Source organism: Plutella xylostella, chromosome 17 (genome assembly GCF_932276165.1).
Source record: "Plutella xylostella chromosome 17, ilPluXylo3.1, whole genome shotgun sequence".
In the NCBI taxonomy this organism is placed as follows: Eukaryota; Metazoa; Arthropoda; class Insecta; order Lepidoptera; family Plutellidae; genus Plutella; species Plutella xylostella.
This window is the reverse complement of record NC_063997.1, coordinates 10595819-10853741: the sequence shown is the minus strand read 5'-3', so window position 1 is coordinate 10853741 and position 257923 is coordinate 10595819. Positions and strand designations below refer to the sequence as shown.

General features: G+C 38.3%; 16 protein-coding genes and 3 long non-coding RNA genes across 28 annotated transcripts; 8 read left to right on the top strand and 11 right to left on the bottom strand.

The window, feature by feature from the left end:
* Nucleotides 1-9095: 9095 nt before the first annotated feature.
* LOC105388534 (trehalase) lies at nucleotides 9096-22053 on the bottom strand. 3 transcript variants are annotated; one of them, XM_048626670.1, is made up of 3 exons: nucleotides 15798-15846; nucleotides 12383-12387; nucleotides 9096-11798 (listed from the first exon to the last, which is right to left on the bottom strand). In XM_048626670.1, exon 3 carries the CDS (start codon nucleotides 11794-11796, stop codon nucleotides 10060-10062), a length of 1737 nt encoding a protein of 578 aa, XP_048482627.1. In that variant the 5' UTR covers nucleotides 11797-11798; nucleotides 12383-12387; nucleotides 15798-15846; the 3' UTR covers nucleotides 9096-10059. The 3 variants fall into 3 exon arrangements, with proteins under 3 accessions (XP_048482627.1, XP_037965121.2, XP_048482626.1); XM_038109193.2 differs by lacking the exons at nucleotides 12383-12387; nucleotides 15798-15846 and adding an exon at nucleotides 21819-22053 and having other exon boundaries at nucleotides 9096-11796; XM_048626669.1 differs by lacking the exons at nucleotides 12383-12387; nucleotides 15798-15846 and adding an exon at nucleotides 12792-12884 and having other exon boundaries at nucleotides 9096-11796.
* Nucleotides 22054-35282: 13229 nt separating this feature from the next.
* On the bottom strand, nucleotides 35283-47709 carry LOC105388527 (glutaminyl-peptide cyclotransferase). The gene is made up of 6 exons (XM_011559455.3): nucleotides 47461-47709; nucleotides 46604-46934; nucleotides 46122-46354; nucleotides 43002-43071; nucleotides 42445-42600; nucleotides 35283-35703 (listed from the first exon to the last, which is right to left on the bottom strand). Exons 1-6 carry the CDS (start codon nucleotides 47563-47565, stop codon nucleotides 35552-35554), a joined length of 1047 nt encoding a protein of 348 aa, XP_011557757.3. The 5' UTR covers nucleotides 47566-47709; the 3' UTR covers nucleotides 35283-35551.
* A 1404-nt stretch (nucleotides 47710-49113) lies between these two features.
* Nucleotides 49114-55552, bottom strand: LOC105388536 (sorting nexin-8). 2 transcript variants are annotated; one of them, XM_038109244.2, is made up of 7 exons: nucleotides 55241-55552; nucleotides 54689-54954; nucleotides 52481-52706; nucleotides 51575-51680; nucleotides 50934-51105; nucleotides 50219-50384; nucleotides 49114-49652 (listed from the first exon to the last, which is right to left on the bottom strand). In XM_038109244.2, exons 2-7 carry the CDS (start codon nucleotides 54892-54894, stop codon nucleotides 49506-49508), a joined length of 1023 nt encoding a protein of 340 aa, XP_037965172.2. In that variant the 5' UTR covers nucleotides 54895-54954; nucleotides 55241-55552; the 3' UTR covers nucleotides 49114-49505. The 2 variants fall into 2 exon arrangements, with proteins under 2 accessions (XP_037965172.2, XP_037965171.2); XM_038109243.2 differs by having other exon boundaries at nucleotides 55251-55551.
* On the bottom strand, nucleotides 55251-57840 carry LOC125488535 (N-acylneuraminate cytidylyltransferase). The gene is made up of 5 exons (XM_048626672.1): nucleotides 57440-57840; nucleotides 56764-56966; nucleotides 56380-56590; nucleotides 55968-56135; nucleotides 55251-55362 (listed from the first exon to the last, which is right to left on the bottom strand). Exons 1-5 carry the CDS (start codon nucleotides 57469-57471, stop codon nucleotides 55263-55265), a joined length of 714 nt encoding a protein of 237 aa, XP_048482629.1. The 5' UTR covers nucleotides 57472-57840; the 3' UTR covers nucleotides 55251-55262.
* On the top strand, nucleotides 55950-56680 carry LOC125489750. Its single transcript, XR_007267212.1, has 2 exons — nucleotides 55950-56073; nucleotides 56373-56680. It is a non-coding gene; the product is annotated as an uncharacterized LOC125489750 (long non-coding RNA).
* A 994-nt stretch (nucleotides 57841-58834) lies between the features above and the next one.
* LOC105388529 lies at nucleotides 58835-59730 on the top strand. Its single transcript, XM_011559457.3, has 2 exons — nucleotides 58835-58993; nucleotides 59275-59730. The coding sequence occupies exons 1-2, from the start codon at nucleotides 58962-58964 to the stop codon at nucleotides 59663-59665; spliced, it is 423 nt and encodes a 140-aa protein (XP_011557759.3). The 5' UTR covers nucleotides 58835-58961; the 3' UTR covers nucleotides 59666-59730.
* A 620-nt stretch (nucleotides 59731-60350) lies between these two features.
* Nucleotides 60351-61851, bottom strand: LOC105388530 (histone H3.3A). The gene is made up of 3 exons (XM_011559458.3): nucleotides 61693-61851; nucleotides 61249-61536; nucleotides 60351-61117 (listed from the first exon to the last, which is right to left on the bottom strand). The coding sequence occupies exons 2-3, from the start codon at nucleotides 61528-61530 to the stop codon at nucleotides 60989-60991; spliced, it is 411 nt and encodes a 136-aa protein (XP_011557760.1). The 5' UTR covers nucleotides 61531-61536; nucleotides 61693-61851; the 3' UTR covers nucleotides 60351-60988.
* A 586-nt stretch (nucleotides 61852-62437) lies between these two features.
* Nucleotides 62438-69804, top strand: LOC105388537 (RING finger protein unkempt). Its single transcript, XM_038108698.2, has 6 exons — nucleotides 62438-62741; nucleotides 62845-63054; nucleotides 63543-63823; nucleotides 64046-64146; nucleotides 64435-64672; nucleotides 64845-69804. Exons 1-6 carry the CDS (start codon nucleotides 62683-62685, stop codon nucleotides 65861-65863), a joined length of 1908 nt encoding a protein of 635 aa, XP_037964626.2. The 5' UTR covers nucleotides 62438-62682; the 3' UTR covers nucleotides 65864-69804.
* Nucleotides 69805-71525: 1721 nt separating this feature from the next.
* Nucleotides 71526-119637, bottom strand: LOC105396133. The gene is made up of 24 exons (XM_048626668.1): nucleotides 119090-119637; nucleotides 118327-118480; nucleotides 115901-116119; nucleotides 115486-115591; nucleotides 115086-115229; nucleotides 114490-114648; nucleotides 113915-114054; nucleotides 113079-113236; nucleotides 99421-99530; nucleotides 85045-85189; nucleotides 84693-84801; nucleotides 84325-84448; nucleotides 83714-83834; nucleotides 82605-82845; nucleotides 82171-82292; nucleotides 81679-81817; nucleotides 81005-81161; nucleotides 80356-80502; nucleotides 79336-79419; nucleotides 78866-79013; nucleotides 76514-76652; nucleotides 76052-76143; nucleotides 75402-75483; nucleotides 71526-74893 (listed from the first exon to the last, which is right to left on the bottom strand). The coding sequence occupies exons 1-24, from the start codon at nucleotides 119298-119300 to the stop codon at nucleotides 74758-74760; spliced, it is 3387 nt and encodes a 1128-aa protein (XP_048482625.1). The 5' UTR covers nucleotides 119301-119637; the 3' UTR covers nucleotides 71526-74757.
* Nucleotides 106654-112007, top strand: LOC105380630. Of its 2 annotated transcripts, none has more exons than XM_048626667.1 (2): nucleotides 106654-107800; nucleotides 111359-112007. In XM_048626667.1, exons 1-2 carry the CDS (start codon nucleotides 106751-106753, stop codon nucleotides 111641-111643), a joined length of 1335 nt encoding a protein of 444 aa, XP_048482624.1. In that variant the 5' UTR covers nucleotides 106654-106750; the 3' UTR covers nucleotides 111644-112007. The 2 variants fall into 2 exon arrangements, with proteins under 2 accessions (XP_048482624.1, XP_011548524.3); XM_011550222.3 differs by lacking the exon at nucleotides 106654-107800 and adding an exon at nucleotides 108694-110939.
* A 102-nt stretch (nucleotides 119638-119739) lies between the features above and the next one.
* Nucleotides 119740-125121, top strand: LOC105393525 (diphthine methyltransferase). The gene is made up of 7 exons (XM_048626928.1): nucleotides 119740-120000; nucleotides 120185-120528; nucleotides 121199-121224; nucleotides 123083-123229; nucleotides 123475-123930; nucleotides 124202-124331; nucleotides 124786-125121. Exons 2-7 carry the CDS (start codon nucleotides 120191-120193, stop codon nucleotides 125099-125101), a joined length of 1413 nt encoding a protein of 470 aa, XP_048482885.1. The 5' UTR covers nucleotides 119740-120000; nucleotides 120185-120190; the 3' UTR covers nucleotides 125102-125121.
* On the bottom strand, nucleotides 125116-134321 carry LOC119691527 (nascent polypeptide-associated complex subunit alpha, muscle-specific form). 3 transcript variants are annotated; one of them, XR_007267224.1, is made up of 7 exons: nucleotides 133767-134321; nucleotides 132635-132766; nucleotides 131484-131590; nucleotides 131077-131159; nucleotides 129762-130963; nucleotides 127355-129129; nucleotides 125116-125567 (listed from the first exon to the last, which is right to left on the bottom strand). XR_007267224.1 is itself a non-coding variant. In XM_048626723.1 (6 exons), the coding sequence occupies exons 1-6, from the start codon at nucleotides 133836-133838 to the stop codon at nucleotides 128569-128571; spliced, it is 2157 nt and encodes a 718-aa protein (XP_048482680.1). In that variant the 5' UTR covers nucleotides 133839-134321; the 3' UTR covers nucleotides 126903-128568. The 3 variants fall into 3 exon arrangements, 2 of the variants coding, with proteins under 2 accessions (XP_048482680.1, XP_048482681.1); XM_048626723.1 differs by lacking the exon at nucleotides 125116-125567 and having other exon boundaries at nucleotides 126903-129129; XM_048626724.1 differs by lacking the exon at nucleotides 125116-125567 and having other exon boundaries at nucleotides 126903-129129; nucleotides 133770-134321.
* LOC125489801 (diphthine methyltransferase-like) lies at nucleotides 125210-126908 on the top strand. Its single transcript, XM_048626927.1, has 5 exons — nucleotides 125210-125213; nucleotides 125438-125493; nucleotides 125552-125717; nucleotides 125989-126118; nucleotides 126573-126908. The coding sequence occupies exons 1-5, from the start codon at nucleotides 125210-125212 to the stop codon at nucleotides 126886-126888; spliced, it is 672 nt and encodes a 223-aa protein (XP_048482884.1). The 3' UTR covers nucleotides 126889-126908.
* Nucleotides 134322-134826: 505 nt separating the features above from the next.
* Nucleotides 134827-136331, top strand: LOC105393520 (B9 domain-containing protein 1). Its single transcript, XM_011565295.3, has 3 exons — nucleotides 134827-135173; nucleotides 135290-135517; nucleotides 135980-136331. Exons 1-3 carry the CDS (start codon nucleotides 134924-134926, stop codon nucleotides 136090-136092), a joined length of 591 nt encoding a protein of 196 aa, XP_011563597.3. The 5' UTR covers nucleotides 134827-134923; the 3' UTR covers nucleotides 136093-136331.
* A 63-nt stretch (nucleotides 136332-136394) lies between these two features.
* On the bottom strand, nucleotides 136395-137323 carry LOC119691550. The gene is made up of 2 exons (XR_005253950.2): nucleotides 136791-137323; nucleotides 136395-136578 (listed from the first exon to the last, which is right to left on the bottom strand). It is a non-coding gene; the product is annotated as an uncharacterized LOC119691550 (long non-coding RNA).
* Nucleotides 137324-138983: 1660 nt separating this feature from the next.
* LOC105393519 (probable enoyl-CoA hydratase, mitochondrial) lies at nucleotides 138984-146143 on the bottom strand. The gene is made up of 6 exons (XM_011565294.3): nucleotides 145933-146143; nucleotides 144323-144499; nucleotides 143712-143860; nucleotides 143074-143278; nucleotides 142068-142255; nucleotides 138984-139236 (listed from the first exon to the last, which is right to left on the bottom strand). The coding sequence occupies exons 1-6, from the start codon at nucleotides 146033-146035 to the stop codon at nucleotides 139171-139173; spliced, it is 888 nt and encodes a 295-aa protein (XP_011563596.3). The 5' UTR covers nucleotides 146036-146143; the 3' UTR covers nucleotides 138984-139170.
* Nucleotides 146144-151364: 5221 nt separating this feature from the next.
* On the bottom strand, nucleotides 151365-152757 carry LOC105393523 (lipase 1). The gene has a single exon (XM_038108697.2). It carries the CDS (start codon nucleotides 152630-152632, stop codon nucleotides 151370-151372), a length of 1263 nt encoding a protein of 420 aa, XP_037964625.2. The 5' UTR covers nucleotides 152633-152757; the 3' UTR covers nucleotides 151365-151369.
* A 2529-nt stretch (nucleotides 152758-155286) lies between these two features.
* LOC105393518 lies at nucleotides 155287-251324 on the bottom strand. 4 transcript variants are annotated; one of them, XM_038108858.2, is made up of 13 exons: nucleotides 250972-251324; nucleotides 235136-235370; nucleotides 233824-233967; nucleotides 175904-175967; nucleotides 164141-164289; nucleotides 163509-163613; nucleotides 161103-161252; nucleotides 160558-160690; nucleotides 158764-158864; nucleotides 158073-158238; nucleotides 157519-157683; nucleotides 157243-157408; nucleotides 155287-157148 (listed from the first exon to the last, which is right to left on the bottom strand). In XM_038108858.2, exons 2-13 carry the CDS (start codon nucleotides 235303-235305, stop codon nucleotides 155626-155628), a joined length of 3036 nt encoding a protein of 1011 aa, XP_037964786.2. In that variant the 5' UTR covers nucleotides 235306-235370; nucleotides 250972-251324; the 3' UTR covers nucleotides 155287-155625. The 4 variants fall into 4 exon arrangements, with proteins under 4 accessions (XP_037964786.2, XP_037964788.2, XP_037964787.2 ...); XM_038108860.2 differs by having other exon boundaries at nucleotides 250840-250980; XM_038108859.2 differs by lacking the exon at nucleotides 250972-251324 and adding an exon at nucleotides 250832-250961.
* Nucleotides 182412-184175, top strand: LOC125489757. Its single transcript, XR_007267220.1, has 2 exons — nucleotides 182412-182842; nucleotides 182899-184175. It is a non-coding gene; the product is annotated as an uncharacterized LOC125489757 (long non-coding RNA).
* Nucleotides 251325-257923: the final 6599 nt, after the last annotated feature.

Below are 257923 nucleotides of genomic sequence, written 5' to 3'. Positions count from 1 at the left end.
GCCTGATAATAATTTTTGTAAGGAATTTTCCCACTGGTGTTCTTATATTGGTACGGAGGCTGCTTGGCCGGTGCAGATGATGTTGATGATGTGTTCTCCCGTTCCTTCCTCTGAACAGGTTCTAAAGCTGTGAATTTGCACTCCAGAAACGTCATAAATTCACCTAGACTTGGTAGTTCCCTCGGCGACTTGCGGGATTCCTTGTAGTCAGTGTAGGTCTGCACGTCCAACTTCTTAGATATTAAATGAACGAGAAGTGGGTCCCATGTGCTGGTATCAACTCCAAGGTTATGTATCGCATGGATGCATTCCATCGATGTATCATGAAGCCGCTTCAACTCGAATGATGTTTGCTTATGTACATTTGGTTGGTTTAGAAATACCTCGATTTGATTGGTGAATAATATTTGATGGTTGCTGAATCGGTGAAGCAAAATTTCCCATGCTGTATCATAGTTTTCTGCTGCTATATGGAGGTGTTGGATAAGGCGCTCAGCTTCTCCCTTGAGCTTACCTTTCAAATGCTGCATTTTTTGCGCCTTCGAGAGAGTGCTATTATTATGGATAGCTTCCGTGAATAAGTCATGAAAGGTTGGCCACTGTGTATAATTACCCGTGAAGACTGGTATCTCCAATTTAGGTGTCGACTGATGCTGGTGAACCTTAGCAATTAGTTTTTGGTTCAGTGTCCTTTTCATGTCCTTATATAAGGTCTCGTGTTGACTAAATTCTCCCTCATACTGTTCATCCTCTCCACAAAGAATATTATCTATCTTAAAATGCAATTCGTCAATAATTTGCCAACGCGACTTGATAGTTCTTAACTCATCCTCTAATTCCCAATTTTCCGTAATGTACTCTACCTTAATGCTCTTTAAAAGTCTCGTAAATGCTCTAAAGTTCGTCCTCTGCCTAGCTATCAATTCGTCGACCTCTCCACACGGCTCCGTGGCTTGATCTACCTGCTTGCTGCTGCTGGATGGTAGCACCGAAGAAAATGTTGTTCGGACTTCCTCGCAAAGGTTTAAAGTTGCCTCGTAAACATTTTCAATGAAGTACTTGAAGGGATTGTCCTTGTACGGTAAAAGTAACTCGTGATTAGATTCGAACTCGCCCCAAAGGTTATCGAGTGCTTCCTGCCTAGTTTTTAAATAAGCTGGCGTTTTCCGCTTAAGCGGATCCTTTTTGAAATTGATTTTAATGCGGTTGATGAGTTCCGCGATCTCATCCTGCCGTTTAAGAAGAGCCTCCATAATAAAAAGGAAAGATCTTACTTGATATTGGCTGCTATCTGCTTAGCGTCTTACGCTGCTGGTAGTGAGTTGTTGGTGATAAGCTGCTGATCGAGCCTGGCGACTCGACTCGGCGACCAAAATCCTCACTGCAATCCTTTGATAGACAAGGATCAAGTCCTTGATACACTACACTGTATGTGCACTGTGTCCGTGAAACGCGAATGTCCCGCAGTTGACCACGCGTTGGTTCAAAGGCTCGAAGGACCAAAAAAATTGTAGGGGTGAGTAATTGATATATGGGGGGTGATAGACTCTAAGGAGTGATAAAGAAAACCGCCCGGATTGAATGCTGTAAAATTACTGAATTTATTAATAACTAAAATGTTGCGCGTGTAAGTAAATGATGACGGTGCGACCTACTTGAGAAATGTACGTTGCTCGTACAATTGTTATATGCGAGGTAATAAAGAATTATATAATAATTTGTTTTTTATTTATTGTTGCATGTAGGTAGGTACATAAATAGATTGAACTTAAATTTAGCTGATAAATGTAATAACTGTTGTGTGGTGCAACTACGTTAACGCAAATATGTCTTATATCTTTATAGATTGAAGTTAATAGCCGGATCCCCACCAGACGATCCAACGCGATCCGATCGCGCGATCCAAGGAATCTTACATACTAAACTTCTTGGATCGGGCGATCGGATCGCATTGGATCGTTTGGTGGAGATCCGGCTATTAACTTGATCACAATATCTACATATACAGGGTGTCCCAACAGGGCACCCTGTATGTATGTACAATGAGGTTGAGCAATATAAAGAGATGGCGTTGTAGGCTCAGTATGACGTATAGAGTATGACAAAAAACTCCTCGAGATGCCACTCTTTTCACAATTGTTTATTTTTTCTCTATGCAGCTACTGCAGGGGGGGGACAGTGCCTTAATGGCTGAACTTTTAGTACAAGGTAGCGCCATCTCTTTATATTACTCTTATTACCAAAAAAGATGTAAGATGGCGTTATGAACAAGACCATAGAACAATAACAAGACACATAGATAAGTAGTATTTGAATGTCAACATTGTCATGATCTATGGCTATTATGAAGAAATTGCGTGTCAGTGTCAGTACTGTCAGTTCAGTTGTCTTACAATGTCTCGCAAATAACATGTTTAATTTTTGTAAATAAAAGCCTATATTCTCGGTATATCGTTATTTATAAATTTTATATACAAATAAAAATGATGTGTCAAGAAAAAGCATCTTTATCCGCTAAAAGTGTTTTTATGAAATTCTTGCGACCTAACAGATTCCATATGGATCCAGGTTCCACGTGGTTCCACGGGAACCAAGCTGAAATGGCGGCACTGGCAAAGAGCGTTCGACATCTTCATATCCGCTGAAGATTAAAATACTATGTGTACCAAACTGATAAATGTCGTCAAAGATTTGCCTCGCGAGGATAAATGATGCACTATTATCTTGGACGAAATGACTTTATCACCACAAGTGCATTATGATGCCGCTAGGGGTCAATTGAAAGGATTTGCTTCTCTTGGGAAACATTAAACTAGCAAAACATGAATTGGTTTTCATGGTGAAAGGAATAAAAAAGGAATACACACACCCACTCGCATATTATTTTACAAGTGACATGAACAAAACTGAACTGAAACATTGTTATATGCGAGGTAATAAATAATTATATAATAATTTGTTTTTTATTTATTGTTGCATGTAGGTAGGTACATAAATATGTAGATTGAACTTACATTTAGCTAATAAATGTAATAACTGTTGTGTGGTGTAACTACGTTAAGGCAAATATGTCTTACTAGCTGTTCCCGCGCGCTTCGCTTCGCCTTAAAAAGTTTTCCCGTGGGAATTCCGGGATAAAAAGTAGCCTATGTTTTTTCCCAGGGTCTAGACCGTATGTATACCAAATTTCATTTAAATCCGTTCAGTAGTTTTGGCGTGAAAGAGTAACAGACAGACAGACACAGTTACTTTCGCAATTATGATATTAGTTAGGATAGTTAGGATTAGGATATCATTACATTATAGATTGAAGTTAATAACTTGTGATAACAATCCTTACTCCTTACTATAATATTATAAATGCGAAACCGTGTCTGTCTGTCTGTTACTCTTTCACGCCAAAACTACTGAACGGATTTGAATGAAATTTGGTATACATACGGTCTAGACCCTGGGAAAAAACATAGGCTACTTTTTATCCCGGAATTCCCACGGGAAAACTATTTAGGGCGAAGCGAAGCGCGCGGGAACAGCTATATCTATATATACAGGGTGTCCCAAGGGCACCCTGTATGTATGTACAATGAGGCTGAGAAATAAAAAGAGATGCCGCTGTTCAGTATGACGTATAGAGTATGACAAAAAACTCCTCGAAATGCCACTCTTTTCACAATTATTTATTTTTTCTCTATGAGCTACTGTCACTGTCAAATGTCAGATGCGGTAGCACACAGCACACGCAACTTTAGGTAGGTATTAACTTGTCCACAGCGAAAATCGGAGTATGTACTAGATTTATGGGATCGTACTTTCTACTATGTATATGGTATAAGTATACGTACTATACGAGTGTACAAATTGTTTACCTACACCATACACGTATAGGTATAGGTACTAATGTGCGTCATCAAAATGATATCAAGGTACCAACATATACTTACCTAACTACTTATACCCAGAATTAAATATGGATGGAGTTTCCGTAGAAGATAAGAGAATGACATACTGACCTGATAATGCCGCTTTGCTTTGTCTGTATGTTTGTGTCAGTACCTACTTAAATAATAAGTAGCAGCGCCATCTAGGAAACTACTAAATACCTAACTGTCTGACTGTGAAACTAAATTAAGGAAATAAATTGAGACAGCTGAAGTGTGATCGGATAGGTAACGATTCAGATAATTTATCACTGATGGCGTTAGCAGACAAGAAATCCAAAAAGAAGACGATTGCCGGATTATTAGCGGTATCGAATGTATCGCAATTCGCAACCTACATCGGTATCGTATGTATCGCACCAAACGGTTTGTCATAAATGTATGGATGGAGAAACGGGCGGCGTCGGCAATGCCAATGAAGTGGTCTGGAATATCTACCTACTGAAAAGTGAACGCTTAACTTTGGCAACTAGTTACAGCTTTAAGAAGATTCATGTTGCGGTGCATATCCATATCAAGGAATGGTACCTACCTACGTTCAATCCGTTGTTAAGTTGTAAGTACTTATGATTGACAAACATAAAATAACCTCAAACGGATATAGAACTTATTACTCTAGCTACCAACACACACATATTAATTCAAATTAAGCCTGCATTACTAATAGCTAAAAGGCAAAGTTTACAACTTAAATCATTAATTAATTAAGAGTTATCTTAATTGGATTCTATGTCAGTCATCTAGGTCCTGGTGGAGCCGGGCGGCGCCGGCGGCGGGGTCCGAGACTTAAGTTCGACAGTCACTTGCTCGACACACGATTTTTCGAAAAATTTATTTGTCGATCATTTTTGTTTCGAATGAACGATTTTTCGAAAAACTATTATACGAGGGGTCGCAAGTTCGATACAACTGTATTAATAATTATACGGTTTTCCGATAAATTAAATGGAGATGGAATTCAATTAATGCAATTGTCACAAAAAATATCAAGAGGTTTAGAATTTCAAATAATAAATAATGCATAATATAACACAAATTAAGTTTAATTAAAGTTACAATTTAAACAAACTGCGTCTCCGCATAGAGTAAAAACTGCATAAACAAAAATAACCACTTCAATATTAAAAAAAAAAAACAAAATATAAACGTATTATAAACATAACAAAACTTGTACTTCTTAAATAGCAATAAAAGCTATTTAATTAGTATAAATGATTTACCTACTTAATAACTTTAAGTAGTTATTAATTTAGTACTTAATTAAGTAAGTACTTATTAATTTTTTAAGGGTACAATTTAAATCATCACCAAAAAAAATTTTTGTCCGCTAACACCTAGCACCAAAAAAAATAATTAGGTCCAAATTAATTAAACCAACCCCAAAATCAAAATCCCAAATAAAAACGTTTACGTTCCAAAATAAATAAACACGCCTCCAAATAATTGCAAGTTTACAATAGATATTCTTTTTAGTCACCAAAACGGATAAATCATCACCAAATCGTGTTTCCTATAATATTGTAGAAATGTTGGCACTATTTACATCCCATAAAAAATATATGAACATCATTAAAATTTATTTCAAACTAAATAAGGTATATTGCCGTCCCCGTCCCCCTGCCGTCCCCAAGGTCCCCAAGGTCTCCGAGGTCCCCAAGGTCTCCTAGGTCCCCTAGGTCCCCAAGGTCTCCTAGGTCCCCAAGGTCGCCGAGGTCCCCAAGATGCTTAAAGTCCCCCAGGTCACCAAGGTTCCCAAGGTCCTTAAGGTCCCCAAGGTGCCTAAAGACCCCAAGGTCGCCAAGGTACCCAAGGTGCCTAAGGTCGCCAAGGTCCCCGTCCCCGTCCCCGTACATATTCCCACTTATTATACAAATTATTAATTAATTATTAATTACCCATTATATAAATTATTTTAACATGTGACTTTGGTTTAGGGTACCATTATTTTTTTTGGCTTAGCAGGGTTACTAAAATGGTACTCATAAAATAAAATATTGGTTACATCTACTTAGCGGCAATATAGTTTATCTGGTTACAAATAAATTTAAATGGTGTTGATATAGTTTTATGGTATACAGTAAAAAAATAATTGGTTCATTTCTGCAATATTATAGGACACATGATTTGGTGACGATTTATCCGTTTTGGCGGCGATTTCGAATTCATTGGAGGCAGAATTGAATATTTTTTGGTGGAGGTTTAAATACAAGCCATTTTTTAATTTGATTATATTAACAAAATAAACCAATTCAATATACACAAAATACAAAGAAAAAACACAAAACATATAAAATTAGAATTTTTTGAAATGGCAAATATAAGCTAAATAAATAAGCGAAATGGCAAATATAAACCATTCAATAACTCAATCATATACCAAAAGTGTATTTTTGTGCCAAAATAGTTTTTACTTTTTCTTCCTTATTGGACTGTTTGGCTTTTTTGGAGGAGACTGTCATCACTGTCATCGTGTGCTCGAATCTTGCCATTTCAAAAAAAATATTTTTTTTATGTTTTGTGATATTTTTTTGTATTTTGTGTATATTGAATTGGTTTATTTTGTAAATATAATAAAATAAAATAAGTACTTAAAGTTATTAAGTAGGTAAATCATTTATAATTATTTAAATAGCTTTTATTGCTATTTAAGAATTACAAGTTTTGTTATGTTTATAATTCGTTTATATTTTGATTATTTTTTTTGGAAAATATTGAAGTGGTTATTTTTGTTTATGCAGTTTTTAGTCTATGCGGAAACGCAGTTTGTTTAAATTGTAACTTTAATTAAACTTTAAATTTTGTTATATTATGCATTAGGTATTTTTTATTCTTTGAAATTCTAAACATCTAGATATTTTTTGTGACAATTGCATTAATTGAATTCCATCTCCATTTAATTTATCGGAGAACCGTATTTAGTAATAAAGTTGTATCGAACTTGCGACCCCTCGTATAATAGTTTTTCGAAAAATCGTTCATTCGAAACAAAAATGATCGACAAATAAATTTTTCGAAAAATCGTGTGTCGAGCAAGTGACTGTCGAACTTAAGTCTCGGACCCCCGGCGGCGAGCCTCCGACTTACCTCACGAATATTGCAATAGATCCTAAAAATACCGGGGGTCACTCTCACCACGAACGAACGAACAAGAATCGCTGCAGATTTTTGTTTTTTTTACTTTTGCCTTTTGCTAAGTTTCGGATCTCTGCGCTAAATTGTACAGTAAAACTATTTAAAGTCCTGAAGTCCTAACTATTAATTGTTACAGACCGTATTTAATCGATGTAAGTACCTACTTATTATATTTATTAAAGGACAATTCCGTTAAACATCCATAACCAATCCGGATTTTAATTTAAAATGTACTTATGTAAATGTAAGTAAATTACTGATTATGATAAAAAGTCTTTGCAAAATTGCACTCCTTTATGTCAGGACTTTATAGTTGGACTGTATCTCGTTGTATCACAAGCGTGCCGATGCCGATTACGTTACGAATGTTACGATTCTCGTTCGTTCGTTCGTTCTTAGATTTAGAGAGTGACCCCCCCTGTTCTTGATGCCTTTTCGGTAACTAAGCAGGTTGCTTGAGGCTATAAATAAGCTGTTTGCGGCCGGACTGGTCGGTCTGGTGGCTGGCGACCTCCGCTCCTGGGATGCTATAAAACCTGACCGGATTAGGACGGGACGGGCTATAAATTTATTAATTATTCATGTTGATGATGAGTTATCGCCAAATTGGGATAATATTAAAATATCTTATCGTTACTACCTAGGTATTTATAATACAGGGTGTTGCAAAAAGGGTATACTAAGCCGAAAGGGGGAGACTCAGGGGGTCATTCTGAACAACATTTGGTTCTACGAGCAATGAAAAAGTTCCAGTGCTAAAAGCACCAAATCACTCCGGAAAAGACTAGCCCTGCAACATTTAACACCGCGTCAGAACTCAGAATATTACAAACTAAAAACGTAAATATATTGTAGGTAGGTATTTAAATTTAAATACATATTTTTAAAAAGTGGGATCATTAGTTTAGTTTCGGCATTAGTTTCAACTTTTTCAATGCTGGCGTTGGAGGATTTTTCAGTTCAGTGTGTAATGAAATGAAAATGAATGATATCAGTCATGTGAATTTAACATGTAGGTCTGACTTTTTACAATAAAATGACAAGTATTAAAACCACGTCTGAATGTAAACTTTGACAAGGTACAAAAGCGTTGACTGTAGGAGTAGGAACCTCTGTTTGAATTTAGACATATATACCATTTTCCAGAACCAATGATATGGGTGACACTTTAAAATTTTCCATTTAACGCATGAATACTATTGCAAAATCTGTCATTTTATTGACAACGACCACAGATAATATATATTTCTTGACTACACGCTTTGGTAAAATGGAACGTACTAGAGACGGGACACATCAAAGTCGACGTTCTGAAATCGATAAAATATTATAATTTTTTACATTGTATTATAGTAAGTAGGTATATAGGTATAAGTAGGTATTTCTTACTTACTTTCTCATCAACAGCTTTAAAACAAACTATGATGTTTTTAATCAGAGTGCATATCTCTCTCATGCTGCCTCTCAGAATAATAACAATTTTAATATATTTTATTAATAATCTACCTTCATGTAGTTCATCGATATCCTTCGTATAATTTGAGTATAGTTTAATTTATGGTTTTATTTCCTATTGTTGTTGGAAAATTTCGGTCTGTTTTTTGTCATTTTATTTGTTATTTTTGTCAAAATGCCGAGAAAGGCTGTTTTAAACTCGGAATGTCGTGAGTTTGTAATTAATTTGAGTTTGGTTGATAGAACGAAAAGGATTATATTACAGGACTGTGACTATTTGGCTCGGATAGATTGTTTGCAAGATGAACTGATCATCAATGTCGGTGTTTAATCTGACACATACAAATTGACCAGTACAAATATCGATAGGTACAAGTCGATAGAATTTTACTCTCGGACATCTCTAAAACTGCCAAACTCAAAACGTCATGAAAACGTCCCCCATATCATTGGTTCTGGAAAATGGTATAGGTACTTACTTATCTTTGATATTCAACTATCTGAGTACCTATACATATACATATACTTACTTACTTATCCGAACATTTTTAATGAAATAAAACAAAGAAATCAAAGACACAGCCTTTTAATATATTAGTAAGATAGTCACCCGAAGTGATAATGATAAGAATAATATTATTGTAATGTATTGTACCTACTTAAAACGATTGTAACAAAAGGTTTTTATTGATTAGGAATAACAAACAGTACTTTCTAAAGGTACAATAACGATTGTAACAATAAATAAGTACTTTAAGTATTTTAACGGTAACATCAAAGTAGAAAGGTAATGTAAGTTAAAATCTTACTTAATTAGCGCTGTACTTTCAAAATGCATTTGATTTCATAAAATAAATATTACTAAGGTACTTATACTTAACTAGAAATAAGTATACCACTTAAGTACATAAATTCAGAAGATACTGAACTACGTAAGTTAAGTAAATAATTGCTTATGCTTATGTTTGTACTGGGTATCAATTTATTTATTCCTGAAACTAACAAACAATACTATTAAATCAGGAACATGCTTAAAGCATTTAAATATTACTTAATGAAATAATTAATTTATAATTAAGTTACTTAATAAATATCTAAGTATATGGCCAAGACAGATTTAATGTCTTTGTAAATTAACAACAATTTATCACATTTCATTGTTTTTAGGATAATGATTAGGATAATAGCGTTTACTGTACTTATCTACTCCCTAGTCTCATTTATAACATGTTAACTGTTTATCTCTCGTTGCACTGGTAACTATATAGGTGTTGGTAACAACTCAACACAATACATATTATGCATCTCTTATAGTAGGTTTGGTAAATCTCAATATACATAATATTGAATAGATAATATATCTATGTAAATAATGATTCTACTCGTTTTCGATAATTTTAACCTATCACAACACGGCTATGCAACCTTTCGTTTCGTTCGTTGTATACTTAGGAAATCTGGCTTGATAAACTAGCAGTCATCTTGTTAAGCTATGTCTATGTCAGTTAAGTAGATGCTTTGGTCTGGTGGTTTACTATGCCGCTGCCACGGCGGGGGTGGCGGGGACAGCTGGAGCGACGGCGGGGGCGACGGCGGCGGGGTCGGATGCCGTGAGCCTCTGCCCGTACTTGTTGAGGAACTCGAGCACGACTCCGTTGGACCAGCCGAAGCCGGTCTGCACGGTGTACTCGCCGCCGCCGCCCACGCGGCCCGGCTGCTCCGCGTCGTACTTCTCGAACATCTGGCGGCTGGCGCTGAAGCCGGCGTGGCACGCGCGCACCCACGTCTGCGCCACGGCCAGCGCCTCGCGCCGCGCCGCCGCCGAGCCCAGCGCCTCCAGCGCGTTCACCATGATGCTCACCAGCGGCGGCCACGCGTTGGGGAAGTCCCACTGCTCGCCGCTGTTGATCAGCGAGGTGGGCACGCCGCCCGGGTAGTCCAGCCCCTTGGAGTCCGTCAGGTACGCGAGGATCTTGCCCGCGCGCTTGCGGATCTTCCTGCGGTCCACGACGCCCATCCACAGCGGCGCCACGTTGCTCGGGTAGAAGTAGCGGCGGTGCTGCTGCAGCTCGTGGTTGTAGTCGTACCAGATGCCGTCCTGCTCGTGCCACAGCACCTGGTCCATGGCGTCGCGCCACTGCTTGGCCTGGAAGGCGAACTGCGCCGCCTTGCGCGGAGACATCAGCACGGCGTGGAACATCGCCAGGTTCTGTAGCGCGTTCGCGAAGATGGCGTTCTGGTCGACGGGGATGATCTCGGAGGTGTGCACGGTGGTGAGGTTGCCGGCGTTGCCGCCCGCGGGGCCCACGAACCAGCGCGAGGAGAAGTCCCAGCCGCTCTCGGCCGCGCTCTTGATGTCGAGGTAGAACTGCGCGCGCCGCTCCTCCGAGTCGAAGCTCTGCGCGTTCTCGTAGTCCTCGGAGTAGGACTCGGGGCGCGGGCCCTCGCTCGGCGCGTAGTAGCGCAGCAGCGAGTACTTCTTCCCATCCTTCTCGAAGGTTACGGCCTGCGTGTCCAGCCAGTACTTGATCTCGGTCTCGAGCGCGTCAATGTTCTGCTTTAGGAACTTGACGTCCCTCGTCTCCCGGAAGTAGAGTGCGACCATGGCGGACAGCAGCGGCGGCTGGCTGCGCTGCTCGTAGTAGCAGCGGCCGCCGTTGGGCACGTGGCCCACGGCGCGGAGCAGCTCCACCAGGTTCTCGATCATGCCGCGCGCCGTGTCCCGCATGCCGCTGATGAGCAGCCCCTCGATGATCCAGTACGTGTCCCAGTAGTAGATCTCCTTGAAGCGGCCGCCGGGCACGATGAAGGGGTGCGTGACGGGGATGAGGCTGTAGCGGTCAGGATGGGCGAGCACCTCGGGGCGGATGCGGCGGCCGAGCGTGGGCCAGATGGCGTGGATGTCGGCGGCAAACTGGCGCAGCGCGGGGTCGCGCACGCCGGCGAGGAAGGCGGGGTCGGCGGCGTGGTCCGGCGGGCTCCACGCCTCCAGCTCCGATCCGTTGTGGAAGTTGCTCTGCACGAAGGCCTGCAGCTGCTCGCGGGTCGGCTGGCGCGCGGTCTCGTTCATGAGCGAGTCGAACTTGTCGAGGATGGTCTGCTCGTCGTCGTTGAGCGCGAGGTCCACGAAGGTCTTGGAGTCCTGGAAGATGTTAGCGAGCTGCACGGTGTGCAGCAGGTCGGAGCCGCAGTACAGCGGGCGGCTGCACGAGGGCGGCAGCGCGGCGCCGGCGCCCAGCGCCAGCCCCAGAACCAGCCCCGCCACCAGCATCTGAAACGCAACAAACAGGACGTCAGTTACAAATGTTCGCAGACGTTTATGATCTGCCGACTCCAACATGAAAACTGTAGGTAAGTTATACAGGTGGAATATCATCACATGTGTAATGTTTCCATTGACAAAGGCACCAATCTAACGAATTATGAACTTACTTTACAGAACACTAACATTACCTTACTACCTACATAAGTAAGGGTTTGCGAAATAACATATTAGCAATTAAATACTAAACATAAAATATGTTATGTAGGTATGATATTTTTGGGTACCATCCTTGGCCTTTTATGTTTGCAAAAACGTTTCTGCCGGTCTAGACTTTTTTTGCCAACACCTATTCATTGGCCAAAACGAGTTTGAGTTTTTTTAGACAATATAATCGTCAGTTATTTAATTAAATACGCTATTTATAAATTCTGCTAACCTAAGATAGGAACAGACCAAAATTAAACATCCATATTTAATTCCTATAGGCATCACACAGAGTTATGAATATGAAACATTGAAACAGTGTCTGAAAAAGAGTGTGTAATATCTAGAATCTAGACCTAGGTAGCAAAATGCCAAAAGTCAAGGGATGCTGCAAAATATTTCGCACTAAAATCAATATTATTACAATTTATTTCGCAAACGTGTCTCAGGGTCAACTTTTATTGATGAAACTAGGTAAACGAAACCACACGAATACTAAGATAATGAAATCATGTAAGTAAAAATGTACTATGTACTTGAGTAGAAAGTTCTTATAGAACTTGTAGAAACTTTAATTACGAATATAAAATAAGAACAACATTATGTTAACCACACTAAAATAAATAGTCAGCAAAATAAATACCTAAGTGTTGGGTGGGGTGCAATCATAATATAATAACGAGTACACTTGTCATTCTATGGGTGCAATGCAATAGGTAAGTACTTAATTATCTCTTCTGCTGTCTATATACTAAACAATATCTGGAGGACAAACAAAAATTCAAAGCAACACTTACCACTATACAAAGAAGGAATATAATTAAACAAAATATTAACTTTAATTTGCTGCATTTCCAATCTATGCATAGGTACATAGAGATAGAGACTCAATGGTATCTAGAAATATATATATTTAAATCACGACGTTGTAATAACACTGAGTTTTAGATATGAACTAAATGAGAATCAAGTAATTTCTAGGTTTCCTTTATCTAAAGAGACAGCTGAGGTTTTACGGATTAAATTTGAATCTAAAAGTAAACAAACAACTAAGGTAAAATTTAAGATAACGAGGTAGGTGGTTTTGTAGTATGTGCCGGTGAAACATTAATAATAAACATAATTAAGTTTTTATACCTACATAATTCATAGGTACTATCTATCATCAAGCGTCCGTAGTCGAGCGGGCCTCAGTAATCGTAACTGATCGCTGAGGTTAAGCAACAACTGACACGGTCAGCCATTGGATGGGTGACCAATTTCAAGTGGTGCTTTTCTGGACGCTTCCGTGCTTCGGACGGCATGTTAAGCCGTGGGTCCCGGTTGCTGCTTCGGCAGCAGTCGTTAAGCTTAGTCAGAGGCCTTCGGGCGGCTTGAAAACATCTGACAGTCGGGTTGCCCACTTACCCGACAACTCTCTCAGCACAAGCTTGCTTGTGTTGGGGTCCACCAACCCGCACTTGGCCAGCGTGGTGGACTAGGCCTAAACCCTTCCTTCATTGGAAGGAGACCCGTGCCCCAGCAGTGGGGACGTAATGGGTCGTGATGATGATCTATCATCATCATAATCATCGAAGGTCACAACCCATCACGTCCTCACTAAGGGGGCAGTTCTCCTTACAATTATGGAAGCGGGCCTATTGCGGGTTGGTGGACCTCATTTATACACACACGTTGTTCAGTTTTTAATGTGGTTGTAGGTAAGTATGTAACCTAGGTACATGATCAGGGATATGGTAAAAGATCCTAGGTATAAGTCTCCTACTGTCTCGGTAGGGTATATACTTAAATGTACATAGGTACAGAAAGGAACCTAAGTATTTATTTATTTTTTTAATTTATAAACACAGATAAATTGTAAATGTTGATTTATTTTATTCACACAACATTTCAGGGAAGGATTTGAAAGTCGGTGACTTTTGAATATCTAATTTTATTCATTGGATTTCAAGTTTACATATAGTTACCTACTATTTAGATATTATTGGAAATTTCCGAAAAAAAACATGTTTCATTTGCTACTCTTACTACTTTCTTTTCTAGTGTCTTTCTTTTCTATACCTAGGAGAGTAGATATGCTAGTTTTAGACTGTAATAGGTGTCGCGAGGTAGGTAGTTCTACTACCTCGCTACACCGTCGTTTTTAGGGTTCCGTAGCCAAAATGGCAAAAACGGAACCCTTATAGTTTCGTCATGTCCGTCTGTCCGTCTGTCCGTCTGTCCGTCTGTCACAGCCGATTTACTCGGAAACTATAAGTACTACAGTGATGAAATTTGATGGGAATATGTGTTGTATGAACCGCTACAAAAATATGACACTAAATAGTAAAAAAAAGAATTGGGGGTGGGGCCCCCCATACATGTAACTGAGGGATGAAATTTTTTTTTTCGATGTACATACCCGTGTGGGGTATCAATGGAAAGGTCTTTTAAAATGATATAAAGTTTTCTTAAAAACATTTTTCTTAAAGTGAACGGTTTTTGAGATATCAGCTCTCAAAGTCGTAAAAAGTATGTCCCCCCCCCTCTATTTTTATAACTACGGGGTATAAAATTCTAAAAAAAATAGAGGTGATGCATGCTAATTAACTCTTTCAACGATTTTTGGTTTGATCAAAGTATCTCTTATAGTTTTTGAGATAGGTTGATTTAACTGTAATTTTGCTGCTACGGAACCCTTTGTGCGCGAGCCCGACTCGCACTTGGCCGGTTTTTTTTTTTACTAACTTAAATATTTTTTAGAGTATGGCAGTGCAGGTACAGTCGCGGGCAAAGGAACCTGACCCCTTTCAGGTAGCATTCTCTCTCTAAGAGACATCAGGAAGGTACATACGAGAGAATCTCTCTAGTCATCATTTAAAGCCCCATCCACACGCTTGGCAAACAATGGCAAGCAACCAACAGCAAACAGCAAACACGGACGTGTCGATGGGTGTTTGTCGTTGTTTGCCTGTTTGTGTTTGTGTTGGTCAGTGTTTAGCATCGGTGTCGGTTTTTCTTGCCAGATCAAAGGATGTTTGGCAAACAGTTCGCCACGTATCCACACGTTTGGCAGCGATCAGAATGCGTGCGAGCTTGCGGGAGGCGGACGTATTTACTTGCTATATTTTATTAATATTTATTATGTTACTTGTATTTATTATGGCAAATTAAAGCCCAAATAATAGGTATAAAGTAGTACCTCATACGATTTCTATGTATATGAATCATCCACCATCGTCTTTGCTTTAATTTTAATAAAAATATGTCAAACCGAAAGTAATAGCTGCTGCCATAAGCTCGTCGTCCGCCATGTTTGCCGATTCGGAATGTTATGAACGTTCGCCGAGCATGTGGATGGCTGTTTGTGTTGGGTGATTGTGGTTGGTGTTTGGGACTTCGTTTGCTGTTTGCGGTGTTTGTGACAAACAGCAAGCGTGTGGATGGGGCTTAACTGTACAATAAATCCATGCTGTGGTTGATGTGACATATTGGCTGTGATGAGCGAAGATTACCGATTTGTCAACCTCTAATCACCCATTGTTACACTCTGTTGACGTCTGCACGTTAGCGACCACAAGCAACGGGGACTAAGTACGTACGGGAAAAAATAATTTTCTACTATTTTATTTCGTTGCATTAAACGCATGTTAAGTAGCTCGGATTTCATAAAGCTAGAGCACCTATGTATTATAATATCATAGTATGCGGTACCACAGGCATTCAATTTCAATATTTTCAACTGCTGTAAAGTGTTATCATTTTGAGATTTTTCAGTTTGTAAGATCGGACCGAAAAGAGCTGTGTGGGTAATAATGTACCTTTGTGTGGATCGGAGAAAGGATGGACTGAGGAATGAAATAGAGTACTCCAACGTTATAGGTAACTTTTAATATGATAGGTTGTTTCTATGTAATGCCTGTCTTTTTATCAGTAGATTATAGGTACCTAGGTAAATACCCGATTGGTATAACACACCTATATAGGTAATTTATGTTTTATGAGTAATTCTTAAAGAAAAATACAGTTATTTTAATGCCTATTGGCATCAATAAAATACAATGTGTTAGTTAAATGTTTGTACAATAGTATACATGCTTAACCTGATACGTTGTATCCCATTATGATCTGAGTTATATCCTGAGTACCTATTCCTGAGCCGAGTCACGTAGGTACACCTGAAACACCTATTAGGAAATCTTAGAGCTTAACTTCTTTGTTTATCATCATCGTCTCTATCATCACCCACCTATATCATCACCACATATTTCAAGATTACTGATTCCAGACACAATTTAGCAATCAATTTAGCCTTTTAAACAGTCATACACTTTTATGACACAGATAACTTTTAAACAGGCATTGTGAAACTGGCTAAACTATTACATCGACATTACATTAGATTGCTTTCGCAACAGTGGTCGATCTTAGTATTATCTGACTTTAAAGGATTTCCAGTATCAATATGGTTGTGAAAATACTGATCCATTTGTTATCAACAAGGATTAAGCTGCCCCATTTTATTTGAAGTTTCATCATAAATGTATGTATGTACTTAGAGCTAGGCACTCTAGAATTGTAAATGATACAGTAAGTGTAGGTATATCTTGAGAGGTTAGCCAATCAATTTAAATCCGTGTAAAACCTTAGCGTAGAGAATGAAATCAATTAAAGTCGTATCTAAAAAAGTATTCAAATCGATCAATCTATACATTTCGGAGCTAGACCGTCGTACAACCCGTAATCATGCAACGGCAGTTCTCTGCTTCCCTTATCCTGCCACTAATGCCACTATCCTTTATTGGCTACCTTGTCTAATATCCAGGGGGCCGGAGGGCGTCCCGCGCTACGTACCTCGAACTTGTAAAACAACTTGTTCACTTAATGGGCGTGTAAAAGCCTTATTTTGATTTGAATTCATAGGAAATCGTAATAATTATTCTATGAGATAATCGAGAGCATCAGAAAACGATATCATGAAGCCCTTGATCCAATTTCTACTGCTATCATCAGATCAGCATCAGCTAGCGAAAGAAATGTATTGCAAAATAGACCTAATGACAACGAGATAAGTGTTCGCCGGCACCGTGAATTCTCTTTTTGCGTGACTTTGAACCGTCTCATTGTCAAGGCGAGTCTTCAAAGGTCTAGTCTTTTTGTGTGTTTTTCCTGTCAGCATTTAAATTTGCCCTTTTTTGCTGCGAGTAAAACGATTTTCAATAAAATGTTTAATTTTATTTATTTGAATAAAAATGATAGAAAATATTTAACTATAAGTAAGAAAGAAAGAAAAAGTTTATTTGGCTTAGACAGCAATATTAATTAACATATGCAAAGAAATATAAATATACGTAATTAATCTAATCAATCTAAATACTTGTTACTTACATAGGTACCTACTTGTACTTAGGTACCAATACCGACTGACTATAGTACTTATGTAAGTATTTCAAGTGTTTATTTGATTGAATAACAATGAATCATTTTTGGAATTTAATCAACAATCCTAGCCCTAGTTCACCGCCGGTTACGTCATAACTTGCATGAATTTTAACCGCACTCTATTTTCCTGAAGTGGATTACTTACATAGTTAGGTACATACACATGGTTACGACTGTAAAGTGTAAACCCTGAAGAGGTAGATATAGTCATAGGGTGACTCGCAACTCGCAAGCGAGCCACCGGCTTTTCACTGAAGTGGCTTAACTTAGGTAGGTACTTACTAAGTTTAATATTTACATAATAACGATCCTAAAATAAGCAATCCCTAAACTATCATTAGTTTTCTCATTACGAGTTCTTATAGAATAGTGCCTACGTGTGACCTTATACAGCCTAAATGTGGGCACACAAATACTGAGGAAAACGTTTAGGGTTCCAGGAAGTGGTGGAGAGGTGTGGAGGCGACCTCCAGGCGGCGCCATTGTGTGGAGATGTTGTTACGTGATCTCTGTACAGGGGCCGGAGGACTACTCTTGTACCTCCGGAGCGTTGAGCGTTGTGCTGCTGAGCTAACCAACTTAACGTCTCTATTTCAATTGTATGACATATTGTTTTGTTTAATTTTGAGGTGTATTGTATTTAATATGGATCTACTGGATCTGGACTGACGACCTTAGAGGGGTAGCCGGTAGTGGTTGGATAAGAAAGGCCGAGGACCGAGTGTCGTGGCGCTCCTTGGGAGAGGCCTATGTCCAGCAGTGGATGATGATGTAAAATATAATATGGATAAAGTTCTATCTATCTAATGAATTGCATGATAGATCTTTGACATTTTGAAATTCGGCTATAGAGTATGCCTTCGAGTGTCAGAGCTCTCGTTCGGTGGTTTCTTATACAGCTGGAGTAACCCCCCAAAGATTAGAGAGTGACAAACTGACAACCCAACAATCATGTTTGTGATACAGTTATATTGTTTTATCGCGCGAATAATCATTTATCGTCTCGTGTGTTTTTATTTTTGTTGTTTTAGCATTGTACTCGAAGGTACACGATCACTTGATTAGATAAGATATGCAGAAATCATATAATGGACTGAACCTAGTGTTTAATCCAGATGTAGGTACTACTATACTAAATTGAAAGGGTGTGCTAAAAATATAAGCACAACCGTAGTTAACACATTGAATACCGAATACGCAATATTACGTACCAGTGATACGAGGTACTATTGACATTCAAAGGGTTAAAGATATGAATGGACCAAGTATTCAAGTTTTTCTTCATTATCAATGATCAGGGAGGACTTCAGTTACTTTATTCACCCCAGTTATTCTTGCTCTACGGACAGTATCGATGACGAACCTAAGTACGGCTAACTGCATAAGTCGTTATTATACACTTCTGTACCTTGTCAAAGTGACGAACTGTCAATATTTCAATGAATAGAGAGGCGGTTTCAGATTGACAAGGTACAAAAGTGTATAGCTACTTATGCAGCTGACTGTAACTTCAAAGCACTTATCCGTCATCATTGATCATCAGATGATGCGTCGGTGAGCTATCTGCATGACAAGCGCCTCATTAGAGCTCGGAAAACGGATAAATACGATTTATTTATTTACACCTAGTCAAGTATAGCGGAAGTAAGGAAGCTGCTGCTAGTACCTACCTAGCTACCTACCTAGTGTACCTAGTAATACTAATCTTGGCGGTCTACGCATAATGCAGTATGTGCTTGTCTGTATCCCTAATTTGGACACTTTTTATGGGTTATTTTCGCTCTCTCGCGTGGTCTTGTCCACCTCAGCTAAGGCTATTGAAAAAATGAAATGGATAGACTTAAGTAAAATTGTAATAGATATAATTTAAGTAAGTAGTAACTACGTTTTATTTCTGTGCATTGCAACGTACGGGAGAGAAGTCTAAGCTTTCCATGGTATATTTAGTAAATACATACACTCACGGGCAATGAAAAGGCTCCATCAAGAAAAACACCAATGTACTCCTAAACGAAAACGGCTAGCTTAATGAAGCCGTCTGCAACATTGAAGTACATTTAACAGAGCATCAGGATATTACACTAAAAACGGTTAATTTTGTTTAAATTTTAAATTCAATGTTTGAAAAAATTGGGGTCGTTTGGTGTTTTGTGGTGGCTGTTTGTGATTGGAACTGTTTCTTTGCATGGGAGTGTATTATGTAAACTTTGTAAACAACGTGTGAAACTGACAGTAAAAATATTATGAACATTTTGGCTCCGATAAATTGCTCAACATTTTATGCAGCAGATCAGCCGGTTATTGTGCAAAATATGAGCCTAACTTTAGTACAATCTCTTGTCGTCGGGTTTCGCAAATGTACGCTTTTTCTAGTCTTACCTACTGCGAAACTGGTTCCCAAAATAGCCTCCGTTTATTTATTAATCTTTAAAGAACGGCGTATACTTAATATAATGTATTAGCTTAAAACATTAAAGCATTGACTAATTAAACTACAGTCAGTAAATACTTAACTAAAACTGATGATTTTCCAGCTAATTAAGAACCTACCTAGGCCTTAGTCCTCAAAAAAACAAAAATACACATCCACTCTGACTCAAAATACAAATTAATATAAATGTATTCCTCTTAGTACCTGTTTTAAATCTTTCCGAATATTAATAACCATAAAAACATTGTTACCTACCAACTAATATCTTTGGCTGACAAAGATCAACGAACTCAGTTTATTTCGAGGTCTTCGTCATTGAATAAGACTAAATGTAACTAAATGTAAAACCGCAGCAAAAACGAAGTTAAGGTTTGGAAGTAAGTACCAGTATATACTAGTAACAAACTAAATGTTTTTAATTTCAGTTTAATTCCAATAAGACTTTAAAAAATATAAGTACGCTCAAAATATAACTCTAAGGCCCTGTTTCACAATGTCTGGTTAGTGGCTACATGTAAGATAAAATACATGCGGTCACTCTCTGTTATTATTTTATCTCACAAGTAGCCAGTAATCAGACATTGTGAAACATGGACTAAGTATTTTTATAAATTTAGTACTTTTATAAGACCTATAGTTATAAGTACTTACCTACATGTTTTTTGGGAAATGTAATATTGTTTGAAACTAAAATTACGTTCGTTCGGCGTCATTTAGTTCTCGGTTTCTTAAAATAACTTGAGAACACTAGCTTTTATTAAATAATTTGTAAATTATGATATTTGAAGGTGTAAAGTTCGAACTTCAAATCCTGGAAACACGCTACGCCGTTTTCGTAGCACTTGTTGTTGCTACGAAAACGGCGTAGCATAATGTTCCGGTAAAGTAAAATTATGGGAAAATTAGCTCTCTATTGCTTCTTACGTTTTTGTTTGAATTTTATAATTTTATAGTGAATTGAAACCCGATAACCTTCTGGATTTATGGAAATTTAAGTATAAATATACTGTAACCTACGGACAATTTGTTGGTAGCCTGTCACCAAAACTAAAGTTTCACTTGAGTTCATGTGAAGCACGATCCACTCAACATGTGTGCAGATGTGCAGTGCTAATCAAGCTCCATTCAGCTCCGGGTGGACAAACAGTCTACCTGAGCTTTGATTGAGGGTCGCCACCGTATGGACACAAAGTTTTCATTAGATTTCAGGACTGTTCAGTGTACGGTCAGGTGCAAAGAAACCTGACCCCCCTCTCATACTAACAATGCTTCTGAGGGGGGTCAGGTCTATGTGCCCCTTACTGTTCACCTACACATCAGTAACCTGACGTCCTCTCAATAGCAACGACCCTCCAAGAGTATTTATACAGTTATGTTTATGCAGCTGATTGTACATTATATCATATTTATGTTAGAAGAATTAAAACTTTATAAAATATTACCATGTAAGTTGTACCTATGTTGTTTTTTTAATATAAACATACAAATATACCACTCAAGTACAAAACCTTTGACGCTAAATATCGATGCTTTTACATTAGGTAAAAGTTAATTTTAGCCGACTCAGGAAGACTAAATTAAACATACATCTCACCTACGCTTCCCCATCTAAGTAATTTTCCACCCTGTATACAAGAGTGACCCATGCAATGTTGATGTGGTATATTGATAAAGCCATAATGAGTCAGTTTAGATATATATCAGTTGGAGTTCTAAACCTATATACTTTATTTAATACACAACTTTTAGGCAATCAATTTACCTAAGTTTACTTTTAAGTTAAGTATATTTAATATGCTTATTTTAAATATTTAAGTAAGTACTTAGTTAAAAAAAATATTAAGTTATTTTATGTACCTTTTACAGTTTCATAAAATAGTTTCCTTAAATATTTTCTGATAAAAAAAATCTTGCCCTTCATTGATACTCTATTGATAATACCTTTTTTAACTAAGTCACAACACAAACTCACCTTCAACATCATTGCAAATTCGCCACGAAAAACTTCTTTCAGCCAACACCCACTTTCGATCCAAAAAAAACTAAAATTCAAAACACTTCGCGAGGATCGATTTATTATTATCGAATTTATCGCGAGCGCATATTCCGAGGATCTGTGGCGATGCGCGGGCGCGCGCGGACTGTGCGACCGACTCTGTGACACTGCTGTCACTCGCTCGAAGAATCGAGGAAGACCAGACATGCTGCGGGGCTCCGCTTGTCGTTTTTATACCACCTGATAAGGACACTGTCATGGCGGCCGCTGAAGCACCATGAAATTCAGTGGCCATTGTTTTTAATTGAAGTCGTTTGGAGTGGGGCTTTTGTTTCAGGCAATTGACGTGTGATGTACCTGTATGTACTTACGAGTCGTGGTGGTGACGTGGTTGAAGACTTGGCGAGAGGAAAGGATTCTTCTCTGAGCATTGCTTACCGGTTAGTGGTACCCTAACCGTATAATATTAGCATTTATATGTATAAAATACTACTTACTTTAAAAAAAACTGAAAAGCTAGACTGTACTCTTTTCAACTTTGTTTGGGTGTTCACCATTAAATTAGCATTAAAAAGCTTATCCTTTACCCATGCAAAATACTATCAATTAGCGAATCATGTAATTATACCAACAATCACTCATGTAGCATAATTACGATTGTTAAATAAATAATTAACGCTACGGTGAAAAACCTTAGGTAACGTTTAATTTATTCAATCGATTTGATATCGTCTCGGTGCTTAAATTATAAAGAACGTTTGAACAAAAACTGCATAGGTAAATTGTACATAATAGGTACACCTCACGTATTTGCCTCAGGTTCAGGTACCATTTAAAGCTAATTCTTTTTTTGTTTTTGCAATGCTTTCAGTTTTCATCATTATCAGGTCCACGGATCCCTGATCAATCAGGGACAGAGGGCTCGAAGTGTAGATTTCCACTCTGACCGGTCCTGTGCCAGCTTTGGTTTTTCACCCACTTTCTGTTTTAATTCAAGTTATTATTTACCGCTACACTCAGCTATGAGATCAGCAAAAACCTAGGTACAACATCGCAACAATGCAGCGGCAGCGGTTCTAAAACAGTATAACGTACTGAAACTTTAAAACTTGAGGCTTTATTTTCTTTTATTTTAGGTAGGTGCTTCATGAGCCACCCTGTATAAGGCAAGGATAAGATGGGAATGGTGATCATAGAATAACAAGTACAGTATGGTGATTAACCTGAGTTGAGGCCTACAGTGACTATTTTTGGAAGACACTCACTTTAAGAATAATATTGATGGTGATAGTAAAATACAGAAATCCTTGTATATACTTAGGTAAGCATGAAAGTATTTATAGTTTCTGTAACGCTGTTAATTTTCTTAAAATAAATAAATGAATACTTTGTTAGATATTTTTTACAGCAGACAATCATAATCTTGATCACAAATGCTACTGAATGTCACCTGTGAATGTTTGTGTGGTTGCATAAGTCGGTTTGGGGGAAAGTGTCTGTCTGTTAGTGGGGCAGGTCCGTCTCGGGGCATCCTTGGCGCCAGCGGCGGCGCCCCGGCCGCGCCGCCGCCATGTTACACGATGCATTCTATTCTGCATCTTGAAACGATGTCACTATGAGTCTCTTCATAATCATTGTCATCAGCTTATACTTAGCAGTCTACAGCTTAACGTGGGCCTCTCCCAAAGCACGCCAATGGATGTGATCTTCAACAACCCTTCGCAGGTTGTCACCCCATTACGTTGGTCTGATCATAGTCTCCATCTGAGTGATTAGTCTCAAATACCTACCAAAAATATGAAGTAAGTACTTATGTATACCACTTATGGAACTTGTTGTTGTATACTACTAATGGAAAAATTGTCTATAGATTTACAAGCAATAGATAGCTGACTTCTAGCAGGTACCCACACCTCAGTTGGTTACTCCACAAAAAAACGAACGAGCTTCCATGCAAGGAGTTACTAAAAACACGCACTCACGCCTTGTACTAATGTACTCCCTTGCGGGGTAGGCAGAGGTGCATTGCTGCAACCACTTTTCGCAAGAGTGTTATGTTAGTCCCAATGTAATAGGGGGCGGGCCTATTGCCATTTTACGGGCACATCCAAGACCCGAGAACAAATATCTGTATTTAATCAAATATCTGCCCCAGCCGGGAATCGAACCCGGGACCATCGGCTCAGTAGTCAGGGTCACTAACCACTACGCCATTCGGTCGGCTTCGAGTTACTACGACTTCGTTTTACATTAAGATAGATGGATAGAATATTCTTTATTTGCACACACACGTGAAATAAACTTACATAACTTAAATATATAAACATATGTACAAAAATGGCGGCATTATCGCTCAAAGCGATTTTTTCAAGACAACCTTAGGGTGGAAGGATATTTATGATCAAAGAGGAAAGTTCATTACCTCTCCACTTCGGAGTCAGAACCGTTTCGTTTTCTAGAATACGCACGCTCATGATGTTACGAGTGCGATCTCCTATAGCAGTGTTTTTCAACCTTTTTCATGACGCGACCCCCCTGGTGTAAAAAAAATATTTCGCGACCCCCTTGACCCTTTCGGTTTGTATCATCTATGTATGTGTATGTTACAGTATTCCCATATTCATTCCATACCACGTATTTATGGTCTCCATGATTAGGATTCGAAGTAGTACATACACATCGGATTTAAAAACACACATCTGAGCACACATCGGATACGTGTGTGGCCATGTACATAGGAATAATGCCATTCCGACCCGGAATTTCTTTTTTAAATTAGCTTTTTCTTTCTGACTTTTTTGAGCATTTACTTAAATATCTTGAATAAATGTTTTCAAGGGTGAATTGAAAATAAAAAGACAAAATACCTGGCTTTACAAAAAAAAAAATACTTGTGGTCGTCGTCTTTGAACCAGGCAGGAAGGCTACGTTTGCCTATTCGTGGTCTATACTCGAGAACTCGTTTACCCCAATGGTTATCGGTTCTTCAGCAGATATGACCAGCATACTACCACTTCAGCTTCCATATTTTGACAGCTATGCCAGTAATGTTAATCCTCTGACTGACGGAAAACCTCATTTCTGATACGATTTATCAGAGAAACCCCAAGCAGAGCTCTCTCCATAGCACGCTGAGCGACTTTAAATCGGTGGACTAGTCCTACCGTCAGTGCCCACGTCTCTGCACCTTGGATGCGCCTTGCAGCCTCCTTGTCGAAGTTGCTTCTGCCTAGCCGAATAGTCTGTCCGAGGTAGACATATTCTTGCACAACTTCGATTGTTGCCTCACCAACGATCACCGGCTCCGGTTCGATGTGAGCATTGTACATGACTTTCGTCTTGTCCAAATTTATACCCCGAAGCCTATACGTTGGGAAGCAGCATTTAGGCCACTTAGCATCAAGCTGAGTTTCTGCAGAGATTCTGCCACAATAACGCTGTCGTCCGCGAAGCAGAAAGGTGTGACATGTACTCACCATTTATACATATGCCATGTTCATTGTCCAGCGGCATTGTACAGACTCCTCAACTCCTCGATATAGCGCCAGTCGATTTGAAATCTCTGGAACGCTTCCAAAATTGCCCATGTCTCGATGGAGTTGAAGGAGTTTTCATAGTCCACAAAGGCTAGATACAGAGGCTGATTATACTCTTCAGTCTTCTGTGTAATCTGCCTTACTTTGTGGATGTGGTCTATACTGTACTAAAACAGTTCAACGATAAGATAATTTAATTAATAAAAAACAAGCTCAGCATTCGCATTTAAGAAAATTTTAAGTAAAAGTATTTTTAAAGTAAGAGTCTTTCTTAATAAATTAATACTAATTATCTTTATTGTTTTTTTCTAAAGTTCCCAGTTTTTTCGCCCTTTGGCGACCCCCCTACAGAAGCTTCGCGACCCCCCAGGGGGTCGCGACCCACAGGTTGAAAAACACTGTCCTATAGGATCCAATTAAGCTCAGAATTAAACGCGGATTCATTCAACAATCTGCAGTAAAAGTAAAACTTGCAATTAAATTAAAATTTTAATACTATACGAAACGAATTCTTGCCATTTCACCTAGTTCCCTCTTAAGGTTAGCAGTTATCACTAACTCCAATATTGCAGAACCCTTGGGTAAGACCTACGACTAGAAATTGTGTTTTTCCATTATTATAAATTTCCATTAAAAGCAGTAGGTACTCAAGTACTTTTGGAGAGCATTTCCCTACTCAAACTAATTGTTATCAGTACAAAACAATACCCTTGAGGATGCATCACGTAACTAACCTTCCATCGCGAAAGTCGACCTTATCTCAAACACCCATGGAAGTATAAGTACTAACAAACACCACAGTTTGAAGAGGAAATACAATTACTTAAACTCAAAGATAACAAATAACAAATAAAGATCCCATAGTCAACAACCATCACATTGCATAGGTTAGTGAGTATAGAGTTTATCAACATACATTCATTATAATAATTTAGGAGTTGCTTCAGTATAGTAGTTAGGTAGTTGCATACAAAATCGCTTTTAGCCAAAAGGTATCGCGCATCGTTCTCAGCTAAACATCACTTTGAATGCAGCTTTAACTAACTTGACTTTCCACCCTGTAAATTATTATGGAAAACGTAGCATCTTGTAAATAATCTAATAGGCAGGCAAATATAATCTAAAAGCCTCAATACATAGGTACAACGGCCGGGTACGAACTTATTTAACCTACCTAATATACACACGGATAATATTAGAACATAATACTTACGAACGTAAGTACTTACCTACTTGGTGGACGTGACTTCGCTTTAATTACTAAAATTATTTTCTTTACAGGTAAAGTACCTATACCTACTTAGGTACTTATGTATGAAAACTATGAAAATTTAATGGTGCTATGCTACAATGTCCGTAACGTTAATGGGTTTTACCATTGTGCATTCCCATCTAATGTTGGCAAAATCTTCTTTTCTTCTTCTTCAGCCTATAGGCAGTCCACTGCTATATTTTACGTTAACGTATTTAGTTGGTAATATTGTTGATGCGCTGTTAAATTACTTCAATATTGCAGAAGGCGTCATTAACCTAGCCTTTGCCGTTTAGGAGTAATTTGGTGCTATTGTCACTGAAACTTTTTAATTGCCCGCGGTGTTTAATACTACTTATTCGATTTTTTGCGGTATGTTAGAACCTGCACCTAGCTCTATCGAATGGAACCTTTGTGCATATCCCAGGGATATGTCATGTCTAAGAGGATATGCCTTGGACCATTTCTCACCACGCTCTGGTCTACTGCGGGATGGTGAGTTCACACATCTATAGACATGATAATAATACCTAAATTTCTACAACTTGCTACTTATTATGTAATATTAATGAAAATATGACTATTGATATCAATCAAACACAGACCTACATTGTGGCTCACTTCATACGGGTGTGACCTTAAACATTGGCACATATTTAGCGCACAAGACACAAACAATTAATATTATCCTTAATGAAACCTGCCCCCATTTTAATGAAGGTGAAAAATAGCTGCGTTGAATCGTTATTTTTAAAATATTTATCAAACCTTCCGCCATACCCGCCCACATAGGTAGGTACCTACTAGGTCAAGTTCAGCCTTAAAAACCATATAAGCAGGTACTGCAAAGCAACAACTATGGTATATCTTGTTGTTCATATTTATATTATTCGAAAAAGTAAGTATTACTGTTGTCTGAGACATGCATAAAAATTAGGCACATGCCTATACCTACTTAAGTAATAAAATGAAAATATTCTTATGGTAAAGATTTTGCACGAATATGACTTACAAAAACTCACGGTACAAAAGGTGGACTTATTGCTAAAAAAACATTTTCTACCAGCCAACCTACAGGATTCATGTATGAAACTATAACTAAGTACATTGTTGAGAAAACCCATCAGTTTATATTAATTTAATTATGATAGGATAGGATTACCGAATGGCGTAGTGGTTAGTGACCCTGACTACTGAGCCGATGGTCCCGGGTTCGATTCCCGGCTGGGGCAAATATTTGTTTAAACACAGATATTTGTTCTCGGGTCTTGGATGTGCCCGTAAAATGGCAATAGGCCCGCCCCCTATTACATTGGGACTAACATAACACTCTGGCGAAAAGTGGGTGCAGTGCACCTCTGCCTACCCCGCAAGGGAGTACATTAGTACAAGGCGTGAGTGCGTGTTTTTTTTTTAGGATAGTATTTTTTAACTCCAAGAAAGTGGCTAATCTAGGGTTCTTGGGATACGAACTTTTAGGTTCCGTAGTTCAGCATATAACTGTACCTAACTGATACATAATATAAAAGAATATTTAACAACAAAACTTAAAGTAAATGACTTATTTAAATAATAAAATGGACGATAGGTAATAGTTATTCTAGCTATCTATGATGTAGGAATCCGTGCGCCCTTGCATTTGTTTTAATTTCCGTATTGCCACGAAGTACCTGCCTACTACCTGTCACTTGGTACATTAGGTACTTACATATAAGTCTTCCTCATGATGTGTGCCAAGTATTTACAAGCGATTTTTCTAAAAGAGCAAGGTATGTCCTGAAATTCATTCGTCGTGTCTTCAGTTATTACGTGTTTTTGGCAGGTACTTACCTGTGTCTATTACACAGTAGCCAGATCTAGGATCTAGGGGATTCCGAAGATAATCTTCAGAGTCGAGGTTTCTTGAACTCTTAGGTATACATGTGCGGGTAATAATAAGTACCTTACTCAAAGTAATGTATTCGAATGTCGGCAATAAAAGATAATCACTCACTTTACCAAAAATATCGTCACTAATTAGCTCCCTAATACCTACTATAAACACCTACCTACTAAGTAAATTGTAACTTAGGTATAATGTGTGTAGATAAGTGCCAATAGTTAGTAATAACGAGCTTACTCACTGCCATTTCCATACACAATACACCTAAACATCACACCATAACTTTAATAAACTTGCGATTAGTTAGATAGTTCCTAATCCGTTATCTTCAAAACTGGTCATAGAAACCGCCATAAGTATTCCAGATTCGTCATTATAAATATGTAATCATAAACATAGTCCAAATTCGGCACAACAATAATTATGTAATTATGACAAGCGCTCCCTGGACGCCCTGTCCTAACGTGGAGCCGCAGCGTTGGAAGCGAGCTGCGAGCCGCTGGACTTACAGTGCAACTGTAAAGTCCTGAAAACGGAAGTTGATTCTAACTAATTGTTTTTACCGTATTAAATTGATCGACCGGTATTTAAATTTTTAAATGTATGTAGGTAAATAACTGAAACTGATAAAAAGAATTTGATAAATCGCACTCTTTATTGTAAGGACTTTTTAGTTGCACTGTAGCTGGAGCGAGGCCAGACGTACAGCAGAAGATAAGTGGAAGTGGCAGACGTTAGTGGAGACCCTCTACACCTCTGGGGTGCCATAGGGCATGAACACCAACATACGCCATAATATTGGTTCTATTTTAGTACCTACTTATCGAAAATGGCGACACATTTTCACAATAGCAGATTTTTAAAATTGTTCATGTTACGTGGATGGTATAGTATATATTTACAGGAATTCTAAATTCTAACCATATGAAATTATATGGCTTTACTTTTAATCAAGAATCAGGATGCCATGTTACTTCGATGAAAATTATTACCTACCAAATTAAAATATCATTTTAAGTAAAAGTTTTAGATACACGCCATATATTCACAATTTAACTTCCCCTTTTTGTAGGAGCGTTGTGGGACAATGTATAGTAAGAATACTCCAATTATTAAGTACTTCAGTAATTTTTATTTCGTCAAACATTCACATCAAGCTCTTTTAGCAAAAACGTTGATTAATTTTATTACAGGAATGATATTTTTGAATATTTAGGTAGCTCACATGATAACAAATCTTTGAATATTTTACAAGTTTAGAAATTCATTGTTTTATCATAAATGTATTTATAAACATATATATTAGAGTATATTTACACATATCTAAAAATATTTATATAAATAACAACAACTTATTCATAGTCATAACGTTGATTTAAATTATTACAATTCATTACACACAACACACGTCACCTCAATTCCAACAATCAATAAATATTAATCCATTAATAAAATATATTTATTTTCTTCCAATAAGTAGGCATACCGGCTCGGGACAGTATATTATGTTATTGAATCATAACACTATGATAAATTAAAGTAAGTAAAATTTATATGTATGAGTTTTTAAAATAAAAATGTTTCAATGAAACACCAATACAAAAAATAAATAAAAAAATAAGAAGAAATAAGTATAAAAATATAGTTTTCAAAAATAGTAGATACTCGTATCACTGAGTTAACCTCGATGACTTGTATTCGTATTATACCTAAAATAAATAAAAAAATACATACATACAGACGAATTGAGAACCTGCTCCTTTTTTCAAAGTCGGTTAATTATAATTAAAATTTATTGCTATATATTATATTCATTTGGAAGACTCGTGTAGAGAATTTTTGATTCTAACTGTAATTTGTGTTGGAATGTGCGAGTGTAAGCTAGGAACTAATTTATAAAACAACCTTAGTTTTTCATACGTTAAAGGTTAGCGTGCACCTTTCGGCATCGTGAGCAACGGACGCATCGCATACAGTATTCTTGGTATTGAAATTCACACAAGTGCGTACACTTCATCGCAGTTTCTCCATACATTTATGAAAATCTGTTTGGTCCGATAGGGTACTTACACAGAGAATCGGGTTCCATGTACCGACCTTTACCGGTAATCTGATTATGCGAAAGCGCTCATGACATTTAAAAATCCGGGAAATGCTCCGTGAGTGAGCGCTTTCGCATAATCAGGTTACCGATACAGGTAGATACAGGGAACCCGATTCTCTATGTAAGCACCCATATGTACGACACCGATAGGTGAAAGCTTACCTTAACCAGCCTAAAATCAAAGCCATCATTGATTGACATATTAAATTGAAATTTTGCTGATTGATAGTAAATAGCTTGCTATACATAACAGGATACCACATACCAGTTATTTAAAAGCATAGTCCAGACTCCAGGCCAACCTATAATAAAATTATTTTATGCTATAATTTTTTTCTTCTTTTTAGTCTGTACTTATAATAAAAAATATCCTTTATGTTTATGTCGGACGGATTTCATAAAATTATTTATTATTCATTTAACAATAACTATTAAAAACAAAAAAATGCTAACAATAATGTAGTTCAAAATGACGGATATATTGGCTCTTCCCTTCTCGAGTTTCTTGAGACGTCTTTTTTTACTTTAACTAAACGAATCTCCTGCTTAAATCAATTTTGTAATATAATTTTTAAATAAACACATACATTATGCTCATCATACACGACTATAATCCCCGGAGGGGTAGTCAGAGGTGACTCGCAAGTGCGTCACTCGCTTTTCGCTGCAAATTTACACTAACTTGTTAGGTCGCCTAATCGCCGTTTTTAAATATATGTAAGTACCTATCAGATATAACTGAATTGGGTGGGTAATTAGTTGACTGTAAAAGTCTAATAATTAGGTTGATTAGGTATTTTTGACTTATTAAACATTATTTTAAGTAGATCTGTAGTGTTAAGTATATAACTGCAATATTTATAGGTTTTATAACTATAGTACCATAATATAATAAATCGAACACAGCAATTAAAAATCACCTTATCAACTATGCGCCCTATTAGAAATTTAGCTAGAGAGCGGTGAAAACAAAACTATATTTTTTTGTACAGGTAAACAGCCATCTTATTTTTTCCAGCCAGTAGCAAGAAGTTTGCTTCCTATGGTTTAATACTTCGTTTCTGACCAGTAGCATAGAGCAGTGTTTTTCAACGTTTTTCATGATGCGACCCCCCCGGTATAAAAAAAATATTTCGCGACCCCCTTGACCCTTCGATTTGTTTTTATCAGGTATGATGTTAAGGTGTTACCAATATTCATTACCAATATTCATTCCGTACGACGAGAAGAGACATATGATCAACTACCGAGTTTTGATGCAAAACTATTGATTGGAGATTTTAACGCACAAGTGGGAAGAGAAGCAGCTTTCATGCCTACTATTGGAAAACACAGCAAGCATGCCACAACAAACGACAATGGTCTGAGACTGATATCATTTGCAACAGCAAGGGCGCTAGTAATCAAGAGCACAATGTTCCCTCATAAAGATATCCACAAAGGTACCTGGAAGTCACCTGATGGAAAAACAGTGAACCAGATCGATCATGCCGTGATAGATGACAGACACAAAAGCACCATACAGGACGTGCGTTCGTACAGAGGGCCTGACTGTGACAGCGATCACTATCTGCTTGGTATCCAACTCAGGGCAAGGATCACGGTAAAAAGAAGGAATAACACCAGAAAAGAGGAGCCGATTAACTTAGACAACCTAAGAGACCCAGATATAAGAGAAAAGTTTCGATTAGAGTTGAATAACAGGTTTAACCAGCTCACGGTTGACGCGGATATTGACAATCACTGGGATAGTGTGAAACACACAGTAAAAACAACAGCTGTTAAAGTACTGGGAAGAAAAAGAAACACCAAAAGAAGAAAGTGGTGGAATCAGGACTGCGAAGAGATTGTCAAGGAAAGGCGGAAATGTAAAATCCAGGCTGAGAATAATGAGGAATGGGTTGCCAAATATAAGAAGGTCCAAACGGAAGCTAGAACGATCATTAAGAGAGCCAAAAGACAGCATCTGGACAACATCGTAAGAGGGATGGAGACACTCCTCAGAGCTAACGAGTCACGGAAATTCTATAAGGAAGTAAGCTCCTGCAAGAAAGGCTACCAACCCACGGCTCAGTTCCTTGAAGACGATGATGGAAACCTGATATCGGACAGAGATACTATCATGACCTGCTGGCGCGACTATTTCCAGCAACTGCTCAACTGCCAACCACTCGAGGAACAAGTACCCCGCTCTATGGAACACAATAGCGAAATCGTGGAACCCCCGACCTTTGAAGAAGTCCGTGAAGCCATAATGAGACTCAAAAACCACAAAGCACCGGGCATTGACGATTTACCCTCCGAATTGTGGAAATACGGCGGGGGTCGAGTACAGTCGGAACTATTCCAGTTACTGTGCAAGATCTGGGAAGAGGAAAAGCAGCCAAAGGAATGGAACCTAGGAGTGATCTGCCCCGTACACAAAAAAGGGTCCAAAAAGAAGTGTACCAACTATCGTGGCATTGCGTTGCTCCCGACAGCGTATAAGGTCCTGTCCTACGTGTTGCTCAAGCGATTGGAGCCATACACGGAAAAAATCCTTGGTGATTATCAGTGTGGCTTTAGACGCAACCGTAGTACAGTCGATCAGATCTTCCTCCTGAAGCAGCTTATGGAGAAGAAATGGGAATACGCGCAGAGCATCCATTCACTTTTCGTGGACTTTACTAAGGCGTACGACAGCATTGATCGAGAAGCGCTGTTCACTATCCTACGCAACTTTAAAATACCGGCAAAAATAGTGAGCATGGTTGAGGTTGCCACAAAGGAGAGTAGGATGAAGGTTCGTGTTGGAGGAGAACTGACGGATGAGTTCGCGGTGGTCACCGGTCTAAAGCAGGGGGATGCCCTATCGCCTATGCTTTTCAACCTAGCCCTGGAGCATGTTCTCAGAGGAGTTTTAGAACTTGACTTCGGGCTACAACTCAATGGAAAGCACAAGGTGGTTGGCTATGCCGATGACCTAGCGGTGCTGGGCAAAACAGCTGAAGAGGTTCGGAAAGCTGCGAAACTCCTTGATACAGAAGCCGGAAAAATTGGTTTAAGAATAAACTGCGGAAAATCCGAATATCTCCACATGAAGCGCTACAAGGACAAGTCCGTTCGCAGACAAGACCTGCATGTTGGAGATGTGACGTACAAAGGGGTCTCCCGGTTTAAATACCTAGGTTGCACTGTCACGGATACGAACACTCGCGACGAGGAAATCGATACCCGCATCCAAAGCTTCCTGCGCTGCAGTGCCGCTTTGCATAAAGTGTTGACGTCTAGGCTTCTGAGCAGAAACACCAAACTCAGAATTTACAAAACGGTAATAAGACCGATACTGATGTACGGGTGTGAGGCCTGGACGTTAACGCAGAAAGAAGAGAGCAAACTGCTGGTGGCGGAACGGAAGGTCCTAAGGAAGATCTTTGGCCTAAGACAGAGACCCGATGGAAGCTGGAGAGTCCTGAAAAACGCCGAACTGGAAGATCTGATGGCGGGGGCTAACATAGTGGGAGAAACAAAAGCCCACAGACTTCGCTGGCTAGGCCATCTCCAGAGAATGGGAGAAGATCGTAGCGCAAAAAGAGCCTACATGGGCCGTCCGACGGGGTGCCGACCGGTGGGCCGGCCCAGGTACCGCTGGAGTGACGCGGTGGAGGCGGACCTGCGCGAGCTACAAGTCGTTGACTGGCGGGAGACTGCACTGGACCGTCAGAAGTGGCGATCTCTTGTATCGGAGGCCAAGACTCACTTTGGGTCGCTGAGCCAGCGGAGTAAGTATTCCGTACGACGTATTTATGGTATCCATGATTAGGATTCGGACATAAGTACATAATTATCGATATAAAAACAATTATTTTACAATTAAGTCTTCAAGGGCAAAATGAAAATGTCATCACTACAAAAGACCGAATACAAAAAAATTACTTGTGCTCGTCGTATTTTATCCAAAATAATTTTGATGCTTTTTCGTCGTCATAATCTTTTACTGAAGAAGTCGGTTGTGAGACTTATGAGATGAACATCAAGGCATATACATGGTGTCCCAAAAGTCAACGTCATGCCTTGAGGGGCTGCTAGGCCAGCTCAGGAGTGGCCAGAATATGATCAGTAAAAAAATCCATAATTTTCGATACTCTATAAATTTGCTGAAAATCGACACCTCGGTTAATTTTTTTCGTGCCGCCGGTACAAAATTCCATACTGAGTTTTTTTTATGTTGCTGTATAGTCCTACTATTGATCACAGTCCAACAAAATAACGAGTAATGCTGTATGTTTAAAAAAACACGGTTTCGGAAGTCATAAAAGGTAAATATCATATTTTTATAAGCAACATTGACTCTACATAGGTACCTACGTACTGTAAAAAAAATATACCACGCATAACTTGCACCTTATTTGAAAAATGCACATTTATTTAATGCAGTTTTTAAAATATATCTACCTAATGTATGTGTTATAAGTATTTATAAACCGTTTCTATGTTTTATTTGAGAAAAAAATTATTAAAATTTTAGTAAGTAACTACAAAAAAAGCTCAATGTAAAATTATTTGAAGAAAAATATATTTAATTATATTTTTTACGCTATAACAGCTAAGAGCTGGTGACCCCTCTACAGAGGCTTCGCGACCCCCCGGGGGGCCCCACCACAGGTTGAAAAACACTGGCATAGAGTTTTCCCTCTACGGTTGTATACTAGGCCAGTAACAAAGAGTCCTACGTCCTACCGTTAAGGTTGCATACTTTTGTCTATTAACTTGGAGTATCATCGCTAAAGTTGTTTTTGTATCTAACTAGTAACAATAACCTACCCTACCGCTAAGGTTGCATTCGTTTCTTTGCAAGGAGTCTCATCGCTAAGGTTGCATACTTCTATCTAACACCAAGGAGTGTAACCTCTTTGGTCTCAACCTCCTGGCCAGTAGCGCTAGCAAGGAGGTCCGCTAGGGCTGCACATGCAGGTACTCAGCTACAAACACGCGCAGGATCTTGTTGAGGTTGTCGATGGTGTTGAAGTCGAGCGCGGCCAGGTCGTCGTCGGCGCGGTGCCACACCGCGGGGAATGGAGATGGGATTATGTGCAGGATGTTCACGTCTGGAAGTAAACAGGAATGACATGTTATTTATTTATTTTAGAAAATTAACAGTCGATCAGATTTAGTTAGTTATATTTTTAATGGTAAGGCAAACCATGTGAAATACCTGTTAAAGGTTTGATAAGGAAAGATGATGTTGATTGGAGAGGCTTATGTCCAGCAGAGGGCGATTACTGGATGTTGATGAATATAATGAAAGTTTATGTAGATTCGTAATACTCGTAGTTCGTTCTCCTCTCGTCCCACTGAACTCCAAGTAAAAGTTCAAAAGATAAATAAATCACAGTATGATGATATAAATATTTTTGCTAAGCCGATAATGAAATACAAACACAAATACATATTGTAAGAAAGAAAGTAGCACACATTACTTTAGTATACCAAACTAAGATACGACGAACTCGAAGTAACAGTTTTATAGTACATCGATCATGCACATTTAGGGTGGCTAGCTACAAAAAGATATTCAAAATGAATTCAATGATCTCCTGCCCTAACATTATACTGTCAGCTGGTGCAAGTCACCCTTAGTATGTACTACTACATACCATGTAGCATTGTCTACACAAAAACATTTTTTTACTACCTATTGCCCCTGTGTCTTCGCTTGAAATTATGCCTATGATATGATGTCAGTCTCCAAGTAGGTACTAAGTTCTATGACAACATAAATTTTATTTGTCAAATAAATGCACTTTGTGAAAGAATGGATATAATAGGTATAACATAATACAGAAGACGAAGCGAGGGTACAGAAGACGTACAAGGCTAAGTGCCAAGACCAAGGAAAATATCATATTTCCTTTGTTGTTCCCGTCGCGAAAATAGAATCATATCTGGAGAAAGGCACTCCGTATGTTTTTGATGTACCTAATAAAGTCTTTGTCAGTTGTCTACTCTTGGTACAAAGTGGTACAAAGAGATTGGTCCGGAAATAGAACCTTGAGTCGTTGCAACAAGATAATTATATTATAAACGTGATTAAATGCTCTCCTTCGAACCCGTCTGTGTGAACGGGCCCTAGGCAAATCATTCGCGAATAAATCAGTGTTACACGTGTTACACAATGTAGTTACTATCATACCATAGTAAAATAAAGGTAAATTGAAATAAAACATAGTTATTTATTTAGCTTGTGTACACTTAAATCATCTCCTCATCTATTCAACTGTTTTACTTATACACTTATTAATTATTGAAAGAGCATGAAACTACGCAAAATATAGGTACTCAAAAGGTTTTGACATGCCGAAAACAAGAAAATATGGAAATTTAAGACATTGTAAAGTTTGCACTTAAGGGTCTGCAATAGGGAATCGAGGGTTGGCATTGTCATAGAATTATGTAGTAAATGATGCTCTACAGCCTTGAAAAAAATCACACAGGTAGTTAAAGAGTCTAGCTAGGTGCTGAATCATTCGAATTTAAGTAAATGATTATGGATAACTGTAAATTAATTTCAGAATATCAAGAAAAACCAGTCAATCACACTCCCGTATTGTAACAACTGTGTCGTAATTATTAAGAATTTTCATATGATTTTTATCATATTATAAAGTTAAAAGCTTGGACTAGGCGCTAAATACCTTGTTTTTTAATAAACACACACTTATTTTGTGTAAATTAATCCCAAACTTGAGCAATTTTTTTCCCTCAAATCTTCATACAAATATCTATGGCGGCTGTCTGTGTTATAAAATCATAAACACAAGTGACGTTTGACTCAGTTGGCCGCTGGCCTCCAAAGAAGGGTCACGTCGGTTTAGGCAGCACTGACAGCTCGCGATCTTATCGTGTACAGATACAAAATCACTGCACATTGGTTGTCATTGCACTTTTTCAACTTTTATGACACCAACATAATTTGATTTGAAATTGAGGAAGCATAATTCTTCCAGTATATTCAATACATTAAATTAAATTAGATAGTGTGCAATATTCTCGTGATATTACAGTCTCGTAAAGGTCTGATGAGGAGCAGGAATATAGCGAATGGATCTAAGTGATGACAATACGCACGAACATTAGGTTAGGGATCAAAAATACAGTCTCTTGGTGCTGGTTTAGGTATGGTCTCGTGAGGATCTGATGAGGGCAGTAACACGGTGGTGGCTCAATTTTATTTCAAAGATGTTAATAGCTAAAAGCATCGAGTTTGGGCTATTAAGTATGTTTTTCAGAGAGAGAGAAAGAGATTTTGTTTTTCCTCTGGATGTGTTAGGTTTACTGGGTTTACTAAGTTCATTCTGTTAATGGCATCAAGTTGTTATGTGTTCATAAGTAATAATTATTTATTAACAAAATGCTGTTGATTCTCCACGAAAATGTAAAAATAAAAATAAAATAAATAAAAATAAATTCGTAACGTAAAATTGTCAATGACGGAATTTCTTCTATAGACAGTAGCCACAAAAAAAAACAAACGATAGATGGCGTGATTTGAAGATAAAGATACATTTTTTCGACACATAGACAGCAACAACAAAAAAATACAGATTTAAAGAAAAGAAACACATACTTATACAAAACAACAAAGAAAAAAAAGGATACACATCAAAATAACTGGAAAAAATATAAGCCCCAATTTACTTGTGTGGGACAGGGAGTACCATAATATTTTTTTTGGGGTACTCCCCATCTATGCGAAATATAAGCTTGATATCTTTACCCGTTTCTGAGAAAAAGGGCGGTGACAGACAGTCAGTCAGACAGACGGACAACAAAGAGATCCTATAACGGTTGCTTTTTTTCTTTTGACGTTCAAAACCCTAAAATTAAGTAAAAATATTATGCTGCCAAAAAATGTACTTACAGGTATTGAAAAAGCGGTATATAAACAAATTATACCAGCAGAGGGTTCACCATTTAGCTGAATGTTACTTAGAAAACGGCCTTGAGTGGCGGTCAAGTTGGTCCCCGCCTGCGATACTTTCCATTAACATTGGGACTCGTTTTCATGTTTTTAGCGTACAGTCAGGTTTTTAGTTTTTTATAATTGTATTTTTTTATTTGTAACTTTTTAGTTGTTTTTATTTTATGAAATTTTACGTCGGTAGGTAGTTCATGATCATTTTTTATTTCAATAATTTTGGTGTTGTTATTTAAATACCTTCAATATGCATATTTTTGTAATGTGAAAATCAAGTCCTTTAATTTGATACCTTACACGGCAAAGTTGAATTATTATTTTTTCGATCATCACGTTATGTCCTCAAGAGGGCGCTATGTACATTTTAATGGAACGTCACATAGCCTATAGCCATCGCGCCATCAATACGCTTCTAACAATACCTCATACATCAAAATCTATCAAGCCGTTTAGGCTACAGGAGGGAACAAAGAAACAGACAAACATACATATATACATACATACAATCAAAAAACATTACCCTCCTCCTTAGGCAGTCGGGTAAAAAGGAGTAAGGCAGGGGGTCATTCTGAACTTTTGCTCTACGAGTTTTGGAAATTAACAAAAAAAACCTTTTTCATAGAAACTTTGTTGGACATGTGACTTTTTACCATGGAAAACGAATATTTTTTTTCGCGTATTTGCAAATCTCGTAGAACAAAAGTTGTTCAGAATGACCCCTTGAGTCATCCCCTTTTGGCTTACTATAGCCCTTTTGCGACACTATGTATTTACTTTGCTTTGTCGTCGGGGTTCAGTTGGCTGGAGGATGCCCGAAACTTATTATCTACACTTTAATACTTTTAGTTACCTTTCTACAAGTAAATACCACATTTGTTTGAGAAAGCTAATCGGGTTCCGAGTATAGAGTAAAGTGGCACCCCTATTAATTTCTACTCTTTCCTGGTGCCTACCAGTGTAAGTAAGAATTATACTTACTTACCCTAAAATCACCCAAAATGTACTTGAACATAATTGTCAATAAAGTTGGCGAGTAAAAGTTTATCGACCCACTGTGCAAACTTACATGTGTGCGTGTCACTGCGTGTGCTGTGTGAAGAGCATTGAAAACCCAAAATTGGCGCGGCACGTCACCCTGTACGGGCCCTTAAAAGTAAGCCCCATTAGTAGCTAGCTATTCACCGTTGTATCTTGTCAATCTTACAAACTGCCGATTTATCCATTCTATAATTCACATTTCGGTGAGTTTGACAAGGTACAAAAGCTACTAATGAAGCTGCAAACAAAAAAACACAGGCAAAGGAAAGAAAGGAAAGAGTCAAATCACGGGAGGGTTACTCTATCTATACTAACGAAAAATGAACGAACGGGAGCTGTCGTGCAATCGCCACGTAGATAAAAAGTAACAAGATAGACTCGTGGCTCGCGCAGCAGCTCCCGAAACTTAGTTTTTCGTCATATAGAGTGACCCCACAGAACACGAAACACTGAACTCACTGCGTCGTAAGAACGGAATATGGTCGTCCTGTACCGAGGACTTCTTGCGACAGCTCGTAAACCACGGCTCTGGAAACGGTTTGCCAATGTTTCTTACCGTGCAAACAATAATATATATCTCTCTCAGCCTTCTATAGTCCACTGTTGGACATAGGCCTCTCCTAACGATCGCCACCCCAAACGGTCACCCGCCATCTGCATCCAGCGGCTTCCGAAGATTATCAGTCCAACGGGTTGGGGGCGACCGACACGCCGTTTGCCGACACGGGGTCTCCACTCCAGAACCTTCCTACTCCAGCGGTCGTCGGCTCTGCGGGCTACGTGGCCAGCACATTGCCACTTCAGCATGCTAATCCTTTTGGCTACGAGTATGTCGGTAACTTTAGTTCTCCAATAATATATATCATTCATTATTTCATCATTAGGTAAACACGATCGTTGCTGGATTTAAAGTCTCCCCCAAGGAAAGTTCACTCTAGCCTTGTTTTGAAGCTCTTCCAAGACTCTCAACTATAATTAAGATTGCATAACGGATGATTTATGTAGTTAAAGCTAAGGTACCTAACTTCTGTTTATTTATTAGGCAGCCGCTTGATGCGTTTGCCTGTTCGTGAACGTCACAAATTCAAATATAATTAACAAAATATGGGCTTTGATGCTACAGCAGTGAACTTCGTGCGGGTTAATTTTACTGAATCCATCTAAAACGATTAAATTCCTTGAGTCTTTATTTTATAATGTTCAAGCCAGCTTAGCTCTTTAACGAGAAATACCATTGAAAGTAATAAAGAGGCTTCTTATTGATAAAGTTTCAAACTTGTTGGTCAACGGATAATGAGAAAGACCGCATGATATAAACGGGTTTAAATACTTATAACAAATTAACTGTGGTAAATTTACCGAAAAACTAGACAGCATACGAGTATAAGCACGTAACAAATGACGTCTCTTCCTTTTAATAATAAAAACTAAAGAAATCTTTCCTTGTTTTTACTACAGAGCACGTTCTTTTCATAATATCTTTCCCCGACACTGGTAAGAGAAGAGTAATCAAATAACGCCCACTCTTGTCTCGGCACTAAACAATCCGCCCACTGAATGAATGAATGCCCTTTACACAAACGTGGGCTTCCCTGCATACTGATGGAATTGTTTCACACAGGGATCACCTAAAAATAGACCTCGACACCCACGCATTTAGGTTTAGAGCGAAAGCAAAAATGTGGTGAGAATACGCCTGAATGTTTGATTAAGTTTAATATATAATATTTTCACAAGAAGGTCTTTAAGTATTGTTCTATTTTCTTAGAAGATCGGGTATTATAAGCAATATATATTTTATGAGTGTCGCTGGTAACTCGTCTAGCGATAGATATGGTTTTCCTATTAGAAGTGCTTCAATCAACGTAATTAAAGGCAATTAAGTAAATGGCGTCGATCCAATACTTCGGTTATGGAACCGTACTGTAACATTGGCGAGTAAAGTAGTAATAACAAGGCCTATTTATAATAACATGGTAGTGAAAAGCGTGCTTAATTGACTTCACAAGACTCAACAAACTACAAATTAGAAATAATAAAATTAGCCGTCTGATATTCCCTATCGACTTTGACAAGGACTTCAGGCTCATCACATTTTAAAGATTTCATATTTACATCAAATAAGATTGAATTTCATAGCTTATTTACCCACCCACACATACCTACCTATAGTTTATCAATTATACTTTCTATCAAACCATGAAATGAAACAAAAGATTAGATAGGTAAATATTTGCCGAAATTTCATGAATAAAACGGAAAAAAAAATCTACAAACCTCGCCAACACGATCTCTTGCGAACGGAGCTCATTTTACCACATAAGGGCGAGGCCCCATTGTTATTTTTTATCCTTTGGGTCGACACAACACAATGCAGCAATCGAGCTTCATCCTAAACTCTGTCTTTTAATCTCAGCAGAGACTAAATTGACAGACGTATTGTTCTATTTGAAGGACAATCGACTGTGGATAAACCGTTCAGAATCTTTCAATTTAGTATCTGTGATTAAAAAACAGCCTTTGATCAAAATCATACACAACCCACAGTAACAAAACAAACCACTCCACTCACTAGTAAAACAAAAGGCAACTCACTTCTCCTCAAGAACGGTATGTGGTCGTCTTCAATGAAGAATCAGAATCATATGCAACCATCAAAACAAAACACTTCACCAGTAAAACAAAATCCAACTCACTTCTCCTCAAGAACGGTATGTGGTCGTCCTCTATGAAGGAGCCGGAGCTCCGCAGTCGGTAGTATGTCTGTTCGTCCTTAACACGACCCACAAAAAAAAAACACTCCACTCCACCAGTAAAACAAAAGGCAACTCACTTCTCCTCAGGAACGGTATGTGGTCGTCCTCTATGAAGGACCCGGAACTGCGCAGCCGGTAGTAGGTCTGTTCGTCCTTCCCGCGCGAGTAGCCGCCGAGCAGCCCCAGCCGCGCCAGCGTTTGTTCAGCTGTGGCCAGGCGGAGGTACCACTTCTCTGTGGAGTTAGGTGGAATACAGAGTGGGGGAAAGTGGTAAAGGAAGCCGAAAGAGGGTAACTTAGGTCGTATTCTAAATACGCGAGCTTCGCTTCGCCTAAAAAGTTTTTATGGGAATTTCGGGATAAAATGTAGCCGTTAATCCGGGGTTTCAGCTTATCCTGCATACGATATTATATGAAAATTCGTTCAGTAGTTTTAGCGTGAAATAGTAAAAAAAAAACTACTGTCCATTCGGAAAGGAGCTTTAAGTATATTCTACGGGGGCGAGAAACTCCAGAACCATAATTTATTTTCAATAGACCTTATTGACCTTATGCAAAGTCTACAAAGAAACCTCACCCTTCCCAAGTAGCATTGTAACTCGGTACAATAGTGTCTATCTACAGGCTGGACGTACCTGTGGCCTGGAAGTAGCTGTAGAACACGGGGTCGGGCGTGCCCAGCAGGTCTAACAGCACCAGCACGTCCTGCAAGAGAAGTGGAGTTTAGTTGCGCGGTTAAAGGAGGATGGGTGTGAAATGTGCGATTGTAGTTCTTGAGTAGGGGTTACGAGTTTTGTCTCGTAAACCCTGTACGAAAATTAGGAGTGATACAAGTTTATGTTATCCTAGGAGGGATCGGACATACTAAAGTACTTCTCATTTACAATTTGGAGAATGTTTTTTTCAGAATTAAAATATGTAAGTACTTATTTTTATGAGTCATTTTTATCGCTATCGCTGTACCTACCTATATCGAATTATGCGTAATGGAAGATCTTCAATGAAGCATAAAATGATTAGCATGTAATCGATTTTGAGGCATTTTTGTGTAGGTAATCAAAGACATTTCTAGAAATATCCACCATAGTGATACGTAATAATAAATTAACAAATAAGTAGTTATACCTAATTAACTAACTTATTTTCCGGGCAACAGAGTTGGATATGCATTCGTCTGACTAACAGGATAAACACAATATTATTATGACATACGATCCGTGCTTTCCACAAGTCTTCCCTGTTTTGCGCCGTCCGTCCGACTTATCTCAAATCTGATATGACTCAGATGCATAAGCATAATGTTTTGATTCAAATTCTACGAGACATTTATTATCAGAGATGGGGGGAAACCCGAGTTACTTTCTTCATTAATGGTATTTACATGTAAAGCGGTATTCACGCGCAGGATTACTTACCTTCAGAGTTATCCTATAGGGAGGTAGGTCTTTCTTTCTGATCGGAAAAAGATTTATCCTATCGGGAAGTAGGTACTTTCTGATCGGAAAAAGGCAATTTATTAATCAAATCTGGCAAAGACGATCGACTCCATACATATTGATTATTTAACGAGTTTGTATGTAGCTAGGAGGGTAGGTAGGTATAATACTATGTGTTTTGTGAGTCTCTGGTAATGTTGTAGGAAACAAAAGTGATGAACAGATTCAAATATATTTTTTTTGTTTAGTGATGAATTGATGAAGATGATTGATGTTCTTAAGCATTCTGCATCAAAATCAGTATCACGTTTCAAAAAATTGACTTCCTTTACTTTAGGTAGTTTTCAACTTCAGTTAGGTACATAGGTATATGGCAGTATTGTGTCATTTATACCTTAGATTAGAACTTAGAACAGTTCTAAGTATTCTGGTACAGATATTTACAAAACTATTTCATGGTGAAAGGCAATACCTACTCGATCTAGTACTTCGGTATGGCCCGCTGTCCTATTAGGTAATATTAACTACCTAAATGAACATGCTTAGCAACGTTACTTATGTTGAGTAATTGAATCTCGTCTTGTTATGACACCATGTTACCACATGATAGTATAATATTCGTTTCGGCACCGGAAAACAACATTCAGATCATTTTTTATTTATTTTTATTACTTTTTAACGGGTACAATTTAAATCATCACCAAAAAAAATTTTTGTCCGCTAACGCCTAGCACCAAAAAAAATAATTATGTCCAAATTAATTAAACCAACCACAAAATCAAAATCCCAAATAAAAACGTTTACGTTCCAAAATAAATAAACACGCCTCCAAATAATTGCAAGTTTACAATAGATATTCTTTTTAGTCACCAAAACGGATAAATCATCACCAAATCGTGTTTCCTATAATATTGTAGAAATGTTGGCACTATTTACATACCATAAAAAATATATAAACATCATTAAATTTTATTTCAAACCAAATAAGGTATATTGCGGTCCCCGTCCCCGTCTTGTCCCCAAGGTGCCCAAGGTCGCCAAGGTCCCCAAGATGCCCAAAGTCCCCCACGTCGCCAAGGTCCCCAAGATGCTTAAAGTCCCCAAGGACCCCAAGGTCCCCAAGGGCCCAAGGTCCCCAAGGTTCCCAAGGTCCTTAAGGTCCCCAAGGTGCCTAAGGACCCCAAGGTCGCCAAGGTACCCAAAATCCCCAAGGCCACCAAGGTCCCCAAGATGCTTAAAGTCCCCCAGGTCCCCAAGGTCCGCAAGGTCCCCAAGGGCCCCAAGGTCCCCAAGGTTCCCAAGGTCCTTAAGGTCCCCAAGGTGCCTAAGGACCCCAAGGTCGCCAAGGTACCCAAGGTGCCTAAGGTCCCCAAGGTCACCAAGGTACCCAAAATCCCCAAGGCCACCAAGGTCCCCAAGATGCTTAAAGTCCCCCAGGTCCCCAAGGTCCGCAAGGTCCCCAAGGGCCCCAAGGTCCCCAAGGTTCCCAAGGTCCTTAAGGTCCCCAAGGTGCCTGAGGACCCCAAGGTCGCCAAGGTACCCAAGGTGCCTAAGGTCCCCAAGGTAGCCATGGTCGCCAAGGTCGCCAAGGTCGCCAAGGTACCCAAAACCCCCAAGGCCACCTAGGTCGCCAAGGTCGCCACGGTCCCCGTCCCCGTCCCCGTACATATTCCCATCCTTATCTGAATTCGCATCCCTATCCCCACCCTCGTTTGAAGATATAAAGATATATTATAGTAGTTACCTACTAATTATTTAATTCTAAAAGTATTTTAACAAGTGACTTTGGTTTAGGGCACAATTATATTTATATTCAGTATCTATCTATCTATGTATTTGTGTAGATATATCAGCTGTCCGACACCCATAACACAGGTTCTGCCTAGCTTGGGGTCGGATGGCCGTGTGTGAGATGTCCCCACATATTTATTTATTATTTATTATTATTTAATTATTTTTTTTGGCTTAGCAATGTTACTAAAATTGTACTCATAAAATAATATATTGGTTACATCTACTTAGCGACAATATAGTTTATCTGGTTTCAAATAAGTTTAAATGGTGTTGATATAGTTTTATGGTATACAGTAAAAAAATAATTGGTTCATTTTTGCAATATTATAGGACACATGATTTGGTGACGATTTATCCGTTTTGGCGGCGATTTCGAATTTATTGGAGTCAGAATTGAATATTTTTTGGTGAAGGTTTAAATACAAGCCCTTTTTAACTTTTGTTGTAAACTTATGTGTTGTTTCTGTGTGTGTTTTTTTATGATTTTTTTTTCTTTCTTTCTTACAAAATATGTATTCTACTCACAATCCTATGCAGCTGCGTAGTGCCGTCCCTGTAGGGCGTATTCTGCCACTTCTTGGCGAGATGTCTAGCCCCGTATATGGAGTCGGTGGGCCCCCACTGCCGGAACGCCTCCTCCCCGTCGAAGAATATGAACATGAGGCTGAGCGACGCGCGCTTGAGTGGCTCCAGCTGACGGGACATCACCTGGGCCAGGTTCATCATCATCGCGCACGGGACCGCTGAGTCCGTCGCGCCTAGAGGGTGAGATTGGTTAATGTTGTGTTGTAGGTACATTAGCTATTATAAGGTAAGTACCTACCAGCATTTAGACCAATTTCAATGTACTTATTCATAATTATTTAAACCAGTTTTATAGCGTTTTAGAATGAAGAACACAGAAGATAGCTAGATAGTTGTACCACTTTTAAAAGAAAAATTATGGAAAATTTAATATAGCACAACTTACAAATATATAATTTGCTAAAATAAATTTACAAACTTACCAACAAACACATGCTCCCTTGTATATTTACTATCATAGTGGCAGGCTAGTGTCAAATATCTATCCGCATTTGGGTTCAATGTTGCAATAATGTTCCTAAAGGTAAGTTTTCCAAACACAGGGGTATTATCAACGAAAGTATCTTCTTTGACGTCCCAGCCGAGGCCTCGCATCTGTCCTACTATGTAGTTCCCAACCTTCTCATGGTTGGGGGTCCCGACCACCCTCGGGATGAGTATTTCATCCAGCACGGATCTGAAGTGAGTCTGGTCGGAGAGTGCGGCCAGCGCCCGCACGTCTTGTTCCGAGAACTGTTTGTGTTCATGATGGTGCTGCAATAATACATCATTATTGTACTTATACTTTATTATTTAACTACAGAACATGCTCCAGAATAAAACGAAAGCTATTGGTCCAAATTATAAAATTGAATTCCCTCTTGAAATTGACCAATGGAAAAGCATATAAAAACACACAACTGTGTCAATATTATTTTAGTACATAGTTGTAATGTTCTTTATACTATACTTAGGTGATTCTGAATAACATAACAAATTAAGATATTCATAGTAAGCACTCTCTGCTCTTCTATTGCTAAGATAAACTGTGGCTGTATTTGACAACAATAAAACTAGACGGCTGTCTATCTAGGTTACCTAAACTCTAAGGTCAAGCAACTTAAGTACTTAGCTCTATGTAAATTAATTAGATAAGACACTCCTTAAGCTACTTTATTATTCTGAAACTAAATCCTTCCAAGACCTAGGTACTTGAACAAGTTATTTCATCGATAATCATGCAATTTCAAGTTACTTAATATTTAGTAAGCGTAAATAAGCAACAAGTACAAAACTTTACCTTTTGTTCGTAGAACTTTACACTATCACTGTTCACATAGGAGAGACATAACGTGGCAACGGTAAAATACGAAAATGTCCGTGTCATTTTCACTGCGCGGAGCATTTGCTCGAGAACACGTCTGAGCAGACGAGTGACTTCTATTCAACTTAATATTTGAAACCACATAAATAAATACGTGTGTGGAGAGTGGACCTGTGGGAAATCACGTCCTCGCCTCGGAAAACTGACGTCTGACAAACATCAAAGCTGCTAAAGTAAACAATCGTCAAATTTGGTACAATTCGACTCCGAATATTGTAATCCGGATATGGCGCTAGTTTCGCGTAAACTGATTACAGATAGTTCATGGGTAGCGTATTACCTGCAACAACTTGCACCAATCGGTGATTTCGGAATAAACTATACCAAAATAATAGTTCAAATAAATAATTTAGGGATGGACAGTAAGTCAGTACGCAAGTAAGCAAATTGGTAGTACGCAGTTACAAAATAGTTACGTTTTTACTCGCATGGCTTAATGTTGGGATTACTATTGCAACGTTTCATTCCCCACAAACACTATTTAAGCTAGTAAGATACATCTGAAACACTGAACTGATTTTCATAATATAAGCCGAAAGGAGATAAGGAGAGTCACCTGCGGGCGGGGGCGGGGGTCTTTCTGAACAACCTCTTTCGGCTTAGGGCGCATTCACACGGGATACGTCTTTGACGATTCGGTATAAATTCTAATGACCGTAGTGACCGACGTATCCGTCTACGTCTTTTTTCACGATTCGTGAAGCGTGTGAACATGGGTATATAAAAAGCATTGCTCCCGTCAAAAAAAATAACGAATCGTGAAAAAACACGATTCGTGAAAAATCACGATTCGTCTTCGTGTGAATGAGCTCTTACTCTACCAGTTTTGTAAAACACTTAGGTGGAATTTCACCAAACGCTAAACGTATTTAGTAGCCTGTCAAACGTCTGTCAGTTAGTACAAAATGTATTTAAAATTTGATTTAAATACAATTTTAAATACGTTTAGCGTTTGGTAAAAGTGACCCTTAGTCATGCTTTTTAATATTGAGCTGTGGATTACTGTAAATAAATAAAATTAAAAAATGCTCTTCCCTTTTATTGTATAGGAGAAGCCATTTTACTTGTTAATTTTCTCGGGAAAAAATTAACAAGTACTTACCTATTAACATTTTCAATTTTGTCAAACGATTCTGAACGTCGTTTCTGTTAACTCCACCCTCCACAGTGTCAGTAACTAGCACTAGTAACTAGGTACCTAGGTGGGTAGTAGAGTACGTGGTAATGGTAAGTACGAGTTAATAATAATAACACTTTAGTCACTGTATAATAAATATATTTTTAATTAAATAGGTATGTCATAATGCCAATATACAAAATATTTATCTCTTAATACATAACAAGAAATATATTTTAAAAATAGTTTTTTTTATATCACAGAAGTAATGGAGCTCCAATTGTCTGTTTCCTTAAATATAGTAAATACTTACCTACCGTATGGTCATTCAGTGAAACATAATTAATTACATTATATTAAATCTACTTATGTAAAAAATATATCATGATATTATGCTAAAATTTCATAGAGTTATTGTGATGATAATAATATGTACTATTAGAGATGATTGGGTTAACAATAAAGTTTATTCGAGCCAAATTCATACAATGGTCTTATTAGCAGATGTGAAGTATTATAATTAAGAAGTTTAACTTCAAAATCTTACTATGACGTTCACATAAATATAAGCTAAGGCTGCGTTAGCTAGTGAAACATAATATCATAATAATATGACGTTGTATGGGAGCCCACGCACTAGGCAGCTACGAATTCCATATTTTACTGGCTGCCGCAACCTGGCTGCCACAACCTGGCTGCGCAGCCTGGCTGCCTATGCCTAGTGCGCGGGAGATCTGAGTTCTGTTGTACTTGCACTAGTCTAGGGCGGCATGTGAACTACTATCTACTGTAACTTGCATCGAGAGTCGCGTTAGTACTGCTTGCATTGAGAGCCGTGTGTATATTATTGTCTACTGTGGCTTGGGTCAAGAGTCGCGTGTATATCGGCCCACAGGCGCGCGGCCTCAGCGTGTCGTTCGGCGCGTGCGCAGAACAGCTCGGGCAGCGCCTGGATCGCCGCCAGCCCGTACGCCAGGGCTACTTGCGCCTCCTGGGGACAGTTGTAATGGTGTTGGTTAAGGGGTCATAAGCAGATTAAACTTGCCCTCAATTTTCAGAAATATAGTCTGTAGTTATCTAATTTATTTTGCAGATACAATTTATCATGTAACCGGCTGATGAAGCTTACCGAAGTGTTCACTATATCACACACGCTCAGACTCCAGTTCGTACGAGATAAGATTTTAAAATCGGACCAGCATGGATTTTCCTGATGGCATTGATCTGCCTTTTGAAAATACATTTTTTCTCAGCAAAACTACAATCTAGGTTTTTATTTATAGTAAATATGTGGGGACATCTCACACACGGCCATCCGACCCCAAGCTAGGCAGAACCTGTGTTATGGGTGTCGGACAGCTGATATATCTACACAAATGCATAAATAGAAACATACTAAATATAAATATCAACACCCAAGACCCGAGTACAAATATCTGTTTTTAAACAAATATCTGCCCCAGCCGGGAATCGAACCCGGGACCTTCAGCATAGCAGTCAGGGTCACTTACCACTACACCATTCAGCAGTCAAAATTTAATGTCAGTATGTGCTCACCTGCAGTTGACACTTCAGCGCATACCGCTGCCGCGACGGCGGCTGCGGGCGTGCAAGCCGGGCGGCCAGCGCGCGCGCCGCCGCCACCGCGTCCACACTCAGCAGGAACGTGGAGATGGCGCCCGAGTCGTCCTGCTCCGGCATGTCCGGGATCTCTGATGCCACTCTGGAAGGTGGGAAGGGAGGGGTAAATTGTTGAGTAGACAGAGTAGACATGTGACTCAAAGTATGGAAACTTAATGTTAGAGTAGACAAATGGGAAATTGATTTGTAAAAAGCTACAGACATGTACATGGTACATGCCTGCATAACTAATATTTTTTTTACCTGTATGTAATTTGAAATGTGGGTTACATAGAACAACGCGGACTTGGGTGAGAATAGAATAGAATAGAATAGAATATTGCTTTATTGAACACCAAATAAATCAGACATACAAAAAAAACATACTTATAGACTAGAACTAATGTACAATAGGCGGCCTTATCGCTGAGAGCGATCTCTTACAGGCAACCTTATATGTTGCGGGAACAAAGTGACAAATTAGAGGGTGGTGTACCAATAATAACAAAATAATAATAATACAACCAACTATACACCCACCCATGACAGCATAACAGGTGAGATAGTGTTAAATCTAAGCTATTCTAACAGTGTTCAAGGCATACTGGTCAGACTACTCTACGTATATTTGAAACATTGTGTAGGTACCAACCGGGCAGCTTCCTTCAAGCGGGGCTGCGACGGCACGCTCACTGGCGCGGTGCTCGCGGGGGGGAGGGGAGAGGGGGGGAGGGGCGAGGGGGGGAGGCTGGCGGTGGAGAGCGCGGTCAGTCCAGCGCCTAGGGCACGCACGTCGCTGCGGTCCGCTTCTAGACGAGATTCCACTGGGAAATGAATAAACATAATTTGAGTTAAAATAAAATATTAAAGCTCATCAAATTTGGTATGTTAAAATTAATTGTAGAGACTCAATTTCCCGGCTCGTATTATATTCTCGGTTCCCGTATTCAGGACAGTCAACGACCGAGTCTGATCTAACTGCCTCATCGAGTCCGCGTTGTTCTATGTACTGCTGGCTAATAATTTTAACATAGTGAAAAACGCTATCGCTGGTGTCGACCACATGCTGTAGTGGTTAGTGAGCATGACTGCTATGTCGCAGGTCCCGGGATCAATTTCCGGCCGAGGTAGATATTTTTTTAAAGACAGATCTATATTTTAATATTTCAGCTGTCCAATACAGATATCACAGACTTTGTCTCGTTTAGATTCGGATGGTCGTGTCGTGTTTGATATCATTATTATTAGTCTAGCTCCAGTATCTGTTGCTGACTCACTAAGTAAAAGCATTACCTTTATCGAATATCTGCAGCAGTCGCTCGAGGCCGAGCTGCAGCAGGCGCAGGCGGTCCTGCTCCGCCGCCGCCGCCGCCGCCAGCTGCTCCGTCAGCATGTCCACCTGCCGGGGGACGGGGGGTGTAGAGTCATGTGTCTACTGCACAGTGAACACATATGTTAAAGGAGTCATGTGTCTACTGACCAGTGAAAACAATAAATAAATAAATGTTTTATTGGCACTAAAAGGTTTATATTTTTGTATCTTAATCTATTTCATAACTGAGTTAATAAAGGTACAATGACTTAATTATAAAACTCAGTAGTTTTACATTTAAAGAAATTATAATATCACTAGAATATTCTATAGGTACACGATTACACAGTAAGATACTAAATACTACTAGCACCTAAACTAGGCAGAGCCTGTGTCTTAGGCACTAGTTCCTTCCATTGACTTAAATAAATTTGCAAAGTTGATAACATCAATTTAATTAAATAATAACGTTTATAATGAGGGTAGCTTGCGAGTTTAATCAGTTACTTACTAAAGTGGTGTGTGGTTAGACCACGTAAACTGTAAAAGGAACTCTTAGGTAAAAAGAGTCACATGTCTACTGACACAGAAGTTTTGATTAGGTGCTTAAAGTTTAATGATATTTTAATTAGCACACCGAAACAAGGTGCATGTTAATATACGAGAAACATTATCAAATTAAAAACAACTAACTACCTATATAATCAGGAAAGTTAAACTTACTTACACTGGTCCAGATTGTTTGTGTGCATGGGATAACAAATAAGTATATTGTTACGGAATCGCTAAAATTTCAACATGAACCTTATATCATTGGTTGAGGTAGGCCATAGAGCTACTTATATTAAGAAATCTACAGCTCACACAACAGAAAACCAAAAACTTACGGGCGTAGGATCCTGACAGCCCGCCAGCATGAACTCATCGTGCTTGGGCCTCTCGAGCCGCGGGTTGGGCTCGCACAGGAAGGCCCTGAGGTCGGCGTCGTGGGCCAGCACGGGGTGCCGCGCCACCAGCGTCAGCCAGCGCTGCAGGGCCGCGCGCCGCCGCTGCAGGAAGCGCGGGCTGCCGCCGTTCACGTTCACTCTTTTTGGGGGTAGACTGCATATTGCTCTGGGGAAAGGAGGAAGTTTTTTTTTAAACTAAGGTTTTGGAAGATATCATACATACATACATCCATCCTGACGTCCCTCAGCAGGGACAAAGGGCTTTGAGAAGATTTCTCCATCTGACTCGATCTTGGGCAGCGGCTGCGAGATCCTCCCACTCCATCCTCATAACCTTTGCCACACTCTCCACAGAACGTCGCCAGGTTGTTTTTGGGCGGCCTCTTTTACGGCTTCCAGGTGGCTGCCAGGTGAGTATGCGCTTCGAAGGAGTTTCTCCAGGTCTTCTAAGGGTATGCCCCAGCCACCTCCATTTTCTAATGAGGATTTCTTGGTCGATAGGTTTCTGCTTGGTCAGTCTCCACAGTTCCGCGTTCGAAATGGTTCGTGGCCAGTAAATCCGCAGGATTCGCCTTAAGCATTTGTTGACAAATACTTGTAGCTTGCTGGATAGGTCTTTCCGAACGAACCATGTCTCGCAACCGTATAACAGGACTGACTTCACGTTAGACTCGAAAATCCTCACTTTTGTTCGCCGGGTGATGACGCTGGAGCTCCACACTGGTTTCAACTGGGCAAACGCGCCTCTTGCCTTGTTCAGACAACTCTCTATGTCCAAGTCTGTCCCACCTGTTGGATCTACTACTCCCCCCAGGTAAGTAAATTTGCTAACCCTTTCAACGTCGACGCCATTGATTTGGAGCGGCTGGTCATCAAGGGACCGAAGGCGCATCTCCTTGGTTTTCCCAATATTGATGCGAAGACCTTCTTTCGCCGCTTCCGTGGCAAGGTCGTTTGTTTTGGACTGGAGGTCAGAACGACTTGTAGAGAACAAGCACAGGTCGTCCGCAAAATCTATGTCTTCCAGGTGCTTATTCTCAGACCAGGGTAAGCCCCTTTGGCATTTGCAAGTCACTCTACACATCACGTCGTCTAGAACAATAAGGAACAGGAGCGGAGACAGCAGACACCCTTGCTTAACACCTGAAGTCACTGGGATGGGATCAGTGAGACGGCCTTTATGCATCACTCTACAGGAGGACCCTTCATACAGACACTTGATGAGTCCGATGATCTTCTCCGGTATTCCTCTCTTTTTGAGTATGCGCCATATACTGGACCACTTCACTCGGTCAAATGCCTTCTCAAAGTCGACGAACAATGTGAAGATCTCACATTGCATTTCGTTGCATTGCTCGAGAATCATTCTGACAACGTTTAGTTGGTCTGTGCATGATCTGCCTGGTCTGAAACCACCCTGCTCTTCTCTCAAGTGTGTGTCCACTGCACCCGCCATCCGACTCAGCAGTATTTTGCACAGGATCTTCGAACACACATGGAAGATATCATTAGAAGTAATATTATTGTTGACAGACAGAGGTTGAAGGAGGTATTTTATTGATATTTCTTGAAAGTACTTTGGTGCATTGACACTATCAGCTGTAAGTTATGGATGTCTGAGAGAGATCTACAACATAAAGTATACCTAGATTTTTGTTATCTTATCACCTTATCAGTCATCAGTAGATCAGTACCTAGACATCCGAAAAGATGTTTCATTGTGAACATGTTCATCTAATATAACTATAGGTATTCAATTATTATTACATTCTTGTAATATTTTAAACAAATATTTTTATACCTAAAATAGGATGTCTGGTTCAGTATTACTAGATTACAGTGTTATCTGTTAGTTAATGAAGGTCAAAGCTTTGTTGGTTTTGCTGGATAATGTGTTCAGCTTTGCTTTGCCTAAACTTTCTAATTTAACTGTGAATAAACACAGTTATTAGTTGTTCAATGACTGTGACCCAACCCAGAAGCTATTAAGTAGGCACTTTTTCAAAAACTAGGTCCATATAAAACAGATGTTTAGCTCATTTGTGAAACACCTTAATTCACCTTATGCATTTGTGAATTAAAATTTCAAACTCCTCTTTAACATAGACTACTTTAGACTAATTTGTGGTAATGCACAAAATCTCTTACCTATATGGATACTTATTGAGCAGTACATCATAGAGCTGTGAGAACTCATTGTATCTGCGGGTGACGGTGGTGCCGTGGCGGCGCGAGCTCACATAGTACTCGCAGTGCTTCAGGATGAGCCCCTTCCGCTCCGGCACCAGCTCCACACTGATCACGTCCGTGTTCTCCAGCTCCTCGTACGTCACTGGCTCCGTACTACTTGACATTGTTGCTTGTGTTATGGAATGAATGCTAGTTTTGGTTTGGTGAATAGGTTGAAGGTTTATCTGTAATGAGATAGATGATAAATATTAAGTGTTTTTGGATTAGTTACACTTGGTTAAGAAACAATACATAGTAATTGTGATTTCACATGTAAGTACTTCAGTGCATTTATTGTTAATTACTTATATGATGTAGTTGCATTCTATAGCATACATAATTGATATGGACTTAATAAAAGAAAACAAGTCAATATTATTCTAATTAGATTCAGACTAGAAGTTGTTTGATCTTCCAGTCTGAATCAGAATATATTAGCTAGTTTCAAAGCAAGGAGATATCCTTACTTACCGGTACTTACCTACTTTACTTTTTAAACCAAGTTGGAGTTGCACAAAACATTGGCAAGTTTCAGATCCCAATACGAGTCGATCTCCAAACTTTCCAAACGGGACATTTCAACAACAGTACAACTGAAATACAGTCAATTGTCACTATGTATATTTAAATAGCAGTTTCTCGAAATTAAACTTAAAATCGTTGTTAAAAGTTTATTAAAATACGACACGTAAACTTTTACAAAGTTAAAAATAAAAATAAGTTCGCGAAACGGAGGAAAGGGAGGGGAGGCAGGACACGATTGCACCTTTTCTGTCACTGTCAAAATCAAAACAAAAAAGTTGGGAAAGCAGATGTGGGCTGCCATACGTAAATTAAAATAATTGATAATAAGGAAAATAGCGTTATGTTATGTTACTTACCTCCCTGAGTGCCTGACGCAGTCTGCCTATTTCTGTTAGTGCCTAAATCTAATGAGAGTTACGCATTAAACTGAAATGATAAAATCCACCCTGTGTAAATTATGGATTCGATCACCATCAACAAAAAAACGGAAACTGCTAAAAATTATAAAAGTCATGCCCACTCAGCGTAGTATGAAAATCGCGTCACCACGGTCTACAACATTACCAAATAGTACCTAATGTCTGTTTTCTCAGAAAACTACATTATTTATTTTCTCTAAGGCAACTATGGAAATATGGAAATTGTATCTTCAGAATGGCTACCATGATCTTACTTATGATTTTGAAAATATCCAGCTTCAAGAAGGGAACGTCTTGCAACATAAAATGCTCCAGTTTCAACTAGTTCTCCTCTCCAACTTTGCCTTCTCGGCCGAAATTGTAAGTCAAAGTTTATAGGACTTACAAACTTTTTATTCTCTTTCCAGCGAAGATGAAATGTCCTGAAATAATAAATGTTAATTACCTATTTAAAGAATGAGAACAATGAAACTTACAAACAATTTTACAATAAGCCACTCATCATTATCATCATCATCATCAGCCATCTATGGCCCAATATAATATGTACCTATAAGCCTCTTTGTGTACCTACGCCAAGTTTTTTGGTTCTGTGCTTGTCATTATTTCAATAAATAAAGCACTAACGTTCGCCACCATTAATTTAATTTTAATTTCAGCTCTTACCTTGTTACAGAGAAGACACAATCAAATCTGTTAGTTTTTATCGCATCTACAGCAAGACGTATTTGTGAAGCTCTAGTGAATGGTGATGTGGCCTGAAGCAGAATTAAGGTTCGAACTCCTGGGTTCTTGTCCAAGAATTCTAAGGAACCCCAAATGGAAGGAGCCACGTTTGACGATGTTACTCTACTGCGGTGAAATATATGGGCTCCACCTATAATGAAAAGTTTAATTAGTTATAATTTATTATACAGTTATAACTAATTAAGGCTTATGTGATCATCAATATGTTCCTATAAAGATTCATTTTTTTTAGACTGCTTTGGATTTTGCTTTTTTTATAAGTAGGTAAGGTACTCCGATGATAAGTAAAATATCCCTACTTACATTTTAGTGCTTCAAGTGCAATGAGCGGATGATCAGTGGAAACTGTAACATCGACTAATCCAGCAGCTCTGGCAGTGTGCACTGTCCGCGCTAACAATGAAACACCACCGACTGTTTGCAGGTTCTTCAAATACACTCCTTTGGATCCACCACGAGCCAATATGAGCGCAGCAATTTCATCAGTTTTGGACACAGTAGGGTATCTAATTGTATAAATCATATTCTTTGTTAGTTTTAATAATCTCAAACTACTTATAAATATTGCCACTGAGAAGTAATATTTCCGTAAACACTCATTATAGTTAGTCAAATTTTAAACAAACAATTTAAGGTGTAAACATCACTAAAATTAGAATTTGTACCTTCAGAATCAACATCATTTAGATATTGAAAGTAGGTACCTAAAGACTCTTTAAGCACTTGCGTCCCGGTGATCCATTGGTACACCAGCCACAATAGATTTTTAATTGTTTCTCCCTGAATTAAGGTTCCTCGTATCTATTCGTATATTATATGTTGTGTTCCTACTGCATATAGATACCTACCTAATAAATTGACTTTGCAAAAGTACCTACCTATAAATAGAAGACATGAATTACTGTACATTTGTAGTTTCGTAATAAACTGTAAGAAAGATCCATAAAACAATTTCAGATAATATAGGTAAAATACATACATAATGATCACAAACACCAGCACAATAAACATGTTTACGAGACCGTTCACTTTAAACTAAGAGGATGTCTCTAGTACTAGCTATCTTTATTACTTCTTCCTGTCTCGAGATACGATAAATTGGTCGAGATAATATTATTATTTATATTGGCTTATTCAACTCTCAAACACATAGAGTATCTACCTACTTTGTCAAAATATTGATGTTACTTACTTATTCAAAAAATATAGTACCTACCTAACTACCTACGATGAATAAAAACTCTTCAGTTAGTTAAGTATTGACTGATAATTTATGTAGGTTTTATTTTATTTTTAGACTTAGCACCTATGGTAACGCTCTTTACTTGCTGTTATCATCATGCAAGACTTGATTTATACATATATCTATAATGGCGAGCAGATTTTCCGCATTTAGCCTCTTAAGTGGACCATTATGCGTGAAATACCCATGGGATGACTAGCTATTATGTCACCTAAGCTCACGCCAGAAAGCCAGTAGATGACCTAGGTTGCTTATGACTTCCCGGAGGGACCCCGGAGATCTAAGGGTTTTCGAACGTAGTTTCTCCACGCCTTTGAAATGTAGTTAACAAGACAATATTATTATGGGAAGTTCTCATCTTCCTTCATGCAAATTCAAAGAGGAGTGGTGGAGATTTTCATGCGATAAAGATGTTTATTTAACAGGCATCGGCAGTGGCCTGTTATGGTACTTGACTTGTCACGACGCGTAAGTTTGCTCTGTCCAAACATAATAATTTGCATGATGAAACGTTCAGAACCTATCAATTTAGTGTCTGAGATTAAAAAACAGACTGTACTTTGTTCAACATGACGAGCTGAGTCACCCCTATTCTATTCTATTCTCTGTGGTGGTGTAAGTACCTGCACCTGGCTCTCTCGAGTGAAACCTTTGTGCATGTCCCCAAGGTCTAAACTGCCTTCCTAAGCTTGGACCATTTCACACCACGCTGGTCCACTGCGGGTTGGTGGGTTCACATATCTAGATGTGCTAGATCTAGATATGCAGGTTTCCTCACGATGTTTTCCTTAACCGTAAGAGCGATGGTATACATTGTACTTAAGTTAAAAGAACTCATTGGTACATGTCAGCGCCGGGATTCGAACCCGCATCTCTGGCGTGAGAAGTGGGCGCTTACCCGACTGAGCTACCACTGCACCGTCACCCCTTTTCGGCTAACAAAAAGTATGTAGTAGTAAAGTAAAATGTATGTAAAATACTTCCATTCCATATGGTATCCCTAAAACGCTCGTACTTTTGTTTGAGAAGACTAAAAACGTTTGTAAACGGGTGGATTATTGTTCTATTGAAATTGGTAGCATTTATACAACGTTGGCCACCGTTGTCTATTATTGACAAGTGAAGTGTCAATATCAGCTGCTCGCTCACTCAATGTTCCAATTAGTTCCAAAAAATTGCAAAAATACATACCTACAAAACACAAACATAGTTTGAAATAATTCTAAATAACAGCCGCTAATTTCTACACATAGTTACAATGAAAATCCAAAGAAATCTCTTTCTAATCAGGTAAATGCTGTATAGTTTAACGGACATACTCATAGAATGAGCTTAAATTAAATATTGTGTAATGCACGCAAGTTGAGCATCAAACATGAAAATATTGTACATAATCAGCTTATAATGTAATAAAATACGCCACCTTATGTATAAATGGTCTAAATGTACTGTATAACTTTAAAAAAATTACTTACCTAAGATGGAGTAACTACTATGTATAGCATGGTTTGCATTTATAATCAGGGACTCTCTGGAGAGCTGCCAAGTTAACTGTGTATAAATGTTTTCAGGAGTATCCTCCAAAGAGGCACAAGGAATTTCAGCAGTAGAACTGTACAAGAGCCCAACGAGAATCAGCCAATCAAGTTCTCTTCCAGCCCAGCGGCCAGGAAGCTCATCAAACCCATCATGAAGGAAACCAAACTGGACATGCCGTGGTACCAACCCTACTCCGTGCTGGCCAGTGTCACCGTCTTCATGATATATTTCTTCATACTCAGAGAAGAAAATGATGTGGACATGGAATTCTCAAAAACACTGTACTCTAGAATAAAGGGTCTTGAAAAGGAGCAACTGCTGCAGTCATACAGATATAACAAAGAAAATAATTTGAGCGTAGTCGAGATTGAAAAGAGGTTACAAGAGATTGAAATGGAAGAAGCTAAGGCTGCTTTGGCGTAGATTTTAAGCACTAATTTATGTTTTGTTAAATAGTTGTATAGGTAAATAAAGTTCTTGTCACATAACTTTCTTTTTTCATACTATAGTTATCATTTTCATTATACTTACATAGATCATGATTAGAGTCCATGTACACACAGACAAGCTCAGAAAGAGCAGATTTTTATCTAGTTTTCTAGTAAGATAAAACCCCTACTAGAAGCTGCTATCTCCATAGGTAATGCATTTTAATTTGTTCCCTTAGTTTCCTATGGCTTGCAAATGTTTATTTTACAATAAGTTATTTGTGTGAAGATTATCATACTTATTTTGATTTAATTTCGCAACAAATAACTCATATTAAGGACTATAAAAGTAACTTCCATCTACTTATCGGCGGCTAAAGTCGCTCTTCTGCAGGCTTTTATGTAATCTACAGGTGAAATATTGTCAGTGTAAGTACTTCCCAACATACGAAAATGAAATTCGAATGGCGTAGTGGTTTGTGGCGCTGACTGCTATGCCGAAGGTTCGATTCCCGGGCGGGGCAGATATTAGTTCGGGTCTTGAGATTTTTAATATGTATCTACCTATCTTCTGGCTAAATGCATGCCCAGTATACAGAGAAAATTCCATTATTTATGTATAATCAGATTTATCCAACAAATGAAAAATCCTTTCAGGGACATAAGTTCAAACAACATAATTGATTCTAATTAAATTTATTTAACACCAAATTTCTCATTACACAATACCTTACAGTGCATCATTACACCTTACAACATCTCATGTGCAGTTGTTGTTGCCTATTACACTATCTAGACATACACCACACAAGTCACTAAAATTATAATGCTATGTCTTGTACAGGATACTGCCTCGTGTATGAAGACCGGTACAATGAGAAAGAACACAATCAAAAGCCCAAATACATTTGACACAGTATCCTATACAAAGAAATACCAGACTTACACAATACAATGTATTTTATAAAAGAAAAATCAGTTCTGACTTCTTAGAATTACAATAGTTAAGAATAAACGTGAATTATAAATGTTAGATGTTATAGAAAAATGTTATGGGAATTATGTCTATTCGAATTACGATACAGGGTTGTTCCAAAGTAATAATACAGAAAGAGGGTGGCCACTGCGCTCATCATACAACACAACATTTACTATACATCTAAAAAATCACAAAAAAAATATGGTTTCCCATACAAAAAAGTAGTGATTTTTCATAAGTTATAATCAAACATTACCTAGTCTAATGAATACATTTCCTTTCCTTTGAATGTATTATTACAATGTAACAACCTTTAAATATAATGTAAACTAAAACTATTTAAGCGCGCTCGCCACGGATTCGTCGGGCCAGCTGAATGTCTTTAGGCATGATGGTCACGCGCTTGGCGTGGATGGCGCACAAGTTGGTGTCTTCAAACAGACCCACCAAGTAAGCTTCACTGGCCTCCTGTGAACAACGAAAATTTCATTAGTCATATAAAATTAAAGACAAAACTGAGGGTAATCATGATTTTAGTCATTTATATTGCAACATTTCCACGAATGACGCAATAAGGTAGGTTATGAACGAATGCCCACCTGCAGAGCTCCAATGGCAGCTGACTGGAACCGAAGATCGGTCTTGAAGTCTTGGGCGATTTCTCTGACGAGACGCTGGAAGGGCAGTTTACGGATGAGCAACTCGGTGGACTTCTGGTAACGACGGATTTCTCTGAGCGCCACGGTACCAGGGCGGTAACGGTGAGGCTTCTTCACTCCTCCGGTGCTGGGCGCCGATTTACGGGCAGCCTTGGTGGCCAGCTGCTTACGGGGAGCCTTTCCTCCAGTGGATTTACGGGCAGTCTGCTTGGTACGTGCCATTTTTTACTGCAAACAAACACGGAATTAAGTACGATTGCGACAACACAATGACCCCGAGGTACACATTTCAGAAACATCATTTTCCCTCCAATTTTGTTTATAAACTGTTTAAATTTTACATTATAACTTATATTTAGACAAATAACTATGTTTTAAACTCACCTGAATCTGAATATTCCTTACGAATTCACAAAATTTGAAATTTAGAAGCAAGCTTCCACAACAATAATCATATGCGCAAGATGGCGACGTGAGAGAATGGCGGGCGGGCGATCAGTGACGCCAACATTCAGTGATGTGATTGGTGGAAAACGCAGAGAATCTGAGTATTTGATTGGTGCCGAAGTAGGGCTTTCTATTGGTTGCCGCTTTTAATTTCTAGAGAAAGCTGCCTTCTGATTGGTGGATAAATAGGGTGGTCAGCCGAAAATATTTTTTCTTCTCCTATAAATGCGGTCAAGGATGGACTGGATTCATTCATTTTTTTTAAACCTGATAAATATATTTGTTTGTAAAAAATTCAGAAAGTTTAGAAAATATGTATTTTATGACATTGTATTGTTTGCAGAACACTTAAATTTTAAGTTAACATGAATTCGTCTCCGGATTCGAATTCGAATGATTCTATTATCTCGGCAGACACTGAACCGAGAACCTCGATTTCTTTAGATCTCAGCGTTACGTATGCGTATGACGATAACGATTTTTTTCGTTGTTGGTGGTAAAACACGAGTACCTACAAACCTACACTAAACCAATTTTCAAATGTAAAAAATAACAATGAAAAATCATTTTTCCAAGGAAATAGCATCAGCGTCCAAAATAAGTTTTTTTTCTGTCCCACTTTTTGTCCTGCTCTTACACATAGTTTCTCATATAGGCAAGAAAGAGATGGGTAGAAAACATCCTACGTGACAGGTCAGATGAATGAATGAAAGAAAGTTTTTGTGGGTTTTTGTGCCTGTTTTTCCAAATGTTTGAGGAATCAAGATAATTTTTAAGTTCAAGGACGATTACATTTGTGGCATTTTGTGATTATTTACTTAAATTTCAATGTAAATAACATAATAAATCACGTGATCATAAATTGAATTTTAATTGGTTGTGGAGAGCGTGCCCTGCGCGTCGCGAGCGGCGCAATAGGTATCCAAAATGCCGTCGGAGTCGAAGCCTTTGTTGACAGCCCAAACAGAAAAACCAAATCATTATAAGTAAGTTTCGCTAAATGCGGTGATTTTAACGTGAAGTGATAGTGTTTTGAGAGACCTTTCAAGTGATGTGCAATACGTTGATACCCGCGTTGTTCTGTTGCAGATATCTCAAAGAATTTCGCGTCGAGCAGTGTCCATCATTTCTACAACATAAATGTACACAACATAGGCCTTTTACGTGTTTTCACTGGCATTTCAATAATCAGAGAAGACGCAGGCCGGTCAGGAAAAGAGATGGTTCCTTCAACTATAGCGCAGATAACTATTGTACCAAATATAATGAGACTTCAGGAATATGTGAAGATGGAGATGAGTAAGTATAGTCTATTTGGTGTTTGTTCGGTCCTTATCCTCGCCGCTTGGTGTATCGCGTATCTTATTAGATTTTAGTGAGAGAAAAATACCAAGTTGTTTTGTTGTTAAACTGGAATGCTGGCCTTTCTCTTCCAATTTGTTTACCAATATTATTATCCGACCAAATTATGTTGTCCTAGTGACATTGAGTATGTCAAACCTCCATTTGCTATTAAATTTGGTTGGGTAATGCTGGGCTTTCATTCCATTGTTCAATGCAATGGTTAGAGGGGAGCTTTCTTTGTGTTTTTTCTATTCATGTATGTTGGATTAGGACATTTGAATACAAATTCTACAACTAACTGTATTTTCTAAAATACAAAGTTTATGAATGAAAATTCCATCACATGAACAAAAATAACAGATCAATAACAATAATTAAGACTATATTCCCATAATAATATGATTAAAGAAACCTTACAATTCTACTATCTCTGCCACCAACAGATGCCCATACCTGCACCGGACAGCGGGGGACACGGAGAGGCGCTACCACCTCCGGTATTACAAGACTTGCATGTGCGTCCACGACACGGACGCCCGGGGGCTCTGCACTAAGAACGGGGCTCACTGTGCCTTCGCACACGGTGCCCCGGACCTTAGACCACCTGTGCTGGACGTTAGGGAACTACAGGCCTTAGAGAACCCAGATCCAAATGATGCTGATGCAGCGCCTAATGCTTTAGACAGGGAAAGAAATTTGATGAATGAAGACCCTAAATGGCAAGGTATGATTTAAGTACCATTTGTACATAATTTTATGTTTGTTTATTTACTACTTTATCCATTCAATCCTGATTTATGTGCAATTAAAATTTTACACTCTAGATGGATTAAGTTGCCATTGCTCTGAAGTACTAGTAAAACTCTCAAATAACACATTTTTTTTAATTTACAATATTGTTTTACATGAGAACTGTAAAATATTGATGAAATTATGTTTGTTTCAGATACTAATTATGTACTATCCTCATACAAAACGGAGCCATGTAAAAGACCACCTAGGTTATGCAGACAGGGATATGCCTGCCCACAATATCACAATAGCAAGGTAAGTTGAAATTGTGAATGAAACAAAGTACTATGTTTAACATTGTGTTCTGAAAAAGATATTTAATATCTTTGTATGCTTTAAGAGTTTAGTACACTACTCATTAGTTATCTTTAATTGTTCAATAAATAATTGATGACAATGTAATTTATCCTTTTAAAACATTTACATACTATGTACCTACATAATTAGTGAGTTACTGTACACATACTTAATGTGTGTGTAAATAAATCATACAGGAAAGATATTTTATGCATTTTCACTTTCACATTCACTTTCCCGCCACAGGACAAGCGGCGCTCCCCGCGCAAGTACAAGTACCGTTCCACGCCCTGCCCCAACGTGAAGCACGGCGAGGAGTGGGGCGAGCCGTCCAACTGCGACGCGGGCGACGGCTGCGGCTACTGCCACACGCGCACGGAGCAGCAGTTCCACCCCGAGATCTACAAGAGCACCAAGTGCAATGACGTGCAGCAGGCCGGCTACTGCCCGAGGGCGCTGTTCTGCGCCTTCGCTCATGTTGAACGTGAGTACTTACATAGAATATGCTCACAACTGTAACGTAACTAAGTTGTGAGCGAGACTGCGTCCCACACAGATTAGGAGCAGCAACTACTGATCAATCAGTTGACAATACTGATTTTTATTGAATGTTAATATTGTATCATGCAACATGTAATGTATCTTGTTGTATACAGCGGAGGATGGACCGGGCGCGCGCGACCCCGCGGCGCTGGACGTGGGCACCAACCTGGCCGAGCTGCTGTCCGCCACGCTGCCGCCGGACAAGAAGCTGGAGGGCGGGCTGCTGGGGCTGCGCGCGTCCCCCCCGCCCCCCGCCGCGGCCCCCGCCCCGGTCTCCGCGCTGCACCACGCGCTCAGCAACGGCTCCGGCTCCGGCTCCGAGTGCGCGTCCACCAGCTCGGCGTCCAGCGCGCCGCCCGCCCCCGCGCCCGCGCCCGCCCCCGCGCACGCCTGGCCGCGCTCGCCCTTCGAGGCCAGCGTGCTGCACGAGGTGGTCGGCAACGCGCTGGACGAGCTGTCGCTGGACGACCCGCTGGGGCTCGTGGCGGCGCTGGACCGCGAGCTGCAGGACTCCGAGCTGCTGGGCGGCTCCGCGCCCGTCAACATCCCGCCGCCCTCGCGCCCGCCCGCCGGCTCGCCGCTGCCGCCCTTCATGCGTTACTCGCAGGAGCCCGCCTACCGCACGGGCAGCTACGGCGCCGGGGGCGGCTCGGACGCCACGTCGCCGCGCGAGCTGGCGCGCCTGCGCGAGGAGCTGCTGGCGTCGCGCGCCGCCGCGCTGCGCTGGGACGAGCGCATCGCGCAGGCGCGCTCGGCGTGCGGCGCGTGGCAGCGCGAGGCGGACGACGCGGGCCGGGCGGCGGCGCGCGCCGAGCGCCAGCGGGACGACGCGCTCGCCCTGGCCGCGGCCCTCAAGCGCGAGCTGGACGCGGCCCGCGCGCGCGCGCTGCCCCGCGACCTGCGCCACCTACCGCTCCCCGCGCTCAAGGCGCTGCAGGCGCAGTGCCGCCAGGACCTGGAGGACGTGGAGCAGGTGCTGTACCTGGAGACGGCCACCAAGTGCATGGCCTGCGAGCAGCGCGCGCGCGCCGTCACGCTGGCGCCCTGCAACCACTACGTGCTGTGCGAGCCCTGCGCCGCCTCGGCCGACGAGTGCCCCTACTGCCAGACGCCCGTCAACCGCCACCAGTAGCCACACAACACGTATTTACTCAAACATTTCCTCTACTACTTGTATTCCGCGACGGACCTATCAGACTAATATTGACTAAATGACTTAGAAGCAATAACGAGATACCTATGAATCACTGGGAACCTATGTAACTTAGATTTTCAATATATTTAATAGAATATAACTATTACGTACACAAAACATTTTTATACTAGTAGTTACGGTTTAATAAATATTTTTCATAAAGGATTGTATTTAGGGCGCGGTAGAGAGTTTAAGGAAGCTTCGCTGTTGGCGTCCGTGTATTAGAGAAGTGTTGCTTTTATCATTAATCAATAATCAAACATACAAATTATAGTAGGCATTTACGATATTTTATAATAATTCGGTGACTATGTTTCCATCAAGGGAAAATATATGCTGAGATTCTCTAGTAGCTGGTAGCTGCAATGAGCATACGATAGTTATGACTTGTTAGCTGATCAGCAGATTACACGCAACGATCGTTTTTTTAAGGATCAAATCAAGTAATACGATTAAATTATAATATTTATAAAAAAATATTGATGGAAGCAAAGTCACTCCTAGGATCTTTACTATTACTAAATAACGCAAGCTATTTATCGGGGGTAGTTTAGTTTTTTTAATCAATATCTGTATTCTGTAGCGCATTTTGGTGGCTAAAATCAAATTTATTAGCTATCATTCTAGGATGTTTTAGTCACAAAAATGTAATACGACAATTAAAACTGTTTTTTTTACATAAAAATATCACATTTATCTAACTTAACTACATGTTATTGTTAATTTTTGTTTTTAGATATCAATTATTTTAAGACACAATAAGTGTATTGTTTGTTAGTTGACAATATTCCATACCCACTGCATATAGTGGTAACATATTTCAAACAATTGTTTATGAGCCGGAAGCTGGCATACAAAAAATTTATCAGTTTTTTACTCAGATATTTTGCATGATAGTGTAAGACGACGAGGCGGGAAGCTAAAAATTTAAAAATAAGCTTAAAATATAACTTTAGATGGTTTTTGATAATTAACCGACGTAAGGTAAAAGTGCAGACTAGTTTGATACGGATTTACAGAGAATGAGATCATTATCATTCAGAGATCGTCTCGCGTGCATTTTGTGTTGTTTTTCTGGAAGTAATGAGCATTACAAGGACCAATACTGAGTAATATTGATATTGTATGTGATTTCTGAACGTTTTCTATATTGTATCTGACTTTATTGATACTACACGCGGTACCGACCGGTATGTCGCGGATACTGACGCAAACCGAATATTTTGGGAGTACGCACGTTTTAATAACAATATAATTAAACTCGAGTAGAAAAGATTACCTAAGCTAATACTTTTTAACATTTCTACTACGACAAGAATATTGGAATTGCAATTTTATAGCGAGTTGCATTTTAACAAAGTTTTTAGTAGAGTTATTAATGACACAGTTTATCGTAGGTTTTTAAAATAGCGTTTTTATTTTTACATTCCTAATTATAATTAGACGTTTCTTTTTAAATATACTTATATTTAAAGTTTAACAACGCAACAAATAGAGTTTAAATTGTAGTTATTCATTGATGTTATTTTAGTGAAAGTGGATTTAAAAGTGTGTTTATACTCAGAGCCACAATTGATTTGAATACTTACCTATAAATTTTCTTACAAAAGAGTGCTGAGAATACAGGCACAGGCAGGCGGCTAGAGCGATAAAAAATCTGATGATTCAAATTTGTTTTTGCACAAATTACATTTTCATTCGCCTGCAAGAGAATTATCGAAGCTGGTAGGTAGGCAGTGGTGGTTGCGGCGGCCCCTCACTTGTTCTAGTGCGTCCTCCTGGCCCATAACGTCATATTCACAGCATCTAGGTGTCACTCTCTAGGTCGGCACGCTTAATACAACGAGATTGAGCATTGGTTAGCGCAGCGCTTTCCTACCTTGCAACCAAAGCTATCTCGTTGTGTCAAGCGTGCCGATCCCGTGACAATTCTAGTTCGTTCGTTCGTCAATTTAGAGAGTGAACCTCTGCTCCACGCAGCCCGTAGAGGTTTTAGAGGCCCCCCTATAGGCCCGTAATTTTCCAAATGGTCCCCTTTCCTCTAGTTATTTCAGTAACACAATAAAAGTAAAACAAATGAAGACTTCGAATCGCAATTTATATAGTGACAAGTAATAAAACGTTTATTTAAATTTTACAAAACATTTGATAATAGTAATATTTATATATTTTGGAAATCTTGGACGTTTTTGTAACTGTAGGCTTAGTAATAAATAACAAATTTAAATTTAGATATATTATTATAACATAGGGTTAAGTAGTGTTTTCAAATTGTAATCGATATAATTGTAAGTGTGTAGTGGGGATGTGTTTGTATGTAGGCATTACTCGACCGTAGACTGGCAGTTCCATATACCTACCTATATGTTAACAAAGTATAATAAATTATATACCTATCTGCTGGTCAACTACTCGGCTTGTTCTTTAGATATCGACTATCTGTGGCACTTGGTATTGAGATTGAATGTTCTGGCCTTCCTCACGTGTAAAGTATATGTCCAATTGACACACATATGGATACATTTCTACAAAATGTTTGCATGGTAAAGATAAAATATAGTTTGGAGATCGACGGTATTTATAACTTGTTCTAACGGCGTTGGTACGAATATAACTTTTATTAGTTTTAAGATTGATCTGAATTTAGGGCTTTGAATAGGACTATAAAGTGGCTACTCTCATTTCTTATGCAATGTTTGCCTAAATAAAATATCATAGTCTGTTTGAGGTTAAATCAACTACCTACATAATTATAACTTAACTAAACTTAACGTTTTGTATTATCGGCTTGTCAACGCTATGTAGCTGAGAAGTAATTCATTTATTACAAGTGTAAAGCTGCCTTAGTTCGTAAATAAAAGCATCTATTAAAAGCAATACAAAACCTTGCTATTTCAATAAAATTATATCATTATATAAAAATATTGTCACAAATAACGTATATGTCTTCAAAAAGAAACTTAGATTTAGTGCTTGGTGTAATATGTATTTTGGTGATTTAAAACTTACATATTACGTATTAGAGACACATTTATTTTTTATATAGAATCTTTATCACATGGAGGGCGTAATTTATATATAACGTTTTAATTAATAAAGTATAATGGAGAGCTATATTTAAGTTAAAATGTAAATCGGCTTGTATTGGGCAAACCTATCACTTCATACGCTACACTGGAATTTAAACTTTACTGTTTCAGTTCTCTATTATTTGATGTGTATTTTGGGAGCATTTGACGAAATGACAATGTGAAATTAAGAGCACTGAACTCTGAAATAATATAAGTTTCTTACAATTTACCAAATATAAGTTTTCCGTCTATAACTTCTTTACAGAATTTTCATTTCTGGTGTACAATATACTTAACTTTGTACCGAACAAGCTCCATATAAAAGTTTCTTTAAATTTTGTATTTTTACTTACTTTCTTCACTACTGTTTTCACATGTATTTACGGTTTGCATTTTATATTTAGTTTAAGACTTTTCACTCATCATTATCATGGTTTTGTTGTGTGCATAATACATACTTGTAATAATTAACACTTTTTCTACATGTAAGTTTTAATTATTTTAACTCTTTTTTCAATTATTTAATCATTAGGTAGGTAGCTCCAACAAATTCTTTCAAATTTATTATTGTTAAATTAGAAATACAGAAGTTTGCGCTGAAGCTGATCAAATGAATTATGTTTTTTTAAAATTAATTTTGTATTTATTGAATAATATGTATTCAAGCTTCTATAATATCATAGTATTTTCTAAAATAATTTTCAAATCCATGTGATACAAACTTGTAACAGAGATGAGAAGATTATTGTAATATTACTATACTAGGTAGGTAGGTTTAATAAATTTTCAATTCCATTTCAAAATAAATTGCGTTTTATTTATCTAATCTTTTCTCCAGTTAGTTAGATAGGTAACGATTAACATAATATGTATACAGAGTGTTGCAAAAGTGGTATAAGCAGAAAGGTCTCTAAAGGCCTCTACACACCAAAGCCGCTGACCCGGCGGCCTAGTGCCGGCGGGTTAACATAGTACAAAATGAGGCCGGCGGGTTGAGCCGGCGGCCTGAGCCGCCGGGTCAGCGGCTTTGGTGTGTAGAGGCCTTACCAATTCTTGAATACCACTTTAGTACCACTTGTGCAACAACAGTAGGTAAATTGATTAAATAATATACGTACAGTTTATTTTAATTGTTTATTTAAAAATGAAACCATCATTATGCTAAACATAGCTCGACTTGCAAGGTTGCAACAACGCAATCCGTACAAAAATAAAATGCAGTTTTAAATGAAACATAGTTACGTAGTTTGTACTGTTATATCTTTAGTAAGTATAGGTAGGATGGTAATAGAGTGAACTTTAAGTAGTTATTAGGTTACGATATTTGCATGAATTCTACAAAGGCTTACAAGGACAAGGAATGCATAAAGTCTGCCATAAACAAAATATAATACTGATGTATTATAAGTGATGTTTGTTAACAACCGTAAACTTTTACATTTTAGGTAAAAAGAAACAAAACGTATTTATGATAGACACGGGCCAGATATTTTATTAATAAAAACAGGACGGACAAATGTGGATCGGTGGCCATAATTATGCGGAATAATCATTACAATACTTTTGTACCTTGTCAAGCTCACAAACTTCTCATTCATTTATTCAACATAGGTACTTAGATGGTTTATTTGTTAGTTTGAAAAAGTCCAGAAGTGTGTTTGTGATTGTCAGTAGCTACTTACGAAACTTACAGGATCTAAGATTTAAAATTAAGACAGATTTATAAAATGTCCTAGGCGCTTTCAACAGTAAAAAAAACTTTTACAAATAAATAAAGCAATCTTTGTGATGCATATATCTTGTGATTCCTAACTCTACAATTATTATTATGTTAAAAAAAATAGGTAATAATGAGCAAATATGTTAGGGTTTATAATACATACTTAAACATAAAGTTAAGACTTAAAAAAACAAAGTAATATGAAGTAGATCTTAAATTTCACTTTTTACATTCTTTCAAGTTTGTTTTTCTATCTATGTAAAAATTATTGCCTCCTACTCAGTTGGTACATAATCGTTGACAAACTCCATCTATATGGTTTAACACAATGGTATATAATAAGGCAACTATATAATCTTTTTCTCACTTTCAATATGTGATATTTAAATGCAATTAGAGATTAAAATAATAGGCATAATATAACCACGCATGTATGAATGAACAATTACAGAAAAAACAGTTCACAATTTTCCGAATTACGCCGTGCTCAAACGAAACTGACTGCCACCTAAAGTGAGAGAACGTTACGCAGTTTATTGTATTTCCAAACATATTCACATTTTCGTTCACATATAATACAGGTGTTGCAAAAAGGGTATACCTACTAAGCCAAAACCAGCATGTGCAGCATGTTATATCTAAGCCCGAATCTGAAATAAGAATTTCAAAATTCGCAAAAAAAAAATACCATTCTCATTTCAGTTTCGGGAAAAGATAGAACATGCTGCACTTGCTGGTTTCGGCTTAGTATACCCTTTTTGCAACACCTGTATAAACGACAATACGTTATCATATTATATACGGTTTCATCATGGACTTACACACAAATACTTTTGCGAAATCTGTGTTAATTAATCATATTCGGATACGATTCACACCACACAATAAGTCGATAGACACATCGAATTTAATAGGGAATATGCATGTATTTTTATATATTCCTATTCGACAGTTTTACACCGCTTTATTATATTTAAAAATTCAAAGCCAAATAAAAAAAAAAGTTATTTTAAAGAAAGTTAAAAATTTACAACCAGCACGACCACTTTAAACGCCCGTCATTTTGGGCGCGCTAGGTGTGTCGTCACAGTTTCGTTTCACGGCTCAGAATAATGATTATAATAATTATTTATTTGCTCAACAATAAATTACAAACAAAAATATTGATGAAGGCATAATTTTGAAATAACAAAGTTTATTAAAAATCATATTTGACCTTTATTTGAATGACATGCATATTCCCTATTATGGGATATCTCTAAAATCGAGAAACTCATAATGTCATAGGAATCATCTTTGCTGAAACCAGGTATAATCGCCACGTCTATACCTATGTTTATTTATGAAACACTTTTAAATATTCATTTGGATTTAAAACGTCTTAGAGAGCATTGAATACTGCGTGCATTTTTTCTTAAATAATACATAAATCTCTATCTTCCAAGCTTAAATCGCTACAATATGTTTCTCATCTTTACAATAAATATACTTAAACGTTATACCTAAATCTAACTAAAGCTTAATATGTCATGGTCACTAATGTTGCGATTTACAACTGCACTAGCCAATAATCTTACAATTATTTCAATACGATGTGACTAAAAACTTCATTAAATGCGTAAATATTTTATTTTGATCCTTCATTGCCTCACTAGCGCCACAGGTCAAGTGGTGACTTTAAACAACAATAATGTGGTTTTAGTAAGAATCATAAAATAACAAGTAGTACTCGTTATTCTATGGTAAGAATGGGCGTCACTGTGTTTGCATATTATGTGTGTCATGAATATGTGATAGGCTTTAATTATTCCGTATCACTATTAAAACAATACATTATTTTGTGGTGGGACATAAATCTCTCGATATTCCTATACTTACAATTATTTCATAATAAAATGATTACACGCTATCTCTCTGGACATTAGGCACTGACTAAGACTATAGTTAAAGTATAGAGGAAACTTTGAAATAGATCCATATTTATTATTATGACTAAATGCCTACATTCTTGAAGTTCTTTTTGTGATTATCAACTTGACTGAGGTCAACAGGCACTTATAATAAATTATATGTACACAAATAGACTATAAAACAATAAGCTGCTAAACTGAGATTTTTTTTTGTTTAATACATGTTTCTAAGATACTACAAATAATAGGCCTGAAGTATCCCATCTATCCGCATCAATATAATTTACTTTAGATTCATCAGCCCCGTAAAATGCGACTGCGCGTAGCTGTCATTGTCCACCGCAAGCAATATTAGCCATTATTTCTTAATTCGTGGAGGCGTAAATTGCATATCAGCATCACGACCCATCACGCCTCCATTGCTGGGGCACGGGTTTCCTTCCAATGAAGGAAGGGTTGAGGCCTAGTCCACCACGCGGGTTAGTGGACCCCAACATAACCTGCCTTGTTCTGAGTGAGTTGTCGGGTAAGTGGACAACCCGACTGTAAAGATATTTTCAAGCCGCCCGAAGGCCTCTTACTAGGCTTAACGATTGCTGCCGAAACATATCACTTTTACTATTTCTAATCGTCGCCCGTTTCAGGCGCAATGGCATTTTACGAAGCTTATAATACAGAAGACTAGTTATCCCACTGTTAAGCATGGATTTTAATAACAGAATATTATAACTTTCTTAACCCCTCACCTACATCAAACTTAGCTCATGGCAGTGCACACAAGGCATACAGCTTATATTCACGATTATTACTGTCGTACGTACATAGATCATTTCCAGATTTATAATAAAATGTATTATGTTATATTTAATTTCACAACATAAATATATGTGCAGATTTATAATATAAATCATAATTATGTATAATTCATATACTTACCTATAAAATCTATGTATAACTAGGCACAAAATGTTACGTTGCAAAAGAGTAACGTATTTTTCACATAAATATATCGGGCAGTTACCATCTATTGCTTTGTCATTCGAAATTAGACCTCAATTGATTATAAATGCATTTATGTAGTTATTTTATGATTTTAGTTCCGTAATTTAATAATTATTTTTATTACCTACATGGTTTTAAAAATATTGAATACAATGATTGATTACAAAAAAGGTTTCCAAGTAGGCCACTGATTCTTTTCGGTTCAAAATTATAATAAATAATTCATCTTTAGCAGCCATTTACTCTTGTTTAATTTATTATTAACAATTGACCTGTTCCATTTCTTTTTAACCCTCTTCAAAAACTGCTTTGTGATCTTATAATATTTAGAATACCGTTCAAAATTCTAGTTATTTCTAGAAAAATAAAAAGTTAATTAATCCTTAGTCTCATTCTTTCCAGTCAGCCCAATTTTTTTTTCTCATCACATTCCTATATATTTGAGGAACTTTAATAAATATGCTACTTTAGAATTGCTATTCAATAAAACTTCAAATAAAGTCTATATCAGAGCGAAGCAACTCTATTATCTCAGCACTAAAGTTTAGAATGGCTAAGGCAAATGCTACTTTTATTTATTGCAATATTTTACATTGCTAAACTCAGGCGTAGTTTCAAAGTGTTTCTTATGTCTAAATTATGGGGTAGTTTGTAAACTCTACCTCTCATAAATACGTTTGTTCGGGAACGGAAAACAATTAACATAAAAAATGTCTTATAGATACAAAAAGGGGTCTTTAGGGTTCGGTTCTAATAATTTTGAGAGCTACAAGGTTTACCAATCAGTCAATTTTCTTCTCTGCATTACAATATAACCGTTGTGGCCTGCACATAAATATCAATTGACGAATTCATTTTTATCTCATGGGGTAGTAGGTATATTATTTTGTTAGAATACTTACATCGACGAAATATTATTTAGGCATTTTTCTGAAGAAATTCACAAAATAATAATAAGTAGATACAGCAGTTTTAAAAAGCATATTTACCGCTTAAAGCTTTCTTGTCATGGTATTCTGGAGTCTATATCATCACACATAACGGCGAGCGGAGCGACACGGAGAACTTTTGTCACGTCTTAACGTGCGCCCCGTGCTAGCCCTGCAGTTAGTCTTACAACTGTATGTCCTACACTGAAGTCCCCATGTTGGCCCGCTCGGAGTCCAGAGTGACGTCTTCAGGCGACGCTAGGTCCGCTCTCAGTCGCACGCCGCGACCCGTCAGAGTCCAACGACAGGCCGCGCGCTCCGTACACGCTGACACTCTGTGGGTTTTTTTAAATATATTAAATGACAGTGTCACTTTTTTATGGAGGTACTATTGAGAATCGGTCGGTTGCCAATACTGGTTTTGGGTATTATGGCCGTGTGTGAGATGTCCCACATTATTCTATTTTATTCAGAGAGGGGGGTTAAGATCCTATACGTGGCTCCCTCGAGTGGAACCGTTGTACATGACCTCTTAATTTCAGCTCAGCCAATCTAGCCCCCGAGTGAACTGGAGTAAACCGCAAGCCTGGGTGTTGCAATGGCTTTGATAGGCCTTCTGTTGGTCAAAGCATACATTTATCTTCAAATTCATAGAGCTTTTTGACACTTTAAATAGGTTTAAAATTTACGTTATGATATACGGATTTCAATTTAACTTTATGACTGACGTAAAGAGTTGAAACTCGTGTGTGTGAAAATAATTTTTAACCTTGTTGTAAATTAACAATACGGTGTATGAATTTGGGGGAATGTGTTTATAATACGTATAGTTAATGTAGTGACCTGGAGGCGTCAGGCTCGTCCTGTGCGTCGTCGCTGGAGCCGCTGCCCTGCTCGCTGCCGCCGCCGCGGTACCGCTCCACGCCTGCCAAGACAATAATCAATAGGTTAGCAATATGACATTTATGCCGATTCGATGTGAAGGCAGAAATTTTAATTTTAAGGCTGTCAAAAGCTGAATTTCTTTGATAAAAATTTGACACTATGAGTTTTAGCGTAAATGTCATTTTTGCTAGCAAAATGTTTGACAGCGTTAAAATTAGAATTTGTGAGCTAGAATAGCTACCAATATTACATTATTATATTTTGTGGTTACGGGTTCTTCAACTTGGGGTGCATGAAAGGGGCCTCCCCGAGTGTCGTATCAACTGTATTTGTTTAAGTTCAGGGCACCCTGTGCAGTAAGCAACTAACTAAGCTAATTGGACTGGCTAATACTTTAAACAGTGACAAACCATAGTTCAGCTCTAGTATTTGTCACCGACACAAGAAGATGGGCATGGGTTCTTTAGTGGTAGACAGTTCCATGAATGGTTCGCCAATAAAAAGACTTTCATAACTAGTATCTCCCTCCGTTCTTTAAATTTCTTAATGTCAAAATAGATGCACATGCAAACATAAACCTTGTAACATTATCCAAAGGTTCTATTTACCTCTCCGGTCGTCGGTGTCGGGCGCGTCCTCCAGTTGCTTCAGCAGCTCGGCCACGAGCGGGCAGTCCAGCGGCACCGGCGTGTCCGCGTCCCTGAAACATACAGGTATAGTTAAGTAATGAGATAAGTGTCCTCCATACCCTACCCTTGTCTATGTTGATGATGAAATGCAAGACACGCGAAGTACATCCATTTACTTTATGTAGGATCCTATGGTATCTATAGCATGATGCAAAAGTAAGGCCCAAAGGAGATGATTGGGCATCAAACTTTTCGAAATTGGTGAAAAAATATCCAGTCTCCATAGGTTGTAAGAAGTCATGTGACCAATAAAATATCTATTACTTAGCATATTTTTTTTCGACCTCTTTTAAAAGACAGAACTAAATCATGATCATCATCTAAATAAAATCTTGAGTCACCCACTTTTGTAAGACCTGAATTTTATTAGGGCATGCATACCTATTATACAGCACGATGGCGGCGCGCGGCGGCGGCGGCGCGGGGGGGTGCGGCGCGGCGCGCGGGGAGAAGGCCCCCAGCTCCAGTGAAGGAGCTGCTACTCGCGGCACTCCTAGAGAGCCCCATTCTATGTGCATGCCTGTGGGGAGAGAAGTTATTGAGGTGTTTGTAGGGAAACGAAAGGGTTTTCACTATCTGGATGAGAGAAGTCATTCAGGTGTTTGTAAAGAAACGAAAAGGTTTTCATAATGAGTATGGTCTAACTGAAGCCATCAATAAGAATCTATCATAAAAACAAAAGATAAAATAAAGTTGCACGATAGCATACCTCACGCAGTAGTGGCGCTGTCGAGGCACACCTCCGCCTGCACCTACTATGCGGATGACACCGAGGACGCTATCGGCAACCTCGCTAGAACGGCAATAACAGCACCGAAGAAACGGATCCTCGAGTACAACCTAAAGATGGCAATAAAAAATCGGGACAAAGAGGTCGTTGCCCAGCAATCAAGGCTTTTGGCAACGCAAAATGGAGCGGAATAGGAGAATTTTGATTTTAATTTTATATTGACGGCCAAACCGTATTGCATGTATTTTATAGTTTTGTTATGTATAGTATATAGCATGTATTGTATAGTTTTGATATGTAGGTATTGTATAGTATATCATGAATTAATATTATCTGTATAAGAACTAACCAATAAAATTAAGATAGTTTTAAGAACACTGTCACACATTAACACCAGGCAAAACAACAGCGATGACAAAAGGAGTGTGTGGCCACTGACAGGCGTCTGTTAAGTTCTCTGAAGACAGCTGACACTGGCCCTACCCTCCAAATGTTTGTTGCCATTATAATGGACAACATTTCAAAAAACTAAAGCTGCTATAAATCGAAAACCATTTCGAGATTTAGCTCTAAAGGCCACAAAAAAAATGTTTTTGTATTTTAGGATGTATCATTTTCGAGAAAATCATAAAATAGTAAAAAAGTGCTGATGACGTCATGCATCAGGTGCGATGCATTTTGATGATCAAAGCCCATAGATTTAAAAACAAAGTAACTGTCACTTTCATTTTTGATTGACGTTGACGTTTTATCGTGACGTTGTTGTTTATTTGGGTCATTTTCATTAATTCTGTTCTGACTCTTTCTGACTATTTTTTTTATTTATTATTAAGAGATGACCTCTATATAATATATCCCAGAGCATGCCACCGCCTACACAGTTGAAAAAGTGCTTCTGCTTTTTTTTACATGATAAGTACCTACTTTCCATCATCAGAAATATCAATGTCATTTGAAAATGACCCATTTGTTGGTTGGCATGTAAACAAAGTTTAAATGTCACTTGTCAGTGTCATTTATGTTTTTTTCGAGACTCCGGCAATAGACAAAAATAAAAATTGAGCCTAATATGTGAAGTCACTTCCGGTTTTAAAATAATTAACTTTAAAGTTAAAAATAACATGCAAAAATTAATGTATATACAAAATAAAAAAATACGGGTTCACTAATTTTCTATAAACTTTCCGAATAGCTAATAAAAATATAGGGTAAAGAAAATGAAATGTTGTCCATTGTAAGTGTGACTGTGTGAAACAAAGAAAAAAAAAAAAAAAAAAAACAAGAAATGCACAATTGGGGGTTTTTAGTCGGTTAAAGGCCGACACTACCTGGGTCCCCTTCCCAGGTGTCTGTGTAAATTTTCCTCCAGGAGTGCAAAAAAAAAAAAAAAAATTAATAATATAGAGGTATATATATATAAAAGATAAAATATATATATTATAAGCTTCCACATTGAGTAGTGAGTAGTTAAAAGATGAAGACAAAAAACAACCAAACTCTCACAATATATTGATCTCTCAAAAAGGCACGGACATAAAGTCTGTGGAGTGATAATAAAATCTTTAAAAAAAAAAAAAAAAAACTGAAGCCATCGTGTTATGGCTTTTATAAGTAGTACAAAGTTTATTTCTTCACTGGAGATCGCAGACTCGTGAGCCTGTGCCATAGATAATATAATAATAGTAAAGGTCACTAAGAAGGCTGAATAGAGAAAAAAGACTTGTTTTTGCACAACCACATGAACTTTGGTTTGTTACAGTAGTCCAAAGAGTCATCTACGCACTAGTTAGCTAGTGAGTAGGATAACCCTCCTTCCGTTGACCCAGTCACGCAACAGGGTAAGCTCCTATCAGTGAGCGGGCACGCTGCAGGGTGAGCTATTACCAGTGAGCCAGTCGTCGCGGCCAGCACGTCGGGCGGCGCCTCGTCCGCTCTATCAGTGAGCGGGCACGTGCAGGGTGAGCTATTACCAGTGAGCGGGCACGTGCAGGGTGAGCTATTACCAGTGAGCCAGTCGTCGCGGTCGGCCAACACGTCGGGCGGCGCCTCGTCCCGGCAGAGGGCGCTCCACGCCGCCGCGCCGGGGCCGCACTCTAGAGGCACTCGAGGACAGCCCTCTTCTAGCGGCACTAGGATGTCTGAGTCGAACACCTGAGGGGGTAAATGGAGGTTAGATTCTGAATAATTCAATTCAATTCAACTGGTAGAAAAGTTAAAATGTTGCCATATTTCGACCGAAAAAGTTTAAGGGTCACTTTTACTAAACGCTAAACGTATTGATTTTAAATATATTTTGTACTAACTGACAGACATTAGACAGGCTACTAAATACGTTTAGCGTTTGGTGCTATTCCACCTAAATGCAGTATTTTAATTGTACAATAATAAAATTAATCAATAAAAAACCCCTTCTTATTATACTATTTTTTGCGACACCCTGTACTATTCAATAACAATCAAAGCCCCCACTAACCTCGAGTAGCAGAGTAGCGGCGCGCGACCAGCCCGCCTGCGGGTCATCTTGCGCCAATTCCCGCGCGGCCGCTTGTAGTGCGCGCTGGAAGACATCGCAATCTGTTAGTAAGTCTGCCAGTACTAGTAATAAGTAACTATAGGTGCGGAAATTCAGATGGGTCTTTTCTTTGAGTAGCGGAAAGTAAAGGAGACCGTGTATGGCGGTGGGTTAGTGCAGCGTGTGTACCGCTAGATGATAACTCTTCTGCCTAAAATTCGGTTAAATTTTTCATTTCTCGAACCGTACACGACAAACGCAATGTAAAAGTCAAGTCGGCCCCTAATAGAAGTAGTTTAGTATATTGGTTATACGTATTTATCCCTGCTCACGGGAAGTAAACTGATAAACTCCCACTGTGTATTCTTCTATTGTTAGGCAAATATTCAACAACAAAAGCAAAGAAAAACTCACGTCGGTATCTAATAGAAGTCGTTTATTATATACAATGTGTTGTTTTTCGAACCCGACAAACTTTAAGGGTATATTCTACGAGTGTTTTCATCGAGAAAACACCCCCATATGTGGGGTCAAATCTCACTCCTTCTGCAGCTGCAGGTATGTGAGGTGGAGCTACATGTGTCTATATACTACACTATATACACTGACCCGCAGGTCGGGCGCGGTCATGCGCACGCGCCGGCGCGCCGCGTCCGTGAGCGCCAGCGCCAGGTCGCGCCGCCGCGCCGCCACCTTCTCCCGGAGAGACGCCGTCAGCAGCCCGCACTCCTTCTCCAGCTCTAGGTATGTGAGGTGGAGCTACATGTGTCTATATACTACACTATATACACTGACCCGCAGGTCGGGCGCGGTCATGCGCACGCGCCGGCGCGCCGCGTCCGTGAGCGCCAGCGCCAGGTCGCGCCGCCGCGCCGCCACCTTCTCCCGGAGAGACGCCGTCAGCAGCCCGCACTCCTTCTCCAGCTCTAGGTATGTGAGGTGGAGCTACATGTGTCTATATACTACACTATATACACTGACCCGCAGGTCGGGCGCGGTCATGCGCACGCGCCGGCGCGCCGCGTCCGTGAGCGCCAGCGCCAGGTCGCGCCGCCGCGCCGCCACCTTCTCCCGGAGAGACGCCGTCAGCAGCCCGCACTCCTTCTCCAGCTCTAGGTATGCGCCCGTCTGTAAGGGGGAGAGAAAGGTGTTAATAATATTACAATACAATACACTTTATTAGCACCAAGAACAAAAATTACAAAAAAATAAATACTTAAAAATAAAACAGTACAAAGAGGCGGCCTTATTTCTTATAGCAATCTCTACCAGACAACCTTTGGATGGACGTGAGTGAGTCTATATGATTGTGAGGTAGTTGTGGTGCAAGTATATGTCGTGACAAAAGGGGCGTGATAGAAATTAAATAGCAAAAGAAAGGTCGCAATGCGTATGTCCCTTGTCGGTAGAGGTAAGATAGGAGGTGTATACTGACATGGAAATCTGCACTGAGAAAAGTTTCTCTGCGAGATGACACATAATGGAGTTCCATGTATTAAAACACCTGTCTCATCACACTGGTGTCACGTTGCCGTCACGTCGCTGTCCTGTCACGCATCTATATGGCGGAACCTTAAGATAAACCTCCTTGCTTTATTATCTGCACTACTCAGCTGCTATAGATACTCACACTAGCTATCTGCACGGAGAAGGGCCCGAAGCAGGCGGCGACGAAGTGGCGGTAGTCCCGCAGCGGCTTGTCCACAGCCGCCTCCGCGCGCCGCGCCCACGCCACTAGGGCGTTTTGTTCCGCGCGCGCGCAGATGGCGGCTAGGGCGCCGCCCGCACTGGGGAATTAGAGAAAAGGATGTTAAAAATCTTTTTTAACTATTAATGTTTGTTAAAAAAGGCAAAGCTTGTTTAATAGGGTACTAATTAGTACCTTTTTAAACCAAGCCTTAGCCTTTTAGCCTTATTTTCCAAGATTTGTCACTAAAACAAACGTAGCGCGCATAAAGCGCTTAGTGCGCCGCTCGCGCTGCGGGAGTAAAGAGAATGTATGTTAATAAAAGGGTATGGTAAGCTGAAAAGAGGTGTCATTCTGAACAACTGTGATTGCACTTTTGCTAACCAAAATACCATCTCTCGAAAGTTACTGGTACCACTTCAGCTCTTGGTACTTCAGCCGAGTCCGCAGCAACTTGTTTTCATGTTTGCATACAGGATAACATTGTTTGCCGACCGAATATAGTCAGTAGTATAGTTTCTCGGGACGAATGGATAACATCTTAGAAATCTGGCACCCTGGACTCAACTACCTACTCGTGGATTTATATCAACTTTTTATTATTTAGTTCTATTAACTTGAGCTGGTGCACGGCGCGCGGGGCGCTGTGGCGGCGGCAGTAGGCGGAGTCGTGCGTCGGCGCGCGCCCACAACGGGCCAGCAGCAGGAACGTCAGCGACTCGTAGCTGCGACGCACCCACCAGCGAGTGACACCGCCTGGGGTTGAAAAGAATACATTTTAAAAGGTAGGTACTCAATATTTGCCAACAATACTTAGATTAATATAGAAGCCTATCCAGACTGTAACGAAATATGAAGCTAAATAAAGGTATTGGGTATAAAGGGCATCGGTAGTGCTATAGAAAATAGTATGCGCTGGAGACGAGCCACGCGAGGCGCTTTGTAAAAAGATTAGTTTCCCACATCCAGATTCTGGCGCCCTTCTAAGCTGCCCCCTAAAGCCGGGCAGTTATATGCGTCCAGAATTTACCGTACAAGCTGAATATAGCTAAGGCAAATTCTTCTAAAACAATTTAAACAGCCGATAATGGAATTTCAAAATGACTTACCAATGAGAATGAGTAACGAGCAGATAGGGAACATGACTAGAGCTGTGACGAGCGCCGCTATCGGCTGTAGGATGCCCAGTATCAGTATCCTCCAGATCAGCACTTCGAATAACACGAACCATCTGTGGAATAAAGCATAACATTACTAACTTGCACTGCTTCTCACAAAATAATTCTAAAGTTTCGAGACTAATAGGTAAATAATCACACTATATCAGCTACTTGTTATAAACCATGTTATAAAGGCGAAAGTTTTTTTAAGTGTACATATTATGTTTGCTACTCTTACAAGGGAAAACCGCTGAACCAATTTTAAGAAAACTTGTATGTTAGAACCTGAAATCCTGTATTCACAGATAGGCAACTTTTTATCCCAGAATTCCCACTAAAAACGCTCTAAAGCTCCCAAACATATAATAAAACACTAAACAAACCTGTTCAACCGCTTGGGATCCGGACAGTCCAAGTCATACACTAACGCATTAGTCGCGTGCACAGTCAGGGCCAGCGGCGGCGCCCACAGCGGCACGGTTACCGCCACCGCCAGCGACAGCAGCGACACTACCACCACGGCTATAGGGAACAGCAGGAGAAGAGCTATGGAGCCGAGAGCGCCGACCACGCCGTAGTTCCAGAGGCGGTTTGCCTGCCGACTTAGGCCTTTGCCGAGGAGGCCTGGGGAAGAAAACAGGGTTTGTTTAAGTGAGTGAGAAATCTTGGAAAAAGGCAAAGGTTTTAGTTAAAAAGAGTTCATACAAGATTTATATATAGACTGAGGCCTTTGCCGAGGAGACCTGAGGATGGAAACAGGGTTTGTTTTAGTGAGTGAGAAATCTTGGAAAAAAGGCAAAGGTTTTAGTTTAAAAGAGTTCATACAAGATTTATATATACTTCACCAGACAGTGAATGAATGAAAGTAATCTAATCGGTATTGATCTCCAATCTTATTCGATCTTTGGTCACGCTACTCCACGTTTTAAGGTTACCGTTCCGTTCACCAGTCAGTGAAAGAATGAATGAAAGTAATCTCACCAGTGTCGGGCTCGGTCTCGAACCTCGTCCGTTCCTTGGACACGAGCCTCCACAGCAGCAGCAGGCGGCACCACATCGTCTGCGTCTCGTTTCTTTCATTCAGTGAATGAATGAAAGTAATCTCAACAGTGTCGGGCTCGGTCTCGAACCTCGTCCGTTCCTTGGACACGAGCCTCCACAGCAGCAGCAGGCGGGACCACATCGTCTGCGTCTCGTTCCGTTCAGTCAGTGAATGAATGAATGAAAGTAATCTCACCAGTGTCGGGCTCGGTCTCGAACCTCGTCCGTTCCTTGGACACGAGCCTCCACAGCAGCAGCAGGCGGGACCACATCGTCTGCGTCTCGTTCCGTTCAGTCAGTGAATGAATGAATGAAAGTAATCTCACCAGTGTCGGGCTCGGTCTCGAACCTCGTCCGTTCCTTGGACACGAGCCTCCACAGCAGCAGCAGGCGGGACCACATCGTCTGCGTTCCGTTCAGTGAGTGAATGAATGAATGAAAGTAATCTCACCAGTGTCGGGCTCGGTCTCGAACCTCGTCCGTTCCTTGGACACGAGCCTCCACAGCAGCAGCAGGCGGGACCACATCGTCTGGGTTTCACTGTTGCGCTTCGGGAATAGCGTTCCGTTCACCTGTGAGTTAATGGATTCAGTTAATATTTTTGTAAAATTGTAAACAAAAGAATCGGTAGGAGGGACCAACTAGCCTGTAACCTGTATGGGGGTTATAAAGCTTGGTTAGAGACTTGATCAATGCCAATTTGTACATTTATAGATTTTACCGCTCTACTTCAGTCTACTGCAGTCCAGCATTCTCTACACTAAGGGCAGTTTTAAAACCGACGGCGTAGTGAGAACTATACTTTGAAAAATATAGCATGAGACCTATATTGTTTGATTGACAGATCCTTACAAAATATAAAATAGTTTTCCCTTAAACATTAACAAAAAATAACCAATAAAATGTATGGATTTGATATCTGTCATAGAGAGCGGTGGTAGCCCAAAGGTTCCACTCGAGAGAGCCAGGTGCAGGTACATTCACCCCCACAGAGAATAGAATAGACAGCTGTCATAGGGCTCATACTATATTGTACAAAGTATACAGTCTAGCTAGACTGACCTGAGACAGTTCCCAGTCGGGCACGAAGGGCGCGGTCTGCACGAGGGTGCGCAGCGACAGCGGCGAGCACCACGGGACCAGCACCCCGAACAGAAACATCAGGTTCCAGCCCCAACTCCACGCTCTGTGGGGGACAAATACAAATTGCAGTTAGCAAGGATAGGACCATTCAAGTTGTTTGGACCGAATTGTAACAACTATTGTCGGGTTTATCACGTCGGGGTCACCATTTTGAGGGTTTATTTATAAACAGTAACAGCCAGGTCAAAAATAAATAATAAGCTTGTGACTATCATTGATCCATTACCTTATAAACACATAAGAAATCAATTACACACACTACTACATTGCCTGCACTGACTACTGACCTATGTGCAGTGTGCCTCAGTCGACACAGAGGCCAGCTAGTAGACGTAGTGCGAATCACCTCCTTCTCCACCACGAACACCGGCTGCGAGGGGTCTGAGCGGGGCGTCACTGTAATAGATAAATAAATAATTAATTAACTATAAATAGGTATACAGTTATTCTTACTTCTTGAGTTAGGTAAATGATATCGCTCTGAACTAGCGCTCGTGGAAATTAAACAAACAGACACAGCTCGTAAATAATAATAAAAACAACTGTGAACCACTGTCGATCCCCACCAACTTTTTCGAAAAGTCTCTTTAAGAGGGCAAGGTCCCAGCCCTTTGGAAAGCAGCACCCTGTATACAGTACCTATGCTGGTGGCGCGGCTGCTGAGCACGGTGGGGACGGGCTCGGCGCGCCCGCGGAAGTGTCGGGTGACCACCCAGTGTGACGGGCACCAGATGCGGGTGGACCAGGTGAACTCTCGGGTTGGGGTCTTGGCGGACTTCAGCTCCTGGTGGGATGAGGATGATAGAGATTACTTAACAACTTAACATTCACATTTATGTAGAAACATAAATTCACACAGCTTATGCTTATTTTTATACCGGGTGCAATAATGTATATATAATAGTAAAACCACCAAACGTACACGATATAGGTTTATTTCCATGACTTTCAGCATTATTCATAGTTTTAGCAATAAATTACATTTTTATAATCCACAACTCGAACCACCATTTTTCATCCCACAAACCCAATTGCCTCCTTTTTCTGACATCTCGCCTGACATCTATTCCCTTCTGTCAATCAAATGTCAGTCTCCCTCAAGAGCGGTGTTGCCACTATTCCTCGTAACATAATATAATCAATTAAAATATGAATTAATGTTGTGAAATAATACCCAATTTAGGATACTTTCACAGTGAACCTTACACTCGTCCATCCTGACCTCGTGTATGTCCTCATACACGGGTCAAAGTAGATACAAAGGCACCTTACACTCGGCAAGTGAGACTGACTATCGATAGTATTCCTAATATCATTAAGTAGGTAGGTCTACACTAATATAATGAAATTATTAACTTTAACATCAGACAAAATATTTGTAAAAAAACAATGACTTAACAATCAATCAACAGTTATCAGTGCAAATTGTAAACGTTAATTACTACTCCTTGTACATTGTAATAACAATTTCATAAAGAAATGGCCATAATAAGACGTTATTTTTATATAAGTAAACGAAGAGATAACAATCTGATAATCCATCCATTTCTAGTAGAGAATCGTGTATCCAGTACTTGCTAACCCATCCATTCTAGCAATACTGGATACTTAACAAATCAAAATCTGCTAACCCATCCATTCTAGCAGACTTCAATTATTCCTATCTTGCAGGGAATCCAGTACCAGCTAACCCATCAATTCTAGCTGTACTGATAGAAAACTCATTAGTCCTGCAAACCCATTCTTGCAATACTGCAAACCAATTCTTGCAGGACTAAGATATTACTAAGTTACATCTTCTTAGAGCTTGAACTTAATCCATCATAATTCAACATCGATTCATTAAATGACCTTGGTCCTTAAAATTCATCCATTAAGTATTTTTACAATAACAATCGTCTGGATCCTTGGTCCATATCTTAATACCATGATTAACTTTAAATAACATTAACTTTACTTTGATAACTGTTGTTCTTCAAATTATCCACTTAAAATCCATCAATCCATATACATATCTATCAATATTATTAAATAATTAAGTATATAATGTTAATATTAATTCCATAAAATTCATCCATTAAGTATTTTTACAATAACAACCTTCTGGATCTTTGTTTTGTTCCATGATTAACTTTTACATAACATACTTTGATACAGACCAACTATAAAGTCCTGACAATAAAGAGTGCGATTTTGCTAAGACTTTTTATCATTGTCAATTATTTGCTTACAGTTAGGTACATTCATTTTAAAAATAACATGCCGATTGATAATAGCTTTTTAACGGATATGTTCTTAGATAAAAATAATAAATCGATTTAAATACAGTCTTTAACAATTAGTTAGGTTCCATTTCCGTTTCCCTGACTTTATAGTTTTGCTGTAATTGTTATTCTTCAAATCATCCATAAAAATTGCATCAATCCATATCTATTATATCCATCAAAACATAAATATTACTTACTCCTTACAGATTAAACTACAATGTCACGCATTAATATGAAACTCTGAAAGTTATTCACTCCATAACTGGTATTAAGTACTTATAAGAATCCCTAAATAATGTTTAAACAATGAAATATATCAGAGGAGCAATCGTAAGTAAAAACCTAGGTACCAATAAACCTGAGATGTCAGAAAAAGAACTTACATTTTATTATTTTTTTGTGGATTTTGATGTCTATCCAAAGTCAAAGTCATTTTTTTTTTTGATCGTGTACATTTTTTTTTTTTATTTACTCTCCGTTCGGATAAGGGGGCTCTTTCTGTCTAAGGAGAAGAACGGAGGCAAGAAACTCCTGAGCCATCTTTTCAAAAAAAAGACTTAAAACTAGTTGGTACTTATACAATACTTATAAGCTTAATAATAATTAAGTATTATAATATGAGCAGAGCCAAGTACTTATCACAGCCATGCATTAACGTCCTCTAAGTAATCATCAATTTTATAATAAGCTTTTTTTCAAATTAATTATTACCTATTATCATGAACATAAAATATATCAGATGCAATCTGCTATTAACTGAAAAGATACCATTAAATCCCAAAACTATTATAATTACATATAAGTAGGTAATTGCAAATTGCCGAAGATGGAACTAGGTAAGTACCTATACAATACAATGTAATCCCTGAAATCCCTTGCTGAATGAAGTTATCATTTCACGAGCATTTGAGAGCGCAGAGAGAATTAAGCTTAGGTACTTATCCAAATCTATTAAGGGAAAGTAACAAGTTGCCCTATATTTTTATTCAAACAAAAGTTGCTCCAGATTTATCCAAAACTTTTGATTTCACATAACTGTTAACCAATGTAAATCCCATTTAAAATAAATATTAAATAACTAGGTACCCTAGTCCTTCAGATACCTTGTTTTGACTTTTCGATACCGCTCCAACTTTATCCATAACTTTTAATTTTAACATAAGTACTTAACTGCTAATCAATGTAAATCCCATTTAAGTTGAATATCACAGAATCACAAAATTTTAATACTACAAGCTTCCATATCTAGATAACCCATCCCCTCGAGCTGCCATCCATGTATGACGATATTCAGCATATTAGTCCATCAATCCATTCATCCTTGTATGATCATGACAAAATAATCTAGTCTCATTTGTCCTTAAAGGTCAACTTTGTTCAAACAAATAGATAAAAACGACAATTTAAGCCAAATTCGACTGATTGTACTATTCCATAGAATGATCATGTTCTAGAGAATATTTAGTAGGTATACAATAATAATAATCACAGCAGAAACCAACGGGCAAAACCTATCTGACATATTATTATATATCCAAGTCATAAAATTTAATAAGTAGGTAATTAATCATGTTTTTAATTCGAAGCCGGTCTAACTTCCCTGGATAAAGAGTACTTTAATAAGTTGAAAACTCCACTCTCCTACGCAACAGTTCGAATATACATTAACTACAACATGTAGTAAATAGATACATCCATCTTTTCCTCAACTCCATCTCCGTGTAAAATTTCAGACGCTCACACTCACAAATGTTCACATACCTCATGATATTCATATCCACATTAAGCGCATCCAGCAATATCCGCAGGTCAGAATATTGAACTGTGGAAACTTCGAAAAACACACGAGTCCTGTTGTAGCCACCGCCATTCGCCAATGGCCACATGGCAATATAAGTTCGAAATTCCCTAGGCAACAGAAACTAATCCATCTCTCAATATCCGGTCGTCACTTCAATGTAAGCCACCTTTAACCACCTATAACAGCAATACTAGATAGGTACCGTCTAAGTCACTATATGCCAAGTCTACAACAATTGAATATTACGTAACTTCTTATAAGTAGAACTTTGCAAACCCTCATAGACTGCCACAAGTTGTAGTGGCCCCCAACTATCTTTGGAAAATCATAACATTAGTCCATAAGATTTTACCTACTAGATAAACTATAGGTATGGGTGAAATAGATCCGATAATTAATTATGCAATGCTATTAGCGCACAGTCATGATCCATACTTTACCCATTAGAAAAAGTAGAGTCATCATCATCATTTCATCTACTATACCTACCATACTAAATTATATACCTAATACCTATAAGTACCTTAATTTGGCTGGAATCCTTAATATATTATTAATAAAATAAAATTATTAGATCCAACTATAACACTTGAAATGCAACATATAAGTATTTATGACACACAGTCCCAGAATCGCAAGGCAATGACAAAAGGCATACAGTATTCCGTATTGTAGCTTCATTTGAAATCATTGCGAACAGACTCAATAATGGCTTAGGAATTTTAAACTCAAGTAAATATATGTAGGTACACACGGCAACGTCAAGTGGTTGGCAGGGCACACTAACGTAGTGTATGTGTGCACACTAACGTTGTCTATGTGTGCATAAACGCAGAAATCGGTTTACACACCAGTAACAAACCACACACACACACAACAACACAAACGAGTTTGTGCGTAGGCAAACGCCCGTATACCAGCTGTGACATAAAAATATCAACCGGTAGTGTTAGTGAAACAGTTATAAAATTGATGTGAAGCAAAATTTCACTACCTGTGTCTATACACTTCGTAGCTCATTGGTAGAATGTTAGACTAATGAAACATAGGTCGTGAGTTCGAGTCCACGGATGGTTATTTTTATTTAACTTAATTCAAATTTTGCGTTAATTTAAACGCTGTTGTGTATAAAATTAATATATTTGAAACTGACAAATGACTACAAGCTGCATAGCTGTCGACTATTTCTCTTCGCCAAAAATATATGATTCGTTCTTCATTTGAGAATTAAAACCATTCTACCCTCATACAATATGAATAAACGAAATTTGTTTTTAGTTTTAGTGACAATTCACCTCTGCGTCTGCAAAGTGATTCACTTTGTGATTTGTCAATTTAATTAATTACTCTTCGCAGTCAGTATGGAAAGTCACTTAACCATGTTCAAAAGGCGGAGATAATCGTATTTATATGAACAAAACATTACAATTAGTGAAATCGCAAGACGTTTAACGGTAAGTAACATAGAATTGTAAATATTTTATTTGATTGTTAGAATATTTGTATTTGTATAAGCTAAGTATTTGTTTTTTTTTGTTTGCAGAGGAGAACTGTTCAATTATGGGTTCACCGATACGCAGATTCGGGACATGTAGACAGTAGTCGTCTATACGGATGCATCACCACGCCATCGAGAAATCGTAGCTGCACATAGCGCTGATCCGTTCTGCAGCACCCGTTCTACGGCCACAACACATAATCTATCCCTACAAACCGTACGGGTTCACTTGCGTGCTGCTGGGTTGCGGTGTCGGAGGCCGACGAAGAAAATTGCTATAACCGATCAGCATCGTCGAAACAGAGTGCGTTTTGCGACTGACTATTTTAAACTTTGATTGGTGCAACAATGTGGTGATATTTAGTGATGAAAAGTCCTTTAAGTCAGACAAGGATGGATGGTAAGATATTATGGCGAAAAAGTGGTGAAAATTATAGTTATTGGGGTTAGCTCAGTAATTTTTATTTGTCCATTTGTATAAGATTTTAGTTATTTTGTTAAATACTTATTATTATTTACAATTATGGGTAAGCCAATGTGTTAATGATGTTATTGTTACTGAGGTTGGAATAAGTTATCTTATTTCTAGCTAATTAACATGTCGATTCATATAACTAATGACTTGCCTATTTACTTTAGTAAAACAGCCAGTCCATCCTTTTCTGATGTTTATTATGATTTAAAACTGCTAATTGAAAATTTTCCTTATTAATATAAACTACAACTATGTTTTAAAACGAGAAACAACAAAAACGTAACATCCTTAATGTTTATGTTACGGCAAGAATAAATTTTGTAATTTTAACACTTAATAACTTGTTTCATTTACTTTCTGTGTTGCTTTTATTCGAATATACTACAATACTATTATTAGCCATATTAAAAAATAAATTAAATCTATAAAAAAAAAACAAAAAAGGAATTTTGTAAGTTCAGAGGGATTTGAACCACCATACCGATTACTGTAAGTCTTGTATCATACCAACTGAGCCATTCAATCTATTACAATGCATTGCAAAATTTTGCTTCATATCATAAAAACAATGAATCATTGTCACTGGCACAACTACATGCTTACAATATCCGTGTGTGGGTTGCCCAGAACTAATAATTACGTCGACGTCGCCGACACACACATACACTACCTACGTTAGTGTGCCCTGCCAACCATTTAACGTTGCCGTGTGTACCTACTGAATACTTGTTAGGACATAGCGTCATTCAAGTCTGTCGACAACAGCTGACTGATAGGTACCTACTACACAGATGCTGGATACAAGATTCGCTTCCACCTACCCCATCTTCATGGAATCAACAGGCCCACTCAACAATAACCTCTATGTGAGTGGGTAGACATACTAAAGGTCTACAGAAGGTACATGAACCCTTCAACGTGGTCGAGAACGGATGGAAAACCAAAGAGTCCCGCCCTGCCGGACATCAGTCCCTGCCAGGTCACTTTATTTCCTTCTTTACCACCTTATTCCCCACCAATACTGAAAACAACAACAATGTTCCTTTCAAGTAAATGTCATTAGCTGAAGTAGGTAGGTATATCAAATATTTTAGATAATGAATCAAAATCAAATGATGCCCTTGTAAAACTGAGTACATTTATGAAACAAAGAATCATTCAATCACAAAATGAATTATGGCACCCATGACACCATATCACATGACATATTTTAAGAGGAGGACTCTAAGAATATAATTATCGTTTCGGTTTTATATAGGTACACCACAAAAGGGAACAAAGCACTTAGGTACTTTTATACCTATTGTGACTTTACTCCAATTCCATATCAAAATTAGTTACGCAATTATTATGCGCAAGATTCGCTTTTTACATTCGAATAATTAATATTTAATTGGAATATACAAAGCCCGACCAACAAATTAATTACTCCTCCAGTGCAACCCTTCTGTGACTCAAAGCCAATGTAATCAAAACCATCAAGACTTCCTCAAATGAACATTCCATCATCAAACTTGAAGCAACTGTAAAACCTCCAAAATCACTAAATCAAAAAGCAATTAAGTATAAATAAAACATTGCAAGACAACTGTGCAACCACCATTCAAAATTAAGTAACAATTAATTAAGTAACAATACCAATGCAATGGAATTCATCCAGGTTTCAAATTAATTTTCCCTTTCCTTATAACCATAACATAGGTACCTCATACCTTTATTAACCTACATTACGAGTAACTTTATGCACCTGATCAAAACTAACTAAATAATATGTAAATAACACCCAGTTCGGTGCTCCTTATAATAATCATGGTGATCATGCAACTGTAGATGTAGCTCCAGTCCTGTTGATGACAGCGTCGCCACTGCCGCCCGTCGGCCATTGAGCATGCGAACCGAAGTTCAGACTCCCTCCTCAGTCTGGTATGGTATGGTCTGGTATGGTATGGTCTGGTGTCTTCGGTCTGGGTACTGACACCACTGATAGCCATCTCCTCCACTGTTCCTCCAGCCTTGGTCCGGTTGATATTGATGTTGACAGCCCTGACAGCCGCTGTCACCACGGCTCCAACTCCAGGCCTGCACCCGGAGATGTAGATGTTGGAATTGTAAACGAAAAGTCATAGCCAAGAAAAAAGGAAAATAGCACGTACTCTATGTGTTGACTGTCATCACTTACTTCATGTGTATCACTGTGTATCGATTTATATGAGACTATTAAATCGAGGCTAATCTTGATCAACTAGTGGCTTTTAATAAAAACCCAATAGGTTATGGGCCCAGGACAGCTTGGCGCGTGTCATACAATAAATATTTTTGGAAAATACTACTACAAAAATAAAATAATATCTAATTAAAAGGCCGGTTGTCAAACAGTTTTACAAATACAAACAGCAATAATGGCGAGTTCTATTACGACACCAATTGGTCTCCCTGTAGACAAACTAAAAGGGATGGAAGACTACAATCAGTGGAAATTTATGCTGAAAATGCTCCTCATGCACGAGGATCTTCACGACTGTATCGAAGGTGAGGACAGTTGTAAGGATGAGAGGAAGAAGCAAAAGGCGATGGCAAAAATATGTCTGTCAGTAGGTCCGTCTGCGTTGCAACATGTACGCAATGCAAAGACGCCTTATGAGGCCTGGAGCAACCTCCAGCGTGCATATGAGGACAAGGGGCTGTGTAGAAGACTCGGGCTGTTGAGGTCGCTGTTTGGTGTGAAGTTACAGGACAGAGATGGTATGCAGAGCTACCTAACATATATTACGGAGCTCGGGCAACAGTTGTCGGATATAGGATCAGCAATAGAGGATGAGTTCCTGGCAATAATAATGCTGAGCGGGCTATCTACAGACTTCGACCCACTAATTATGGCGCTGGAGAACTCCAATACGAAGCTGACAAGCGAGACAGTCAGGAGTAAACTTCTCCAGGAGCAGCATCGGCGTGATGGCAAGGAAAATGAAATGAATGCACTGGCGGTAAAGAGACCTTGGCTAGTGAGGTGCTTTCGTTGTAAGAAGCCTGGTCACGTGAAGAAGGACTGCCCTAATGATGAGGTCATGGAGCCTAAGGCGGGAGGAAGACGAAGTAGTGTAAAAGAAAACTCGCTACTGACGGCCTTGTCGGTTAAAGTTCAGAACGACGTATGGTACATTGACTCAGGGGCGACTCATCACATGTGCAATAACAAGCATATCATGCAAGAGCTGCAATGCAGCAAGAAGCTGGAAGTAAATGTTGCCAACGGAGAGAAGTTACTGACTGAGGGTATCGGCAAAGTAAAAGTATTATTGAAGACTGGTTTTAAGACTATAAGTGAAGTCTACTATATTCCTAAACTATCAGCAAATCTACTTTCAGTTAGTGAGTTAAATAGGAAAGGGTTTCGTGTAGTTTTTGATAATAATTTATGTAAAATAGTTGATGAAGGTGAAGTTATTGCCACTGGTACTGGTTTCAATGGTGTTTATGAGCTTGATGTAGTTAAGTCAGGGATCGCCATGAACTCAGCATGTGTGGAGTCGGTGACTGCACAGTCTAGCGAGGTTTCAGAGATGCCTGCACTAGTTTCTGAGCAGGGCATTGAGCAGGAGTCGGTGACTGGAGAGTCTAGCGAGGTTCCGGAGGTGTCTGCGCTGGTGTCTGCGCAGGGCATTGATCACGAGTTGTGGCATAAGCGACTTGGACACCTGAATGCCAGGAGTATGAAACTGATGAAAAATGGGCTAGTCACAGGTATGGATTATCCAAATACTACTTTTAATCCATGTGTAGCTTGTATAGAAGGTAAACAGACCAGACTGCCATTTCCTAAGAAAAGTTATAGTAGGTCGTCTGTCAAACTAGGGTTGGTACATACAGACGTATGTGGACCTATGCAGGTACCATCATTTAGTGGGAAAAGGTACTTTGTTACCTTCATTGATGATTTCTCGAGGAAAACATTCATCTACTTCATGGATAGAAAGAGCGAGGTCTTTGAGAAATTTAAACTATTCAAAGTGCTTGTAGAGAATGAAACAGGTAGTAAAATCAAAACCTTGAGAAGTGACAATGGGGGCGAGTACATGTCTAATCAATTTCAGGAGTATCTGAAGAGCAGTGGGATAAAACATCAAACTACCGTCCCACATTGTAGTCAGCAGAATGGTGTGGCGGAGCGGGCTAATCGCACCATAATGGATAATGCCCGCTGCATGCTCCAGGAGGCTGGGTTGGAGAAACAGTACTGGGCGGAGGCGGCGAACACGGCTGCCGTACTCAAGAACTATACACCAACCAGAGCGGTCATGGGAACAACACCTGAAGAAAAATGGACATCCAAAAAGGTGAATGTAGCACACTTACGTGTATTTGGTTGTGTAGCATATGCCATTGATGAGAAAGCCAGGAAATTGGACCCTAGATGCAAAAGGTATATTTTTGTAGGGTACTGTGAGGATAGTAAAGGGTATAGACTTGTAGATCCTGCTTTTCCAAAGAAATGTATTAAAGCCCGGCACGTCACATTCATGGAAAGTATGTTTTTTGATAAAGTAGTGTCCAATGATGATAAAAGTAAGGAGCATGATGAATTGTTAATTTTAGATTCATCTGATAACTTAGATAGTACTACACAACCTGATCCAGCACAGTCGTCGACGGAAGCTTCTGAGACATCATTATGCCAGCCAGACGTGGTCGAGATGGATCAGTTGTTACCTGATGACACAGTGAATCCTCGGAGACAAACCATGTTTAGTCTGGATTCATCAGTAGAATCTGTAAATTCGGATAACCACTCTTCGGACCCTACATATATTCCAGGATGTTCAAGCATGGATTCGGAGGACTCGCTTGATTTTGAAGATGCTGATACGGATGGGTATGCTGGGTTTACAGCGGTTACAGAAGACGAAGATATACCGAAGACAATAGAAGAGGCTCTGGGTGGCTGCGAGTCTAAATATTGGAAGGAAGCTATACAAGATGAGTATAACTCTTTCATAGTTAATGAATGCTGGACACTGGTTGATCTGCCTTCGGGGCAAAAACCAGTAAAATGTAAATGGATATTTAGCAAAAAGAGAGACCTAAATGGAAAATTGTTAAAGTATAAAGCTCGTCTGGTGGCGAAGGGTTATACACAAAGATACGGAATTGACTACAATGAAACATTTGCACCTGTGGTTCGCTACTCAACAGTTAGAATACTGTTAGCATTAGCTGCTCAATATGATTTAGTTATAGAGCACCTAGATGTAAAAACTGCATTTTTGCACGGGTTACTAACCGAAACTGTATATATGGAGCAACCTGAAGGTTTCATCCAAGGTGGAGGTCAAGATGAAAAGGTCAGGAAAGTATATAAGCTGAACAAAGCAATTTATGGCTTAAAACAGGCGGCGAAAGCATGGTATGAACGCATTAATGATGTTTTCATCAATAAATTGCAATTTAGTAGACTATCTTCTGAGCAATCGGTGTATATTCATAATACTGATGATGAAGTAATAATCGTAGCGCTGTATGTGGATGACATCATGATCTTTAGCTCCGAAAATTCTGAGAAAAAGAAAGTTATTAAGGAAGGGCTGATGAAAGAGTTCGTGATGCATGATTTGGGACCGGCTCATCAGGTTCTAGGTATGAAAATTGCTAGATTACCTGATGGAAGCTATACTTTGGATCAGTCCAGCTACATAAAGAAAGTTTTAGATAAACTGCATATGGCAGAATGCAAAGCAGCTAAGACTCCTATGGAAGTTGGAATTCAACTTAAAAAGGAAGAGAATTCGGCATGTAAATATGATTATAGGAGCCTTATTGGGTGTTTAATGTACCTGTCAGTATGTTCCAGGCCGGATATTACTCATAGCATCAGCTATCTAAGCCAGTTCAATAACTGTTTTGGTGAAACTCACTGGAAAGCAGCGAAAAGGGTTCTGAGATATTTAAAAGGAACAATACATTACAGTCTACTATTTCAAAAGGGTGACGATTTGAAAATTACTGGTTTTACAGATGCTGATTGGGGAGGAGATCAGATGGATCGTCGGTCATATACTGGGTATGTTTTTAGTCTTGGTAGTTCAGTTATTTCGTGGGAAAGCCGAAAGCAACGGACTGTAGCGCTTTCTAGTACTGAAGCTGAGTACATGGCGGTCTCTGACTCCTGCAAGGAGGCTCTGTTCTTGCAAACATTTCTTAAAGAATGTACTGGTATTGTGTGCAAAATAGATTTGTTTAACGATAATCAATCAGCACAGAAAATCTGTAAGAATGTTGTAACACACTCGCGTACCAAACATATAGATATAAGGCACCATTATGTTAAAGAGTTGATAAGTAAGAAGGTCATTGATTTAAGTTACCTTCCTACTGAGGAAATGTTGGCGGACGTGTTAACGAAGCCATTAACTTCAGAGAAGCATTATAAGTTTGTGTCTAAACTACTTAAAACTGATTAACTTGTTTTCATATATGTTTTTTTGTGATATTGTTTATTTGTACTCCGTTAGTCAGTGTTAAAGTTATGTTTTAGTTTTATATACCTATATAAGTTATGATATTTTGTTTGAGGCCTAGAATTGTGCTAATTTTCTTTTGCCTATTTATATGATTTTTGTTTAAGGCCTAGTGTTGGAATTGTAAACGAAAAGTCATAGCCAAGAAAAAAAGGAAAATAGCACGTACTCTATGTGTTGACTGTCATCACTTACTTCATGTGTATCACTGTGTATCGATTTATATGAGACTATTAAATCGAGGCTAATCTTGATCAACTAGTGGCTTTTAATAAAAACCCAATGGCAACCCCAGCCGCACCACCGCAGCCGCAGGCACAGCCCCAGCCGCACCCCAGGCACAGCCGTACCGCAGCCTCATCTTTTTCCATCTTCAACTGAATCTGCGGCATCCCATATATCTTGGGTGGTCCAGTTTTCTCGTCTTGTCTCCAACTCAAACAAAAAGGAATAAATTTATATTAGTAGGTATACTTATTATAATTTTATACACAGATATTATTATGTATAACCTTCAGGGTACATTAATTATAATATACATGATGACAGATAAGGTGGATATTAAATAGATAATCCTAATTTAGCAGTCTTCAATACTTAATATATTTGGTATCTTTGGCAACTAAAATAAAATGATTATATAGGTAATGACCCATAGTAATTTTCGGTAGTAAGTTTAATGAGCCCAACGGTATAATCATACCCTTGTTACACCTAATGTTAACATAGAACATTTTCATAAATAATCATCATTTATGAGAATTTAATTTAAGACTTATAGTCAATAACAATGACTCACGTTTATCATATTAGGCTATCTAGTATTTATAAATAATATCTACCACACGATAGGTAGTAAGCGTAACATCGGGAAATCTTTGCAGAAACTAATAATTCCTAAAACCCAATAGTACTTTACTCAGAATAATAATGCTAATATTTTAAAGTAATCAAGGCATCGTTTTTGAACGCTCCCTGTAATGTCAACACTGTCAGATGATCAAACTGTCAGTGTCAATGTCAGATGTCAATTGAATCTGGATAGTTTCCTATATTTATTTTATAGATGTCGCTAGCATATCGCAATAAAAATCTTACGAAAATTATAAATATGAGTAATATGACTATTCCGAACATTTCCTTAGTATTACACGACATAATAACATAACATTACTACTATACGCGTGTCATCTACTGATGAAAAACACAATATTTTGATATTATCATTCATCTCGGCCAAATGCCGACAACAAGAATCACAACAAAATTTATGGGAGAAGGTTACTCACCGCTTCTGATCTATAGTAAAACCACCAAACGTACACGATATAGGTTTATTTCCATGACTTTCAGCATTATTCATAGTTTTAGCAATAAATTACATTTTTATAATCCACAACTCGAACCACCATTTTTCATCCCACAAACCCAATTGCCTCCTTTTTCTGACATCTCGCCTGACATCTATTCCCTTCTGTCAATCAAATGTCAGTCTCCCTCAAGAGCGGTGTTGCCACTATTCCTCGTAACATAATATAATCAATTAAAATATGAATTAATGTTGTGAAATAATACCCAATTTAGGATACTTTCACAGTGAACCTTACAATATATATCGCGTTATGTATGCATGAAAGTTGGATCTGAAATACGACTAGAAATTTAAACCAAGAACACTGCATGGCCGGTCAAGAAGGCAGGATAAAGACGAGGCCGGTGGCATGGGACCGTTATCAACGTCGATAATCTCATTTTATGAGCGTTCCACCAATCACAGCGCCGAACTTATGCCAAACTGCAATATAGTGACTTATATCTACGTCGCTAAGGGCCCCATGCAGCAGGGACATATACAGGTGATCAACTAAAGCGTACCTTGATGAGCAGCGGCTCGCGGTCGCGCAGGAAGGCCTGGTCGCGCAGCAGGAAGTACCGGTGCTGATGCAGCTCGTGCGCCGCCATCGTCATTATATCTACGTCGATAACGGCCCCGTGCAGCAGAGACAGACAGACTGTACCTTGATGAGCAGCGGCTCGCGGTCGCGCAGGAAGGCCTGGTCGCGCAGCAGGAAGTACCGAATACATCATTATATCTACGTCTATAGCGGCCCCGTGCAGCAGAGACAGACAGACTGTACCTTGATGAGCAGCGGCTCGCGGTCGCGCAGGAAGGCCTCCATCGCTGGAACACAACATTATATCTACGTCGATAGCTGCCCCGTGCAGCAGAGACAGACATACTGTACCTTGATGAGCAGCGGCTCGCGGTCGCGCAGGAAGGCCTCCATCGCTGGAACACAACATTATATCTACGTCGATAGCTGCCCCGTGCAGCAGAGACAGACAGACTGTACCTTGATGAGCAGCGGCTCGCGGTCGCGCAGGAAGGCCTCCATCGCTGGAACACAACATTATATCTACGTCGATAGCTGCCCCGTGCAGCAGAGACAGACAGACTGTACCTTGATGAGCAGCGGCTCGCGGTCGCGCAGGAAGGCCTGGTCGCGCAGCAGGAAGTACCGGTGCTGATGCAGCTCGTGCGCCGCCATCGCCGCCGCCGCCTCCTCCATCGCTGGAAATAAATATTTTTTGGTAAAAATGTATGTGTACAAAGTACAACTCTTATGCATGCATTAATGCAGGCATGTGCGACCTACTGACCAATATGATCTTAAATTATGCATTTTCTGTTAATTTAGCACATTGTTTGTCACTGCATTTGGTTGCCATGTAATTTTAGTTCTCAATAAACCATCTTAACGTACACCCGTCTTTTCACCTCTAACTACCTGACATTTACATAGTGCCCCCCCCCCCCCCCCCCTTACATTTTTTTTGGTCCTTCGATTAAGGCCCTCGCGTCGCGTGTCGTGTACGTAAGGTCCGCGGAATCAAAATCCAGTGACATTTATTGACATAAAACTTTGACATTTTCGTGCAAGTGATTGGACTGCAGTGCATTACTTCGGAGATAAGTTGGCGTTGTTGCAGAAACTCAAGTAAGATCTTTCCTTTTATAACTATTTCATTGCATACCTAATTCGACCAACATGGAAGGTCTATTAGAGAAGCAAGCCGCCGTCATGGAGGACATCAAGAGGATGTCGCGAAACATCAAAAAGGATCCTCGTGAACGAAAGACCCTTGAATATAGACAGGCGAGAGCTTCAAGGATAGATGAGCTCTGGCGTACATTCGAAGAGAATCATCAGCTTTTGATGCAGGAAGAGGATAAAACGCATCAATATTATACAGAAAATATTTATGATTTTGTTATGCAAATTAAGGACGAAATCGTTCAGCTTTTAAAACCTAAACCATTGACACCGCCGCCACCCCCGCCTGTGGAGAAGAAAGTGACATTTGACATATTTATGGAAGCATCTGGAGAGGGTACTGACACTTTGCAAATAAAGGACGAGAAGGTTCTAGAGCTCATGAGGACTCAGAGAAGCAACTTTAGATCTTTAATCCGTCTTATTGACAGCTTACATCTTGACAATCTAGTAGAGAAATGGGAGATAGAGGACGAGATAAAATCTCTGAAAGGACGTTGGAATACCATTGACATCTTGCATTTGCAAATAGATAGCATTCTAGAGGGGAGGGATGATACCTATAACAATCAATATTTACTGCATGAAAAATCATTTAAGGATATGAAAAAGCAACTGAACATGAAGTTGAATTTTGTTGACCATTCGCAACAAACTGCACCCAAAGTTGACATACCTATTTTCAGTGGGAATTATTCTCAGTGGCCTACATTTATGGACTTGTTCTCAGAAGCAATACACAAGAACCCTAACATGAGCAAGTCCCACAAAATGCAAATATTAAAGTGCAAACTGAAGGGAGAAGCGGAGCGTATCGTACAGCATCTACACATTAGTGCCGAGAATTATGACGCCTGCTGGGATCTGCTGACACATCGTTACAATAATTTGCAACTTCTTTTCACCAAACAAATACAATTATTTCTGAGACAGCCTAATGTAAAAACCCAATCTGCATTCGAAATCAAAAAGCTATTTGACACCTCTATGGAAGTAATACATGCCATTAATAACCTAGGCGTAGATACTATGAATTGGGATCCGATATTAGTGCACATTTTGTGTGAAAAGTTAGATACGCAAACTTACACCGACTACATGGAGTACAGAAAATCGCCGCGTCAGTTAGCGAAACTTCAGGAGTTTATGGATTTCCTAGAGGGAAAATTTACCGCCCTGGAGCCCGTGACAAAGAAAAAACCTGACAACATGACACTGCATAAACCATTTAATGACAACCAACAAAATTACCATCGGGAATACAGAACCAATTTTTCCAAGCCATCGTACAATAACGCAATGCATATTCAAGAACACAAGTCATCATGTTCCTTTTGTCGCCAAGACCACGATTTATTTAAATGCACCAAATTCCTAAGTATGTCACCTGATGTTCAATTAAAACATATGGCCCAATTTAACATATGTAAAAACTGCTTGTATTATCACTCTAAAAATTATTGCAAGTCAGAAAAACGATGTCGCGAATGCAACGCTGCACATAATACGTTGCTGCACAAGGCCTTTTCTATGAAACCAACGACATCCACTGCAACTAAAATGACACCAACATCAACACCATTTACACCGGGAAACCATCAAAAACGTAACGTACATTATGCTATAGGAAGCGATGACGAAATCATGTTAGCAACAGCCCTGTTAAAAGTGAAGGCCACGGATGGTACCTACATGACACTTCGAGCATTTATTGACCCCGGCTCTCAAGTTACTCTGATTACCGAGTCGGCGGCCCAAAAATTAGGATTGCAAAGGACTCAATACAACGCGTGCATAGCAGGAGTGGGTTCCGTGACAAACAAAAGCCGAGGAAAAGTAAACCTTACATGCATGTCCCGACACAACGACTTTACATTTGAAACAGATGCATTAGTCATGTCGCGCGTAGTAAGCAACTTGCCTAACGTAACTTTTGAGAAGAAGAATTGGTCGCATATCGAACATCTGACACTTGCTGACCCAGATTACAATATTTCACGATCAATTGACATTTTACTAGACGCTAGTGTGCATTCTCAAATCATAATGGGAGGATTGCTGATAGGCACAGATTTACAACCTTGTGCACAGCAGACAAAATTAGGATGGATTTTGTCAGGAGGAAGCGGTACGGGCAGAACTTACAACTGCCACGTCATTACAAATAATACAGATGACATCAAAAAATATTGGGAAATGGAGGAAATTACTGAAGCCAAAAATATGACATCTCAAGAGCAATACTGTGAGGACCTTTACGTCAGCACTACCAGACGTTTACAGAATGGACAGTATGAAGTACAGCTACCCATGGTGGCCGATTACAAAGAAAAGTTAGGAGAATCAAAGGGAAAAGCACTGGCCCAGTTCCATCGCCTGGAAAAGAAGCTTAGTAATGACACCGAATTATCTGACAGTTACAAGAAATTTATGCAGGAATATATTGATTTGGAACATATGAAAAAGAGCACAAGCCAATCGGACATCGAATGTTTTTTGCCGCATCATGGGGTAGTAAAACCCGACTCTACTACTACAAAACTCAGAGTAGTGTTCAATGCATCCTCAAAAACATCATCGGGACACAGCCTTAACGACCTCATGGAATGTGGCCCAAAATTACATCAGGATTTACAAGCTGTACTGATTAGATGGCGCACGTATGAACATGTGTTTTCAGCCGACTGCGAGAAAATGTATAGGATGATATTAGTAGCAGAAAACATGCAACCATTGCAAAAGATATTATGGAGAAATGACATACACGAGCCGATTCAAGAATATGACCTTTGTACTTTGACATTTGGAGAAAAGGCAGCGCCGTACCTTGCTTTAAGAACGCTCAAGCAGTTAGCACAGGATGAGGCACATAAGTATCCGCTAGCAGCACAGGTGATTGAACGAGAGGTTTACGTGGATGACGTCATGAGTGGAGCACATTGCATTGCAACTGCATTAGAAAAACAACAACAACTTATTAACATGTTAAAAAGTGCAGGATTTAATTTACGAAAATGGTCCAGCAATCATCCAGCATTACTAGAGCATCTGCCAGAAGATCAGAAAAATAAACCGATTGTATTCAAAGATAAGGAAACAACAAAAGCATTAGGTTTACAGTGGATTCCCCAATCAGACAAATTTACATTTAAAAATAAAAATAATGACACCAATGACAAACCGCTGACAAAAAGAATGCTTCTTTCGCAAATATCGAAGTTATTCGACCCCTTAGGCTGGCTAACCCCAATCACAATAAAGGCTAAATTGCTATTTCAAACAGTGTGGACAACCGTCGAAGGTTGGGATGACATCATACCCGAATCATTAACCAAAGACTGGAGAAAACTGCAAGCTGACATGTGTTTAATTGAAGCATTCGACATCCCAAGATGGGTAGGTAATTTAACAAAAAGTTTTGAAATCCACGGATTCTGTGATGCTTCTCAAAAAGTATTTGCGGCCGGGATTTGGATAAAAACACTGACGGACAATGGGGATACAATAGTCCGATTGCTAGTAGCAAAATCAAAACTTGCACCACTAAATAAAACTATCACGTTACCGCGCCTGGAACTATGTGCAACTGTTCTTTTGGCGCAGCTCATGACAAAAGCATTGGAAAACATTGATTACCATAGCCATAACATCACTGTGCATGCCTGGACCGACTCAATGATCGTCCTAGGATGGCTACAAGGCGACCCCAAAAAGTGGAAAAGTTTCGTAGCGAATAGAGTAAAACAAGTTACTTCCGCCATACCTGCATCGTCGTGGCGCTACGTGAAGTCGGAAGAAAATGCTGTCGATTGTGCAACGAGAGGTCTAACACCAGCTCAGTTGCAGCATCATTCTCTCTGGTGGGAAGGTCCACAATGGATAAAAAACCCCGAACTACAACTGCAAACTCCGATCGTAACATCAGCTGTTGACAATAACATACAAATGGAAGCTAAAAATAAACAAGTCAATTCAGCAAAACTGCAGCCGTCTGACATTGTACTCGAGCTACTATATCGCCATAGTAAGTTGAGTCATGTTACGCGAATCGTAGCGTGGATTCTAAGAAGCAAAATATCAAGGACAAACAAACCGGCATACCTCACATCAGCTGAGTTGACGAACGCTTTACATACGATCATTAGAAATGTGCAATTACATGAATTTGGAGATGACATAACCAGACTGAAAACTAAGCAAAACGTTAGCAGGAGAAGCCCCCTACTAAGTTTAAATCCGTTTTTAGACGAAAATGGAATACTGCGGCTAGGTGGAAGATTGACGAAATCAGCATTGCCAGATGACATGAAAAAACCAATCATACTTTCTAGCAAAAGCAGATTAACAGAGCTGATTATCAAACAAGCACACGAAGTACTTTTGCATGGCGGACCCCGATTGACACTGACATACCTACGCAGAAAGTATTGGATACTATCAGGTCATAGAACAGTGAAGAGTCAGCTTCATCGCTGTGTGACGTGCCGCCGATATAGCCCACAACAAAATAATCAGCTGATGGCAGACCTGCCAAAACCCCGCGTGACAATATCAAGGCCGTTCACCCATACTGGCGTTGACTATACAGGCCACGTAGAGGTTAAGGCTAACAAAGGCAGAGGAATACGCACACTGAAGGGTTCTCAAAAAGTATTTGCGGCCGGGATTTGGATAAAAACACTGACGGACAATGGGGATACAATAGTCCGATTGCTAGTAGCAAAATCAAAACTTGCACCACTAAATAAAACTATCACGTTACCGCGCCTGGAACTATGTGCAACTGTTCTTTTGGCGCAGCTCATGACAAAAGCATTGGAAAACATTGATTACCATAGCCATAACATCACTGTGCATGCCTGGACCGACTCAATGATCGTCCTAGGATGGCTACAAGGCGACCCCAAAAAGTGGAAAAGTTTCGTAGCGAATAGAGTAAAACAAGTTACTTCCGCCATACCTGCATCGTCGTGGCGCTACGTGAAGTCGGAAGAAAATGCTGTCGATTGTGCAACGAGAGGTCTAACACCAGCTCAGTTGCAGCATCATTCTCTCTGGTGGGAAGGTCCACAATGGATAAAAAACCCCGAACTACAACTGCAAACTCCGATCGTAACATCAGCTGTTGACAATAACATACAAATGGAAGCTAAAAATAAACAAGTCAATTCAGTAGTAATAGTGTTGTTACATGTGTAAAATTAAAGGGCAAATAAAGCAAAACAATCGTGACATTGAAATGAGTGCAGTGAGGCCCAACGCAATAAGTGTTAATGTGGATCAGTGTCGCGCTATGAGTCAATCTGTGTTAAGTGTAGATCAAGCTACGTCACCAATGATGAAAAGACTAGTAAAATTTGACAAAACATGAACAATTTGGACTAATTAATAATATAGAGACATTTAGAACAATAATTTAGATAATTTTAAGTGATTTACATTTACAGACATATTTTTAGAAGTTTCTTGTTTTTATTGCATTTAAAGACTTTTTAACTTCCTTTTAAGTTATTATTTTAATCAGATTGTATTTGGCAATTAGTACTTACTACTTCATATTAGTTTAATTATTTTACTTCTATAGTTAACTTTTTTTTTAATTAATTTTTTTATAATTGTTGCATTATAAATTTAGTTACTATATTCTATTCTGGAGATGGGAGAATGTACAAAGTACAACTCTTATGCATGCATTAATGCAGGCATGTGCGACCTACTGACCAATATGATCTTAAATTATGCATTTTCTGTTAATTTAGCACATTGTTTGTCACTGCATTTGGTTGCCATGTAATTTTAGTTCTCAATAAACCATCTGTTAACTGTGTTAACAATATATTAGCGCCATCTATAAATTAGAAGGTTTAACTACTTAGTTTCCTATGTAAACACAGCGTTATCTCGCAGGCTACTTGCATAGATCGATTATTAAGCATTACTACACTATTAAGTTCCTATACATCCTGCTAGATGGCGCAGTGTCGGAGGTGGTGGTAGCATATAAGCCGCTACAGGCGGAGTCTCGGCCTCTTTCCACGGGACCTCGCTGTACAAGCAACAATAAACTAGTATCCAGTATTACCAACACGCGGTTTCCTTCACATCCACGAGTCATCCCCTGCATGTGGTGACCCCTAGTTCTCGAATCTGAGTCGAAAGGAGTGCAATCCCGTGAAGTCGGTCGTTAGAGGGCTGGGGTTTCGTTGCGCGATAGGCGACGGCCCGAGGCATCGGCGACAACGACAAGCAGATTCGAGCGAACGCGCAAAAATTTCAAGTAAGGAGGAGCAGTGGACAACGGAGAAGCACGCGGAGACACACCAAAAGTTCGTGGGGGCTTGCAAGAACTGCGAGCCAACCCGCGGAGCACCGACACCGCGACGACACGTGGCACAAGGTCTACCGGAGGCAACGAGCACCGCGACGACACGTGGCACGAGGTCTACCGGAGGCAACGAGCACCAAAACGACACGTGACACGAGGTCTACCGGAGGCAACGAGCACCAAAACGACACGTGGCACGAGGTCTACCAGAGGGAAGGAGCATCAAGACACAAGAAGTCACCTACCGAGGCCGCACGAGGACGGCCACACGCAGCGAGCGACAACAAGAGATAAGTACCTACCATCAGTTTTTGAGCTAGGCAATTCTCTTCCCGCTAATTACGAATTCAAGATACCTACAGACCTACCTACCGTATATAATTTTTTCGATTGCTAATTTTCTAAATTAAAATGGCAAATTCAGATAAATTAGTTCTAGAAAACTTAGAGTTAAAGGATTTAATTAAGAAGCGCGGCGTCATAAAGGGTAAATTAACCAGTTTTAAGAAGTATGTATCTGGTCTTACAGAAGAATTAAGTGCCGAACAATTATTAGAATTAGATCTTAGGATAACTAGAATGTCACTAGTATTTGAAGAATTCGAGATTGTACAAACTAGAATAGAAACATTGGCCACAGACGTAGACAACCAAATCTCAGAAAGGGAATTATTTGAAGACGGTTATTTTAAGAACGTAGCTCTAGGTAAATCCATACAAAATGTAAATGGTTCCGACCATAACAACACGATCCTGAACCCGTCCAACAATGAAAGTTCTTCGCCGTTAACCGAGGGTAGTCAGTCGATTAAATTTCCAGAAATTTCATTGCCGTCGTTTAACGGTGATAAAACACATTGGGTCGAGTTCAGAGACAGCTTCGACGCTCTTATTAACCAATCGAACTTAAAGTCAATTCAAAAATTTAAGTACCTAAAGAGTTGTTTGACTGACAGCGCACTTGAAGTCGTTAGTTCCCTCGAATATTCCGAAGAAAGTTTTTTGATAGGTTGGCAGTTATTATGCGAAAGGTACAACAACCCGAAATCATTAATCAATAATCATTTGAAAGAATTATTTAACATCGATTATGTCCCCACAACTGCCGCAGCTTTAAGAAAATTATCCGATAACATTTCTAAAAATCTTAGAATAATAAGATCACTGAATATTCCAACCGATAACTGGGATATGTTAGTGATATTTTTTCTAAACCAAAAACTCGATAAAAAATTGCAAAGTAAATGGGACAAAGTAGCCAACCGGACCTCTAGAATTGACTCTGGTGAATTGCCTACATTACAGGATTTCCGGACCTTTCTGAAGGACCAAGCGGACCATCTGGAGTCGCTGGACCCTGGCAAGCCTCATGGACCCAGTGACGCCCAAATTATACCCGCGAGGAAGGCCTTCGTAACTACGTCTTCCCACACCGGCACCGCAAGTCCCACGAGTTCAAGGGTAATACCTAAACCTTATACTAGCAATAATCAGTGTCCAAGTTGTAAGGAGGGGCATTATATTAACCAATGCCCAAGATTTCTAGCCCTAAACGAGGTCTCACGCATTCGAGTCGTGAGAAAATTAGGGCTATGTTACAATTGCCTGAGTACGAGACATACACTGCCGACCTGCAGAGCTACCACTTGCAAAATATGTAAAGGTAAGCATCATACGCTTCTACATGTCCAATCATCCAACATTACTCATTCAAACACACACACAAACACACAACTTCAGCCAAATACATATTCGCAACCGAGCGCACAAACACAACCAACTACCCTGTATACCTACGAGTCCAAACCAACTGGATGCGTAGGTACAAACGAATCAAAGTCGATAAATTTGCATACCAATCAAGTAGTCAACACTACGTTATGTCAAACCGATGACAATCTATTACCGAACAAAACAGTGATGTTGTCGACAGCACAAATCAATGTTTTCGATAAAAATAACCAATTACACACATTCCGAGCACTATTAGACTCAGGCTCACAATCAAACTTCATAACGAAACAAGCATACGACAAACTTAACCTACCTACACAACACATAAACATGGAGGTGTTAGGCTTTAACGAAAATAGCACGATAATCGAAAAAAGGTGTAAAATTACATTCGAGTCGAAAGATAACCAATTTACTGGTGAGTTGTCTTGTCTAATTGTACCTACCATCTGTAAGTTACCGTCACAGATCAATGCCACGTCTTTAAAAATCCCACCACGATTCAACTATCACGAACCAGGTGAAGGGATTTGCAAGAAAAGGGCCTTATGATAAAAAATGATGATTTCACTCAACCATGTAATTACCTACCGCAACACGCGGTAATAAAAGCCAAAAGGTTACGACACCACTTAGGGTCGTATTTGATGCCTCCCATAAAACTAGTTCAGGGATGTCATTAAACGATATTCAATTCAAAGGTACAATCAGTCAGGACAAAATAACGAACATTTTGTTAAGATTTCGAAAACACAAATACATCGTTATCGCAGATGTAGCTCAAATGTACAAAAATATATATGTTCGAGAAGACCAACGTCACCTACAATGCATTCTATGGCGTGAAACACAAACTGACCCACTACTCACCTACAAATTAACGAGTCTCAGTTTTGGTCTGAAATGTGCACCCTATATAGCGACGCGGTGCCTGACGCAACTAGCGAACGAAAACAAAGGTGAGTACCCGTTAGCATCCGCCGCGATACAGCATGATTTTTTGATGGACGACTACGTTCACGGCGACGACGACGAGCGCAGGCTAGCAGAGACCTCAGTACAGGTCGACCGTATCCTGAGCACAGCTAATTTCAAATTAAGAAAATGGAAATCCAATTCGAAAACCATCTTAAACGAGGTAAGTCACAGTACCACACATGACACATACATAACCACCCCGATAGGTCAAGATAATAATAACACACACAAAGTATTGGGTATTGTATGGGATAATAATGAGGATCGATTAAGTTACAGATTAAAGCGGGAACCAATGTCAAAATCAATAACAAAACGTTACGTTTTATCTATAGCCTCGTCGATATACGACCCGTTAGGTATGTTAGGACCAGTAATTATCATTGCGAAATGTTTCATACATAAACTTTTCAAATTAAAGTTTAATTGGGATGAAAAACTACCGATTCAATTAATTAATGAATGGGAAACATTCTATAACAGTTTGTTTACGTTAGACACACTATCTATTCCAAGGCGAGTCGTTATCAATGATTACATAACCATAGAAATGCACGGATTCTCAGACTCGTCCTTGACCGCTTATGGGGCCGTTATATACATACGATCTATAGATAAACAGGGCAGGATTATGGTTCGATTATTGCGCGCGAAATCGAGAGTTGCGCGTGAGGAAACTATTCCACGATTAGAGCTGCGAGCTGCCTGGCTGTTAGCCGCATTGTCTGACGACGTAAACAATGCGCTTAAATTTAAATGGACGAAACAATACTTCTGGTCAGATTCAAATGTAGTATTAGCATGGATAAAATCACCACTACAAAAATTAAACACATTCGTAAAAAATAAAGTAAATGACATACAAAAAATTACAAACATCGATGATTGGCGTTGGGTCTCTTCTGGTAACAACTCAGCGGATTTGTTATCTAGGGGTCTAGCTGCTGAAAGGTTAGGTAGTAGTTCATTATGGTGGCAGGGGCCCTCCTGGCTTTCCGAGCCCATCGAGAAGTGGCCTACATTTCAACTACCCAAAACGGAAATAACGTTACCCGAAACTGAACAAGAGACACATTGTAATATAAGTACAAACAAGTCAAGCGAGTTAATTACAAACTTAATAAAAAAATATTCTAACTTAAATAAACTCAATCGAGTATTTGTTTACATGCGAAGATTCATTCACAACTCTAGACATCCGAACAATAGAATAGTCGGGGTCTTATCAGTAGATGAAATGCGACATGCGTTGCTCGAATTAATTAGATTTGCACAAACAGAATCGTTCCAAATGGAGTACAAGTTACTAAAAAATAGTAAACAACTACCACAAACATCAAACATATTGTGTTTGAAACCATTTATGGAAAATGGGATTATTCGAGTAGGGGGACGCCTGGAACAGTCCTCATACAATTACGATAAAAAACACCCAATACTTCTACATCACTCACACACACTAACAATTCTTATAATGCGTGGAGAACACATAAGATTAATGCATGCAGGGCCACAGTTATTACTTTCATCTGTCCGCGAGAGATATTGGCCGACACACGGTAAGATCGTCGCTAATAAGGTTGTACGAGAATGTATAACGTGCTTCAGGAACAGTCCGAAGATCTACTCACCGATAATGGGTAATTTACCAAGGTCAAGAGTAACTCCAGCACCGCCCTTCCTCACAACTGGCATTGATTATGCAGGACCCTTTGCGGTGAGGGACAAAAGGGGGCGTGGTTACAGGTCATACAAATGTTACATAGCAATTTTTATTTGTTTTTCGACAAAGGCAATTCACTTAGAGTTAGTTTCAGGTCTAGAAACTCAGCTCTTCCTGTCTGCGCTGCGAAGGTTTACGTCCAGGCGAGGTATACCAAAAACAATAGTGAGTGATAATTCCACTACCTTTCATGGGGCCAATAACGAATTATGTGCAATTTATAAATTTATCGACGAATGTTCGAGCGAAATAATAGCTTCTTGTGCAAATGAGGGAATAAATTGGAAATTTATACCTGTCTACACTCCACACATGGGGGGTTTGTACGAGGCGGCCGTTAAAAGCTGTAAATTTCATCTTAAACGAGAGGCCAAGCCCTATTAACCTACGAAGAATTTAGTACTATACTTACCCAGGTGGAAGGTATCTTGAACTCTCGTCCGCTCTGCCCTTTACCAAATTCGGATACAGACGAGATATCAGTTTTAACGCCAGCTCATTTCCTGATTGGTAGGACACTTATCTCATTGCCCGACTACGAATATGAAAATGTACCTACAAACCGCTTATCTCACTACCAACAGCTGCAGCAGATCCAATGCGACTTCTGGAGAAGATGGTCAAGAGACTACATAGGACTGCTTCAAGAACGCACGAAATGGAGAAGCTGCAAGGGTGCCGGACTCGACGTGGGTACCATTGTGCTGATCAAAGATGACCGACTGCCGCCCTGCCAGTGGAGGCTGGGACGCATCGTCGGCTGCTGCCCGGGTCGCGACGGCATCACGCGGGTCGCAGAGATGCGCACGGCGCGTGGAATAATCAAGAGAGCATTCAACAATATCTGTCCATTACCGATTACATGTTAAAATGCCTTTTATTGTAACAATCAAATAACTTATAACTAGTTAAATCTCATTTAATACCCTTATAGTTCAGTTTTAACAATTTTGGTCTATTAGTTACCGATAATATGATAGGTTGTGGAATATTTTAGCTTACACATTAAATAAAGGTTAGGCTTCAATATTGTAAATAGTTCGTAGTCGTTAGGATTTAGATTCGAAATTTAAATATTAAAAATACAAATAAGTAACTACTTAATTAAATCTGTTATATTAGTACCATCTAACTATTGAATTAAACGTGCTAATAACATGAGTTTCATTTCCTTAGATAGGTAGGTAATAACAGATAAATAAATTATTATTTGGGCATAAGCGCCATTCGAAACCGTTAGGATTTAGATTCGAAATTTAAATATTAAAAATACAAATAAGTAACTACTTAATTAAATCTGTTATATTAGTACCATCTAACTATTGAATTAAACGTGCTAATAACATGAGTTTCATTTCCTTAGATAGGTAGGTAATAACAGATAAATAAATTATTATTTGGGCATAAGCGCCATTCGAAACCAAATAACTAGTTTCTAATTAGAATCTTGGGGCGCAGCATGTTAACTGTGTTAACAATATATTAGCGCCATCTATAAATTAGAAGGTTTAACTACTTAGTTTCCTATGTAAACACAGCGTTATCTCGCAGGCTACTTGCATAGATCGATTATTAAGCATTACTACACTATTAAGTTCCTATACATCCTGCTAGATGGCGCAGTGTCGGGGGTGGTGGTAGCATATAAGCCGCTACAGGCGGAGTCTCGGCCTCTTTCCACGGGACCTCGCTGTACAAGCAACAATAAACTAGTATCCAGTATTACCAACACGCGGTTTCCTTCACATCCACGAGTCATCCCCTTCACCATCTTAACGTACACCCGTCTTTTCACCTCTAACTACCTGACATTTACATAGTGCCCCCCCCCCCCCCCCTTACAGTATGATTTCACAATTATTTTAAAGCCTACTAAGGGCGTAGAACGCTAACTGCTGGAATTTGTTTTAACAGATAATATTGATACCAGCAAAATTGTAAACCCTTACTTTTATGTATAGTTTCTGACGAACGCTGTCTACTGCCCTGTAGGGTAGTCCTGAGCTGCCTATCAACCCTCCAAGGAATGACGTCGACTTTCTACTCCTGAGCTGGCTTATCAGCCCTCTAAGGGATGTCTACTGCGCTGTAGGGTAGTCCTGAGCTGGCCTATCAGCCCTCTATACAAGACGTTGACATTCAGGTCACCCTGTATACAGGACAGTGTGTATGTACCTTGCACGCGGCAGGCGGGCGTGGTGCGGGCGGCCTGCGCGTGCTCGCGGTCGCTGCGCCAGGCGGCGGCGCGCGCCAGCACGGGGTGGTGTCTACTGCCCTGTGGACAGTGTGACAGTGTGTATGTACCTTGCACGCGGCAGGCGGGCGTGGTGCGGGCGGCCTGCGCGTGCTCGCGCTCGCTGCGCCAGGCGGCGGCGCGCGCCAGCACGGGGTGCCGCGCGGAGATGCGCGCGCGCGCCGCCGCCACCGCCGCCTCCAGCTTCTGGCGGACGCTGTCTTCTGCCCTGTGGAGAGACAACACAGACATTAAGATGAATGAAAAGTGAATCGATATGGCTGCGCACGTCAAGCAAAACATTGTAAAATTTGAGTATACAAGTGACCTAGTGAGTATACAATTGACCTAGTTAGTATACAAGTGACCTAGTTCGTTATACAAGTGATAACGTGAGTAAACTCTTCTCCAAATGAGTATACAAAGGATCTAGTTAGTATACAAGTGATCAGGCGAGTAGACAACTGACCTGGTGAGTATGTAGGTGGCGTGCAGCTGGTCGTGCAGCAGCTCGGGTACGCCGGCGCCCAGTGCGCGCAGCCCCGCGTGCTCCAGCACGCACGCCGCCACGCGCCGCGTGTACTCCTTGAGTGACCTAGTGAGTAGACAACTGACCTGGTGAGTATGTAGGTGGCGTGCAGCTGGTCGTGCAGCAGCTCGGGCACGCCGGCGCCCAGCGCGCGCAGCCCCGCGTGCTCCAGCACGCACGCCGCCACGCGCCGCGTGTACTCCTTGAGTGACCTAGTGAGTAGACAACTGACCTGGTGAGTATGTAGGTGGCGTGCAGCTGGTCGTGCAGCAGCTCGGGCACGCCGGCGCCCAGCGCGCGCAGCCCCGCGTGCTCCAGCACGCACGCCGCCACGCGCCGCGTGTACTCCTTGAGTGACCTAGTGAGTAGACAACTGACCTGGTGAGTATGTAGGTGGCGTGCAGCTGGTCGTGCAGCAGCTCGGGCACGCCGGCGCCCAGAGCGCGCAGCCCCGCGTGCTCCAGCACGCACGCCGCCACGCGCCGCGTGTACTCCTTGAGACCGCTGCGCCGGACCTCCTGAGGACATTCATTTTATTATTAGTTACTAGCTGTTCCCGCGGGCTTCGCTTCGCCTTAAAAAGTTTTATCATGGGAATTCCGGGATAAAAAGTAGTTCTTTCCCAGGGTCTAGACCGTATGTGTACCAAATTTCATTCAAATACGTTCAGTAGTTTTGGCGTGAAAGAGTAACAGACAGACAGACAGACGACACAGTTACTTTCGCATTTATAATATTAGTTATTAGGATAACAAATTGAGGAATGAAAGGAGGGCAGAGCTAGATGCTTTAACTTGGAAAGGACTGCATACGGGACTCTTCAGATTACATTACGGGTGCCGGGAGTATACAGTGTACATACTATTCCTAAACTCAACTTATCTATTGTTCTTAGCCTAGGTTTTTCGTCGTGAACAATAACCTATGTAACTTAGCAAATTGATGTTACATACCTCCTCAATATCCTTAACCGGCATCTTCTGTCTAGTCAGCTGTTGCGCCAACCGCTCCCGGTAGTGCAGGAACCAGCCGCGCGACTCTCGCTCCAATATCTCTTGCAATACGGGCGCAGCTCGCTTGAGGATGTCGCGCCGGTAGAGGCGGAGGTCGATCTGGGAAAGAAATAGAAGGTTAAATTGGATAGTTCCATATTATGAGAGTATACAAGTGACCTGTCAAGTAGACAAGTGACAGGTATTCGTCATAATATGAGCTATGGGCTGAAGACACTTTTTAGGTACCCATGGAGGTGTAGGGTGAGTCAAGAGTAAAATGTGCCAAAACAACGCATGCTTCTTTTATTATTTAGTCATCGGTTTATGCAATGTCTACCATCGTTGTATTCGAGCTTCAAAATCTATTCAATATTTTAAGAGAAGTATCCTGATTGCTATTGGTCACACAGCTACAGTACAGGTAGTTACCAGGATCCCCTGCGGGGTGGTGTAGACGCAGGGCACGGGGGGCAGGGCACGGGGGGCAGGGCGCGGGGGGCGCGGGGGTCGCTCTTGTCTGCTATTGGTCACACAGCTACAGTACAGGTAGTTACCAGGATCCCCTGCGGGGTGGTGTAGACGCAGGGCACGGGGGGCAGGGCGCGGGGGGCGCGGGGGTCGCTCTTGTCGGAGTTGGCTCGGCGCACCCCGCGCATCACCCACGCGGCTAGCGCGGTTATGTCGTCTTGGTGTTCTGGCTGGAAGCGAAAAGAAAGATTATATTGACTCTTGTGCCGAAGGTCCCGCGTTCAAATCACAGCTGGGAGAAATATTTTGTCTCGGGTCTTTGTACTATTTTATGTGGTAGTTGTGTGATATATTCAACCCCCCTGCCGTGAGATTATAGCGAAAATTTTCAAATCCTGAATTTGTTTCTCGTTGTCAAAATAAGCCTATTTTTGGGTGGTAAAAAAACTTTTTAAATTTCAGCAGTACTATCATGAATTTACTCACTTTACATATAAGTTCTGCGACTAGATATCGTGATCTTTCTTCTCTAATCTTCTTGTCGAGGTCTCGAGCTTCCAGGGATGGCATTCCGAATATGAGATCCAATAATCTGGAATGATATTACATCGAAATCAATAAAAGAGAACAGAATGGTGTACCGGTTTTAGTGCACTGATTACAGCGCCATATGTATAATATAAAATGTTCAGGTTCGATTCTATTCAATTGGATGGTATCAGAGATCTTATGTTAGCTATACATTTTCGAGGACTGTTGCTCTGCCAATTTTAGATGTTTATACGGTGTTTTAACAGGAGTGTTAGTATTTAGTTTGGACTTTGGTTTTTTATTGGCCTATTCGACATAGACAATACTCAGGGAAGTTTCTTATTTTATACACTTTATATTTATACTGTACCTGTGAGCAGCCTCAGCCAGGCTATACACCCCAGCCAGCACACTAAACCGCTCATGCCGCAGCAGTCTCCCTCTAGCGCTAACCAACAGCAGCGCGGCAGAGCAAGACAGCGCATCGTACAGGTCTTCTCTCAGCCTGGTCCGCCCGCGCTGCAGCCAGCCCGCCAGGCGCCACACCGTCACCAGCCCGGGGAAGTGACGCGAGGGCACCTCGAACTCTCTGGAACGGTTGGTTGTAGTTGTAGTAGTGGAATGGTGTTTTAGTGGACTAGACCTGAAATCCTTCCTTCATTGGAAGGAGACCGGTGTCCCAACAGGGTGTACGGCGTGATGGGTTGTGATGATTTTATTGGGCTGCGTAGAGGTCTAGGAAGGTAGATGTACAGTCAGTTTCGTAAGTACCTACGCATTTTTGGACATGTACAGTCAATCAGCGGAATCCTACGATACTTTATTTTCATTTCAGTATGAATGAGTTTACACCTAGGTTGTGTTGATATAGGTTTTCAGTTGTTCAGATTCAGAAAGATGAGTGACTTTATTGGGTTTCGTTTATACCTAATACCATTGTAAGTTTCTATCTACGAGTATGCTGTAGGTATACATAATTAAGTACTTATTCATGAACGAGTTGCCTGTGGAAAATGATACCTGGGTGAAGGATATACCTACGGAGGTGCACAAGACTGCAGGTAACATGATCCTAAGCTGCTATGCGTAACATTTCAATAGCATAGTACATGTATACTCAACTCATTCCTTATAAGTTTTCTGCTTCAGGATAATTCCTACAAAATATGAATCAAAGTACCACTGATAATCATTTTATTATTTAATGTTCAAGAGTAGGTATTATTCCTAGTTATTAACGAATTCCTTAGTCAAGTCAATAATGTACAGTACACTTGGATACTTAGTTCATTAATGCAGAATTGGACCTGAGCTAAGCCAATCAATTTAGTGAAGACCCAACCGTTTATACAGACGAGAAACCGGCAGAAAATGCAAACTTAAGTTTTATTTTAGTAGCAGGTACAAAAGAAAAGTCCTTAGACAAGTACACACAGAACGAGCGAGACTCCACAAAGGATTGTGAGCGCTTTGTTCGCTAAATGTTCTGTTGCCGACCTACTTTACATTTCATGACGAAATAAGGTCGAGATGCGATTGTCTAGTAGATGGAGGCTTTTGTAATTAAAATATAGGTAATAATTAATTATTACTTCGTGGAGCTGACTTTAACCTTAACAGTAATATTACAATTAATAATTTTACTCTAAAGTAGGTGACTGGTTATCTTTTATTAGTTAGATTTTTGGATTCATTTGGAGTAACTATAAAAAAAAAACAAATCATGCCAAAAACACATAAAATGGTTAATAATCTCTGGGTTCGGTCAAGCAAAGGGTACACTGAGAGTTTAATGAATACAGACAACATGCCAAAAACAACAGTGATATAGAGTTACTTAAATTGCAAAAGCGAAATAATGATCTAAGGCCAGTTTTAATAGAGACAACATCTAGCAGTTTGAAGACCACATAAAAAATACACCAATAAGTAGATACATATATTGGCTAGGGGTATATAGATAGACATAGGTATAACACAGAGATATACACATAAATATGTATGTATTAGTCAATTGGACATACCCCCTCTGGCGTATACTTTCCAGCTGTTTGGCATTTAGCCTTCCTGGCTTATATACCTTATCCTTGTGCAAGCTTGGTGAAATAAATAGTTAACTGTCTAATTATGTAACTAGATAAAAATATAATTACATAAACTATAATATGAATATGACATTCTACTGGGCTGTAGCCTGCTCCCCCTATTAGGTCTAAGACATAATGTATTAGTGAGAATAAATAATATATGAATCTGGCTGACTAGCTGATGTAAAACATCCTACAGATTTGATTTAAATAAGTTTAAGTAATTGAATTAATAATACTATATTGAATTGATACATGTATAAACTATGTGCTCTTATAAAAGCATGTGTTCAACAAGCATAAAACTCTATTATAAGTGAAGTTTGTGTGTTAAGTACCAATTAACTTGGTGTAAAAGTTTTAATATGGTTTCATTTACTTGCAGAGTACATTTTAATTGAGAGTAATGGACCTAAAGTACTCGTACATTCATTCTATTTATACACTTACAACACAATGCATTGCATTTAATGCAATCAAGTGTTGCATAAAACCTAGAAGCCATTTATTCAGGATGGTCTATGAAAACAAAAGCAATGGTGGTGGCCAATGACTGATAAATTCATCTTTCTTCTTAATATAAAGGTGTCCCTGATGTAAATAGGAATGATTAACTGAAATTGAGTGCCTTATGTGCTATTACATATCTGATAGCAGATGTACCTCTTTTTTTTGTGTCTAGCTACTTTAAAAAAAAGCTTAATCTCACCCCTTCTCCCTGATGGAGTGCAGTTGCTTGGGCGACAGTGGGTGCGGCTCGGAGCTGGCATCCAGTGCGGCTGCTTCCAGCTCATCGCAAGGTGGTGCCAAGATGATGTCCGACAGACTAGCCCCCGGCTGGGAGAAGCGGGATGGCGGGAGGACTGGAATAAATGTGTCATAGATAGATTGATAGAGAATGGATCAAAAAGTTTCAGAAATAAGTGATATGGTGCTCTTTCAACAGAAACATGGACATGTGACATCTTAGTCATGGCTGAGATATCTCTGAGCTGTCTCAAGATTGAAAAAACTGGTGGCACAATCATCAAGACCATAGTTCTAAGTAAATTATGGAAATAAAGTTTCATTCTATTGTATTAAATCATTTTACCCATAAAATGACAACAAAATGGTTAATTACATAGTAGCAAGAAAAGGGTGAAAGTTATTGATGGCCCATTGTTTCATACTCACATACAAGCTAATATAATATTAATTTATACTCACATGAGGCTTAAGATTGATTCATTGAAGTGTGATAACATTGAGGATTGCATACAAATTTAGGTTTGGTAAAGTTTCTTGAAATAAAATTTATAGCATGTTATTTAGTCCATTTTCATTTGCAATTTTAATAAGAAATAAGTATATCCACCTACTTTGCTACTGAAAAGGCAAGATGTATTGTTTATAATATCCTCTAAAACAACACAAAAAAAAACAAAGTTTAGATGATAACTAGGTAGCACGTATTAAAAACTTCAACTCACCAATAGGAAACGTCTTCCAATGGTAGAGGAAGTCCTCGGCCACCTGCTTGATGTTGTTGACGAGCTGCTCGACCTCCGGCGGCGCGCCCACGAGCTGCACGTCGAACTGCAGCGGCTCCTTCTCCGGCTGCGCCCCGTCCAGCGCCAGCGAGCCGGGCCGCGACGCGCGCGCCGAGCCCGAAGCCCCCCCGTCGTCCTCGCACAAAGACATCGCTACACGCACCCTCGCCGCTCTGCCCTCTCAAGTAGCATACTTCGCTAATAGCATAATGATCCCCGGCACCGCTGTGGGCGGAGAAATCACTTGACAATGCACTCTTCTCGTTTTATTATTTACTTTCATTTGATCAATTTAATTTGATGCATGATACATTGCACTTTTACTGGATTCGTTCACGGCTCTTGTAGTGCACAGTAGGGGATGGAGCGAAGTCTTAGTTCTAGTTGGAAAGGTGAAATCAATTTAGAAACTAAACGATAGGACAACTTAAATCATTTAAATAATTTTACAAGAAAAGAAATCCACCCGCAGAGCCGTCCCGTAACTTTTCGACTACACACAGAACAAAAAAAACAATCTGACATTGACATGATTGACAGAAACTTTTCTGCCGCCATAGTCTGTGTACCCTATTTGACACAGACACAAACTAAAATTAAGGTAACCTAATCTGTAAAATTCAATGCAACGCGTAGAAAAAAATAACTGTCAATGTGTTAATTTTATGGAGTGTAAAGTTGTTTTTATTTATTAAAATTTAGCTAAACAAGTTCATTTTTAAACTCATTTGCATTTTCGAAGTGCTTCAAACATTCCAGCTTTTTAACAGTATCCGCTCATCTAATTTTCAACAAACCAGTTAGACATCTACATCGATTCGTTGGTCCTGAAGATTAGGCCGTGGCCGGAGGTACGTCTTACATTCATATAACTGAACATTTCGGTAGTTTCGTATCGGTGTTTGTCGTTTTGGCTCGCGCGTTAAGTTATTAATCTGTTTAGTGACCGCTTCTCCCTAGATACGGTAAGTTTCGGTTCTGTTGGTCGATTTGTGCGGCTTCCTTTGTTTTGCTAACGCGGCACATTGGTTGCAGGCGAACATGGAAGCTATGGATATTCAGGCTGTGGAATCTAAGCTGAGCGATGTGACGGTGACGGCGATCCCGATGAGCAGCAAGAACTCTCGCGTGGAGCTGGCGGCGGGCGGCGGCGGGCACGCCACCATCTCCACCGTGGCGTCGCCCGCCAGCAAGGACAAGGACGCCGCCGTGTCCAAGTACGCGCAGCTGCTGGCCGTCATCGAGGAGATGGGCAAGGAGGTGCGGCCCAGCTACTCCGGCAGCCGCAGCTCGGCCGAGCGCCTCAAGCGCGGCATCGTGCACGCGCGCATCCTCGTCCGGGAGTGCCTCATCGAGACCGAGCGGTCCGCGCGCCAGTAGCTCACTTCTAAAGTGAACTCAAAGTCAATTTACAACAGTACCTCATTTTTGATATTATGAAAGTAATAATGTTTCTATTTAATTGGTGTCAGATTTGAATGTAAGGTTTTTGAAGATGATATTCACATGTTGTTGCTGTTGCTAAGACCCTTAGCAAATACTAGCTGGTACTTCAATAGTGCATGTTTATCTTAAATTACTGATGAGTATCTCTCCATCTAAATTGAATATTATCTTACACCATTATCATTGAACCAATCATAGTAAATATGTATTAGCTTGTCCCAAATTATGAATTATATACATTTCTGATCTGAATTTATGGTGTCATCAGCACTCATCAAACAACAGAACATTGAAAATGAATGATTTGAGAATTAGCTTCTAATTTAAATTAGAATAAACATCAGGGTACTTAGGCATAAAGTATGAAAATACTTTTAAATTGTGATGTATCTTTGTATTTTTGTTTCTAAACTTTTCGAAATAAAAATTATAATTACATAAATCTGATTTAAGGAAAGGATTTACGAAATTCACTTACACATATGTTATTAAAATACAAATTAAATGTTTCCTTGTGATAAGTTTTCTAAATAATCTGTCAGTTGATGTATTTATATTTGTCTTATTATATTAGTCATCAGTTAATGTCTGTCTGTGTTGCAGTTTTAGACAATATACTTATTTGGCCTGTACATTATGTACTCACTGGAACATAACAAAGATCAATTAGTAAATAGTCATCAAAATCAGAACCTAGAACTACTAACTGCAGCACAGATAAGTGCTAGTTTGCATCAACGCAGGCTGTGATCGAAACATTTATTGTGAACATCTACCTCAATACAAAATAATATTATATACAAACATGTTATAAATATCGTAATAGCTTAGTAATACGCCACAGGCACTTTGTCAATCATTGTTTCAAGTAATTAATTATTTCATTTTAACTCAGTTTAAACAGAATATCAAAACCAAACTTGTTAATGTAGCAAATTATTTAATGCAGAAGTCATGCTATTGCATATTATGTTTGAACCAATTGAAGATAGCAGAAACAGGTACATGAAATATTATATTGCGTAACTTCTCTCATTGGTAGAAGAAGGGACGAAATTTATTATTTGTGTGATATTTTCATAACAAATTCATTGAGTATCATTTATATCACATGTTGGTTTTCAAAAAGTGGGTTGTTTATTTCTGCAAAGATCATTATTTATGAAGATTATAAAATGTTCAGACAAAACACATAAACACTGCCCTTTTCTGAAAGCCACGGTAATTAATTAATCAGATAAATAAATAAATAGAATAAATAATAAATAAAACCTTATTGCGAATTCCGAAGTTACTGTTACAGATTAAAGTTGGATGAACCAAACCAACCCTCAAACTAGAATAAGAACAACAAAAAACATAGATCTTAAGAATAATGTGCTCATTTTTATGTTTTTACTAATTTAATTTAAGTTGTAAATATTATTTTGTTAACTGTATATTAAGTTTCAATAGGAAATCACGTTGCTAGGAAAGCTCAAATACTGAAATATTATAATTAACTAATCAAATCATGAATAACATTTTTAAAAATTTCGGTTTGAAATATTATACCACGGTGAAGCTGCCGACAAGTATACTTCTAGGATAATAACTATAGTATGTAAGAAGATTTTACGAAATAGTGTTTAACTATAGCTAATGTTAAATAAGGTTACCATTAATTATTTACCGATGTACTTACTTAGCTGTTGAAAGTCCACTTCTCCTAGACAAAGACAGTTAAAAGTCTGATTCATAAAAAGATTTCTTAAGTTTCTTATTGACCACAATCGGCTTAACAGTTTGAAGTAATAGAATATAGTGTAATAGTGGCCTCCAGATAGCCAAGTCTTTAACTGTTCAAGTAGTGAAATTAACGCAAATTTGTATGGCGGGTTAGCAACCTCCACCATTAGGTGGCGACCCTTCGGAACCATAGGTATACCTAAATTCGCGTTTACTTTCCACCACTCGATCGGTACAAAAACTTACAATCCGCATGCTGTTTAGGAGGTTTCATCCGAGCACACAGTTCCTGTACATTACCTAAGTACATAACAATTATGTACTATGGTATGATACTGTGCAACATCACTGAATTATACTAGTTATTATAAGTATGTTAGTAGATTCTGGTATTTATAAATGTAAGTTTGAACCATTAAATAACAGTACAAATTTTGCAAATGACTGCTTAAAGTATACTAAAAATTAAAGAGCGAAATATGTTGAATTCAATTTACAGTTTATTAAATGTAGTGTTAGTCAACTGTATTTATTCATGTATTTTTACTATTGAATTAATAAACGAATGGGTTTAAAATTATGTTTTTTATTGACCCCTTGCACCATCAACTTGATAATTTGAAATCCCTTTTGCAAGGCACAAAATTTCTCAAAATTACAATCCACTCATGTTTCTCATTGGCTTCTGGCTCATCGCCCTCAACACCACAATACATCGTATCGTATATCAAAGCTACACCACGTCCAATCTACCCGCAGATCTACTCAATATGGCGGCCGCGACGTGGACCACTAGATGGCGCTGGGACACGGGGCTCAGTGCGGACTCCGCGGAGTGGTGCCCGGTGCCACCGCACACTGATGTGCTGGTGTGCGGCACCTACCAGCTCAATAAGGGGGATGAGGGTTAGTGCTGGAAATGTATTCGGAGAGGGTAAAAATGTTTGTTCTAACGGTGCCATTTTTTAAAGCGCATAATTAGTATAATCACACGGTATTGCCCCCATTTCAATGAGGTCCAAGTAGAAAATGATCTTGAGTAGGCCTTCTTCATCTATTACATTTTCGCGCCAGTGGCGCCATTAGCGGGAAAATTTAGAAACTTTGCACTTACTAGCATTGCAACGCTCATATTAAAATCTTTTTTCCAGGTAAACAGTCAGCTAACCAGAAGCGGCTCGGAAGAATATACGTCTTCAGAATCAACGATGAAACCACGACTCTAAACCCCGTACATACGGTCGAAATCTCCGGAATCCTCGACCAGAAGTGGTGCTACCATACCATAGACAACCATCCCGTTTTAGCAGTTGTCACTTCTGATGGGTTTGTGAAGTTATTCAAGCTGATAACTGAAGAAGGAGAGTGTAAACTAGAGCTATGGATGGAAGAAAGTGTAGGAGAATCCAAACTAGCTCTCTCGGTAGATTGGTCGACCAATAAGTTACGGTCTGCGGAGACTAGGTTGGTTGTAAGCGATTCTTCTGGAAGCGTCACTGTTTTCGCGGTTCAAGACAAGCTGGTCAAGCTTGGCACGTGGAACTGTCACGGGTTCGAAGCGTGGATCGCCGCTTTCAACTATTGGAACCCAGATGTGTTCTATTCGGGTAAGTTTGGTTGCATGATATATTCCATCATCAGCTAGTAATGATCCACTGCTGGATATAAGAGTGCCACTACATTCCTCATCATCCAACCATTACCAGCTGTTTTGTGTACATGTATCTACCTATATTGTATTTTCTATCAGAGACAACAGTTTCACTACTAAGTACCAAACCAAGTGAAAATACTTACCTTCTTTACCGTACCGAATACTGTAGGTTACAACATAATAATTATGATTATAAACTGTAAGTTATAGTGACATTTACCCAGGCGGCGACGACTGTCTGTTCAAGAGCCACGACGTGCGTGCGGGCGGCGCGGTCTGCAGCCGCGCCCACGAGGCCGGCGTCACCAGCGTGCGGAGCAGTGTGGATGTGGAACACCAGCTGTTGACTGGCAGGTAGGTAGGGTCGGGGGAGTGAGAGTGTTGAACATAACCTTTTTCATTTTGTTTCTTTTTGCACTTCCAAGAAAAGATACTTTAGGGTGACTTGCACAAGACATTTAAACGTATTTAAATCTATTGCTCGCTTGCTTTGACAGTATATTGATAGAGCAAGACAGCAATAGATTTAAATACGTTTAAATGTCTTGTGCAAGTCACCCTAAAGTATCTTTTCTTGGAAGTGCAAAAAGAAACAAAATGAAAATGGCCGCCGTTACATAAATGAGTGGGAATACGAAGGATTTAAGAAGGCTTAAAATTTGAGGGCGATTGCATGAGTGTTGAACAAAAGAAACATTGTGGTTTATAATTTGTTTAGGTTCATTTATAAAACATCCATATCGTAACGAATAGTTATCGCCATCTTACAGTGGTTTTATAAATAAAAAATACGTAACTTTTCCTGCAGCTACGATGAAAACGTTCGCCTGTGGGACGCGAGGGCCCTGAAGCGGCCAGTCACCGAGACCAACGTGAATGGGGGCGTATGGAGGCTGAAGTACCACCCCCGCCGGCCGGCGAGCGTGCTGGCCGCCTGCATGTATGGCGGGTTCCGTACACTCAACGTAGAGGGGGATTCTGTCACTGTGGTGAATGAATACATGGAGCATGAGAGCATAGCGTATGGCGCGGATTGGAAGTTCAGTGAAGATGAGAATATGGTAGCCACTTGTTCCTTCTATGATTGTAAACTACATGTTGGAAATATTGTATTTGAAGCGTAATAAAAACATTGTTGTTCCTTTTAAACATGTTGTATTTCAATTTGCTTATAATGTCATGATAAATATAATTTATAACAATTACATACTTATAAAGTAATCATTTGCCATATGAGTTTAAAAAAATCTTACACCATTTACATTGTAAATTTTACAATATCAAGGCTTTGGGCTGTATTGATCCGAACAGTTTCCGTCCATCTTACAATTTAGAAAAAGATCTTTTTTTATTATTTTTAAAATAATAACAACTGGTCTGCTCTTCCTACTATAAATTTGTACCTTAATATTCTCTAAATACAGATAATTTCCTATTAACTGGAATTTAAAACACTTTAGCGTTACAAGTACAATCTTGTGCCTTCTACCTGCCGAGCTACTACAGTCGGCAGCTGGTTACTTTAAGCGTATTCACGTGGTAGTCCCTAGCTCTGAACTGTGTGTGCCTCCAAGCCTCATCTTACTTTACCTAATATTAATGTTGTGAGCGATTCTTCTGGAAGCGTCACCGTGTTCGCGGTTCAAGACAAGCTGGACAAGCTTGGCACGTGGAACTGTCACGGGTTCGAAGCGTGGATCGCCGCTTTCAACTATTGGAACCCAGATGTGTTCTATTCGGGTAAGTTTGGTTGCATGATATATTCCATCATCAGCTAGTAATGATCCACTGCTGGATATAAGAGTGCCACTACATTCCTCATCATCCAACCATTACCAGCTGTTTTGTGTACATGTATCTACCTATATTGTATTTTCTATCAGAGACAACAGTTTCACTACTAAGTACCAAACCAAGTGAAAATACTTACCTTCTTTACCGTACCGAATACTGTAGGTTACAACATAATAATTATGATTATAAACTGTAAGTTATAGTGACATTTACCCAGGCGGCGACGACTGTCTGTTCAAGAGCCACGACGTGCGTGCGGGCGGCGCGGTCTGCAGCCGCGCCCACGAGGCCGGCGTCACCAGCGTGCGGAGCAGTGTGGATGTGGAACACCAGCTGTTGACTGGCAGGTAGGTAGGGTCGGGGGAGTGAGAGTGTTGAACATAACCTTTTTCATTTTGTTTCTTTTTGCACTTCCAAGAAAAGATACTTTAGGGTGACTTGCACAAGACATTTAAACGTATTTAAATCTATTGCTCGCTTGCTTTGACAGTATATTGATAGAGCAAGACAGCAATAGATTTAAATACGTTTAAATGTCTTGTGCAAGTCACCCTAAAGTATCTTTTCTTGGAAGTGCAAAAAGAAACAAAATGAAAATGGCCGCCGTTACATAAATGAGTGGGAATACGAAGGATTTAAGAAGGCTTAAAATTTGAGGGCGATTGCATGAGTGTTGAACAAAAGAAACATTGTGGTTTATAATTTGTTTAGGTTCATTTATAAAACATCCATATCGTAACGAATAGTTATCGCCATCTTACAGTGGTTTTATAAATAAAAAATACGTAACTTTTCCTGCAGCTACGATGAAAACGTTCGCCTGTGGGACGCGAGGGCCCTGAAGCGGCCAGTCACCGAGACCAACGTGAATGGGGGCGTATGGAGGCTGAAGTACCACCCCCGCCGGCCGGCGAGCGTGCTGGCCGCCTGCATGTATGGCGGGTTCCGTACACTCAACGTAGAGGGGGATTCTGTCACTGTGGTGAATGAATACATGGAGCATGAGAGCATAGCGTATGGCGCGGATTGGAAGTTCAGTGAAGATGAGAATATGGTAGCCACTTGTTCCTTCTATGATTGTAAACTACATGTTGGAAATATTGTATTTGAAGCGTAATAAAAACATTGTTGTTCCTTTTAAACATGTTGTATTTCAATTTGCTTATAATGTCATGATAAATATAATTTATAACAATTACATACTTATAAAGTAATCATTTGCCATATGAGTTTAAAAAAATCTTACACCATTTACATTGTAAATTTTACAATATCAAGGCTTTGGGCTGTATTGATCCGAACAGTTTCCGTCCATCTTACAATTTAGAAAAAGATCTTTTTTTATTATTTTTAAAATAATAACAACTGGTCTGCTCTTCCTACTATAAATTTGTACCTTAATATTCTCTAAATACAGATAATTTCCTATTAACTGGAATTTAAAACACTTTAGCGTTACAAGTACAATCTTGTGCCTTCTACCTGCCGAGCTACTACAGTCGGCAGCTGGTTACTTTAAGCGTATTCACGTGGTAGTCCCTAGCTCTGAACTGTGTGTGCCTCCAAGCCTCATCTTACTTTACCTAATATTAATGTGATGTACAACTTTTAAATTTATTTTCAATATATCACTTATTCATTGCTATATTTATCTGCCCTAACAACAGCCGAATAGAAGTCTTAAATCAAACACACACAGTTCACTTCACTTCGTCGAGCTCAACTCTTAAACTATTGGCTATGTTCCTACGTCGTTTATGTCAATTGACCCTTGAAGATGCTCCGTGTAGACAAGTTTATAGAATCAATCCATAGCTTTGTCTGTTTATTTCCTGCCGAATTAGTTCACAATGTTTACTTGAAAGTTACAGCCAATAAACTTTGAAGAAATTTAAACACTAATATATTTTACTTAAACTTTTGCAGATGCTTTTATGCTCAGTAACTTTACAAGTAATTGGTAGCCGTGTTGGACATAGCGGGTTCATCCTCGGTAAAATACATACTTACTATAACAATGCAGTACAACCGACAATTTTTAAAAAGCTAAAAGATTAACGATTTATATTTTTAATCACAAGACAAGACACTATTTTAAGACTAGCTTTCTCTCTAAAAATGGCAACTAAATAGTTGTATGATTTTACATAAAATACAATAATTACATTGCTGGTTAATTTAGATCGAATTCATCACATCACTGCATTGCTATATCTACGAAATACTGTTGTTTGAAGAAGATATTCACGAATATCTTGGTAAATTGGTTACTAAAATTTTAAGTGGTGTTCCGATGTGTAGTGGAATATTTACAGTATTTACAATCTAACATTCTGATCAACTTCGTGTACAAAACGCATACACGAATATGGGTCTATTATGTAAAATATTCTGTACATATATGTAACGCATACCTCATGCCCGACCGCATCGACCGACTACATCGAAAACTATCTACATTCTTCTATCTTACAAATACTTCATTAGTTCAAAAGAGGCGAAGAAGACTAAGTTCTGACTTAAGTCGTAAGATGGCAATTTAAAATGGCGGCACAACGGTTCCCCCTCGCTCAAACACCGCACATTGACAGGGAGGGAATAATTGCGTTCAAAACCTTACATTTACCAGCTTATGCAGATAAACCGTCCATAGCCGACAAGACCGGTGCTCACTGATATTATGTAAAAAATACTTAGAAAGGGGAAAGAGATTTTTCTTACACGTCCACATCACGACACGAACGTACAGAACACAGAGCGACACTCGGGGAGCGTCCCACACTGGGGCCGGCGGCCACTACGCGCGGTGCGTTGGGCACAGCGCGCGGAACTCGTCGGCGGGCAGGGCCCAGCCGGCGTCGCGCGCGCAGGGCAGGTGCGCCCGCGCCCCGCACGCGCGCCGCGAGCACGCCAGCGCCGCCCCGCGCGCGCCGCACGCCGTGCAGGCCTCCCGCGCCGCCGCCCACACCGCCGGCGCCAGCCCCCACACGCGCGCGCCCGCCGCCAGCACGCCGCCCGCCCACACCGCACAATCCTCATGCACCCACACCTCTGGATCCCTCCTCTCTGATTCGTCTAGAGCTCGGTATTCCTCGCAGTCGGTGGTGAGCGTGTAGGGGCCGAACAGGTCGCCGAGTGGGGGGCGCGTGCGCGGGTGCGGCGGGCGCGCGCAGAAGGCGCAGCGCCAGGAGGCGTCGGGCGTGGCGGCGTCGTAGCGCAGGCCCAGCGTGCTGCAGTGCAGGCCGCGGCCGCCGCGCGCGCGCCACTCCGCCTCGGGCCGGCGCCGCGCCTCCTCGTCCTCGCCCGCCGCCGCGTTCACCACGCACACGGAGAGCGGCGAGTCGCGCGGACCGCGGATCTGAAAACAATAGTCATGTTACTTAGGATTACTTACATTAAACTTGTACTGTTATCAAGAACATAGATAATTAATTTTGCAAGTGTTTGTTTGAAGGATTTCCCGTGGGAATTCCGGGATAAAAAGCCTTTATAAAAATTGTGGAAAAATCGTGTAGATTGCAGACAAACTAAAGCGTTTATTGTATCACACAACCACAAACTTACACGCTACTTACTCAACCTGTCCCGTAGTAATATATCATTAATGGTAGGATTAATAACAGGACATTGTTGCGTGAATAAACACTTATATACCATAGGTAACTCAACTAGTCCCTTATGTAGGACATGTAAGGAAGTAGATGAGACGGTTGAACATATTCTGTTAGCTTGTCCACCTACTACAGAAACAAGATTATCTATTCTTGGACCAACAGAGCGCCTACCTCAGCTATTACAACACCCAGGCCTGCTACTCCAGTTTACCCGGGAGCTAGGCTGGCTGAGCTGAAACCAAGGGGATATGTACAAAGGTTCCACTCGAGAGAGCCACGTACAGGAACTTCACCCCCTATGAGAATAGAATAGAAGCCTTTATAACTCGACAACGAAGACCCTTTTTACATTGTTAGTATCGAAAACCTTGTTTACCTGTATGTAGGGTCCCCGGGAGCGGCCGGAGCTGGCGTTGCTGCCGGAGTCGTACTCCTTCACGGCCTCCCCGTTCTTCCTCTGCTTGGGCGCCTTCTTCCGGCCCGGCTTCTTCTTGCCGTCGGCGCCGGGCGAGGCGCGGCTGGACCGCCGCTTCTTGTCCGCTTTCGTCACGCTGGATTTTCTCCTCTTCCTGCCCTTGGGCGTGGCGGGCGCGGGGCGCGCGGGGTCGGCGGGCGGCTCCAGCCCCGCGAACATCTTCTCGAGCTGGTCTTCCACGTCCACGATGCTGGCGGCGGCGGCGGGGGGCGCGGGGGGCGGGTCGGGCTCCGCGGGGCGCGCCTCGCTCGGGGAGGGGGCGGCGTCGGCGTCGGCGCGCGCGCTGCGGCGGCGCGGGGCGGCGGGCGCGCGCGGGGGCGAGGCGGCGGGGGGCGCGGGGGAGGGGCTGCCCAGCACGCTCTTCAGCTTGTCGATGGAGACGGGCGGCGCGGCGGGCTCGGGCGGCGGCGGCTCGCACGGCTTGTCGCTCGCGATCATGGCCGCGATGTCGTCTATCGTCTCGGAGGAGGTGGAGTTGGTTTTTCTCCGCGCGTGCGGCGCGGGCTCGGCGGCGGCGGGGGGCGCGGGGGGCGAGGCGGGGGCGCCGTTCTCCAGAGGCAGCGGCGGTGAGACGCGCGGCGGGGAGGGGGGCGGCGCGGCGCGCGGGGGCGACACGCGCTGCTCCGCCGGCGGCTGCTCGCCGGGCTCCGCGCGCGGCGGGGAGGCGCGGGGCGGGGTGGCGCGGGGCGGGGGGCTGCACGGCGGGGCCGGCGGGCCGGGCTCGGGCGGCGCGGCGGGCACGCGCACCACGCGCTCCGGCTTGCGCTTGCGCTTGGAGGAGCCGCCGGAGCTCTCCTCGTCGTCGGCGGAGGGCGGCGAGGGCGTGGGCGGCGCGCGCGGCTGCACGATGACGGAGGCGGGGGCGGGGGCGGGCGCGGGGGCGGCGGGGGCGAGGCGCTCCAGCAGCGAGTCCACGCGGTGCCGCGGCGGCGCGCGCGCGATGAGGCTGTTGATGGTGGGCGCGTCGCGCACGGACAGCGCCGCGGGGGAGCCGTTGGCGGCGCGCCCCCCGCCTCCCCCGCCGCCGCCGCCGCCGCCGCGCGGGCACGACAGGTCCACGCCGCCGCGACCGTACAGCAGGTCCTCCGCGCGGGATAGCTTGTCTGGAATTAATATGTCAGACCATGGATCAATAATTTTGCAATACATTTGTTCTGTTAAACTTTTCAGTTAAACTATTTGTAGTTATGATATGATATGAGAATAGTTAGCTTACCTCTGGCGGATCCCAGATGCGGGAATATGTCGGGCGCAGGCAGCGACACTCCCGCTTTCACGTCACCCGGTGACGGAGTATGTCTGAAAATAATGTACAACATCTTATGTGCTTGCTCGACTTCAGTTAATAATATGCATGACAAAATACCTACTGAAAGCTGACTTTCGACTAAAAATGAGTTTTAGAGTGCCCTAACATTGAATTGAGACAGAGTCTTTCCCACCAGTGAAACACCCGGCAGAAATAGTCCCCATTAATTATAGCTATTTTTACTTGAATGCTCTAATCGAGTGTATGTTTGGCACGTTAGAAATCTGTAGCCTAGCCTATATTACAGTCGATTTTGGGATTAGCCTGAGGTACCTCCTGCCATTCATCATAATTCCCTCCTCCATGGTGCTTACCTCATGAGATGCTTGTCGGGCGGGGTGGGCGTGTGTCGGTACAGCTCGGGCGGGGTCGCTGAGTGCCGGAACACAGAGTTGCCCGCCGCCGCTGACACCTTCATAGCCTGCAATAGACACACGGCACATTGATGACCACAAGATTATGTATTTTGTTGTTTAAATACATGTGAGTATTTTAGTGCTATGACTCGGTATTGACAGGTATTGTACAAATTGATTCTAAGATGCAGTATTTATTTCCCAACTGATAAGAGGTTGATGTCTTGATCACATTCATTGTCTGAACAAGTAAGAGGTTTCATTTATGTAATAATAATATGCAATATTTCATACCTGTATTATTCGAAATGTTGGATCTATTTATACAAGTGTGCAGTCCAAGCTGTAATTATTTTAGGTGTTGAATCTTTAGTTTTATTAAATGTTAATCAATCATCACTGATCTAAATTAAATCAGACAACTGCTCTGTGTAACATAACACTCTACCTTTCGAAGAATCAAAGATACTGATAGGGTTTTCTTTTATATAAATAGATAACTAAAAAACAACTCACAGTCAGTACTAATTAAAATCATTATTGGTGGAAATCTGATATTCGTTTTGTAAGTAAACAAAAGTAAAATGAACAAGGTCAGGTAAGGTCACCTCTTTGCATGCTAAAGGTTATTCGTTTTCACAAACAATACATTACTTCATTGGGGTCAAAAGGGGGTCTATATTTTCACTGCCTGTAGGAAGCAACTACTAGCTATAATAAGTTTTTTTTTTAATCCTGCCCTATAAGGGCTATCTTCTGCATCTCTCTCTATCTACTATGCAAACTCATGGCAGAGGGAAACACTCTATCCATGACTAGCCTTGATCCTAAGCCTATGGTTTCATGTTGAACCAAGATGTCTGATGGATCATTGATTGTTATCAGAATCTGCTCAACTTCATAATATGTTAGTTATATTATAATGTCATGCTTACATTTTAAAACTGGTTGATTGTTATGCATCAGTCAACCAGTTCTAAGACCTAGGCTAACCTCCCTACAGCTTTCTCAGCAGCTATAGTGTATGTGGGTTAGTCCTCTGACTTACCTGCATCCTCTAGCCATAGTATACTTGTAGAGCTCCAGCTTTCTCTCAACCTATAGCATACCTGCAGAGGGTCTGGCGGCGAGGGCGCAGGCACATGGTAGAGGTGCGGAGGGGTGGGCGTGTGCCAGGTGACGCCGCGCTCCGACGCGAGGTGCGCCTGCGGGGCGCGCGCGAGGTAGCTCGCCATCTGCAACTGTACACCACGGTGGCTTTAGATATGCACTTACTGAGCAGGCAGGAGAAGATTTGACAGAAGTCTTTAGATACATGATTGGGTATGTGTAAAGGTAGAAGATGAATGAAAGGTAGTATAAAAAGTTTGATGTGATTTCTGCCAGTGAACTTTTGAGGCAATGAGAGTTGAACAAAGCTCTTACTGATAGGTTAGTTTTGAAATTTAGAATGGCAAACTGAAGTGGTATTTAACATTTGTGGGACAAATTTGCCAATGGTGCAAACCTAAATGTGGTGTTAAGAGTGGTTGAGTAGTGACATCAAATAGGAAAATGGTGTGAGATGACCCATGCTCCTCATATTATGGGGTAGCTGATATTGGATGTGTTTAGGGTGGTGATGAGATTTGTCTACTAGAAAAGATGTTTAATTGTTGCTATTAAATGAGATATTGAATTTATAGAATTCTGGAATAAAATACCTACAATGTTGTTAATAAGAAAATTAATTAATTCAGGACAGGATCTTATTTGATTATCAATTCTAAGTCAAATCATATTATTTACTAATTACTCATAAGTAAATCAATCAACATAACCAGCCTAAATTATAGAGGTGTAAGATTTCATAAACCTGCATAACTATTAATAGTTGCAATACCTGTAAACAGCTGATCAAGTTACATCATACAACAAACAGAAAGTTTGTAGCACAACAAAGTTTGTCTAACTTTACTTTTACCTCACTTGTTTTAAACATTATGTCTCAAAGTCAAATAAAGTTTACCCTTCCACTCCCTCCTCAGTAAATGGGGATCCTTAGGACTTTCCTAGTGGACATTTCCACAAAAATTGTACCAAAAAAACTAAACTGAACAAAGAAGTTTTGATAGAAAATCCATACAACAAACTTATAGCTAACTGAAGCTAAAACTACAGGACAGGTGGTGGTTAGTACGGGTGCTACAGCTACATGCTAGGTTAGTGAGAATGAGGTGAAAATGATGGAACAACAATCACCACCTGCAGGGGGCTCCAGCCCGCGCCCAGCTGCGCCTGGCGCCCGTTGGGGTGCTGCGAGCCGCCCGACATGGCGCCGTCACTCTGCACCAGCTCCGCGCTCAGTCCACCATCCCGGCGCCGGCACGCGAGGATCACTCTGTGTTACTGCGCTGCCTTACGACGTGTCCAGAATCCTCTTACAATGCTTTCGGTGTCCTCCACTCACAGTACAACCGAACAACACACCCCACAAACGTTTATAGCAAACTAGTACACTTTAACACAGGACAACAACACTAACTTCAAAGAAAACTTGATTTATTTCGCAGACGAAATGGTGTTCACGAGTCTGATGCTCACTTCGCGTGACATTTTGAACAGACTTTGTTTTGAGAAATATACACTCCAGCGGCCGATTGAAGTTCGAAACGGAGTTCCTGAACTTTGATCACTGTGTCTTACCAGTTGGAAAGTATTATTTCGCTGAAAATAAGTTCAAAATTCTAATTTTCAATATACATCGAGCTGAAATGCTCGCAACAATGGTGGCCGATTGGAGAATTTGAAAGCGAAGACAGCGCCATCTTTTGAATCAAGCTACCAAAAAGACAATTCTGCGTCGGTAAAACAGTGCTAAAGCGTAGAATAATGATTCAAAATCGCATCTGTTCACAGATTATACAGCCTGATATACACAAGCGAAGTAGTGTGTTTGTCGGCTGACTTTCTAATGTTTGTTCGCAGGCACTTATACATACAACTCATGCCCCCATCCCACACCACCGCCACGCCAATGGCGTGCCAGTGAAAAAATGCGTTCTCTTCATGGGAAAAAAATTTAGACAGTAGTGTTGGTGGTGCGGCAGTAGGCACCACCGCGGTGGTAATTTTACCATTGTAGGCGAAAACGGTAATCAATCCAGCCTTTAGTGGTTACAACCACGTTACAACATAGGCAAAGTTAGCTTTGCAGGACTTTGGGCGATGTGATGTGCCGATGTGCCCCACCCACCTACTATTTTTTTACTCTGGTAACCCTCGTCGTCAAGGCAACGCAGTTGTTTTGTTTATTTTCCACGCTGTCATTCCGATGTGATTCATTTAATTTAAAAAAGTTTTTTTGCTAAGAAATTAGACATTGCATCTCTTTACTAGAAGATTTAACTGGATTTTCAATGAGAGACAGTGAAGTCACACATTTTTTGGTGTCAATAAGTGGCCAAATAGAGTTTGCCAGCTTCCCAGCCGGTGTGTTTGACGAGGAAGTGTATGTCCAATATGAATTTGTATGGGGCCCAGATTGGGCGGTGAAATCCGGCCTTACCTCCGGCGTCAGCCAGATGGCTCGGCCGGGAAGCAACCCTGAGACCGTCATCTTTAACATGCCTGTAGAACTGGTGTTCAGTAGCACCAATGTGTCTGGATGTAAGTAGTCCAACACTCTTACTTCAAGGTGCTATTTTAATACTAACCATTGAAAAATCTGAGGATGACAAGGAGTTTGGTTTAGCTGTCCTAAAACTTTCGTTTTTCAATTGCAGGGCCACAAATAATATTGACAGTAAGGGCAAAAAATATGATGAGTGGCGACTCTCTCCGAGGCTATGCATTAGCTCTGACGCCTCCTACTGCCGGTGTAAGACAGATCACTTCCCCTCTGCTCCGGCCGCGGGCAGCTACCATGCTTGGAGAGTGGCTGGCATGGGCCACCGGACAGTATCCGGAGCTGGCTGACCCCAAAATGCTGGCCAGTGGAAAGGATAATTATCGTAAGTTTATGTTTTAGATGTAGGTATGTGGTAAAATGTTTGCTTATATTGCTTAATTGGACAGTATTCAATGTTATACCCTGCATTTATACCTGCCGCCACTGAAATGAGAGGATGTGATCCTATCCTTTGTGCCACTATGGCAAATTTTTGAGTGAATTACCTAAATATCTAATGAAAGTATACTAGGACAGTTTACTACATAATTTATTTGATTAATTAAAACAGATAGCTCTAAAACTAATTAACCTAGGACAGTTTCAATTCTACCTTCCCTTAGGGAAACAAAGTGATGTAAAGATGAGAATCTTGTAATGAAATACATAATTTACAATTAAATAGCTTGCCCTTATTTGAGGCTTAGCCAATTAATGCTAAGCCTCGAATAAGGTAAGTATTTAATATGCGTTTTATTGGTAAGGTAAAACGCTGCTAATAATAACCATCTGCTTTTTATTACAGTGCTAAGAACAGAATCATATGGGAGCATCACCATGAGTTTGTCTATGATATCTAAGGACCTGAGGAAACTGGGTTATGACAATCAGCCACCTGCATACAAGGAGTCCAGTTGAATAAAATCACCAAGTTGTGTTTCAGTTTAATCATTAACAATGGAGTTAAATCTAGTCCTTATTTATATACTGAATTAAAGTTAAATATACCTAGTCTGTAGAGCATTCATTATGGCAGTGTACCTCCTAAAATTGCCTTTGTATTGCTAATGCATAGAAGTGAGGAATTTCTGAACATTTATGCTGAACTGATAACCATTTCTGTGTCTGTTAAGTAATACACAATCATTATATTTAAATTTTGTATAGTTTTAATTTAATCCTCTTTTACTTAAATTTAATAAACAATAAAACAACTAAGCTTTAAGTTGTTTCTTATAGATGCTATAAGGAACACACTTTATTAAAAATAATATATTAATTGGTTTAAAATAACAGTGAAAAAGTTTGCTTCCAATACAAACATAATTACTATTCCCACCCCAACACCTAAATTTTGAGACTCATAGTAATTCCAATTTCCATCCTGATTGAATATTCCAACCTCTGAAAATAAAAACTTTGTTTTATTAATCACCCAAAATATGTAAGACTAAACTTGTTAAGAAAGATGAAGTCACAATGAATGGTAAACAAAATAGTATTGACTGGAGTGCAAGGTCCAGTATAACCTCAAATAGGTATCTATATTCAACATTATGCATGATACAGATGATTTATCTTTAAAGAATACCTATATGAATTAGATACCAACTTACCTCAATTAGAAATACATTAGGAAGTGAGGTTCTGATTCAATCTGTTTAGAATTGAAAGCGTCATGATCAATATGTACAGCATTTCTAAGTAAAATAACGCTACGAACACCGAAACACTCGTTTTGTGAACCTCAATATCTTCAAATTCCTGCATAATATGCCTATTTCTGTATACATGGTCCCAAAACATGGAAACTGTGTCTTCTCACAACAATCGCAGTAAAATATACGCAAACAATAAAGATCCGCTACTTGTGTTTGTAAGACATCATGGACAATGCAAATTAGTCAATTAAATTACGCGCAAACTTGTTTTATTTTGTTTGTCTCTAATAAATTATAGTTAGTAGGAAAAACTATGATGACGACAAAGAAATAGCGAATCTCAATTATTCTTCCAAATTCAGTAGTCAAAACAATTGCTTTGTTTGTATTCTGGTGATGTCACTTTTTGATTAGGTGGCGTTATATACTTTGACGTTTGAAGTTGACACTTGATGGACGCATCAATGACACGTTGCATAAAGTTGCCACTAAAAAAAACTTAACGATTTTGCCGTAAATGCTGCAAAAACTGATCTTATATTTTTTAAAGTCGGTTTTTTAATCTCTGGTACTTCTCCTACTCGTACGAATCGTACGAAGTACAGTGAAACTATAAAGTCCTGAAATTAATGTTTGAGGAACTAAAATTTTCAGGAGCCTGGCACCATTAGAAAAGAAACATAAAAGTCATAACAATTGTTTATGTCAATAGGCGGTTAGCTGTTTTTTGAATTTTCTTATTAATTATAAGGATAATCTAGATAAAAGCAACAATTTACGCTTGGTTGCAATTAGGAAGATGAAGAAAAATATTCGTAGTCAAGCTAGTGAAGTTATTTATCGAGTTTTTATACAATGTTTAGCGGAACATCAAGCTGGACACATTTTGTCGAATTTGGAGGATGTTTACGCTCGTACAGCGTGTCATACACGCTGTACGAGCGTAAACATCCTGGGTTTGGGTATGTAGCATTGTACAAATTGTAATAACTCATTTTTTATTAGAACCAACGCTTCATTTATCGATAAACCTAGGTTTAGAGCCCAAGTCGAACATTGTTTACATACACTGATTGTAAGTTTCATCTGTACCCGTATCATGAAAAGTCGAGCTAACGAATAGAATCGAATGCGAGTGCGACTATTGTCAACTTGACAGCACTTTCGAACACTTTTTACCTTTCGAATGAGTTTCGAAAAGAATGACCACAGAGTACATAATATTATTCTGACAATGACCTATGGAATGATAGCTGTCAAACTTTCGCAAATCTGTACACCGCAATACACCGCCATTTTGTTGTTGACAGGTTGACAGCACTTTCGAATAGAATGTGCTGCGTTTTTTCCGGATCGCTCTACTGGTTTCAGTTGAGTTGAGTCAAACCTTAACATTTTGATACTTGAAGATATATTTTTTGTTTACTTACTAAATTCACATTATGTGAATTTGGGGGGCATTGTGTAACTCAAAAATATGTTTTTATTTTATTTTATAGTTATATCGGACCAGCGTGCCAAATAGGGCAAAATATGGAATATTTCTAACTCCTGGAAGAAACAGAACTGGCCGTCCAAAAAGAGAAATTGATGTCTTTACTATGTGTGCCCTTCGTCAACAGATCCAGTTTTTTTATACAGTTGTAATAACGTTATCTAAATAAATATTTATTGGTTTCACTATTATAGCCTTCATATTTTCACCTTCTAGCTTGTATAAGAGCTTTTTTTGTGGATGGTAAGTTGTTTTTAAAATACATAAATAGGAGGAAGTTAACAGGCAAAATTTCAAGTATCGAAGTCAGTTATGTTTCGCTATATAGGGTTGCTACATGAAAGATAGCAGTGCCCTCATTTAATTTCAGGACTTTATAGTTTCACTGTAACTGTGCACCTGGCCAGCAAGAACCAGGGGTCACGCTGCCGCTGGCTACGCCAAAGCTAGTTATTATGACTTCTGGTTTTTGTCAGTTAGGTGCACAGTTAATTCGTATGAGTAGTACTCCATCTATTTAACTAGCTTTCTCCAATCGTGTCGATCATCCGTCCCATTGGGACTGAGAGTGAAGAGTACTACGGAGTGTACTACGCACAAACTCGGGTAGTATAATGTGCTTAGATGGCAGATCTTGGACAGAAACAATTTAATAATAAACATTTAAAATTTAATAACTTGTAAACGTTGTATAAAGTAGCTTAACTATAATAAAATATCAATATGTTGTAAATTCGATACACATTTACATAGATTTTCTCTTACATTATACATACAAAGATACATAACACTTTTAATCACCATTCTCGATACATACATGATTGTACATAGGAAATACAACTATTCATTCTTGAAGTTGGGCGCTCTCTTCTCAATAAATGCGGTCATGCCTTCTTTACGGTCTTCCTGTAATTATGAAAAAGTGCAATAAGTATCAACTTTACTTAATATTAAATATACCTACATCCTAACTATATTAATATTTTAAATGCGAAAGTAACTGTGTCTGCCTGTCTGTCTTTCTGTTACTCTTTCACGCCAAAACTACTGAACGGATTTGAATGAAATTTGGTATAGACCCTGGGAAAGAACATAGGCTACTTTTTATCCCGGAATTCCCACGGGAAAAGTTTTAAAGGCGAAGCGAAGGGGGGGACAGCTAGTTATACATAAACATAATCCAATTGGATTTCCATGTATGTATACTATGGCATATTGAGTGTTAGGATCTTCTAGAATCTACAAGTATACATAAGACCGCTACTTTGACTTTGCATAAGATTAACTAATTTAAAAATGAAATTTCATAGAAAGTTTAAAAAATACGGCAACTTAAGTGATAAACAAACCTTTGAGTTGCTAAGAGAAAGAGCTAAGCGTCTCGAAGGTGTATGTTACAATAATTACATGACTCATATCGAAAGTTCCATTTCTTCAAACCCTCGAGTGTTTTGGTCCTTTATTAAGGGTAAACGCAAGGGATTTTCGTTTCCTTCGTGTATGAAGCACTTAAATGTTTCATCCACGTCTGGACACGAGATTAGTAGTATGTTCTCGGAATACTTTTATTCAACGTTCTTACAATCTAACCCTGGGTCCATTCAGGTCGATAATAACCTACAGCCTGATACTTCAGATACTTCAGCTCCGCTTGCTGATATCGCGTCAGTTGAAGTATCTGGTGATATGGTTTGTAAACTCCTTAAGTCTCTGGACCTTTACAAGTCAGCTGGCCCAGATAAACTTCCAGCAGTATTTCTCGCCAGCTGTTCTAAATCATTATCAGTCCCGTTATCAATTTTATTTAAACGGTCCTTAGTCGAGGGCGTTATGCCGTCACTATGGAAGTCGGCTTTCATCAGTCCGATTCATAAGAGTGGCCCAAAAAATATAATTGGGAACTATCGACCAATTTCCAAACTATGCCTTATTGCCAAGATATTTGAGAGAATTGTGTATGATCAGGTTTATGCATCGCTGAAATTAACATTCAACTCACAGCAACATGGTTTTCTTAAGAAAAGATCAACAGTTTCCAACCTTATTGTATTTAATGAGTTTATAACTTCACAAATGGATAACGGCAATCAAATCGATGCCGTTTACACCGATTATAGCAAAGCGTTTGATCGCATAGATCACGAAATGCTGCTCAAAAAACTTATATCAGCCGGAATTCGTGGTGATTTGTTTCGCTGGTTCAAGTCTTACATATCTAATAGGACGCAATCGGTGCTTTTAAACGGTTATACGTCAACCTGGAAAAGCATTCCTTCTGGAGTACCACAGGGATCGTTATTGGGACCCCTCCTTTTCATTATTTTTATTAACGACATTGACGTCTGTTTTAACAACTCACAATTCCTCTTGTTTGCCGACGATATGAAGGTATTCAGAGTGGTTAATAGTCCGGAGGACTCTGCTCTACTTCAGGATGATCTCAACAAACTTAATACCTACTGCAGAGTGAACAGGTTGGATATCAATGTCTCTAAATGCTTCTCTATATCTTTTGGACGTAAACGCAGTATGTTTTCAAGTACATATAATATTAATAATCAGTCTATTTCCAGCTGCAACGAGATAAGGGATTTGGGCGTAATTATGGACTCCAAATTGCTCTTTAACAATCACATTGATAAAATAGTAAAAAAAGCATATAAATTACTAGGATTTCTTATACGCTCTTGTAAAAATTTCAATTTAATGAAATCTATTAAAATTATTTATTGCTCTCTTGTTCGAAGCAACTTGGAATATGCGTCGCAGGTGTGGAACCCACGTTATGGCGTTTATATTTCTAAAATTGAGTCCATCCAGAAAAAGTTTGTTAGATACCTGTGTTATAAGTTTAAAATTCCTAGGCGCAGCTACGAGTATCACTGCAATCAATTTCATCTTCTTCCTCTTGAAATCAGGCGTCAAGCAGCAGATATAACTTTCCTCACAAAAATAGCTCAGAATAGTGTTGATTGTCCTGATTTACTTGAAAAAATCGATATATTTGTCCCTGAGCGTCAACTACGTCACAAATCACTGTTGCATGTTCCACTCGTTCATACGAATTATAGGCAGAACTCGTTCCTTTTGAGAGCTTCGCGCTCTTTTAACGCACTTAGTGTAGACTTTTTAGATTTAGACATTTTTTGTAGTAATGCTCGTTCAATCTGCTATTATTTAACCAATAAGTTTAGTACTTCTATTTAAGACAACTTATTATGGCGTGCTGTTATTTATTTACTTACTGGATATTGTGACTGGCATCTGCATTATGAACACGCAAGCATAAGTATTTATATTATATATTTTTTAAGTAATTAATTGTAAGTAGTAATCTATTTTGTTTTGTGTTTAGTAACGTGTTTAGCACATTTAGGATTAATTTTTGTAATATTCCGTTTGAAATAAGTGAAAACTTGTAATTGGCTTTCAACTACATACTTTTAGCATTTTTCCATTAACTTTAGCTGTAAGTTTTCCATTGAAATAAAATAAAATAAAATAAAGTCAAAAGTGGCTCAGACACTGTCGCTCAAGACTTCATTGCCACATTAGTCAGTAGAGTTCTCGCAACTACTGACGACGACTGACTAAAGACATGGCGTTGCACTCACAAAACTAAATCATATGCTTAGTATAATATAGGTAAGTTCAGTTTCCCGCTTTTGCTATAACACTTCAGTAGTAACCTCTAGCCATCCTTTCCCCACATCTCAACCAAAACATAACACACTCACAGTGGCAAAAGTCCCATAGAAGATGCTCTTCTCGAACTGCAGGCCGGACTTGAGTGTGGTCTCGTACGCCTGGTTCACCGCTTGCTTGGCCAGCTTCACGATCAGGGGGGAGTGCGTGCCGATGCGCTCCGCGAGCTTGATGGTTTCCTCGAGGAGCTTGTCCACGGGGAATACTTTGCTGACTAGACCTGGGGGAGGGAAAAAATAATGTTGAGTTCAATGTGTAATAACTATCTTAAACTCTAGCACTATTAATAGCAGGAGATTGAATAGTCCGTTTCGCCTCTCGGCGTCGGAAAATGATTCCCGCAGGCCAGAAGTCTTTGTCCAGTAGAACCTCGGGAACCCGAAGACGATAAATGTAAGTAAGTAGGTAAGTAGTTTATACATTGAGTTGTACTTTACATTAAACTCAAATAGTTTTACCTTTAATAAGGATGAATGAGTTATTCATTTCTTTTTTATGGGTTAAAGTTCAAAACTTACGATACGTGAAATTTATTTTCAAATCTTTTTTCGGTAGAAATTATACTTACTGAAATTATCAATTGAATGGTTGGTTAAGTACATAGGTATATTACAGTGAGATAAGCATAGTATATAGTGACTCTATGAAGATAAGCGTGAAATGACGTAAATATTACATGAATACAATTTACATAATAATTAGCAGAAAAATATCTGTATTGTCGTAGTCATTCAATACACATAACCTTGTAACCAGAACTAAGTAGGTACTTTTACAATAATATTTTCACTGATAAAATGAAAAATACTTGTTGCCGCGGCAATGTTGCCAAAATGTGAGAAGTCAGTATTATGATTTTAAATCACCATAAAAAATACATGGAAATCATAGAATAGCAAATACTAGTACCTAGTACTCGTTATTCTATGATGGAAATGCAACTTTCTTCACTGAGGGGCGCTAGAATACATATCAATTTGAATTTTTCCTTCCAACAAAATCTACTTTTAGAGGAGGCTCCTATGAAGATTTCCTTACCCATCTTCTCCGCCTCATGAGCATCAATGAAGTTGCCAGTCAGCACGATCTCCATGGCCTTGCTCTTGCCCACGTATCTGGGCAGGCGCTGGGTGCCGCCCGCGCCGGGGATGGTGCCGATGTTGATCTCGGGCTGCCCGAACTTGGCCTTCTCACCCGCGTAGATGATGTCGCACAGCATGGCTAGCTCGCAGCCGCCGCCAAGCTGTGGAGATGGGGCTGGTTAAATAGATTGTTAGGCCCTTACTTGGGGTACTCAATTAGGGATATAGCGATGGAAGAGTTAGAATAAAGTGCTTGTTTTAACATCATCACTGTAGCCTCTCTTTACCTGATATTTACCTGATATTCAAGAACATACCTAGGCCACTCTGCTTCTTGTAATCACTATAAGAACCCATATTTAGCTATTGTTGAAGGCTCAAACGGAATGCGTTAAGAAGAAGCGAAACCAAACGGTGGATTCGAGTGACGTGGCACAAATACATAAAATTCTGTTAATTTCAATTTGTGTTTTAATTGTATTTTTATGTATGTGGTGTATTTGTGCAATACCAATAGTCAACCGCCCATAGAAGCTTGGTTATAGATCAATAATGGGATATATATATTATGTATTTAAAATCGGCAACACTCACCGCGAACCCGTTGACCGCCGCAATAACTGGTTTCCCACAGTTGCTGATGTCCTCCCACTCGCGCAGGAAGCCGCCCTTGTTGTTGGAGCTGTACGTGTTGTTCTGCATCTCCTTGATGTCCGCGCCGGCCGCGAACGCCTTCTCGCTGCCTGGGGGGGGGGAGATTTATGTATTTGAGTATAATATTAGCGCCTTTTGCCCTTTAGGGGTATATTTTTTTGCAGGAATTGGCCATTCAAAGCTATATTTTACAGTACATCGGAGACATAAGCAGTCAGCGTAAAGTACTTATTATCAAAACTGTGAATGATTACTACAGTATTTGTACACCTTCCTCATCTATTCTATACTTAGTTAAGTCATTTCTCCACCCAAAGGTTGTCTGGAAGAGATTGATTTTAGCAATATGGCCGCCTATTGAGGTATACCCAGTGTATAAAATTGTTGTTTGTGTTCAGTTAAGTGAAAAAAGTAGTATTCTATGAATAAGGTACTAAAAATCAAAATTCTCTGAATAACCTATTATTATTCATACACGGCGAACTCATGGGGCAATCTGACAGTGAGGATTACACTTAAAAGCTACCAAGTACCTAGGATAATATACAAACCTGTGATAACAATGGCGGCGATGCTGTCATCCTTGTCGAAGTCCACGACAGCCTTCCCCAACTCCACGAACAGAGGCTTGCACAGCGCGTTGAGAGCCTTCGGCCGGTGCAGCTGGATCAGACCCACATTCTTCTTGCTGCCCACCACCTCCGTCTTTATGTTCTCGTAGGCTGGCGCTGGGGGGAATTGGTACAGTTAAGGTTGTACTCTGAAGGATTATATTAGAGCATTCCATTATTATTTGTGTAAATTGTTTTTAAGTCAATAAAGTTGTATTCTATTCTATTCCATCACGAATAGTGGGTTTCAGTGTTAAGGGAACACTGTGGACTGTAATAGGGTTGCTATATCTGATGAAGCCGAAATTTTCAATTACCAGGATAAATGGGCTGGGAGAAGTGGATGGTGATGATGACAATGACTAAGCACAAATTACTTACATACATTTGAGTGATACTTTTTATCTTTAACCTTGAATACTTTACTAGGTACTTACTTATCTTATTATTTATACTGCCATTATAAAACATTTGACACACTACCATATTGTTTATTGTTTAAGATAATTTTAAATTTATTGATAAGAAAAAAGACTAATTTACTGTCCTTTACACTCTTTTACTTATAGTCCCTCCCTCCAACTCTATTATGGTTTGTTCTCTTGTAGAGTAGGCTGTGTGTATGCTCTCACTGTAACGGGGGGGTAAGTTTATGCTTTCTGCTATCCATTAGGTACCAAAAACTATTATGCGGAGACATCAAAGACTAAAAGAAAAAGATTCTATCAGATAATCAAAGAAAACAAAATAACTACAAAAAAGTAACATATTTTATTATAATAAGATATGATAGACAATAAGGTTTATAGTGGTTACCTAAAATTATTGAGTGTATTCAGGTGTACTGTATATTTTCAGTGTAGGTTTTACATCAGCACTTTAAATGCCAAGTAAAACAAACATCTGATCCGAATCTGAGAGGCAAATACTCTTATCTAATTCAGATAAGAGAAGTGATATTACTTCTTCTGTTAATTTTATATTTATAGATAAGTGGGTTCTCGAAATATGTAACAGGGTAGGCAGACTTGCATTTCAATACTCACTTTTTGCTAGTATTTACTCGATAACCCTCAACGGCTACCCCAACTACTACCACCCCGATTACCCCGTCTACCCCTAACAGTTACATATTTAACATAATTATCACATTCCAGGTAACTGAGGCTCAAACATTGTGTTAATCAATGTTGTATGGTGCATGAATGGGTTTGGTGGCCCTGAGTGGTTAGGAAATGATACATGTTAAATAATGACTACACTTTGTACCTTTTCAGAGCAGATTCATCACATCTGAGCTATGTAGGTAACCACAGTTCTCTAACGAACACCACAGTAGGTTAATAAAGAAACAGGTTATACATGATAGTTGACAATCTGGTCATGTTGTTAGGTTAGTAAATAACTTAAGAAAGATTTTGTGTTAGGTTTGTAACTTCACTCGCTAGGTAGGACCCCAGCTGCAATTTTTTACATTCAGGCATGAATATAATTCGGACGAAACCAAAAGTAGGTAGTGAAAACTAGAAAAGAGGTTTATTTGCATTTACCTGCACTATAGAATTTGACGAAGCCGGCATTGGGGGCGACCGCTCGCGCGTTGAGCGCGGTCTTTCCAAGGATCACTCGGGTGAGGGCACTCACTGAAGCCATTTTAAATATACTTGGCTACTTCTCAGTGGACTTCAAGAAGTGAAATAAAACTGATAAAAACTTTAAGTTGAACTTTGAACGCACAGTGTAAATTTAAGTTTGAATTTGATAAGAATGTCACTCACAGATGAAACACAAGATAGGAAATTCCTTCAAGAGCGAAAGAGATAGCATGCTTGTTTTTTAGTTTTGACGTTTAGTTTTTGTATTGCCAGTGTGGGTCCAAATCAATTCCCCAAAAATACATGTGCGTCTGACGAGCTCAGAATGATGAGTTTTCCGAGGAACTAAATCATAGATGGCGGTGATCATAATTTTATTATTTATGTCACAATTTGTTATGATATGAAAAAATGAAAAATGCAAGCGTAAAATATCGTGGGGCGTGCGGCGTCCCCAGACTCCCCAGTCCGTTGGACCGATAACTTTAGCTTTATACAGGTACCTTAATGATGAGGAACACCAGTTTAGTGTAGTGGCGCTCTTTAGGAAAAGCCTAGGTCCAGCAGTGGACGATTAGGGGCTGACGACGATCTATGTGCGGCGGCATGTAGCTGTCGCGTCAGCCTGGCCGGCAGGCTAGCAGCTGACAGTAGGCTGGTATGACTTGGCTACAGTAGGTTGTTGTTACACTTGTTAATATTCCAACCACAAAAGGTGTAGGCAAAAGTGCATAACGCATAATCATAATTTTATTATTCTTAATTATTCAGTAGCATGCTTTAATCTGCAGTGGCAACCTTGCTAAGATGCTGCATCTATTATCGTAGCATTGACCATGATGTTTCTAGGTCAGATTATGGGTAAACACGTAAAAATCGCTATTAAATTGCATTTACGACAGATATCAAAAAAGTGCAATTTTTGAAATTACCAAGGTTTCAAATTTTAGTGTTTAAGTACTTACTACCTAGATAGAAAGGATCGGAATCAGTAAGGTCAATGCGTTTTGCCGGGAGCGGAGCAGTGATCAGTAAAGTCACAAACACCAACCACAATCACCGAACACAAACAGCCATCCACATGCTCGGCGAACGCTCATAACATTCCGAACCGGCAAACACGGCGGACGACGAGCTATTACTTTCGGGTTGACATATTTTTATTATATAAATTAAAGCAAGAGAAAGAAAAAAGGAAAATAAGAAGAAAGCAAAGACGATGGTGGAATAATAATGATGATGATGTCCTCCTAGCCGAATTTCGACCACGGCGGCCAATCTCATTTGAGATCAGCCATCTACGCAGGAGTAGATTACGGGACTACACGGGATTACGGGAGCACTGTTAAAATCCTAAGACCGTTTTACTTACCTAACTACCTACCTACATATTACTACCACTAAATTACTAACAACTTACCTACTACAATCAGAGATATCTTACAAATTACAAAGTCTTTTTAAGATAAAAATAAATGTCTTTCTTTATAAGGTTTAGAGCTGAGGTTGGGACGATTACTTTAACTGATTCAAGGCAAGCAGCAAACTGTAAATAATAATGCAATGTTTTGAATTCGGATGATGTGAGCAGATTAAAATTAAAAAGTAATTAGGTTACATAAAATATGCAGTTAGTTACTTGAATAACCTAATTGGACGTAGTTACGCAGAAAGGCCTCAATCCACAACTTTGTCAAAATTGAGTTATATACTAGAACATGCTATTTAATGTAGGGTCTACCTGTCAAGAAAACAAACACAGTAAAAAACCAACTACAACATACTTTTTTGATGTGGGGGACCAACCCACATTGTATGAAACACTCATTTTTTAGTTTCACATAAAGGACTCAAACTGTTTGAGTCCTTTTACAGAAACGCATTTCCTATGAAACCATGAAAAATTTAGTTTTTCATAAAAGACTCAAGCGCTCTGAGTCGTTTTAGAGAAATACGTATTCATTTAAAAAAGACGATTTGTATTTAGCAGAAAGGACTCAACCCGTCTGAGTCGTTTTAGAGAAATACTTATTCATTGAAAAAAGACAATTTGTATTTAGCAGAAAGGACTCAAACCGTCTTGAGTCGTTTTAGCGAAATAATTATTGATTGAAAGAAGTCAATTTGTATTTAGCAAAAAGGACTCAAACTGTCTGAGTTGTTTCATAGAATATAAGTTTTTAATAAAACAGTTCAAATTTTATTTTATATGCGGGTCGCCGAACTGAAATGGGAGTGGCAGGATATTTGGCAGAAAGGATTCAAACTGTTTTTGTTCCGTCTCTTGGCCACTATTCTGTCACCGCATTTTTCCACCTTCCGTTCCCCCACGAGCCAAGTATCCTGCCACTCCCATTTCAGTTCGGCGACCCGCATACCGACGTTGAACACTTTCCTCTTTTGACGGATCACCACGTTGGGAATACGTCTAAGCGAAATACTTAACATGGCTCGCTCTATAGCTCTTTGTGGAACTCTGATTCGGTGCACAGTTTCGTTGGTCATCGTCCATGTATCGGCACCGTATGTTAGTGTGGGCAAGTCACATTAGCAATTAACAATCCATAAGCAGCGTCGCTCGACTCTCAAACATCTATCAGATTCATACAAGTTACGCCCGATTTGATAAGCGAGCGACGATGCCTAAGGATTGTTAATGGCAAATTTTCGGTGGTGGTAACTCCAAAGGAATGTCACAAGGTGACTTGGTTCTCACACGACTGTCGGACCGGGAACCAAATCGACCACATTTTGATTATTCGAAAATGAAGACATTCACTTCTAGATGTTAGAAATACTTAAGAAGGGTTGCTAAAGTCAAGAGTGATCACCACTGAGTCGTTGGAAAAATCTGCTTGATGATAGCGGGAGCTCAGAAGCAGGCCACAAGATCTGCCAAAGATATCGCTGTAAATAAGCTGCAGGACCCAGATGTCAGAAGATAACTTAGTATCCAGATCCACAACAAATACCATCAACCTACTAAGTGTGGGCGACGCGCCTCAATCAAAGATAACTGCACTGGCATTAAAGACATGTTTTAAAAAAGTTGCGAAGAAATAATAAGGCACAAGGAACACTTAAAGAAAGAATGGATGTCTAAAGGAACATGGCATATGATCAACTCTCCAAGGAAGACTTAACATCGAACTAGACTACCATTCTAAAGAAGCACGAGTTGCGTACGAGTATTTTCTTTGTGAACAAAATATCAAACGTAATTTAAAAAAGGACCAACGCTGTTCGTCTGATTCTATATCTTGGAGAAAACAATCAGCGGCTGCCATGAAGGATCTATAGAAAGAATCAAATAAACTTTGCAACAAACCCCAGGATATCTCCTTGTTACTATGGAAGACCGACTTGTAAGATGGTATGACCACATTGCCGAAGTTTTTAAAGATCTAAACCAGTCTGCATCTGAGGAGTTAGATGCAGATTCAATAAACCAGGAGCATCTTGTATATCCAGATCTTGATGTATGTCAAGAAGCATAATGGTAATCATTATGATTATAATAAAATCGATAGCAGTCGTTAAGCCTACTCAGAGACCTTCGGGCGGCTTGAAAACATCTGACAGTCGGGTTGCCCAATTACCCGTCAACTCTGTCAGCACAAGCTTGCTTGTGTTGGGGTCCACTAACCCACACTGGGACAGAGTAGTGGACTAGGCCTAATCCCTTCCTTCATTGGAAGGAGACCCATGCCCCGGCAGTGGAGATGTGACGGGTCGTGATGATGGTTAATGATTATGAGATTTATAATTATTCTGCACTTGACATAAATTTTAATATCCAACCGCAAAGTAAAGTCGAAGTGATACGGACCATACGATCGCAGAAATTCCACTTTTCAGCGATCGTATGGTAAGCACAGGGAACGACGGATATCCTACGGAGGCATAAAAAGAGGATAGTTGCAATATACCGAGGATGATGAAGTGAAGTTAGAGTAAAACAGAATTTTATTTATGTCTAACTTTATCCTTTGAGGTTTGCTTATGTGCATATTGCTTTATCCTGAAAATTATGGGATAAATACGGGTCGTAGACACTTAATAAAAAAGTGGGCTTCCATTTCGTAAAAAAATATATCAAAATCGGTTAAGTTGATCCAGAGTTTTGCTCTTGGGAACACATTTCCGGTTAGATTTTTATTCATGCCCAACTTTTTTCTATGAGGTTTGTTCTCCGTCAAAATGCTTTATCCTGAAAATTATGGGATACAAACGGGTCGTAGATACTCACTAAAAACGTAGGCTTCTATTTTGTAAAAAAAATATCAAAATCGGTTAAGTTTATCCAGAGTTTTGCGCTTGGGAACACATTTCCGGTTAGAATTTTATTCATGCCCAACTTTTTTCCATGAGGTTTGCTTTCCGTCAAAATGCTTTATACTGAAAATTATGTGATACAAACGGGTCGTAGATACTCACTAAAAACGTAGGCTTCTATTTTGTAAAAAAAATATCAAAATCGGTTAAGTTGATCCAGAGTTTTGCGCTTGGGAATACAGTTCCGGTTAGATTTTTATATATATGTGAAATTTTGTTTCCGATTACATTTCAATATAAATTATTTAATAATAGGTTTAATTTTTATATATAATTTTTATTTTGTGTAAAAAAGTAATGTCTTGTGTCTACAATATAAATATTTTACTTTAAAAACCATATTGTTATTTTAAAAAATATTTTATAAAAATAAATATTTGGTTGGATCCTTTCTGCGAAACGTTGAATTTCCCTGCTTGCATAGAAAAAGCAATTTAGGAGAAACGATCCAAGTGCATATTTTCATTAATAACTCAACAAATATTCGTTATAGCTACACCATGATTTGCAATAGTAAAATAACAATAAATATGCATAATTGAAGATAATTTCCACATATAAGATGCTTTTCATTGCTGAAGAATACCGATTAGAACTTTAAACGTCTATATCTCAGAACTAGGTTTGTGTGGGTTGAGTCCTTTCTGCGTAACTACGTCCAATTAACCCTAGGTATTCATGAACTTATTCCTATATTAATAAAACCTAGTTACTTAATATTTTTGTAAATATTAAACATAAGTCTATTTGATCGCATGTGGATCGCATCATATCCTTCTCCCCAAATGTTTGTCTGGAAGAAATACGCTTTTAATCGTAGGTAGGGTACAAAATGACCGCATTTTGTACCCATACTTAAGTTAGGATAAGTTATGTAATGGTGTCCTATATTTAGCACCCCCCCCCTAAAAATAGAGGTGTTATTGTGAACAAAAAATTAATATTTATTGGAGTGTATTTCGCCAAGTATGTATATCCTACTCAGACGGAGAAGAAGGTAATTGGCACTACATAGTTAACGATCAGACAAGCGAACACAAAAACCATAGATGAACATTTAAATGGAATATTTATTCAACCACTCAACAATTTCAGGCAAAAGTAACTTTGGAATGTGAATGCTCCATAAATAGTCCAGATGATTCCACTTAGTGTCTTCAATTCGGTACAGCTTTACCACATTCGGCAAAGTTCTACCTAACTTTCTCACATCACTGGCGTTCACTAGGTGGTCGTTTTCACCGTAAATCAACAGTGTAGGAGTTGTTACCTTCTTCAATTCATATTCCGGAGGTTTTTTAGCCCCGTAAGTTTTCATATTCCTCTTTTCCCCATAGTCATACTGCTGGAACTTTCTGGAGTTCAGCAGCTGTGAGAAATGCACGAGGTTTTTCAGACTGACCCCGTCGGGGGTGTGGCCGAATATTATCTCGAAGGTCTCCTGTGTGACCGAGTTCCTGTGTCTTCCGTCGAAGAATGTCTCGAGCAGCTCGATGCACGCTCGTTGCGCAAACTTCTTCCTGCACATGAACTGCAGCACCTCATTGACCGGCGATTTGGTGTACAATATCTCTTGAATCCTCAGCGTATTGAACAAGTTCAACACGAATTGCTCGAAATGCTTCGCCAGGGTTGTCAGCACTGGGCTTCTGGAGTGCTCCACGAACACTGCCGGCGCCATGGCCACTAGCAGCCCTACTTTATCCATGACTTCAGGTTTCAATGACGCCAGTGCCATGTACTGCGGCACGGCTTGCGAGTGGCTCACATAGTTCACTTTAGGGCTGCCGGTCTCTTTAATGATATAATCTATGAAGGCGCTGAGATCGTAGAGTCCAATTTCGTGGAAGGAGAACTGCCAGAACTCGGGATCTTTGTCGGGGTCCAACTTGGTGTGGTTTCGGGAGAACTCGGTGCCTCTCGAGTTGCTGCACCAGACGTCGAAGCAGGCGTCGGCCAGCAGGTACGCCAGGCCCACCTTCGGACCAGCATCTGTGTACGAGATGGAGTTCACAAACAGCCCGTGATGAAGTAGGACAGGGGGCTTCTTCGTCGTCTCGCAGTGAGGCCGCTTGAGTATACGAAACACTTTCAGAATATACCCGTCTTCAGTGACAGTTGTGTGCACGTCTGAAGGGTATCCATACTTTTGCAGGCGTTCTGTGAAATTCAGGAGTATGTCCGGATGGTATTGTAGCTGTTTCTTCAGTTGTATATTTTCTTTTACTTTGATATGTACGAGCCTTTTTTTGTGGTCGAAAGCGTTGATTTTATCATGTATCGCAAGAACAATAAGTAAAATAAATATCGGGCACTTCATATTTCACGCAATTGAGTAGTGAACTGGTTTAAATCCGCAGCGTGTGGCGGTACTGGCCACTACTGGCGATGTCACGGTTACGATTTGAACTGAATTGCCGTAAACTTGTCGAACACCAAGTGGGAATATAAAAAGGTGGATTTTAAGCGAGCTAAAATTAAAACTAGTCATGTTTTCATTGACCAACTGCGCAGAACACGCGAATGTTGGACCTCGATGCATTTATTAACTTCGCTGCAGCCACATTTTTCTTTGTTAATACCTGATTTAATCTTCATTACTGTGATGTAAGCAAAAACGGCCCAATGGGAAGTCTAGACTTTTTTGGGTCCGTAATAAATGATGTAGTACTTAACTTGTTGCGGATAAATACTTAAGTACCTAAAAAAATCTGTTCAATTGTTGGAAACCTGTGAATAATATTCCGGGTTCTACCGCAACCGGCAATGAGTCCATATTCTATCTAGAGTTAATTCTAGTATCATTGTGGTGAAGGAAGACTCCGGTTCTTCTGAAGGATATAAGTACTGATAATAAATTACAATATCTAGGGACATCTAACACGGACCCCCGACTTAAAAAGCAGAGCCTGTGATACATTACATATAACGTCGCAACGTCTTCGTCAGATGATCTGAAGTAATTAGTTACCAAAACTAATTCATATAGCCCATACCTATACCGTAGCAAGAGTTAGGTACTAAATTCAGTTTTAGTTTTTCAGAAAATATACCTACGTATTTTCTTTCAGTTATTAGAAGATTTGTAATGATTATGATGAATGAGCCAATATATATATATAATATGGGTAAGAGGCACTTTTTTGACAAAAGGGAGCACATATTTTTTTGCTGTCGGTACAGGGAAAGATATCACTTACCACCTTGTTTTGTTTGGACCATGACTTACAGGGCCATTCTTCACCCAATCTAGCAAAATATTTTTGGCTTTTTTTAAAACTTTGCGAAACACATACTTACAGGCTGTTGCAAAAGTGGTAGGTAAGTAGCTATAAGTATCAAGCCGAAAGCGGAAGACTCAGCGCGTTATTCTTCAGAACAATCATTTTCTGTATTATTTTCTCTTTTTATTATTAATTAACGTTTCTATATTATTAAGTAAACTTTATATTAAAAAGCTTCGTCAAAATACCTAAATCTTTTTATACTCCCCATAGTAAAAAAGTCTCTTGACCCGAGTTTGACCAACAAAGGCTATTGGAGAAGTACCTACGTTTTTTTTTCGCGAATACAGTGTTTTTCAGAATGACACGACAGCCTGTCTCACTCTTTCCTACTTTATTACTTTTACTTTTTTTAACACTCTGTATAAAATATACTTTTGGGTAGGTACTTCATGTACTTAATTTAATAATTAATGATACTTATCGTTTCTAAAAATATCATTAAAGTTGGCACAAGACGACCCTCGCCCAACCTTGGGTGCCCTTCACAATCTTTTCGTAAAAAATGTAATTTGTACGGAGGTACCTACTTGCAAAAATATTTTCAAAAATAGATTTTGCTGAACCGGTTCACTTAATTTGCCTCATAACCTACGTTTATTAAAATTATACCTACCGGTGCACGGTGATCAACCCAAAAGTTTTAGATGCAAATAAAATAACTTTGGGCGGCCAAGTAGGCGAACTGTTGTTGCAGAGTTAACGTAACGCAAAATTAGCTATTAAACCGAGATGTTGCTAATTCAGTCGGCTGCGAACAGTTTGCCTACTGGGTACTTAGGCTTATGTCTATGCCCCGATTCTGAAGTATATAATTCACATTAACCTAATATACACTCACGGGCAATGAAAAGGTTCCACTGAGAAAATCAACAAATAATGACGCCTTCTGCAACATTATAGTACATTTAACGGAGCATCAGGATATAACCAACAAAACACGGTAATATTTTGTTAAAACTTTCAGTTAAATGTTTGAAAAAATTGGGGTTGTTTTATGTCGGAATTTTGTGGTTGGAACCTTTTCATTGCCCGTGAGTGTAATATTAATTAATAAATACAAACACAACAACATCTGCCCATCATCTTTTACTGCTGGACATAGGTCTCTGTCAAGAGCAGAACCACATTTCCTAGGCTGTCCTTCATCCAGCCAATGGCAATGCAATGGAGGACGCCCCACAAAAGTCAGTCATATAATACCTACTCACCTCTATTTATAATCAACTCTAGGTATATAAGCTTTTTTGAAATTGTTGGGGATAAATGTAACCATGGCATGCAAAAAGCATGGCACCAACTATACAAATACGTATAGACGAATTGAGAACCTCCTCGTCTTTCCGAAAGTTGGTAAAAAAAACTAGTGGTAGGTAACTACAAGGTAATTACAAATAATTAAACCAGAATGGTATTGTCTATAACATGCTTTATTTAAAAATAGATTAAAATGTAGTTACCTATAAGTAAGCAAGTAGGTAGGTATATTTATCTATTATTTACAGAAAATATGAAAAAGACATGCCGGGAAATAAAAAATATATAGGTAGAATACTTAGATACGAAAGAGTGATAAAGTGAAATATACATAAACTTATGTAGCTAAAATTAACGAGACTATAAAATAAATTAAAAAGTAAGTAATATCCGTACAGAAATTATGTATTTTTAGATCTATTTTTAACGTACGAACCTCACATGTATTTCAATACGCTTAGATGTTAGATACAAATATTATATAAATCGCTTAAAAGATTTATACCAAAAATTATGGTCATCTTAAGCAAATTTTGCCTGATTACAAAATTACTAAGATATACTTAATATGATCTCAAAAACTACTAATTGGTATATTATATAGACAGTTGAAACCTCTTAACATTAGTGGAATATACACAGAAATAACACTAACAAACAACCATCTAACTCGTTATCTTATCAGAATATTGCACTAGTCATAGTTATTATTTTAAGGTACAAATTCTTAAATTAGTCGTTGGTTTTAAATTAACTATTACTTGAAGAATGATCAGTATAACCCTGACGGCATATCAGTTACTTTCGGGATGCCCATGAAGTTGTTCTTTTGTCCTCCGATGGGTGAGAGGGTCCTCTTGAGGTCCCCGTGGCTGTGGGTGCCGTTCATCACGAGGCTGGTCATACTGGCAGGCGCGTCCCGCATGATCGGAGTACCCGAGTAGAACCCAGCGTTGGTGTGCCCCCTCTTCACCAGAAACGAAGTGTTATTGTACGAAGATCCAGTTTGATTCTCGAATGATCCGGAGCTACGCTTCGAGTTCGGCAAGTAGAACTTTTGGGGAGACTCGGCCTTGTTCGGCGAGCCACGGTCCTTGCTGGACCTGGAGTCGTACCTCATGTGATGGTAATTGTTTTGTCTGCTCGTTGACTTGGTGATAGCAATTAATGGCGTCTCTTTCCCATTGTCGCTGTTAGTCCTGGACGAGGATCTGTAGGGCCAACCGGATTTCTTGGGCTCGGCCATCATCACAATGTCGACCATGGAATTCAGACCTTCATCGATACGATCCAAGCTTTTTGTAAGTTTTTTTGACTCAATCAGACTAACGATTTCGTCTACGCGACTGTTTTTGGATCCAGATCTTTGTAATGGGCTTTTGGAGGCTTCGATCATCGAGTTGTGACTATCGTTGTAGAACAAGCTGTCGATATATTCGCGTTGCCTTGAACCCTTTTCCGAAGCCTGGAATGACTCGCTTCGTTTGATTGAGTTCCTCCGACACTCTTCCCTCGAGCGCGTTCTCGATTGTCTCAGTTCGTTATCTTCTCTTTTAGTGCCTTCAGCCAAAGAGTTGAAAATGGCGCGACATTCCTGAAAATCAAAACTGGACACTGAAGGTTTTTTGGTCACCTCATTACGACATCTGGATGAACTCAGCAGGGAATCGGAGCCCTCATCACTGGAGTAAAAGTTTTCATCGTATATATCAGGAGGCTTGTTGTATACCAACCCCTGGTCTACCGGTGGGAATAAATGAATCAGGCTCTTGGACTTTCTCGGTGGATGAGGAAGAATCTTGCTCGGAACAATCTCTGTTTCGTCATCATCCTCATCTCTTACTTCGTTCAGATACTCCGTGCTATCAGCAATGTGAATGCTATGACGAGTGCTTGTTATCGAGTCTTCTTTTTCGAGGTTTCTATGCTTCTTGCATTCCATAACATTAACAGAAACGTTAGTTTCTGACGTTTGATTGCACCTGGATGATTTATCATCGTGAAAGCCATTCTTTTCTTTGTCGTAATGTTCAGACTCCGCATCGTTGACGATGTTTCGTAATTCTTGTATGACGTCATCGATAGTGGTTTCTTCTTCTTCGTCAGATGATTTCTTGTAGTCATTGTTTCTGTCAAGTTTCTTGTGTAGAGTTCTCTTGTTTCGCATTAAATCGTATGTTTCGTTTTTGACGTTGAAGACTTCGTATACCATGGACTCTCTTTGCATGTCACCTTCTGGACTCAGCGATCTTTCTGAGGAGCTTATTCCTTCATCCTCTGGGGGAGATGACTCATCTGAAGAATAAGATTATTTGTTAATTGAAGAACTTTCAGTCAGTTAACAGGCCGATGCTGGCTATCAAAAGGGAGCTGTATTTAGGATACGTACCTCTATTTAACCGCACTGAGTTTTTCTTCTTGACACAGAATGACTTCTTGCGGTTGGAGTTTCCATGTTCGGACCTCAACGTGGACACCTCTTCCTGGAGCTCACAGCATTTCTCTTTGAGACATTTCTCCAAGGATAGCAGGATGCCCTTTTCTTCTTGGAGTATCTGTAAGAAAGCGACAGTTTTAAACAACTTGCTCTTCATTTATGAGGAAAATTTTATATCGACGATGATAGCTGATTCAATCTGAGTTCAAAATATACTGGAATACCCACCTTAACTCTCTTCTCAAGTAGTTCCAGTTTGTTTCTCAGATCGTCCTTCTCTTTCACGGCTTCGTTTGCCTTCTCGCTCAGCGTGTCGATGTCGATCAGCTGCTTCTCATAGTTCTCTATCTCTTTCATCACCTGGCTCGTCGTGTTTGGCAGTTTGGAGACCATCTGTAGGACATAATAAAAAACAATTTCTGTAAGATTCAGTTTCTAAGAGCATACGTTAGACACTGGTGCTATGTTTAGGTTACGTAAATTAAAAATAAATGGCCAGACCAGACGAATAAAGTATAAGGGATCCTTTACTTAGAGTATCATCACATGGTACATAGGTGTACCTATAAATGTAAAGTAAGCCATACAAAAGACATTCGAAGCGCTTCTGAAGCATCAATATTTCAAGACCGTCTTAACTAAATTCTACAGGTACTTTTTCGACAGTTACCTCTCTGACCCTCCAATCAAATATGTACTGTACTATGTACTTGATTAGATACCTACTTTATTTTGAAAACTTTAACATTAATTGAGCTTCACACCAATCTCCCTTAACCAACCTTCTTCAGCGTGACAATATCTATCCCAGCCTGCTCCAGCTCGGCCTGGATGTAGAGGCGGCGCTGCGGCGACGGCGCGCTCACCAGCAGCGCGTTGATGAAGGCCAGCCCCGCCGCCTGCAGCTCCCCGGACCCGCCCGCGCTCTGCAGCATGCCTACCAGGAACCTGCCAGGGGAATTGAGGAAAACGGGCGTGTAAATATCCATCCAAACATAGCACAGTCAGAAGTCTAGCAAGGCGTATGGGACGCCGTAGCAGATTTTGTAATGCAGATAAGGCAGACATAGTCCAAGAGCGTATCTGTTCTGTGTTCAGCTGCTTGTCTTGCGTCCCATACGCTTCGCATAGGCTAGGCTAACGCGCACGGTGTGGCATTAGCGCTCAACTCTCTCTATCTCTCAGCTTTCTGTAGTCCACTGTTGGACATAGGCCTCTCCTAACGATCGCCACCCCAAACGGTCACCCGCCATCTGCATCCAGCGGCTTCCCGCTACCTTCCGCAGATCATCAGACCAACGGGTTGGGGGGCGACCGACACGCCGTTTGCCGACACGGGATCTCCACTCCAGAACCTTTGTACTCCAGCGGTCGTCGGCTCTGCGGGCTACGTGGCCGCGTTACCGACGCCGTTAGCGCTCAACAACTTTGTGAGTAACTAAACAACTCAACACAAGTCAACAAATCACAGACCTGAATCTGACAGGCTCGCCGTATCTCAGCCGCAGCGTGGACAGCGCCTCCGACACCGCGGCGTGCCCGTTGGCTGGCGGGTAGCACGCCTTTGTCAGCAGCTGAAATTAAAACAATTACATTGGTAAGTAGGTGTACAATACAGGGTAGATGGGACTGGAAAGGTAAATGTTAATTAATTACAATCATAGTTACATCAAATAAATTATGAAAAGTGAAGTTGATAACAAATTTACAGTGTGTGTTCTCTTGCAATCGAATGTCTCATTGGTTATGTGTTTGTGTAGGGTGACCATGTTTTTGATTAAGGTAAAACTTTCCACTTTACTTTAGACTTTAAACATAAATATTCGAGATACTGATGTTTTTTTTCTTAGAAACGTGCTTGGTTAGACTAATACTAACTCCCATTTCCCGCTCAAACGCATTCTAGTTAACACCCTGTATAATCATCACAACCCATCACGTCCCCACTGCTGGGGCACGAGACGGTTGAAGGAAGGGTTTCAGGCCTAGTCCACCACGCGGGCCTAGTGCGGGTTGGTGGACCCCAACAAAAGCAAGCTTGTTCTGAAAGTGTGGTGTTATGTTTTCAAGCTGCCCCCTCTGCCTAGGCTTAACGATTGCTGCAGCGCCCACTTGAAGTATCTTGCTAGTGGTTCCGATTACTGAGACTAGCTGGACTATGGCGCTTCATATTATTAGGCCCAGTTCTGGGCATGTATTATTTAGCGACTTTGTTGGTTTGTCGTCGACACGATAAGAAGAAGAAGGGCCTGTTTCACAATGTCTGGTTAGTGGCTATCTGTGGGATAAAATAAATGCTGTCACTGTCTTAAAAATAATAATTCATTCATGTCCTCCACACCGTATCCGGCGACGGCGACTCCTGTATGTTCAATCCGGGTTGTTGTTTTGGTGGGCTCTGATGTGACTTGCAAAGCCAAACTTCGTCTTGAAAACACGACTACAAGGCGTACAGTACAGTTGGCCAGACGAGTTGTACGTGTAGTTGTAGGAGGGCTTCGGTCTGGTTTTCCGTGCCTGGCGTTTTGCATCAAGGTCTTCCAGACGCTTCTGTTCGAAACGGTCCACATTTGTGTGGACGGTATGACGCCATTCTGGTCTACTACGCGCGCGCTCCTCCCAACTCTTTGTCGGAATGTTGCAAGCCACAAGATTACGTTTAAGTACGTCTTTGTAGCGCAGATATTGTCCACCCTGCTTGCGCTTCCCGCACGAGAGTTCGGAGTAGAAAACTGCCTTTGGCAATCTACTATCGTCCATGCGTAAAACGTGTCCGCTCCATCTTAATTGTTGCTTTGCAATGAGAGACTCAACTCCAGACAGTTTGGATCGACGTAGGACTTCAGTGTTCGGTATACGATCCTGCCATTTAATTCGCAGAATGGATCTTAAACACTTAAGGTGGAAGGTGTCAAGCTGCTTGATGTCTGCTTTGTAACAGCACCACGTCTCGGCGGCGTACAATAAGATAGGCAGTATTATGGCCTTGTATACTAGTAACTTAGTCTGAAGTTTCAGGTCACGTGAGTTCCAGACGCGTGATTTTAGTTTTCCGAAGGCATTTGCAGCACCTGCTATTCGGGCTGGTATCTCAGGTGCAAGGGTGTTATCATTCCTTAACCGACTGCCTAAGTATTTAAATACTGAAACTTCTTCCAGTGCTAAAAATAATAAAACAGAGTGACAGCATGTCTTTTATCTCACTGGTAGCTACTAACCAGACATTGTGATAAAGGGCTTTAATGAAATTTGAAGTGTCAATCTGACCTGCAGCCCCAGCACGCGGCACTTGTTGACGGAGGACATGATGGTGACGGTGAGCGTGTAGGCGCCGTGCGGGCCCGCCGCCACGCGCCGCACGCACTCCGGGTAGCGGCTGCAGCAGCTCCAGAGGCATTGCCTGGAAATATAGGAAAAGTAAAGTTAGTAGAAATATCTATTAGGGTACAAAAAATCTGAGGTTTACACAGCGAATTCCTGTGGAGATCTTTCTATAGTGGTCGCCTCCCGATTGTACACTGACCAGAAACCTCCAGATCACCTGCTATTGACGTTTCCATATGTCGCCGGATTTTTTTCCTTGCTCCTGACTCTCGCAAGTGTATATTACAAACTGGGTGTTATTGATCTTACCAAGCGAGGAGATTATGTCAAAAGCTCTCCAGTCTAGGAGAAAACCCATGTCGTACAGTGGAGTACCTGCTACTTATTATTTTATACATGATATTCCTAACCAAAATCTTGGATCTGGCGGAAGTGGTGAAGTGAAAGACTATATTATATAATTACAACAACAAAACGACTATACTTACAGACAAGCCAGCTCATCCAGCAAGGGTCTCCTGCGCACGAGCGGCGGCCCCTTCGCGCCGTCCCCTGATTGGCTGAGCTGCACGTTGCGCAGGAGTTCCAGCAGCAGCGTCACGCCATCTAGCGGCTCGCCCGCGAACTCTTGGATGAAACTGGAAACAAGAAACGTGATGATTATAGGATCTGTAAACATAAATAAGCTAGTACCAGACCAATTAAATTTAAACCCTTACATCCCGAGGAATCAGAGACATTTAAAAATCTATTGTGTCTGGTTTACCAAGGGGTTACAGGGACGTTATTGGTTAAAACATGCAATACGTTGATAAGTTAAGATATATGCTAAGCATCCGATTTAGATTCTATGCTAGCAATATAAATATACCTACTAAGAAACTCCACATAAAATATAGTTAAGAACAGCATTAAATTTATATTAGGTACTACGAAAGACAGCCTCTCCTGTTCTTCCCACAAATTAACTCAAGCAAAGAAATAATTTCAGCGAAATAATCTCATTTGGAATGAGAAAACGTGTGCCATGTAATTTGAGGACATAAAAAATTGCTACTGCGCCATTACGACAGGACTTCACGGGAACCTCCCGGCAATTTGAAAAATAAACTTTTCTGCAATGCGGCTCGGAAACCAGCGATTTACTAAAAACCTGCCTAACTGAAACTTAAAAACCTTAAAGTTATAATCTGATTTTTATTTAAATCCCAAAAACTACTTATAGAAGTATGATGTGAAGAGCGGTGGTAGCTCAGTCGGGTAAGCGCCCGCTTCTCACGCAAGAGATGCGGGTTCGATCCCGGCGCTGACATGTACCAATGAGTTATTTTAACTTAAGTACAATGTATACCATCGCTCTTACGGAGAAGGAAAACATCGTGAGGAAACCTGCATATCTAGATTTAGCACATCTAGATATGTGAACCGACCAACCCGCAGTGGATCAGCGTGGTGGGAAATGGTCCAAGCTTAGACCAGAAGGCAGTTTAGACCTTGGGGATATGCACAAAGGTTCCACTCGAGAGAGCCAGGTGCAGGTACTTACACCCCCACAGAGAATAGAATAGTATGATGTGCCGAGTACTTATAAGGTTCTTTTATGGCTAATTTTTGCCCGTTCAATATTAATTACTAAGTAGGTATTCAAAAATTACAGAGATTTAAAGATGGAGAGGGTCATTTGGTGTAGAGTATAATGTATTTGGTGCAACTGCTCTGCCTATCATGTGATAATCGGAGGCAGTTTATCAACTGACTGTACTTTTTGTAAGCTTATAAAAACCGCTACTGTCATGGCCACAACAGAAGGTAAATATAAATGAAGAACTAACTAACATTACAATCAGAAATAATGATTTTAGTTTGAGTGAAGAGTTACTGTGACACTTCTTGTTTCTATTGTTGATACTAAAACCAATTTTCATTACTGTGTTTGAAAGATACAGGGTGGAAATAATAATAATTACATATTATGATGAGTACGGGGACGTCACTGACAAAACTTCACGCTGTATAAGTAATTAATTTGTAGATATGCATATTCAAAGTCTTATTAAGTTTGATATTTTCTTTCACTATTTTAATATTCGTTATATGCCAAGGATGCCGAGTGTACCTCAACATTGTATTTTAGTAGCTGAGAATTTATATTATAAAGAAGTTTTATCGATGTTATCGAAGCTTTTGTGAAGCGACTTTGCTACCATTTTAAATAAAAACCTGTAAAAGAGATAAGAATGGTATAGACTTGGACATTAAAAGCTCGTAAAGAACCCGTAAGCCTATATTAAAATCGGCTTAGCGATATAAAAGCTCTATTTTAAAGGTAAACTTAATATAGGGATAAAGGTTTAATAATGTTAGCCTTTGAGAATAATGGCGTTTTTATCTTTTCTGTGAAACTATGTAAGGATGATGCGGTATTTATGTTAATTACTAAACAATATTCTTTAACTTTAGTAACTGTATTACTATGTCGGCTTCACTAATACATGCTGTGATCATATTACCTATTTCTTAAGAAATATGCCAGTGAACGTTTTTTTATTTCTAGCCGCCACAAAAAGCTAGGCCCTACCAGCTCTGGGATGAATATGACTTCAGTGTGGATAGAACAGCCAGATAGAACCGAAGGGCCGTAACTTGAAGGTTTTTTTTCCCTAGTAACTTATTTCTATGTGTACTTAGTATAGTTTTGGCCTTAGTAAAACCTTTTAAACTGAGGGCGTATATTGGAGTAGCCATGTCTGATTAAAGAAGATTCCATCGTAAGATTGTCTGATTGAGACTGCTATAAGCAATAAGTAAGGCCGCCTTTTGCACCGTTTTAATTTATGTTAGTGTGATGTATTTTTTTTGGGCCATAAATAAAGTAAATTAGCAAGGTATAATACCTGGGGAAGGAGAGGCGCAGGTCAGCCCGCAGCTTGGTGAGCAGCTCGCTGGGGGAGCCGAACTGCCGCAGGCTCATCTCCTCGCCCATCTCCAGGCACGGGTTCCTGCAACCATGGAGGGGAAAATTAGGGGGTAAATAAGTATTCAATAGGAGATAGTGTGTGGGCCTTGCATCCAGGTGCGGTCCTTCTTACCCTAAGAAAACCCCGAAAATAAATACATACAAATGAGGTCACACGACCTGTGTAGACATCGGATCGCACGCATGTAGGTGTGGATGCATGTGGTTGACGTTCCCCTATGTCTGGTAAAGAAAGTTTATTTTCCTTGATGACAAGCCAGCCAGCCCGCCAACCAAACCGCAGGCCACATCCTCACCGTTTTCTCGTCCTTCGATTCGGACCGGCGCGGTCTGGCCTACGGACCATCAATATTACCATTGGAGCGGTGGTAGCTCAGTCGGGTAAGCGCCCTCTTCTCACGCAAGAGATGCAGGTTCGAATCCCGGCGCTGACATGTACCAATGAGTTCTTTGGAATTTAAGTACAATGTAAACCATCGTTCTCACGATGAAGGAAAACATCGTGAGAAGGCCTGCATATCTAGATTTAATATATCGTCACCATCATACCTGTAGTCCTTGCTCCCGGGAGTGGGCAGGGTCCTTGCCTTGTCCTGCGGCTCCGCATCGTACAGGCCGGCCGCGCCCGACTTCTTGCCCCACTTGCGGAGAGACGTCGCGTAGTCCTCCGGGTTGTAGATTGGAGGGCGCTGCTTGTCCTGGGGATAAAGGAGGTTGTTTGATAAAGTGTGATTTAGGATGGAAGACGGTTATTGATAAAGAGCAGAAACTGGAAAGTTTAGGCTAGTATTCAATAGCCAGTAATGGATGAATAAAGAAGGCCGAGGGCAGAGTGTTGTGGCGCTCTTTGGGGGGCTATGACCAGTTTGTCCAGCAATGGATGATTATAGGTTGATATAGATTGACATATTGTTATAAACACTAGTATACGAATGATAATTAAGCACAAAAGTTGCCCGAATTTCTATTTTAATTAGGTTAAGCCCCTGTTCCACAATGTCTGGTTAGTCGCTACCTGTCGGATAAAATACATGCTGTCACTGTCTAAAAAATAATAACAGAAAGTGACAGCATGTATTTTATCCGTCAGGTAGCCACTAACCAGACATTGTGGAACAGACCCTAATTCTCACAACTTGGTAGGTAGGAAGGAATGACATGTTGTGATTGGTGGGATTATCATGACTCATCGGGATGCATGGCGTTTCAATAGTGTGTTTCTGTTTCTACGCACGGAATGGATTGGAGTGAGAGGTGAGAGGGACCCGAATAGATTACTGCGATCGATGAAATCAATGATGGTATTGAAAGTGGTATTCCTGGTGTTCTATAAAACTAAAGATTAATTCACGTTACAGAAAGATTAGCCAAAAACGAAAGCAAAACTGCTGATATGAATCATGTTACCACCGAGACAAAGCCCAAGAATTATTATACAACTAATTGTTTAACTTTATTATCGCGAGATACCATCTTACAATGAAAATTTTAGTCAAAGCAAACCGTCAAGCCATTCAGAACAGAATTTAAACGTTATTAAATTATTACGTATGATGTAAAATGAATAATTAACGAGACGTTGTAAAAGGTAAATTTACCACGAGAGAATGCTTAGTTACTTGACAAAACAATAGATGGTTTAAGCAACGATTTATGTAAATGATGAGCGGCAGAACCAAACACAGGTAAAGAAAAACTAGTGTTTGATTTCCTGAAAAGAATATTAATTTCTTAAAGAAATTATCTCACATAAGTCTCACATAAATGTTGTAAGAACTTGTGTGACAGTCACTTGTCGATTTTATCATCCTTGAATTATAAATGTGGTAAAATCTATAGGTCTAGAATAGACTACCTATACCAATTACCAATCACTACCTATCTATAACCCATCTGAAAATAAATTCAATAGGTTATTTAAATGTCCCACGTGTGAATTAAAAGTGCAGATTTATCATAGATTGTCTTGCATAGTTAAAATAACCTGGGAATTTACTAAGAAGATGAGTAATTGGGAGGTAATTTAGTATCTTATAGTTTAGACACAACATCTATGTCTTAGATCAGGTATAAAATAATACCTGTTCTTGAAAATCAAAAGTGGTAGTAAGCCGAAAGAGGGTGGTCTCAGGTGGAGGATGGTCATAGGGTCAGTCTCAACCACTTTTGCTCTACATAATTTAAAAATTTGTAAAAAAAAACAATAATAAAAAGTAATGTAACCAACCAAGTTACTACCTGTATTTTTTCTCGAAGATCAAAATGCTTAATCAAAATTACGCCCAGAGTCACCCCCTTTCGGCTTCTTTTTGCAATACCCTGGAATACTTTTACATAGATTTCTTAAGGATTTTATAACAATCTGTATCGTGTGACGTCAGAATTTAACCCAGTCGAGGTTAAATTAAAACAGTACATTCACGACTATGAGGTCAAAATAATAAAAATAACAATCTTAGTTATTTAGGCATCAATTATTGTAAAAAAAAAACTATTGTGTGTATGACCTTTCGTTCTCAGATTATTATCAGTTCATTTAAACGCCTGTTATAATTATTTAAAGTACATTAGGTACCGTTATGATGCATTATGTATATTATAAATATAATTCAATCCTAGATTCGTTTTGGTTTCAGTGACATAATTATAATTTAATTTAGAAATTAAAACACAAACAAGTGGAGGTTCACTGGCTAATCGCCATACAAATAGACTGTAAAAGTATATCTATTAATTATATACATGGAATATAAATGCTTATGTAATTTATGTTATGTTAAAATCATGTCACCATATTTTTTGCCTCTTTCAGGTAAGCGTCCATCATTCAGCATCGTACACAACGGACGCATCGCATTCAGTATTCCTTGCATAGAAATTCACACAAGTGCGTCTACTTCATCAGCATAGCCGACGCCGCTTCTCCATACGTTTACGAATATCCGTTTGGTCCGATACTTACGATACCGATAAGTGAACGCTTACCTTATAAGTTCCACCTTTGACTTTTATTTTGTTTCTTTCCAATAAAATTTATATTTTGTTTCGGTCTGGTCCGTCCATCCGTTAGAGAAAGGAGATGGTTATCATAATAAACTCCTTTATTCCACTAGACAATTTGCTGAGTGCTCGAAAATAATGATCAAACAATGAAGTGGCTATGAATTATGATTATAATAATTATAACAAGAAGTCTCCTATTGTCTAGCTAATTCATATCCATAAGGGCACCAATTATGATGAGATTGTGACATAATTTACTTACGTAGTGATGTGCCTCATGTGATATAATGAATCTTCCTTACGAGCTTGTGACATAGATTTCATGAGAGATAAGGCTGCTTACTTAAGAAGGTACAAAAAGGCCATACTTATTCAGTCTTATTTATTACATTATGTATTTAAGTACCAACTACAAAAATCGTTATGTACGCTGGCTGACTTAAATAAGATGCTAGGAGGTCCAGGTTTCTTTGCAGCCCACTGTACCATATTAACGACAGGTATTTTAGCAACGAATAAAATGATTCCATGAAGTACCTAACTCATGTGTTGATTTCATTATAATTTAATAAAGCAATATAAATTAACTAAAAAAACTAAGTTTACTTAATACACGATAGCAGATTATAAACAGTTGGCGATCTAACGACGTTTTAATCGATATCAGATTGGCAGACCCTCCTTAACAATGTCATGGACTTTTTGCAGTAGGTATAGCAGCTGGGGGGTCTCTCCAGATTACAGAAATCCAAGTTTCGGAGTTGCATCGTACAGATTGCATGATAGCTCTCGTTCGTTAATTTTTTTGTCAAGGTAGATCTATTATCAAATACTATGTACTTGTCAAACCGAGATATATAACAACCATTGTACCAATGAATAGAGTCACAAATCTTCTAACCAGAATAATTCAAAATAAAAGCTCACTTGGAAAGTGCTCCCTTGTTCGTTTATTGTTTACCAAAGAGGTAGAGTAACCCTCGTGTAATTAACTAGTCAAACAACTAATTACAATGTAGAAGGTGTTAATCACATCGTCAGGTCGCATCAATACTGGCAGAAAGATTATCGGTTTGGAATCTTTGAAATTACGTTACAGTACCTTGCAGAATAGAAGCTCTTTATAAGAATCTCGTCGTTAAAATTTTTATGTTTTTCAAGAAATGTTAGTGATGTTGAAAGCTAGTTTTTTTAAGTTTTATGGATACCTAGAGTATTTTTGTTGATTTTGGTTTGAACTTGATACTAATTAATTCCTAAATGTACGTAAGTATACATAGTTTTTAGCTGAAGTTCTGTTGTTGGACACATTCGTTCACATGATGGTGCAGATGAGCGGACGGCAACCCATCCAACATCTGCCATGACCAGTGTTGCTTCACCAGAACCAAACAACCACTCACTGTACCGACATGATGAAACCATAAACAAAACGCAAGTACAAAACCTTTTCCATAAACTTTTTCTTTTATGGCTCATTGAAAACATATCAGGGTTCTCACATTAAAAGATACCGAAGATAATTGTGGTTAGCTACTAATTCGTTATCCCATTGTATTATAGCAGTTTGCGGTTTGGATTTAATTAAATTAATGATCTGATTTCAAATGCCGATGGTGTATATCAGTAATTACACGGGAGGTGGGCGAAAGTTTGGTTTTACCGTTTATTGCATTGGAGTCGTTATTGCGGAAGCAAAAGTTTATCTTTTACTAGCTGTTCCCGCGAGCTTCGCTTCGCCTTAAAAAGTTTTCCCGTGGGAATACCGGGATAAAAAGTAGCCTATGTTCTTTCTCAAATGTATACCAAATTTCATACAAATCCGTTCAGTAGTTTTTGTGTGAAAGAGTAACAGACAGACAGACAGACAGACACAGTTACTTTCTGAGTTTGATGTGAATATTATGGGTCTGGGTCTTAGTTTGCTGTAACTGTACGCGAAGGACGTTGTGGCGAAAAATCATCTACAAGGCTAAATACAAAATAGCCCCAATTTTTAAAACATTTTATTTGAAACTTGGACACAATATTTACCTTTTTATGTGGTGGGTAATCTGATGATCTGTTTATTAAAATTGCAGACGGCGTCATTTAGCTAGCCTTTTCGTAAGGAGTAATTTGGTGCTTTGTCACTGGAACTTTTCAATTGCTCGCGAATGTAAATTAGGTTGAATAATTAAATTAATAATAAATTAAATAAGTTCAAATTCAGTAAGTCTTCCAAAAGATAAAACACGAAGTTCATTCTGATGGTGTTTTAGGGGGTAAATTGTTCTACTTGACCATGTGGTGAAGTGTACAGTGTACATATTATACACCCTGCATATTAAATAAATGTACTTAGTAGCTACATAAATTTATTCTTACTACCTACATACCTATAACCTATTAACTGGTATTTAGGTATACTGCACCCACGTTTTTCACTAAGTATGTACTATTGATTGCTCCAAATACACGATATGGTTATAATTACGTTTCAATATGAAATTATTACCGATTCGTCTCACGCTCCCAATTCCGCAGTCTGTTACAGCTCGACTAAGTAAAATCGTACTATAAGTGGTGACGCCTCTGTTATATATAGCTGAATAATTCTGAATATTAAATTATTTCTGAAAGAGTTGATCTTTGTCCGCTCACTAATTATTTAAGTATTTTTTACGTAATTGCGATGATCGCGGATGAGATGAAAATTAGCGATTTCGTATTCTATGTATGTAAAATGTGATTGCCTACATAAGTTGCTATTTTATGCACATATTATAACTTAGGTAGGTACTTGTTTAGTGTAAGATCATTGTAATTTAAATGAGAGTATTACTAGCCGAAAACAGCTCAGTTGTTTGGCTGATATTGTAATGAATAATTTTAAGGATTATTTTGGTCTGTTGAGTGGGGCACACAATAGCGTTGACCAGTTAGGTATTGCGTTTTTTTAAGAAACTGAATAGCCCATTTTAGCCGTGTTTTTAAGACAGACGTAGATGTGAAGTGTGTTAACCCCTCGCGTGCGATGTTACAGTAGCCAGGTCATGACGTCACTGTGACTACTTAACTCACACATAAAATATACTTACTAAAGGTTACGGCAGCTGACACATACCTTACGCAATGTGTGCTTTGGCGGCCTGTACTTCAAAGCCGTACTAGAAGTACTGAGCATAGAATGCAGAGTCGTTTTTTTTCTATACTTAGGTATATCCTAACCGCCTAACGTCATTTTAACTGCATCATTATTTATAAAAAGTTGTTCAGAATGAAGAGCTCTATCACCTACTTTCGGATGCGAATACTACGAAAGACTGACACCCTGACTAAGACATAAGTATAAGTATTAAAATGGTGCTTGCACTACAAATGTGTTCCAGCCTATCCAGGTGATAGATGTACTAAATGCCAGCTGAACCTATTATTAGAATTCTCCGCAGCTGTGCCTAGGCATGTTACGCAACTTCATATGTATCTTTAAATTATAATAATAAGGTGGTAGTTATGAAATTTTTATTGTTTCTTATCTTAGAATTGTTGATAATACCAAATAACAATTTCACCACGAATAACAAAAAAAAAAACAAACCAGTGGTCCTACCGAAATTTATGACTTATACATGGTGCCCCGTAAATAGTGGACTAAGGGAAACGGGTCACTCTGAACCACTTTTGTTCTATGACTTTTGGAAATTCACGAAAAAAGTTTCAGTTGGTCCACTATTTACTGGGCATCCTGTTTTTCGCCAGGTGGCGCTTTCCAAGTAAACATGTCATTTTAAACCTCTTAAGAAAATAATTTATTAAAACTGTAAAAAGGAATAATAGTGAGTGGAAATATTGAACAACAGTTCCGCGACGTCTAACTCACCAGTGAAATTGTTATTGTTGCCATATTATGAGTAATTTCTAATAAAACCGGCAAAAACCCCAGTGCAACCATTGACATATATATTACTAGCGTAAGGACAGGGCCTCCCACTCAAAAAAATGGCACCCGCGCGTTGGCCCTAAAATCGTAATTTTAGGGCCAACGCTCCTCAGTCGACAGTTGTCTGTGGCCGAGAGATGGTCTTGTGAATCTTGTGATAAATATGGAGTTGTGTTGTGAAAGGCTGCAAAAACCATCATACGTAGGTCAAAAAGAAACATCGAATATCGTATCATCGGTAATTACCATTAAATTAAGTAATAAACACATTATAAAGTGATAATTATTTTACTACCAAAGTCTACAATGGCCGCGCGCTGTAACCTTGTGCGGACGTCATTTTTTGTTGACTTTCCTCCGAGAACATTTTCTTGTTGCACACACTTACGATTTGGAGCGTGATCTTTAGTCCATTTGTACGGGACGCTCTACAGGTCTACAGCCCAAAACAGTTTTAATTTTAGTAGTTGGATTTGTCTTAAATTATTGATATGGCGCCTGCAAATAATAAAACAATGTCCGGGATGGTAAATTATTAACGCACGTACAAGGTTACGTCGTCAAGATAGTTGCTAGGCACTGACATAGTTCAAACAAATTATGACAGATAACAGTTATTTTGCTTGTATGAAGAAGGTTTGAGTAAAATGTTCTGAAGGGCCTATCCTTCCTTTTGAAATCATTGAGTGCAACAAAAAACATTAAACAACTAAAAATACATTTCTAAAACCTATAAAAAGTGATTCCAGTGATTTATCAAACCTTAAAAAACAGTGGAAAATATAGTGATCATTGATTAAAGTGCCATATAATAGAAATACATTACAAAAATTGCGTTAAAATTCAAACATCCATTTGTAAACAATAAAGTTTCGCATTATCGCCACTGTGTCGCACCTATCGCGACTGATTCTGCCAATGTATAGTGAGTAGAGTAATTCTGCCAGTATCACAAATTAAGTAGACAAATTCTGCCAGTGTCGAAAATAAAATAAAAATGGCTTCAAAATTGCCAAATGTAAAATGCGCCGAATGCCTCACTAACATTGACAGTAAAGAACGTCTGAAATGCACAGAGTGTAATGACTGGTTCGATTTAATATGCGCAAATGTTTCCGAAAAGCGATTCTATAATACCATGACCAAAGAACATAAGTCAAACTGGAAATGCCAACTCTGTATAACAAAGAAACCTAGAGGAGACAATACGAATACACCTGTGCGAGCTGGAAGAACAGGTATAATGACAAATGAAGCAAGTACAAGTAAATTAACTGATATTGGCAAACATACTAATATAACTGAAAGGAAAAAGTCAAATAAAAATGAACCACAAAACAAAAGCAATAGCAGCTTAGAAATTGATGATATACTAGGTGATACCCAATATACATCTACTATGATGGATGATGACATACTAGAGAGATTTGGAAGACTTCTAGACACTAAACTAGAAAAGATGAAGCTATCTATAGTCCAAGACCTTAAGGAAACCATTTTCGGAGAAATGAATAAACCCATAGAAGCATTGAAAGAAGAGGTAAACGCTGTTGTGATTGAACAGAAAGATTTAAAAGAAGATATAAATAAATTGAACCAAAAAATTAAGAACATAGAACAACAATTGCACAATGTCAACAAACCGAATAAAATTGTTCTATACGGATTACACCAACACAATAATTATGAAACTGATGATGAACTCCTTGATCGTATCTCAAATGTCTTTTACGATATAATGAAAATAAACATAAACCCGTTTATAGAGGATTTAAGACGCATCGGAAATCGCGGAAATAAAAAACCAGTCGAAATTGAACTGATCAGTAAAAGAATGACAAAATACATCCTTAACAATAAAGGCTGGTTCAAAAATACCGGGTTAGCAGTAGGAGCGTTCGTAGATGGAAATGAACTTCAGGAAAGGAATAGAATATCCAGGAAACTGAAAGAAGCACGAAGAAATGGGCAACATGCATACATAAAAAACAACAAATTGTACGTAAACGGAAAGGAAATAGAAATGGAAAATGATATAACAGACAAAGAGACAAAAGAAGATGAAAGTACACCAGATCTTCCTAAATTGACTAATATAGAACCTGAAACATATGAAGACGCTCAACAAAAAAATAAGTTATTTCGATAAGGGCATAAATGTATTATTCCAAAATATGCAGAGTATAGGTAACAAATTAGATATTCTAGATGCTTTCTTATTAGACTCACCATATCATATTGTTTCTCTATCAGAACTCTGGTATAATCAAGAGTACATAAACACACTCCAACTATCAGGATACACTGTAGCATCAAGTTTTTGCCGAAAAGAACGCGAAGGAGGAGGAGTATGCGTAATTGTTAAAGATAATTTAGAATTTATACAGAGAAATGATCTTGTTAAAATGTCAGTAGAGTTTATTATAGAAATTAGTGCAATAGAGATACCAGAACTGAATTTAATTTTAGTAAGTTTATATAGAGCAGACCGTCATATTAATGTATTTTATGAACAATTAACTAAATTATTGAATACGATCATACGTAAAGACAAATACAAAAACATAATTATTGGAGGCGACTTTAACATAGATGTTTTAGAAAAAAACAAACAATCAAGAGACTTACTAAATTTCATGAAAAGCTTCAACCTTAAACAACTAATTACACAACCAACTCGAGTTACAAGCACAACATCAACGTGTATAGACCTAATATTCACCAACTATGAGGAAAACATATCTGGAGTAATCGACTATGGTTTTTCAGACCATAAGGCAACAAATATTAAAATATGTAAAGACCAACTTCCACACTTTATAAATAAACCAAAAATAATTTACAGAAGACTTTTTTCACATAAAAATATTTCATGTTTTGAAAATAAATTAAAAGAACTTCAATGGGACGAAGTTATTAATACATCTAAATCTACAAACGAAAACTACAACTCTTTCAACAATACAATACAAGAAATACTAAATATTACCATACCTATACAAAGGGTTAAAATAAAAACAAAAAAACAAAAAACCTGGTTAACTACTGGAATAAAAAATCATGTGCACACAAAAGAGCACTAAAAATTATTTTAAATGAAACTAATAATCCCATTATTAGGAAATATTACAACTCTTATTCCAAAATATTAAAGAAAACAGTAAAAAAATCGAAACGACTAGAATATATAAAACAAATGAATAAATCCGATAACAAAACTAAAACGATGTGGAAGATAATAAATGAAAAAAGCAAAAGAAAAACTAGGAAGGATATAAAAAATTTGAAAATTAGAATACACAACCAATTAAACGAATGTCCCGAAACAATTGCAAATACCTTTAATGAATTCTTCGCAACTATTGGTAAACCTAATGACGGCGAACCCGAGGCTCGCGGCCGGCCAGTAGTAGAGCCTACTACTCAAACTATGTTTCTTCAACCGGTAACTATGGACGAAATATATAAAATTATAAAAGATCTTAAAAATAAACACAGCTATGGCCTAGACGATATTCCTCCAGTACTTCTAAAAAAATGCGCAAAACAACTTATATATCCACTATTTGTTCTAATAAATCAAAGCTTCGAATCAGGCGAATTTCCTGATTTATTGAAAATATCACTAGTAAAACCCGTACACAAAAAAGAAGACCAAACTATACTTAACCATTACAGACCCATAGCTCTATGTTACCTACCTTTTCAAAAGTTAATGAAAAAGCCATGTCAAATAGACTCTATCAATTTATAGAAAAATACCAAATCTTAGATGATTGCCAAAATGGCTTCAGACAATGTAGATCTACCACACTTGCAGTTTATAAATATATACAAAAAGCACTAACATACATAAACGATAAAAAATATGCTCTTGGAATACTACTGGACATGACAAAAGCATACGATAGAGTTTCATACAAAATCCTTCTGGAAAAACTCTATGACTCAGGTATTCGCGGCCCAACATATAAATGTTTTCAATCATATTTAGAAAACAGGAAACAAATTGTACAAATAGAACATTTCAACAAAACTACAAACGAAATTAAAGTAATAAAATCTCAGGAGATACAGCTTACAGGTTCCATTCCACAAGGCAGCGTACTTGGTTGCGTATTGTTCCTCATTTACATCAACGATCTTCCCAAATGTTTAAATAGTCAGTCAGCAACATCTGTCCTATTCACCGATGATGTATCTATCCTTATTGAATGTGATGAAAATGATCATCACGAAAACAAATTAAAAGCTTGTTTCGAGACAGTGGAGCATTGGTTAGAGGACCACAATTTAAACGTAAATTATAATAAAACTAAAATTATCCAATTTCGATCACACCAGAAACACCCATTAGATATTAAACTCCAAATAAAAAATAGTAACATAGAAGAAACAAATACATTTTGCTTACTCGGAATAAATATTGACACTCACCTAAACTGGAAAAACCACATCGAAAAAGTAAAATCTAAATTATCACAGTTTCTTTATGCTTTTTATGTAATAGAACGTACAACAGACACCCCTACGGCACTGTCGGCGTACTATGCGTACGCATACTCCTGCCTTAGATATGGAATCATGCTTTGGGGAAACAGCGTAGACGCAGACCAAGTTTTTATCATGCAGAAAAAAATTATCCGAATACTAGCACACATAAAAAACCAGGAAAGCTGCAAACCATACTTCATAAAAATGAAAATTCTTACACTTCCTTGTCTATATATATATGATATTAGTATTTTTGTATTTAAGAACAAAGAAAAATTTCTCCAAACTAAAGACACACACAGCATAAACACCAGAAATAAAAATAAACTTTACCTTCCACCATCTAGAATAAAGATGTTAAATGAAAGTCCACATTACATGGCAGTAAAAATATTTAATAATCTACCTACAAATATAACATCAGAAACGAATATAAAAGTCTTTTGCAAAAGTCTCAAACATTATTTATTGGATAAATGCTATTATTCCATTAAAGAATTTATGAACCTAAAAATTGCTCAGAAATATGATGTTCTGATCTAAATAAATACTTTGTTACTGTTAGGTTAGTTAATTATAAGCTTAATATTATTGATCTAAGAGTTATGAATAAGAACCTAGTATTATTGTGAAATTGGTTCCTACTAGCTTTAAGGGAATTTGCAGTGCCCACTATGGGTATCAAGTTGTAAGTACTATATTATTTTAAGATCATTAATGTACACTTGATGGCAATAAAATATTTGATTTGATTTGATTTGATTAGATTTAGATGCCGCTTGCCGACAAACTAACTTAAAACTGGCGATAACTCGGTAACACCGCATCTATTTCTTCCCCTGATGGGTGTGCAATGTCCTTATGTTAAGGTGAATAAGGTTGAGAATACGTACTTTGGGCACGGGCTCCTCGCTCCAGCCGCCGCAGCTCGCCATGCCGTCGCCGAGCGTCAGTTCACTGCAACAAGACAAGTAAATACGTCATACAGTGTGCATATGAGCCCCAGTTTCACCATACTCTGTTACATCATAACAAGGCATTAGTTGTTGACTTTTGACATATCTGTCAAGAATTTAATATGGAGATGACGTATAATTGATGACATTACAATTTAACAGGGGTGTTAATGATCTAACAAACTATGGTGAAACTAGGCATTTAAACGTCATAATATGTAGTGAAAAGTTAATCGATCGAAGAGTGAAAATCGCCTGAAATCTATGCACTGCGTATACCTTTCGCTTTTGCTCGCTATTCGAACAAAGCCAAAATACCTGCACTACAAACTAACAAGTAAATTTATAAGAAAAACGAGTTTTCTGTAACCTAAATTGCCTAAAACGATGTAAAGAAAGTAGTGAAATCTTCCATCTATACCGGGCTGGCCTATTTACAACCATCTTCGACCAACAATCAACCAAGTCCTTCAGGCTATATATTATCTGCTTAGATATGCAAATATCAACGCTATTGCAAACACTTGGGGATTTAGTTTACTTCGAAGACAGTTTGTAGAAAATTTCAATAATGACTTGTAAATATGATAAGTGCTTGTTAGTAACAGATATTACTTCTAATACAGGATGCTGTACAAGTACGCGAAAAGGAGATGACTCAGCTCACCTCGATAAAAATCTTTTGTTCTGCAACTTTTGGAAGTGGTAAAATAATCTAAAAATTTCTACGGAGAAGCAAAATATATATTTGAGATTTTCAAAAAGTCATTAAACGAAAGTTGTTTTAATGACCCCCTGAGTCACTGGTTTTTCGGTTTTTCAACTATTTGTACAAGGTAGGTGTTAAGCCCTTATGTATGTTTTGTAAAAAAGTTATACAATACACTACCATCGACCGTTTGGTTGCTTGCTTTATACGATTTCGAGTAATTTCATTACAACTATGTAGCGCCAAGTAACATTACTACGACAAATATGACGACTCACACACAAACAAAAACTGTTTGACGGCTTGTAACTAGAAGTGCAGAGCTTTTGACACAGAAGATGTATGACTTGACGAGTCAGTGGTATGACTTGTGACCTAGGCACTCTAGGTAGCTGTAGTACATACAGAGACCAGCTCCAGAACCACCCACCGATACATTAGCAATTAACAATCCATAAGCAGCGTCGCTCGCCTGTCAAACATCAGTCAAATCCATACAAGTTATGTCATTGTCTGATCTGACCCCATTGTATATAGGTACTTTATATGCGTCCAGACTGAGTCCTTTCAACACGCTGATATTAAATAAACCCTAGTCTATATATACTTATCTTTAGTTATTGTTGTCGATACGATAAGTCTAGTTCGCAAATTGTTAGCATTCGTTGAGAAATGTATATGTATACGATACCATAAAATAAACTTTTGAGTAGGCCCGTCGTCACTGCGCTGTACTGCACTGTGCGGTTGTGATAACGGGAGACACTTTTTACGATCGTGTTGCAGCCGCGCCAGTTCCTTACTCATGAAACTATTGAGTTTTCATCACTATAGCGCAAAGTACTAGCCTTGAAGGAGTGACAGCAAGAATCAAAGTTAAAAAAGAATAATAAAGGTGGACTGGGGCAGTCACAGAGTGGTGGCCAAGAACTGGCAAACGAGGAATAGGCAGACCGCCGGGCCGATGGTCTGATGACATTGTTAAGGTGGCCGGTAGACACTGGACTAGACTCGCACAGGACCGGAAGAGATGGCGTGATAGGGAAGAGGCTTATACCCAGCAGTGGGCAGATACGGGCTGATAATGATGATGATGATGAATAAAGTTTATTATACTTTGCTCGATATAGGATGGTGCGGGTAACATCCGTCAGTTAAAACATAACTGCCAGCTGACAGCTGTCAAAGGGATCATTCTTTATTTTCTTTATTTAAATCCATGTAGTCTACTTGTCATTTGTTTGTTTTCAATGGAAAATGAACCTTATATACCAGGCATAGGTATCTATCAATGAAAAGTGCTTTATTTTACAAAGTATAATCAAGCAATTTTTTCCTAGCTGACAGATTTCACCCGCGCCATCCTATATACATCCTAAATACTATATATAAAGTGATTATTACTTTTAAAATATTTAAGTAGGTACTAATAGTAATATTTATGTTTAAAATATGCCTCAATAGATGTAGTAAATTTTAATTTCTTCGAGTAACCCGTATTAAAATTCAACTGTAGAGCTTCGAGACTTCCCTGAAATATTAAAATTGTTGCCTCGTCTAGTGACTTAGCGTCCAGTCTTCTTGCAATTATAATTAATTATAATTATAGCGTATAATTTAATTACGTTGGTTACTTCACAGCTGTCCAAGAAATTTTCTTTATGGTCAACTAAATGCTTTTTCCATTAAGCTTTCAGTGAAGTATACCTATTGCTAGTTATGCAAGGCGTGGTTCACCAGTATAGTCATAAAAAATCATACTATATACATCTACATACTACCTACAAGTGAAATGAAAACATTTACTTAATCAAGATCATTTTATCAGCGTTTTATATTGTTACCGGTTTGTGAAATGTTGTGCGGTGTTAACAAAAACATTGTCTGTTTGTAATATTTTGACCAAGATCATAATATATGGTATACTTTCCCTGGACAACCACAAATAATACCTATATACAGTGTGACATATTTTATCACTAATACGAGTATGATTCTGTAACTCTTACATCATTATTGAAATAAAGTTTTATACGAGTATTCTTATTTAAATGTACACGAATGGATAAGAAAGGCCGAGGACAGAGTGTTGTGTGGCATTCAGTCGGGAATTCTGTCTTTCCAAAGATTTGTAACTTCAATCAATCTTAGGCCACGATTCATCTACAACTCACTTCGGCATACTACTCATACCACTTTCTTCCATATTCATCTCTATAAAAACCAAACAATGCTTTGTCTACTTGCACTGGTTATAAATCTCTTCCGCAATCGCGCTCTAAAGGTAGTATACCACTAAAGCTTCAGAATGACTTCTAGTAATCGTGTGCCTATCTACCTAAAGGTACGTTTCCCGTTATTTTCGGGGACATGACCCACAGTGTACGCACGACTTAATCTTAAAACTATTATTTTCCACGCTAATATCGGAATATTTAGATTTTGTAGCGGCGACGGCGATCACGTTCTTCAGACGTCGTGACGTGATGGTCTAGCGTCGAACTCTGATAGTTTTTATCCTATCTAAGAATACACATGCTCGTATGTCGTTAAAAAATAAGCATCAAAATAAATCTAAAAAACGACGGCATCCATTAGGAGCGTTCGGGAATTGTCTCCCTTAGCCATGTTTCAAACTTGTTTCAAAGTCTACCTTGCAGAGTTAAAGTTAAATGGTCATTTGTCACCATTGTCGGGTGCGTTTATCGTCCGGTTATCAACTAGAATTTAGTCTGTTTTTGTATCTGTTCTCGAATATGCCTAGTACAAGCTGCTTGTAGGCTAGTTAAATAGAACTTGTGGTGAACAATGCTCCCACACGGTTGACATAAAACATTTTCCGTTATTTCGCGTAGAAATTGCCAATAGCTGTTGCACCTATAGTTTGCTCTGTCGACATTCCTTCTACTACTGTGGGTTATGATGATGAAAGCCGAAAGAGAGTTGAAGAAATTGAATGAACGCAAATGTTTGTTTGGATATCAACAATGCCGATTGTCTATTGACTATTGTTATTTGTTATTTGATTTATTATTTGTTACGGTAAGCTGCTATAAATGGTTTAAATTATCGAGAACTTAATAGGTATAATCCTACCTAGTTAGATGATATACATAAAGGTAAATAAAATGTTTTGCGTAAAATATTTTACGAAGTATTATGACGCACGAACCGCGCTCAGTCGAGCAGTTTCAGCACCCACTAAACGTATATTTTTTTTATGTGAATACTATAAATGTAAGTTAAACTAAACTCCTACTCGCGTCTCGGAAGCCGTGGCTCCTACAAACAGTAGGCTACAATTATCCCGTGTAATTGCAGTGGCTGGGAGTGCAGATTATAGATATAAGGACCATGCTGCAGCGACACGTAACTCGGGAGCGGCCTGCTATTCTGCAAGACGAAAACATCCTAAAGAGATACTTAATTATTTATTATGTGGAATGAATAATAGCATTGCGATAGTAAGAAGTTCATTTAATTTGCTTTATCACTTAATTTCCGATAAAGCTGTTTTTTTTTCAAATATTACTTATCTTTAAAACGGCAATGAAACTAACGTAAATAAACATATCCTCCGCGTAATTTGTAATGTCGTTGCGATTGCTTCGGTGACCTGAATACGGGACAGTCTTACGGTAAAATAATCTAATATTATAAAGGTAATTCAAAGTTTATTTAGGTTAGGTTCCAGATACCTAGACAAAAATAATGTAGTTAATAATTATTTTTGTGTAATACATATTTGTAATACATATATATCTCTCATCTACGATTTGCTGATGACATAGTTATTATGGCGGAAACGCTGGAGGAGTTAGGCGAAATGCTCACAGACCTCAATGATGCCTCTAAACAAGTTGGGCTGAAAATGAACATGGACAAGACAAAGGTCATGTCGAACGAACATGTTTCATCATCGCCCGTAACTGTAGGAGGTGTCACCATCGAAGTTGTCGATCAGTATCCCTACCTAGGACAAGTGATCCGATTAGGTAAATCCAACTTCGATAAAGAGGTAGCTCGTAGAATCCAACTCGGATGGGCAGCGTTCGGGAAATTACGACACATCTTCACTGAAAACATACCTCAGTGTCTGAAAACAAACGTTTTCAATCAGTGCGTGTTGCCAGTGATGACTTACGGAGCCGAGACGTGGTGCTTCACCAAAGGGCTTATCCACAAGCTCAGAGTTGCTCAACGTGCTATGGAAAGGGCTATGTTAGGCGTGTCCCTGCGAGATAGGATTCGTAATGAAGAAATCCGCAGGAGAACTAAAGTTACCGACATAGCCAAAAGGATTAGCACGCTGAAGTGGCAATGGGCTGGCCACGTAGCCCGCAGAGCCGACGACCGCTGGAGTAGAAAGGTTCTGGAGTGGAGACCCCGTGTCGGCAAACGGCGTGTCGGTCGCCCCCCAACCCGTTGGTCTGATGATCTGCGGAAGGTAGCGGGAAGCCGCTGGATGCAGATGGCGGGTGACCGTTTGGGGTGGCGATCGTTAGGAGAGGCCTATGTCCAACAGTGGACTACAGAAGGCTGAGAGAGAATACATATTTATAAGAGCAATTTAGAAAAAAACCGTTTGAACGTGGAACGAAGAACGAAGATAGAGATAAAGAATAGCGCCATTCAATGAACGAGCCAGTGATTCAATCAAAAAAGAGATTCAACCAGATGCCAGCGACATAGGTACACATGAGTATAAGTAATTTTGTTGTATAATTGAATGACACGTATATTACACAGTAGTGGGTGGTGGAATGGAGTGATAATCTCGCGGAGTGGCGGCAGGTTCGATTTCCGGCCGCTATTACTGGACTCCTACATGAAGATACGAGTTTGATGCGTCAAGATTATAGGGTTTTGTAATAAATTTGCACCGACACATCTTAGATTTTAGATAGTCCAATAGGAATTTAATTTTTAGATATCGTGATAGTGATTTCAAACGACGGTATAAAAAAAGTTGTGTTATAAGTTGTCGTATGTAAGTACGTGTACATATAATAATTATGTAAATTGTCTGGGGTACCTAGTTCAATAAAGTTCTGGCTTATCTTCTCATTACAATCACAATTACTACATAGCCCCCCTTGTATGAGCCACTCATACATGAGACTATTTGATGACAGCGCGTACATGCGCGCCCTCAATTAAGGAAGTCGTGACATCTTTGTAAATACACGATTATTACATTTACGATTATTATAAGTTTAAGCTTTAGTACATTATAGACCTTTATACGTATCGGTTATGTATTCATTCTGACACCCTGACATCCTGACATCTCTAATTGACAATAATCTTATACAGAGTGTGACATATTGCATACCGCTCTGTACATTGGTCCTTCGAGCCGGATCACACCGCTCTGGGCCCTGAGTGTAAAAAAACTCGCACTCAGGGCCCTGTACATTGGTCCTTCGAGCTATCGAGCTGGACCCCGCGAAACGTACGGCAAACGGGTTAAGTGTCATTTTTATCGGTTCCTGAGAGGTCCGCGCTGCAGTTCACACCGCAGACCAGCCGCTCGCCAGGTTGCAAGTGAACGCCAGGAGCTGCCACAATTCAAGTAAGATCTTTCCATTCTTACATTCCCTCATATTATGGAGAATTTGCTTAGTCGTTCAAAGGCGATTATGACAGCAATTACGCAAACTCGCGATAATTTAAAAAAAGGCTCTGCGTATAGAAAGACAGAGGCCTATTTGCAACATCGTATTGACACTATCAGCAACCTCTGGAGAGAGTTTGAAGATAATCATGTTAAATTAGAAACATCACCTGACAAGTCGCATGATTATTTCACTAAAAACATCTACTATACTACTAAAGTATTGTATGAGGAGTTTATGCAATGATTTCTACATTTGACACGTCTGACATTCTCAATATCATTGACATATCTTTTACAAGAAGATTGTAGAGCCTAGGAGAGGTTCCACTTGCAGTAACAGCACAAATTGCAGTGCAAATGACAAATTGACATATCTTTTACAAGAAGATTGTGGAGCCTAGGAGAGGTTCTACTTGACAAACTGACATATCTTTTACAAGAAGATTGTGGAGCCTAGGACAGGGTCCACTTGCAGGAACAGCACAAATTGCAGTGCAAATGACAAATTGACATATCTTTTACAAGAAGATTGTGGAGCCTAGGAGAGGTTCTACTTGACAAACTGACATATCTTTTACATTAAGATTGTGGAGCCTAGGAGAGGTTCCACTTGCAGGAACAGCACAAATTGCAGTGCAAATGACAAATTGACATACTATTTTTCTCGGCCGCCGACGGAGACCACCGGTGTAAGGGTGCAGTCTCCCACGGTTCCTGAGAGTTTCCAGACATTCTCAATAATCTCACCTGCAGGGAATTTGGGAAGCTGTCGTGCGCAGCATGAAGCGTCATCCGAAACAAGTATTGACATTAGAAGAGTTCTCGACACTTTTGACACATTGAGGCTTGCCTTAACTCGATGCTCCGTATGCACGTACCTCAGTACGTCGTTTTGACACCGGGAAACTTCCTAGTTTGAGTACCGGAATACCGTTACTTTTATCAACATGACAGAAAATGACATTGAAACCTGCATTAAACAGAATGACAACAAATTACTATGCCCCTTAAAAACCCTGTCTATAGCCTCAAAACACATGAGTCACTATGCGACATGCGTCTGATTATAAATACCTAATAACATTAAATACCTACTGTCGGTCTGAGACAAAGATATGCACAGACACATAGGTCAAGTTACACGCACGCGACTCTTGGTTGTTTACATGCGGCCAGGAATGCTACGTTCGCATTTTATGCCCAGCTGGAGTATCGACGAAACGCTTACAATGCATGAGAATCATTGCACTAGGTCAGGGCTGTGTTATGAAAATGAACATTGACACAATAAAACCTTATATTATATCATCCCCACTGAATATAAAGCAAAGATGCAAGAAGCGGCCGCGTACGCGAGAGGAGCCTCCGATCGAGATGACCCGGCGGAGGCCGGGAGTGAGTGAGTACAAGTGCAGTGTTGCTAATGAGGTAGTGCCCTGTCATATACAAGTAGCCTCACCAGTGAAGTGTTGTGACTCAAATCAATCTTTGAACAATCTAAATAAATCGACGTCCTCATTCATGATAGACCATACAGTGACATTTGATTAAGACATTTTGCATTAGATTTTGTAATTATTTATAGTTAGGAATGGAACTAACTTGCACTAAACTATTGTTACTGCACATTGACTAACGTGATGACATGTAAATATTTAAGACTAGACTTAACCTTGATTCAGTTAATTAGTTAACCTAGGTAGCTTTCGTTCTCTTGGGTGGCAGTATGTATGAGCCACTCATACATGAGACTATTTGATGACAGCGCGTACATGCGCGCCCTCAATTAAGGAAGTCGTGACATCTTTGTAAATACACGATTATTACATTTACGATTATTATAAGTTTAAGCTTTAGTACATTATAGACCTTTATACGTATCGGTTATGTATTCATTCTGACACCCTGACATCCTGACATCTCTAATTGACAATAATCTTATACAGAGTGTGAAATTGCATACCGCTCTGTACACCCCTAGTGTATCTTTCTTTCTTTCTAGTGTTTGTCACAACTGCAAATTTACAATAATATATCACAATCTACCTCTGTCTATGGTTCAGTCATAGATTAATACACTAATGTATTAGTCTATGGTTCAGTGTAGCGGCCGGGAGTCGAACCCGGGCCCGGTCGCGGCGCCGGCAGCGTCAGTCCGCTCTGTCGGGTCCCGCAAGCCCGATTCGATTACTTGTGCTGTTACAGCAGACTACACCAAATATAGAGGACTAGCTGTTCCCGCGCGCTTCGCTTCGCCTAAAAAGTTTTCCCGTGGGAATTCCGAGATAAAAAGTAGCCTATGTTCTTTCCCAGGGTCTGGACCGTATGTATACTAAATTTCATTCAAATCCGTTCTGTAGTTTTGGCGTGAAAGAGTAACAGACAGACAGACAGACACAGTTACTCTCGCATTTATAATATTAGTAAGGATGTTGTATGTAGTTTCTATTACCTATTTCTATACAGGGTGTTGCAAAAAGGGTATACTAAGCCGAAACCTACATGTGCAGCATGGTATATCTAAGCCTGAAACTGAAATCAGAATATGAAAATTCGCGAAAAAAAAATTAAATTTTCCATTGAAACTTTGTTGGTCACGTGAATTTTTACTATGGAAAATAAAAATAAAAATTCGCGAATTTCCAAATTCTGATTTCAGTTTCAGGCTTAGATATACCATGCTGCACATCTAGGTTTCGGCTTAGTATACCAATTTTGCAACACCCTGTATAGGTATAGATTAGGTATAAATTTTTATATATAGTGCGACAAACTTATCTGTTCCGGTGAGAGTGAACTAAATTGATCCATATCTCATTACTTACTATTGAATTGTATATTGTAAAAGATTAGGTGGGTTTATTAACACCGCAAGAGCGAATTAACAATACGAGCAAACTTAAAATCTTATAGAATGAAGAAATATTAGACATTTATGTGAACTCTCACCGGAACAGATAAGTTTGTGGCACTGTACCTAATTTTTTTTCCTTGTATACGTTATGTTTGTAATTGCCACATTTGAACGAAAAAGTCTAGGAACTAAAAAAATCCAAGTTATACGTCGCTAAGTTTGACGTATATAGTGTGCATCTTATAAAATAATATGGATCCCAGCTTATTTTGAACTTTAACCCCTCGAGTAAAGTGCGAAAACCATTTGAGTAGCCATGGGAGAATAAGGTGTAAACGTTCAATAAAAGTTATTATTATTATTTAATTCTTTATTGTGCAAATATTACAAACATAAGTTCACTGTATTCCCGCAGTACTCTGTATAGGTAATTCGAAGTGCAGAGCGTGCGTAACTTATTTATTTTATAAATTTACATTTTAGCTTCTGACTTAGGTCGTATTATACAGGGTGTTACAATACTGGTGTAGTAATAGTAAGGTATCTCTACTCCCCACGCTAAAAAGTTTCGTGACCAACAACCATTCCGAAGCGAAAACAAAATCGCGAGTTTTCCATTCTGCAAAGGTTGCTCAGAAATAGATGTATTTCTTTAGATCCATACTTTCTCGAACACCCTATATAATGCGCCTGCGCCGGGGCCGTAGTTTGGTAGCGGGAGTATTGCACCGGTGGCTGGATTTACGAGCAGCCAGCTTGGATGAACAAATACATAGATAAATTACCCTGTGCGGGTTTTGTACCGACGATGTCGCGTCTATGCGAAGTTACATGAAAACTGTAAAGGTAAAGTAAAGTAAAGTATTGTTTATTTGCATGAATATAAGTGTTACATAAGATGTTACATTAAAATGTCAATAAATTAAAAAAAAAATCACTATATTCTACCATGCAGGCATGCAAATATTATTTATCTAATTACAATTATGTCACTATCAGTATAAAATTAAGATCATCAAATATTATTAATTATATATTATATTATTTCTAGTCAAAATTGTCGTCTAGGAACTCTTGCAAACTATAGTAGCATTTGCCTATTAGTAATTTCCTTAATGTTAGTTTGTACAAATGTGTATTATCTATATTTCTAATGCATTTAGGTAGCTTATTATATATTTTCGGAGCCATACCAAATATGCTCTTGCTAAACAGGGTGGTTGAGCGGACCGGAGCACACAATTTAGTGTCTCTTTTACTTTTAAGTTTATTGAACAGGTTTAAATTAGACCTAACGAATACGGCAGTTTCAAAGATATAAAGTGATGGTAGGGTCAACACATTATATTTTTTAAAGTGTGGTTTCAGTTAGTTATTTTTTTGTTACCTACCTCTCTCTCTCTCTCTCTCAGCCTTCCGTAGTCCACTGTTGGACATAGGCCTCTCCTAACGATCGCCACCCCAAACGGTCACCCGCCATCTGCATCCAGCGGCTTCCCGCTACCTTCCGCAGATCATCAGACCAACGGGTTGGGGGGCGACCGACACGCCGTTTGCCGACACGGGGTCTCCACTCCAGAACCTTTCTACTCCAGCGGTCGTCGGCTCTGCGGGCTACGTGGCCAGCCCATTGCCATTTCAGCGTGCTAATCCTTTTGGCTATGTTACCTACCTAGTATCAAGCATCTGCAAGCGATTATTAATACAGGGTGTTGCAAAAAGGGTATACTAAGCCGAAACCTACATGTGCAGCATTATAATTATGTCTAAGCATGAAAATGAAATCAACAATCTGTATAATTATATCGATTATAATTATATTCGTTATAGGTAAGCTAAGGGGAACCTAAAAGAGTATTCCAACCGAAGCAAGCAAGTGAAGGCACAAACATAAAATGACCGCAAAAATCTGAACACGAAGAAGTTATGTAAGAATGTTATTATTATTCAAAACCTAAATATAACAAGTCAATGGTTAGAACTCGTTATAAATGAAAAACACGAGTTTATAGTGCACTATTACATAAATGAGAATGTTTTCGATATAAACAACTTATTATATGAGTACATAAAGGAGATTAGGACACCGGAAAGTATTACGGAAGTTGAGAATTTAAATATGATCTAGTTCTAATCACGTTCACATCTGTAACATACTTTATTATGTATTAACATATTAAAAAAATATTATGCAAAGACAAGGGCTTTTTGATAAAAATCTAGCTAACTAGTTGACTCCATCAAAAAATCTCCGTAGCAAACTTGTTCTAAGTGCCAATTTCTCCATAGTCGGTTAGAGCATAACCAGGTACAGTGCTCCAAAATTGATAATGCGCATAGAAATCTTTGACAGATCGGTTGTTTTCGATTATGTGACACATGATATTGACTCCTATTTCTTTCGAAAAAGGTGCAAAATGCATTTGTTTTTTTAAGGCTCTTACGATTTAATGATTCGGGTGTGAAGATCTGCATGTGCATTATTAATTTTTGACTAGTGGTTGACTTTTGACGCATCTGTCAAGAATTTTATATGGAGATGACGTATAATTGATGAACCAATCCCTCCGACTATGGAGAAATTGGCACTAAGCGTCCCAATGTCGAAGCTACATGGCTATACATAAATATGAAGGAAAAGGAGAGTTTGATTGTTTTGTTATAATGGAATTAAATCATGTGATCTACTGGTCAAACGGTCGGATACGAATATTATTGTTCAATTTTCCAAACAAAATTTTACCTGAACAGTCAATGTTTACATAATAAACCTATGAAATATCGGAAAAAAAGTTCATTAGCGAGGATATTGTTTCTTAACCTCTAGAAACGTTGATTAGTTAATCATGTGCTTATAAGTTTTTTTGGGACCTTTACTTTTACAGCCAGTATAACTAACACACGACACAATATACATCCTCTTTTTCCTTCGTATTTAGAGACCGTACCTAGTTCTAAAAATGGCAACAGTTATTGAAACCATTGGTCCAGTTAGTCTGCGTACACCCGCGGGCGGGAACGGTGCTTGACTGCTGCAGCCGACACTGTCGAAGATTGCTGCCTTGTGAGCCGAGATGACATGTTTGTGGTCGATACGCGGTATTTTACACTACCTGCATGTGTATAGAGATACATGTAGGTGTAAGGAATGTTTTAAACCGTTTCGAGAGTCAAATAGTTTGTTGGTAGCTCGAATAGGGGTCGATGCAAAAGTGGATCAGCTCTTATGTTAAGACATACTTTACAAGCTAGACCATGGCCCTGAAATATACACATATTATTTTAAAGTAAAATATACAGAGAAGCAGAAACAGAGCCCTTAGGTAAATTATGTACGGATTTCTCTTCACACTCATCATAATAAATGATTATCGAATGATGCTGAGATTTTCAAAGTTGCAATTCACGCCAGTACATCACGCCATCGATTCAAAAAACTATTTTCAATGGATTTGACTACGCTGTTATATTTGGCGAAAGTTAGGAGATGAGAAAAGTGAGAGTTTTCGAGTCGAGAGATGAGTGCAACGACAGAACTATTAGCAGCTGAATGTGAGTGATTTATAAATTGCCGCGATGACGGCACACGTTTCGAATAACTTATACACTCACGACTCTCACGAGCAATGAAAAAGATCCACTTATAAAAAGAGCCCACCTTCGGCCACCAGAAAACCTAAAATTTTACGATTTCATATATTGCAAAACCTGTAGTTGAGGTTCTGTATGAACTGTTCTGTATGATAGACCTGTATTTATTTATTTATTTATTTTATTTATTAGCGAAACAAACAGCAATGTACAAGGGAAAATTATCACAGAATAACTTACAACTATAAATTGCCAATTATATGCTTCGACTATACACCAAAAATATTAGCTTAAATTAGTAAATAGTTTAAAAATTCAAGATTACATAAAATTCATAATTAATACAAAGTTTAAAACATTACAAAATAAATAAAAATTACAAAAATTCATATAAAATTCAAAATTATTATAACACAATATTTAAAACATTACAAATATTAATATAAAATTCACAATTAGATACTTAATACAAAATTTTAAAACAAGAATTAATATAAAATTCGTTAAGTACCGTTAAAAATACAAAATATAAAACATTACAAAAATTCATGATCATTTAAAACATTATAAAATTAAAAATTAATGCAATAATAAAGAAAAAAAAGTTATAATATACCTACATACGCAAGCAAGTGTGAGTGTTGGTGTGCTGTGTATGTGTGTATGTGTGTATGAGTGTATGTGTGTATGTGTATTTGTATGTAGACTTTTGCATTACGACCTTAAACGTAATTTTGAAAAAACTGTTGCTGGTCTACTTTATAAACGATACTGCACCGACTTTCATCGATATCATCGACCGATGTACCCGGTATAAACTGATCCTTGCATCTTGATAATCCAGTTCTCCTGACAGGTCTTCTCAACATGGTCGGTGAGTTTACAAATAACTGAATTTACATTGAAGTTCGTACTGATTACACTGTGGTTTACAGAGGACAATTTGTTGTTTTATGTTATTAAAGAAAGTGGGTCGATCTCAATGTTTCGGTTTACTGGCTTAGTGATGTCGGTAATCATTGGGTTTTACTTTCTTTTATGATTTTGCATTATTTTCAAAAATTGCCCGAAAGAAACTGAAATTACTAAAAGTAATTCAAACTTAAATTAGAAGGTATTTTTTACTTACTTTCAATATAACTGTTTTATATAATGATTCCTTGTTGCTTGTAGGTAATTTTCATCATCTGAATTTATATTTCTCTGATCATTATCACCTAAGATCGGACATAACAAACATCCGAGACTGTCTAAGTTCAAACCGTCTAATGATTGCAAATTAGATGCAAGATGTATTCAATTAATTATACAAACAGTTGACATTTTTATCTACACCGGAAGGAATAGTTCTACCGAATAACATGTTTCAGTGAAAGTATTTTAAAAACATGATAGAGAATGAATCTAGTTCTATGAATATTTAATAGTCAGTTAATCATTTAGAATTTATTAAAATGATCTTATAACAGGTATGTCATATAATAGTCATATAATTAATGTTAGCTTTTAGCATTAAGTTCACCTTTTGTATACTTTTATATATTACATTTGTGCAATAGGTATAAGAAAACTAGACTCACGGGCAATGAAAAAGTTGCATTGAGAAAATTACCCCTAGACGGAAAAAAAACGAACTTAATGACACCTTCTGCAAAATTTAAGTAGGTACATTTAACGGCGCATCAGAATATCATCATGGCCTTGTACGTCTATGACAGACGATTTAGTTGATGTCTGGAACACGATCAGAATATAAGCAACTAAAAACGTAAACATTTCGTTCAAATATCCTATAAAATGTTTAAAAAATTGGGGCTATTTAGTGTCTGCATTTTGTAAGTGGGACTGTTTATTTGCCCGTATGTGTATTAATTTACTCATATACTACGGGCACCTGCCATTATTTACCAAATAAAGGTGCACCCTATAAACCAACATAACCCACATTTATACCAAGCAAGTCACAGTAATATCTCCCTCCATATATTTCCACAGCAGACTCCTATTATGTTAAAATAGGTAAACGGCTGGCATTCCCATATTTATGCCGCGCCACTCGCTGTGTATTAGAGGCACCCTCGTATCTTACGCAGAATATCTTTAACAAGGACAACAGAAGTAGAGATGGGGTAAAGCTTCGATAAATTTAACGAAAGTTACAATTTGTAGCTACTTTATGCTTGCGGTGATGGGCGCCTGCTGCAAAGCATGAGGTATACAATAAATAGAGTCCTGACGTCATCAAAATTTCATCAGGTCTTGTAAGTAAGCATCGGTTATCAATAGTAAAGTTATCATGTAAGTACCTACACCTATCAATTTAAAACCTAATCCTACAAAGAATTGATGCAAATGCGTTGGTTTTAGCGATAACACCGCATGTTGTATACTTTGTAGTAGCTGTTAGATTCCATCTTATCTTAGAGTGACTAGTTTGTATATTAAAGTACTTTGTTGTTCTAAGCAGCGGACCGGAGGGCATCTCATGCTACATTTTGTTTCCTATTGGCACGTTTGCACCGTTAATTAATAAGATAATTGTGTAACTTATCGATATTTATAAAATGGACAACACTAAGAGGTCAATATATTCAGAACAACAGTTGGAACAATGTTTAAAAACTCACACGCGTTACACAGAATACCACACACGAGAATTGTGTTTACTTTGATAAGTAAGTAGGTAGATAGGTAAATATATAACTACTTATTTATTTAATAAGGTTATATTTATAATATAAATTAACATTTAAATAATGAAGCCTAACCTAATTGTAAATAAAATTATGAAAACTGAACTATAAGTATAACTACTTTATATAAAAATCTGTAATTGAATAAAACCAGGGTATTATTATTTTTATTTTTGTGACTTACTAAGTATATGCGATACGATACATATAAAGTATGCTGTGTTCTGAGTAACTTCAAAATCTCTGGACAAAGGACTAAATAATGTTTTAGACAGTGATAGCATGATCTTTATAGAAAAGACTTCTGATATTGTGAACCAGGCTTTAAGGCTTTCATCTTCGATCATGCTTTCATAAATATTCCAGTGATCGCATAAAGTATAGAAGTGCAGCTACCAGGGCTGCAGTAAGGCGCTGCAGGTCTTCTTTATCATTTACGTTTATCAACGGCCGCGAGGTGCGGGGCAGTCACATCTGATAATAAATTATTAGAGCCAGACTGACCAGGACTGCAGACTTGGGTAGAGACCACCGGCGTAGAATTATTTATTGAAACCCACAGTAGGCACAGGCTCAGCTATTGACCTGGTGCAGAGTATGGGTCTTGGAAGTTGGAATATCGAATCAAATAATTAATGTAAAGAACTTTGTCAAATAACTCTGACAGATTTTTGAAAGCCACTGATTTAGTCGGCGCTCGGTTTGGTATCTAATAAGAATTCAGGAAAGTTATCGTTTATCAATAATTATTTAGCTTTATTGCACTTACATATTAACTATAGGTGTGTTTTCCACAATTTTTACTAAGAAATCAAACAAAATCCTTCATAAATATTTAAGAACATCTACACTCGCGAGCAATGACAAAGTTCCACTTGTCACTGTCATGTGTTATGTTACTGGAACTTTTTCATTCTCGCTATTGTAGTACCTACCTACCTACTAGAAACGAGAACAAACCCTCGGGGATTATGAATCATGACGCGTATCTGCAACTGTGCATAACTAACTACCATAGAACAAGCGGTATCATAGAAGTAACATGTAGGAAGACAGCTAAACACTATAGGTTTCAATTATTTCCCCATGTAATTAATTAATTCCTCTTATATAGGGCCTGTTTCACAATGTCTGCGTGATGGCTACGTGTGGGAAAAAAGACAGTGACAGCATGTCTTTTATGACTTTTATCCTACAGGTTGCCATTATTCAGACATTGTGAAACAAGCCCTTAGACAGAGACAGTGTGATTTTTATCACAGATTTTGCTTTAATCCAGTAATAGTAAAGCAGGCACAAAGAAGAGTTAAATTCCTATTTCTAACCACCTCCTTCATCTTATAACCAACTCAACTTATACTCTATGGCTATAACTCGCAGCCTTTACACAAATTGATTAATGGTTACATGGGTACAGAAGTGCCGGGTAACTAGTTACATTGCATCTCTGAATAGGAACGTTTCATTGTGATTGTGACTGCCCGTAAGAATACATTTCATTTATTTTCATTACTACTTGGAAAATGTATTCGAAAATATTTCCTGCTGTTTTTAATTTCGGCTATGAATAAGTACAAGAACATAACAAACTAAGCGGTACAAAGAGGCAGTCTTATTGCTTCGAGCAATCTGTACAAGACGGGTTCCCCTCATCTCGCCTAATCTTTATTGCCCAAAACTCGTTTCGCATAACTCGTAAGGTCTAAACTTTTTTGGTCAAATCATCACTTTGCCAAGTCTTACGTGGCATAAGGCTCGTTTCGCCTAAAACTCTTTTGGCACAATCTTGAAACTCGTAAGTCTCGTTTGCTCGAATTGTTCGTATAGGTATAATCTTGTTTCTCCTAATATTATGTTAATAAATAATATGTTAAGTATGCAAAATGTACAAATTGTGGTATTTTTCTCATACATCCCGTAAATCACTACATTGAATTATTAAAATATCGAAAGTTAATGACCATTATAATTATTACAGACGCCATTAAACCCCATGGGATCCCCCATCCAAGTTAAATCCCGAATATTATTACTTTATATAACCTACTATGTCATATCATTATTAAACTAATCAAGATTTGGCCATGTCATTTATTAGACTAAACAATATTATGCGAAATAACATTTTACTAAACGAGATTTATGCCATACAATTTTCGGCGAAACGAGACTTTGACCAAACGTTACTATGCAATACGAGATTAGGCAAATAAATATTATGCCAAAAAAGGTAGAACCGTACAAGACAATCTTTGTGTGGAAGGTTTAGATGTCCAGAGTGATGGGAGTGGCAGAGTACCAGATCGTTCGTTGATGAAAGCGGTCTACAGGTTTATTTGTAACTTATTTTATCGTGTTGAATGTTACTTAAAATGTATGTTTTTGATAAGACAGGATGCCGGCACATTACTTGTAGAGGGAAAAATCTGCGTTGCTAATCACAAAGCCGCCCAGTCGGTCAAGACTTAACGGGTTTACTCTATCTTACGAATTAAACTTCTGCGCAAGCCACGGCACTATCTCGTTGCATTAAACGTACCAAATGAATGAAGGCACTATTTCGTTAGTTTTTAGTCAAGCTAAAATAACCCTCCAGCCAAACTACTGTTGGTAAGTATCTTAACTGTGGTTGTATGGCTTCCTGACTAGCCCGTGAACCGATCGCCTATCAGACATAATGGGCCGGGAGTCGGCTGGCAATTTTAATGCTATATTAACACCTCCGAGATGCTATCAGGGACCGGACCGGTCCGACGCGGGAACAGGCACGGATTATCGCGAAAACTTTGTGTACAGGGTGCTTAATCATAGATTTTTTGGTATAAGCATGTTGCTTGATTTGTGCTCTAAAGTTGTGATTTAGGCAAGGCAAGGAATATAATATGTATAGTTGCTTCAGGAGTATTGTACCAAATAATTAAAAACCTGTGTATGTATTGTGTTAAGTAAATAAACAGTGTATCTATCTATCTAAAAGGGAGTACTACGAGTAGATTGTCTTTACTAGTATACCTCCTATAGTCTAGTATAGCTAAGTACTATGTTACATTCATGTTGAATGTGTTAATTCAAGTGAACCTGGAAAATAACTGATATGGATAAGTAATTTATTTTTACTCATATTTGTCAGGAAAGTTTAAAAGGACGAGAAACGAACCCTCCCTCTTCATCCACAAAGCTTTAAAGCCAACATAAAAAGCCATTTAAATTGTCAATGTACACTGAAAAAGGAGCAAAACTTTGACTTTGACTTTGACTTTGACTTTGAGTTGATGATCCATCTATGCTTAGCTCCCGCAGAACTAAAGTTAACGACACACGGCCCGGTTATCTTCAATCATCCATTCCGTATCGTGGACTTTGTTTTATGCTGGCGTTATTAGGCTGTTAACCTACAAAGTGGGCTCGGAAACTATTTGCAGACCGCTTACAATACATGGGAGAGAATCAAGTGAAGGAGCGTTAGTTTGCTGATTGCTGGAAATGGAATTAAAGAGTTCCTAACGTTTTATACAGGGTGTTGCAGAAAGGGTATACTAAGCCGAAACCTATTAAAAAATCGCGAAAAAAAATATATTTTCCATAGTAAAAAGTCACGTGACCAACTAAGTTTCTAAGACTCCCAAACAGCTGATCCGATTTTCGTTGTGTTTTCTTGTAGCTGTAGAATGACAATTCACTTCACGTGACTGATTTTCTTACGATGGGTTTATTGGAATTTTGTGTGATATCATTAAATGATAATGTATAAATGCAACTATGCACATATTATGTACCAAGTATGTATAATTACATGACACAGTTAAAACGTACTCTCTCAGTATGCATGTAACCTAAAGGATCATTTGCGTAGAAATAAAATATAATTCCTTTAGCCTGATCGCATCTGACATGCTTCGGCAATAATTCTTATAAGCTTCGTCATATTAAAATTATGGTCCTGGGGGTCACTCTATACGACGAAAAACTAAGTTTCGGAGCGCTGCTATGCTCGAGCCACTATACAGGGTGTTGCAAAATTGGTATTCTAAGCCGAAACCTACATGTGCAGCATGTTATATCTAAGCCCGGAAATTCGAGAAAAAAAAAATCCATAGTAAAAAGTCACGTGATCAACAAAGTTTCTAAGGAAAATAAAAAAAAAAAATTGCGAATTTTCAAATTCTGATTTCAGTTTCGGGCTTAGATATAACATGCTGCACATGTAGGTTTCGGCTTAGTATACCCTTTTTGCAACACCCTGTATAGTCTATCTCGTTGTATTAAGCGTGCCGATTGCACGACAATTCTCGTTCTTTCTTCACCAGTATAGAGTGACCCTCCTGGCTCTTTGCGTACGTCGGGTTCCTATCCTGTTGTTAAGGGGATGTTTGATTGATTTATGCAATCTTCGGTTTGATTGGCGTCCGATGTCATGAAATACCGTGGGAAGAATATTGTTATGTATTGTTACGATTAACAAAAAACTTTCTTGCAGTATTTTTTCTTTTATTAATATTCACGTAGATCCAAAATAAGAATTTTATTTTTAAATATATTTAACCCTATCATCAATTATATTAAATCTATAAGCCGCCGTATAGCCGCAAGTATTTGGTTTAATATGTAGTTGGGATTGAAAATGCCAGCAGTACTCGAAAAAAATGTTTTAAACTTCAGCATTTAATTTTTAAAAAGAACTGTGCCTTTACCCTGCAGCTTGCAGCAATTTTTTTTTCGATACTTCTGTTGCCTATTTCACGCTTGTAATGTTAATTCTTACTTAATTTAGATTCTTATTACGAAGCCAAGATAAATCAAGCTTACAACACGTTTTAATGAATTGAGCTGAAAAATAAACGTAGTTTTTTACATGATTTATAAGTACAAAATTAAAATGTAGGTAATTTTATGCTAACGATGGTATGGTAAGATGTATGCTCGAAAGTATATTATAAATTAACGCATAGAAATCAATTTAAGTTATGGTTAGGACTACAAAAATTGCAATTAGGATTTATCTACATTTGCAGGTGAAAGACATAACATAAAATTGCTACTACGCTTCGAATAAATGCTGTAAGTACATACAAAAAAACATATTACATACGAATAGAGAACCCCCTTCTTTTTTCAAAGTCGGTTAAAAAGTGTATTTGTTTACACCGGTAAACTGTTGATGCTTCAAAGCATCAGCGGCAGCCCCCCGCAGCCTCACACTCTCACACACACCATTCATCATCCGCACCTCATAACACTCCGCGATTCGCGGGCGGGTAACGGGACTCGCGGACTAAGGACAAATCGACGCCGTGAATAATATGGAAATGTACGGTTTCCGTGTTTGTATGCAACATAGAGTTAGTTTATTAAGTACAGGGGAGTTGCAGGTGACTGTTATGTTTGTATTTCTCGGATATGACTCATAAAATACGGTATATTACTGAAATTGATGACTGCGTTGATACACAACTACACAAGGGATATGATGGATTTTTCCTTTGATGTTCCACTATCCCATACTACTTTGGCTAAAAAACTATGTTTTATGTTCAAATCCAAATAATGATACAACCTCATCACATTTGTAATAAGCTCCAGCGCGGGTTTCTCACCACAAACGATTTCTAATCTAGATTGTTACAGGGCAATCTAGTCTAGATATATCCCATGCATTACCCTTAATGGTAAAAAGAATAAGAGACCTACGTCATTTATAATAAGAACTCTACATTTAACAATAACTGGGTTAACGATTTCTCATATCCATTTGAATTAGAAAAAAAGCCTTGATTGCAGTTACTGTAGTCGTATACCTAGGCTACCTACACTACGGGATAATATATCATATTGTTCAGAGGCCTAGATGTGTACAATCCAGATCTAGATTCATAAATTTATTGAAGGTAAAAATTTACAATTATTTGTTTAGATTATGAATCTACTACCATGATTTTAAGTATTTATTAATTTACCAAAAGATTGTAACAGTGTTTGGGTTTTAAATGAGCACTGAATCTTAATCTGGTAAAAACTGTATTTCAGGAGTATTTTACAGTTAAAGCTCAGAAATTCAGCCAGTCTGATACAATTAACTGCTTCTAATTAAAAAAAAAACACGCACTCACGCCTTGTACTAATGTACTCCCTTGCGGGGAAGGCAGAGGTGCATTACTGCACCCACTTTTCGCCAGAGTGTTATGTTAGTCCCAATGTAATAGGGAGCGGGCCTATTGCCATTTTACGGGCACATCCAAGACCCGAGAACAAATATCTGTGTTTAAACAAATATCTGCCCCAGCCGGGAATCGAACCCGGGACCATCGGCTCAGTAGTCAGGTCACTAACCACTACGCCATTCGGCCGTCGTGCTTCTGATAAAATCTGATAAAAATCCCACTGCAGATTTAGTGCCAATTTCGGTTATCTAACCGACAGGGATTGGTTTATCAATTATATCTCCATATAAAATTCATGATAGATATGTCAAAAGTCAACCACTAGGTACTCCTGGTTATGCTCTAACCGACTATGGAGAAATTGGCACAACTTAGTCTATCAAACAAAATTTAAAGCAGGCGCCAGGTGGCACAAGGCAAGTTACCTCGGCGCGGGCGCAGGCCAGGGGTCAAGCCATTTGGAAATACCAGATTTATTCCTCCACAATTAAACCTATTATTCCAGCTGCTAGTTAAACAGCGGCAGAAAGTAATTAGGTAACACGAAGGTATATATGATATAATCTGTGAGTGAAACTAGAATGTGTTATAATTATATGTTTTGATGTTAATAAATTGGTGGTCGTTATAAATTTGAGAGGAACACGCGATGAATCTGCGTTCTCCGCATTGTTCTGTGATGTGAAATGTGGTGGAGTAATTTTTATATCCCTACGGCGGTATACAGTAGTAGAAGTACCTACGTAGTAGTAGAACAGTTTTATTGTACATTACAACACTTGAGATAAGATTAAAAGCTACTCGTAATAGCCAACAACGGTAAGTACTTATATCTGAAAGCAAAAGTTTTATAAGAATAAGGCATGCCCTATGTCGAATAGATCGGCGTGACAATAGTGAGGAAGTAGCGATTTTAATATCAGTTTTACGTCCATTATAATTTAACATCTTTTGAATAGAGAAAAGTAGTGAATATTTACCCACACTTTTATTGATAGTAATCTTTAATTCACTTTAAATCATAGGCTACGTTTTAAGCTCAAAATGGAACCAGAACTGTTGTGAAACTAAAGGTATTATAAAAGCATGTAAGTACTTAAGTATTTTATGATATAAATAATGTAGTTTTTTATTAATATGGGTATAGCCTGTAGTAAATATCATGCCTTTGTCTGTTGATCTCTATTTTTTTATCCTGGATTCAGACTCTACACATCTGCTTGGGATACTATGTACTTATACCTAACTACTACTTTTTATTTATTTATTTAACACCGCTGGCTCGCTTTCCGTGCCAACATTAGTGTAAACATATACCTTCCACGTTTGTAGCATGATCGTCGTAATAAAGGTGTAATAAATTACTAGTGATACACTCCTCACTTTCCATCGAAGTAATTATCAGGTGGAGTCGCCACTCGTCACGGTCTAAGATTTTAAGGGAAAGTGTCGCCTCCATCCATATTCTGGATAACTGAACAATCTCAATACTGTTTTGGATTTGAATACTTATGAATATGATAGTACGGGCTCTCAACTGCGGCTTAAAGCTCAGTTCAATTGACGCTTACAATTGACAATTGACGAGTCCAAAGTTCAGAATCGAGTATCACTCACGAAGGAAAACAATATTTATTTGATGGATTTGTGTTTACGTACCTAGGTGTGCCTTGTATTTGTAATTAAGTACTCATCCTTTGTTTACCTTACATTTTTTTACCAAAGAGTCATTGCCAACTCTATAGTTTTCCGAGTTGCTTCTATGTCTATGTATTATGACTTTTGAATCGCTACTAAAACGCTTCGTATTTTTGAATAAGGCACATCATTAGTTCACAATTTTAACGGATGGTCAAGTTTAAGTGGGTATTGTTGGTTAGCAATTTTGATATAGCTACTTCTGGTTTTGCATAATAGGTTTGTATGAAGCCAGTAGTGCCTGTAGTGGGCTTAGCGCTTAAGAGGGGCTAACGATAAGGACTATTTAAACCGATACTGAAGCAAAAAGTTTATAGCTAGTGGTAACAAAATCTTAAATTACTTACGACAATCGCCTTAAGTTTTCACTACTCGAACAGTGAGAAATCTCGTACTACGCCCTCTGACTGTTATTATCGATTATACGATATTCTAATGCAATACTTATCGAATGAGATCTCACTAATGTTACTGGATGCTATAACTGCATAAAACATACCTGAAACAATAAATATTTAAATTAATAATCATTATAGTGCAGAATACTGGTACTTAGTATTTAAAGTAGTAATGTAATTTTTACTCGTAAGTATATTATTTAATTATTCCATTATATATTTTTGTGAAATGGTTGTAGATTATGACTTTCGACAAGTAATTCTAACATTCTACGTCGAAAAATAAACGATTTCATTTCATTTCATTTCATTAAAGGGTATATAGGTAATGTCTTAAGATTTAAGGTTATTGTCCCACTGTCCCCCATCAAATAAGAATTATAGCCTAAGGCTTTCCTGAAAAAAAAACCCAGAAAATAAGCTTTAAAGGTACCACCTTCGGCATTGTTCGCAAAATTCACTCAAAATGTGCGTCCACTTCATCGGCATTGTCGACGTTGTTTTTCTATACATTTATGAAAAGCCGTTTGATGGCATATATACGATACCGATTGGTCGATGCTTATTAAGGCTTCTCTATAACTACTAATGAGAAGATTTAATCGGGAAATCTTGTTTATAATCGATAAGTATCGTTGACCCGAGCAACCGCAGAACAAAGCTCAATATTACGAACACACAACTTATAATCATATCAACACGGTATTGTTGATACTACGAACTATTCTATTCTATTCTTGGCTTCCCACGACACTGGCCGGCGTCGTCACGGACTGTGCCCATAGGGTTATTAAGAACGGAATAGATTATCCATAAAGTCATAAAACTAAGCATTCTCAACCCTATTGTTTTGTAATAAAGACTGTGGTTCAAAGACCCCGGTAGCTAAAATGGATCTGCTGTGAATCAGATATTAAGAAGTGCATCGGTGTTGGTAGCTTTGTATTGTAAGTGGTAAGTAAAAAGTTTATGTGTAGAAGGGTGCGTAATAAGTATGGTTTGCAGCTTCTACTGATGAAGCTGCGTCGACGAATAAATCTTATAAAATAAAATAGGTATTGTAAAAAGCGAGTAAAATTAAAAGTCAAAACGTTGTAATTTTGTGGGTGGAACTTTTTCATTGGTCGCGAGTGTAGTTAGGTATTATTGTTTGTTTGGGATGGGGTCAACAGTTGTAGGTCAATTCGAAATGACATAATGTTTGCATTGTTTCTCAGAATAACACAAGAATATGCAATAGTTACACATTTATTGAATACTTACTTAGGTACTGAAACTTATGCATTTTAACAGATTAATTATTTATATTATATTTTTATATCTCAATTGTTGCAATTTATATATAACCCATATAAATAAGAATTATATTTAATTAATTAAAAAATATGTAAGTAGGTACCTATGATGTGAAAAAGATCTCATCATAAGCTTTTGTTGTTTAGTATTTATTTACAAGCAGTCGTTTCAGATAAAGAAACCATCGCAAAATTCTTAACATTCAACAAATAAAACAATTGAATTGCTACCTACTTGAGTAATTCACACATGTAAGTTTAAACTCGTTGACATAGATATGATAATAAAACTTAAAATCTAGATTTTATTCAATTTTACCACTCATCAACACAATAACAAGGTTCATTTTGCTCTGACCTTCAATTTGTTTTAAAGTGACATTGAATAATTGTAGTTTCGTTTTCATTTTTATGTTCTACATTTTATGAATGGCGTGTGTTCTGCTAGTCTAGACTGATGCACGATAAGTACCCAAGTTTTAAACCTAACTTAGTGATTCCATAAAAGCTACTTTTTTAACCCGAGTTAAAGTTTGTTATAACGTATTCATGGGCTATCTTTGTGGCGAAATATACCGTTTTCATGTTTCATTTGAAAGAAAATAGTGACTTGATTTTTAATCAATCATTTTGGTTCAAGCCTGTGCCTGCATTTATAAGCAGCTAACACTCAAAGGGCTAACGACCTAAACTAAAAACGAAACCCATTTAAAAGCCATTTATGTCGCCGCCTGAACCAACAATGGTGTTCAATAAGGAAGTTTGTTTCTCGGAATCGCACAATAGATGGCGCTGCTCTAACAATGCCGCGCGAGTCATAATAATGTTGGTTCTAGACTTCAAGTTACTTTACTGCCGGTGTCAAGTGCTGTGATGATGATACCTTTGTTCATTTTAGCTTTTACTGTATGTGGATGGTTATTTTATTAAATTATGAAAGTGAAGGTGTAATGGATTTGGGGTATCTGCGAAATAATATAAAATATGTACTTACAAACAAACACAGTTAGAGGTATTTTGGCATAAGTAATACGAAGAGCGGTCATCATCGGAAATCAATCTCAAATAAGACTTATTAATTTTCGTACAAAATTATAATAATGAGTACGTACTACGTAGTTGTATCGTAGTAAGTACATGCATCAGATTTTGACCCACATTTAGCTAATTCGGCTTCTAAATAATAATATCTATGAGTTATAGTTAACAAGTACATGCTAGAAGATGTAACGGTACACCTTATTATATTCAAATGAGTAGCGGCTCGTAATTTGATGGTTTTAAATTACATTAGCTATGTAGGTAGGTATAGTTAAGAATTTTGTTGCTGATTAAAATTATTAAACTATTATTTAAAAAAATATATTAACAATATGTTTATGTTTCATTTATACACAGTACAGACACACGTGTCAGACAAACACTACAGCTAGACTAGATTGGTCACCATGGGGAAATTAATCATTTCCCGAGATTAGACAATAGACAGTCAGACTAGCGTCAGTCGACGACTCCCGTTTACCCGTCACTCGGATGGACTCCCTCCATACTTGCACCCTCTTTCTACATGGTCATATCCAAAAATATCCTCAAAAAACCTCTCCTCATGGTCACCTCAAGGTACCACCGCGTACAGAACGGTACATTTAGAGCAGGTCCAGTTACCTCCACAACTCCAATGTGGGAACCCGCCCGAGGTCTTTCAACTTCCTCTCTTTGGGAAGTCATTACTTATTCAAATTAATTTGTATCATTAGTTTTTTTTTCTCAGCAGTGGGAATAGTTGTGGCTCTAATAGATTACCTTGTTAGGTAATTAAGAGGGATATTAATTTTATGAGAGGAAGCGTTCATTTTGCGCGCTTGGTGACAGAGTGTGGAAATATGTTTCGCCTTTCTAGGTAAGTTTCTACCTGCCCGCTTCATTGTGCTTATACGGCATCTTAATCATCAGTAAAAACTAACTAGTTTTAATTGTTAAACTAATTAATTGATGAAGAAAAATGATCCTAACTATTTAAATGTTTCTGTTACTGATTATCAATAATACCAATAACAAAAAATAAAACCTACTAGCTAAAGTAGATAAGACCCAATGCACGAAAATGTACGCAGCAGTAAAATCTCAAGCTTGTCCGAGATAGCACTCTGACCCGCACATTACGGGGGTCACTCTACCCTACGGAAATATATGTTTGAGAGCTGCTGCGCTAGCCACGACTCTATCTCGTTGAATCATACCAAACCGATGGCGCTTAGATTAATAATATACGAACGTTTGTTGTTAAACTTATTGATGCAATAAACTATTGAGTATTGAGTTGTCGATCGTATATTTTTAATCTAAGCAAATGCGTGTCCAGTCTCGTTCCTAAGTTTTTTTTACAGCTAGAGTAACCATCCTGGACCAAAGACAAACCAAACATACGCCATAGACCAAGATAAACAATGGAGCTTTGTCATTGGTTCCCACGCACTGACCGACCGAATGTTTCCTTAAATACGGTAATGTTGCCAGCAGAATTACTTAAATAGCCTTTTAAGCATTTATTTTGGTATCGGTTCAGGTTTGGTGTTGTGGAAGTGATTTTGCATGTTGAACCGCTGAACCGATAGCTAAACATGTTTGTTTTAGTTTGGTGGTAAGGACTAGGTTTTGAAGACGAAACTGAATACCTCCTACATATCGCAAACTCTAACTTGGTGGTAGATAAAACGGGGGTATTTTGAATGTTCAAAATATAAGCATATCGACGACGATCCAAAAACGGAAAAATAATGTCCTATAATGGTTCTATACATAATATGTAGTTATCTAAATAAAATGTCACTTAGTCATTTTAGTCTGTTCGTACATATTAAGGCATGTATAATATACCTAAGTAAAAAGTACGTACAATTTTACTTACACAAGCAACAGCTACACACATAACGGAGGTGGATTCTTGGAACTGTCATTGTTACAAACTTGACAAGATCACTTTTATTGTCAGCAGTAGTTCCAGTGGGAATCATAATTGAATTTTTGTCGACGTCGCCTTTATTGATTTCTTTTACTTAGAACTGACTGAAGAGAGCTCGAAAATAAGATACAAATACATTATTACTTTTGAGTTTAACTTCGTCTAAGACTTTCTACGAGAACTTACAGGCAAAAGGAGTACGAGTATGTGGTGTGAAGCTCGAGGAGTTTCTTTCGCCATTTCTTTCCTCCTTAATGACGGGGCCTTTGTGAAATGGACATTATGACTTTTGACAAGTAATTCTAATGTTCTACGTCGAAAAAATAAACGATTTAATTTCATTTCAAAGGAGTCACACCGAGTGACGTCTCTGGGCAGTCAGCGACTGACACTATTCTGACTGGCTAAACCCCAATTTCTGCATAGTCGGTTATCTAACCGACCAGGGATTGGTTCATCAATTATATGATGTTATCTCCATATAAAATTATTCATTTGACAGATGTGTCAAAAGTCAACCATAGTCTCCATAGTCGGTTAGAGCATACCTGCGGTTATGCTCTAACCGACTATGGAGATATTGGCACTAATAGGCGTTCCTTTCAGCACGGAGTCTGTATATAGGCTTTCTACACGCAATCTAGCATAGATACAATAGTCTAGTATCTCGTATTTTTCATCGAAATACTATGAAGAAGAATATGTATAAGCGGCACAAAAGATTAAAAGTAACAACAAAGGATTAAAATATAATACATAATATATTCCATTATAATAAATTTCTTCAGTGTCTTGTATAAAAATATCCTGACAGACTTGAGCTATCTTTATATCCATTGCCAATGGCATGATGGAAGGATTAATATTTAATACTCGATAATTGTCGTGTGCATGCGCGTACTGCCATCACATTATAGACCATTAAAGTTAAGATTAAAAATAATGCACTTACCTGCGTAGTAAACTATTTAACGGGAGTTTATGAAAACTGGTTAACACCGGTTTTTCTACCGCTTTGTTCTGTCAATCTTTATGAGTGTCATACAACTCACACAGCGTGAAGGGACTATAAGTGATATGTACTTTAAATATTATCATTATCTCTCTGTCTCAAAGTATAAATGACGTAGTAGTAAGCGGAAAGGGGGTGACACTGCTTATCGTTCAAAAGCTTGTTCTGAATGACCCTCTGAGTCAACCTCTTTCGGCACCCTGTTTACCTAATGTAGATATATATGAATTACAGCTGAAAAGAAACCAGCTATTAAATAGATAAATGCCACCCAAAATAAATTATATTCCTCTATCCTAAATATAAGCACTTAAAACTTTTATCCTGAAAATTGATTTGCCAAGCTCAGCTCGCTGCAGCCCGGCACAGTAAAATTTACATAATTTTTCCGGGTTTCCTTAACAGTTACTTTCAATAAAATTATTATTAGGTAAGTAAGAACATGTGTAGCCTCTTTTCTATTACAATTAAATTAGTAAGTATGTGATATGTTTAACTAAAATTACACTCGCCCACTGCCACTTCAATACATAACAGTCGTGAACTTAAAACTTTACTTTAACGACAATTATTTAGATCAAATTGTCAGTTTTCCTTCTAAATGGTGGTCGCGCACGCACTATTGTCATCAACACACAGGAAGTGGCCGCTTTATTACTGTCATTGCATCAAATCTTATAAGAACGACTCTAAACATAATACTTTATGCCCACTGCCTGTTTAAGCGCGAACACGAAAAGCACATAAGTCTTTATTTATAGTATTATGTATTAGGTAATCTATTGGAAGTTCCTAGTTCATTTGCTTGTAAATAAAGCTATTACTTTGCACGTTAAAGAGTAGTGTTATAATTATGATATCTGTGATTGTGTGTGTAGATAAATGTACCTATGTGACAGCTTATGGCCACCAGTAGCCTTTATTTCGTAGTTAAACATGTTACCTTGATGATATAAAGGTGTAACTAAAGTGTGTTTTAACATCCCTAATATAAATTTAATAATTAGATTTTCATAAACGTTTTTATTTCTAGGTAAAAAACACAGAGTAATGCGTTCAAAAAGGTCTGATCTTATCTGTAAATTACAAGTTGACTACCGAATTTCTCCTCGTTATCATTATACCAAAATAAAGAACAACCAACAATACAACAAGGCACATATTATAGACCCATTTGGTAATCAGTAAAATCACTATAATTTCGTTACCAAGCGTCATTTCTAACAAGCACATAAAAAACAATGTGTAATTAGATAGTACCAAATAATTTAAACACGTGTATGTCAAAATATTACATAGTATGTTAACTATCCATGCATGTTTTTCAATTGTATTTAAAGCCATTATTATAATATTGAGATTTCAGTTCCTTTTATACAAATATTATATACAAATCAGAGTTAGGTAAATAAAAGGCACTGTGGATGACCTCTGACTACCCTTTGAATATAAGCATGAATATAAGACAAATATCTCTATGAAAGCTGCCCCCGTGCTACATAAGGGTCTGTTCCTTACTTGAGTGAATCTACTTAATTCAATTTACTAATTTTGTTTCTTATAAAATATCCATAAGCAAGAACTTAAGTCCTAGTAGTCCTACTAAACGACAATTCAGCCAATCCCAGAGCTGCATTCCAAACGCAAGTACTTACTGCTTAAATTGAAGACCTCAGGTGTGAAACTAACAGTAAGTAAATAACAAAAAAAAAAACAAAGAGGTGTATTACTGCACCCACTTTTCGCCAGTGTTATGTTAGTCCCAATGTAATAGGGGGCGGGCCTATTGCCATTTTACGGGCACATCCAAGACCTGAGAACAAATATCTGTGTTTAAACAAATATCTGCCCCAGCCGGGAATCGAACCTGGGGACCTTCGGCTCAGTAGTCAGGGTCACTAACCACTACGCCACTCGGTACCTCGGTAGTCGTCAACAGTAAGTATCACCATTATTCTGTATATAGTTATGTATAGTTGATACAGAACAGTAGCTGATACTTCTCATTTGACTGATAACAGAATACCTGCTTTATATGGCCAGTACATGAGTTGACACCATAGTGTAATGGTATCACAGTGGTGATAGCCTGAATGCAGAGGTGTCGGGTCCTTTATCGGCAATCCAACACGTGCTGTAGTAATATTATAGCTGTACATCGTATACGCATCTATAACATGAAATGTGTGATGTCCCGTTTGATAACTTAGTAAGCACACTCACGACTTGTGATGGGTGGTGCTAACTGCTAAACATATTTTTATTACTATTGTGCGCCTAGGTTTTGGTGTTCCTGAATCTCAAATTTCATTGTCACACTTTATTATGAAAAATTCATGTTTTTACATTGATAAGCCTGCGATGATACTGTATAAAAGCATCGTAGGCTTATTGTATTAAATTCAAGATATAACCTGTAGAATTAGAAAAAAAATATATATTTATTGTGCTCTATGTGCTCTGTGTAGGCTTTTTAAAATTTGATAGTAAACAAGTATTGATTTGTAGGCAAGTCAAATAACAAATTAAATACCAAGTATTTAATATATATCTCATCTCTTGGATCTATGGCTATCGCATTGACCTCAACAAATTACATAGAAATCGAAAACTGACGGTAGAAAGTCACTCTCGCTCATCAATCTGAACAGATATGTTGCGCAGAAGCAAATTAATATGACTACACTGCGGGACAAAATATTCGAGGCACTCCACCGTAAAGTGTTACAAATATTTCGACTTTCTCGTACGGAAATGCAACGACACTAACGATCACTCCGTTTGTGACAGAAGTTTGCGGAATCAGATTTAAAAAGTGTCCGGTATATTGTTTTTAAAGTGTTATGCTTGTCTAATGAATGTCACGAAATGAATTAGCTACTAGAACGGTTTTAGATGGAAAAATTGGGGCAATTAATATGGCGGACAGTGTAATTGTATCGTGGCGCTGTCTGTGCAAGTAAATCGATTAACCCAAATGCATTAATTGTCGCAGAACCACGGAAATCAAGAGTTACTATTTTGTTTATTATTGCTCTGGCTATTTTGTAGGTGGGAGAAAATTTCAAGCAAGGATTTGGCATTTAATGTATTGCGTAATTGTATATCAACTGATAGGTAAAGGCTTGCATCAAGATAAAACATTACAATTAAGGAAATACTTGACAATACGGTGTCTAAATAACATATCTTTTTACGTGATACCTATCTACCTATGCATATTGTACACTCCCGGGCAATGAAAAAGTTCCACTCACAAAATACCGACACGACACCATACGACCCCAATTTTTTCAAAGATTTAATTTAAAATTGAAACAAAATATGTCCGTTTTTAGTTAGTAATATCCTGACGCTCTGTTAAATGTTCTTTAATGTTCCGTTTAGAAGTAATTTGGTGCTTTTCTCAGTGGAACCTTTTCATTGCCCGTGAGTGTATAAAATATGTCAGATTTTTAATTCTTTATTCACTTTTGCTACAGTGATGTATTCGCCCCATTATCTTAATGGCGACTCCCGCTCCGGTTACTGGCCTCACGCTGGCCTCCAATTTACACTATGCTGCAAGCAAACTATTTTTTCCTCCACGTCATGTCAACAGCCTCAACGCGTGCTAAGTCAGCCAAATCCCCTCACTGCAGTTTAGACTTTATTCTACTAACATCATGGATGGTTATTGATCATAGACGCAGTCGGGCGGTAACGGTTATCTTTACTCTTTCGTTCTCTGGGCGCCTAGTATCTACAGTGCGATGGTTTTAGTAAAAAGTTGCGGCGAGCTACTAATCACGGTTAGATAAAAAAAATACTTTTCATAAACTTAATTGGATCGTAAATTGGGTTTAGAGTTCCATTCGCTTTAATGAATATTGTAAAAAACTAATTAAATTTATGTTCAGAATATGCGTGCTAAAATAACCAATCAATTATAAAAACATGATTTTCGGACATTTCATATTTTAGAAACATTCTATTTAGATTTTAATTAAAACTTAACGCAATGAGTATTAATATCTCTACAGGTTGGCTCTTGACTTCTAATTGCAGTGCTACATCAGGCACACGGGAAGTCTCAATACAAATAGATATAACATTATTCCCTAAGGCAACTTTTCAAAGTCAAGAATATAACTCCCAAGGTTCTATATAAGGGTGCCGGGAACCCGCTAATCGAGATTCCAAGAAGGCTCCATTGCGAAATAATTTAAACCACAGATAATATAGTTTACTTTAATCGTGTTAAGACGCAGAAGCTCGGTCGAGTTAAGTGGACTGCGGTTAAATGCAATTTAACATAGTTTAGTGCCCTGCTGGTGCTATTTCACGGCAATAACAGCGGGTTCAAATGGCAGCTTTCTCTTAAACCAAATAGTAATAATAATAATAAAAAGTTGCGTATTTGAATTTCTAAATGGCAGGACATGAGTCGACGTGACTCGTGAGTGGCTCTTTCAGACTGTCATTTGAGCTTTTTGGTTTTATCTCTGACATCCCAAGTAACATTTCATTCGAGCTTAGGTTGTAAGAAATGCCTTTAGGTTTTATAAGGGTTGTGAAAAGGTTAATGCTTTGCTATCTGGTCATATTGAGTACTTGAGAATGATTACTAAGTCCTAAAACTAATTGTTTATTAATACAACCTTGTAGCTGCTGATAAGAGTTTATATTAACGTTATTTTAACATGTATTTCAGGAGTATATAGTTATCTAGGATCTTATAGTTGTCGTAGACTCCTGATTTACTTCTAGAAAAGCTAGCATTAATGCTAAAGTGAGAGCTTAAGGTTAAATTTTTAACCTTGATACAACCATAAAGTTATGGAATATTTAAATTACTTATAAGTATTTTTTAAAACCTATCTTAAACCTTTAGGTTGATAAGAGTTGTCTAGGCAAACAAATTAGGAGTACTTGGTGAAAAACAAAAGCATTAAGCACTGGCTATGAGCTAATGGCATGATTTAAGTCCTACAAGAATATTTTAAAGCTTTAGAGGCATCCTCAAAATATGTTTAATGCTTTTTAGTAATTTCCTAACGGCCGCCATATTTTTTCACTGAAATAAAAAAAAAAAACTTACCAAAAAGCTACATTTTAATTAATAAGGGAAAATTCAGTAGCGTTTCCTATACTATTCCAAATTTATATAAAATTCCAAATATATGTTTTTTTATATAGACAGTACTTTTATTTCTAATATAAATTTACACCAAACATAAAATTTTATCTATTTTTTTAAATTAAAATATCTTCAAATTTATCATTTACAAAAGGCCCGTCACTTATACAGAACTATTATCCGAAAGTATCACAATAAAGTGCTAGTCGCACAAGGTTTTCATATTTCCTGACTTCAGCCTAACTACTTACTATATTTTGTATTAATACAACACTTACAAGTTAGCCATTTTGAGTCTTGGAAAGTGTCAGGTAATGGCGCCATTTATTATAATTATTATAAAATCTTACACAGAAACATTTTAAGACCCGAGAGTCCTGGGAAGGCATTACAAATATCCATCAAATATGTTTCAAGTTATAGAAGAGTTACATCCAGAACTAATTTAGAACTTAAAAGCTGTCTTCCAAGGTTATGTTAACGTTAAATTAAGGTTGTGAAGGTTTTATTTAGGTTCTGTGTAAGTTGTTCAAAAGGTTCTGGGTTTGAGCTATAGGTTTTGCTGTAGCTCTCAGAAAGGTTCTAAAACGTGGGCCCTTTTTGCACTCAGGAGGTTAATATAAGGTTATCGAGCCTTCTAAGTCTCACGAGTTGATTTCCATACAAAGGTTCTAGAACCTTTTCAAAACCTTTTTAAAACCAAAAATGTTACTTGGGATTTTTGTTCTGTTCATTTGAACCATAAATCAATATTTATTGATATTGACTACAACATTCTGATAAGGCCTATCCGTGCTAACTTGGCCTACTTATTAATAAATAGGCTTAGGTATAAATAATAAAATGAAATTTATTCAACCAAAGTCTAAGTCTGACTACCGAAATCTTCTTCTTCTTCCTAGCCTTGTCCTTATTTAGGATCGGCTTTGTGCGTCATGTCACGCCATTTTACCCTATCCTCTGTCATATCCTCATTCACTCCACACTCTCTCATATCTTCTTTCACACAATCAAGCCACGTCTTTCTTGGTCCTCCTATCTTACGCCTTCCTTCAGGTCTCATTTCCAACACTTTCCTACTTCTCCTGACATGCCCAACCAAACCAAGAAAGGTGATGGCTTTTCATCTTCTCCACTATAGTATTATATATATACTTCCCTTATATATTATATATAGTATTATATATATACTTCCCTTATATACCTACTCATTTCGTCTGACTACCGAAATGTATCATATCAATCAATATCTGAATTGAATAATACCATAATTCATATTAAAGTGTTATGACTGCGATATAACAATCAACCAGTCTGGGTAAGAATCGAATTCAGGCCAAACAAGTATTAAATTTTCATAACCAGAGAAATAAATCTCAAGTTTAGCTTGTTATGGCTACAGTGACCCAGAATGTAAGACAATGGAGGTTGCAAAAAAAATATTCGTCGACTTGGGATACGCGGAAGACAATATAATTGTAACTTTCGTGAGTCACAGCAACAATAAGGAACGACGCATGTCATGGGAAAATGTACCAGGTTTTTTAATCTATCACAGCCTCAGTCCCAATACTAGACTCGTTTTTTTAAGAAGAATTCAAGAGGAAAGTAGCAGATTTTCTCTGTTACCAGTTACAGAAATTCATAATGAAGAAAATACCCAATGCAATTTGTCGCATTCATTATAATAAATATGACAGATATGTCTCAGTATCTCACTTGTAGAAAGATTCGCCTTCGCCTGTACTGAAATTGTTACTAGGCAGCACCGAATGCATTCTTTAAAAAATACGCAGCATTCTTCCATTGCGTGCAGAGCACTGCGTTTCCGAGATGGAATTCCGTGCATTATGTGACAGCGCGGCCGGCAATGTACTCCGCGCTCTTAGATAAGATCGTGCGGCAGTCGGCTCCAATTAAGTCCGTGGTGGATGTCGTTCGCGTGCTAATATAAATGCGGAATTTGAGGTGAAATTGCACTTATTTCGTTGCTGGTATTCCGAACGATTGTTCGTTTCTTGTGGCGGAGCGACAATAAGAGAATTTATTCGCAAAATATGTATAAATGGACCTGCTTAAATGAAATTAGACTAAGTGGTATTTAAAAAATATTAACTGAAAACATTATAGATGCTGCATGCAAATAACAATGTTCTTATTGTGGTGAAGATACCTAAAATACCTATAATGAGCTGACAGATTACGCCCGACTTAAATAACAAAAAAAGAAGATAACTCTGTAGCGAGCTACTTATATTTAATTATTATAACGTTTTGGACAAACAAAAAAGAAGAAATAATACTAATGAAGTGTCGAAACCAAATATATTTTTCTGCAGCAGACTAAGTAATTTTAAATGCATTTTATACAAAATTATGTAAATTCCACTCAGTCTTAATTGCTTACCTTTATGTAATAGCACGTCTTGTATACTTTTCACAATACATACCTGAAACAATAATAAACCACAGTTACTGATAAAACGTTTACTTCTGTATTCTAGGTATTAAAATTAGTAGGTTCTAATATTATGTAATTGGAACTAGCAAGACGAACAGATTTAATTAGCAGTTCTGGAAAAAAACGAATTTAAACCGATGTTATGTATTTTTACCATTTGTGGCGCTGGTTAACCAGCAACACCCTTAGGTTTATCTATATAGTATAAGTATATCTTTATTAGTCGTAGATCACATTTTATTCAGTTTTATTTAATAAATCATGACAGTATATCTATATATTTTCTAGTCTTACCCTGAGCCAAACTTCAACAGAAGATATCATGATCTAACTACACAACTTGATTGAGCATCTAAAAAGAAACTAGCAATAAATAAGGTTCTGTAACAGGTTGATTATGAAAGTATATATCGTATGACACCTCTGTTATACATACGCTTAGACGTGTGAAACAGTTTTGTTGCATACAACATAATACCCCCGCGTACAGTGTAAGCCAAGAAAATGGGGCAAAAACAAAAACATCGACCCATTAATCACAATGACATGGTACTTGATGTCATGTAAATTGGCAGGTTTTTACTTTTTAGTCAGATTTAAAAACGTGGATATTTTGTACAAGCCAGCGAGTATTTGCTTGCTCTTAATTGTTATCCATTTCAGATCTTGAACATGTACCTACCTACCGTGTTTTTACCAAAAATATAAGTACCTACTCGTGTTCTCTACTTGTAAAATTTTGATAGTTAATTGAAGTCAATCAGATAAGAAATATCGGTACAAAAAAGTATAGGTACCTACTTGGTAGAAGACGTATGTATGTATACCGATAAAAAATACATTTATCAACCAGTAGGCTAACTTTAGCTAGGTTTCTATGCTTAGGCTAAAAGTATATTATTGGTAAATAAACCCCACTTAGCTTCTCTCACTGTTACAGCTTCCTTCAATATGGGGCGACCACGAGCACATAATCGTAACAGATCTTTTATAACCGTAATAACTGTTGATGCTTAGTGTTTGCATGAATGTTTATGGTATTATAGTGACCTAATTTCCCTGGCTTGCAGTGTATTGCAACTGGACACTGGTCAATGAAGCGTGGACAGCCTGTGTGGGCATATCAGTAGTGTTCTTGTAACTTATTGTGTAGTCGTACATTATTGATTGTTATGGTTGGTAATTAATCTCTTTTTACTGACTTACTTACTTAACTGTTTAAAACCTCGTGGAACTTTATCTACCAACAAACAGTAGAGCCTAAATAGATTGAGCTAACATCACTACATTACAGGGCCTATAATATATCTAGCCTCCGAGGTTGCCCATTATATAATTTATTTATTTATTTAATATACTATATTCTATTATAAACAGGGGGTGAAAATTTCATGCTACCGAAAAAACAACCATATGACCTACTAGGAAATGAACTTTATTTTATGTCGGTAAGCATTTTTTTATTAAGTTTAAAATTAGCAGTATAGGTGAAAGTTGACAAGCAGGTAACATATTATGTGATCTTTTATTAAAATTTATGAAGCTCATAATGATAACATAACATAGAGAGCTTGTTGATCAGCCGCGAGCCGATTATAATTAGACAAATTACATATTAATATATGAAATATGTAAGGCAAATTTAAATTTACACATATAATTATTTAGATGCTGAGAATTGTAGGGCGGAAAGTAAATTTGTTTAGGCATTCTCGTTCAATGAACTTTGCTGATTTGAGAGGTCGTTATTTATGGCATCTAAAGACAATGTTTTGTTCATTAATATAAAACTTTTATAATTATATTAGGTATGTTGTGTAATATGGGCCCATTTCCTTGCGGGGTAGGCAAAGCCCAACATTTGCGAACATTGTGTTGTATTGGCCTGGTGACACATCCTTTGGGCACATCGGAGACCAAATATTTGTCAGATTCGCTGGCTAAACTTGAAAATTTTGACTGTAACTACTGCACCAAAAAGAAAAACTAAAAAAAATATCAAGTACATAAACTAAAAAGAATGACTAAATGTTACGATAAGTTCGCATGTGGTCAGTGTAAAAGTTTTAACTTTAAATGATGATTGAGCGCACGCGCCTACATAATTGTGTAAAATTACTGCTCACATAGCAAATGCTATTAGTTGAAATAAATAAAGAAATCACGGAACCTCTGGAGGGTTACTCTACCTTCCGAAAAATAAGTTTACGAAACTGCTGCGCTAACCACGACCTCTATCGCGTTGTATTAAACTTACTTAAAACATGACAGCTCTAGTTGGTAGTTTTTTGTCAAACTAAACTAACCCCTCCATAGACCTACTACACAGTGTTACGTATGGCAATCTATTTCTGACGTGAACGAATGACCCTCGTCGACCAATCATCGCTCATCGCTCGGCTAGTGCCAGTCATTTCGGTCATGGGTTTCATTTGTGGAAACAGTTAGAACGTTAGCTCTGACATGTTTTAATTAAATAAGGTGTAGATCTATGGGTAAGTATAGGAAAATAACAAAACTCTGTTGAAAATTTCTGTAGAATGACCGGTTCAAAATTAATTACCCTAATTATTTTATCTTAATATTTTGAGATTGACTAGTTGGCTACGTGTGTGTAAAAAAGGTTATTTATTACAATAAATAATATGCGTATATAACAAGCTTAAAAGGTTGCAAAGTTTAGGGGTTAGTACTTCGTACTCAGTAAGTTGTAGGATAAGTATTATAGTCATCACATCACCTATTCAAATTCAAAATGATTTATTTGCGATAAATACGAACATGCAATACATTAACCGTGATTGGTGCCTCCTTTTAAGCAGAGCCTGTGACAGGAAGCTCCGCTCTTCCTTAGCTTAGGCTGCGTTTCCATTGACGCGGAGCTGTGCGGAGATGAGCGGAGAATAGCGGTGAAAAGTGGTGAGTGTTTCCACTGAAGCAGAGCGGAGAGGAGCGGAGCGGGGCGGTGCGGTTCGTCCCTTCGCTCTCCCGTTCGTCCACTACGCACTCCCTGATAGGAAACGTTCGAATTGCGACCTAGCTACAACAGCGCTAGCGCTCAAATTACTTTGCGCGGCCTTTGCTACCTTAGTTTTGAGAGTGAGAGAGAGTTTCGTTCTGTTCTGCAAATAAAAAATGTTAATTCTATGTATGTATTTCCTGCTTTATTTTACATCACATTAACAATAATGACCCAAGTACTAATTACTAATATAAATATACCTAGCTACCCTCCGCAACGCACCGCCCTGTCCTCCGCTCCACACCGCCCCGCTGTCCTCCGCTCCGCATCACCTCGCTTATTTTATATGAATATCCGTTCAGCTCTGCCCCGCTCCGCTCGTGCTGTTTCCACTGAAGCAGAGCGGAGATTTCGAGCATAGTGATTGGACAATTCATGCACCGCTAAGCACCGCTCCGCCCAGCTCCGCGTCAATGGAAACGCAGCCTCAGTTAGTGCAAATAAGCAATTAAACAATTTACTATTATACACAAAAGTAATATCATCTTATTTATCTGACACAATAGGACACAATAATTTCTTGTATTGCATAGAGCAGTTTTTACTTTTAATACTTGACACAGAACCATTTAAAAACTATGAATAGTCGACTTTCTCCGACACAGAGGAACAGCAAGTCACGGACATTTTGTGCATGCGCTAAGTAAAATGTCGTGTCATACGGATAACGTGAATATATGTCTGTTGTATGTATGAATGTATGTACATGGTATGTACTAATTAGTGAGAAAGTGACAAACCCTTGTCACCGACGTTACACATATTTTAACCGACAGACACCTATTACGAAACTGACGAATTTCATACAATTCCTGTAACATGTATAATGTATATTGTATTATTTACAAGCGGTAATTGGGAGCCTAATATACCTGTCAGTGGGTAATGTAGTATTTCAGTTACATGGAGGAAATATTAAATCAGTGTACCTTTACGTAAAAGAAAATATTTTGAAGGCTACATATCTTCGACCTACCTAGAATTTAATTAAATTAAAGACAAGACACCTCTGGTTTCGAAAAAACCCGTACAAGGACAATCAATCTAAATATGGTACTATATGCGTGGGTGTTAATGCTATACTAATGTCAATCACAGGCCAGAAATCAAGTTTAAAATGGAGCCAACAAAAACGATTACATAAGTGAGTACAAACATAAATCGAGAAGCCATTACGGGATGTATCGAGTACTCGATGCCGCTGGTATGCGACTGCGACGGCAAAAAACTAAAATATCGAATCGAATCGAATACACATCATTGCTTCCCGTTCCCGTTACACAACCGTTCTTGTGGTGGAACCGAGGCAGTGCGGCGTCTGCGGACGTGAGCACATGCTGATGCATGATTTGCTGCAGATTGTAATTATAGTGATGACCCAGAGTTCCTATGCGGGCCGGAGAAGACTATAAAATTGGGTAGGTATTTTTTATCTTGGAAAATACAATGTTATGTTGCGAAAAATGAATGCAGCTAAGGACTAGTAAAGATTCGAATCATTTAGATTTTTCCAAGATTGACCTTTGCCGCAATGTTCCGGGTGTCATTGGAATTTAGGTTGAAATGAAAGAGGAATGATCTCCACTGCAGCCTGCATTAATAAATTGAAAACTTCCCCTATTCCAAGAACATTGGCTACTACTGAGTTAACTTACTGTCTCAGTTACACCACACCGGTACAATGTGTGAGAGTGGTATGACGAATTGGTTCGCTAAATCGAACTACCTATTTCGGTTTCTCAAACCTGATGCGACTAGTGTCGAATTGATTATAAACGCCTATGCTACGGTGTCTTTATTTCCTTGTATTACTTAGACACGTGATGGCGATAACCCTGACGAAAGAATTCTGAAAAAAAAAACAACTTGTTCATGAATTTCAGGCTGAAAAAGTAATGCGTTATACAGAATATGCATAGTAAGCTGATAGAGGATAACTCAGGGGATCACTCTATACAACGTTGGTATTACGACTTTTTGGATTCGTGAAAAAAACTAGGTAGGTACTTACCATAGTTAAAAGTAAAAATTCATAGAGCCAACAATGTTTTTATAGTTTTGATGTAGATTGTAGAAGCAAATAAACGCAAATTTCATGATGAGTAGACGACTATCTATAATCAGAAATGAAAGTGTCGAACCAATTATGTTCAGATTTTAATAATGCACTATAGCACGAATTATATCGCTTTCTTATCGGTTAAAATTAGTGATCTATGGGCTATGTTGAGTTGCTGAGTTGATAATTAAAGTCCTACGCGATTTTGATTTCAAAATTATAGGTGCTCTGTAATTGTTTCTTAATTTGAGGTTTCGTTTTGTAATATGATTTTAAGTATTAACAGTTTTTTTGTATGGTATCGTTCCAAAATTCCTAGGTATATTTTTACCTGCTGCATTTATGGCGAGTTCGCGGGAGTTACTTTGCATAAATATTCCAATCTATCTAAAAGTACGCATTTAGGTTCTTTAACATTGTACATTAATAGAGTCTAACAGTGCTACTAGACAATCTAGAATGTGCTGTGTAGGAAAAATACTTTAAAAACCACCCTACCTAAATGTACTCATTAGCTATATGTATATGTATATGTTATATACGGCTTATTTATAATGTAGTGTGTTTTTGTGTAGGTGCATTTGAAAAGTTCAGACACTCTAACATTACGTGATACCATGACGGGTTGCCAGCACAAAGAGGCATATTTTACCATGGCAATTATTTCTTTCATCCAGGCAGATGCTGCCCTTTGCGGGCTTCGTTTTAGCATATAAATTGGCCGCCATATTGGGTCGCCATTTTCTATTATATTCAAATTAGGAATGCGCGGCCTGCGCATGCGTTCCAACTGCAGCGGTATGACTATGTAATACTTTGTCGGAATTTATGGTAGTGCTATTTGTCTTTGACTCTTTGTTTGATAACATCATAGTTAAATATCTTAAGTATCTAGGAGGACAGCTGGTGGATGGATGTTTCATGACAATCAGATTCTTGCAAAAAAACCTTTTAAGAGCATTTGTCATTTTTATATTGGTTGTAAACTGATGAGGTTATGAAATTCTTACATCTAGGAATTTAAAATTTAAAGAGTAAAAATTATAATAATTTGCAACAAAGAAAATAAAAAAGTTCAACCTGCATGTCTCGTATGCGTGAAAGGGCCTAATAGGCAGGTGTCCTGTGGCCCCAGTAGTGGTCTCATGTCTTGGTGTTTTTCTATTTAGCACAGGAAAGGCCGAGCTCCGTGTAGAGTTATTAAGTTTTAGAACTTCCCGGATGACGTCAATTATTTATATGGCCTTTTAATTGTTTTGGTATTTTCTGTGACGCCAGACTAGGAATGACGTTTGAATAACCTATTACTTAATATAGGGTTTACTTAACATGAAGAAGTAATAGTAGTAGTAACATAACGTAACGTAGAAGACTAGACATAAAATATTTATGTTACAAGTAAGGTGTTTGTTTTTATTTATGACTTCCTTTTTATAATTCCTTCTGTCTCATTTCATAATATTCTGATATTAATTTCTGGATCTGTGGACGTTTATAATGTATTTACAATACCTTAAGGTACAATGTTATTATTAACACCTATGTAACCTATATTCAGCAAATAAATGCCTTTGACTTTGACTTTACACATTCAGTAAATGAACCTTTTTTATATATGCATCCATCTGCATCTTCATGTACTTTCATTATAAATTGAAAAGATAAAGTGGAAGGTATTAAAAATTGCATTTCCGTTTATAAAAGAAACACATTAAAACCAAATTAACCAAGTTTCTATAATGTGGCAATTTTTTTTCGCCTATTATCAAAATTTCAAAAACAAACTTGTGTGTAGTGACAAGCGGAGTCACCCCTTTTTTTCCTGCCCTTTTAAGCAATCTTCATAGATATGAAATAAGTATATTCACATTTACTTACATTTATGTTTAAGTATCGTGTCTAGCCGATCTCATGTCTGTGGCACGTAGCCCCCGGCACGCGTCGCGCTGCGGTTTGTCGATCGTCTCCGCTCACGTGTGACGGATGGACACAGACAGAACATACTCTCAACCATAACTACTTCTGCCCCCCTGGTATATCCTCTCAGCAATATAGTTAATTTTTTAATAGATTTTAGGACCTTAGGTTTAATAGACGACCGAATGGCGTAGTGGTTAGTGACCCTGACTACTGAGCCGATGGTCCCGGGTTCGATTCCCGGCTGGTGCAGATATTTGTTTAAACACAGATATTTGTTCTCGGGTCTTGGATGTGCCCGTACAATGGCAATAGGCCCGCCTCCTATTACATTGGGACTAACATAACACTCTGGCGAAAAGTGGGTGCAGCAATGCACCTCTGCCTACCCTGTGTGTGTGTGTGTAGATTTTAGGATTATTTAAAAAAAACTGTAGTCTGCCTTTTTGCAAATACAAAACGTTGTATAAAATGAAACTACTCTTACGAGCAATGAAAAAGTTTCAGTCACATAGCGCTAATATTGAAGTCATGAAAGTAGAAAAATGATTGAAGTATAATATTTAACAGCGCATCGGGATATTACAAAAGTTTGTAAAATTGGGGCAATGGTTGCATTATTTTAAAAAATTGTCTAATGAAGAGATATAAACTTTTAAGAATGCACATAACTGTTCTTTAGTTTGTTTACGCTAACCCAAATACCACATTTTACAATGTATTAAGTTATTTAGTTTGATGATGGTTCATAAAACGGTGTTTACGAAAGGCCCATGCCTATTCTCCGGCAAACCTTTACGCAGTTTTTTACAAATAACACACATAAAAGAACTAAGGTAGAATTTTGACCTGAATTAGCTATGTGGTGCTGAGATTATGACTTCAAAGATCTTAGTGACAATAGCTTCGGGTATTTTGTAAGATTATATAACCTATTGTAATAGCAACTTTTACTTTAATGTGGACGCGAATAGAAAACCACATGACTATACTATAAATTTAAATACTTTGGATGTTGTGATGGACACATGACAAGCCAAGGGCGGTAGATAATATTAGGTATATTATATGCAATAATATTATGATAAGCTATTGCTATTGTATGTAATAGACTCGCTAGGAAGAAGACCTTGTTATATCCTATAATAATCTATGGGATTCTGTAGTATATAATACCGTAAGGTTAACTTTGGCATGCCATTCGGAAATTAGATATCCAATCAGACAATTCCATATCATTGCTCTAACACTTCGCCTTCACTTGAACTCAAATTCATTCCTGCACTTAGCACGTGTGAGTCTATCCCTCTACTTATCTCGGCTCAGCCAATTACGATGCTCAGCCTGGAAGGTTACTCTATCTATACTGACGAAAAACGAACGAGACCTGTCGTGAAGCACATTTTATACAACAATACAGAGTCGTGGCTCGCGCAGCAGTGCTCCGAAACTTAGATTTTCGAAATATGAAGTGACCCCCTAAGCGTAGCCTAGACAGTGATTTCCACACATCATTGAGAGTTAGCATAGTTGAATCAATTGGATGGCTCAAGATTATACAGGCACATCTGCGATGGGTGATAGTTATAACGAAACCATGATACGACAATATTTTTGAGGTCGTAGTTAGATCCATAGCAATCATTTATGCTTATTTTGCACAGAAGGAACCTCCTCGAGTGATACATCATCTGTTGCTTGCATACCTCCGGCCCGACGATTACTGACTGGCCAATACTTTTAACCATGGGGACAAACTTAGTAACTAGCTTGCTCTTGTGTTTGTCACCGACACCATAAGATAAAGATTGCTTATAACGGATTTAATATTAAAAAAATATAACCACTCGTTTGTATGATGTACAACAAAAGAAAGCAGAATAAAAATAGCCTACAACTGTAATAATAATAATAGTAAAAACCAACATTACAAGTCAGAAGCACATTTGCTGTGCACGCGCAGCGCGCATGGTCGTCAGCTAACTCGGGATGAGATATTTTAATAGATCCCCATTATTCCGCATTAGTACTGTTAAGTACGGTTAGCGTAATTATCCCGCGCTATAAGGACGGTCAGCAAGAAAAGTCTATGGAGATGGTTGTGATAATGGGGTAGTCAAGACAGTATTGGCCTGTATATAATTACTGAATGTATTATTTTTGTGGTTCTCTTTTTTAGAAAGGCCAGGGTAGGTACTTCAGGATTGAAAATATATTTTTTTATACAGTTGAAAAAGTTTACTTTAAAAAAAATATAATTTAAAATTTGAACTTAATAACACTGAAGTTTTAGTTGTTAATAATCTGATGAACTGTTAAATTAATGTACTTCAATAGTGCAGACAGCGTCAATAAGCTAGCGTTTTTCGTTTAGGAGTAATTTGGTGCTGTCACTGGAACATTTACATTGCTCACGAGAGTACATTGGTTTAAAATAGGTTGGGTTGAAAAACACTTATTTACATCAGCCTTATACTATATTCAATTCTTTTTCGACAGTTTTACAGAAACATAAGTATAAATAATCAAGTATTGACGTGTAAAAACTAATTTTAAACAACAAACGCAGAAAGACCCGTTGTAAATTGTTTTTACTCATTATCCGCACTCACGTTTCAATTTAAAAACGTCTCACTTAACCGTTTTACTCCAAAAACCTTTAACTTGCCGCGGATTACTTCGGATCTTCACGCTACAAGAGCAACCAGAACCTCTTGGTCTCCAACTTTTTGGCCTCTTGCCCCTCGGGATACCGCAGTCAATACACAAGCAAGGGGAGAGGCAGGTCTTGCTTAACTGGTAGCGTAGTACGTGGGGTAGTCATATACCGTTAAGACGTCGATTAGATAGAGTCCTTAAATGGAATAATTATAGCACGATCGAGGTTCGTTGGTGCCAGTTCTAGGCTACTGTTAGTTCTATGATTTTGTGGATGTAAGAAGGACTACATTTTACTCTTAAATATACATAACAATTATATCTAGTCCAGAGTTAGACTTTAAGATTATTTTCAGAATGTGCTTTCTGGGTCTGTAATAATTAGAATGACTGGATGAGATCACATAAAAAAATCAGTTTGTTGGCATTGGTTGTCAATCACTATGAAACAAAAAATAAGAATAGTATAAATTCATACAAGATTCAACGAGTTAGCCCAGTCAAATTCGTCACCATTGATAATATAATTCATACGACTGTGATTTAATATTAACTTATAACTGAGCTTCGATTTGACTTTATAAGGTGTTCTGGTAGAAAACACATAATATTATTTTGCTAGAATAAGTTTTTTGTAACTTTGTCTGTTTGTTTGTGAACGAATGAAGAATATCGTTTTAAATATTATTAGATACTAATTCAAAGATCTTATATCTTGATAATCTTACTATCCTAGTCCATACTAAATATGATATACATATTAAGAACATTGATTATAAATTATAATACGCTGCATCCAATTTATAGTAATTTTTACTGCATCGTATTCATAATTAAAAAAGCAATCCGCAATCAATTATATGGCATGTTACTACGTAGGTACCTATCTGAAAATTGCATTCGACATGTAAATTCACTTTTCATACAAGAAGATGCCACATACATTCCTGTTGCATATGCATTATGCATATTACCATTAACTGATGGCAACGAACTTGATAATGTATGCATAAAATGCATACTCAGAATGATCGGCGACTCTGAAGGAACAAGCAGACTCGTAGTAGGGACATACACATTTGTACACTCACGAGCAATCAAAAAGTTATAGAGACAATATTAAAAATTACTCCTAAGCGGAAAAAGCTAGCTTAATGATACCGTATGCAATTTTAAAGTACATTCAACAGTGCATCAGAATATCACCTACCAACTAAAACTATTTTCTTTATCATATCTAAATTTGGTCATTCGGTGTTGCCATTTTTATGTGGAACTATTTCATCGCGATTGCATGTTTTTGTATTACTGAATACATACCTACATTTTACTCTGTCTGTATGCTGAAACTTTCATCTAGTAAACAGTTAAATTTTAATTGGTCCTCTTGCAGAAATGAAACTGTTTTTTATGTATATACGAGTATATTTTTTAAAATTTCTTTCTGCCGAGGAAAGATCTCCCATTTAATTACCACTCACTCTGACTCCACGCAGCCACTCCCCATTCTGGCTAATATAGAATTCTTAAATACATAAACAATAGCTACATAATTGAAATTCAATCATTAGATTACATATTCTTCTAAAATATTTGATTAAAATAAAGAAAAATAAGTTGCTATTAAAACCAGAATGCATAACAACATTTTAAACCTACAAATTTACATTAAAAATCTACCGGAAAATAATAAAGGATAGTAATAACTGGGTCATGATATCCGGATATATTTACTTGAACATAAATTGTTATTTGCATAAATTAATTACTATTTTAGAAATCATTTTGGCGGTTATGTAACTAGTAGTTCGTCGATACATCACGTCTTCTGAATTTATTGTAAGGTTCCGTATGTATGTTGTTTAGTTACATAACTGCACCAAAATGTAAATGAAAACTTATTTTTGTTGCAAACTTCCGACATACTATCCCTAATATTTTTGTTACATTATAAACAACCTACTTACATTTGACATAGCAAAAGATTTAACAAACTACAGCAGCTATAACTAAAATATTCAATAAAAACGTTATGCTTGTTAATCATTAGTTTTTTTACTATTTTATCACCCAAAAAGTTTCGCTACAGTAATTTAATATCAACTTCCACGAAGGCGGTATTGTTCGTTATAAAAACTTAAAAAATTATAATTATTACGCAATTTTTTGTTGCAAGGTTTTGCGTGTTCAGCGCGCGTTTGGATAAAACTGGAGAAATCAGTTTAGGTGTTTGGTAATTGGTTTCCAGTTAGTTATCGGTTACCAAATATATAACGGGATAATCACTGAAATACGATTAATTTTAATACAATCAATGAATTGATTGCATTGTTGTGCAAGGGACATAATATAGAGTTAATATTTGTATACTTAGAAATGTTTTACTTTCGGTGGGCCTAGTACCTACCTAAACTGATATTCAATGTTATGAGATTAAACTCCTTCGAGTATTTTTAAGTATCAATACTTTGAATTAGCATCATCTTGCTGAACATTTAATGCTATCATAAAACAAAATTTCTTCACTACTCAATTTCGTCTGACTTTCTTATTGATTTCTCAAAAGAAACTGGTTTTTGAGAAAATATAAAAAAATATGTAGTAGCACTTCCGTATTTATCTAATAGTAAATCGATTTATCTACAAGCTTTTATAATTAATCTTGTAATTAAAACAATTTTATAAACAAAAGACACACAGATGATGGATGAAAACGTGTTAATACTACTAAACTTTGAAATAGTGAGACACAATTGGAAACAAAATTATGTCTCAGTCTTAACCCTTAGGAAAGTAGGAATGATATGTGTATAGGTATTCTTAGTTTGTAAAATAAGGTACAGTTACAGAACTTATTGCAATCTAAGGCACAATGAAATGGTTTTGAACATAAAGAGATGTCATACAATTACACATACAGATACCCAAATACACCGACACATGTATCAAACTTATAACATTCGGCGTCTCGACTTTTTGCGTAGGGGATTAAAATAGGAAAAACTAGCAAGTCTGAACAGTGAAATTGTCATGACAATCATGTTATAATAATAGTAATGTATAAATTTACCCGTCTATACATATATTTATCAAGCAACAGCGAGAAATAAAACAGAAGTACTAAGATAAATTATCACCCATCTTCTTCCCCTATAACTAATAGTAAAAGCAAGTATAATCTAATATGACTCGCGATAATAAATGACTAGTTAGTAACAAAATAAGTGAAAGAAGCGACATAGCGTGCTCGAACTCATTGTTTCAATCGACTGTTTTATCTAGAAATTGTGAAAGAATCTAAGTTGTGTTGTGTCACTTCTGTTGCAGCATTGCTCTTTGACTTTCATTGGAAAATTGTTTGATAATTGGCTTCAGTTTAATTAATAAGTAAGCTTGTTTTGCAGAACATTTTATAAAATATAATATTTATCTTGTTTTTAAACGATTTCACCTTTTCAATCTATTTTAATAAATTGATAGCACAGACTAAACTACAGCAGCCGTATCTAAAATAAAAAACAAACATGCGACAATCTTACCTTATAGTCAATAAGAATACCGGCTAATCACTCCAAGCCTTCCTAGGTAAATATAACACTAAAAACTGTTCAAAATCATCACTGAAACCACACTAGAAATAAATAACACTTAGCACATTTTTTTGAAAGTTCAGACTCCTCGTTGAATTCTTTTGTATGGGAGTAATGTTTGTATGGTCGCGCCGAGTCATGCGTGTTGCGTGCGCGCAGCCCGGTGGGTCGAGTCGCACTGGCGGCGGCGGCGGCGGCGGCGGCGGCGGAGTCGCACTGAACTTGAGAGTTTCAAGTTTAAATCCCGATTCTGGTTATCGTTATCTATCTGATAATGTGAGTAGTTTTGGTTGCTGAAATGTTTTAAGTTTCTTTGCAATCTGAGTTTTTACGTGTGATTAACGTGTTTAAATTTAATTCTTAGAAAGTTCATTTTGCTTATTACTGATACAAGGGTGATTCTTCGGGGACCGTATTTTCGGCGGCGTTGAAGATATCTCTGTAACTAATTAAGATAATGACACGTAATTTTTTTTCAATACAGTCTAGCTCTATCTCTATTTGTAACCAATCTATTTTTTTCAGAAAATGCTGTTTCAGTACTGAAAAAAAATATTTGAAGTGTGTTATTCTGATTCATATAGGGCGTCCGTTTGCCAGCTTCAGGAACAAAATGTTCTGTATCACATTTCCCTTTTAATTTATTAACATAAATTAAAATTTTATCAAAGGGAAATGAGATTTCCTTTTATAAAAAAAATATTTAGTACTTATAAATACGTAAGTTTTTATATGAATCAATAATTAAGGAGTGTCCGGCATGTGGTACTGATTCATATGTCGTAACATGTTGATGACCATACTTGGTCATGTAGTGGCAATGGGAGTCTGGCTATCCGATCGCTAGAAGCCAGCTCTCCAACGCACCAGCCAGTAGATGGAGGTGCTCCTAGTATGCCTACATCCAGGTGAAAAGAAGGTCAATGTCTGATTCATATGGTATTGGTTCAGGTAACCTTATGATTAATATTTCTCCTGTAAAAATTCTGTTTTCTGAGTATGATTCTTCAATGTGAGTTTCATGTAATGCTCTTGGGTTACAGATTTATGAAAAAAAAATATACAACACTATAGTGTGAATGTATTATGAACTACTTAAGGTTTTATGCAAAATCCTGATTCATATGTATATGATTCATACGGTAAAAAACCTCATCCTATACAGGATATTCCAAAAGTTTACGTCATGCCTTGGAGGGCTGATAGTACAGCTTAGGAGTGACCAGAATATCGCTATATGACTTAAGTAAAATGTCGATAGTTTTTGAGATATTGACACTTTTATAAATTTTATGAAAATAGTCGCCCCAGATCAGTTTTTTGCATGTCACTGGTACAAAATTAAATATTTTAAGTTTTAATTTTATTTTGCGTGACCTTCTATAGTTCTTCTATGGATGACAGTTCAAGAAAATTACGAGAAATGCTGTATGTTTAAAACAAAGATGGTTTTCCATGATGTTCTTTCCTCTGTTTCTGATTCATATGGCAACAAAAAATTCTCGACATCAGAACCAAGAGGGCCGATGTCCACTTTTTGCGAAAATCACTTTTTAAGAGATCTTATATCAGTTTTTTGTTCTCTTTCTTTTAGTCTAACTCACGTATCTCTATCTCTTTTTGTTCAAAAGTTCAATTTCTTAAAAGTGGTCGCATATCCACAGTACACTGGAACCATACAGACTGTTTATAATTTCAGTCGTCATGGCTGTACAAATATGAAAATAATGTTATTTTTTACGGTCGGTTGTAAACAACAGTCCAGAAGTACTTGCAAATAGTTGATCTCATATCAATAACGTACCCTTTTGTCCAACTAAATATCACTTCTATGCGGTCACATTTTCAGATCAGACCTTATGGTTCGAAACATATTCAGTTAAGTTCATAAAACCCCGAATTAAAAAGAGACAGCACTAGTTTTTTCACAGAGTATGAGCGAGACAAACATAATGCCATCAAAAACATAACTTGGAAAAAAGCCTCGCAACCGTAAAAAAATTGTGGTTTCACGTACTTAATACGAAGTAAGTTTATTTTATCAGTTTCTACTAAAGTGTTCTCCTATTTTAAGTTATAAGCAAAAATCTTGTATGTCTTAAATAATTAGATTGACTTGAAAACACTATATACCTCACAACTAATATGAGTTTATTAAATTACATTGCTTAGTGCGATTGCCAAGTCAATCTGGTAGATAGGTGGAAAATCTCTCCACCTACCTGCCTGATTGACTTACTTTAAGTAATAAGCCCACCGATTTTACTTATCCTTGTTCGTGAGATATATAGAATTCATATTATTATCTTATCTATTTATTTAAGACATACAAGATTTTTATATTTAAATGGTCCCTACAGTACGATACTTTCAAAGAAGCCGTACGATTCTGAGGTCTTGGGATACCTACTCATGCAGATAGGAAGGAGACAGGATAAATAATAAAGTTGCAATTTCCTTCCTTCAAAATAGGCGGCAAAGGAAGCAGAAGTGTTCAGAATTTTTATCTTTAAGGTTCGTCTGTCTGGCTGGTGAAGTAACTACGAATTCTACAAGCAAGTCAATTTTCTTCTTTAGGGATTCACTCCTAGCCCGGGCCTTCAGCTCCTCAGCCTTCCGGGTGCCTATTCAGTCAGGTGGCATGCGGCCGCTTAATTCTTAGGACGACGGCTTAGCTCCCGATGAATGTTGTCCGGTTCGGTGGATAGACTCAGGGAGCCGTTTCGTCGGCTGGTGCCAACAGTAGGAGCTCGCAAGGATAGGGTCTGCCTTTGTGCGGCCGGTCATAGGTGAGCTGAGGTAGTGAAGATGTTTGTGCGGCCTATTCTAGGCGGGATCTTACATGATACGCGGCAGACGGATTACAAACTCCTCTACCGACTTGATCTTGTGGTCGCGGGTGATGACCTCAATTCTAACGTACCATTCGGCCCCAACGATAGTCCTCAGAGTCAGGGTCTGCTGTACCTGGAGCCTCTTGCAGTTGGTCGTCGAGCATAGTGAGTACGCCGGAGCGGCGTTATTAATACGGAAACGCATATATGTTTTAAAGATTCCCAGGTTCGTGCGCAGAAGGAGTCGGGACGCCAACATGGGACAGAGCATAGCCCATTCGGCCTTCGCCTGGTAGACTGTGTTGACCGCTTGCACGCTCATGGTGAGCGTGCGCTCAATCGTCACCCTCAGGTATACTTGACTGAGTTGATTGACTGAGGATCTTAAGACGACGATATTACTTCGGGGTTGCAGCTTCTTAGCCGGCGTCCAGGTGTGGCTGGAAAACATCGCAGTGCCCACGTTGACCACCATGCCCCACTTTTCCAGCCATTCCGGCAGGTGATTCAGTTTTTGATACGGCCAGGTTTGCTTTCTGAGATGAGACGAACTACATACTTTTAGCCAATAAAACCACGTCGTCTCCACACTTGCTCACCAGTGTTAGGATATCGTCTATTTAGGCCACGTAGAGTCAGGCAGCTGCTCTGAGGAACTCTAGATCTTGCGCAGGGTGGAGTCGGCGTCCTAGACTAAAACGTAGAAACACCGTTCGTCCAGGAATGAAGCCGCTGTCTGCACAATTGCCAGCGACGTGGTCGTCTGAGACAACTTGTACAGCAGTCCCGCATGCCACACACGATCGAACGAATGTGTTCGGCCCTTGTAGCGTTTAAAGCCATAAGATGCAGGAAGCGCTCAAGCTGCAGCGTTGTGGACTAAGGTAAATGTCCCAGTAGTTGACACAATAGTGACAATAATAAAAACGTTGTTAGGGAAAAACTTTTATTACGAAATCAAGCGGTAACTAAGTAACAAATTTTGGTAAATCAGTCTTCTATCTAAATTATTTCCTTACAATCAAGTATCTAATTAAACGTTTTTTATTATTTTCCGAGAAAATTCAAACAGTCTCAAAATGTACCAATACTTGAAAGGATTTTTTTCACTTCGCCCAGTAATTGACAAAGTAGTTTTACATTCTGTGTTCCAGTAATTGATATGAAGTCATCAATAAAAAATAATACAAAGTTTTAAAAATCTGTCATAGCAAAAGTAAAGTAATTTTCAAACATAAAAACATTAAACATTTTTTTGCCTGAGCAACATATTTTACTCATTAACGTTACTTGATAGGGGGTATCAATTACTGGGTTTTTGATTTTTTCTTGTCCTAGTAGATGATACTCGTCACAAACAAGTAAATATAATAAAAATTGGTAAAAGAAGCATGAACCAGCGAAGTAAATTTACATTCAAAGATAATAAAAACAATACTTACCCGTAAAACGCCATAAATGAACTGCGATATCATACCGGCGAACACTCCGATCTTAGTTATTCAATTTACCAAACACAAGTAAACGCGTTGATGCAAACGGCTACGCGCGAAAAAAAATTTAACGTCAAATTGAATCGATGCAGAATACTTACACTTTGGTAGTCAATTTGAGAGACTTCAAAGTTCAAATATTTACAAAAGTGCGTTTAAAAACTTAATTAGGTTTCTTATTATTCAACCATAAAGTTGAAACTATCAATTACTGGGACGCTATCAACTACAGGGACATTTACCTTACTGTGGAAACCAAACTGCTCCGCACGATAGCGTGATAGAACGATAGCTTCGCGGGTATCGGTAGTCCTTTCTGGTTATCGGTAGGATGATGACTTTCCTCAGTTTCCAGTCTAGTCCGGGGAAATGTTCTAGGCCTTTACTAATGAATTTACAACATCTTGTCGATAAAAGCGTATTTTTTCTAAAGATTTTCTAGTGCAATACGGTCATAAATATAACTAATTGATGCTGGTAATGATGCTACCTATCGCCCGTTTACTTTTGGACCACGACTTACAGGGCCACCATTTGTTTTTGTCGTTTTATTCGTTATACATACCTGTTTTACAATTTCTATTTTTTAAATAAAACCTTCAAACATTTATTATTTCAGAACCAAAGAGTCGTATATAACACATATTTGGGTCTTTTGTTTAATTTTATTGAATATAATAAATAATTTCAGAGCCAAAGAGTCGTATATTACACAAAATTTGGCCATTTGTTTCATTTTCTTGAGTACAATTTTATTTCAATTCGAACCAAATAGTTATAAACTAAGGTACACCGTAGTTATTTTTTATTTTTTAGAGCCATTGAATCTTATGTAGACATATGCAAGCCAAAAATCAACTTTAATACTATTTTCCCCGAACCATACAGTCTGTTGTTATAATAGGTATAGGGATTTTTTTAAAGTGATATTCTTTTTTCTTGAACTAAAAGGTCCGATGTTAATAACGGCTTTGATTTTTGGTCTAGTGTTTTAAAAATCTATACAGCCGTAAGGTCTTTTATTGACGTGAGCCTTTAAGTTACTATTTACAGTCGAAAAATGGGGCTGATATCCATACTCAAAGACACAAAACTTGATTTTATCGCTAATATAGCATAGGAATTGTTTTCAAATGAAACGCTTATGTATTGTCATTAACTAGCCGAGCGAAATAATGTATTTGGACTCCAAAACAAACATCTGTGTTTGTTTTATACTGAGTTAAAAGTTTATTTTAGCTCTACTGAAAAGTTGCAAAAATGGACATCGGCCCTCTTGGTTCTGATGTCGAGAATTGTAACGTCAATAACTCAAAAACTACTTGATAAAAAAGGGTGCCCTTTCCAATTATATGTTATTTGCTATATCTATTTTCATATAAACATACGATATAGAGCTAAATATCAAATTTAAAAATGGCCATATAAATCAGACGAAGAATGGAATTTCGAAGAATCACCCTACAACATGTGTGTACCTAAAATGATTTGTGGAAGATTAGGTATGATGTTAAGGTAGGTACTTTATAAGGGAATTTGCATTAGAAGTAGTCTATGGAATTAACAAAGGTGGACTAGAGACAATCGATTAAAAAATAACACAAAAAATAATACTTACTTTTTCTATGTATCTTGCGATTAACCTACAATAAGTATACCTACTTATTTATCTTTTCCAGGGTAAAAAACTTTTTCTCGGGTAAAAAATAGCAATATTTTTTGGTATTTGTAAAATATTTTGGATTTTGTTGTCATTGTAATTGAGTTTGTTTTACAAAATAAGAAAAGTTTATAAATTACATACTATTACGCTAAGTGTAAGTGCATAATTTTTATATGTATATTATACTTTAAAGCAGGGGTGCATTTGTCTTTTTTCTGTGGTAAACTACATAATTATTATTATCACGTTGTTGTTGAGGAACCAAATAAATGTATCTTTATCTTAACGACTGCTTACGGCTGCATCCCCAGTAGGCAAACTCTTTGCCACTGGCTGAGATAGCGGCATCTCCGTTTAAAATGATTATTTAACTCTACATTTAGCAAGTTTTAAGCTATACGCAATTGGCGGCGTTGCGAGCAACTAGTTATAAGTAAGTTTGGCTATTCTTTATTATTTTATAATTGAAATTCAGGACCACATATTAAAAGAAAGTTACAATAACACATTAGAGCAAATTACATGGTCGTTATAATAATCATGCACTTCTAAAACAATGCAATTGGGAACGCAAACAAATAGCATCAGCAACTCTTGTGTTACCAGAATAGGCCCCTATCGGTACTCTTCATTGATAGCGCGGCGGCGGCGGCGGCGGCGGCGGCGGCGGCGGTGACAGCTACACGGGGCTATTCAGAGCACCGCGGCCTACTGGGGGCTTTGCATCGGCTATTTATTGTAGCTGCTGAATTTATACACTTCCAGGATAGGTAACTGTTTTGTTTATCTACTCTAGGTAGTATTATAAGGGCCTGGTACACAATGCCTGGATAAAGGCTACCTCTGGGATAAAAGATATGGTATGTCACTGTCTGAAACATAATTACAGAGAGTGACAGCATTTCTTTTACCCCACAGGCACTTGTAGTAATTATCCAGACATTGTGAAACATGATCTAAAGAGGAAAGATATGATTAATCTTTGGCTAAGAAACCAATTAAAATTATATGTTTATTGTAAGCGTAAACTGAAAGATCCCTTCTATCCCAGAATTCCTACGGGTAACCCTTTAAAGACGTTTTGTAAGTTTATTTATTTTAATGTAAGTACTCCTAAAAAATGGCGATACGGGTCGCGACTCGCGACCTATCACGTGAGTACAAATGTACAGCGAAAAGCGGGTGAATTGCGAATCACCTCTGACTACCCCTTCGGGGATTACAGTCGTTAGTATACATATAGGTATTATATTATGTATAAAGGCAATTATCACAAAACATGCTAGTCTAATGTACCAGAGTAGGTACTTACAGTAGAATTGACAAGTAATTCTACGTCGTCTACAATATTCTACGTCGAAAAATAAACGATTTCATTTCATTTCAATTGGTGAATGCTGAGTTTTAGATTTTATTTGGAGCATATGAAGTTAATGAAATTTTTCATAATCAAATCGATCATTTATATACAGATCATAAATGCTTAATTTAATAAAATGTACGCGATAAAGATGGAAGTATGCCTTCATTTTTATCTAAGTATATACTATTATTACCTACTATAATATGTATAATAATATTTATTACTTCCAACTGTACATTAACTGCACAATAATTGAATGACCGATTCACCTAAAATTTTATATACCGATAGTCTAAAATTCGTCTTAAATAATACAGTATGACCTATGATTATTCGACTTCAAAACGACAATCGTTTAATACAACATCGAAAACTGCATTTTCTTTTTACTGAAATGAAAACCTAGTACGCCATCTGGTGACTATAAACGAAACTTATTTCTGAGCTAACAAACTACGTTGCCGTTGCTCGTTTAGTAGGAGGCAAAAAGTAAAAGTCTCCTCAACTGCGCAGTTCAACTAAACATCGCTAGATGGCGTTGTAAAATAATTTGTTAAAATCTATACCATGATACTGTATACTCTGTATAGCATAACCGTGCATCCACACTACATTTTGCAGGTTTTTCGCTCGCTATTACTCAGCAGGTAGTTTTAAATTTTAATTGTGTTCTCATTATATTATTTACCTGACACAATGATCGGCGCACTGTCGCAGGCGGCAGTAGCTGCAGCTGCACTGGCTGTAGCTGGAGCCCTCGGAGCCGTCCGACACCAGGCTCACGGAGTCCTTGCCGCCCGCGCTCGTCGGCACCGTGCGTGACCCGCGCCATCTAGTGGGAGGAGGAGGAAACTTAGTTAACAACGGAGAATAGGAGCGTTTGTCCACCACACAGCGTCACGTCACGAGAACGAGATGATGGCGCTGAAGTACATTTTACTTAGCCGCGTCTCCACCGCACATCCGTCACGACGCCATCAAGTCATACTAAAGTCAGCCTGAAATAATCTCGTTCTCGTGACGTGACGGTGACGGCGGTGTCCGGTGGACAAACGGACTAAGGATAAGAAAGGGAATTTATACCCGAAAAAAAAACAAGTTATGACAAGCCTCATGACTGCCACTTTTGGAGATTATGGTGTGACTGCGACTCATCATCATCAGCCTGCTGTGTCCACTACTGTCCACCAACTGCTGGGCTTAGGCCTCGTTCTTTGTGCGCCACCACACTCCGGGGTTGATCTCATCAGGCCAGGGCTCGTGTTTCATACTAAATAACCTATCAGAGATGTGTATGTGTATACTAAAGAAATGAAAGGGAGGAAAATATACATTTAAATACTCTGTTACTGCGTTTATGTTATGTGGATCCTTAAACACGACTTCATTACCATAAAAGATAAAAGTCTCTAGTTTTGAATGGAATCCGGAGACTAGCAGTATTAAATATCCACAATTTATTACTTAGTAAGTGCTAAATCCTCAGGTAGGTTCCAGTAGGTATTTACTTTTAATAAACTGACTTTGAGGTGTTAGAGAGTACAGAATGACCTTAAATTGCACAAGTACGTAGGTTTTTATTTGTTTTTACAGACTTATTTCGTGAAGCGGAAAGTTGGGCCTTCACCGTCATCAACGGAAAATGGTAAAAACGATAGTTTGATTCGTCTGAATAAAATCATTATTTGACGAGTGTAATATTTTGGAGCCTTCAGAGTGACATAGACTATTTACTATTTACCTACGAACTCGTGGGAAAAGGTTGTAACAGTTAGTTAAAAATCAAGATATTCAGATGTTTTTCTAAATGGCAGTCATTATAATATATTTAAATAAGTAAAGATTATAATAGATTATATCCAGTAGGAGGCACAAATAAAATATGTAACTTATTAGTGCCGGGCCTGTACGTAATTTTTGCTGACAACATTAACGTTACAAATAAACGTCAACTTTACATTACAGGCATATTATTAGAGGTACAAATATCCAATCCTCACCTCCCACTCTTCGTATCTACATGCTCAAGTACGACATTCCACGTCCTATGGATCAGGTATAGCAGAAACAGCACCCGCGAAGACTCCGCATGATTGGGCGTTTCCCGCTCTTTCTTTCGCTTTCCGGTCGACCACTTCCGGCTGGCGGCGCTACTGAGCCCGCTGCCCATGCTGCTTCCGGTTTTTGAAATTGGAACTATTGTCGCGGCATTTCGAATGTCGAACGGGGTGGATTCTGAAAAGAAATGATAGGATAAGTGAATTTAAGGATGATTTTAATCGTGTTTTCAATGGAAAATGCTAAGTGCTGGAAGGATTGGTGGGATTTGGTTGTTAGCCAGTTTTTTCGGTACCGACGACGGGCTCCTATTACATCTTGTGCAATGCAAGTCAAATTTCGTCTGTTTTTTAACGGGATGTTTCGCAATAACCGTAATAATCGTGGATACCTGAAAGTTTCACAATACCGAATGCATATGTATTGCACCTATAACAACATTCACTTTGATAATATTTAATTATGTTTTTCTATGTCTTTGATAAAAAAAATATATAAATAAAGATAGATTTGAAGAATCCTTTAAAGTCCAACAAGAACTTACTTACTTTGGATAAGCAAAAATGTGAGTACTTTGTAATCTGCAATGTAACGAAATTAAGGCTACTCAGCAGATACAAACGTTTGAAGTAGGTAAAAGTACATAAGTAGGTGTACCCTTAGTGTAGCTACAACCTTACTGTGAGCAATCGTAAGTGGACCCTTTCTAACAGGTTTACTTTCCTAGAGCGCGCCGAAGCCTTTGGTCCAAGTAAAAGAAAATCATATGTTTGCCTTAGTTTTCCACCGATCAAAGGTTGGTTGGAAGAAATTGCATTTTATTTATTTATTTATTTATTATAGGAAAACTTGCAGCTAATTTGTTTTACATAAGAATTTTGAAATAATGATAGATAGCCAATTACAAGTTTTCACTTATATGTTTCAGACAAGTAAAAATATAATTGCTCCAGTTAAACAGTGGTCAACAATTAATTAGGAATGATTAAGTACTTATTTCAATAACAGAAGAGCTGATTTTGGCAATAAGCCCACCTTTGTATACTTATTTAACTTGTAACTATGTAACTTTTTGTAACTGTGCACACAATAAAGTGCATAAATAAAAGATGAAACACTTAGAAGCATTACAACTATTACAAGATAGGCTTGATATAGTCTAGATGTGTCAATAACTTAATACCTATATACCTATACTTATTGCTCAGTAAGCCACATAACATTGCTCAGTAATATTCGATTAAAAATGGAAAAGCTTATAACATAAGCCATCAGCTAAGCTAAGCCTAGGTTTTAAACGCTACTAACTTTCATATCCGAGAAAATTGTTTCATTAGCTTAGGAAGTTCATTTATTAAAACATAGTTCCATGACTAACTATTGCAATTTCTATTTTATTTTAGCTTTCCTGTCGGAGCTAACTGCATACGTTGGTAGCATTTCATAAATGTTTTAAACTTATCAAAGTTTTATACAAGAATAGAATAGAATATCATTTATTCAACGTAAATTTTTTGAATTATTGTTTTATCGTCAATATTATTAGTCTAACACATTGATGTATAATGTACTACACCGCTAGTAATATAAGTTCAATGGTCTACCACCATTTCACAAAGGTTAAGTCATTGAGGAGCAGAAATGTCGAAAGAAACTCCTCAAGCATCTTTCCCTTTGAATTCAAAGAGTAACTGAATGAAATAAGAAACAAAAAAATTGATAAAAGAGCTAAATCAATGGTTCTCAAAGTTTATTAAATCTTCCGGAAAGTGTCCAGCCATTTTCCATTAAAGCTTAAACAGTGCCGATGGTCAAATAGAATACCGAGAAAACCTTCATCAAGAGAGGCGGAAAAAAATCGCTCTTATCCTAACCACATAAAGTAGAGGCGGATACTGGGAAAGATCAAGGTTTTGTCAGTTCTGTACTAAAGACACTGATTGATCGATGGTGCAACTGTGAAAAGAAATGGGGTGGACGTTGCAGAGATACTCGCACTGAAAAAAAAGAGTCTTGTCTTGATGTCTTATTGAGTTTTTCAGCAATTTACCTATCAAGTAAGATTATATCTAAATCTATTTTTTTTTTGTGTTGCTATTATCTTACCTTTAAGAATGTAGGTTTTAATTTTATTCGTAATTGGTTGTACAAACAGCGGCTTCCCTGGCTTTTTTAATTTGTAAGCTATTAGTGAAAACGTTTTAATTGGCTTTTTGTTTTTTACTTTTTACTATATATAATAAATGTGTTGGCTATAAGTTTTCTTAAATAAATAAATAAATAATCATGAAAATTGGAAAGATAAAGTTATTGTTATCAAATCATAAAGGTTTCATTAAAAAAATATTTCTCAAATTAAAAACATTACCCTTCTCCTTCGGCAGTCGGGTAAAAAGCCACAATGATTCGTTTACAATACATGATAACCCATAAATATAAATACTTTTAGATTGAAAGAATAAAATAAAATAATAAGTGAAAAAGTTCAGTAAACACTACCACCGACATTATGGCGACTACGGACGTCTCAGCCTGACATTAAATAGGGCTCATCCATATTGAAACGTCCTGAATTTCGTAGATACGTGCACTCCATTTATCCCGCAGCGACTGCCGCCGGAGTTAGCCGAAGTTGTGCAACCAATGAAATGCAGGGGCTACCTACACGAATATTACAGTGCCACAAACTTATCCGTTCCGGTGAGAGCTCTAAATGTCTAATATTTCTTCATTCTATAAGATTTTATGTTTTCCCGTAGTGGTAATTTGCCCTTGCGGTTTTTATAAACCCATCTAATCTATATCAATATACATATAATACATAAGTAAGTAATGAGATATGGATCAACTTAGTTCACTCTCTCCGGAACAGATAAGTTTGTCGCGCTGTACACACATAGCTCCCGTGTTAATACAGGGTGTTGCTCGCCATACTAAAGAGTTACACGACCGACAAAATTTGTAAGGAGATCAAAATTAGAACGTAAATACACTCACGTGCAAAGAAACAGTTTTACAACATTCAGTAGAAAATTTGAACAAAATGTTAAATTTATGTTTATAGTTAGGAATATTCTGATACCGTTAAATGTACTTAAATATTGCAGAAGGCATCATTAAGTTAGTTTTTTCCGTTTAGGAGTAATTTGATGATTTTCTGAATGGAGCTAATTCATTGCCCGTGAGTGTATATATATTTTTTAAAAGCATCAGTTGTTTAGATTGACGAGTATTTAATATTTTTATTTATTTCTTACACTATTTATAAGTAGTGCATGTACTTAAAATCAGGCGCAGTGCACTTGTAATGCAATGGTAACAGTAAAAAAAAAAAAAAACACGCACTCACGCCTTGTACTAATGTACTCCCTTGCGGGGTAGGCAGAGGTGCATTGCTGCACCCACTTTTCGCCAGAGTATGGTAACAGTAGTGTGCATCTTTTGGATACGCACTTTAACGGAGGGACACCCTGTAGTTATAGTGGTACCATAGACTGTACTTGTAGCGATAAGACCGCCATTTGTACATATGTGTTAGATTAAGTTTTGTATTGTTGTCCATATTTTTGTGTGCAAATAAAGAATGTCTTATCTTATCTTACTTGTTATTCTATGGTGGTACTGCTCAATAATCTCATTTTCTGAGAGAACAGGAAAGTCAGAGATAAAATTCCAACCTGAATATTACATACCAATAAGAATCAGGCGCTCTCGCTGAATGTTTATTTCTGTAGATTAAGTATACTCTAAGGGTGGGTTGCACCATTTAACTTTAACTATGACAAACGTCAAATCTCTTGGCGAGACAGATCAATTTTCAAGAGATTTGACGTCTGTAATAGTTAAAGTTAAATGGTGCAACCCACCATAAGTGGTAATTAAGTGCAGTTAAAGTGCCTCTGACCAGGTTAAGCCCCGCTAGCCTTTGACAAGTATAGATTAACTTTATGTGTATGTACACATGTAGGTACAGTGTTAACATATTTTATCAGTATCATTTCTTAAGGAAGGCTAATTCTGGAAGGACACCCTAAATTCATCCATCCATATAATACTTAACTTTTACGTTTATAATATTCGTAAAAAGTATAGAATTACGTAGTTATAAAACACGGTAAGTGCTGAAATCTGGGGGGTCACTCTCTGAATCGCCGAACGAATGAACGAGATTTCACTCGCAATTGGCACGCTTAATACAAAGAGATGGAGTACTATATACCTAGTTAGTTAGCGCTGCACTTTTGTTTTTCAGAAGCTTCAGAGCCCTGCGCTAACCACGGGTCTATCTCGTTGTACTAGTCGTGCCCATTGCGTGACAATTCTCGTTCGTTCGTTCGGAAGGGCTAGTACGGGACGCATTTAAGACGTGACAAAAGTTTTGCATCGCTCTCACTCACTTCGCCCTGCCTCAAGAGCAAGCGCGACGGAGAACTTTTGTCACGTCTTATTAGCGCCCCGTGCTACATGGCCAGAGTGACCCTCCTGGGGACGTGACGAACCCGAGATGCCCCGGCTTACACCCGACTGTTGCAAATTGAAATAGATGGACCACGTCGAGGCGGGTTACAGATTATACAGCGTGTTGCAGCGAGAATGCGGCTAAATTAAATTGTAAGTGGCGGCGACGCGAAACAGATTTTAACTGGGATCCAGTAAAATCTTTGAGGTAAGTAGTGTTTTTAGTTAGGGATTTGTGTTTTAACTTTTAAGTTAAAATAGGTATCGGGTACTTAACTCTGACTATTTATTTAGATGAACGAATAATATTCACACGGTAATAGGTTCATTGATACAAAACGGTTAAAACTACACGAGATACTTTGTTTCACTTTCGGCTATATATTTAGGCCGTATACCTACGTTTCTGACAAGTTTAGGTGCGGCAACTGCAATACACAGACACATCCGCAAACAAACTGTCATAGGCCATTATATATCTCAAATGTGGCAATAAAATTCATGCAAATAAAATGAACCAACTGCATTGAGAGACAAAATGAATTTGACCGCGGGAAATGGCCAGTTTTCATTATTGCCGTTAACTGACTTTTAAAATGGCAGAAAAGCCGGAAGAGCCGCAATGTTTTTTATGAAACGTAGGGCGCAATGTATCTGCATGTGTAAATAATCATAGTAAGTATGAAAATTATCGTTTTTCGCTGTACAGTATTCAGGGTTTTGCCAAAGTACAGTAATTAGGTACTTATAGTAAAGTGAAAGGTAGTGAAAATTAACTGAACAACATTATTGTTTTACGGTTTTCGGAAATTCTAGACACAACATAAGGTAGGCCATGGACAGAGTGTAGCGCTACTCTTTGTGAGAGGACTAGGATGTGATGACGATTTAATAATAATAATATTTGTTGTTAGGCAAGTATAGAATATGCAGCCTACAATAATAAAGGTAGACAAATAAATAAAAAAAAGAATAATAAAAACAATAGTATCGTGAGATACGAATGAATACTCTTTTGTTCTTTTAACGGAGAAAGTAGGAAAATCTTAGCTTTAGGTTTTTTAAAATAAAGAGAGGTACTGTCACGATCCGAAGTGATATCGATAATGCAGATATCATAGTGTTTTTTTGCAAAATGTAACGTATAAGAAGGTGATTAAATAATAAAAATAACTAGGTATAGTTATATAAATTATTATAGGTGTTATTATGAAATTTACGTTCTAAAAATAAAATATTAATATCATGTTTTTTTATAGAACTTTTAGGAAATACCTGCTGTTTTTTTTAAGAAGTTTATTTCATTTTCAAAGATGAGAATGTAACATGCTTAACTCAAAAGATGGAGTTTTAAGAGTATCGCAGCCTACCGGTTTAACTGATTTCCGACAAAGCATTTTCCTTTACACAGATATTCACACAAGCGAGAATAAAATATGAAACTACACAAATACTCTCTGAAATAGAATAGCAGCCGTTACCGAAAATTAAAGGGTTGCCAAAAACACTGCAAACAAATCAAAACTCGCAATTAACAAATAAATATTTACCAAATCACTAACGAGCACTCCAATTAAAAACCTCTCTATAATATGTGTAAATATTTCAACCCAAATACTTGGTAAACACAAACAGATCACCGACTAAATGACTAAACAATATTAGCGTCAGACTGAGGCGAGCGGGCGAAGACTTGCCGGTACGTAATCCCGGATTGACTCAGATACAGCCGGCCGGCGGCCTAGTGGCGTGGTATACTATCAAGTGAACAGATTGTTTTTCATGCTTTTTTCTTTCATACTATTTTTTTTGCACACCTTTTTACTAGTTTCTTAGGTTACTAGTACTCTTAGGTTGTCTGGTAAATAATGCTTTTAGGAATAAGCCCACCTTTTGTAAATTTATATCCTATATTTGTGACTTAAAAAAATAAACAGAAAAAATCGAATGGGCCATGGAAAAGAAGTAACCTTAAATCCTTTAAAAAAATAAAATAATGTTTCCTTGCAGCAAAATAACCTAGGAGCCCTTATTAAAGGATTTATTTATGTATCTGTACTGGACTTGCATACGGTACGCGTCATCATTATCAACATCAGTTCATAATAGTCCACATCTAGACAGTTACAGTACAAATTACAGTCCAATAGGTACCCTGTTCTCTCTACATAATATGTGTTTGTTCAAATATGTAAGTTATTAGCTAATTGGGGATACAATGGCTAAACTACGGTCGAACAAAGCGAGCCATTAACACGTGTTTACAGTGCCGGAGAAAGATTCATAATGTGGACACACCCTGTAGGGAGAAGAGTAGGAAATATAAATTTGAAAGCACATATTTATTTATTTAAATAAGTAATAAGTACTTTAAAATTCCAACCCCTACGATATCATACATACCTACAACATACGAGCAATGGATAAGTTCCACCCGCCATTCCATATGTCACTGAAATTTTGTCATTGCTGGTGTCTGTAGGTATACATTACATATTATATTATACGGGATGGACATACATGTAACTCATCTTCCGAACAAAATATGGTGGTAGTGATAGAGGACTTCATTAACAGCAATAATTTTCACTACAGAATGTGCTGTTGCTTTTATACCTGCAAAAAATACGCTTTTCCAGAAATCATAAAGAAGCTCAGTATTAATACAACTGATAAAACAGCAATTGAGTATTATTCCTCCTTTCGTTTTCCAATTATTTCATCAGTCATGTAGTGAAAATTCAGTTTTTTGTACTTTATACTCCAGATTACCACTATCACACGAAGTAAATAATAAACCAAACAAACATTTCAATTTGCGTAAATTTATTTGCATTATCCATTAGCGATTTGCGATTTACTGTCGACCACGTCTTCACAACACCACTCAACAGCTCGTCACATTTCTCTCTAATTGCATGTTCCGATCTGAGGTTTAAATACATAGAAATATGCAAATTAGCCTACTTGTTCATCGTACCCGTAACGCGGCCGCTTATACAAGCGAAGTTTTTGCTATAAATATAGGTCATCAGCTGTAATTTACCGGAAGGAATTACGCAGGTAAAAGTGATAGGTGGACTTAGGACTTAGAAACGCGTTAGAAAGAGTGCTCGTAGCTCGTAGGGTGTAATTAGTGCTGCTACGTTGGTAAGACTAGATTTCGATCGTGTAGCTTTCTTTGTTGGGTCCGAATAAAATTGGTTATTTTGATGGCAGACTGTGAAAAATAACCTTTATACATTCGCAACAAATGATAAAGTTTCACTTACTTACAAAATTGTCAAATTTTGTGCTATTGTCACTGGAACTTTTTCATTGCTCGTGAGTGTTTATTACACATTCGTTCTTGTGATACGACAGTATGTGAATTCTGGTCTGAGTTGACTGTATCCATGTACTTGACCCGTTTTAAGCCAGTCTTCTCAGACCTTTTCATGACTTTTACCATCACCTGGCATTTACGTAGCATTGGTACATACCAGTAGGTACATACAGAACAGCATACTGTTTCAAGCAAAACATACACGAACAATATGGTGTTTTACATACAAAAATATGGCAAAAAACTGCATTTCCGTATGAATAAGGTCACAAATCTTCAAAATAATCTCAGTGGTAGAAGTGACGGGAACTCGAGATTTTTCTTCTGCACTTACACTCCATGTGTTTCGTATATATTGTTAAAGGTTTAAGCAGGACACACATCATTCTTCAAATTTTAATATGCTGCTATTTGGGTCGAAAAATGTAGTGACATAGCGACTTTGTGGCGTACCTGGAGTACCAACCCACATTACGGATTCAGCCAACTCGACGTGATCGGGGACACCACAGGAATGCAAGAGGATTGGCGAAGAAAAGTACGATTCTAGAATATTCAGCGATTGCAACGCGATACTATGTTAAATATAATTGTACTCATTCAAAAAACGGCGGTATGGGGCACAATCTATCACGTGAGTACAAATGTAAAGCGAGACTATTTGGCAAGTCACCTCAAACTATCCCTTCGGAGATTATAGATATAAATTATCAAACTCATAGGTGGTGACCCATCTCACTATGTATTCATCACATCATCATCATGACCCATCACGAAAAATTACCATGAATATGCGTGCAGTTATCATATTTATGTAGTGGTACTCTCTTTGCCCGCAAAATAGGTGCGTATAGTGGGATTACTGTATTATATCGATCGAGTAAGAACTTACGTCTTCCCGCTAGACGACAGCGACAGTTTAAACATTTCTACCATTTCACTTCACGTTTTAAGTGTTATAATTATGTGCAATAAAATAATAACACTGTACTGGTGGCTATAATAATTACAATAATTACCAGCCGGTAACAGAGAAATCAAAGCGGTAAACGTTATGACAACAATAAATCGGCAGCACGCATGGTTTTACTGGGTAATAAACAATAAAACTAAATGCCTAGTACTTACATACTTTACAACCAGCATTTTAGGCATATTTAGCTCTTTCCTGTGTATTCATTCGCAACAGTGTTTACTAACAAGAGTTAAAAGTTTCACTATTATTTATTAGTTGGCATCTCACGACACTGTTATAAAGTTATTGGTTAATTATTAATGCTTGTTATGCGGACATCGCAAAGCGATAGAGCGTAAGATATTGTTTTTTTTACACGTATAGGCTAGGCGTATCAGTTATTATTTACTGTTATAAGTAGACTAAAACTTTTACCTACGGTAGTATAAAACAAAAGTATTTTCAGCAGGTAGGTTGGGTTACGTACTTAGTTGGTATATAAAATCTTTAACAAAGCACTTCATTACACATACTCATGTCCACATTTTAGACTATTTTAAATGCACCTGGCCCTGTAGCACAGACGTGTAAAGGTTCTCCGTCGCACTCACTCTTGAAGCTGCGCGATGTGAGTGACGGGGCGATGCAAAACTTTTGTCACGTCTTAAATGCGCCCCGTACTACCCCTTCTGAGCGGTATTAATGAGTTGGTAAGTTAAATTCCCATTTGAAGTCAATGTTGATGTTATATTCTTATGGGAAATAAACTATCTTAGGCACTCCAACGGGTGCTGAATATCGTCATTTTGTAAAATAATTACTTGTTTACAATATGGCGTCCGAAACTGAAGTAGGAAGTCTCTGTGTAGGAAACGTTACGTTTGTTAGAGTCTGGCTACCCAATGCGTGTCCTGAAGAAAGCAGAGATAATTCAAATAAAGTATATGTGGTATCACTGTCTATTGAAGGTAGGTGTAGTATAAAAATGATTTGATACTTGAGTATTTTTTACACTACGACTGTCCATTTGACAATGATTTACTCTTACCTAATAGTTTTGAGAGAGCCATAATTAAAAGCCATTTATTCTTACTTACTACACATAAAAGAGGATATATATCTGGGTTTGATTCGATGTTGTTACCTACTGTTGATTGTTATATCTTGTTCTTATTGTGATTTAAACTATTTACCTACTCATCTATTTGTGCCTAGCTTTCTTGTATAAATTTGAAAACGCACCGTGCGGCTGTACTACTCATCTACTTATTTTGTATCATCAAAATTCAGTGTGTATATAGTTGGTTAGTTAGTTGCTAATTAATCATCGTTGCTTAGAGACGTGTTTTCCTCAAAACCTGCACTTATACAAGCGAAACTCAACCTTATATACGTAACACCTACTTATTCCCAATATTTGACGGGGAACAAAAGCGCCAACATTTTTCGATGGAGATAAAGATCCGGATCGAGCCATTTTGCGAAAGCATCTATTAATGAAACCTGTAGTTTGTTAGTGGTTGAACTGTTTTCTTCCACGTTTTGCAACCATAGAGGAGGGCGCTCGTTACGCACGGGTTGAACAGATGGGTCTTAGTTTGGAGAGTAAATACAGAATTATTTACTAATCATTTTGAAAATCCAAATCTTTATTTTTATCAAATCAAATAATGAAAATTTAATTTCGTTGATTCCTTTAATGTTTCCAAGATTATCTATTAACATAAGAAAAATAATAAATAACTACGTCGAATCGAATAATAATCCTTCAATGATCAAGATTACACAGTATTTCTCTCTAACTATACCTATAATATCTGAGATCGCCTGTAAACATTGTTGTTTTTCTTTGTATTAAACTTCTTTTTCTTCTTGTTTTTCTTTAAACTTGCTTATCATAATATGTAGCAGCTTTCGAAAGTTACTTCTTGTTCTTCTATCCCTATTTTACGGTGTTAATAAACTATTATTGTTGAAGAATTTATTTGTTTACAAAATACTGACATTGGCTATCATAGACTATGACAGCTAATTAGTCTATGATAATGTGGCCATAACAAATTAAAAACAAAACGCTCAAGTCGGAGATATCCTGGTTCTAGTCTACTGATTGATGTACTGGATTCTATACTATGTTCAACTTTAAAAGGCCCGCGAGCCAAGCTATAGTAAACTCTAATACCGAGTTGTAAGGTGTTTTTAGAGGACATGTCATGTGAAACGTAGGATACCGAGGTGTTGGTGAAGTGTAATTAGTAGCTTCTGTAGTACGAAGCGGGTGTGGTTATGGATGTTGCCGGAAAACCGCTCTGGAAATAACTTGCAGTATTTTTTTGCTGAATTATGTAGTTATTGGATTAGGTACAGTCGAGTCTATGAATGGAGTTGTATAGTTACGATAAATAAGTATAAATATTCTCAATTCACACAATACCGTTTTTGCAACAACTATGTATATTAAAGTCTCTAATATCACCGCTCTTTTTACGTCGGGGGTTGGAAAAAGGGAACTTCAATGGTGTAGTGTAAATTTTTGCAGGCTAGTGTAACCGCGTAGTTATGAGTTAAACACAGAAGAGCAGTTGACAACATATAATTTGTATTTAAATAGCAAAGTCGCAAATTACTATTTACAATGCAGTAGTTTATCACGTGTTAAAACGACCTTCATGCGTCCTGAAACTCTGTTTATGAAAATTATATTGTTTGTTGACCATATAATTTAGCACTTTGGTAGTTATTTGGTTGTTACATTTAAAATTAATGCTCTTAAGAGAGCATACATTAGTACATTACATCGTTTCATGAATTATGTAATTAAATGTTGTTTCTTTCGCCATTTCCTATCCTCAGTGACTGAGCCTTTGCTAGATGGTGGTAGGCTTATATAATAATCTTGACAATTAACTTTGCAATAATTGTTACATTTTACGTTGAATGAAATGAAATTATATTTTACTTATATATAAACTTATTCATTCGTAAAATAGGTTACTGGCTCATTACTGAAAATGACTTGTAAATAGTAATTTATTGCTGTCGCTAGGCGGCTTACTTGTTTACATAAAGTGGAGATTACGGAGCGAAGTGAACCCATCGGAACGTTGTTACTCGCGTGAACAGTTTCAGACACTTCCTGCAGAGCCTCCGTAAGATATTATGTAATTTTATAGTAAAATAATCATAGTCTGATTTGACTACAAAAATGAATACCCGTAATAGTATCCGGGCCTTTTCCATACATAGGTAAATATTATTATCAATTTTTTTTCGAGTAAAATAAAGTTTTATAAATTACTAGCTGTTCCCGCGCGCTTCGCTTCGCCTTAAAAAGTTTTCCCATGGGAATTCCGGGATAAAAAGTAGCGTATGTTTTTTCCCAGGGTCTAGACCGTATGTATACCAAATTTAATTCAAATCCGTTCAGTAGTTTTGGCGTGAAAGAGTAACAGACAGACATACAGACAGACAGACACAGTTATTTTCGCATTTATAATATTAGTTAGGATTAGGATGTATACCTTGTCAAACATAGTATTTTTGTAACTTTCGTATAATATTCACAATAATATTAATTACTTAAGTAATAATATGTGGGTGCATCTCTCACACGGCTATCAGACCCTAAGCTAGGCAGAGCCTGTGATATGGGTATGTATCTGACAGCTAATGCTGTGCAGTCAGGGTCACTATACGTATGCGCGTAAACATAACATAAGTATGATTTTTCATGAAGTCTTGATTACTGCGGTGGTGGCGTAATGGCCTCGTCCTCTCAATCGAGAGGTTGTGGGTTCAAATCCTGGCCTATACCAATGAATTTGTGTTTTTATTTAAAGGAGTTTAAGTACAATAATACCACGTGCTCTTACGGTGATGGAAAACATCGTGAGGAAACCTGCACATCAAGATTCTATATGAGTATCCTAAGTGCATTGTACTTATCCCAAAACGGCGATATGGTTCGCAACCTATCACGTGAGTACAAATGTTCTGCGAAAAGTGGGTGGCTCGCTTGTGAGCCACCTCTGACTACCCCTTCGGGGATTACAGTCGTGAGTGCATATAATCTTGATTACTGGATTGGAAAGTAGGGGCAGAATACCTGTATCATCGTCGATGTTTTGCTTTCGTTCATCAAATGTAAATTATAAATTGTTGTTTTATGACATAACTGATGTAATCATTTTCCCAGATCATGTTTTGTATCATTAGTAAGTAATGACGTCTAGATAGTTTACTATGAAATGACATTTTGTATGAAAAGCCATATAGGTAGTTGCCATACCATATGTTATAAGCCGGGTCCACATTTGCATTACTTCCATGTAATATCCGCGTTAATTAATGATCGCTACATAGTTTGTTCGTAATACTTATTTTTGATTGACATCTAAAACTGTTTTTTAAATTAAGAAGGGGACATGCAGTGGTTTTAGTGGTCCCAGTGAATATTATTGAATAACTCACACTCAATAATTGATCACAGACACTTGCAAATTAGAAACGAACGAAAGACGGCGTGGCGCAAGCCTGTTACATGTCATTTCCTCGAGTTTAAATCCGAATGACATGCTGTGATTTTATGGACTTGCGTTGCGGCCTGTTTGCACCGAGCAGACAGCCATTTAATCTTAATATTATTTAATCGTATCTTTAGTATTTAACCTCTCGCCTGTGTCGTTGGGCTTTAAGGCGTGACACAGACAAGCCATTTTCTTTATTTTTACTGCCACAGTCAAGGGTTTCAGGTACAGTTTCCTCTTCATTTGGTATCGTCGTGGGATACCCTGTATACTATACAGTACTACATATTAAATTTATACGTAATGACGGACGTAGTGATCTAAAACACCTCCAAGATAGACACCAAGCAATCACCATAAATCAAAAACATGCTTTTATAATATCCATTGGATGTCCTCTTTATAGTAAAGTTACGATTACATTGCGGTCCCTAGTAAAACTTATTTATGAGCAAATATGTAAAATAATTCTTCTAATGTCTTTAATGTGCCGGTAATAGCAAAATGTATGATTTATAGGCTTTTTTGTTTTATTCAACATTTTTAAAAGTAATTACTTAGGTAAGTAAATTATGTTGCTACATTGATGATCGAAATTGAGATTCGGTATAAGGACGTTGAGTTAGCTGTTAATTAATTGTAAACCTATATTTTAATCAATGATATTTTTAAACACTAGCTTGCTTGTAAGCATTACCTCTAGTTTATTAATTCCAGAGCTAGCTCAAGTGTGTATGCGCCTTTACCGACGACAGGATCTAAGGGCCCGCGGACTTCCTCTGCATTAGAATTTAATGTTCTTGGGTGGTCCTCATCATATTGATTATGTGCATTAAAAACACATTTTATTACATAGTTGCAGTTTTAAACTAAAGCTGAATTCAATTTATAGATGACTATTTACCTACTATATTGCCGGTACTTTATGTAGTACATCCTACTCAACTTATGTCGATTACGTATTTGAAATTGAACTAACGTTCATTAATTAATTTTATTGTTGAAAATGATATTTGAAAATGATATTGTCAGTAAGGCAAGTGTAAAAGAAGCGTCTCGACCAAATAAATAACACCCCACTTCTACCATTGAGCTCTTATTTTGAATTAGATATGACCTAAACCATTTAAAATGGTTTAAGTCATAAAAGTCGTAAACAAAATGCAAAAAAAAAAAAAAATCACGCTCTCACGCCTTGTACTAATGTACTCCCTTGCGGGGTAGGCAGAGGTGCATTGCTGCACCCACATTTCGCCAGAGTGTTATGTTATTTATTTGTTATTTATGGGCCTATTGCTATTTTACGGGCACATCCAAGACCTGAGAACAAATATCTGTGTTTAAACAAATATCTGCCCCAGCCGGGAATCGAACCCGGGACCATCGGCTCAGTAGTCAGGGTCACTAACCACTACGCCATTCGGTCGTCAACAAAAAGCGGACAGTTTTTTTTTTGTTTTTGTATGTGCTATGTGCACCAACTTGTTTGTATATATTGTTTATCTAAGAGGAAATACTAAACATTGTTACACTTCTTAACACAAGTGAAGTAATTCCCTAAACAATATACACACAATAGAAACAATAGGTTTCAGACCACGTTCTTTACGTGTCCTTGTTGTCTATGTCTATAATACCTAGTGCTTTAGTCATTGCATGAGATAGAATCTAGAATGTAAATAAGTACCTAGCTGAGATAAAAATGTTGGCTATCTAGTTATCACTTTATCACTGATCATTTGATGCACTGACTGTAGGTACTATGTTCTTATTATATTATATGAGACTTCTTATTTGAATTTTGTATTGAATATGATCAAAACAACTTGACTTTAACCCTAGCCCGTTGTACCAACGATTTTTAGACAAGTAGCCGGTAATGGATGGATGAGGATGGTCAAGGACCGATGTGAATTTAGTTTTTAATGTTATTTGAGTATTGAATTCGGTAGGGTATGGGGATTAAACCGAATAAAATCAAAAACACTTTGAACCTGAATTACCTGGGAAGAGTAACTCGTATATAACTTTGTTGCATGTTCAACGGCAACAAATCAGAGGTAATCGGGTCCGCAGCGCAACGGACTCGAATTCTTAATTTAAATTTAAAATTTGTTCCATTCCAAGATTCAATTTCCAACGGTCTTTGGCTATTTGACCCTGTCTGAGTTATGTTTTAGCGAGTTCTTCTCAATGTTTCTCTATGTTTCTCCATGTTTACGATAGAAACATTAATAATATTTCCTACGATATACCTACATGTACTCATAAACAATGAATAAATTACACATACATAGGGAATAAAACGTACATACAATATATGTCAGGTACATCAATAATATCAACATCTACCAATTGAAAAATAATTACTTACCTACTTACTCAATAACAGCTGTCATCACAACTTCTACATCTAATCTCCATTCGAGCAAACGATACATCAAAGTCAGCCATAAATGAGATTACTACTGGAGGGTAGAAGAACAAGAAAGTAACTCAATAAACACTGCTCACCGACTCACACTGTCGCCCAATGCATTCCACAAGTGTCGTGATCACTGGCCATCTAGAGCACAATCACTGTATAATTACTTCATGTTCACATCGTATTTTCACTTGCTCACTTTTTAATTTACAGCCAAAACAAAACACTATCACGTCCCGATCCTCGATGATACGACGATGCGACGGGCGCGCGAATTCGGAATTCAAATTTTCGGAATCGACTTTTCTTTTTACTTTTAAAACTTACTCACAGAACCGGCTGGTAAGAAAAGTTGACTGAAAAAATGAAAGGTTTGTTATTGTATTGGAGGGCGTCGATTGGGTGGAAGACGTGTAAACGCACGGACATGACCTAGAGAACTGACTGATAGGAACCTGGCCGGTGCGCGCGCGCCGCCAGCCGAGCGCAAAACATTCGCGCCTGACTGCTCTTGATACTTTATACTTTTTTAATTTAAGTTTTTTACTTACAACCTAGAAGGAGGTAGCATGTACTGGCTGGATGAGAAAAGTCCTATGTTGACAATGATGATGAAGTATTTTAGTCGGCGGTATACTTTTGAGATGGTCCCATAAGTTCATTCAATGTACATTTTGTAACAATTTATTCTGAAAAATCGCTAAATACAATAAAATATTTGATGAAATAAAAATGTAATACACACACGGTGACGGATTCAATTAATTTTTTTATCACACGTATAACTCAAAACTTTTATTCAAACACGGTAAACAGAAACAGTAACTATCAAGACCATTTAATAAAGCCTCGTACGAATGGATCCAGATTAATTCACGAGTCCACAGACACAAGTAAAACAGTAATGTTACCTCATTAGTAAATTCATAAAACTTGTAGGAGCTGTTCTAGGCTTTTTATGAATTTATTGATTTACTGTTCTGCATAACACTGGATTTACCGTAATAGTATCGTATTAGATGCAAATCAGTACCGTTTGAAAAAAAAGTTGGATATAATGGTTAGATGACAGCCTACTCTGAATTGATTTAATTAATACTTAATTTTTATATCTTTACGATTACTTGTGTATGCGATTGTGTCTACCGTAAAATAGTAAAGTTGTTTTAGTAAGTATATGGTTTTCATAGCCAACAATCATAGAACAATAAAAATCTAGGGAATAATAAAATCATAATAGGTATATAATACAACAATAATGTTTAATGAAAGAAGGAACATCAAGAACACTTTTTCACAATGGTCTGTAAATTAATATTAAAGTGTTAAGTGTAAAAAAGTCATGGTAATTTTGTTATTATTCAAGAAAGCAACTGGCCGATCAGAAACTCTCTGGTTAAATTGATGAAAATGATTAAACGTTTCAAAAATACTTGAAATGGTTACAATTATAAAATCTGAAGAGAGTGTATAAAAGGAACCAGGTCACAAGAAACATATCGGTAGCGCACGCAAACTTGCTGTAAGAGTGCGTACAGCCGCTGCCTATATTGAAAATAACAATGTAATGAAAATAACAACTTATTCAGTGTTACTTTTGCGGGCAGATGATAATTAAATATACCTTCACTAAATACTAGTGGTAGCACTAAGTACTGGACATGGCTACTGGCTATATTATAGCCTCTGTTTTGTGCACACACTTGGGATAGACTATTACAGCATTAAAATTTGTGCCTTCAGAATAGAAAAAAAATGTTCCTTTAGAATCGAAATCATTCAAAGCTAAGAAATGATAAAAAGATTAGTCTGTCAAGTCAGTCGTCAGTCGATAATATTCTAGTCTATGGTCAGTCGCTGACTGCCGAGGGTGCGCAGGACGTAGCCTCCACGAGTGACGTATTTAACTGAATAAGTATAAGCCTTTGAAAATGATCCTCGCAACGCTACACTAGCTGATCACAGCGCTGCACATCATAAGTTCAACTTAAAAAAACTTAACATGACGTTTTCAGTTTTAGTCCGCATCAAGTCAATAAAATAAATAAAAATAAGATGTTTTATTTACACCTGCTATCCGTACATGTTTCAATCCAATCAAATTTTTAAGCACTTTGCATATTTTTGACGTATTGATGGCTTTATAGATTGATGATGGTGTTATGCACGCAAGTCAATCTAGAAGCAAAAAATACACTTTATTTCCACCAAGAACAAAAATTATCAACGGCGGCCTTATTGCTTATAGCAATCTCTACCAGACAACCTTTGGATACTTATCCTTTTCATTGCCGCGGCTGCCGTATTCAGTGAGATGAGTATCGGTTGAATTATATCTTCCATAATAATAATTATACTCACGAGCAATAAATATTTACGCTATTAGTTGCTAATATTCTGATCCGTGGACGCGACCTTAATTTTGCATTTTGGCCTCAACTCAAATAAAAAAAAAAAAAAAAAAACACGCACTCACGCCTTGTACTCCCTTGCGGGGTAGGCAGAGGTGCATTGCTGCACCCACTTTTCGCCAGAGTGTTATGTTAGTCCCAATGTAATAGGGGGCGGGCCTATTGCCATTTTACGGGCACATCCAAGACCCGTGAACAAATATCTGTGTTTAAACAAATATCTGCCCCAGCCGGGAATCGAACCCGGGACCATCGGCTCAGTAGTCAGGGTCACTAACCACTACGCCATTCGGTCGTCAACTCTCAACTCAAATAATAAACACTATAGTTACTAAGGTGTAACTAACTAACGATTAACTTTGCAATACTAAGTGGCAATTTCTCCATTCTCGGTTAGAGCATAACCAGGGAGTATTGGTTAACTTTTGACACATCTGTCATGAATTTTGTATGGAGATGACGTTTAATTTATAAATCAATCCCTGTCGGTTAGATAACCGACAATGGAGAAATTGGCACCTAACCTCACACTTCACTAAGACAGTCGGTCACTGGGTGCACATCCTTATTATTTCTAACGGTATTCGTTCTTGACCAGTTTTCTTAAACGTTAAAGAATAGGGTTGCACTTGTGGGAGACAGTGTATAGTATACGATATTGATGAAATCAGACCCCCTTAGCATGAATTTTCATAGTGAACGTGAAGTAAAATTACTCGTTGAATTCTGTAGGAAAATTTTAGTTCTGCTACCGACCGCCAGGGGCGCTGTTCATATTTTCATACAAAACTACTCGATGAAATCTACTTCACGTTCACGATGAAAATTGATGCTAAGGGCAGGACTTTAGGTATAGAGGTCAAGTAATGTTCTAAATAAAACTTTTAAGCCAAATTATTTACTCAATAATTAAACTTTCTGCGTATTTTGATGTTTTTATTATTATGCTGTAATTGTTGTTGATGTTTATGCAAATAATATATGTTTATCGCTTTAAATTAGCAGACAAAAGCTTATTTTTATGAATAAACAAAACGCAACTTTTTGCTCCTATCGTCGACTGTCTCCCAACACTACGTTGCTATTCAGGCGCGGCGAGTCTAGTAGTAGAAGGCCAACTAAGAAAGTGCATTCTCTATAATTGCGCTAATTCTTGAAGTATTATAAGTACTACTTTACTTAACTAAGTACCGTGAGTGAGCAAAGAAAAACTCCACCCTAAAAATGCCACCTTAGACATACTTACACAAATATTATAAAATAAATGAACAATAAACAATAAAACACCTTATACGTACTATGTCACTGGAACTTCTTCATTATTCGTGACTATATTTCCCGAAGGCGCCGTTTTTAAAACGGTTTCCCATGGGAATTCTAGAACAAAAAGTATCTAGTCTATCCGTTAATCTAACTACATCTTTAAAAATACCCAATAAAAAAAAAGTTTGAATGATACTTGAGTTTCAGCTTACTACCACTATTGCAACATCCTGTATACCAACTTCCTGCCTGTCCTTATCCTAATCCTAACTAATATTATAAATGCGAAAGTAACTGTGTCTGTCTGTCTGTCTGTTACTCTTTCACGCCAAAACTACTGAACGGATTTGAATGAAATTTGGTATACATACGGTCTAGACCATGGGAAAGAACATAGGCTACTTTTTATCCCGGAATTCTCACGGGAAAACTTTTTAAGGCGAAGCGAAGCGCGCGGGAACAGCTAGTATTTAAATAATCCTAGTTCTAAACTAGTCGTCCCGAGTAGTCGACACAAGTGGCTCGAGACTCGATGAAGCTAATGCATTCAGAGCTGGGATTGCGTGATTAAGATAGTTAGCTACAGTCGGGATATGACTTTGAAGCTGAAGGCTTCTTGTGGATACGACCTGTAAGTATAAACTTTGTTTTAAGTTTCTTGCCGTAGACCGAAATAGATTAGTTGATAACAATTTTAAAAGTCAAACTCAAACTCAAACTCAAAATTTTTTATTCATCGTAAAAATATAAAATTTTCTGATGAACGTCAATTTTTACAAACTACTCTCCGTTCGGATAAGGGGGGCTCTTTCTGTCTAAGGAGAAGAACGGAGGCAAGGAACTCCTGAGCCATCTTTTAAAAAAAAAGATTTAATACTAGTTAGTATACAATACTTATAAGCTTAATAATAATAATAATAATGCGGCAGGGCAGCTTGTGGCGAGCTGTTGGGCATTAGCGAACCCACCCACCCGATGCCGGGGAGAACCCCTGTTCCTCATCTCTGGCTTGCCTTTATTGGTTGTCCAGAGTGAACACTGACGAGGAACAGGATCTCCCACCTCTTGCTTGCCTTCATTGGCTGGCTTGAGTGGTGTACCGCTAGAGCAGAAATGCTCGGAGGAAGGATGTATATCCAGTAAGTGCTTGTAGGGGTCTTGACCGGCATCCGCGATTGCTCTGAGAGCCTTGGTATACCTCTCGATCCTCAGCACCTCATGCCATGTTGCCCCCTTGTTGCTACGTCACTGTAATGTGCTAGCGACTGTTTTGGGGGGCCCATTTAATGTGTGTGCGAGTCACCCCCTGCCTTTTTATCCGTATGTGAAACATATAGGTCCAGGCAGGGGCCATAGTCCTTCCATAGTCCCAGTTACCCAGTCCATTTAGCACCCCATTCCATAACCCTGTATTATTTTTTTCCATATCCTACAATAGTCCTGCACTAACCGGGGATTTTCCTTGGGTTTACTTCTATAGTCTGCACAGGGAAAATCGTCGGTTGGTGTCACATTTCATATAGATTAATGTTGTCAAACGGGCCTCTACATGTTGGCTTCGGCCCCATGCACGCCTTCCAAATGTCCGGGACCCCATGGTCCCGAGATGGTAAAGACACAACATAATAATAATAATATGAGCAGAGCTAACTATTTATCACAGCCACAAGGAAAGGTTTTAAAACAAGGAAGAAAATATTATACTTACTTACCAATATTTTTAAAGTTATTAACTTGACAGAATATTCATTACTTAGTTCCTGATCTAATCTATCTACTGCCACGTTTCAGGACCTCTTTAGGCTAATTAATTTTTTTCTACCTATCTCTAGAATTCTATTCTATCTAGAATTAAAAGTCGAAGTAACAAATTCTAAAATTGCCGCTCTGGCGGGAACAACTCATGGCTAGTTCTCCTTGGGTTGAACTTTAAATTGAGAGTAACACAAAACACTGTCAAAATGGTATTATATCTGTATGTACTGTTGCAATGCACCTGTGGCAGTGCCGTCCATGATTCATAGGCTCGCATACAACAGGCTCACCGACACCTATTGCTCATGAATCTAATGGCTGTTATTCATTGTTATTCCAAATATTACCAACTATTTCCTCTCACACAATAAAACAAAAAGAATCCAGTGGATTTTTGGACTCGGTGCGTCGTCATTTTTCGAAAATAAAATATTTGTTCGGATTTGGCATAAACCTGCATAGTAGTGCATAGGTATATTATTTATGTTGTATATGCCACGGTATTTCGTAAATTATTGTCTCACTATGTTCATAATATACACATAGATATAGTACATACCTATATGGTATAACTACATACACAATGACTCTCACAATCTTAGCTCGAAATGCATTCCGCGAGGTAGAAGTTCACACAGAATAGGTTGCAGAATCTTCACCTTTGTGGGCCCTTTGCGTGCCTTCAAATGTCAGTATGCCGCCCATTCCCATTATACGCCATATACGAAGCGTTCCGTCTAAAGCCGGGTCCAGACGAGTGTAACGTGAAATGTGCGCTTTTATGTTCGCGCGAAAAACCGACGGCCGATGGATCAACGGCGAGCGTTACTTGTAATGCTCGTTGTGAAGTCCACACGTAGAATTCGTATTATATTACACGGTAAATTACATTGCACGTTACACTCGTCTGGACCCGGCCTTATACGCCATATACGAAGCGTTTCGTCAACGATGCCATAGATCTCCATCTCTGTCAATGACAGACGCTGCGAGAAATTAACGGCTCACGCGTGATTCGTGCCCATAAACGTATCTTTTAGGCCACTTCTTAGCTCTTTTTGTTCGGCCGTATAAGTACAGAAAGAAAACTGGGAGCAGTGACGTGCTTTTGGAGAGGCCTGCGTCTAGCCGTGGACTGCTATAGGTTGATGATAATGACATATTATGTAGCTAAAACAAGATGTTTGAAATCATAACAAATATTATAAATGCGAAAGTAACTGTGTATGTCTGTCTGTCTGTCTGTTAATCTTTGACGCAAAAACTACTGAACGGATTTGAATGAAATTTGGTATACATACGGTCTAGACCCTGGGAAAGAACATAGGCTACTTTTTATCCCGGAATTCCCACGGGAAAACTTTTTAAGGCGGAGCGAAGCGCGCGGGGACAGCTAGTAGCATAATTATATATTTATTTAATAACTTAATTAAAGAATTTGCATTATTTAGATTATGATGAATTTCATGTCAATGTCCATACACGCCATGCACCTAGATAGATGGTTATCAACTCTATGCCAACGTTGCAATATGAATTTACAATTTATAATCCTACGTGTATTCTGAAAATTCAGCCATTCACAGTTCATATCCTAACGTATCTATCTCGC

Bases quoted from the DNA above. Each gene is read 5' to 3' on its own strand.
- LOC105388534 (XM_038109193.2), bottom strand. From the start codon at position 22,049: ATGTCTGGTCTTCCTCGATTCTTCGAGCGAGTGACAGCAGTGTCACAG. The intron at 11,797-21,818 runs GTGAGTTTGTGT...GTTGCGTTTCAG, and splicing joins AATTTGCAATGATGTTGAAG to ATGCTGGTGGCGGGGCTGGT.
- LOC105388527 (XM_011559455.3), bottom strand. From the start codon at position 47,565: ATGCTCCGCGCAGTGAAAATGACACGGACATTTTCGTATTTTACCGTT. The intron at 46,355-46,603 runs GTAAGTTTGTAA...CTCACCCTCTAG, and splicing joins AAGGGAGCATGTGTTTGTTG to GCGCGACGGACTCAGCGGTC. The intron at 43,072-46,121 runs GTGAGTAGAATA...CTTCTCTTGCAG, and splicing joins CTACGCAGCTGCATAGGATT to GACGTGCTGGTGCTGTTAGA.
- LOC105388536 (XM_038109244.2), bottom strand. From the start codon at position 54,894: ATGTCAAGTAGTACGGAGCCAGTGACGTACGAGGAGCTGGAGAACACG. The intron at 50,385-50,933 runs GTTGGTACCTAC...CCCACCTTCCAG, and splicing joins CGCTTGAAGGAAGCTGCCCG to AGTGGCATCAGAGATCCCGG. The intron at 49,653-50,218 runs GTGAGCACATAC...AACTGTCCCCAG, and splicing joins CGCTGAAGTGTCAACTGCAG to GAGGCGCAAGTAGCCCTGGC.
- LOC125488535 (XM_048626672.1), bottom strand. From the start codon at position 57,471: ATGTTTATTGTGCTGGTGTTTGTGATCATTAT. The intron at 56,967-57,439 runs GTATGTATTTTA...TTATACAATTAG, and splicing joins CTGGTGTTTGTGATCATTAT to ATACCCTACTGTGTCCAAAA. The intron at 56,591-56,763 runs GTAAGTAGGGAT...TTTTCATTATAG, and splicing joins TGCACTTGAAGCACTAAAAT to GTGGAGCCCATATATTTCAC.
- LOC105388529 (XM_011559457.3), top strand. From the start codon at position 58,962: ATGAAAATCCAAAGAAATCTCTTTCTAATCAG. The intron at 58,994-59,274 runs GTAAATGCTGTA...AAATGTTTTCAG, and splicing joins AGAAATCTCTTTCTAATCAG to GAGTATCCTCCAAAGAGGCA.
- LOC105388530 (XM_011559458.3), bottom strand. From the start codon at position 61,530: ATGGCACGTACCAAGCAGACTGCCCGTAAATCCACTGGAGGAAAGGCT. The intron at 61,118-61,248 runs GTGGGCATTCGT...CGTTGTTCACAG, and splicing joins CTGCCATTGGAGCTCTGCAG to GAGGCCAGTGAAGCTTACTT.
- LOC105388537 (XM_038108698.2), top strand. From the start codon at position 62,683: ATGCCGTCGGAGTCGAAGCCTTTGTTGACAGCCCAAACAGAAAAACCA. The intron at 63,824-64,045 runs GTATGATTTAAG...TGTTTGTTTCAG, and splicing joins TGAAGACCCTAAATGGCAAG to ATACTAATTATGTACTATCC. The intron at 64,673-64,844 runs GTGAGTACTTAC...TGTTGTATACAG, and splicing joins CGCCTTCGCTCATGTTGAAC to CGGAGGATGGACCGGGCGCG.
- LOC105380630 (XM_011550222.3), top strand. From the start codon at position 108,747: ATGTCATTAAACGATATTCAATTCAAAGGTACAATCAGTCAGGACAAA. The intron at 110,940-111,358 runs GTGAGTGATAAT...CACTACCAACAG, and splicing joins GAGGTATACCAAAAACAATA to CTGCAGCAGATCCAATGCGA.
- LOC105396133 (XM_048626668.1), bottom strand. From the start codon at position 119,300: ATGTCTTTGTGCGAGGACGACGGGGGGGCTTCGGGCTCGGCGCGCGCG. The intron at 115,230-115,485 runs GTGAGTAAATTC...TTTCGCTTCCAG, and splicing joins TCGCAGAACTTATATGTAAA to CCAGAACACCAAGACGACAT. The intron at 82,846-83,713 runs GTGAGATTACTT...TTTCTTCCCCAG, and splicing joins CGAGACCGAGCCCGACACTG to GCCTCCTCGGCAAAGGCCTA.
- LOC105393525 (XM_048626928.1), top strand. From the start codon at position 120,191: ATGGAAGCTATGGATATTCAGGCTGTGGAATCTAAGCTGAGCGATGTG. The intron at 121,225-123,082 runs GTACATTATGTA...ATCTACCCGCAG, and splicing joins ACAATATACTTATTTGGCCT to ATCTACTCAATATGGCGGCC. The intron at 123,931-124,201 runs GTAAGTTTGGTT...ACATTTACCCAG, and splicing joins CCCAGATGTGTTCTATTCGG to GCGGCGACGACTGTCTGTTC.
- LOC125489801 (XM_048626927.1), top strand. The intron at 125,718-125,988 runs GTAAGTTTGGTT...ACATTTACCCAG, and splicing joins CCCAGATGTGTTCTATTCGG to GCGGCGACGACTGTCTGTTC. The intron at 126,119-126,572 runs GTAGGTAGGGTC...CTTTTCCTGCAG, and splicing joins CACCAGCTGTTGACTGGCAG to CTACGATGAAAACGTTCGCC.
- LOC119691527 (XM_048626723.1), bottom strand. From the start codon at position 133,838: ATGTCGGGCGGCTCGCAGCACCCCAACGGGCGCCAGGCGCAGCTGGGC. The intron at 132,767-133,766 runs GTGATTGTTGTT...CGTGGTGTACAG, and splicing joins GCTGGAGCCCCCTGCAGGTG to TTGCAGATGGCGAGCTACCT. The intron at 130,964-131,076 runs GTAAGCTAACTA...TATTAATTCCAG, and splicing joins GCATCTGGGATCCGCCAGAG to ACAAGCTATCCCGCGCGGAG.
- LOC105393520 (XM_011565295.3), top strand. From the start codon at position 134,924: ATGAGAGACAGTGAAGTCACACATTTTTTGGTGTCAATAAGTGGCCAA. The intron at 135,174-135,289 runs GTAAGTAGTCCA...TTTCAATTGCAG, and splicing joins TAGCACCAATGTGTCTGGAT to GGCCACAAATAATATTGACA. The intron at 135,518-135,979 runs GTAAGTTTATGT...TTTTTATTACAG, and splicing joins CAGTGGAAAGGATAATTATC to TGCTAAGAACAGAATCATAT.
- LOC105393519 (XM_011565294.3), bottom strand. From the start codon at position 146,035: ATGGCTTCAGTGAGTGCCCTCACCCGAGTGATCCTTGGAAAGACCGCG. The intron at 144,500-145,932 runs GTAAATGCAAAT...AATTCCCCCCAG, and splicing joins CGTCAAATTCTATAGTGCAG to CGCCAGCCTACGAGAACATA. The intron at 139,237-142,067 runs GTGAGTGTGTTA...TCATAATTACAG, and splicing joins TCTATGGGACTTTTGCCACT to GAAGACCGTAAAGAAGGCAT.
- LOC105393523 (XM_038108697.2), bottom strand. From the start codon at position 152,632: ATGAAGTGCCCGATATTTATTTTACTTATTGTTCTTGCGATACATGAT.
- LOC105393518 (XM_038108858.2), bottom strand. From the start codon at position 235,305: ATGGGCAGCGGGCTCAGTAGCGCCGCCAGCCGGAAGTGGTCGACCGGA. The intron at 175,968-233,823 runs GTAAATAATATA...GTCTTGTTGCAG, and splicing joins TGCGCCGATCATTGTGTCAG to TGAACTGACGCTCGGCGACG. The intron at 163,614-164,140 runs GTATGATGGTGA...CCATGGTTGCAG, and splicing joins CCCGGGAGCAAGGACTACAG to GAACCCGTGCCTGGAGATGG.